Below are 267750 nucleotides of genomic sequence, written 5' to 3' on the forward strand. Positions count from 1 at the left end.
TTTTCGTCCCCTCCCCCACCCTATGATTCACTTCCGCTTCCATGGTACCATCCGCTGCCAGATCCACTCCCAGATATCTAAAACACTTTACTTCCTCCAGTTTTTCTCCATTGAAACTTACCTCCCAATTGACTTGACCCTCAACCCTAATGTACCTAATAACCTTGCTCTTATTCACATTTACTCTTAACTTTCTTCTTTCACACACTTTACCAAACTCAGTCACCAGTTTCTGCAGTTTCTCACATGAATCAGCCACCAGCGCTGTATCATCAGCGAACAACAACTGACTCACTTCCCAAGCTCTCTCATTCACAACAGACTTCATACTTGCCCCTCTTTCCAAAACTCTTGCATTCACCTCCCTAACAACCCCATCCATAAACAAATTAAACAACCGTGGAGACATCACACATCCCTGCCGCAAACCTACATTCACTGAGAACCAATCACTTTCCTCTCTTCCTACACGTACACATGCCTTACATCCTCGATAAAAACTTTTCACTGCTTCTAACAACTTGCCTCCCACACCATATATTCTTAATACCTTCCACAGAGCATCTCTATCAACTCTATCATATGCCTTTTCCAGATCCATAAATGCTACATACAAATCCATTTGCTTTTCTAAGTATTTCTCACATACATTCTTCAAAGCAAACACCTGATCCACACATCCTCTACCACTTCTGAAACCACACTGCTCTTCCCCAATCTGATGCTCTGTACATGCCTTCACCCTCTCAATCAATACCCTCCCATATAATTTACCAGGAATACTCAACAAACTTATACCTCTGTAATTTGAGCACTCACTCTTATCCCCTTTGCCTTTGTACAATGGCACTATGCACGCATTCCGCCAATCCTCAGTCACCTCACCATGAGTCATACATACATTAAATAACCTTACCAACGAGTCAATAATACAGTCACCCCCTTTTTTAATAAATTCCACTGCAATACCATCCAAACCTGCTGCCTTGCTGGCTTTCATCTTCCGCAAAGCTTTTACTACCTCTTCTCTGTTTACCAAATCATTTTCCCTAACCCTCTCACTTTGCACACCACCTCGACCAAAACACCCTATATCTGCCACTCTATCATCAAACACATTCAACAAACCTTCAAAATACTCACTCCATCTCCTTCTCACATCACCACTACTTGTTATCACCTCCCGATTTGCGCCCTTTAATGAAGTTTCCATTTGCTCCCTTGTCTTATGCACTTTATTTAACTCCTTCCAGATCATTTTTTTATTCTCCCTAAAATTTAATGATACTCTCTCACCCCAACTCTCATTTGCCCTCTTTTTCACCTCTTGCACCTTTCTCTTGACCTCCTGTCTCTTTCTTTTATACATCTCCCACTCAATTGCATTTTTTCCCTGCAAAAATCGTCCAAATGCCTCCACCCTCTCTCTTCTCTTTCACTAATAATCTTACTTCTTCAAACCACCACTCACTACCCTTTCTACTCAACCCACCTCCCAGGCTTCTCATGCCACAAGCATCTATTGCGCACTCCATCACTGATTCCCTAAATACATCCCATTCCTCCTCCACTCCCCTTACTTCCATTGTTCTCACCTTTTTCCATTCTGTACTCAGTCTCTCCTGGTACTTCCTCACACAAGTCTCCTTCCCAAGCTCACTTACTCTCACCACCCTCTTCACCCCAACATTCACTCTTCTTTTCTGAAAACCCATACAAATCTTCACCTTAGCCTCCACAAGAAAATATATATTTTTATTTTTTTGCTTTGTCGCTGTCTCCCGCGTTTGCGAGGGAGCGCAAGGAAACAGATGAAAGATATGGCCCAACCCACCCCCATACACATGTATATACATACGTCCACACACGCAAATATACATACCTACACAGCTTTCCATGGTTTACCCCAGACGCTTCACATGCCCTGATTCAATCCACTGACAGCACGTCAACCCCGGTATACCACATCGATCCAATTCACTCTATTCCTTGCCCTTCTTTCACCCTCCTGCATGTTCAGGCCCCGATCACTCAAAATCTTTTTCACTCCATCTTTCCACTTAAAATTTGGTCTCCCACTTCTCCTCGTTCCCTCCACCTCCGACACATATATCCTCTTGGTCAATCTTTCCTCACTCATTCTCTCCGTGTGCCCAAACCATTTCAAAACACCCTCTTCTGCTCTCTCAACCACAATCTTTTTATTTCCACACATCTCTCCTACCCTTACATTACTTACTCGATCAAACCACCTCACACCACACATTGTCCTCAAACATCTCATTTCCAGCACAGCCATCCTCCTGCGCACAACTCTATCCATAGCCCACGCCTCGCAACCATACAACATTGTTGGAACCACTATTCCTTCAAACATACCCATTTTTGCTTTCCGAGATAATGTTCCCGACTTCCACACATTCTTCAAGGCGCCCAGAATTTTCGCCCCCTCCCCCACCCTATGATCCACTTCCGCTTCCATGGTTCCATCCGCTGCCAGATCCACTCCCAGATATCTAAAACACTTTACTTCCTCCAGTTTTTCTCCATTGAAACTTACCTCCCAATTGACTTGACCCTCAACCCTACTGTACCTAATAACCTTGCTCTTATTCACATTTACTCTTAACTTTCTTCTTTCACACACTTTACCAAACTCAGTCACCAGCTTCTGCAGTTTCTCACATGAATCAGCCACCAGCGCTGTATCATCAGCGAACAACAACTGACTCACTTCCCAAGCTCTCTCATCCCCAACAGACTTCATACTTGCCCCTCTTTCCAAAACCCTTGCATTCACCTCCATAACAACCCCATCCATAAACAAATTAAAAAAACCATGGAGACATCACACACCCCTGCCGCAAACCTACATTCACTGAGAACCAATCACTTTCCTCTCTTCCTACACGTACACAGGCCTTACATCCTCGATAAAAACTTTTCACTGTTTCTAACAACTTGTCTCCCACACCATATATTCTTAATACCTTCCACAGAGCATCTCTATCAACTCTATCATATGCCTTCTCCAGATCCATAAATGCTACATACAAATCCATTTGCTTTTCTAAGTATTTCTCACATACATTCTTCAAAGCAAACACCTGATCCACACATCCTCTACCACTTCTGAAACCACACTGCTCTTCCCCAATCTGATGCTCTGTACATGCCTTCACCCTCTCAATCAATACCCTCCCATATAATTTACCAGGAATACTCAACAAACTTATACCTCTGTAATTTGAGCACTCACTCTTATCCCCTTTGCCTTTGTACAACGGCACCATGCACGCATTCCGCCAATCCTCAGGCACCTCACCATGAGTCATACTTTCATTAAATAACCTTACCAACCAGTCAATAATATAGTCACCCCCTTTTTTTTTTAATAAATTCCACTGCAATACCATCCAAACCTGCTGCCTTGCCAGCTTTCATCTTCCGCAAAGCTTTTACTACCTCTTCTCTGTTTACCAAATCATTTTCCCTAACCCTCTCACTTTGCACACCACCTTGACCAAAACACCCTATATCTGCCACTCTATCATCAAACACATTCAACAAACCTTCAAAATACTCACTCCATCTCCTTCTCACATCCCCACTACTTGTTATCACCTCCCCATTTGCGCCCTTCACTGAAGTTCCCATTTGCTCCCTTGTCTTACGCACTTTATTTACCTCCTTCCAGAACATCTTTTTATTCTCCCTAAAATTTAATGATACTCTCTCACCCCAACTCTCATTTGCCCTCTTTTTCACCTCCTGCACCTTTCTCTTGACCTCCTCCCTCTTTCTTTTATACATCTCCCACTCAATTGCATTTTTTCCCTGCAAAAATCCTCCAAATGCCTCTCTCTTCTCTTTCACTAATACTCTTACTTCTTCATCCCACCACTCACTACCCTTTCTAATCAACCCACCTCCCACTCTTCTCATGCCACAAGCATCTTTTGCACAATCCATCACTGATTCCCTAAATACATCCCATTCCTCCCCCACTCCCCTTACTTCCATTGTTCTCACCTTTTTCCATTCTGTACTCAGTCTCTCCTGGTACTTCCTCACACAAGTCTCCTTCCCAAGCTCACTTACTCTCACCACCCTCTTCACCCCAACATTCTCTCTTCTTTTCTGAAAACCCATACAAATCTTCACCTTAGCCTCCACAAGATAATGATCAGACATCCCTTCAGTTGCACCTCTCAGCACATTAACATCCAAAAGTCTCTCTTTCGCGCGCCTGTCAATTAACACGTAATCCAATAACGCTCTCTGGCCATCTCTCCTACTTACATATGTATACTTATGTATATCTCGCTTTTTAAACCAGGTATTCCCAATCACCAGTCCTTTTTCAGCACATAAATCTACAAGCTCTTCACCATATCCATTTAAAACACTGAACACCCCATGTATACCAATTATTCCCTCAACTGCCACATTACTCACCTTTGCATTCAAATCACCCATCACTATAACCCGGTCTCGTGCATCAAAACCACTAACACACTTATTCAGCTGCTCCCAAAACACTTGTCTCTCATGATCTTTCTTCTCATGCCCAGGTGCATATGCACCAATAATCACCCATCTCTCTCCATCAACTTTCAGTTTTACCCATATTAATCGAGAATTTACTTTCTTACATTCTATCACATACTCCCACAACTCCTGTTTCAGGAGTACTGCTACTCCTTCCCTTGCTCTTGTCCTCTCACTAAACCCTGACTTTACTCCCAAGACATTCCCAAACCACTCTTCCCCTTTACCCTTGAGCTTCGTTTCACTCAGAGCCAAAACATGCAGGTTCCTTTCCTCAAACATACTACCTATCTCTCCTTTTTTCACATCTTGGTTACATCCACACACATTTAGACACCCCAGTCTGAGCCTTCGAGGAGGATGAGCACTCCCCGCGTGACTCCTTCTTCTGTTTAACATTTTAGAAAGTTAAAAAAATACAAGGAGGGGAGGATTTCTGGCCCCCCACTCCCGTCCCCTCTAGTCACCTTCTACGACACGCGAGGAATGCGTTGGAAGTATTCTTTCACCGCTATCCCCAGGGATAATATACATATATAGCAAAAAAAAAAAAAAAAAAAAAAAATATATATATATATATATATATATATATATATATATATATATATATATATATATATATATATATATTTTTTATTATACTTTGTCGCTGTCTCCCGCGTTTGCGAGGTTGCGCAAGGAAACAGACGAAAGAAATGGCCCAACCCCCCCATACACATGTATATGCATACGTCCACACACGCAAATATACATACCTACACAGCTTTCCATGGTTTACCCCAGACGCTTCACATGCCTTGATTCAATCCACTGACAGCACGTCAACCCCGGTATACCACATCGCTCCAATTCACTCTATTCCTTGCCCTCCTTTCACCCTCCTGCATGTTCAGTCCCCGATCACACAAAATCTTTTTCACTCCATCTTTCCACCTCCAATTTGGTCTCCCTCTTCTCCTCGTTCCCTCCACCTCCAACACATATATCCTCTTGGTCAATCTTTCCTCACTCATTCTCTCCATGTGACCAAACCATTTCAAAACACCCTCTTCTGCTCTCTCAACCACGCTCTTTTAATTTCCACACATCTCTCTTACCCTTAAGTTACTTACTCGATCAAACCACCTCACACCACACATTGTCCTCAAACATCGCATTTCCAGCACACCCATCCTCCTGCGCACAACTCTATCCATAGTCCACACCTCGCAACCATACAACATTGTTGGAACCACTATTCCTTCAAACATACCCATTTTTGCTTTCCGAGATAATGTTCTCGACTTCCACACATTCTTCAAGGCTCCCAGAATTTTCGCCCCCTCCCCCACCCTATGATCCACTTCCGCTTCCATGGTTCCATCCGCTGCCAGATCCACTCCCAGATATCTAAAACACTTCACTTCCTCCAGTTTTTCTCCATTCAAACTCACCTCCCAATTGACTTGACCCTCAACCCTCCTGTACCTAATAACCTTGCTCTTATTCACATTTACTCTTAACTTTCTTCTTTCACACACTTTACCAAACTCAGTCACAAGCTTCTGCAGTTTCTCACATGAATCAGCCACCAGCGCTGTATCATCAGCGAACAACAACTGACTCACTTCCCAAGCTCTCTCATCCACAACAGACTTCATCCTTGCCCCTCTTTCCAAAACTCTTGCATTCACCTCCCTAACAACTCCATCCATAAACAAATTAAACAACCATGGAGACATCACACACCCCTGCCGCAAACCTACATTCACTGAGAACCAATCACTTTCCTCTCTTCCTACACGTACACATGCCTTACATCCTCGATAAAAACTTTTCACTGCTTCTAACAACTTGCCTCCCACACCATATATTCTTAATACCTTCCACAGAGCATCTCTATCAACTCTATCATATGCCTTCTCCAGATCCATAAATGCTACATACAAATCCATTTGCTTTTCTAAGTATTTCTCACATACATTCTTCAAAGCAAACACCTGATCCACACATCCTCTACCACTTCTGAAACCACACTGCTCTTCCCCAATCTGATGCTCTGTACATGCCTTCACCCTCTCAATCAATACCCTCCCATATAATTTACCAGGAATACTCAACAAACTTATACCTCTGTAATTTGAGCACTCACTCTTATCCCCTTTGCCTTTGTACAATGGCACTATGCACGCATTCCGCCAATCCTCAGGCACCTCACCATGAGTCATACATACATTAAATAACCTTACCAACCAGTCAACAATACAGTCACCCCCTTTTTTAATAAATTCCACTGCAATACCATCCAAACCTGCTGCCTTGCCAGCTTTCATCTTCCGCAAAGCTTTTACTACCTCTTCTCTGTTTACCAAATCATTTTCCCTAACCCTCGCACTTTGCACACCACCTCGACCAAAACACCCTATATCTGCCACTCTATCATCAAACACATTCAACAAACCTTCAAAATACTCACTCCATCTCCTTCTCACATCACCACTACTTGTTATCATCTCCCCATTTGCGCCCTTCACTGAAGTTCCCATTTGCTCCCTTGTCTTACGCACTTTATTTACCTCCTTCCAGAACATCTTTTTATTCTCCCTAAAATTTAATGATACTCTCTCACCCCAACTCTTATTTGCCCTTTTTTTCACCTCTTGCACCTTTCTCTTGACCTCCTGTCTCTTTCTTTTATACGTCTCCCACTCAATTTCATTTTTTTCCCTGCAAAAATCCTCCAAATGCCTCTCTCTTCTCTTTCACTAATAATCTTACTTCTTCATCCCACCACTCACTACCCTTTCTAATCAACCCACCTCCCACTCTTCTCATGCCACAAGCAGCTTTTGCGCAATCCATCACTGATTCCCTAAATACATCCCATTCCTCCCCCACTCCCCTTACTTCCATTGTTCTCACCTTTTTCCATTCTGTACTCAGTCTCTCCTGGTACTTCCTCACACAAGTCTCCTTCCCAAGCTCACTTCCTCTCACCACCCTCTTCACCCCAACATTCACTCTTCTTTTCTGGAAACCCATACAAATCTTCACCTTAGCCTCCACAAGATAATGATCAGACATCCCTCCAGTTGCACCTCTCAGCACATTAACATCCAAAAGTCTCTCTTTCGCGCGCCTGTCAATTAACACGTAATCCAATAACGCTCTCTGGCCATCTCATCTGTGTTAGTGGTTTTGATGCACGAGACCGGGTTATAGTGGTGGGTGATTTGAATGCAAAGGTGAGTAATGTGGCAGTTGAGGGAATAATTGGTATACATGGGGTGTTCAGTGTTGTAAATGGAAATGGTGGAGAGCTTGTAGATTTATGTGCTGAAAAAGGACTGATGATTGGGAATACCTGGTTTAAAAAGCGAGATATATATATATATTTATATATATATATATATATATATATATATATATATATATATATATATATATATATATATATATTTATTATTTATCTATTATACTTTGTCGCTGTCTCCCGTGTTTGCGAGGTAGCGCAAGGAAACAGACGAAAGAAATGGCCCAACCCCCCCCATACACATGTATATACATACGTCCACACACGCAAATATACATACCTACACAGCTTTCCATGGTTACATATATATATATATATATATATATATATATATATATATATATATATGAGAGCAAGGCTATTAGGTACAGTAGGGTTGAGGGTCAAGTCAATTGGGAGGTAAGTTTGAATGGAGAAAAACTGGAGGAAGTAAAGTGTTTTAGATATCTGGGAGTGGATCTGGCAGTGGATGGAACCATGGAAGCGGAAGTGGATCATAGGGTGGGGGAGGGGGCAAAAATCCTGGGAGCCTTGAAGAATGTGTGGAAGTCGAGAACATTATCTCTGAAAGCAAAAATGGGTATGTTTGAAGGAATAGTGGTTCCAACAATGTTGTATGGTTGCGAGGCGTGGGCTATGGATAGAGTTGTGCGCAGGAGGATGGATGTTCTGGAAATGAGATGTTTGAGGACAATGTGTGGTGTGAGGTGGTTTGATCGAGTAAGTAACATAAGGGTAAGAGAGATGTGTGGAAATAAAAAGAGTGTGGTTGAGAAAGCAGAAGAGGGTGTTTTGAAATGGTTTGGGCACATGGAGAGAATGAGTGAGGAAAGATTGACCAAGAGGATATATGTGTCGGAGGTGGAGGGAACAAGGAGAAGTGGGAGACCAAATTTTAGGTGGAAAGATGGAGTGAAAAAGATTTTGTGTGATCGGGGACTGAACATGCAGGAGGGTGAAAGGAGGGCAAGGAATAGAGTGAATTGGATCGATGTAGTATATCGGGGTTGACGTGCTGTCAGTGGAATGAATCAGGGCATGTGAAGTGTCTGGGGTAAACCATGGAAAGCTGTGTAGGTATGTATATTTGCGTGTGTGGACGTATGTATATACATGTGTATGGGGGTGCGTTGGGCCATTTCTTTCGTCTGTTTCCTTGCGCTACGTCACAAACTCGGGAGACAGCGGCAAAAAAAAAAAAAATATATATATATATTTTTTTTTTTTTTTTTTTTATACTTTGTCGCTGTCTCCCGCGTTTGCGAGGTAGCACAAGGAAACAGACGAGAGAATGGCCCAACCCACCCACATACATATGTATATACATACACATATACACACGCAAATATACATACCTATACATCTCAATGTACACATATATATACACACACAGACATATACATATATACACATGTACATAATTCATACTTTCTGCCTTTATTTATTCCCATCGCCACCTCTCCACACATGGAATAACAACCCCCTCCCCCCGCATGTGTGCAAGGTAGCGCTACGAAAAGACAACAAAGGCCCCATTCGTTCACACTCAGTCTCTAGCTGTCATGTAATAATGCACCGAAACCACAGCTCCCTTTCCACATCCAGGCCCCACACAACTTTCCATGGTTTACCCCAGATGCTTCACATGCCCTGGTTCAATCCATTGACAGCACGTCGACCCCAGTATACCACATCGTTCCAATTCACTCTATTCCTTGCATGCCTTTCACCCTCCTGCATGTTCAGGCCCCGATCACTCAAAATCTTTTTCACTCCATCTTTCAACCTAAAATTTGGTCTCCCACTTCCTCCAACTCCGACACATATATCCTCTTGGTCAATCTTTCCTCACTCATTCTCTCCATGTGCCCAAACCATTTCAAAACACCCTCTTCTGCTCCCTCAACCATGCTCTTTTTATTTCCACACATCTCTCTTACCCTTACATTACTTACTCGATCAAACCACCTCACATCACATATTGTCCTCAATCATCTCATTTCCAGCACATCCACTCTCCTCCGCACAACTCTATCCATAGCCCACGCCTCACAACCATGCAACATTGTTGGAACCACTATTCCTTCAAACATACCCATTTTTGCTTTCCGAGATAATGTTCTCGACTTCCAAACATTCTTCAATGCTCCCAGAATTTTCGCCCCCTCCCCCACCCTATGATTCACTTCCGCTTCCATGGTTCCATCCGCTGCCAGATCCACTCCCAGATATCTAAAACACTTTACTTCCTCCAGTTTTTCTCCATTCAAACTTACCTCCCAATTGACTTGACCCTCAACCCTACTGTACCTAATGACCTTGCTCTTATTCACATTTACTCTAAACTTTCTTCTTTCACACACTTTACCAAACTCAGTCACCAGCTTCTGCAGTTTCTCACTTGAATCAGCCACCAGCGCTGTATCATCAGCGAACAACAACTGACTCACTTCCCAGGCTCTCTCATCCACAACAGACTGCATACTTGCACCTCTTACCAAAACTCTTGCATTCACCTCCCTAACAACCCCATCCATAAACAAATTAAACAACCATGGAGACATCACACACCCCTGCCGCAAACCTACATTCACCGAGAACCAATCACTTCCCTCTCTTCCTACACGTACACATGCCTTACATCCTCGATAAAAACTTTTCACTGCTTCTAACAACTTTCCTCCCACACCATATATTCTTAAAACCCTCCACAGAGAATCTCTATCAACTCTATCATATGCCGTCTCCAGATCCATAAATGCTACATACAAATCCATTTTCTTTTCTAAGTATTTCTCACATACATTCTTCAAAGCAAACACCTGATCCACACATCCTCTACCACTTCTGAAACCACACTGCTCTGTACATGCCTTCACCCTCTCAATCAATATCCTCCCATATAATTTACCAGGAATACTCAACAAACTTATACCTCTGTAATTTGAGCACTCACTCTTTCCTCACTCATTCTCTCTATGTGACCAAACCATTTCAAAACACCCTCTTCTGCTCTCTCAACCACGCTCTTTTTATTACCACACATCTCTCTTACCTTATCATTACTTACTCGATCAAACCACCTCACTCCACACATTGTCCTCAAACATCTCATTTCCAGCACATCCACCCTCCTCCGCACAACTCTATCTATTGCTCACACCTCGCAACCATATAACATTGTTGGAACCACTTTTCCTTCAAACATACCCATTTTTGCCTTCCGAGATAATGTGCTTGACTTCCACACATTCTTCAACGCTCCCAGAACTTTTGCCCCCTCCCCCACCCTATGATTCACTTCTGCTTCCATGGTTCCACCCACTACCAAATCCACTCCCAGATATCTATAACGATTCACTTCCTCCAGTCTTTCTCCAATCAAACTTACCTCCCAATACATATATATATGTGATTGGAAAGAGGGGCAAGTATGCAGTCTGTTGTGGATGAGAGAGCTTGGGAAGTGAGTCAGTTGTTGTTCGCTGATGATACAGCGCTGGTGGCTGATTCATGTGAGAAACTGCAGAAGCTGGTGACTGAGTTTGGTAAGGTGTGTGAAAGAAGAAAGTTGAGAGTAAATGTGAATAAGAGCAAGGTTATTAGGTATAGTAGGGTTGAGGGTCAAGTCAATTGGGAGGTAAGCTTGAATGGAGAAAAACGGGAAAGTGAATTGTTATAGATATCTGGGAGTGGATTTGGCAGCGGATGGAACCATGGAAGCGGAAGTGGATCATAGGGTGGGGGAGGGGGCGAAAATCCTGGGAGCCTTGAAGAATGTGTGGAAGTCGAGAACATTATCTCGGAAAGCAAAAATGGGTATGTTTGAAGCAATAGTGGTTCCAAAAATTTTGTATGGTTGCGAGGCGTGGGCAATGGATAGAGTTGTGCACAGGAGGGTGGATGTGCTGGAATGGAGATGTTTGAGGACAATGTGTGGTGTGAGGTGGTTTGATCGAGTAAGTAACGTAAGGGTAAGAGAGATGTGTGGAAATAAAAATAGCGTGGTTGAGAGAGCAGAAGAGGGTGTTTTGAGATGGTTTGGGCACATGGAGAGAATGAGTGAGGAAAGACTGACCAAGAGGATATATGTGTCGGAGGTGGATGGAACGAGGAGAAGTGGGAGATCAAATTGGAGGCGGAAAGATGGAGTGAAAAAAGATTTTGTGTGATCGGGGCCTGAACATGCAGGAGGGTGAAAGGAGGGCAAGGAATAGAGTGAATTGGATCGATGTGGTATACCGGGGTTGACGTGCTGTTAGTGGATTGAATCAGGGCATGTGAAGCGTCTGGGGTAAACCATGGAAAGCTGCGTAGGTATGTATATTTGTGTGTGTGGACGTGTATGTATATACATGTGTATGGGGGTGGGGTGGGCCATTTCTTTCGTCTGTTTCCTTGCGCTACCTCGCAAACGCGGGAGACAGCATCATAGCCAAAAAATATATATATATATATATATATATATATATATATATATATATATCATGTTTGAGGACAATGTGTGGTGTGAGGTGGTTTGATCGAGTGAGTAACGTAAGGGTAAGAGAGATGTGTGGAAATAAAAAGAGCGTGGTTGAGAGAGCAGAAGAGGGTGTTTTGAAGTGGTTTGGGCACATGGAGAGAATGAGTGAGGAAAGACTGACCAAGAGGATATATGTGTCGGAGGTGGAGGGAACGAGGAGAAGAGGGAGACCAAATTGGAGGTGGAAAGATGGAGTGAAAAAGATTTTGTGTGATCGGGGCCTGAACATGCAGGAGGGTGAAAGGAGGGCAAGGAATAGAGTGAATTGGAGCGATGTGGTATACCGGGGTTGACGTGCTGTCAGTGGATTGAATCAAGGCATGTGAAGCGTCTGGGGTAAACCATGGAAAGCTGTGTAGGTATGTATATTTGCGTGTGTGGACGTATGTATATACATGTGTATGGGGGGGGTTGGGCCATTTCTTTCGTTTGTTTCCTTGCGCTACCTCGCAAACGCGGGAGACAGCGACAAAGTATAAAAAAAAAAAAAAAAAAAAAAAATATATATATATATATATATATATATATATATATATATATATATATATATATGTATGTATATATATTTCTTCTTTCATACTATTCATCATTTCCCACGTTAGCGAGGAAGCGTTAAGAACAGAGGACTGGACCTTTGAGGGAATATCTTCACCTGGCACCCTTCTCTGTTCCTTCTTTTGGAAATTAAAAAAAAAAAAAAAGAAACGAGAGGAGAGGATTTCCAGCCACCCGATCCCTCCCATTTTAGTCGCCTTCTAAGGCACGCAGGGAATACGTGGGAAGTAGACATAATGGTGTAATAATAACTCAGTTTTCTTTCTTAGAAGTATGTATCAATGTTTTCACTGCTAGTGATTACTTGCACCTGGAACGTGTGAATACAAAAACAACGAAAGAACACGGGAATAGTTCAATAAACTGCCTATAAAAGGAGTTATCTTTGCAAATAAAACTGGATATAATCTGTCATCTTTACTTGCTGTGAGATTTGTCATATATATAGTTATGGAGTGAATAAGAAAATTTGTTTGCAAAGACTGGAATGTCCAATAGGATATGTATCATTTCTTTGGGGGGGGCGGTTTCATTATCTTTTGAAGATTTACACTGATTATTTCCCCATTACATATGATTATGAAAATTTGTCTGATTACATGATTCATAGCATTAGGCATTCTATCAAGGAAAAATCAATAAAGGCTGTGATTCTATATGGTCTTAACTGTAGTGACTATGTCAGTACCAAGAGTTGTTTGTACCCTTCCCCCTGGCAAATCAATTGATTGATAACAGCACCCATATTGTAAAATGAAAAATAATAATTTACAGCTGCAAAGTGACACAGAGGAGGCAGAAGAGAAGTTACACAACTTTATTAGATTCTTTACCTAGTAATACAGATCTTAATCAGTTCATACATTGACTTACAAATAAAACAAGTGCCAGGTGGAGGTATGCCTTTAACTATCCACAAGACAGTAATTCATGAATGTTTTGTGCTATGCACGAGAACATTTGCAAATTGCGAATGTCCCTCCTGTTCCAATAAATTACCTTATTGTATAATTTAGCCACTACATGGAAAATGCAGGGCAAATCTGGGTATTTTTCTTGTTTACATTTGCAACCTTTCTCAATGACTGAAATCAATGGAATTTTTCTGGAATGCATTGTTACAATGCATAGAAATGATACAGGATGTGAGATTTTAGGTGAAGCACCTGTAACCCCATCAATCTAAAGTTTCTGTAATATTGTCAGGACTTTGAAGAGGTGGGGAAACAGTAGGGTGAAAACACTCAAAATCAACATGGAAAAATTTAAGTGATGCATTCATAAAACTTTCATTGAAATCTTGCAAATAATAAATGAACAACAGGGATGCCTATGACATCCTGATATCATTTCTCTATGTCTTTTGCTTTGAACAAGGATATTACAAAAGTGATCGTCCTGCAGCAGGCTGATCAATAACATTCTCCTGGTACTTGATCAGGTTCTAATGAGCTTTATTCAATTCGTGTGCAATATACAAAGCGGATGATCTCATGAAAACCAAGAAAACTTGCCTGTAGAGTGCAGAAATGCCTAACACTATGTTATTCATGAACTGCAGTGAATGCCACCATGCCCCATTTGAATACAATCCAAGTTTAACAAGTATGTTAGTTGAATTCATATGTCTACCTTAATTCAAGGATAAAGATAATCCATAGGAGATCTCTTCAGAACATAATCAGATTCCTGTTTCTCTAAAGATATCTAAACTCACTCTTTACTTCTGCCAGCCAAATGACTACATGGTGGAGGTAAGAGGAGTACTACACACTTTTTGTAAGAATACATAATAATATAAAGATTATCACAACTGCAGTCTTTTCATGTTAAAACAGCACTTTACTTGCTTATCGTATTTTCAAATATTGAAGTACTATTTCAACCCACACTTTCCCTATCCCTCATTACCCTACCAATAAGTTAGTTGATATCAATAGTTTTAAAGAGTAGTGATGTAAAGATTCCATATTCTTATATCATTCCTTACTGTTGCGACAGACTCCATAAGAGAAACCCACAATATCAAAAAAATAAAAGTGGCATCTGTTAAAAGACTTACCCAAAATAGTTCAATTTCTAAAGCTACAAGCGAAACAGATCTAACGAGTTTTACCCAGTCATTAAGACCTGTATGAAAAAATCACCAAAGAAAATAGACATCAATAACGTACTAACTGAAACCCGTGTAAATATGCCGGCAGAATAACCAGTTTCGTATAATATGAAGACTTTCCTCCCTAAAGTCACTCCGACGGTGCCATCACATAACACATTTGTTTTTCTAAAAGGCATACTTAATTACAATGCTCAATTCCATTTTTCTCCATTTACTTCCAGTGTACCATCCTAATATCGCAAAATAAATCATGCTACATTTGTTTCGGCCAATATAGGAAGATTGATAATGTATTTACACATCTCCATTTCCGTAAAATTCACGAAACTACAGGTCCTACATCTACTGATAGTACTCATGAAACTACAAGTTCTACATCTACTGATAGTTATAACATTAAATACTCAAAGCACAGCAAAAAAAAAAATAATTGTTTCTTTAGACAGGAAAATTAAGAGCTTACATCACTTGTCGTTCACGGACACGCTTTGGATGTAAACATGTATAACAGTGATTCATAGGGATAACACGTGTAAAATTCAATTTGATAATCTAACAATGTCAAATATAACCAAATATATATATATATATATATATATATATATATATATATATATATATATATATATATACATATATATATTACATTTTATATATAATCCCTGGGATAGGGGGAAGAGAATACTTCCCACGTATTCCCTACGTGTCGTTGAAGGCAACTAAAGGAGAGGGAGTTGGGGGCTGGGAATCCTCCCTTCCCGTTTCACTTTTTCCAAAAGAAGCAGCAGATAAGGGGGCCAAGTGAGGATATTCCATCTAAGGCTCAGTCATGTGTTCTTAATGCTTCCTCGCTAAATGTTGTTGTGTTTTACGGCCATCGACCTATGAGGAAGCTCATTAGGCCTGCAACCCTATTTAATGTATGACTGATGTCATCATTCCTTAATACCTATTAAAGACAAAAATATATGTAATTTGCATGTAATAATAATAATAAAGATAGATAATAATAAATATGAGTAATGGAAATAAACGATTTGTGGGTATTGGGCCGACGTGGCGGCAAATACCACCCAGTCGGCACAGTATCCACGGTTGCATTTTACCCAAGAATGCGAGAAGATAGGATAGGTTAGGGACAGGCTTCCACCATGACATGCACACAGAATAGTTAGTTAGTCGGAGGTCCGCCGACTCAAAACCATGGCGCAGCCGACCCAGAGGATGACCACCTTCCTCCCAGGCCGACCGCTTAATGAATGGACATGTCCACCCACCATGCGACCAGCCCAAGTAGGAGGAGCCGCACATCAAGCCGACTCCACCACAGTAGAGAATCCGCGAACCACCTTACATCATCTTGATTAAGTCTGTTTCTCTAAGGAAGACCATCAATTTGTCAATAGTACTCGGGTTATCCCCGAGTACTTTAAAGATGTTAAAGGAAATGTTTTTGTTGATGTGGTAATTTAAAATTTTTCTTCTATATTGTTCATATCTCCAGCATTTTAGCAGTAGATGTTCTATTGTTGATGTCTGTGTGCACTGTAGGCTTACGGGTGGAAAGCTTTTGGTAGTGTATTGCTTCAGGTGGGTGGTGTACGTACAACTCTACGTACACCACATTGACATTATATAGATACATTTTGCTTTGCTATGTTAAGGTAGGTAACATCATTCATTCATAGTCCCCAAGACTGTGCTAAATATGCAATACTTGCAAATTTTAAAGTGCTTTGGCAATGATTTATTGTTTATCAGCTTGAAGTTCATTCTGAGGTGGGCCAGCACGACCTCTTCTGTTCTTGTGGTACGAGGTGGGCCAGTCCGCCACTTCTTGCTTGTATTTCTTGTTGGTGGTCAGGTTGGTCCACTGATTCTGCCACAGAAGATGGATTGATCTCTTCCTCAAGGAAAGGCAGGACCCCAGCTCCCGAGGGATCGGAACAACCTCGAGTTCTGAGGTCGACTTCGCCAAGCTGTCTGCCTGCTCATTGTTGCCGTATATATTGCAATGACCCGCCAGCCAGGCACACACATCAAGATGATATCTTTTTCACATGAATCTAGTTTATTAATAATATTGCCCTGTAATTCACAGGACTCTGTATATTCAGAGCCTATTGCTTTAAGAGCGGAAAGAAAATCAGAAAAAATATGGCTTTACTATGATTTGAATTAATATATAGTCTATGGCTCGATCAATGGCAAACAATTCAACGCAAAATACAGATGTATGGTTCGGCAAGCGGTATCTGAGTGCACACGCCATCGACCACACACTTGCCCCCACACATTCATCCGTCTTGGAGCCATCAGTGTAGAAGTGAACAGACGATAAGTGATCACTGATGACCTGACGAAAACGCTGGTGTACCTCGCCCTCCGATGTGTGTACTTTTTTGGTTGGTAGCCAGCTCGTCTTGATGTTAATTTTGGAACCCTCGGGGGGGGGGGGGGTTAAGGAATTCTTAACCAGCGAGTCCACTTCATTCACTTTAGTACCGGAGTTCTCACTGAGGAAGTGTATTCTGACGACCAGGGGCCTGACGCCTCTGTTGACGAGCTGTGAATATTCCAGAATGAGTCGACAATCAGTTGTATTGTTCCTTCTGGCCATCAGAATACCGCTTTGCCATGACAGGATCTCACGTCTTAGTCGGAGAAGAGGTACATGGGCCTTAACTTCCAATCGTGGAACTCTGGTACAGGTTAGGGCTCCAAGACACATTCGCAAACACTTATTCTGTATCACATCCAGCCTCCTCAGGGTGTGCTCGCTCGCCGAAGCATACACCTGAGAGCCATAGTCTAATCTAGATCTAATTAGGGACATAAATCTTTAATAAAGATCTCTGTCGGCTCCCCAGAAGGAACCCGAAGGGCATTTAAGAACATTTAATCTTTTACTGCAACATGACTTTTGCAATTAAGTCTTATCAAAATTTAAGCCTAGGAATTTAACAGTATTTCGAAACGGAATCGGGTTGTCGTCTAACGTTAAATGCAAATTCGGGATATTAGTTTTTCGGGTGAAGAAAACCGCGATACTTCTCTTGGGTGAGAACTTAAATCCCCACTGTAGCGCCCAACGATGAACGGACTCGAGCGCAGCTTGAACCCGCTCAGCCTAAAATTGTGCACTAAGCGATGTGCCATAGCGCACAATCATCAGCATAAAACGAGTATTTAAGATCTCGCGGGACGGAAGTTGGAGACAGAATATCAATAATCATAGTATTAAATAACGTTGGGCTAAGAACGCTGCCTTGCGGCACCCCATTCTCTTGGATAAATGTGTCCGAAGTGACATTGAGTGTTGCAAGTTTCACATCAAAAGTTCTATTGTTTAAAAAAATTCTTATGAATATGGGTAAATAACCTCAAACCAAAAGCATAAAGTTTGCTTAAAATTCCGTTTCGCCATGTCATGTCGAAGGCTTTTTCTAAATCTAGAAATACAGCAACCAAAAAATGCACTTTACTAAATGACTCTTAGAATAGAATGTTCTAAGTGTATCAAATGGTCCAATGTGCCTCTGTTACGACGGAAAACACACTGTTGGTCATTTAATAAACCCTTCGATTCTAACAAAAAAATAGCCTTCTGGTAACCATTCTCTCCATGACCTTACAAATGCAGCTCGTGAGCGTAACAGGTCGAAACGAATTTATATTCGTAAGGTGTCCGAAGCCTTTTGGGATGGGGATGACGTGCGCAAAGTACCATGAGTTTGGAAACGTTCAAGACGTCCAAATCTCATTGTACAACGCTAACAATTTAGTCAGGTTAGCCTGACTAAGGTGCTGGATCATCCCGTAACTGATCCCGCTGGGTCCCGGGCTCGAACCTTTATAAGATTTTAGGGCAAGTAGCAATTCTTTCATTGTGAATATTTGGTTATGATCAAAAGTAACTTCTGTGGCAAAGTCTGGTAACTGCAGCTCGGCCTGGCGCTTGTGGTGTAGGAAGCGCGGGTCGTAATTGGCCGAGCTGCTTGATTCTGAGACTCTCCTGGCGAGTGTGTTGGCCATGCCCACCGGGTCGTCGATGATTTGATCTTGGTGGAGGATTTGCGGAGGAAGTGGTGGTTTGTATGTTTTGATTGATTGTGGACCAGACCTGACTTATTGGTGTGTCCTTGTTCACGGTAGAGACAAAGCCGCGCCAGGAGTCTCGTTTGGCTTGTTGGATAGCTCTTCTTGCCTGAGTCCTGGCACGTTTGTATGCAACAAAGTTATTATCTGAAAGCTCGCTGTCAAAAATCCTGTATCTCCTATTACGGTCACGCAATGCATTGCAGCAATCTGGTGTCCACCAAGGAACTCTATGCTTTGTGGAAATGGTAGAAACCTTAGGTAGAGAGTTGTCAGCAGCCCTCAGTATGGTGGAGGTAACCTTGAGGACTTTTGCATCAATGTCACCACAGGATATATCAAGGACGGCTTGCTTTGTAAATGACACCCAGTCTGCTTTCTTATAGTTAAATTTAGGCGGAGACGAGACGGGTTGGTAATAATGTCGCATGAATAAGAAAGACAGATCGGGAAATGGTCACTTCCCAAGGAGTCGTCATAGATACCCCAGGTGATGTCGTTAAGTATATCCGGCGATGACAAGGATAAATCAGTTACCGAGATATTGCCAGTTCGGTCATCTAAACGAGTTCCACTACCATGGTTTAGAGGAGCGAGGTTGGCGTTTATCATAAAATCAACCATTTGTTCTCCCCTGGTGTCTGCCTGGATGCTTCCCCACTGATATCCCCACTGATAATGATGAGCACATTGAAGTCTCCTAAAACTACTTTACGGTGAGGCAATTTATAAACAAGCAAGTTTAACTCATCATTATCAAGTGCATTGGAACCGGAACAATATATTGGACAGATGGCCAGGTATATGTTATTAAATTTCACTCTACATGCGACAGCGTCTAGAGTAGAATTTAAAGTCACTCTTGTGTGAGGTAAACTTTGGTGTACATAGATAGCTACCCCACGATTCTCGTCTCTTCTATACGCGTGAGATAGCTATCTAAAGCGGAACAGTCTTCGACTGTGCCGTTTAGAAGGGTCTCCTGTAAACATATCACGGCTGGCATATACAGTGCAAGCAACAGTTGTGGTTGTGCTTGCTTATGCCTAAGGCCTCTACAATTCCACTGGATGATGTTGAACGTGTTAGTTTAAGAGTTATTTAACCGACCAGTTTTCTTAGCCCGTTTATGTCGGGACTTGGGCGAGTCCCCAGGAGAACATGATCGGTCCCTGGAAGTGGATGTTCTGGCTTCCATCAATTCTATGTCCTCCAACGAAGTGGACCTGTGAATCACAGACCTCTTTGGTGGAGGTACTGGTACGATGACGTGCGACGTAGGTTTTTTCGAGTTCAGTCAAGTTTAAGGATACGTTAGTTTTGTTCTCTTTCTTATCTTTATGGTTGGATGAGGATGTGGTGTTGGCATAGGATTTTTTGTGGGCTTTGATTGGAGAAATTGGTATAGGGTTTGGTGGAGCTGGGTTCGTGGCACTGGCGGTCGGTGTGTCACAATGAGTCTACGTGGAGATTGTTCACATAACCGGCTTACATTTCAGAGCCGACACGTAGGATTCATTAGGCTTAGGAATCTCATGAGCCTCCTTAACCCTCCTCCTAGCCTCGCCATATGAGATGCTGTTTTGCGTCTTAACTGTGCACACTTCTTTCTCAAACTGGAACCGGGGACAAGCCCGGTCCGAGCTTGGGTAGTTGCCATTACCGTTGACACACAACATCCTGTTACTCGCACAATCCTCCGTTGTATGACCCTCCTCAGCACACTTCCCGCATCTTGCAGAAAGAGTGCAAGACTTTAAAGGGTGGCCAAATTTATGGCATTTAAAACAACGTAGGGGATTCGGGATATATGTACGAACTTGACAACGCATGTAACCAATCGAGATATTATCCAGCAAACGAGATTTTCCGAATGTTATATTCATCAGGGGAGTTCTACGTCGTTCGCCGATAGTAAGCTTGGAATATTAACCGTTAGGTTGTACGCCTGACCATACTGGCACTGTCCCTAAATATAGTCTTAAGACAGTTATATGTTCAAACAGCTCAGATAGATTTATTTACCATTCTGATAGGGAATAGAGAACATTTGTTGACGGGAGCCTTCTCAAGCCAAGTGGAAGTGACAACTTGGGTCCCTCAGGTCTCGGAGGCCATTACTACTTCTGATCTATTTAATCATTTATCCGAAAAAGGTATAATCTTACCCGAGTTTACTGATGATGCTAAAGTTATGAAAGAGTTGCAATGCAAAAGGGAACGGAAAATACTATAGAGACCTGGAAAAAGCTGTATTGTGATTGGACAAATGTTTCATGATTTTTAATCTTGGAAAACATCCATGAAATTAGGAAGAGGTTTGAACTGGCCAGGGTACTATATCGGAAACAAAAAACTGAAAGAATCATGCCGTAACCAAGTTATTAAAATCATGCCGAACTTACTGTCAGAACAGTATGTTAGAAGAATCGGAAGGAGGGCAAACTGTAGTCTGGTTAAAAACAAAACAAATATGCCTTCAAGGATATGAAAATTAAGAGGTTTAGGAATATATGCAAGATAATCAATCGCCCTTAGCAAGATGGAGCAGCTTCCGTCTCATCTGGTTAATGAAATTTAATGACCTACATAGAGAGAATCCCTCAATTTGTCCACATTAAATGGAAGAAGAATGGAGGAAATTAATACTAACTTTAGATTTCCATGAGGCCATGATGACGTCCGCTCAAAACTTATTCTATGCTAGAAGGCAGTCCAAAACAAGAAAGCATAACTGAAAGCTTGGCAGGAGCAGTATACTGAAGCACGCGGGGAAGTATTTCTTCAGTAACAGTTGTAGATTCGTAAAACACGATGTGCCCACAGGAAGTAAATGAGACTACCTTTGGAAAATTCTAATCACTGTATACCAAGAAAACAAGAATGCGAGGTGCATGAGTGTGTGTAACCTCACCTGTCCTCTTCATCCTCAAGGGAGACAGGGTAGTGAACCTAGCGGCCCACAGCCCACGGTTTGGCTGACCTCACTGGAGTCGCTCTCCACCAGCATGAGAAGAGAGGTCAGAGCTGGCCCAATTCAATTTCAATGTCAAAAGCTCCATCTTTTATGGACTCCGCCTACAATTCCATAGAGGGTCATCTTCTCCCAAGACCTAACCTCACTACCTAAGTTGGCCGCCTTATATATCTGGGAGCACCGAGGGCGAGCCTGCTGAGCAGTCGAATTGTCTCTGACAGCAAATGTACCACTCTGGTGCCTGAAGTCTTGGTTATGTGACTCAAGACTCAAGTATCCCTTAGGGCGCGTCCTCTGATAGAAGGCCACCTTATGACACCTGATTTTCCACTTTCTTGCTGTGTTTCCAGTGGTGCTTTATCTGGTATGGCCCCCTTCTGCAGGACTCATGGGACTTCACCCCCGCCCACCTCCAAAACTGGAACTATAGGATCTACGGTCACGGTCATGTTCATGGCGTTCCTGCAGCACAAGGACAAACATTACTCACCACTTATCTGGGACCGTGGCACGTGCCACATCTCCCTTCCACAAAATCTTCACAAAGAGTTTGGGCTGACACACCTCTCCCATGGACCCCAGCCTCAATTCCTGCACACACAGGACACTTGCTTTCCTTACCTCGCTTAAACCACTTCAGATTATTATAATCTTTCACCTCCAGTAGCACATTCCCTTGGGTTACAAGATCTGTACAATACACAATAAATCAATCTTTTGTCATTGTTGTGTTTCTGTACCTTTCTCTCGGTCCATAATCAAACATACGATGAGGGACTAAAAATTTTAGGTCACCCCATCAGCGCAATATTTGGTTGTGTGAATTCGATTTCAGTTCTATGTATTAAGTGTATCTCTTTAGATGAAGATGTACTAAACAATTCAAAATTTTGAAGCTGATTTGTTCATTAAGCTTTTACATGCACGAAAAACTATTTTCCATTTTAGTGGCGTTTTAATAAAATCATGGCGTTGTCAATCGAAAACGGCTTCATGTTTATGTACAGTTCTAAACGATGAAAAAGTTTATGATAGATTACTTATTCATTTTTGATGAGATAGACAAACCCAACAATAACGATGTAAACCAGTTCATACTCACTATGAACTGGTTTACATCGTTATTGTTGGGTTTGTCTATCTCATCAAAAATGAATAAGTAATCTATCATAAACTTTTTCATCGTTTAGAACTGTACATAAACATGAAGCCGTTTTCGATTGACAACGCCATGATTTTATTAAAACGCCACTAAAATGGAAAATAGTTTTTCGTGCATGTAAACTATGAACTGGTTTACATCGTTATTGTTGGGTTTGTCTATCTCATCAAAAATGAATAAGTAATCTATCATAAACTTTTTCATCGTCAAATTCTTCACTGCTACTCGCTGTATCATTACTTTTGTTTCAAGTATGTTGGTTAGGTAGATGCATGTACTTTGGACAATATGATCGAAAGAATCTACACAAGCAACAGCTTTTATCTCAAAACCTTACCTCAAAACTGTGGAATTTAGCTCAACAATGAAATGCTAACTCAGCCTCCATTACTGTTGTGGAAGTTAGTTTCCTTAAGCAACTATAGTATCTCTAAGCGCCTTGACTATGAATATAATAGACTTAGAATAAGGCAACCTGTAGCAGATTCTACTGATGGTTCAAATGCAATAAACTGATATGTAAAGGATCTTAATGGGCAGTCTTGTGATTCATCTATATTCTGAAACTGGAAACAGCCAATGAAAGATAGGTAGGTATGAGGTATCAAGTAAACATGATAATGATGACAGGACTTTATAGAATACATGCATCAGGGGAAACTTAGGAAGATATATTTCCAATACAAATTATGCTCACGAATATTCGCGGTATTTGTATGGAGGAAAGGAAGATTAACACGTTTCCGGTAAGAGAGGATATAGTGTAGATATGAGGAAAAAGGATAATGTACGGTCCCTTAAATCAAACCAGAAATACTTATTATTGAGGATGATTTGAGCTTAGATGTAAATTGAAAAAAAAATGAAAAAATATAAAAGTTGAGGGTGATTTTGTAGAAATCAACTTTCAAGCTGAGAGATATCAATTAAAAAACAGAGAGGGTTTGATGTCCTTTGGAGAAACGTACGGAGAGCATTAATGGAGGCTGCTACCCAAACAGGCCGTCGAAAAGAAAGAAAAAAAAAAAAAGCTAAATAAAATGAAGGTTCAAGAAAATTCCTGTGGAGAGGGAAGGGTCTGGATGAAGATGAATCTTCCGAAAAATAACTATGAATGGAAAGCAGAGCATGGAGCATAAAATCATTGATAATAAAAGCCCACCAAGATGTAGCATGGTTAACCGCAAACCTAAGGGAAATAACCTTATGTGGAGGATCAATAGAAGTAAAGTTTATCGTCTTAAATCCATCTTCATTTGTATCAATTCCTTATAGGTCAAGGAAAAAAGTACAAACTATTTGCAATCATGAATCTGTTCGCATTACAGTGGGTGACAGGTAAATACAATATTCTCAATTTTCTCTCCCCCCCCTCTCTCTCTCTCTTTTTTCCCCTCCCCCGAGGCTCCCAGCGAGTTAAGCCCACAACTTTTAAGCCAGCATAAACGTTTCTTGATATTAGTTTTAACCTATCAAGTCCACTTTCTACATTCATACTATCTCTACACAAAACTATTCAATTGCATCCTATCTCGAATCATTCCTATGACAACTCGGAACCAGTTGTTATATATTCAAGGATATGATAAAAGAAAAACTACCAGTTCCTAAAAGTATCCGAATGCGTGCATGGTACGCAAACTTGAATAAACCAAAAGAGAAAAGTAGCTCAATGTAAACTAAAAGAAAGACAACATTCTAAACTTAACAGTGGGACTTTAGATTATTCCTAAAAGAGCAATGTGCTTCATAATCCTGATCATAAACAATAAATGCTATAGTGATTATGTATAAAGATATCACTAAACAGCTCACCTGAAAATATTTCAAATCCTACTATAACTAATACAATAAATGGCAGTCAACATCACACCATCAAGTAGCACATAAACCAAACAAATTACAGTTCAACCTTTCGATAAATAAGATTCATTATATGCTGAGAGATAACGTTGAAATTCTCTAACTTATACAATGACAAAAATATGAGATACTGAAATTTTGACCTCTCCTGTCGATAACACCCAAACTTATAACTTACAACTGCCAAAGTCCATTTTTTATGAGGTTTCGTTACTATGAATCAAATTTCACACAATCAAATGTACTTTACGATCACTAGTAGTCATCAGAGAACCAATAATATATCTTAGGACTTTTTCCGTAGACGTGTACATGCTCTCCCTCCAGCAACACGTCATCCTGCTGTACTTTGAAGGGGTGTAATTCACTGTACCATAAGCCAGCAGCATTAACGGTAATCTTGCAGGCCATGCTGGGGCCTAGAGTGACGGGCCTCTCAAATTCTTTACTTTTCTTTGAACTCTGAACAAACTCGAGCATCTCGCCGGCAGCGTCCACTACTGTTGCCGTGAAGTCGAAACGTTGGCACTCACACCAAACTTTCTGGATATGAATAGTCTTGCTTGTTTTAAGATTTGATATCAGTGTTTGCTCTTCATTCATCTGCACTTTGCAACTTTTGCCGGGATTCAGCACAGTTGGCAGTTGGGTACATTTGATATCACTGGAGTCAAATCGTTCCCTTTTCTGCCGTATGGTAGAACACACACTTGGTAGTGACGGCGCATTCTCAGAGGGTTCAATATTCATGAGAATGTTTGTACATTCCTCCTGAGTTAAGACACCAGATGGCAATACATGTCGGACAAACTCGTCGCAAGACATGGTCAAAAAACGTACCAGAGGAAGGAGCTCCGCTACCTCTTGACGAAGATTCGCTGGCGTGTTTACCATACCATGCGTTGATAATTGAGCATTGCCCCTGCAGATACATAATGACCTACGTTAGAAGCAGTGCAGGAAGTGGGCAGGCTTATGAAATATATTCTGGAAATAAAGTGGCAAACTATTGCAAATGAGGAAATTTGAAGACAACAAACAGGTTTCACATTCAAGGTGATAGCTAACGTGATTTCTCACTGTGGTCATCTATGAAAAAAATGTATTTTGTTAACAAATGATAGGTAATGGTCCTGGTGGAGAGTATGTTGGAAAAATATAAAACAGTGTCTGCATGCAGATGTTGAAACTTTCAAGGGTAATTTAACTAGGGGGTGAAATACATATAAACTGTCTTCTGACAGCATAAAAGAAGTTAATGTTGCTGTTACAGGTTTACATTTCAATTCATCCTCTTTGACTATTTTTTTTTTCCAATTCAAGGTTCAGCTACTCCTTTTTTGAGACAATTCTTGCAAGTTGCCTAATGTATCGCAATTAGAAAGTTCCCCTTCCTTCAATATGCAATTAGATCCGCTTAAAATTATTGCAACTAAGTTAATCGTGAAGCGAAGAACTTCCTCAAAAGTACGTCTTAACTCCTCTTATTCTTTCATTGTTAGGTCTCCCTTGCCCCTGCCAATGATCTTGTTGCTGGATCTCCAGTGGACAGTTGCCCTTATTTGGCTTCAAGGCTGATTAAAAACTCCATCGCAGATGTTTTCAACTATCTCATCTCCTGTTGCATCTCTTACTAATCAAATACCTTTCTTATAGTCCCTCCGAACAGTTCAAAGAGCCCCTTTTTGAACACAAGCTAATTGTATTCTCTCTCATAACAAGCTTTTTTTCAGATCAGTCTCAGTTTCCTTCCATACAAACTGTGGCGATTCATAGGCTTCTCTCCCGCTCTCCTATACTCATTCTTTTCATCAACGATGTTGCTTCATCAAATAACCTAAATCTATTCTTACGTTGACAATTTACTTGTGTACTCCTCTTTCGGCATAACCTCTCCATCCTCTCTTGCTAAGTCTATATCTCTTGTTAAAACTCCTAAGAACTCAACGAGGATAGGATATCCCAAACAGGAGATATCCAAGGAACTGTAGAAAGAGAAGAAGAGAAAAGTTGGCCTTTAGAGGCGCTTACACAATTTGTCTAAATTGTGTAAGCGCCTCTAAAGGCCAACTTTTCTCTTTTTCTCTTTCTACAGTTCCTTAGATATCTCCTGTTTCCTTCTATAGCAGTGCCATTCCATAACTCACAACAGAAAATGTACCTGATATCTTAGTCATAAATGATCAATGGAAATGCCCAAGTTCTTCCGAGTACTTTCGTAGTTCCAGGTGGACAAGGCATGTGGCCCTGATGGTATTTCTCCGAGGCCAAAGGGGGGTAAGCCTGAGAGGTTGCTCCGATCCATGTTCCATTAATCGCCGCTGTCTAAAACCTAGTATTTCCTTACTCTTACAGGCCATCCTCCGTGAAGCCTATCCCTAAAAGGAAACTGCTCTACCGGTTCTAACCATCGCCCCATTGCTCTCGCTTCTACTGTCTCCAGTCTTTTAAACTCTCCTTAACTCATACTTTCTCAAATACTTAATATCATATTCTCTTCTTTGTAATTACTATTATCGATTTCTCGTTGTTAGGTCTACTTGTGATCTCTCCTATGTAATTCGCCTGTGGACCTCCTCTCTTAGGGAATTTTGGTGAAGGTTTGGTCGATGCCTTCATCTCCAAAGCATCTGACAAGGTTTAGCACAACTCTTTGCATGTAAACTACATTCTTTTGGTTTGTCTACTCTCTGTTGCCTACGCATAGAATTCCTTCCGGCTGTTCCACTTAAGTAATGGTCCATCGAGACCTCCCTACCAACGGTGGCGTTCCTTAGCGTTATAGCCTTTCACCTAATCTCTTTGTTCTCTCCACAAATCATCTTTCTTCAACTTCGAACCATACACATTATTTAGTTGATAATTCCACTTTATACACTTCTAACCTTTCTTTTCCTTCTCCTCCTAGTACTCATTCTTTTCCTCTCAGTTCGGACCTGTACACAACTCAGATTGGGGATGCAATAACCTGGTAAAATCTTATCGTGGTAAAACAGTATCTCCCTCTACGATTCATTGGTTCGCTTCAAAACATCACAATTCAACCCTGTAATAACATAAATATGAAGCATCACTAGGATACATTTTCTTTCCACGCACCAAGTACCATCATTACTAAATCTATATATACATCTTTTCTAGCTCCTCTCCTCTATTAGAGCACGAGAGGATTCCTTATCACCAAACAGAATGTGGTTCGGGCCTTACAGAGAATAACTACTCACCAAGTTACAGCGGCTCGAAAGATGACAACCTCGGATGGAAGAAAGAGTCGCTGTGTGAGCAGGTGTTTCAAGGCCTCAAGACTCATGCGGCAGACTTGCTGGGATGACAGCACTTCACAGTGGCACATCCGCAGCATCTGCAAGAGTTCAGTTATCACACTCGGACATACTCCGAACTAGCTGACAGATCCATAGGAAAACTATAATGCATATAGCGCCTGTGGCAAGTACATCAATTGTAAAACATCCTCTCCTCTACTGTCTTTCCCAAGACAATACTTCACTCCCACTTGTCTATTCACGCAGGTAAATCACAAAGGAACATGTGATTCAGGAATATGCTGGTAGCCACAAGAAACAAGGTCCGAGCGAGCACTTTCGTAATGATTCATAAATTCAGGGACACAGAGATAACGAACAAATGTAGGTACATACACACACACACACACACACACACACACATATATATATATATATATATATATATATATATATATATATATATATATATATATATATATATATATATATACACCTTATAATATGTATGATGCATGACCTCTTTAAGTGATAAGACGCATGACCTCGTCAAGAGAGTATCATACGAAGAAGTCATGTAAATGTGATCAGGCAAGGATGACCACATTTTTTTTTGACATTCCCGCCTGACCCTCACTTGACGAGGTCATGCGTAGTGCGTGTCTTGTATCTTACACGTATGTCTGTAGGACGTACATGTGTTCATCATTCCTGTATCCCTAAAAGTGTGAATCATCACAAGTGCACTTGGTTCTTCGTATTTCATTTTCCTCTTGACTAACACCATATTTCATATTCATGTTTATTTTGAATGAACTTCCAAGTTTTTGCCTGTTCCTGGGCAGTATACTCTAACTACTGAAGAAAGGAGATAGAAATAAAAATACGTAGAGAGAGAAGCAATAACAGTAGAAGGAATCCAGTATAATGAACGATGTGACTGATAAGGTGTCAGACTTATGTTAGAGGTGTGGGTTTATGACGATACATTGTGTTGATGTTTTGACGTTGAAGACATGCTACTGTGCTGGACTGTGTATTGGTCTAACGGATACACTTTTACAATTGCTGTTGCTACCTCCATCTCTTTTACGTCTATCACTACGGCCAACTTCTGCTACTATGATGAGAATTACCAATCCTGCTACTGTGATTAGTCATGTATATAATGGACTTTATCATCATTAGTATGATGTGGGGAGGGAGCTATGGAAGGCGGTAAATTCTAGGGTGTACACAGTACGTATGTCAACGCCATGCAGGCTTTACTGTTACACACCAAGAGGAAGATGGATTTAGTACCTGGAGACAGATGCGAAGGAGGTCGTGATTGTGGAGCAGGACGGCAGCGTTGTAGAACTCCAATAGGTTTCCTCTGTTCAGGTTCCGAAGCAAGAACTGTACGGGTAGGCAACACTGTGATCAACGCGACAGTATGTTAGTGTCTGTCTATTTGGCACCATCATCATCAACACTGGCACCACATAGTCCTAACATTACTAAATCAAACATATCATTACGTAGTTTAAATAGCACAACTATCGTTTGCATATTCAGCTGTGGCAGCACCAGTATGACCTGGTCAAGCACCATGTCATCCCCTGAACACTTGGCAGGAGCATAACCCTAATACATGGCATCATCTATCCAGGTCCAGGTGGCTGGAATCAAAGATAATGGCTGTCTTTCTTGGTTGCTGACTGGAGCCAAAGGGGTTTGGACAACTGCGGACTGGGGAGGGGTTTCTGGGTAGGGTTTCTTAGGACAGTGCGGTGAGAGAGGGAAACTTTAGAAAAGGGATGAAATGTACAATAGCAATAGGTTCCACAAGTGTTCTAGCATACGTGGGTGAGCAGGAAAGATGTGAGGAGAGCATTACTGGTTTACGTACTAACTGACAGGCATGCAAAAGAGAGACTCGTGGATGTGAATATGTTGACAGGGGCAGCTGGTGGGATGTCTGACCATCACCTGGTTGAGGCAAGGGTGAAGATTTGTAAGGATTTTCAGAAAAGAGGAAAGGAGTTAAGTGAAAAGATGGTGCAAGTGAGCCTGGAAAAGAGACGTATGTGAAGATATACCAGGAGAAACTGAATGTAGAGTGGTAAAAGGTACGTGAGGCAAGGGGAGCGGGTGAGGAGTAAAATACATATTGGGAAGTAATGCTGGCATGTGCAGAAGTGTACAGCATGTGGAAGATGGGTGAGAATGGGTAACATGTGGTGGGATGAAGTTTCTACTAAAGAGAAGAGAGAGATGTTTGAGTGGTACTTACATAGAGAAAGCGCTGGGAACACGAAGAAAGGCTGCATTGGCTCTCATCCATTTTTTAGCTCTCATATACAATGCACAGGAACCACAACCTCATCCACAACCAGACCCCACGGACCTTTCCGTGGCTTCCCAAGGCAGCTTTATACGCTCTGGTAAAGTCCACTAACGGCACATCGCCCCATGTATACCACATTGTTCCAGTCAACTCCATCCTGTGCCTACCTTTCACCCTCCTGCATGTTCAGGCCTTAGCAACGCAAATTCTTTTTCAATTCATCCTGTCAACCCCATTTTAGTCTCCCCACTCTCCTTCCCCCCCCCCCCCCCCCCTTCGGACACGTACATCATCTTCAGTCAATTTCTTCATACTCATTCTCGCCATATGCCCAAACCATTTCAGCACACCCTCTTCTGCTCTGTCAACCACACTCTTCTTATCAAAACATCCCTTTCTAACCCTTCTAATACTTAGGTATTGAGTAACATCAGAAATCTTTCATATAAATAGGTCCTTGTCCAATCATTTATTAATATAAATACATGTCATCCCTGAGGATAGGGGGGAAAGAATACTTCCCACGTATTCCCTGCGTGTCGTAGAAGGCGACTAAAAGGGAAGGGAGCGGGGGGCTGGAAATCCTCCCCTCTCATTTTTTTTTTTTAAATTTCCAAAAGATGGAACAGAGAAGGGGGCCAGGTGAGGATATTCCCTCAAAGGCCCAGTCCTCTGTTCTTAACGCTACCTCGCTAATGCGGGAAATAGCGAATAGTATGAATATATATATATATATATATATATATATATATATATATATATATATATATATATATATATATATATATATATATTCATACTATTCGCTATATATATATATATATATATATATATATATATATATATATATATATATAATGACCATACACGTACATATACATACATACACATTTCAACGTATACATATACGTACACAGTCATATACACATATTCATACTTGCCACCTTCATCCGTTCCCGTCGCCACCCCGCCACACCTGCAATAGCAGCGAGGTAGCGCCAGAAAAAGAAAAAAAAAAGGACACATCCGTTTACACTCAGTCTCTAGCTGTCATGTATAATGCACCGAAACCACAGATCCCTTTCTACATCCAGGTCCCACAGAACTTTCCATGGTTTACCCCAAATGCTTCACATGCCCTGGTTCAATCCATTGACAGTACGTAGACCTCGGTATACCACATCGTTCCAATTCACTCTATTCCTTGCACGCCTTTCTCCCTCCTGCATGTTCAGGCACCATTCGCTCAAAATCTTTTTCACTCCATCCTTCCACCTCCAATTTGGTCTCGTTTCTCCTTGTAACCTCCATCTCAGATACATACATCCTCTTTGTCAATCTTTCCTCAATCACTCTCTCCATAAGTCCAAACCATTTCAACACATCCTCTTTTGCTCTCTCAACCACACTCTTTTTATTACCACACGTCTCATTTACCCTTTCATAACTTACTAGATCAAACCACCTCACATCACATATAGTCCTCAAACACTTCATATCCAACATATCTACCCTCCTCTGCACAAACCTATTTATAGCCCATGGCTTGCAACCATGCATCATTGCTGGATCCACTATTCCTTCATCCTACCCATTTTTGCTCTCCGAAATAATGATCTCGCCTTCCAAACATTCTTCAACGCTCCCAGAACCTTTGCCCCCTCCCCCGCTCTTTGACTCACTTACGCATCCATGGTTCCATCCGCTGCTAAGTCCACTCCCAGATATCTAAGACATTTCACTTCCTCTAGTTTTTCTCCAATCAAACTTACCTCTCAATTAACCTGTCCTTCAGCCCTACTGAATCAAATAACATTGCTCTTATTTACATTTACTCTCAGCTTTCTTCTTTCACACACTTTACCAGATTCAGTCACCAACCTCTGCAGTTGCTCACCTGAATCAGCCACCAGCTATGTGTCATCAGCGAACAACAACAAATCCCGAGCTCTCTCATCCACAACAGACTGCATACTTGCCTCTCATCTCCAAAAAAAAAAAAAAAAAACTCTTGCATTCACCTCCCTAACAACCCCATCCATAAACGAATTAAACAACTATGGAGACATCACGCACCCCCGCCGCAAACCCACAAAACATGTGCAAAACTCTTTCCCCGCAAGACACAAATAGGGAACGATAAAGATGAGACTTACCTTAGAGCAGATGGCATAGGGGGCCTCTATCTTGTACTTGTTGGCCAGGTGGCTGACCTGGAGGGCAATCATCTCACAGGGTAGATCCGTGTGTCCACAGTACATGTACCTCAGTAACCACATAAAACCCTCGGGTGGGTCGTCTGGCAGGACCAGCTCCTGGAATTCGCAGACAGAACTGGAACTCAACAGCATCTCCTCGAACACCTCTGACGTCATGGCTAAAACCAGCCGATGAACCTGCATGAGTAATGACAATATCTACTTATCAATGTATGGAAATAGTCCTTATATATATATATATATATATATATATATATATATATATATATATATATATATATATATATATATATATATATAAGCCTCTGATTGAAGTTTGATAGCATATAAAAATGCCATTCATCTTGTCAATCCAATTATCACCAATCATATACCTATGAGTGAGCGGTTTGAAATAAATGCGGAAGTGCGTCGGGGTTATGCGATGTGACCATGTTTATGTAAGGATGGGCCAAGCGTCAGAGGAATGCGAGGTAGATTGACTGTGGTGTGTGGAAGCTGTTGCAGGTGATGTTTGCAGACGACGCTGTACCTTTAGCTAAATCAGATGATGTTTACAAGAGGATAAAACCGAATACAAGAAAAGTAACAAACTAGTTTTTGAAAGAATGGAAAATGAGGGTGGAAGATCAATTACCATGGTCAAGGACTGAAAGTTGTGGATGGGCTTAGATACTTGGGAACAGGGCCATGCTCAGAACATTTAAGGGGCCGTGGCACAGGTTAGAATAAAAAGGGCTCCCCCCCCCCCAACCACCTCCACTGAATATAATGTTTACATTTTAATTCTAAGGTCAATTGTAATTAGCATCATTATCATTATCACAATACATTCAAATTTGTAAAATTTGTTGACGACTCCCTGTGGACGTCTCCCTATCTAAGTCAACCTGACGTTAATGCACCTAACCCTCCAACTGCCAGCATTATGTCAACTGTGGTCTACATCTAAGCATTACATCAACTTCAGTTTTCTTTCTACTGTGTGCATAGCGAATATAAACCAGAACAGAAACTCCTTTAGCGCTCTACGTGTTAACACGAAATATTTTCAGGACTACTGTAGAGAAAATTAGAAAAGCGATATGGTATTAATAGAGTGTTTAGAAGAAAGGTTATTTTTTTGCTCAGGGAGTGATGGGTGCCCTGCTCCTACCTTCTTCAGTGGTTTGTGTGAGAGTAAAGTTCAGGGAGAACATTTGGCCGTACACTGAAAATCGGCGAAGAGGAAAGAATTTAAGCAGGGTGTGACCAAGTGTGGCATATGAAGTACTTGTCCCACTGCTGATGTACGTATTCATGTACGTACGTATGTGAAACCCAAGTTTATACAAGTCAGGAGAGAAAAGAAATTACAGAAGCGATACATAACTTGTGCAGTTATGGGACTCGAAGGTTGGACACCATGACGTTGTGAAAATGTTATGTGGCGTGATGAAGTCTTTACAAAAGGCAAAATGATGAAAAGTCCCTTCGGATAGTATGGTAGGGAGAACGTAGATATATAATAGTGCAGAAGGCAGACCGCGGAGGAAATACAGGTGTATGGTTAGTCATTAGCCTAGTCAAGCCTATCAAATAAAAATCACTGTCACAAATGTTTCGGTGTAACACAGTAATTACGGTTGGAGGATGTTCATGAGCTAGTTCACAGGTTGTACTTACCTAAGCCATTCTACTAACTTGGGGATGGAGCAATGATGATAAATAAAGTAGCTAACGATCATTCATATCTTTTCCATCTACTCGTATCTCATATGGTGTCCCTGCTGGAAACGTATGGAGGGCTGTGATCGATAAGATCAGAAAAATAAACTATGATCATGAAAATTTATACTGACAGAATTCAAGAACAAAGTAATGTTGAGGGGACAGGCACATCAGTGAAAATAATGTTCCCATGATAACACAGCTAACGTTCAAACGGAGAGAGAGAGAGAGAGAGAGAGAGAGAGAGAGAGAGAGAGAGAGAGAGAGAGAGAGAGCCCATTGTGTTAGTCCATATGATGTCCTCGGCCACGTAATACAAATGGTGCAGCTGCACTTAGGCCCTCCCACACGATAGCGGGTTTCGCGGGAGTGCGCTAACGCAGATAAGAACCGAACGGAACATGACTGGCTGTTGCTGATGGACACACTCCGATATTTAACGTGAAAGTGATTTCAACGACGTAAATGATGACTTTATATATATATATATATATATATATATATATATATATATATATATATATATATATATATATATATGTTCCTTCTTAAAGGCCCAGTCCTCTGTTCTTAACGCTACCTCGCTAATGCGGGAAATGGCGAATAGTTTGAAAGAAAAGAAAGATATATATATATATATATATATATATATATATATATATATATATATATATATATATATACACGCCCATATTCATATATACATATCAATATACATACACATACACAGACATATACATATATACACATGTACATACTCATACTTGCTTGCCTTCATCCATTCCTGGCGTTACACCGCCACAGGAAACAGCATATCTCCGGAATCCACCTTCTTGAGGTACACCGCGAGTGAAAAGTCACCTTTGGCAACACTGTATCAGCGTCAGTTCACAAAACGGTACAAACTAGTTAGACCTACTGCTTTAAAGGGATCCATCCTGTCCCTGCTACTCAGCGCAGTGCAGCCTTACAGCTACAGGAGCCCCTGGATTAAAGGTCCTGGGGTTATACAGCAGAATTCTTTTCAAAATGGGAATAGAGCAAACTGAAGGGAGCGACGTGATGTCAAAGAGCTGAAACAGAGCATGTGACACGGCTAAGGGAACCCACGGAAAGGTTTGTGGTGCCTGCTTGTGGACAGCAGGCACATGTTTTGATGCATTATATATGATAGCTAGATAGTGGATCCTAGCGGATTAGGCATTTTTTCGTCTTATCCGGGCGCTACCTTGCTAAAGTTGGAATTGGTGAACAAGTGTATGTGTATGCTGCCTTCATCCATTCTCGTCGCCTCCCCGCCTCAGATGAAATGGTACTCCATACCCCCGCGCGCGCGCGCGCGAGATAGCGTTAGGAAAAGAACAAAGGCGACATTCGTTCACACTCACTCTCTAGCTGTCATGTGTAATGCACCGAAACCACAGCTCCCCTTCCACATCTAGGCCCCACAACAGCAACAACGATTTGACTTCATTCCTTTCAATTGCCTACTCATGTATTTAAATTTCACTTCAGGAAACTTATATTTATGATAAAAGAAAGTCTTGTTTAAAGACGTTAAACTGTATTTTCTGATTAATCATACATTGCTAGTCCTTAAACCACACACAATTTATGTACAAAATCTACTAGTCTAAATTATGCGAAAAATAGCATATACTAGTCGATTGTATTTCGTAAATTAATGAATAATACGTACCTTTATGGAGAGTTTTTTAGAAAGGAACTTAATTGTGAGATCAGAAAAGTTGGAAGAACTGAGTAAACTGCTAAGACGTTCAGTTGGGGAAGACAGCCCATTCTGCCAGCCCCTTTTCATTTGCTTGTTCTTCTTTCCTTGTCCTTCCATTACGTCCGAGAAAAAAGTGGCCATCGAGCTTGCCATCTTCCTTCTGTCTCACCTAGTGATTAAAGTCCATGAGAAAAACTTTTGTTCAACACAACCATTACTAATCACTTCAAAAATGCGAATATCAATCGCCATGTCAAATATACATACACTGCATTCACGATAAAATTCAGATTGATACATTATACAACGCTTGCCGAAATTTGGGCTCGTGCATCTATTTTAAAGTACGTCTTAGAAAAAGTTTAGTGCTTAGCTCTAGATATCTAAATCCCACAGATGTTCGAATGTCTTATTAGGCATTTAATTGTATTCAAATGTCTTATTAGGCATTTAATTGTACTATGACGATCTCTGCGTGCCAAGGGGTCTTAAGGTTAAGATTAGTCTCATCTGTTATCGAACAAACGATTATCCAATGTACTGCCCACTTCCCTTAATCACCAATAGACTTATTCGTTTATTCTACCACTAAGATGGTGTACTTTACTTTTAATCGCCGCAGTCAGCAGTGGTGACCTATTGCTCAAGTCTTCAGTCTTCCTCTACGGCTATCCTATTACCTTAGTAGAATTTCATTAGTTCTTGACACGCAGCCAGGTCAGCTTGTAAAGTTCAACCGTGTCAGCTACTGTAGAGTTCTTGAAAGCAATGAATTGTCCTCAGCCAACACTATCTTTTGTTTAACTCACGAGTAAAGGGAAGTTGTATTTTAGTTGCATCATGATGTATGGGGTTGATTGAAAAGTCACTTCGGCGAGATTGAGAATCTTGTCGAGAAACTCCAAAGGAATCAAACCTTTCCCTGCTGCTGACTGTAGCGCAGCCTTGATGCCGCTTAAACAGTAGGAATAGGGGTCTTTATCAACAGATAACTCGGTCCTATATATTGTCTGTAGACACGTCGAGGGAGTTCCAAACGCATAATGACCAGCCCGCATACACAACTGCATATAATTCATCCACTTCGATGGCAGAATAAAACCTACTGGAAGCTAGGGTGATAAATTCTCGTGAAAATATGTTATTGTTCATCAGGTTGGGGTGGGGGGTGGGGGAGGAGGAAGGTCCGGATATATGAGATATATTTAGAGGGAAAATGGTAGGGGTGAGTGCAGAGTGGTCACACCTCTGCTTTGAGCAAGCAGACATGGGCCCAGTACTACTGCTAATGATGATGATAATCACAACACTATACTGTACAAAAATTAGGTGAAGATTTAGTTTACAATGAATGCACTCTATCATTTGGGGAAGACTGTACTAAGAAAAGCACTACATAACATTTGTAGATTCAACTACATCAAAATATTTTCGGGCAATTCAAGAGAAAGTACAAACCTAACATAATTACTTTCATCGTAGCCATAATGGATGATTTATGCAATATCACAGATGGTGGTTCCGTTAAGCTGTTGTATTTATATCGTTCGGTTATGCTACGCTATGTAAAAGGTTAAAAAATATCTTCCGTACGTTAAGCAAAAAATATCTTCCATAAGTTAAGCAAACAGGCCATATCCTATCATTTAGGAAAAACCTAACCCACCTAACTTACACTGATGGGGACCGGGTAATGCATATTGTTGGTGATAACTGAAAGCATATAGCAGGCCCATTTGTAAACTAAGCTCTGAAATAGATGTTCAAAGACTCCACCCACCACTCAATATATGAAATTTTACCTACCTCATACAGGCCCTTCACCTAGATCAATGTAGTGCTCAGTCATGGAATAAAAATTGCTGAAATGGATCAGTTAATACTGACACCACATATGCCTAGTATGATCTAACTTATCTTGTTTCCCAGTTGGATTAACTCAGGCGAGGTTAGGGTAGGCGATGCCCCTTGAGATATGATGATGAAGCATATCAATATATCATCACAGCATACAGGGTATGTGTGTGCGATGTCGTAATATAAACTACCCTACTGATAATTTCGATATCCAATAACTGTACACTACAGACTGGGGCGAAATCCTGTGTATTTTCTTTTTGGTTGATGGAGGTTAATGTTCACGGTGTGAATGGCTTTAGCAGTTGGTAGGCCTCACGCCCGATCAAACCACCAAACAGATGATGGACTGGCCTGTGCAACGGAGGTAGCACTTAGACCCTTTCTATTTATCGGATACGTCTTTTTGCAATTTCATCCAGTCATTCAATCATTAGAAAAGCAATATGAATCCATCAGTAATGCACTTAAATAGATACTATGAATATATCGCCAACTAACTGAATACCTACCTGGTAGAATCCGTCACCAAATATTTGAATTGTCTTGATGCATTCATTAATGCCTTATGTTTGATGTATCTGTATGTTATTTTGGAAAAGTCGAAGACCTTCCTCATTTGTTAATAAATATTTGTATTTTTTTCGATCGTGGCAATCTTCTATCGATACCATATATATGATTAACTCAAGAATTAGATTAAAACTATGCAGGCCAATCCTCGCCTGTGAATGTATCCCCCCCCCCAAAAAAAAAAAATGAACACACTAAGAAATATCCAGTGGTTATTACGTGACGTACATACATCATATGCAAAATACCTTTGTGCCAAGACCTGTCAAGAACAATTAGAAGGGATATATCAGTTAACGAATGATTTTTCATTAATACTGGTTGAAAGGAAAGTATATCCCTTCCGATGAAGAAAAGCATGGTGACAAATATTTGTCCAGAAAACATAAAAAGAAAAAAAAAGACGAGTGTCCGGACAACACTAGTGTTGTTGCAATGAGACAAATCAATAGGCACGACGATTGTCCGAATGCACCTGCTAATCTACTCCACCACACAGAATCACCTAACCTTCTTCATACTGAACCTACTGTCCTAATCGAAGACCTTAATGTTCGATACAAGAATCTAGACGACCTCTTCACTAACACTAATGGCAGAAGTTCATTCTAACTCCTGGATGCATATGATGATGTTCAAATCATCAGTAAGAATCAACCAACACATGTATACGAAAGAATATAGGCTTTAACTAGTCATATACAACTCACAGATCTGATATTGTTGATCTTATGTCTGACCACTCGCCAATAATGCTTACCATACATATAGCTAATGTCAAATTACCTGGTGTAAGACTGAAAAGTAAAAGATTAACAGTGAAACAAGAACATCAAAATAGGTTCATAGATTATATCTCCGAGTGGTACAAAGATTATGAACCCACAAATGTACAAGCTTTAATGTCAGTTTGAAACTTCCATAAACAACTTTAAGCTAAGCGAGCTAACTTCAGAATAGAAAAAATGCACCTCATGATGGGCCACATCATTACCATAATGACCCCAAGCTGAAACAGCGCATATTTACAGCAAGGCAAATAGGTAAAGGTTATACTTAAAACATCCTAAAATACTAAAACCATTTCAAGCATCTCTTGCAGCAACGAGGGAAAGAATGACTGAGCCCAGACAAAATGACAGAACAGTGTGTCAGTGAACTAAATCAAAACACACCCCTTTAAGCCCAACCTGGAAGGGTATTAAAAGAATCACTGGAAAGAAAAATAATCTCGAAATGGGCTCATACTTCTAGGTATAACATACTGCCACCTGAGAATTGGGATATTTTGTACAACAAATCCAAAGAACGAGAAGATCTTACCCAATTCATGCTAACTAAGCAACGTAATTAATGTAATAAGCTATTCACCGAGTTTGACTTTGATGCAGCTCTAAGACGTGTACCTGGTAATCCATTATCAAAGGTGTATAATGAGTTATGCCACGGGTCATCTACCCTCCTCATGGACCAACAGCTTAAGTGTACCTATACCTAAACACAATCAACCTAATGAATTCTGCTCCATCTCCGTGACGAGTTGTTCGTGCAAAACTTTTGAGGATGGTGCTCAACAGAATCAAAGAACATGTCACCAAATATTAATGGTTACCGATAGCAAAGGTGTCCACAACTGTATCACTACTTTCCTAACAGTTCATGGGGAGAGAGTGCATAAGTACACCACTTTTCTTTATATAAAAACTGCATTTGATATTGCCAGTAGGCAATACGAGTTAGCAGAAATGGATATAGGTGGCCGGCTCCTACACTGGATACTTGGTTCTCTCTGATGGAAAGTCAGCTGTGTTGTTTCAAGACTACAAGCGTTAAGTTTAAAGACATTCTACTTGGCACTCCTCAAGGTGGAGTACTTAGCCCCACTTTGTTCAGTGCACTAATCAATGCATTACTGAAATCGATTCCACAGTGTCCCAGAAATATCACTAGTAGTTATACTGATGATATTCTTGTACATACCAAAATATATCGTGAAATGCAAACTATTATTAACTGCATACACACAGCCTGTGAATGTGAAAGCCTTACTTCATCGTTTCTAGATAAAACGAGGATCTTCAATAAACGAATTGGCAATGGCAAAAGCGGACCATCCAAGTTGACAGTTGGTGAAAACCCGATTGACTGTATTTCCTCTTTTGAATATCTTGGTGTCTCAGTCCCTTGTGCTACAGATACTGTGCCAAAACTAAATCGACAATGGACAGACTCAGAGCTCTTAGAGCTGTTGCACGGTACAACCTTAATTATGGTGCAAATACCAGATTTGTTAAAATAATGTACTTAGCTTATATTAGGTCCCTATTAGATTACCACGCACTAATTCTGGTGCCACACAACAAACTTGAAAGAAATGCAAAATGAAGCCTTAAGAATCATACTTGGCTATCTGAAGTCCATTAAAGTTCTCAACATGCAGAAAGAACTTTGTATACCCAACACTGACGACAGAATAATTGAAATCAGTCTTATGATAGGAATGAAACTTCTGCATGGTGATCCAGATAGTGCTGTCTCCAAAGAATTATCAAACCATATATGCCATGGCACTAGTGAATCTAAATGAATCCACTTGACAGCCAACACACGACAATGTTTGGAGTTCATAATTTATATAAGATTAGGAAGCAGCAGCATTTCCTACTTCCCTGGCAGATAACTCCCTTTGACGTCACTACACCTACTTATCCATCCAAGAATCGAATTACTTATAATCTTTACATTCAACACAGCCAAAACCATTGTTCTTGAACATAAACAGAAACTCCAGACTGACAATAACATAGCCCAGTGCATCATCTATACTGACGGTTCTCGCGACTCTGCCACTGGAAGGGCAGGCACTCTGCCATTGTGACCCAGCTCAATTGTAATAGATTAGATAAGGATGTTAGAATAAACAATTGGGCATCTACTCTACAAACTGAATTGTTTGCCATACTTATCGCTCTTGAGCATGTAAAAATCAATACCACAGACAATGTAATTATCTCTGATGCTTTATCTTCAACACCCTGAGATCAGAATGTAACATGCTGTTCTCTGAAGCCAGACAAATACTCTGACATTATTGCTCAAGGGATTCAAATAGAATTATCATGGATTCCTTTTCATATAGGCCATCGTGAGCTGATGCTTTAGCTAAACTTGCATATTATAATAGTGATATTGAAAACAACATTGGGTTATCAATTAGAGGCCTCAAAACTGTAATAAGGAACTAACTAACCTCTTTGAAGCATAAAGACGAATTCAGATAAGCACAAGGAGAAACATTTTCCATCAGTGAAATGTGTAAAGAAAAACATGTAAATGGAGAAAGTAATAAGATCAGCAGATTATATGATGTAACTGCTCGTTAAGGCTAGGCTATAAGTACTATTGGCTCTTTGGCATAACTGGAGATGTTAGTCATGTGAATTGTAAAGTTCGTGGTCAAAGATTTGGACACAAACTAGAACACTGTCTTAGAATGTGAAAAATAGAGGCATTAAGGGACAGATCTAACAAACCCAGCAAGAAATGTCACACAATACATTATTAATATCAAGATACCGGAAATGTTAAGTTTGTAACCACGTCTTTCATCTAGTAAAACTATGTAAAGTATGTAATGAAATACCTATCATGAATTGTAACATGTAATATCAACTCGAGTCTAACTTTTGTTGCCCCTATAATCCATTTATTCTACCGCTCACAGGATGAGCATCGGGTGCGCAAGATTTTGCCGGGGTTACCGGCACAAATCAATCTCCATCCTCCTTGAGTTACATAATATGCAATAACTGATACTGACGATATGATTTATTGTTAATACTAATCTGCCTCTTCTAGTTCCTAAGAATAGGAAATGTACATGAATGTCAGCTGTTTCAGTGATGTAAACTGGTGACCAGTGAAACAAGTGTGTTTCACCAATTTCATAAATCACCAGCCTGTGTTTTTAATACCAAAATATTCTCCGCAAAGGCATTCTAATATGCGAACAAAACTTTTAATCATATTCATCAACCGCTTTGTTATTAAATATCATAGATTTACTTTCATTCAAAAATGGTCGCTAGACTCATGCAACAGATGTGTTCAATTTTATGAAGACTTTGGGTAATATTAGCGATCAACTGAACATACTACTCTTGTTTCGAGAGTTTCATCATTATCTTACCGAGCTCTTCATTGTCCTCTCCCTCCCTGACCGAAACCTGGACATGTGCCTATTAATGGTATCATTGATCGCCCATGAGCAGATACTCTTCTCCAGGCAAATCCAAAGGCAGCAATATGGTACCTGGAACCATTCCAGAGGTATGGCTGCGAGGTTGTCGTATATGCTGGTAAGCCTTTGAGCTGTGGCGTCAAAAGCAGCATCTCTTTGATCTATGTGGCTCTCTTCTGTTATAGGAGCCAGATATCTCATGGTCTGTCACGAGGGGTGCTAATCTTCATTCTTGGTGGAATTGTCAGCGATTTCCAATTATTCACAGTAAACCTTCCTTGATGGCAGGCCAGTGTATGAAGCTTTTTCGTTAGCCATTTTATTTTTGTTTTTGTTTTGTTTTGTTCATTGGAGATATCCAGAGCAGTGTTTGAGCGCTGTCACCTGTAATGCTTGATCAGGTCTCTCCCCTTCCTACCACAAGAGGGCCAAGCTGATCGCGTATTTGAGTCCCCCGCTGAACTTCTAAAAGGAAACGATGGACGTTATGCGTTTCTTAGAATTGATGCAAGATGACACATCGATGTATACCACAAAATGAGCTACGGGAGGCAGACAGCAACCGATCTAATGCTGACTGATTTAGTGCGTCCTTCACGAGGGTCCTTTAAACTAAAGGTTTCCATTAAACCCTTCAAACCTTCATCAATGGTAGTAACTACACCGAGGCGGGAACTCCATCATGTCATGCATGTACACTTGAGCATTTTCACTTTCTTAGAGATTTTCTTTTTATCGAAACATCCTCTAAGGACGTGGAAGTAGAAAGGAGTAGGTTGTGGTCAAAGGTTTCAAAGAAGCTAATGCCACTGGCGGAAGTTTGATACATACAATAAATGCAGACTTGGAATTTTTATTTAGAATTCTTCTCTGCAAGCCCGAGTGCACACCAGATATAACCTGCATTATCAGAGCCTTGTTCCCTCATGCCTCCCATTTCCAACCCGTCAACTAACAAAGTTATCATGATATTTTGGGCCAGGAATTGTCACAAGAAATGTCATACCATTACTAATATCACAAACTGCCGTAAAGGTGCTTTTGACATTATGTTAGTACAAGTGATTTCATAATGATTTGGCATTTTTCCTGTTTGAACACCTTAAATCGCAAATAATCACGTAGTAGTCTCATGGATTTGCCTTAACACTTCTATTTCTGACCATATTCCTTGATAAAAAAGCAAAATAGTTACTATGTTTGTGGCTGAAACCAGGCTTAGAATAACACCTATTGGTACATGATAATACGGGGATGACGAAGTGCCTGGTTTGCGTGTTTGTTCATAACCAGACAAGATTGAATGCAATGTCAAAATTACCAGAGTTTCTGCTAAAACAAAAAATTTTCTTCGTTTTCTATATTGGCACCAACAATTCCTCACACAGTCACTAGTTCAAGTACCGTACAAGGAATATCACCAAAGTCCTCACCTACTGGCATGTGAACCACCTAACCACGGTAAGTCTGCATCGTCATTTCCTTGTAATGGCAGGAATATAGTTTAAGAGGGTAATTTCAGCCGTGATAAGTGATGTTCAAGTTGGAATGTAGTCATGATGGGTTAAGTAACTCTACCATACCGACGTGAGAAGCCAAGGAGGTAGGGCGAGTTAGGTGGCCCAGTAGTCTACGGGTTTTCATTATAATACATTGATGGAACGATTCCCGCAACCCATGTACATCATCCATGATAAATGCATGACCACCCTGACAATCTAAAACTACATAGTTGCTGTACAGAGTACCTACCTGGATTTTGAATGCAATATTGACATAGAGAATAAAGGACAAATAGTTTGATAAGGATATTCATCCTAGATGGAATTGCAGTGTCACAACTTCATCTCCCGACCACTGAGTGACCTAAGGGCCACTTCAGGGTTTTGAATACAAATACAAAGGGAAGACTAACCCAGCTCACCCTAACCTATCCCAATTACCTAACCATTCATTTACCATTATGTTGCTCGGGCTGTAATATCTCCGGGCTAAGGGAAAACATTGTTCTCTCGGCCTCTTAGGAAACAATAAGGCTGCCTGCATTTCCGCATTAATTTACCTGTTTACTTATTACTCATGCATTGAAATCGAAAATATTGAGAAATTTTGTGTTTATCAGTTTACCCATGCGTAAAAACTCCATTGGATACTGAATGATGTTGATTGGCAGTGTTAGGATAATGTGCAGGATATTCAGTAACAGGAGTGGAAAATTATTTGAAGCTAATTGAATGATATCAGGTGCGGCATTAGTAATGATTGATATATATATTTAAAGGAAAATGGGGCTATGTAAGGTAATGTTTAGTGGTTTATGGATTTTGTTAAAAGTGGTACCAATGGATTCCCTGCTCACTTACACCCTTTTTTTCCTGTAACTCCTCATACCCTCTCATGGGGAAGACCATATAATCATGGTCAGGACTTTGAAGCCGAGGGAAATCGTGGGGTAAAACTCTCCTCTATCCTCTGTACATAACATTCTATATTGTAATTGATTTATACCACTTCTGTCACAGTACATTAAATAGAACACAAGAAGGATGCCTGTGTAGTCTTGTAGATATTTGCTTGGAATGTATGCAAAAGCCACTCTAAATTACTGCAGGTAAACATCCTTTTGGTGCTTTATCAAGGCTGTAACTTAATTTACAAACATTAAAGCTCTTTATAATCTCTACAAAGCACCAAGTGACCCTGTGTTAGAGCTTGTGGCCAGCACAATGTTACATGCATCAAGACGAACCATATTTACTTTATTTTTGTTACAAACTGTAACTATACAGATGAGGAAATATTGAAGCTGGACAAAGACTTTGATAAATAGCTAGTGAGGATGGCTGCCTATGTTTATACTTATGGGACACATTTTGTATGCTGAAAGACCTGATCATTCATAAACATTTTATAATGACTTAAAAGAAAAAAAAGATAATACGTAATTTTTTTGCCCAGAAATACTCGAATACCATTGGACTTTCCAGTACTTTAGCAATGTTATTTCATACATTTCTTAGGACTAAATAGCATGCCTGTCCCTCTGTTTTCCCTTTGAACTTTATGATGGCTGGTGCCATCCACTTGATACAAAAACAAAGGTGCAAGTCCTCTGAAGTGAGGAAAATTAATGATTAAGCCTATTTAAGCTTCTCAATGAAGAAACTAGCTTTGGGAAATGGCTATTTAAGGAACTTAATCGAGGAGTTCAGGGGTTACAGTAAGGAAGGGTAATACACTTTAAAAAATATAGCCTACATAAATCTACCTTGCCAAGCTGTGAAATTTGATGTTATGTTCAATATTTTAGTTGAAATATACTAATCACACATGAAAATGCATTACTAGTGTGGTGTTCATTGTCAGGAAAGACAATGATCAGCCATCTGTTTCCCATAAGCTGATGAAAATAATGTTTGTATATTTTTATTGTCATTTTGGCTGCTGCATGAGGTTTTTAAGTCTGATGTTATTTTACAAGTGCATTACCCACAAGAAGTTTTACATTAATCTTGTACTGTATTTTCTCCTGTTTACATAACCATTATTTCCTTATTTGATATTGTTCAGTAAAATATAATGCTCCCTATGCTATGTAAGGTACCAAAAATGTAAACAGCAATATCATAAAGCTAGTTTTGATGCAGAACCTGAAAAGACTTACCACATTAGCTAATGATATACCACACATTTCATGGTTAGCATTCCAGAATAGATATTACGTTGTTTTTTAAAGTTATGTTATGCTTCACATTACGTATTATTCTTCCCTAATTTTTCCCGCTCCTTAATCCTCCTTTGTATTTAGTGTCTACTGTTGGAAGATTAGTTGCAGAAGGTTGTAAGTGTGTTTTATGATGCATTTAAGTATAGGTGATTGAAGATAAGTTCAAGTAAAAGTAAAGAATGGTTTGAAAAGTAAATAGTGAAAGTATATGTTTTGCAAAGCCTTGTAGAGTGAGAGAAGAAAGGTTATTTAGCTGTGTTATAGATAGTGGGGGAGAAGGATGAAGAGGTGACAGAGTGTAAGTATTTGAGAACAGTCTTGGTTACATATGGTGATATGGAAGGATAGAGTAGTATGGGGATGAGCCATTGACTCCCTTAATAGAATAATGAAGGGTATAGAGATGTAATTATGGAAGTGAAGAAAGAAGTAAGGGGCAGGCAGCATAGTCCTCCTGACTCTTACATGTTCAGTCAAAACAAAGACGCGAGATGAGCCGCAGTGGTCAAGAATCCAGGCTGAGGAAATGAGCTTTTTTGAGAGGAGCATGTAGTATGACCAAATGAAATGAAGAAAGTAGTGTGGGGATGTGCATGAGATTTAGTATGACAGGAAATGCAAAGGGAATGAATTGTGGAGTGATAGAGTGGGTGAAATGTATTGGTTTGGGCATGTAGAAAGAATACAAGACTGGGAGTTTTAAAAGGAGGGTATATAATAGTACAAATTAAAGTTGGTGTGAGAGGAAGAGCGAGCACTTGTGATTTGAGGAAATAAAGTTAAAGAATACTGGAGGGAGAGAAATGTGGGGAGAATGCATGGAATGGTGTATGCAAAATGCATGGAATGGTGTATGCAAGGGTGGCATATAAGGAATAGGATAAGTGGAGACTTTTGCTGTAGCCACCCTATTGAGGGGAGTTGCTTGAGGGAATGGGCATCAGAGGTATAGATAGATATGTAGGCGAGATATAGTATACTAATGAAAACCCACTCAAGTCCCTGCTTTTCTACAGAGCAAGAAATTCATACATGTTCAACAAAGACCACAAAACTACTACTATTTGACTTCTTTCTGGTAATTCTCTTTTCAAAACTCAAGTTTAGGTCTGCATCTCTGATAGCTTTGGATATCGAGTGATTTTGTTCTGTACTTATAAAGTGCTTTGAGAACATAATAACTGTTTCAGAGCATGATTTTATGATGTATTCCCTATTGAATGATAATGCAGTCAGAGATAATATAGGGTTAACAACCCATAAACACTGAGAGGCCTACACAGCTGACTGTCCTGGGAGCATTTGTGTTCATAATAGTAGAACTAATCTTTGCAGTCTTTTTTTATATTTTTTTATTGCCTGTCAACATTATGACTTTTATGGTTACTATGTGCCACCTCCCTCATTTCCCATACACGTGCAAGTAGGTGCCAACTTAGTAATGCCTCAGATTGTAACAATGGCTGACACACAGCCTTCTCCATTACTCTTCTGGGGGATCTCTGCATATATTTAAGGGCTATACTGAGGTCATATAAAGTGTATATATTCTTTACTTTTATTTCTTTTATTATATAAATTCTTTTACTTTTTAATGAGAAACTATGTTGAAATAACCATCTGGGGAGGCTAACTTGAAAATTAACAACCTACCCCCATTTTTTTTTTCATTTCCTTGGATAAGGGTCTCTTCTCCTTTGCTATCAGTCCCATGTGTTGCATTATAAAGTAACTGCAACTGAAGGCAGAATTCAGAATGGTCTTCCATATGATACTTGTCATTAGAAAACACTTATTTTTGGGTGCACTGATAGAATTTGAATTTTGGGACATGGTATCAGGATTCTGCAAATCAAGAAAAAAAGTGAAATCATCAGTATAATAATACTGTGATGGTTTGACTGTTTTCTTCAACACTGTACCAATCAGAGGTTGATACTGAAGCTTTAGCTGTAGAACTACAGGCAGGAATAAGGGGTAGACTCCACCTTTTAGAAGATTACCTAACTGGAAGGGTGCAATGAACATAGTTAATAAATGCATCACAAAGTAGGTTGGGGTTATAAGTGACATGCTGCAAGGCTGTCTTGGACACACTGCTATTCTTCATTTATGTAAATTACCTGTTTGATGGGCTGCATATGTATCTGAGCATGTTTACAGGTAAATACCAAGGTCATGAAAGGATAAAGATTGACAGTGAATGCATAATCCCACAGGGGCACTAGTACAAACTTCAAAGTATGCCAGATAAATGATGATGAAATTCTGTCCACATGAGTGCAAGGTAATGAGTTATGGGACAGAGCAAAAGAAGGCCTCAGTATGATTGTTGATGATCAGGAAATGAAGTACTTGAATCTGTTTATGGAGAAACATAGGGGTTTACATTGAGCCTTATTTGGTACAAGAGTTACTCATTAGGAGAACTGTGTAAGAGGCAAATTGTCTTCTGGTGAATGTAAGAATAACATTCATGTAACCAAAACTGGTCATCTTACTTAAAGAAGTACAGAGATCTGATTGGTAAGGTAATAGGAGAGTAGCTAAGGTGGTATAATTGGTAAAAAAAAAAAAAACTATCTTCCCAGATGGGTTCATTGAATTTCAAAATGATCAGCACAACTTGTGTTGTCTCAGTAGGGTTGGTAAGCATTATTGTGAGGCATACTTCCTATTAAAAATGGTAGTCCCTTTTTGAAGTTATTTCCATCAAATTATGAAGCCAGTATAGTACTTATTATGGTAAATGACAGGAAATGTCTTTAGCAATTGTTATGTTTCATTATGAAAGCAGGGCTACCAATGTGAGGCCAGCTAAATGGGCTTTTCTCAGAATCTTGTCATTATAATGTAATCATTTAAAACTTAATTACAGGACTTTATGACCTCCCCCCAAACATGAAAAGTACTCCTTACACTGAGGTTTTCAAGCAAAGCTGTTAACTTCAAAAATAGCAAAAATTGCAGGTAATACTTCAGGATATTTTACAGCTGCTCCCCCCCAAAAAAAGAAAAATAGATGAATAAAACCAAAATATAACAATTAAGAAATCTTATCATGTTTCCCTGAGCTGAGAAATACTTGGTAAATACAAAGCAAATAATCATTAAATGTAATCATTTATAGACATAATTACTGACCTTAATTAACCCCAAAACAACATTTCCACCAGAGAATTTATTCAGTGTGCAAAATAATACTACTACTGAGGTCTTCAAGAAAATCTGATAATTGCAGGTAATAGGTCTGTGTAATTTTTAGCTCAAAAAATGTTCACTTCAGAATTGAAATATTGCTTAATGAAATGCCTCTATACTTGAAAGAATCATGGAGAATTTCTCAATGATTCCGAGAGCTAACAGATATTCACGATGTGAAGCAAAACATCATTAAAATGTGATCATTTAAAGACAGTTTCAGAACATAGTGTCCTGCAAAACAGTATTTTAAATCCAGATTCTTATTCAGCATGAAAAATAGTCCTCATGCTGAGGCTTTCAAGCAAATATATTGAACTCGGCAAAATAGGAAAATTACAAGCAGTAGTTCAGTTTTTGTTTTATTCTTGAATTATTACAATTAAACACTAATATATTTTAAATAATCTAAGAAAATATCTCATACTGTATCGTTGAGCTGTCAGATACTAAATGTTAAGCTAAAGATCATTGTATTGTAATTAAGACTTTATTAGAGAATTTAATGACCACCCCAGAACAATATTTCGGACCCTGTTTTGTGTTCATCATGAAAAATAGTCCTAATACCAAGGTTTTCAAGCAAATGACCTCAGTAAAGTAGCAAAAATTTCAGGTAATACTTCACGATAATTTTAAGCCCTGGAAACTTTTTGTTTAAAATTGAAATATATATATACTTATGTATAGTTTGAGTTTTTAATACCAAACTTATGTATAGTTTGAGTTTTTGATATCAACTTTTTAGGCAGGAAATTGGGGTTGACTTATACATGGATAATCAGGGGAACAAATTTAAAAAAATATTTTGGTGCTTCAGATTTTAGACATGAGTGTAGGTATATTTATGCTACTGAATAAGAATATGACCTTCATTTCCTTGTAGCTGCTCTAGTTTTTGAGATAAAGCACTTTTCAATAAATATACCTCATGAGCATAGATAGTTCTAAGCAGAGCTTAAAATGTGTGCTTTTACACAATGGCAACAAATATGGATAATTCCCAATTGGTCACTCAACTAACATGGCTGAACAGCAGGAAACAATCGCCCTGGTCTTACAGAAGATTTCATACCACAAACACCAGTGGCTAATTTATGTGGATCTTAAGATGGCGACTTTTCTCCTGGGTCAGCAGAGTGGATACACTAAGTATCCCTGTTTTATCTTTCTCTGGGTGAGAAAACAGTGGCCTTTAAGAGAAAACATGGTGGTTGGAGAAAAGAACGTAATCACGGAGCCCTTGGTTGACAGAGATAAGATCATTTTACCACCACTGCACATGAAACTAGGTTTAATGAAACAGTTTATAAAGGCTTTGAACAAAGAAGGGGGACTGCTTTGACTTCATGTGCAGAAAAGTTCCAGTGCTGAGCATGGAGAAGCTGAAGGCAGGTATTTTCAATGGGCCGCAAATCAGGGAACTAATGAAAGACCCACATTTCCAAGATTCAGTGACCAATGCTGAGGCAGATGCATGGTCTTTGTTCACTCTGGTTGTAAGGAATTTTCTTGGGAACCATAAAGCAGATAACTCTTCTGAACTAGTGGAGAACATGTTCTCTTCTTTCTGTCAACTTGGCTGTAAAACGAGCCTCAAAATGCATTACCTACACAGCCACTTGGATCATTTCCCAATCTTGGTGACCTAAGTGAGGAACAGGGCGAACGATTCCACCAAGATTTAAGAACCATAGAAGAAAGATACCGGGGACACTGGGATACCCATATGATGGTAGATTACTGCTAGGCCATTCTATGTAACTGTCCTAGGGCAGCTTACTGCAAGAAGTCTTTGAAACAATGAGATCGAGTAAATGAAAATTGTATCAATGATATATAACTGTCTATGTTTGTTTCACCATTATCTGATTCTGTGGATGTAATTTACTGATAAATAAACAAATTCTACTTGTATGAAGCCATTTTTTTTTTTTTTTATCAAAAAGGCAACAATTAATGATTTGTTGTCATCAATCCTTGTTCCCAATCGGTTGTATGGATAGCAATTAGGGGTATATCTCGATAACCAGAGCCGATTGAGAAAAACTGACGGCATATTTAGAATCAGCAACCATAATTTACCAAAAGAACAAGTCTAATATCTCAGGCACCAAATTCTGTGTAACCCTGTGATATATTATAATAGTTTTGTTAGGTTGAAATCCGTACATGATAGGAAGGGGAAGGAGCTAGATGATACTTTTTTTTTTAATAGTTTTCAGTTAAAAACTGTTACATCACAAGTATATTTTACTTCAACTGGGCCTGAATGAATATATTGTCTTTCATCATTTCTCATCCATGTATAACTGGATATTCATGTGCTGAAAAGAGGTGTTTGCATGGAATGAAAACCCCCTCTCAGCACAGACATCCACAAAATAACTTACATTCTCCTCTACTCCAGGTACTCCCCATTTACCAACTATCCCGCCAGTTTCATCACATCCAATTTTCGCATACGTACCACCCATCACAACCATGTTTCTCTTGTTCTCAAAACCATGTATAGTCATTCAAATTTCTCTCGAAATGCTTCATTTCATCCTTACCTTGCACAGTCTTCATATTCACAGGCACAGATACACATATGCATACTTCACAATAACAATCTTTCCTTTCACTCACACTATTCTCGATGTATTCCAACCATGATCTGTAGCACCCTCCCACACTCCCAGTGATAGCAGAATTGCACATCCTTCTTTCCCTCATACCTGATAATTTTGATTAATTTCCATCCATACTGCTCCTCCTTCCATGCTGTGCCATGGCTTGCATTCATCATTTCCATTTTCACTACATGCACCCTCCCCAAGGATATGCTTTAACTCAGTCCCCAAGCACATCCAAGCTATAACTTTTCAACTTCTCAAGCTCCATACTTTTAAAAACTTTCATCAGTCATCTCAGCCATCATCCTTAATCGCTTGTCTCTTGGCATAACAGGCTTCATAGCCTTTTGCTTCATCTTTGAAATGCCATTGGTAAAGGGCAACTCCATTTCAGTGTTACCCAGAGGCAGCGAGGCTCCCAAATTGTCGCAAAAAACTAAAAACTTAGCGCATCTCAAGTGTTTGTATTTAAAAGGAAAACTATTACTACTATTGCCCTGAAGGAGTTTGGCAATGCCTCCCTCTTTAGTCCTACCCCAAAGGGTGTAATAACGAGGTTACCATGAGGTGGGGTGAGACTTGGATACTCTAGAAAACTAGAGTATACTGAAATTCAAAACTTGGCAATTTGGAGCTTACCAGAGTAGCACCACCTCCTAACCTCATTGGTTAACAATACTGCCACTGCACAATCCACACCTCCACACACATCTGCCCTCCCCTAACGTATATAATGCTGACAAAACTCGTACAGTGTACACTGAAATAACCTAACAATCCCTAAACACTCAACCTCTCAACTTGGTTGAACTCCAACCATCCAGACATACACCTATCAGAAACTATACTCCTTAGACAAACACAAGTTAAATTGTCTTGCTTACACTCTGGACATCACCCATCAATACAACCATATAAACACCATTTCCACATATCCAAAGACTCTTTAGCATATCCCAAGACCCTTCATGTCTATGATGCAACTATCACAGTGAAGACACTGAATGCTTACAGTATAGTTATTTAATTATGATGATAATCTCACTTTGATCGGATTATGTTTAAAAATATGTAGGGGAATGCATCTGTCTATTTCTGTTTATCAGTCTCTTTTCCCACTTGATGAAATTTTCCGTTTTTGCATAGAAACTTTTATACAACATATATATTTGAAGTGATAATGGCTAAGCCAAATTATTTTTCTTTGTGTGTGTGTGTAGATGTGCATGTGTTTGGGGAGGGGGCTGGATTGTTAATGTTCAAGGTTACTGCGACTTGTAAAGCGGTTCCCTTATAGTAATTTTTTACCTTAGTGAGTGTAATATTTACCATTCATAATACTTTTGTTTTGAAGATGAAATACTAGCAGATATCTATATTACCATTGATGGAGCATGATTTCATGTTTAATCTGATTATGTATCAAGTTTACCCAGAGAAAGCAAAAAATGCCTTGAAGAGCTATGATTTTAACTAGCTCAATAGTAGGGGTGAAAAAATCATTAATTAACAAAAGGGCCTAGTCAGATGCTGACCAACTTTGCCAAGCTTGTATAGAGGTATATGTAAATTCCTCTTATTGTTTTAAGGATGATGTTATCAGTCTTGTGAACAGTAGTACCAAACAGCCGTAAAATGTAAAAATGCTGAATCTAATTGGATGATTGAAAAGTCGAGATTGAAAATGGAAAAAGACTGCTGGCTAGTGAATCTATAGTGTTTACAGAAGTATGGAAAAGCGTTTATGCACTTTACAGAGTGCCCGAGATATTGCACCTGACAAAATTCTTGCAGTTTTCCTTGTATTAAGGTAGAGGGAGTGAAAGTGATGGCAAGAATTATAGAGGAATAAGTTGTCTTGGCATAGTTGGTAAGTTATGAAGTATGATAGTGATTGTTATGAAAGGACAAGTGAACTAACCCCTTATTGGTGAAGAAAAAGTTAGATGTTGAAAGAAAAAGGGGTGTATAGAAGAGATCTCACACTTAGGTGACTGAGCTTTGATTAATGTATAGTATGAAGGAATATGATGCAGAGAGTGAATGTGGGTAAAAGTAAGATGCGAGTTTTGAAAGGGATGGGAGGTCAGAGTGTAATATCACTGGAAACTGATTATGTTAAGGTATTTTCAATGAAAAAAGTTGAGATTGGAGTCATGTAAGGGAATTAGAGATTGAAAGTGGCTCTAGAAGCTGTGCTGAATTAAAAAATATAAATCTAAGCAAGTGCAAGAAGCTTGAATGGTGATACTTATTCCAGCACTTATAAATGAAAATGAAACCCATGTGTATATAGGCCATGATAAGTAAGAAATTAGGAGCAGTAGAAATGGGTAACTTACTTAGTATACATGGAATTAGAAGGATAAATGGAATGAAGATGTGTGGTGTTAAGAAACCTTTAGATAAACAAATTGATAAATGAAATTTAGGATGTTATGGTCTTGAAGAATGTATAGTAGATGATAGGTTGGTCAGGAAGATATATAATAGTATAGTTTAACTGAGAGTACAAGGAGAGGTAGACCATAGAGGAGATGGAAAAATGCCTCTATTTATTTGTGCAAGTGATTTTTTGAGGAGTTGGGATTGAATGCAGTGGAAGCATTTTATGTATAGAGGTGATGTAAATGATGTTTGGCATTCTTGATGAATCAGCTTGGTGTGTAATGAGAAAAGCAAGAAGCTCTTACATAAGTGTAGAAGGTTATGTTTTAACACATTGTGCCAGGGGTGAGGATGTATTTGAGTGATCCAAGAGATTTTATGGACTTCATCCACTTTGGGGAGTTAGGAATATAGCTAGTGATGGTAGATATATTGATAGATAAATTTTTTATTGGAACTGTGATCAGTTTATTATTTTGGGTCCACTGAGTTAGTTTCATGTTCTTTAATTGATAGAATGACTAACGGCTTCCTGCCACTTCAGCTTAAGTGGCATCCATTTGTTGAATCATGAGTAGCAAATTCTGATTTATTTTTCTTCCTTTTTCAGGAGGCGGCAGGAGAGCCGTTTGTCAGGAGGGTTGTCATTTCTGGATTATTTTGGTAAAGGCACTGTGGGGCATTCATATTATTTTTCTTTAAAAGACGAGGAAGTGAATGTTGTCAGAAACTTGACTATGGATCGATGGTATTGGTGTGACTCAAGTCTGACATCAGGTGAAGCAGTTAGTACAACAGCGAATGGAATCCGATTGTATGATGGTGAGAAGAGAACTGGCTATGATGATGGACGTCTGACATTAACAGGTCAACGACTGCTGTGGCGGCATGAAAGTCAATCATCTTCACTAGGGTTACATCTTAGTCTGGTCGTGCTAGTGGAGGAGGAAGCAGGTGGTTTTACTTCAAGTCCAAAGCTAGTTCTTCACTTGGCTCAGCCATCCAGTCAACCAGCAGGTCCTGTTGCTTCTAGTTTTAGTTCTTACATAAAATTGTCATTTAGGCAAGGTGGATGTAGCTGCTTTCATCAAGCATTACAGAAGGCTATTGGGGATCGTGAGTGGGAAAAGGTGGCAGTGCCATCACTTCCATCCAGCCATGGAAAGCAATCTAAAGGAAAGACAATCCATACAGGGATCCTGGGTATTGAACGTGCCATTCAAGCAAAACAAGAGGAGACAAATCAGAACATAAGTCGTGCCTTTGAAGATCTCAAGAATCTTATGAGCCTTGCTAAGGACATGGTATCTCTCTCTAAAAGTATCTCAAACAAAATCAAAGAACATTCTGGAGAAGTATCATCAGATGATACTACACAGTTCAGGTCATACCTCCTTAGTCTTGGCATTGATGACCCAGTTACACGAGAAACTTATGGGTCAGCAACAGAATACCATCATCACCTTGCCAAAGAAATTTTCCAGGCTTTAGAAGACCCTGTGAAAGAAGCAGGTGGTGTAATGCTTCTTTCAGAGGTCTACTGTCGTATTAATCGTGCTAGAGGACTTCAGCTTTTATCTCCAGAGGATGTCATGCATGCTTGTCAGGTGATGAAGAAATTAGGTTTTCCACTAAATCTTCATACATTTGAATCTGGTGTTCAGGTGGTTCAGACAGCTGGACTTGATCAGGAGAAGGTAGTGCAAGCAACAGTTGAAGTATTGAAAGGTCGTGAGTTTGATGGAGTATCAGCTGGAGACCTGGCAAGGGAATGTGGTATGCCTCTTCTCTTAGCTCAGGAAAGACTTTTACAGGCAGAACGTTGTGCAGAAGCAGTGAGGGATGAATCCAGTGAAGGGTTACGATTTTTCCCGAATCTCTTTTTTACACGTTCTTAGACAAGTCATTTGTATATTATGATATGTTATAATACTTACGTAACTTAAGATGAAATTAGAGTAACCTCGCATGGAGAACTATACCTACATCTTGAAAGCCCATTGCCTGAAAAGAAATTTTAGTATTTTGAAAATTGTTCATTTGTACAGTACAGTATATCTTTCATGCAGTGTGGTCCCACATTTGATGAATGATAAATGCCTTATTGATATTGTGGGTTGATTTTATGGGAGGAAAATGATGCCTTAAGTCTTGTTTACTGAATACCTCTTGTTTATATAATACTTAAGATAAATTTGTTAATTAGTTAAAGTTTGAAGCTTTCAAGAGTGTATATCATTTTAAAAGTATTGGAAAAAAGTACACACCGATGGTGGAAGAATGTGTAGAATAAGAGTGTATAATATTTTTTTATGTATGGTTATCATGAAGAAATAGCATATGCATGGATTTTCTTTGAATGAAACAAAATTGTGTAATTCCTGTAGAAACAGCCATAACACTGTCAAGTATTGAGATAGAATTTACAACTCACTGTCTCAAAAGTGTGAAATAAAGTAAGCATTCAGTTTCAAAACTTGGAAACGGGTATTATTTTCAAAATTTAAGATATTTTCCTAAATCCCACTCACTTGTCTGTTAGCAGTTGATGAAAAAATCAACACTGTATGTTAAGAAGTAGCTGGGGAGGATGAATTTTTTGTAATTTGCATTCATGTTATTTGCAGTTTAGAGTCTGTTGTACAAGAAATTATTGAAAAGAACATTGATTCTCAGATTGTGCAAAGCATTAGAAACCTCAGTGTAATCATGTACAATATGGTAACCCTCCCCATTTGTGAATATGCAGGCACCATTGAATATTGCATGCTCTTTATTGTAAATTAATCCTGTTTGGTTATATAGAATATTACATAATATTACTGCATCATATTTTGGGAATTCAGTAATAAATTTTGGTACTGCCATATTAAGACAATTATTTTTCTTTAAACCTTTCTGTTAGTCTTTTCATGTAAAGCTTGTAGCATGATATTTATATAAATTAGGATGGCAGTTACCCATCTTGAATATGATCATCACCTCTGCAATATGTACTGATTATGTCTTAGGGGTTTTGTATGGCTTCAGTAGTATACTACTTATTTTCTTTCAATTTGTTGATAGGCAAACTCCCAAACCCCTCTCAGTACCAGGGACATTTCCTCTTTTGTAATGATCTCATCCCATATTGACTATGTAACAATTCTGAACAGCTAAACCCTTTCTACATGTTAGCTCCACATTTTTCCCTTATAAAAAGGCTATATCACTGGTACCATGCTTCAACTTCTCAGTTACAAGGTAAGGTGCTTCTGAACACTACCAGTAGGTTTGAAGATTGGCATTTAAGAATTGTTCTCGACATCTGAGTTGCTGTTAATTGTATGTGAAGATAATGGACCATATCTCAGCAAATGCAATAATCTTCCCAACTTTTTTACTCTATATTGCTAAAGGCTGTGTTCTATACAAGGTCATTACCGGCAAATTTTCCTTTGTTTTTCAAATTATAATTGTTGTTTAAACTTAATTCTGCTGCCTTATACATTTACGTTTAAGAGGTGCATGAAGACTCATAAAATAACATAGTAACAGAAAAGAAATAAACAGCTAAACAGTGCATGTAAACTGTATTATGTAAGAGGTGTCTGTAAGTAGAGTGAGAGGTACTCCTTGGGAAATATCTGGGGTAGATTCGGTGCACACCCTCACATATTGAAGAAAGCTGTATTTTGACTTTCTTTTCCTGGACCAAACCACTGATTGGCAGGGCCAATTTCTCAGCTCAAATGATTTGGACTTGCCTCAGCCAGTCAATGATGGTCACTGGGTGGTACATATACTAGAACATATCTCCCTCACACTAGATCACAGGTCTTGGTGCCAACCCACAGCAACCATGAAATGGCCGAGAGAAGATTTTTCAGTAAAACAGTATGGCTGGGGAGGGTTTAAAGAAGAAAGAAAAATCTGCTCTCACACACTCTCTTGGAGATAAAAGATTTTGTGAAACTCAAAACCTAAAGTTGATTCCTCTGTTATCAGTCTGAGGTAAATGAAAGTATACCCATTGAAGAAGGAAGCTTAGTGAAAAGGTTTTTCAGGAAGCTACTAACTAGAGCTACATTTTAATTACTTTCATTGATGATTTAGTAGAGAACTGAAAACCGACTTCAGGAGGAATTCCTAAGGCCACACAGGGAAAATTCACATCTAAACTAAAGTACTGTTTCAAAAAGGTGTAAGAACATCAGAGCCCATCTTTTGTGATTTTTGCAAAGGGAAGATTCCTGAGAAAGGCCAAGGTAGAGGCCACCTTCCTCATGCTATGTGCTCTAGTGTAAAGGCCAGGTTGAGCCAGTAATTCTCATTTTGATCCATGTTGATATATTTCTCACTGAGGGGGATTTCAAGGTTCTGGGATGCTAATCGACCCACCTTAATCAATCTCCCTTACAACGGTTATGGCCAGACAAAGCAGACAGTGCTTGGTCTATAAAGATTGGTGTTTGACGATGGGAATCAAGTGTGATGTTGGGATTTAAATAACTTTTTAAGTATTGGCACTTGATTAGGTGGATTGTCTCCACAAAACATGTGCCACATGTATTGAAAAGTTACATTGAATGAAATTGTATGAACTACTGAAGTACGATTTCACCATATATATATATATATATATATATATATATATATAAACAACCCCCTCCCCCCAAATGTGCGCGAGGTAGCGCTAGGAAAAGACAACAAAGGCCACATTCGTTCACACTCAGTCTCTAGCTGTCATGTAATAATGCACCGAAACCACAGCTCCCTTTCCACATCCAGGCCCCACAGAACTTTCCATGGTTTACCCCAGACACTTCACATGCCCTGGTTCAATCCATTTACAGCACATCGACCCCGGTATACCACATCGTTCCAACTCACTCTATTCCTTGCACGCCTTTCACCCTCCTGCATGTTCAGGCCCCGATCACTCAAAATCTTTTTCACTCCATCTTTCCACCTCCAATTTGGTCTCCCACTTCTCCTCGTTCCCTCCACCTCTGACACATATATCCTTTTGGTCAATCTTTCCTCACTCATTCTCTCCATGTGACCAAACCAATTGAAAACATCCTCTTCTGCTCTCTCAACCACACCCTTTTTATTACCACACATCTCTCTTACCCTATTATTACTTACTCAATCAAACCATCTCACACCACATATTGTCCTCAAACATCTCATTTCCAGCACATCCACCGTCCTCCGCACAACATTATCCATAGCCCACGCCTCGCAAACATATAACGTTGTTGGAACCACTATTCCTTCAAACATACCCATTTTTGCTCTCCGAAATAACGTTCTCGCCTTCCATACATTCTTCAGTGCTCCCAGAACCTTCGCCCCCTCCCCCACCCTGTGACTCACTTCCGCTTCCATGGTTCCATCCACTGCTAAATCCACTCCCAGATATCTAAACCACTTCACTTCCTTCAGTTTTTCTCCATTCAAACTTACCTCCTAATTGACTTGTCCCTCAATGCTACTGAACCTAATAACCTTGCTCTTATTCACATGTACTCTCGGCTTTCTTCTTTCACACACTTTACCAAACTCAGTCACCATATGTGTGGGGTGGCGACGGATGGATGAGGGCAGCAAGTATGAATATGTACATGTGTATATATGTAAATGTCTGTGTATGTATATTTATGTATACGTTGAAATGTATAGGTATGTATATGTGCGTATGTGGGCGTGTATGTATATATGTGTATTTGGGTGGGTTGGGCCATTCTTTAGTCTGTTTCCTTGCGCTACTTCGCTAACGCGGGAGACGGCGATAGGATGTAATACATAGTTTTATATATATATATATATATATATATATATATATATATATATATATATATATATATATATATATATATATATATCCACTAATCCCCAACGATGATTCAGGGATAAATGATATCTTGCTTCTGTAAGATGTTCATGGTTCACTAAACGCACTAAATCGTCCAGGTATGTTTGTGTACCAAGGGGCTACATCAAAATTAGCGGCTCTAGAGCAACAGCCATCCACAGGAGGGGATGAAAGCCTTTATGCCAGAAACCTAACTAGATGGGTTTAAACAACTTAACAGTCCGTTCCCGTCTCGTGTCCTTAAGGACTTTAAGGATATGGCTTGATCCTACGGGGGGGGGGGGGGGGTAGCTACTTTGTGATTTTTAGAGGTATTGAACACCGGACGCGCACAAAACTTACAGAACAAACAGATTGAATATGAACGTACCGGTACGTCCACAAAGAGGGTAGTGACCAAGCCTAGAAAAATCTAGTTCTAACCGTTACAGCTAACCCCACAGAGGCTAAACTTGACCAGTCCAGTAAAGGGAGTTAAGACGATCTCGACCATATGTGGCGAACAAACACAGGGACATACACCACAGAGGTTCCCGGAAGAAAGCTCATCTGTCTAAACCTGTTAACGGAAACGCTTTCGATCTGCTAGAAATAGTTTATTGGATACTCAGTTCCAGGGGGCAGGTCTGCTCTCCACTTTAACAATGTACTTTGGTCGAGATATGGGGCTGCCTATGGCCAAAAATGAACTCGTCCCACCGTGACTAGACCGGATGATTTTCGTTCATAAAAAAAAAAAAGTACGGTACCAAAGCTCCTCCTCCTAGCCCCAAAATTATGTGGGGTATTTACCCATCGAACGTCAACCAAAGTCAACGAGACGAGACCTAGAGCAAAGCAGCGTGACCGGTTAACGCCCACTCCTGGGTAGAACCAGGGTCGCTAACACGATGCAGGTCTAGTCCCAACTATCTAATATGGGGCCCATACACTTATAAGTCTGTCACGAAACTAGACTTCAAATGCAAGCCAACACTGCTCATGATTAAGCGACAGAAACAGGAGACTAGGAGGAACAACGAGTGCAAAACAAACCTAACCCAACCGACGAACCTTTACAACGCAAAATAACGAAGTAAAACAATCCTCCATAATACGAGCCACTCGACGCAATTAATTACGTACATAAAACTATGAGAGAGAGGGAGTCGGGAGGAGGATGGGTACATGTCAGATTCCATCCTGTCAACACTTTAACCTAATTTTTTTTTCAGTATTAGCTTTTTAAATACAATAGTACAAAAATTATATGATACAACCAGTTCTTACACTCATACACACTCAGAAAAAAAAACTCGCGGCTACAGTGCATGGTGACGGGTTGCGGCGCAGAGTTAGAACATCCGAGTAGATGTGTGTGTTGGTCGCGAACCCAAGTGTGAAGGAGGATGTTGTAGCTGGAGCAGTCTAGTTAGGCGACACATAATGGTTGCAATGATGGGCTGAGGAGAGTCCGAATCATTAGAGAGAAGCAGTGGTTTCAACGAAGTGGGAACAGCATTATGGCATTACTTGAAGGTCTAAAGTGAATCAGACTGATATTCAACAAAGAAGTATATATAATTTAGCTCACGGACTAAGTGCAGAGATAAAAAGAAATAAACACGGGCAAGGATTTTTCTTATACATATTATTATAATTACCCCAGGAACTGGAAGAAAGACTCCTGGTATCTAGGACCTCTTGCTAAAGGGTTCTGCAGCCCAGGGCTGTGTTATTTCCAATAGCAGGGACATGTAGACTCCGTACAGAGATGTAACCCAACAACCACACCAAGATAAAGCTAGTTACACTCCTCCCCAACCATCGTTTAACCATCCCAGTAAAGGGAGCAAGAACGATATCAAACACAATGGGCGTACACCACAGCCAGAGGTACCCCGGGAGAAAGCTGTTTAACGGATTCCTTTCGCCCTGTCTGGAACAACTCGGATAATTTATTCATACGAACAGGTCCGTCCCTTAGTAAATTATGGTACACACCTCCTTCCACTTCCAAAAATTAGTAGTTTGCGCACCAAATATTAATAGAGGTCAATGGGACAATCGAGAAAAAGAAGTCTAACCAGTTAACGCCTGTGCATAGTTATAATGAAACGCGAAGTTGGTTTAATCAGTCGATGCTGTGCCAGTTTTAAAGAAGTGGACTAAATTTGATAACAGGCCTTGCAACTACATTACATCATCCAGCTGCTACCAAAAAAATCACCTGAATCAAACACCTCCCCGTGCATTTATCCAAATATTCACATATTTAAGACCAATTTGTAACCTTGGCTCATTTTCATTAATTTTCAGTCAGTGATCATACGAATTCGTGTATTATCTATGCATCATTTTTGAAGTAGAGAGATGGGGAGTAGATCAGCATGGTTATGTGACAGGAACTACCACCTGCTAGATTTTGACCAAAACACCCTGACGGCCCGCTGGGGTTGTTACATCAGCTACTTCAACTAACCCCGTTGCAGATTGGGCCTAGATCTTTGGAGTGAATGGATGGAACTTTTTTTTTATCATCCTTAATTTCTTAGATATATCGTTTAGAATTTGTTTTAAATTTTCAAATATGAAATCTTTGGTTCATAATTAGTTTGGATATATGCCACGTCTGATGATTTATAAGACCTTATCCATATATTGCAGTGTATGGACCTTTTATGACTTATTTGGAAGCAGCTATAATCACTCTTCACAAGTATTAGGGGGGTCTCTGGCAGCTGCCATGAAAGAAAACCCAAAAAATGATTCAACCACCAACCCCGCTCTCCCCTACACAACTCAGGGTCGAATCACTAGTGTGGAAACCACACTTCCAACGTAACTCTTCCACTTGGGGCTCTCACGCACGACGGTGGTGTGGGGGAACAGCAGACCCAATACACCCAGTGGAATTTAAGAACTATCACCCCACAAAATAACGAAGGAAAGCAATGTTCCAAAACACTATTCCACCAAACAATAATTTTTGTATAAATAGGAAGTGGGGGGGGGGGGGTTGTGAGGGCGAGGGAACCTATTCAAACATTGTTCCATCATCAAAACACAACTGATCTTTTTCGTCTTCCTCTTGTAATGTACAACACAATACAAATAAGGTACAGCAAACAGTTAAATCAAAACAAGGACAACAATATTATAAAGATATTAATCCTGGTCCAGTAGAGGTGCCAAAGGTCTAGGAAAATAACTTAGCACATTTGAATGCAGTATTGTTACTTGGACTTTAATGATTATAGTCCAAACATATGATATAAACGAAGTACCCACATGTTGCACCATAACTTACTGCATATTTACCATTACCAGTCATCGTTGAGGAAAACTAATGAAAGCAATCGTTTTAGTAAATCGATATTCCAAGTGAATATATTACTGCCAGTACGAAAATGAGTTTCTTCTCGAACCATGTGATATGTTGACTCCCTAGTATGTTAGTTTTAATTTCTTTTAGGCACCAGATCAATTCGTGACACCGAGCATAAAAACATTAATATCATAAATTCTACTTACTCAAATAATGCTTCATTGTACTTGTCACCGAGGGTCTGGTTCTACGTCGTTTATTGGAAGAATCTACTCCTGTCCTGGAGTCCTCTGCAACTTGAATGTACACCGAGCAGGCTTCCGTTGCATCAGGAATGCTCGTGTTGTTTTAACCATAATTTCTTACACCCGCTTCATGAGAATTCTTCATCTCGGTCTATTTATATTCGCTGTCGTAATGAAACAGAAAAAATCCTCAAGGATGAATGGAGATTCCCGAGAGGCGCAGTGCACTACACTCTTGAGTTGTGCTGTGCTCCAGCCGACGTCAAACCTAATCAGTGTGACTGTGAGGGAAGTATGTATAAGGGAATGGAGCTTAATATGGCGTCACTTGGTGGCTGTCACTGATTGGCTTAGGAGAGTTCAATTAGCCCGAGCCAAGGAATGGTAGCTCGGACCCGGAAGGACGATTCGAAATGCTTTCATCACTTCTTTCTTAAGGTCTAAAATGAATCAGACTCGGAAATATCCAGCAAAGTATCATTTTCACGTACGGTATGACCTCAGGGCATAGAAAAAAAAATAGGTTTTCCCCCTCCTCAATGCTAGATGGAGCAATATCATTTTGAATAGTATATGGCATGGCATTGTGTTAAAATGAGAATATTTTTTTTTTTTTTTTACCCATTTGAGGGTGGGAATACAAAACTCACGTGTGGGGATCATCTGATTGTGATGCTAGTCGCTTAGCCAACTTATACTGCTTACCATATGCCTGCTGTCTTGAGTCATGGAGACAGTCGAGTAAACTGCTTATAAACCTACTTGTCTTTGTTCCTCTCTCTGCGTTAGTGATTCCTTACCGTCTGTTACTTTTGCTGAAGGGACTTTTTCATTAAGATGGGATACTGGTTTTTGAGTACTCTGGTAGTGCAGTTGTGCGTCCTTGGTGGAAATGAGCATCTTTCTCTTCCTTCACTAAAGCAGAGCACTCTGGTTTAGGTGAGGGTAGACCTCTTTGTCTGTTTTTCCTCCCCATTGTCAGAATTGGATTAGATCATAAAATTTAGGCTTATAAGCGAAGCACTGGAGCATCTAAGGCTATTCAGCACTCTTATTCCTGATGTTAGGGGATTGGGAGTTGTTTTTCTACTTGATGAAGCTGTCTGGTCCAACCACTAAATCCTGAGTTGAAGGTGACCCCTTACCTGCCATTACTGTGCTTAATGCTGGGAGGCTTCCCAAAGGGTTTATAGTATTGGATTTAACACTGTCCTTACCTTTGGTTGTGGAATACTTACCTTTGGTGGCAGAATACTTACCATTGGTGGCAGATTACTATCAAGGCATGAAAAAACCATTTTTCGTTTCTTAGTCTTGCCCCAAGCAAAGTGATCTTTTTGGCCTAAGTGATGAAGACCCTCATGTCTTGTTAGTTTCTGCCTTCCTCCATGGTGAAGTGTAGGAAGGTGTACTTGCTCTTGACAAGTTCACTCACAGAAAGTCTTGAATTAGTTATCAGCTTATACTGTATATGGTTTTAGGAAGGAAGGATGATACAAAGGGTATCTGGAGCACTGCATAAACTAGGGCAAAGGGAAAGTGTAGCATGAAGAAAATGAGTTACAGATAGATAGATCACCAGCTTCATGTTCTTCAGTTTCACATTTATGAATTCCCTCTTGGCAGGTATCTCAAAAATAATAGGAAGGATTGTAGTCTCACTTTCATCGAAAAATGAGCATCAGAGTGCTGTTATATAAAAAAGAAATATTGAGAATCATCTCTGTACAGTTCTCCGCTTATTTTTACATCAAAAATTGTTAGGGCTAAACTGTTGGAAAGTAGAAAACAGCAAAATGTTATCATACTGTGTACATATTACTTTCCAAAATCAACATATTACTTTCCAAAATCAGGAACAGAGTAAGGAGCAAAGTGAGGAATTTTCCCTCTTAAGGCTCTATCATCTGTTCTTAACACTACCTTTCTTACATGGGAAATGACAAGCATGAAAGAAAAAAAAGAATATATATATATATATATATGTATGTATATATATTATTTATCCCTGGGGATAGGAGAAAAAGAACACTTCCGACGTATTCCCTGTGTATCATAGAAGGCAGCTAAAAGGGGAGGGAGCAGGGGGCTGGAAATCCTCCCCTCCAGATTTTTTAATTTTCCAAAAGGAGGAACAGGGAAGGGGCCAAGTGAGGATATTCCCTCTAAGGCTCAGTCCTCTCTTCTTAATGCTACATCGCTAATGTGGGAAACGACGAATATGCATGTATGAAAATGATTTATTTATTATACTTGATCGCCATTTTCTGTGTTATTGAGGTAGCACCAGAAAACAGACAAAGAAAGACCCATCCACACATATATACATACACACAGCAGCGGGCTGGAAATCCTCCCCTCCTGTTTTTCATTTTCCAAAAGAAGGGGGCCAAGTGAGGATATTCCCTCTTAGGCTTAGTCCTCTGTTCTTAACGCTACCTCGCTAATGCGGGAAATGGCGGATAGTATGAAAAAATATATATATATATATATATATATATATATATATATATATATATATATATATATATATATATATATATCCCTGGGGATAGGGGATTAAGAATACTTCCCACGTATTCCCTGCGTGTCGTAGAAGGCGACTAAAAGGGGAGGGAGCGGGGGGCTGGAAATCCTCCCCTCTCGTTTTTTTTTCTTTAATTTTCCAAAAGAAGGAACAGAGGGGGCCAGGTGAGGATATTCCAAAAAAGGCCCAGTCCTCTGTTCTTAACGCTACCTCGCTAACGTGGGAAGTGGCAAATAGTTTAAAAGAAAAAGATATATATATATATATGTGTATATATATATATATATATATATATATATATATATATATATATATATATATATATATATATATATGTACGTGTAGGAAGAGAGGAGAGTGATTGGTTCTCAGTGAATGTAGGTTTGCGGCAGGGGTGTGTGATGTCTCCATGGTTGTTTAATTTGTTTATGGATGGGGTTGTTAGGGAGGTGAATGCAAGAGTTTTGGAAAGAGGGGCAAGTATGAAGTCTGTTGTGGATGAGAGAGCTTGGGAAGTGAGTCAGTTGTTGTTCGCTGATGATACAGCGCTGGTGGCTGATTCATGTGAGAAACTGCAGAAGCTGGTGACTGACTTTGGTAAAGTGTGTGAAAGAAGAAAGTTAAGAGTAAATGTGAATAAGAGCAAGGTTATTAGGTACAGTAGGGTTGAGGGTCAAGTCAATTGGGAGGTAAGTTTGAATGGAGAAAAACTGGAGGAAGTAAAGTGTTTTAGATATCTGGGAGTGGATCTGGCAGCGGATGGAACCATGGAAGCGGAAGTGGATCATAGGGTGGGAGAGGGGGCAAAAGTTCTGGGAGCATTGAAAAATGTGTGGGAGTCGAGGACGTTATCTCAGAAAGCAAAAATGGGTATGTTTGAAGGAATAGTGGTTCCAACAATGTTATATGGTTGCGAGGCGTGGGCTATAGATATACTTGTGCAGAAAAGGGTGGATGTGCTGGAAATGAGATGTTTGAGGACAATATGTGGTGTGAGGTGGTTTGATCGAGTAAGTAATGAAAGGGTAAGAGAGATGTGTGGTAATAAAAAGAGTGTGGTTGAGAGAGCAGAAAAGGGTGTTTTGAAATGGTTTGGTCACATGGAGAGAATGAGTGAGGAAAGATTGACAAAGAGGATATATGTGTCAGAGGTGGAGGGAACGAGAAGTGGGAGACCAAATTGGAGGTGGAAGGATGGAGTGAAAAAGATTTTGAGTGATCGGGGCCTGAACATGCAGGAGGGTGAAAGGCATGCAAGGAATAGAGTGAATTGGAACGATGTGGTATACCAGGGTCGATGTGCTGTTAGTGGATTGAACCAGGGCATGTTAAGCGTCTGGGGTAAACCATGGAAAGTTTTGTGGGGCCTGGATGTGGAAAGGGAGCTGTGGTTTCAGTGCATTATACATGACAGCTAGAGACTGAGTGTGAACGAATGTGGCCTTTGTTGTCTTTTCCTAGCGCTACCTTGCGCACATGTGGGGGAGGGGGTTTTCTTTTCATGTGTGGCGGGGTGATGACGGGAATGAATAAGGGCAGACAGTATGAATTATGTACATGTGTATATATGTATATGTTTGTGTGTGTATATATATGTATACGTTGAGATGTATAGGTATGTATATGTGCGTGTGTACATGTGTATGGGGGTGGGTTGGGAAATTCTTTCGTCTGTTTTCTTGTGCTACCTCGCTAACGCTGGAGACAGCGACAAAGCAAAATAAAAAAAATATATATATATATACTTCATTTACATTTATCTATATTCATATTTATATATATATATATATATATATATATATATATATATATATATATATATATATATATATATATATATATATATATACATGATCATATTCATACTTGCTCACCTTCACCCATTTTTGGCACCACCCTGCCTCACAGGATACAGTATCACCATCCACTGCATCAGGAAACAGAGGAAGAAAGGACACATCCACTTACACTCATTCTCTAGCTGTCATGTATAATGCACTGAAACATCAGCTCCCTATCCACATCCAGGACACACAGACTTTTCCATGGTTTACACTGGACATTTCTTTTGCCCTGTTTCAATCCATTGACAGCACTTCGATCCCAGTATACCACATTGTTTAGTTCACTCTCTTCCGTGCATGCACGTCACCCTCCTGCTCAAAATGATTTTCACTCCATCCTTCCACCTCCAAGTTGGTCTCCCACTTCTTGTTCCCTCCACTTCTGACACATATATCCCCCTTGTCAACCTTTCTTTACTCATTCTCTCCATATGTCCAAACCATTTCAACACACCCTTCTCTGCTCTCTCAGCCACACTCTTTTTATTACTATACATCTCTCTTACTCTTTCATTACGTACTTGATACAGCCACCTGACACCACATTGTTCACAAACATTTTATTTCTAATGCATTCACCCTCCTCCACGCAACCACATAATATTGTTGGAACCACTATTCCTTCAAACATACCCATTTTTGCTCTTCAAGATAATATTCTCTCTTCCCACTCATTCTTCATTGCTCCCAGAACCTTCACCCACTTCCCTACCATATGACACACTTCCATGGTTCCATTCGCTAACAAGTCCACTTCCAGATATCTAAAATACTTCACTTCCTCCAGTTATTCTCCATTCAAACTTACATCTCAACTAACTTGCCCCTCAACCCTACTGAACCTAATAACCTTGCTTTTATTTATATTTACTCTCAAATTTCTCCCTTCACACTTTCCAAACTCAGTCCCAACTTCTGCAGCTTCTCACTCGAATCAGCCACCAGAGCTGTATCATCGATAAACAACAAGTGACTCGCTTCCCTGGCCCTCTCATCTCCAACAGACTTGCCCTTCTCTCCAAAACTCTTGCTTTTACCTCTCTAACCACCTCATCCATAAACAAATTAAACACCCATGGTAACACCATGCACCCCTGTTGCAGACCACTCTTCACTTTCTTCCCTTTCTGCTTGTATACATGCCTTACATCCTTGATAAAAACTTTTCAATGCTTCTAGCAGCTTACCTTCCACAAAGCATCTCTATCAACCCTATCATATGCCTTTTCCTGATCCATAAATGCTGCATACAAATCCATCTGAATTTCTATGTATTTCTCACACATTCTTCAAAGCAAACACTTGATCCACACCTCCTGTACCACTTCTGAAACCACACTGCTCTTCCCCAATCTGATGCTCTGTACATGCCTTCACCCTCTCAATCAGTACCCTCCCATACAATTTCCCATGAATACTCAACAAACTTATGCCTCTTTAGTTTGAACACTCACCTTTATCTCCTTTGCCTTTGTACAGTGGCACTATAAATGCATTCTGCCAATCTTGTGGCTCTTCACCATGATCCATATATACATTGAATATCCTTACCAACCAATCAACAACACAGTCATCCCCTTTCTTCATAAATTCAACTACTACACCATCAAAACCTGCTGTCTTGCTGGATTTCATCTTTCACATCTCTTACCCAGACCATTATCCCTGACCTTCTCAATTTGTACACCAAACCGACCAAAACACCCTTCATCTGCCACTCTACCATCAAAACATTCAACTGACCTTCAAAATACTCACTTCATCTCCTTCTCACTTCATCACCACCTGCTATCACTTCCCCACTGCCCCCTTCACCGATGTTGACATTTGTTCTCTTGTCTTTCGCATGTTATTTACCTCCTTCCAAAACATCTTTTTATTCTCCCTAAAGTTTAATGATACTCTCACCCCAACTCTCAGGACTTTGGGGTCAGTTGTTTAGTGCCTGTCAGGTTATTTCAGTGTTTGTGTGTTTTGTAAGTCTGATATATGTTGGGGATGGGGAACATGTAAATAGAAGTTGCTGAAATGTAAGACAGGGGAAAGCTACATATTAGGGGTCTGGTGCTGTTGCAAAGATGTAGAAATGGCCTCATTTGCTCACATCCACACTCTAGCTGTTTTGTATAGTTCATCAAACCCACAGTTTCATATCTACAGCCAGGACCCACCGACCTTTTCATGATTTTCCTGATGGCTTCATATTTCCTGGTTCAATATGTTGACAGCATATCAGTCCCTATATAGAACATCAGTCCAATTCACTCTATCTCCCAATGCATTCAGATCCTCTTTTTCTCCATCTTTTTACCTCCAATTTGTTTTCCAAGTTTCACCCTTCTCCTTGTCCCTGTCATTTCTGAAACATATACCCCCTCTTTGGCAACCACTCCTCACTTATTCTCTCCATATGTTCAAAACACACCAGCACATGCTTTTTAGCTCTCTCAACCATACTCTTCTTATTACTATCCTATTATTTCTTGCTCAGCTAACCCTTCCAACACCATGTATTGTCCTCAAAACATAGAACTTCCAACACAGTTTACCTTTTCTGTACTTTCTCACCTAGTGCTCATGTCTCACATCCATACAACACTTTTGGGACTACTATTCCATCAAACTTGCCCATCTTTGTCCTTGCCGACAATGACCTCTCCTTTCACACTCTTCTCAATGTACCCTGGAACTTAGCCCCTTCATCCAGCCTGTCGCTTACTTCAGCTTCCATTGTTCCATCAGTAGCCATGTTCACTACCAGGTATCTTAAATATCCTACTTCTTCCAGGTTCTCTTTATTTGAAGTTACACTCCAACTAACATGTCTCTTTCTATTGGTAAACTTGATAACCTTACATTTATTCACATCTCTTTTAAGTTTCTCCTTCCACACACCCTCCCAAACTCAGACACCTGCTTTTGCAGTTCCTCGCTTGAATTTTCCAGAAATGCAATGCCATCACCAAACAATAACTGACACACACACTTAACAGACTACAGACATGCTGCTTTCTCAAAGGCTCTTCCATTCATCTCCCTCGCCACGCCACTTGTAAACAAATTTTAAAGCCATGGTGACATTACACATCCCTGATGCAGACCCATTCACCTGGAACCAGTCTACATCTCTTCCTATTTGCACACATGCCTTACTCTTATCATAAAAACTCTTCACACTTCAAATAGTTTTCCATCCATCCCATATATTCATAACACCATCTGTCTTCACAACTTTTGATATATACCTCCCACACCATATATTCATAACACCTTCCACAGAGCATCTCTATCACCCCATCATACGTTTTCTTCAGATTGATAAATGCCACATATAAGTGTTTCTGATTTTTTTAAGTATCTTTTGCACACATTTTTTAAAGCAAACATCTGATTCTCATATCCTTTACTTCTTCATAAGTCACATTCTTTGCCCCCAATCTGAAGCTCTTTGCATGTCACCATCCTCTCAGTCATCACTCATCCATACATCTTATCAGGTACACCCAAACATATACCTCAATAATTTGAACATTCACTTTTGTCCTTTTCTTTACACAGTGGCACTATACATGCATTCTCATTTGTCGGGCAACTCACCATGAGACATACACTTAATGAAAATCACACATATATACATAATGTGTGTCCTTTTTTTAAACCAGGTATTCCCAGTCACCAGTCCTTTTTCAGCACTCAGCTTCATAGACTGTTCACCATTTTCATTCACAACACTGGGTAACCCATGTTCCCTAACTATGCTCTCAACTGCCACATTACTTAATTTTGCATTCATATCACACATACACTAACACTTGATCCCTTGAATCAAAACTGCAGATGCACTTACTTAGCTCCTCCCAAAGCATATGACCCTCTTTCTTAGTCCATTCATTTCCTGGTGCATAAGCACACATCTCTTGAAATCAACTTTCAATTTTACTCATATCAGTCTAGGCCTTACTTTCTTACACTCTTTCACACATTCCCACAACTTCTTTATCTCCTGCCTGCACAGTAACTCCAGACTTTACACTTCAGACACTCTCAAACCATTCACCCCTCTTCCCCTTTATCTTTGTTTCACTTAGAGCTAGAACATCCATGTTCCTTTCCTTAAACATATCACCATTTTCTCCCTCTTCCTTCTTATTATAGTTACATCCACATAAGACACCCTAACTGAGTCTTTAAAGAGGATGAGCACTCAGTGCTTGGCTCATTTTCCTGTTCCATCTTTTAGAAATTGAAATTCAAGGAGGGGAGGGTTTTCAGTCCTCCACTCTTTCCCTCTTTAGTCACCTGTGATATGAAGACCCCTCTATCCTTTGTGGGCTCCTTTAGAGTGAGGAGTTCTTTGATGAGACTGTACTTCCAATAATATAGCCTCACCAAAGGTATATTTTCACTTAGGGTGTAACCTCATGCAGGCATAGTATACCCTTTATTGACTATTAAGCATTATCTTATTATTATTTTAAATGGGCAGCAAAGACTTTCATGCATTCCAACACTGCTTTGTTTATAAAAGTTCTGAGAAAACTTATCTGGATTTTTTCAGAGTTTTTGCTATAATGAGGTACATCCAACAAATAAACCATCTTTATGGTTTGGTTTAATGGATGTCAAAATGAACACTAGAACTCTAGTTATCTCGGTAGTGTTGTTAAACATGATGGCAAGACACATTTCTTGATTAATATTGTGGCTGTTCTCTATGGTAATTACTCTCAAAACAAAAAAATTATTGAGATGCATTATAACTTTTTCAAAAACAGTAAACTGTATTTTACATTGTATACTTTGTTTTAATGCTGTTGAGAAGTATACATAAAGAAAGCAGGGCAACCATTGTGAGGCAAGGCTCCATAGCATGTCAAAATCCTTCGTCCATCATGTTATATCATCTAACACAACTGTGTTTTTGTTGGATCTACATACATTTATGGGGAAAAGTTAGATGGAAAAATAACTAGTATAGCTTGGGGTTTCATGGTGGAATATTGAGATTGGATTTGTACTGTCTTTCTACTTTTAGTGAAGCTGTGATAATTAGAGAACAATAAAATATGAAATCAGTAAATTTATCCCAGTTTATGAATTATTTCAAAACAATGTAATGACTACTGAGTAACCATGATTGTAGTAATGTTAGATCAGCCATACACAATGATTCCTGATTCCTTTTATGGAAGCACTATTGTCCTTTTGGTTACACAGGTTCTAAGCTGTCATGGCATCTGCGTCTAGTACCAGCGCTAAGAACCTATTTGTGGACTCAAAAAATCGTGTGGCTGAACGTGTGCAAGTGAATGTTAACAACATGGGCTCCATCTGCAGACAGGTTAATCGGGGATCACAGTCGGCTGATATGCTCACTCATTCTGCCAGGAATATGGCTTTGCAGGTTAGATTTGGATATGATCGGATATATTTCCACACAGGCACCATCATTTTATGTATGGAAAAAAATTAAGTGTAAAGAGTACACTTGAGACTGTTAATGGTCTTCAAAGTTGATTGTGCATCTGTTTATGTTTTTTAGTTTCATATGTATATATGATTTGTTGGTTTGTATATAGTTACTGTGTTGAAATATGAACACTGACAGTCTTGAGCATAGCCTTGAGCTGTCCCTGGTAGTTACTGTGCTAAACCATTTGTTGAGCCCAAACACTTAGCTATCATTCCTAACTAGTCATGCAAGCTAGTGCTATTAATCCCAACTCTGGACTCCCAAAGGACATCTGCCCACAATGCCAAAACCCATCACTAGAAAACACTACTCATGACAAAACACACACACACATACGCACACAGTAATGACTCGACATGTATTGAACAACCTCCCTTTCTGCCCATTCCTAAACCACTCCTTGTGTGCTTTTTGGTTGCCACCCATTAGTGTAACATTACTCTTGATTTGTCACATCACAAGCAGGACTGTTGTGCCAAATTTTAAGGTGCAGGGGCTTTAAGATGTATTGGCCATATATTTCTTTATCTATTATTACATTGTATTTCTGTGTATTTGTTATTTGAGTTCCAAAAATGAGCAACAAGTGAAGTATTCACATTTTATCAAGACAAACAAAGGCATAACAGTAACAGCTTGTACTCACAGTTACCTTTTATATGTAAAGAAAAACTCAACCACTATTTTCAACAGAACAACTCTTTTAGGTGAAAAATATCAGTGGTGGTAGACATTTCTTATGAACGATGTAATGTTTGGAATCATTATTCTTTAGCATAAATAGAAATTCATTAAGTACGTTTACTTATTTGATTTAGGCCTAGTGAAAAGTAAATTATAGGAAAGTTTACTTCCTATGATAACAATAATACATTCCTGCCATATGGTGACATCACAGTTAGGTGGTGAAACACAATTCTTGATCTCAGTAAATCGGGATGTAATCACCTATTCTAATTGCCTTTTTATTCAATATGGGGAAAGAGTTATACATCCATAAGGCCCCATCATCTGAACTTTGTATGCCATCAAGGAGGCCCTTAAAACTTAATAACCTGTTAGTATTCACTGCCTGTTTGATTAGTTTATGCCAAATATCTACCACTCAGACACTAAACCAGGATCTCTTAACATTCTTTCTAAGTAACTTTATGCCAAGCTTTGTTATGGCTTCTGCTTACTCCTGTGGCACATCTCATAAAGAACTGTTTACTGTAAATGTTGAATGGCTGATTAAAAATCTTGAAGGCTCCTGTTAGATCACCCTTCTCTCTCCTTACTTCCATGATGGGCAGCTTTGTAGCCCTCAGCCTGTCATTGCAACTAAAGATGATGTCAGGTAGAGATGGTGTATCATCCCTCCTAGTTCTTGTATGCTTAGTGATGGTAAGTTTTCTAATAGAACTTTGAGGAATTCGTATCTTTATGAGAATCCAAAATTAAAGTTTTCTCTTTGTATTTGTAACTGAAACCCCCATTATTGAGACATAATCTTTTTTGGAGGGAGCGTCTTGCTGTTTCCTTTGCCATCCGTATTGTTCCTTCATTTTTCACAATTTTCATCATGTTTCACAATGTTCTTCATTATTATAAAACAATTACGTCATTATTTGCATTGAATATTTCAACACCTTACCTGCAATCATCAGAAACCCCATGGGATGCACATTAGAGAAGTTTAAGAGCACCTTAAACAAGTACCTACAAAGTGTTCGACACCTGCCAGGGTGTAGGGGCAATGTGGGCCTGCAGGCTGTGGCTTCCAATAGTTTGGTCAACCAATGAGTCAACCCAGCAGCCTTTGCCCAGCCTGGGCTGTGTGGGTAGAAGACCCGTAAAGACTTCACCATGTGCAATCGTGCTATTTTGATGCAAATCTCCTGTACAGATTTTTACCATATGACAGGGGATTTATCTATTAATATATAAATGTTAAAACAATCACAGTCATGTACAGTGAAAAGAGAGAGAAAAGTTATAACTTGTGAGCCATGCATCTCCATCCACTTTCCACTGGGTTCACTTTTGGATAGGTAGGGTTTAGACACCCAGAATCCAATAATGGATAGCATGGGGAAACAATGAATGATTTTTCTGGCTTTATGATAAAGCTGTTCTTATTGGCTAGGTGCAGCTAACAATGTGTCCAGATGGTAATACTTTGTTTAAGGAGAGTGAAAGTTGATTTTTATAGGATACTAAAGAAACTTCAGTTAATAGTGATTAGCTGAAACAAAGTTAAGAGATAAAACCATGTTTTTATTTGAGATGGCTGGCCATTTCTTACCTCTAAAAGGAGAATGTGTAAGCTCTTACTGCCATGAAAATTCCAAACACTTCTTGAGTTTAGTAATTAACGACCATTTTAATTTTAGGTTGAGACTCTTAACTTTCTCTTAGAATACAGATTCTGTAGCACCTTCACTGTACAATACCACACATGACCTTTTCTCAGTCTCATGGTCCCTGCAGGTACCACTTTCTGCAAATAAATGCACACATTAAATAATCTAATTCTCAGGAACCTACCTACCTTGAAACCTCCTGATCTAATCCAATTCAACCTCCTTGCCACCTTTCATCTTACACAATACTATCACCACCACTGCTCTTTTCATCAAACCATTTGCCATGACTTCCTAATTTTGCATACCTTTTCTACCCACACACCCTACATCTGCCTCCTTATCATCAAACACATTGAACAATCCTCCTAAATACTCCAACTTCACCTCACCTTGTTTCTGCCCATTACCACTTACCCATTTTTCTTGTTTTTCTCACTCTATGAAACTCCTTTCAAAACTCCCATTTCCTCTCTTTTTCAACCCCTGCACCTTCCTCTTGACCTCCAGTTGCTTTCTTTTGTATATTTTCCAATCATTTGCACTCCTTCCTTGCAAGTAATTCCCATACCCCTCTGTTTTCTCTTTCACTAGCAACTTTGTCATCCCACCTCTCACTACCCTTTCTCACCTGTGCACCTCCCACCATTCACATGTCACTTTCTTCTCTTGCACATGTAGACAGTGCTTCCTTTACCCCTTTGATGCTGGCTTATCTTATCCATGCTCACAGACTGCATAAATAAAAGTTGGTCGATTTTTTTTGTTAATGAAAGAGCATATTTCAAGGATCTCATAAAGTATAGTCTCACTTCTGTACTATACTTAGTGAAATATTCCTTGTAGTACTTCGTGATTGTGATCATTATTTACAAAATTCAGGCCACTGCAGTGGTTTTCATGAGCTGCAATAATAGTGTTGCTCACAGTTACACTGCACTTAGTATTTGACTTTGCTTATGGCAACTTGTATATTTAGTATGCATATATATATATTTTCTAATTTTGCTTACATCCCTACTGTATGTGGTATGAGTGAAGGCTGCAGCATCATGAAGTGTGGGATGGTGGTGGAGGATGTGGCATTGTTGCAAGCAAAGTTAGAGTGGTGGGAGTCTGCAGTTGATATATCTCTCTCAAATGAGCTCTCAAATAATCCTCGTAGGAAGCTGCCTGTATCAAAACATCCTCTTTACCATTATCAGGCTTTTCAGATTTAACCTGGGAATGCATGTTTTTAAAAACACTGCATGAGAAAGGTTAATACATGCTCCACAAGTACCAGAGGGTTGAATACCTCCCATTCCTTACCCACTCCCTTAGCATCATTTGCTTTAACATTTTGCCATTCTACATTCAAGCTCTTCTTTTATCTCTTCAATACAAGACTTTTCCAAGTTCATTCACTTTCACTACCCTCCTTTTATGCTCATATCATTTTCTCTTTTCCCTTAAACCCATATAATTTTCTCTTTTCCCTAAAACTTCTAAACACCTTTACCCTTGTCTCCACCAAGTAATGATCAGACATCCCACCATCTGCCCCTCTCAGCACTTTCACATTCAAGAGCCTTTCCTTTGCACACTTGTGTATTAGTATATAATCCAGTAATTCCCATTTTCCCTTACCCCTACTTACCTATGTATACTTATGTATGCCCCTCTTCATAAACCAGGCATGCACAATCACCATTTCTGTTTCAATGCAACTCCACTAGCTGTTTACCATTTTCATTAACAGTACAAGTTCCCCCCATTTACACTCTCTACTGACACACTTACTCTGCACCTCCCAAAACACTCACCTCTTTTCTTTGGTCTTATCAGTTCCAGGTGCATAAGCTAAAAGTCACCCACCTCTCCATGTCCACTTTCATTTTTATCCACATCAGTTTTGGGCTCACTTCTATAAATTTGAAAAATCTGAACATGCAATTTCCATGAATTTATTTTTTTTTTCATTTTTCATATTTCAAACTATTTTTGGTGTAGGCATTGATTTTTTTCTTCTAGTTAGACCATTAGACCATATGTAGGAGAGTGTATGTTAAAGTCAGTAGACATAATCTGGGAACTTATCTATAGGATGAAAGATGTTTAACCAAATAAGGAATGGTTTAAAACTTACTGGGTTGCACAGTGTCATTGAGTATAATACCAGTCTGAAGTTTAGTATAAACTACATGTTGAGTAGTTTACTGCATCTTGTGGGCTATATCTTCTAACTTATTCATCCACAGGAGCATGCTATAAGGAATTCAGAGGAAAATCTTCAGAAGCTGTCTTTGATTTTGACTCATCTTTGATACCAACAAGAATCAATTCAGCGATCTGTGAATGCCCTTGAAAATGTGAAGGAACAGGTGAGGTTGTACAGTACATTGTACATTTTATTTCTTTGCATATTGCACTGTATGAAATAGGTGAAGTTGTTCAGAATATTGTAAATTTTATGTTTTTGCACAATGTGAAAGACTGTTACAAATACTGGGACTGAATCTGTTGACATACAGATTTTGCGGATGATATAGAATTGCTTCTCCATGACAGTATATTTATGTCGATCTGTCCATCAATTGCCCTTACTCTGTTTCCAGATGAAGTACATTTTTTTATTATTGTTTTAAACTTAATCGCTGTTTCCCGCAGCAAGTAAATACAGCTTCTAAACTCGCTCACATTTTTTGCTCATGACGTGTGTTAAAATGAAACATGAACTTCCTTTCATATAAAAGTGCATTTTACTTGTCAACTTCACACTCTTCTAAGATGGTTTATAATGTGAGACCAATGTTCTTATTTTTACTACCACCGTACAATGAATGCTTCCATTGCATCTAATAGCTAGTCTCTGTAACATGATCTGATATCTCCTAAGCCCAATTCAGTTCTCTCACTATTTTCTGTTCATCACTTTAGCAATCTAACTCTGCTGTTTGTACCTTCACTTTCTCTCCTGTATATCTTCTTGATCAACTAGTCATCTCTAATGTGCTCTGCTTGACCACATCATCCCAGAAGACCTTCATCTATACACTTATCTAATGATTTCTTCACATTGCTTACCGTTTTCACAATTTCATCTTCATTTTATATATCCTCATAATTCCAACTAATATGTGCTCTTGCTCTTATTTTTTACTTATCTTGACCCATACATACTTTGTTTTCACATCCAAGCATCAGCATTGTGACAAATACTTCTTCATTTAAGCCTCTAGCAGACCCATACATACTTTGTTTTCACATCCATGCATCAGCATTGTGACAAATACTTCTTCATTTAAGCCTCTAGCACATCCTTTGATTGAATTTTACCCATTCATGAGGGCTTTGGTTTTTTATTTCTTGCATGAATCTTCTTGTAACTTAAGCTCTCCTTGTACCATCCCTACTATACTTTATTTCCAAACAGTTAAACTCATCCTTAGCTTTAAGATCTCTGTGCAATCGATCTTACACTCTAATCTTCTATCTCTTCCAAAAATGAATAACATCGTATAATTATGTGCATTCACTTGAATTATTCTCCTTATATATATATTAGCAAATGGAATCACCATTCTACCCAAGTCTTTCCCTGATTTAACTTACAAGAGAGCATCATTTACATGGAACAACTGTGGCAACTTCCATTCTCTTGATTATCACATTACAATCACCCTTAACTCACTTTTTTCTTGCACAATGTCCAATCCATAAAAAAGTTGAATAATTGTGGCACTATCACACCCTAATGTTTACTTCACGCCTCTTTCTCAAGCCATGATTTACTGCCACAAATTACATTATAAAAGCTTTTATCAGCAATCAGAAGTCTTCCATGGACACCAGTTCCCAGAGAGCTTTTCTAATCTTTTATATATCTTTTCCAAATTCTCAAAATGCTGCATGCATTTATTTTTCTCTGCAGCTTCCCAACTCCTTGCCTAAGTACAAATACCTTGTTTATACACCTTCTACCCTTCTTAAACCTACTTTTATTTTTCAACAACAATAGGTTCGCTAATTAACATGATCAGTCACAATCCTACTATACACCTCACCAGCTGTGCTAAGGAGACTTATTCATCTACAATCCTTACATTTACTTTTACAACATAGTGGGACAGTACTGCCTTTTTCTGGTCATGAGGCTCCCGCACCACTTTCCCATGCTTCCCCACACACTTTTTCCAGATTCACTTTATCCCATTTTCACTTCCACTCTTCACCAGATACTCAGACTGACTAAGTTTCCCAAATATATATTTCTTTCTCTTTGTTTGCACCTGTGTTTCCTCATCTTTTCCATTTCTGTTGAAAAACTGGAACTTTTCCTTCCTCTTAGAATGTTGCATCGGTACACCCCAACCCTGAGGAGGGTGACCGTTCAAACCCTTGGAACTGTTGCTCTTTTGCTGTGACATCTACCATTTCCAAAGTCTTTGAATCCCTACTCAACTCCAATATCCTTGGGCATCTTTAATCACACAGTCTTCTCTCTGATCAATAGAATGGCTTCGGTAAGGTGAGGTCCGCTGGTGGTATTCTATCTTAATAATGTCTGGTCATCATCATCTCCAAGATTTTAGGGAATACTATGTAGTTGCCCTTGACACATCCAAAACTTTTGACAAGGTATGTTATCACTAAGCTCCCTTACTTTGGCTTCCCTCCCTCATATTTAGCTTCCTCACATGCCAATCTATCTCCATGGTTGTTGAAGGATCAGCCTTCTCCTTTTCTGCATCAATAGCAGTGTCCCCCAAGATTCTGACCTATCCCCTATACTTTTTCTCTTTTTTTTTATCAACTATTTCCTCTCTGCCACAAATAACCAAATGCACTCATATGCTGATAACAGTGCATTCTTCCACATCCTTTATTTCTGCTCTTCTCCTTTCACTCAATCTGCATCTTGTCTTAACGTGATTTCCTTAATAAACTCAGACTTGGACAGGATATCTCAGTTAGGTAGACAAAATCTGGTTTTGTTTAATGCCTCCAAGAGCCTGTTTTTACCCATTTGTCTTTTGAAAATTCCTCCCAGCTTTCCTCTCTCCTTTGATGGTTCTGTAATTTCACATCTTAAATCTGTGAACATGTTTGGTATTAATGTAACATCCACTCTTTCGTGGAAACCCTACATTATGGAAATAGCTGAGTCTGTCTCTTAAGAAACTGAAAGCCTATTTAGTTGTCGAAATTTCTTCTGAGCAGTTGCTCTGTTTATACAAAGGATTGATCCATCCTTGTATGAAGTAATGCTCTCACAAATGGGGTGGTTCTAGCTCTTTATCTTTACTTGACAAAGTAGAGGCAAAAAGTGGTCCAACTTATGAACTCCCAGGCTTACTTCAAGACTTGACCCCATTTGCTTTATGCTGCAATGTTGGTTCATTTTCCCTCTTCTATAGATACTACTTTGGTTTTTGTTCCTTAGAACTGGCTGCATCGTATGATTACTATATGGTCATCGACAACACACTGGTGGGCTCTTTTGACAAGTGTCTCTTTCCCTACACCTCAAACTTTTGGAACTCTCTACCCTCTCATGTCTTTCCCAATAACTCTGACCTGGCACATTTTGAAAGACAGGTTTTTCACTTCCTCTAAAGTTCATAAATGCTTTCCGTTGTGTCTTCCTTTCTATCTCTCTATCTCTAATGCCTGTTCTTTTCTTGATCTTCCTTAAGGGGGTGGCCACTGCAATAGTCTCCATAACTAGTGAACTCCATTGCTGCTTCTTAGCCTTCAGTGCTTCAACCTTAACAGGCCTCTGGCAGAGGGCAAGTCTAGCACAGTGTTTGCAGAGGCTTTCACCTATTGTTCCTAATGACTACTTCTACCAACTGTTTCTACCAAATGCTTCTACCATTTTGCCAAAAGGCAGGGCTCACTATAAGAAAATTTAGAGTTATGAAAAATGAGCTGTGTGAGTTAAGTGTTGTCAAGTGTTATGTGTGACAAGGAGAGATTCTGTTTGTGGACAGATTGCCAGTGATCCACATGTGGGTGAGGCAGGAAGAAATTACAGCTTCCTGGGTCAGAAGGGTGCAGCTTGACAACCATTGAAGTGATGGTTCACCACACAGCCATCACTAACTCTCCCAGTACCCAGGCAGTTAGTGCTGGTAGTATACCTTCCTGGTTGTTGGCTGCGTACCAACTACTACCTGGAGCTTTGTACTTGACTGGAGCCTCCAACCCTTAAAAAAAGAAAAAGAATTCAAGCCAGACCTAGCATGTTTGTCTTGGAAATTCATACTTTTTTACAGTTTAGAATATGTGATATTCTTCTCTCTAGACCATGAGGGCACAGTAGAGATACCAACATTGCTAGTGGATGAGGCATTACCTTGCAGCGCTAGCTTCCTGGGATCATCCTTGTCACAGACATCCGAGACCCCTCACTCTCAGAGTCAGAAGCCTACAACTCCGCTTTACTCTGTTTGTAGCAGGTGTCTTCTCGATACTCATAATGTACTGGAAAGAGAGAAAAAACTCAAAATGCCTAAACAAAAGTTTAAAAGGATGCATAAGCCTGCCATCTAAAATGACATCACTTTGTCTCCTGTCTTTATGAACTAATGGTAAAAATGCAGAGAGAGAGAGAGAGAGAGAGAGATTCTGTTGATGTCCGATAACCTCTAGAGAGTACACCACTGGCTTTGGTAGACAGAATTATGTACTAGATTCTGGATGCCACTACAAGATTCACAGAAACTTGTTCATGAGATAAGGGTAGACATTTTCAAACTGGCACAGAGTTTTTGATGGTTGCACTCATGGGGAATGAAGTTCAGAGCAAAAGATTTGAACTGTTGCACTTAAAGGGTTAATGATATGTAATATATGCATACTTACAAAACGAATGATACTGTATGCAAAATAATATTCTAGATTAATGATGTCTCCTGTTTGTAGCACAATGAGTAGCTAGAGTAATACTATCATTACAATTGTTGTTATACATATATTGCACCTTCATGATGTGTAGGACAGGTTGTAATGTAAGGGTCATTGGTGGTCAAATAATTTTCTGGGTAAAGATTGAGCAGTGTTTTCAGTAACTTAATATTTTGTATTAAATGATAAAACTGAATATTTTTTTAACAGACCCAGTAGTAACGACCCTTCTAAATTTCCACAGCTGGGCCCTTTAAGGGTTAAATTCTATGACCATACAATTACTACCAAATGATTCTTGAAAAGAATGGTTTTTTTATTCTGAACACATCTCATTATTCATGGTAGTGATTGAAATTACAAATATATTTTCTCCAACAGGTGAGAGACATGCAGCGTTAAAGTGGGATATAAAGTCATCTTTCCATTTGTGATCATCTTTAAGAAACTAGAAGACTTCATTTTATCTTTATCTACAGTAATTGGTGATAAAGGGCAAATTTTCTTCTTCAAAAATTTCAAGGGAAAACAACAAACATGAAAATTACTATTGAATTTAGAGGTGGTGCTGAGCTGTTGGTCAATAATGTGCCTCAGCATTCAGTTGAACTAGAAGGTTCAAAGTGGACTATGGGTAAACTCCTGGAGTGGATTAAAAACAACCTCCTACAGGATAGGCCTGAATTATTTCTTCAGGGTGATTCTGTTCGGCCTGGAATCCTTGTTTTGATTAATGATGCAGACTGGGAACTGCATGGTCAGTTGGACTATTTGATAGAGGAGAATGATAATATTCTTTTCATTTCCACTCTTCATGGTGGATGAGATATTTGTAATACAGATTAAACTATATATTTACTTACTTGACTGGATTTTGTGAAACTGATTGTTTTCATAAGTAGTGGACATAACTTTTACTTAATTTTAAGTAGTAATCTGCAAGGGGAAGTTTAAAAGGAAGCATGTTTATTTTCTATCATTCTCTCTTTGATTATTTATTTCTTGGACGGAATTCACATTTCAGCACTAAAATTTTTCAAACTCTACTTTCTTAGATATTATTGCAATAAATGAGTCCTGGCTAGGATGATTATTGTATGAAATTCTGGTTGTGAGTTCTTAATAAAACCCTTTTGTATTAAAGTAGATCATTTTTATTCCAATTACAAGCTTTATTTAAAATTCTAATGTGGTGAAATTTCATTACATTTGTTTAATAAAGTGTAAATTATGAGGGCATTCATAAACCACTTGAACTAAATAAAGGTCTAAAAAAAAGTACATAATAAAGAGCTTGTTTTGGATAAGGGATCCATGATATCCAATAATGTGGGGGATAGTGAAGTATGAATCAAATAATTCATAATAAAGTCAGTAGTTCATGGCTGATGAAATAAGATGAAATTTCTTCTTGAAGAAGGGAAAAAATTAAAAGTGGTATATATATATATATATATATATATATATATATATATATATATATATATATATATATATATATATATTTTTTTTTTTTTTTTTTTATACTTTGTCGCTGTCTCCTGCGTTTGCGAGGTAGCGCAAGGAAACAGACGAAAGAAATGGCCCAACCCCCCCATACACACTTATATACATACATCCACACACGCAAATATAGATACCTACACAGCTTTCCATGGTTTACACCAGACGCTTCACATGCCTTGATTCAATCCACTGACAGCACGTCAACCCCGGTATACCACATCGCTCCAATTCACTCTATTCCCCGCCCTCATTTCACCCTCCTGCATGTTCAGGCCCCGATCACACAAAATCTTTTTCACTCCATCTTTCCACCTCCAATTTGGTCTCCCTCTTCTCCTTGCCCCCTCCACCTCCGACACATATATCCTCTTGGTCAATCTTTCCTCACTCATCCTCTCCATGTGCCCAAACCACTTCAAAACACCCTCTTCTGCTCTCTCAACCACGCTCTTTTTATTTCCACACATCTCTCTTACCCTTACGTTACTCACTCGATCAAACCACCTCACACCACACATTGTCCTCAAACATCTCATTTCCAGCACATCCATCCTCCTGCGCACAACTCTATCCATAGCCCACGCCTCGCAACCATACAACATTGTTGGAACCACTATTCCTTCAAACATACCCATTTTTGCTTTCCGAGATAATGTTCTCGACTTCCACACATTCTTCAAGGCCCCCAGAATTTTCGCCCCCTCCCCCACCCTATGATCCACTTCCGCTTCCATGGTTCCATCCGCTGCCAGATCCACTCCCAGATATCTAAAACACTTCACTTCCTCCAGTTTTTCTCCGTTCAAACTCACCTCCCAATTGACTTGACCCTCCACCCTACTGTACCTAATAACCTTGCTCTTATTCACATTTACTCTTAACTTTCTTCTTCCACACACTTTACCAAACTCAGTCACCAGCTTCTACAGTTTCTCACATGAATCAGCCACCAGCGCTGTATCATCAGCGAACAACAACTGACTCACTTCCCAAGCTCTCTCATCCCCAACAGACTTCATACTTGCCCCTCTTTCCAAAACTCTTGCATTTACCTCCCTAACAACCCCATCCATAAACAAATTAAACAACCATGGAGACATCACACACCCCTGCCGCAAACCTACATTCACTGAGAACCAATCACTTTCCTCTCTTCCTACACGTACACATGCCTTACATCCTCGATACAAACTTTTCACTGCTTCTAACAACTTGCCTCCCACACCATATATTCTTAAAACCTTCCACAGAGCATCTCTATCAACTCTATCATATGCATTGTCCAGATCCATAAATGCTACATACAAATCCATTTGTTTTTCTAAGTATTTCTCACATACATTCTTCAAAGCAAACACCTGATCCACACATCCTCTACCACTTCTGAAACCACACTGCTCTTCCCCAATCTGATGCTCTGTACATGCCTTCACCCTCTCAATCAATACCCTCCCATATAATTTACCAGGAATACTCAACAAACTTATACCTCTGTAATTTGAGCACTCACTCTTATCCCCTTTGCCTTTGTACAATGGCACTATGCAAGCATTCCGCCAATCCTCAGGCACCTCACCATGAATCATACATACATTAAATAACCTTACCAACCAGTCAACAATACAGTCACCCCCTTTTTTAATAAATTCCACTGCAATACCATCCAAACCTGCTGCCTTGCCGGCTTTCATCTTCCATAAAGCTTTTACTACCTCTTCTCTATTTACCAAATCATTTTCCCTAACCCTCTCACTTTGCACACCACCTCGACCAAAACACCCTATATCTGCCACTCTATCATCAAACACATTCAACAAACCTTCAAAATACTCACTCCATCTCCTTCTCACATCACCAATACTTGTTATCACCTCCCCATTAGCCCCCTGCACTGAAGTTCCCATTTGCTCCCTTGTCTGACGCACTTTATTTACCTCCTTCCATAACATATTTTCATTCTCCCTAAAATTTAATGATACATATATACATATTTATTTATTTATTTATTTTGCTTTGTCGCTGTCTCGCACGTTAGCGCAAGGAAACAGACGAAAGAATGGCCCAAACCCACCCACATACACATGTATATACATAAACGTCAACACAGGCAAATACACATACCTATACATCTCTTTTCTTTCTTTTAAACTATTCGCCATTTCCCGCGTTAGCGAGGTAGCATTAAGAACAGAGGACTGGGCCTTTGAGGGAATACCCTCACCTGGCCCAATTCTCTGTTCCTTCTTTTGGAAAATTAAAAAAAAAATGAGAGGGGAGGATTTCCAGCCCCCCGCTCCCTCCCCTTTTAGTCGCCTTCTACGACACGCAGGGAATACGTGGGAAGTATTCTTAATCCCCTATCCCCTATCAACGCATACATATATATATATACACACACAAACATATACATATATACACATGTACATAATTCATAGTCTGCCTTTATTCATTCCCTTCGCCACCCCGCCACACATGAAATAACAACCCCCTCCCCCCTCGTGTGCATGAGGTAGTGCTAGGAAAAGACAACAAAGGCCACATTCGTTCACACTCAGTCTCTAGCTGTCATGTAATTATGCACTGAAACCACAGCTCCCTTTCCACATCCAGGCCTCACAGAACTTTCCATGGTTTACCCCAGACGCTTCACATGCCCTGGTTCAATCCATTGACAGCACGTCAACCCCTGGTATACCACATCGTTCCAATTCACTCTATTCCTTGCACGCCTTTCACCCTCCTCCTTGTTCAGGCCCCGATCACTCAAAATCTTTTTCACTCCATCTTTCCACCTCCAGTTTGGTCTCCCACTTCTCCTCGTTCCCTCCCCCTCTGACACATATATCCTCTTGATCAATCTTTCCTCACTCATTCTCTCCATGTGACCAAACCATTTCAAAACACCCTCTTGTGCTCTCTCAACCACACTCTTTTATTACGACACATCTCTCTTACCCTATTATTACTTACTCGATCAAACCACCTCACACCACATGTTGTCCTCAAACATCTCATTTCCAGCACACCCACCCTCCTCCGCACAACTCTATCCATAGCCCATGCCTCCAACCACAAACATTGTTGGAACCACTATTCCTTCAAACATACCCATTTTTGCTTTCCGAGATAATGTTCTTGACTTCCACACATTCTTCAACGCTCTTAAAACTTTCGCCCCCTCCCCCACCCTATGGTTCACTTCCGCTTCCATGGTTCCATCCGCTGCCAAATCCACTCCCAGATATCTAAAACACTTCACTTCCTCCAGTTTTTCTCCATTCAAACTTACCTCCCAATTGACTTGACCCTCAACCCTACTGTACCTAATAACCTTGCTCTTATTCACATTTACTCTCAGATTTCTTCTTTCACACACTTTACCAAACTCAGTCACCAGCTTCTGCAGTTTCTCACCTGAATCAGCCACCAGTGCTGTATCATCAACAAACAACAACTAATTCACTTCCCAGGCACTCTCATCCACAACAGACTGCATACTTGCCCCTCTTTCCAAAACTCTTGCATTCACCTCCCTAACAACCCGACCCATAAACAAATTAAAAACCCATAAAGACATCACACACCCCTGTTGCAAACCTACATTCACTGAGAACCAATCACTTTCCTGTCTTCCTATACGTACACATGCTTTACATCCTCGATAAAAACTTTTCACTGCTTCTAACAACTTGCCCCCACACCATATATTCTTAATACCTTCCACAGAGCATCTCTATCAACTCTATCATATGCCTTCTCCAGATCCATTAATGCTACATACGAATCCATTTGCTTTTCTAAGTATTTCTCACATACATTCTTCAAAGCAAACACCTGATCCACACATCCTCTACCACTTCTGAAACCACACTGCTCTTCCCCAATCTGATGCTCTGTACATGCCTTCACCCTCTCAATACCACATTGTTCCAATTCACTCTATTCCTTGCATGCCTTTCACCTTCCTGTATGTTCAGGCCCCGATCGCTCAAAATCTTTTTCTTTCCGTCCTTCCACCTCCAATTTGGTCTCCCACTTCTAGTTCCCTCCACCTCTGACACATATATCCTCTTTGTCAATCTTTCCTCGCTCATTCTCTCCATGTGACCAAACCATTTCAATACACCCTCTTCTGCTCTCTCAACCATACTCATTTTATTACCACACATCTCTCTTACCCTTTCATTACTTATTCAATCAAACCATCTCACACCACATACTGTCCTTAAATATTTCATTTCTAACACATCCACTTTCCTCTACACAGTGACAGCATGTTGACCTCAGTATACCACATCGTTCCAATTCACTCAATTCCTTGCATACCTCTCACTCTCCTGTATGTTCAAGCCTTGATCGCTCAAAATCTTTTTCACTCCATCCTTCCACCAGTTTTGGTCTCCTGCTTCTCCTTGTTCCCTCCACCTCTGACACATATATCCTCTTTGTCAATCTTTCATTTTCTCCATATGTCCAAACTATTTCAACACACCCTCTTCTGCTCTCTCAACCACACTTTTTGTTTGCTTACATCTCTCTTACCCTTTCATTACTTACTTGATCGAACCACCTCACAGCACATATTGCTCTCAAACATTTCACTTCCAACACATCCACCCTCCTCTGTACAACCCTATCTATAGCCCATGCCTTGCATCCATATAACATCATTGGAACTACAATTCCTTCAAACATACCCATTTTTGCTCTGTGAGATAACGTTCTCTCCTTCCACACATTCTTCATTGCTCCCAGAATCCTCACCCTGGGGATAGGGGACAAAGAATACTTCCCACATATTCCCTGCATGTCCTAGAAAGCGACTAAAAGGAGAACGAGCAGAGAGCTGGAAATCCTATCCTCCTGTTTAAAATTTTCCTACAGAGGGAACAGACTTGGATGCTAAGTAAGGATATTCCCTCTAAGGCTCTGTCATCTGTTCTTGATGCTACCTTCCTAGCCTGGGAAATGGCAAATATGTATGAAAATAATATATGTATTTATATGGTTCTCCTTGCATGATATAATAATGGTTAATTGATCTGCTTTAGTTGATTTCATTTCTTAAGTCTAAAGTGTTTTTTTCATGTTTTTTTCTGAACAATGGTTTTAAAGTTACTTGCAGGTAAACCCAGGAGGTAATCAACTTCATCCTTCACAGCAGAAGGTTTTGCTAGATCATCAGCCTTATCATGCATTTTGACCCCAATACGTGATGGAACCAAGAGAAAGTGGACTCTAAGCTGAGCATGAGTATTTAGTCATCCCTGCGCTGTGATTCAGACACAAGCATATTACACAATGACCTGAGTTAAATGCAATGAGGGAAAAGAGTTACTTACAATCAGATTATCAGTTTTTAAGTTTTCAGCAAATTTAATGGTTACAAGGATAGCAAATAGTTCTGTTTGGAGTGTGGATGCCCAATTATCAACCAAGTCCCAGGTCAACATAAAAACCATGAGTATATGTTACAACAGTAGCAGTACCAGTGGTACCACCAGTGGTTTGCTGCAGGGACACCATGTGTATGTATGGTTTGTGAGAGACTATATTCAGTGCTGATAGGCAACATTAGTAACTCTTACTGTTAACCCAGGATGTGACCTAAGTATAGGCTTTGGGAGAAATGTGGTATCAATGACATCAAAGAGGTTAATACCTGATGGGGCAAGACAGTGCAATTGTTATCTCTATGGTAGAGGTCACGGACATCATACATTTAAGCCCATTAGCAGTTGTAGGGACCCATTTAGATGTCTTCCACTTGAGAAGAAGGTATGGAAGGTATCTTTACATGGACTGGAATGTATTTGCCTAAGCATCTGCATCCCAGTAAGAATAGTGATTTCAGTTATTCTTTACCTGATACTCATGTTTACAATCTTTGTTGTTTTAAGGCAACCAAGAATGATCCTCATAGCTTCATTCTGTATTTTCTCAAGCATCCTAAGGCTTCTCTCAGGCATTAGAGCAAGCAGAGGTACAGCATATTCAACCATAGATTGGATGTAAGCAATGCACATCATTTTTAACTATTCTGACATTGGCCTCAGATTGAAGATTGTGGCCACCTATATCTCTGAGTGCTCTGAGCCTCTCTCTACATTGGTTGTGTACTTAAAACAGCATCAAACTGTTACCTATTTGCACAATCTATCTGTGATGTCATTGTTCAAGTGAATCTCTCTGGTGATACCCCATCTTTTATGGGGACATCTGTTGAGGATTTTGGTTTTATAAGAAAAGATGATAAACCCTAACCTTTCACAGATCTGTGATACATGATTCAATACAGTGAGTTAATTATTATACCCAGGATATTGATCATAATATTGTCAGCATAGCTAAGTAAATGGTGTCTGATATATATGTACATTGACTGAAGGGTGTTAATTAGGAAACTGAACAAGATGGGGCCAAGTACACCACCATATGGAGTACCAACTTCAAACTCTTTGATTTCATTTTTGTGTCCTTGAAACAGAACTAATGACTCTATGTTGAACAGATAGCCAGAGATCCAGCATAGAAGCCAGCCCCTGTATACATTTTAAGTTCATACAGGATTAAATGTCAACTGACAGTATCAATAGCAGCTTTAAGGATAAGGAAGGAGGTGTAATTGTACTTTGTATGAGAGTTAAAAAGGTGGTAATGCAGTGATGTACATTCTTTTTGTGCATAAAACCACATAGATCAGGAGGCATGCTCTCTAGTTCTATATAGAAGACTACTGAGTATCATCTCCCTAAAGGTTTAAAATAAACATGTCAGGGATATAAGTAATGGCAACAGGTTCGTTAGTTTTGGGTATTGGAGTGATAAGGCTATTTATCTAGGAGGTGGGAACACTCCTGTCACAATGTTCATATTATGTATTGTAAGATGGGCACTGTCTTGTACATTGCATGGGAACTGTATTATTTCATAGGCGATACCAAGTCCAGTTCAAATTCAGTGAACTGGATATTGCAATCATGCCCATTTTTCATCATCAAGATTAGTCTATCTCTATGTTCATATTTTTGGTGGAGCTTAGCCTGCATTTCAGACAGCAGATATGCAAAACTAGACACAGTGCCCAGGTGTTAAGTGGGTTGTTGGATCTTTGTACAGAGTTTAGATGGGAGACGACTGGTTTTCCTACCCTTAATTTTGTTATTGTCCTCCCATGCTCTATTGATAGGAATATGCAGGTTCAGTTCCTTAATGAAAGTTTACTAGCCAGATTGTCTAAGTACAGTCATGTGCTGCTGGGTAAGTGATATGACAGACTAGAAAAGTTCTAGCTTTTCTGAAGTGTGTGATCACAAGCTGGTCAAATTCTCCTAGTGAAGGCCTCATATTTCTTAAGTTGGGGATCATTAAAGTAGGCATGATGAATGTTTGGGTCAGCCTGAGAGGAGGTCATGGGTCATCTTATCCATCTACGTGGTTCTGACTATTGCTGGATTGTTTCTATTGGGTTGTAATGAAACCCTTCCATAGTGCTAAGTAAAATTCATACTGGTCAGACATAGGAGAAATAAAGTTATGACACTGATCATCAGGGTTTTTGGGTGGCTTTCATTTGAACTTTCCCCTAGTTAAGATGGTATTAGAAATGTTAATATTGGTTAACCCAGGACAGTGACCACTTAGCATATCAGAAACAATGGTGGAAGAGTGTATAGCATGAGAGATGTTGAAACCTACAAAGAGATCAAGGATTCCACCAAGGACATGAGTTGGCTTTAGGGTCCCTTCAACCTGTATATTATCATGTGAATTCCACTGTGTTAACAGCGACTGTCCATTTGGATTAGTATGGTTAAAATTACCAACTAATCTGTGTCTAGCATTAAAATCCCCAACTATATGTGTTGGTTCTGAGAGGATACACTCTAAAAGGTCCACTATATTAAGCATTCCTTCGAGTGCAAAAAAATTTGTGATGTTTCTTGTGGAGTCAACAGCATAGACCCTAATAACATGGTGGTGCATTCCACAACCTTCTGACTTCATAATGCTAAAGGGAACATTTGCTTAATGTATGGTGCACATGAGGTAAATAATCCAAGATTATAGCAAAGGAAGGATGATAATTTACATGGTACTAACTCTGCAAGGACTCTACGTTCCTATAGGCACACTACCTCTAAGGACTTTGCTGTTTTGTTCAGGTACACTCTTGAATTTACATGGATCCCTAAAACACAAAAATAAATGGTTATTGTGGTAGTCCAGGTACACTCATCAGGTGATCAGAAGACAAATGAAAGTTTCTGTACCAGTACAAAACATAGTTTTTTTTTTTATCAAAGTTATCACTTTGATTAACAAAATCACCCATTCACACATTTGTAAAATTATATGGGCAATTATGCTTATATAGTGATACACACTCTTCATTGGAGAAGCAGGGTAGGGTGGGTGACACTCGTGGTAATAGCACTTGGAGAAGGAGGGAAGGAACACGGAACACTTTCTTCCTCAATCACTTACACTCTGCATATTGGCACCAGGGTCTCTTGGTGAGGGCTCATCTGAAGCTGAGGATGTTTCTTAAAACTAATCCCTATGTTGCTGGAATGCCTCTGTGATCACCTTTTCTAGCTTGTGAAAAGCTTCTTTTTGAACTGCAGCATCTGTTTGGAAGCCTCTTGCCACTTCACCTGTAGTTGTGAGAGCCTTGAAATTGTAGAGTTGATGACTTCATATACTTTTCAATGAATAATTCTTCACTAGAGATTGGTACAACTGGAGGGTCAGGACCCGAGGAAGCATGGGGTGTAGGTGTCGGAGAGCCAGGCAGAGCAGGAGAGGGTACAGGCGTGCGTGTGGTTGTGGTCTCTAGAGGTGTAGAGGTGGCAGATATACGGTTCTCCCACCTATGGTAGGGGGAGCAACCAGAGAGCTCCCCAACAATGCTAACGGGGGTGTGGGATGCAGGTGTCTGTCTCTTAGGACGATGTTGCACTCCACCACTGCTAGATGGTGACTTGGCCATGTTACAACCCTCGTGTGAATCATGTACTTCCACAGCATGATATTTCACACACTTCACGATGACTGCAATGTCTCCATCATGGGGTCCACAGCTCTTTGTATTATCAAGATCACCAGTGCATGTCCCACAGCTGGGGCTAGACTTGCAGATCTTGGCCATCTGCCCCTATTGCTAGCATATGATGCATCTACACTGGGGGTGTTGGTATGCAGAAATCCTGTATAACCTGCCAAATGCCAGCCTCAAGAAAATGTGTGGTGGAATTTCAAGAAGGCTGACCCACTTCGCCATGATCATTATGTGATTATACAGTCAATGAGGACTGATGACTTTGACATTCATGAATGAGAGAGGTCCAAAATCTTGTTAATGATATGATCACAATGTATATCTTGGGTGGCAACTTGGGCAGCACTTCTTGTACCTTGATGTCAGCACGTCTGGTGCCAAGAATTTAAATGAAATCCTGGGAGTTGGGGACAAAGACGTAGTCATCATGTTTTGATCTCATGGTCTTGTCTAGCCTTGCCATATTAGCTGTGTGCATCCACTAAAATCTCTGAGTGAGGGAAGTTATTTTGGGGAAGTCAAGCCTGGTCAGTCTTAGTAACTAGGGTGTCTTAATTTCAGGAGCAGTTTCAGGTTTGTGTGTCTGCTTCTGTACCTTGTTTTTTTTGGTGACACACTGTGGATAGGCTGGAAGTCACTTCCATCTCTGCTAATGGTTGCTGTATCTTCCTCAGGAGTTGGAACTAGTATCATCTCCATCGTTTTTGTTCACTGGCAGCTGACTGTCATGAACTACAGTGACTTCAGCCATGATGAGAATGCCCAACAAGCCCATTGACTTCCATTGTTATGGTCTAGAAAGTGTTACAGTTGTAGTTTCTGGGAACACATCTGGTTGTGGTTTTGATCAGCCAAGGGGGCATCACTGGTTATACACCCTTCACTTGCTTTTCACTTCCCTGTGACTGCTCATGAGTAACTGTCATTGGCACTGTCTGAAAAATCACCTTGGCTGTTACTGGCAACGGTATGGCACAAACACAAACTTTGTGGCCAGGCTGGTTGGTAAAATTGACACAAAGGGCATGAATGACAATTGAGTCATATGTCCTGTCTTGATGCCATATTGACCTACATTCTGACACATCCACCCTCAATGGCACTTCTTCATTTATGGCCCATGAGTTGCAACCATAAAACTCTATTGAACAACTACTATACCATCAAACATACCTGTCTATTACCTCTCTGCATGTTTCTCAATACACATAGGACCTTAGCCCCCTTGCCCATTCTATCTTTGGGTATGACTAGTTAAACAACACTAGTAGTTTTAGCTTAGCTCTGACACTAAAGAACTTCACCACAGATCTTTCCTCCCACACCTCACTCAGAAAAAAAAACGTTTATACACTGGATGTGCATGAAACAAGATAGATTCTTTGAAAAAACAAATAGACAGCTCACAACTGGTTTAAAAAAATACTCTTCAAAATGTGTCTTGTATATATTCTATCAATATATAAACCCAATACCCTACAGTTATAGCAGAAGCAGTTCCATGCTTTCTAAGATATAATATAAAATAAGGAATATCTTCGTACCTTAATAATACATACAAGTAATGAAAGTTAACCTTTAAAGTGAGCTAAATGAGACAACATCTCTTAGCTTGAGAAAAAAGTAAGATTTGGAATGTTTTACAATAATAAAATCTAGTTGTCCACTTATCTATTACTGAAGAGGTATCTCTTCAAATTTTTTCCTATTCTTCTCTTTCTTTATTTCTCATGGTGTCCTTTAGCTAATCAGTTCATCCCTATTTCAAAGAAACAATATTAACACAACCAAATATTTCCAACACCTGGGAATTAGAGCATAGTAATTTTTCATCATTTATTTTCCTGCAAATCATACTGAGTAAGTATATGAATACAAAGAGCATGTCACTGCAAAATAACACAAATAACACTTTCAGTTCTTCAGCACAATGACTTTACTAACAACCCAAGTACCATATGATGCAAATTTTCATCTCCTTATAGGGGTGGGATCAGGTGTAATCCTACTGCTGCAGAAAGGGAAGGTAAGGTAGGAGATGACATATATACGATAGTCCTGTGACATCACAATCCAAGAGGATTATTCACAGACATACATAATTCACATGTCATAAAAGTTTGGAGTGGCCAGGGTGAGGACAATAGTTGGTATTGCTTAGCAGATTAGATACTACCTACCTTACCTTCCCATGACTTCTATGGTACAAAAGGACCATGACAATATTTCATCAGTGTCCGGTGGTATTCCCTACTTGAAAGCAGAAGGAACTAAATCTTAAGAGTCTGCTTTCCAGTCATTTCAAGCATTTCTCAGCAATGCGAGGCCCTAAGTAATTCTTGCACATAAAACATGCAACTGATATGCTGCTATATTATAGGCTAATACAACTTTTTAATGGGTTGTGTGGCCTGCCAGTGTATGCCACAAGGGTGAGTGCATTATGGGCAGTCGATTATGCAAATACTACGAGGAATTTTCGATAATGTGATGTCTAGACCAATTCTAGAGTGAACTTTTGATTTCCTTCCCAGAGCCTTACAGTTATACCACAAATCTGGCTATTCTGTATTATACTGAGAAGTTTCTTTTATAGATTTCTAACATATAATTCCTATATTCAAAGCATAGTGGGCCATACCAGATTTTTTAACAATATGAAAAATGCACATTCAGTAAATTCAATTACCTTTGCTTTTGTGAATGCTCCCCAATAGTCATGTCCCTCTACCTCACTTCTAGTCCCCATGTCCCCCTGCCTCACTTCTTGTCCCATCTTACACTGATACCTACCAATACCAAATGAAAACTCGTCATCCTTCTTATATTCATGATTACCCAAATGGTTTTTACATCTGCCATATTATCCATTACTCATACCTTATCCCCAACATAATTCTTCACAGCTCTTAGATCTTCTCAATTCTCTTATTCTAATCACTCTCAACAGAGATAAATTTCCTCCACAAATGCTGATTACAATCACTTGAACTTTATCAGCTGTTGTTCTTTCCAACATCAATATCACAAAAACACACATTCTAGGTTACAGCATTACTTTCCTCAAAGCTTAGACATTTTGCCACTTTTTTATTCCAAAATCCCACAAAAAATAATTTTTTCATACTTGTTCACCTTTTTCTGCATCAGCTAGGTAGCACTAGGAACAGGCAAAGAAAGGCCACATTCACTCACATCCATTCTCTAGTTCTCATGTGTATTGTAATGAAAACCACAGCCCCCTATTCACAACCAGGCTCCACAGACCATTCCATGGTTTCTACTTTACATGCCTTGGTTCAGTTCATTGACAGCACACTGACCCCTCTATACCCCATCATTCCAATTCACTCTATCCTGTGCTGCCTTTCACCCTCTTATATGTTCAGGCCCCTATCACTCTGCCTCAAGTCTGGTCTCCCACTTCTTGTCTCCTCCACTTATGAAACATATATCCTTTTTGTTAAACTCGCCTCTCATTCTAACCATATATACAAACCATTTCAGCACACCCTTTTCAGCTCTCCCAACAACATTCTTTTTGCTGCAACAACCCCTTTAATACTAAACTGATAAAACCACCTCACATCACATGTTGTAGTCAGACTTTTCATTTCCAACACATCCACCTTCATCAGCACATTCTCATCTAAAGCCCACGTATCACATCCACATAACATCACTGAGACTACTATACCTTCATACATACCCATTTTTGCCTTCCTAGACAATGACCTTTCTTTCCATACATATTTCAAAGTTCCCAGAACCTTTGACCCCCTTACCCAACCTACAAATCATTTCCGCTTCATGGTTCCTTTCCTAGGTATCTAAAACGCTTCACATACAAATTTTCTCCAATCAAACTCACCCCCCAACTAACCTGTCCCTCTACCCTGCTAAACCTCATAACCTTGCTTTTATTCACATTTACTCTCAACTACCTCCTTTCACACACTCTTCCAAACTCAGTCACCAACTTCTGCAGTTTCTCACTAAATCTGCCACCAGTACTGTGACATCAGCAAACAATAACTAACTCACTTCTCGGGACCCTGGCCTGAGGCAAAGTGTTCCTTAATTCAAATGAAATGAGATAGCCTCTCTATGTCAACCAGTGATAGGTCTTTCTGGTCTTAAGCTAAGGGTATCTCTAACAACTTCTGTCACTGTGCCTTTCCTTCTCTTTTCTGTTCTGATGGTACTGTAGCAGTCTCTGCTATAAACAAAGCAGCTCTCTTTGGTTCCTGTTTCTCCTCTGACTCCACCTTGGATGACTCTTACATTCCTTCACACCCTGATGCTCCTCTTACTAATCCTATGCCCTTTCTCATTATCTCTTTTCAGACTGTTCGAAAGTGCTTCTCTCTCTGGATACAAGCAAGGTCTACGGTCCTGATGGCATTCATCCCCATGTACTGAACAAGAGTGCCTCTGAACTTGCACCTGTTCCATTTCTGTTTAAAAACCAAAACTTTTCTTCGCCTTTGAAGCATACATTGATACATCCCATCCTTGAGAAGGGTCATTGTTCAGATCTCTCTAACTATCATCTTATTGCTTTGACATCTACCATTTCCAAAGTCTTGGAATCCCTCCTCAACTTCCAAATCCTTAGACACCTCAAAAATCATAGTCTTCTCTCTGATCACCAGTATGGCTAATATAAAGTGAGATCTACTGGTGATATTCTCTCCTATCTTACTAATGTCTGATCATCATCCCTAAAAATTTTGGGAGTTATGTATAATAGCCCTAGGCATACCCAAAGCTTTTGAAATGGTATGACATTAAGGTCTCTTCTCTAAGCTCCCCTCTTTTGGTTTTCATCTCCGGCTGATCTATCTCTGTGGTTGCTAATGGATCAGCCTTCCCCTTATCTCCATCATCAGTGGTGTCCCTCAAGGTTCTGTCCTGTCTCCTGCCCTTTTTCTCCTTTTTTCAATGATTTTCTCTCCTCCACAAATAATCAAATGTACTCATATGCTAATGACTCAACACTGCATTCATCCACATCCTTCAATTCTGCTCCTTCTTTTCTAACATGATATGCATCTTGTCTTGACACAACTTCCTTAATAAACTCAGACTTGAACAGGATATCTCAAAAGGGGGGTGGATGAAATATAGTTAAGTTTAATGCTCCTAAGACCCAATTTTTACCCATATCTTTATCTAAAACTGCTTCAAACTCTCACCTCTCCTTTAACGGTTCTGTAATTCCACCTCTTGACTCAATAAGCTTCCTTGGTACTACTGCAGCATCCATCCTTTCTTGGAAAACCTACATTATGGGAATAGCTAAGTCTCCCTCTAAATAACTTGGTGTCCTGTTTAGATGTTGAACCTTCTTTTCTTCTGAACAGTTACTCCGTCTATACAAAGGGCAGATTCATCCTTGTGTGGAGTCCTGCTCTCACATCTGGAGTGGTTCTAGCTCTGCATCCTTACTGGACTGAGTTGAGTCAAAAGCACTCTAACTCATCAATTGTCCCAGGATAACTTCCAAACTTCACGCTCTTACCCTATGCTGTAATGTTGGTTCATTTTCCGTCTTCTATGAGCATTACTTTGGTTTTTGCTCCTAAGAGCTGGCTGCTTATTTACCCCCATAACTAAGTAGAGCACACAATACTCGGCAAGCTGCTGTGTCACATGATTACTGCATGGCCAGTGGCAACTCAAGGGTGGGCTGTTTTGATAACTGTTTCTTTCCCTACACATCAAAGCTTTTGGAACTCTTTACCTTCTCATATCTTTCCCTACAACTATGTCCTGGCACATTTCAGAAAACAGGTTGCTCACTTATTTCAAAATTCATAAACACTTTCCCTTCTTTTCTTTAAAAAGAAAATCAACTCTTTCATTTATCTCCCTGACTGTCCCATCCATACACAAATCAAACAGCCAAAGTAACACCACACAATCCTGTCACCGACCAACCTTCACCTGGAACCACTTACTTTCCTCTTTTCCTACACATACACATGCCTTACACCCTATATAAAAACATCTCACCGCTTTTATCTACTTTCCTCCTACACAAAATATTGTAAGACCTTTCATAAAGCATTTGTATCAACCCTGCCACATGCTTTCTCCTTATCCATAAATACCACATATCAAATCCTCTTGTTTCTCTTTCTCACACACATTCTTTAGAGCAAACACCTGATCTGCACATCCTCTACCACTTCTGACACTACAATGTTCCTCCCCAGTCTAATGTTCTTTTCATGCCTTCAACCCCTCAATCACCACTCTCCAATACATCTTACCAGGTACAATTAATAAACTTATATCTTTGTCCCTCTTGCCTTTATACAATGGCACTATACGTGCATTCTACCAATCCTGAGGTACCTCACCATGATTCATGCATACATTGAAAATCCTAACTAACCAATAAAAAACACAGTCATCCCCCTTCCTAAGAAATTTAACTACAATACCATCCACTCCAGCTAAATAAATGAGTAAAAGGAAACTGAAGAAGATGGACCTTACTCACTCTCTGCTTAATTAAATTATTAATATCGTAAGTAGTTTTCTACTATGGTCTTTCTGGCAGTATATGATATTTGTCAACATTTACATACTGCTTATATCTCCATTTGATTATTTTTCTTCTGCTGAGAGTTCAACACACTTTTACTAGTGAATACAACTCTGTGAGGAGTCTATCATAAGAACTTCTGTATATCTATCATACTTATATAATAATATATCTGAATTCCAACTTCTGGCATTTTTACAATCAAATACTCTATCATATCACAGTGATAATTAAGGCAATGAGTAACTTCAATAACATTTTAAAGCCCAATCTTAATCCACTTTAAACCATTATCACTGATGATAAAAGCTCTTAATAATTTACAAATCCCTTGTCTGAACAAACCTTCCCCATTTAAAACAATTTCTTGATGAATATCAGTCACAACTGCATTCACTTTTATAATATCCTCTTTCAAAGAAAAGCTCCAAATGCCTTAATTTTCCTTTGTTAGCACCCTCTTGGTAGAGTTTCTCATAATAAAAACATGGTTCATATACATGACCATTCATATCATATCTCTGATTATTCTGCCATACTCATTTACAAATCTTGGTCCAAGACACCATCCTAGCATAAATCTTATCTCATACACTCAAGAAATCATTGTGACACTATGTCATATCATTCATCCTATATAACTCTTTCTTTATATACAATAGGGGTCAATTCACTGTATCCATTTAATGACTGGTATATTAACGGCACTTTAAGGTTCCAGGCATAATGCATAAACACACTTGAGCAACATCCTTCTTGTTCCATTTGCAACTTGTGGTTTCTTGAAAATCTGAAGAATTTACACATTAAAACTTTTCTTTTGCATCTCTACATTTTTCAGTCCTATTTCAACTAAGAGCTTAATTTTCTTTACTCAAAACCACAGTTCAATACTGATACATTCACTTCCCCTGAAGACAGCCACATATTCCTTAAGATACAAATATATACATATAGAAAGAACACCTTTTTTTTCAGAAAATCACATACATAATTATAGTTTAAATACAAAAATTCTCTATTAGCTCTATTAGATAAAGTTTGATTCATATTTACTAATGGTGGGTGCACTGACGGCTTCCCCAGTAAGAGCAGCATGATGGGAATGGAGGGCTGGAAGGCTGGGATGAGCATGGCCCACTGCTTCTGCATAACGGTGTTCTCCCAAGGTCAGGATCACATCAAGAAGAAAGGCACTATTACGTCGGATAGTAGGAATCTGAATCAAAAAAAGAATATGTAAGTCAAGTCACTTTGAGCACTATATTCACTATCAAAAATTTTCAGAGATAAATTCCTTTAAATCTAACTTGGTAGGAGTTAGTAAGCAGCCAACGATCAGGGAAGTATATTACCAGTACTACCCGCCTGGGTATTGGAAGGGTTCGTGACAGCTGCATAGAGCCAGCACTTCAGTAGTCAAGCTGCACTCATGACCTAGGTAGCTGTATTTTCTTTCTGCCTCACCCACACATGGACTATTGGCATTCTCTCCACAAACATCGAATCTCTCTTTGTCATACATAACACCTGAGAATACTTAACTCACACAGCTCATTTTCCATAACTAGATTTTCCTGTGGTGAGTACCATGCGCTAACCCTGCCTTTTGGCAAAATGGTAGGAGCAATAGATAAAAGTAGTCGGCAGGAGCATTAGGTAGGAACATTAAGTAGAGGCTTCTGGAAAAACTGTACTTGAGTTGCACTGTGCCAGTGGCCTGCTAAGGGTTAGGCACTAAAGGCTAAGAAGTGGGACTAAAATTCACTAGTTATGGATAATCTATTGCCCTGGCCACCCAATGAAGGAGTTCCACTTGGGAACAGGTGTCAGAGATATAGATAAATAGATAAAACTAGTCATATGCAATTTGGTTTATACCTCTCTTATATATCTTGAACAAAATTAGCTAACTTGAGAACTTCTTAAATCAAAAGAGATTATGAATTAAAGTTAGGCTACTGTGGTCACTGATTGTAACACATTAATCTTTTAGTACTGAAAAAGAGGACAAATGATAGTTGGGGTAAGCAAGTATCAACAAACTTCAGGAAAAATAGGGAAATGTTTTGAAAGGAGTTTAATGGTGTGAGGAAAACATGAGAACAAATAGGAGCATCAGTGAAGGGGTCACATGGAGAAATGGTAAAAGTAGACATAAGGTGAAGTGATGGAATGAGTATTTTAAAGGACTGTTGAATGTGTATGATGATAGAGTGGCATAAGTGTCATTTGAACATGCAGGTACACAACGTGAGAAAGTCATGGCAAGTGGTTTGGTGAAAAGGGAAGAGGCAGTGAAAGCCTTGTACAAAATAAAGTGTGGCAAAGTGACTTTAGTGGCTGAGGTAGCAGTTGAATTTCTTAAGAAAGGGGATGACAATGTTACTGACTGGTTGGTTAGGATTTCCAATGCATGTATGGACCATGGTGAGGTGCCTGACTAGTGGACTGCCTACAGAGTGCCACTGTATGAAGGCAAGGGGTGCAAAGGTGAATGTCTGAATTACAGAGGTATAAATTTGTTGAGTGCACTGGGTAAGTTGTTCAGAAGAGTAGTGACTGTCAGGGTGGTGGCATGCACAGAGCATCAGACTGGGAAGAAACAGTGTGATTTCAGGAGTGGTAAGGAAGTGTATGTCAAGTGATTACTTTGAAGATTTTGTATGAATAACACTTACAAAAATAGAGGGATTTGTAAGTGGCATGTATGGATCAATAGAAAGCATATGACATGGCTGATAGACATGCTATGCAAAAGGTGTTACAAATATATGGTTTGAGAAGAAAACTATTAACAGCACCTAATACCTCAAACAACTTTCTGCATCTCCTTACCGCTATTAACCTTTTCACAGCATATCTATTGTTATTTTCAAAAATATTAAGTACAAATATGACCATTTTTCAGCATTTCCAAATTCAAATGAATAAATCTTTTCTAAAACAATATCTAGCAATGGAAATTTAAATCATAAATAAGTGAAATTGTTTGGAAAATGTTTTTCAGTATAAATGAGTAAAACTGGGCAAAATGACTAAATAAGAAACCACATGTACTCCAAAGACATCAATTTGCAATATTTTTTACAGTAATAAATATATTGCATCATATATGTTTATATTTCATGACAAATTTTCTTGAATTCTTATCTATATATGGCCAGGAAGTTTCCTTATCTAGCATTAAAATTTCCAAGAAGGATGCAGTAGCTTTCTCTCTTCTTTTACTGACCACTTCATTATGTTCAAAGCTGCTCACTCATTCTGGGCCTACCCTTGGCCTATCAGCAACTGTTACTGAGATGACATCATCAACTTACTTACTTTAACCCGTTAAAGTTCACAATTCATAAATTGCAAGTGCCATCCCAAGGATGATCTCAGTAGGTAGAAATTTTTTTTTTTTTGACAAAAAAAAAGGCAAGGCAAGGCAGGGTAACCCCCCAAAAAAAATTTGTAGGCATTGCCTCAGTTAGAAAAGTTCTAGCACTTTGAAAACCTATGCTTCTCTCTTATGTGGTCTGTCCTATGAACATGAGAGATTACACACATGGAGGAGGCATGTTCAGAGAAAATCTTTCAGAAGAAAAAATTACCCAAACAGAAAATAAATACCTTCAGTGGTGATTCAAAGGAACACTGGAATTTGAATCTCCTGATGGAGGAATTCCCAGATCCACATGGTGCAGATCCACAACATCTGAGGTACTGTTTAGCAAAGATGGAAGATGAGTGCCAAAGATACCTTTTCTTGATTTCCTCCAACAAAATAATTTGAGGAAGGCTTAGGTAGAAGCCGCTTTTTTCATGTGTGCCAGGTTGAGCCAAAAAAAAACAAGTTTCTGAATCCACAAGATCTTCCTTGCTGAAAGTGGTTTCAAGTTTCCAGGAAGCACAGACAAATGGTCTCCATGATAATCTCTGTGGAAGCCTAAAAGGTCTCTTAGAGATTTAACTGGACATATGGCACGATGCTCTCTAGATGAATTCTTCCAAAAGTGTATAACAATTGGGCTATTTCTAAATTCTTGAGTATGGGTTTACCTTACCTATCTATCTATATATCTTACACCTGTTCCCTCTGGAAACTTCCATCTAGGGGGTGGCCACAGCAACAGTGTCTCCACTTATCACTGTCCTAAAATGCTTCCCCTGCATACCCCATTCCATGCATTATTCTCCCATTTCTCTTCAACCTATTTCTCCATGTCAGAAAAGCTTGTCCTCTCATACCAATCCCTTCAACTGTACTATCATACATGAAAAAGTTGTCTGCTCACACCACCCTCTTTAACTGTACCATCAAACACTCTCTTTGTAAACTCCCTGTAATACATGTTTTTCCACATGCCCAAACTACCTCAAAGTATTATGTTTCACCCACTCTATCACTCCAAAATTCATTCCCTTTGCATTCCCTGCCATACCAAAGCTCTCATACACCCCCTCATTACTTTCTTCTTTCCATCTAGTCATACCAAATGCTCCTCTCAAATAACTCATTTCTATAGCTTGAATTTCTTGACTTCTGTGACTCCTATGTCCCAAGTTTTGACTACATAGTCCAGATCAAGGAGGACTATGCTGTCCCTTAACCCATAAGAAATTGTCACTGAAGAAAAGTAGATTCTTGTGTCTGGCCACAGTGAGTAATTTACAATCTCTCCTCCCACAGGTCTTTTAGATAAAAAGATACTGAGAAGCTGAACTGCCAGAAAAATTATTAGACTGTAAAAGGTCATAGTCTTGTGAAAGCTCTAACCTGGGCTATAGTAGAGAAGCATCAAGTTTTCTCTGGAAGATATGAGATGTTTATCCCACGAAGGGTGGTAGATTAAGAACCAAACCCAGCAATGAGGGTTCTTGAAGGAACTGTTACAATAGAAATGAGACTTTCTAGCTTTAATCTTGTGATAAACGCCTAACAAAAACTAAATATAAGGCTCTGATCAGTCATATCCGAGCCATCAGATTCTTAAAGGGAAGACTGAAAGGTACTGATTTCGATTAGAGTCAAATGTTAAGTGGAAGGTCATGTGTTACACATTCTTCAAACCTCAGCTTGTAGAAGTGTTGAGAAAATCCATATATGTAAACTCCAGATTTGAGGGTGAAGTCCTAAAAAAGCTTAGGTGGTACAGAATAGTGATTTACATCCTCTTTTAGGTGACAGCATACTCTAAATGATAAAAGAACCTTTGCAGATATCCTTATATGTCCATCTAAAGTGCCCTCTCACAATATCATCATCATTTGAAGGACCTAATACTGTTTCACATTACCATCTAATTCTAATAGTTCATCAGCATAACTAGTTTACATGAAAAAACTTAATCCACAAAGATGCTACCAAATTAAGAGATCAAGCTACAGATAAAGACTGGGATCTTTAAATTTACCCACCTTGGAAGAGAGAAGACTGAGGGGTGACCTGATCACAACCTTTAACTTTTTAAGAGAGACTGATGATGAGGACAGTTCTTTAAGAAATGTAGGGATGCAGCAACCAGAGAACATAACATGAAATCATGCGGCAACCAAAGAACATAATATGAAATTACATAAGAAACTTGTAAATAAAGATGTAAAGAAATGCTCTTACTGTATAAGACTGACTAAGGACATGGTCAATGCAGACACCATACATATATTTAAGAGGTTGCATGAAAATATAGTGTTCAAAAGATGGGGTCTCACAGTGTAAAACTCCCCATTTAGTATGAATAGATAATTACCATGTGCATGTCATCCAAATAAAATATTTTCCACAGATGATGTCTTGTGTTTTTGAACAACCAAAAGTAAGAATTTCTAAGTATGATGATTTATACTCATTCTTTCATACATGTACGCTATTTCCTGCATTATCAAAGTAAGTGCCAAGTACATACAAAGAATTGGCCTCATTGGCTCACATCCAGTCTCTAGTTGTCAAGTAAAATGCACAGATACCAGAGACCCCTAACTAGAAACTGGCCCCACAAAACTTTTCAGTTTCTCTTGTCCACTTCATACATTTATTCTCATAACATATCAAAAAAGGCCTCAGTTTTCTCTGAGTAAAAGTGTGCATAATACATGAATATTTATTCTTTCTTTTCTTTTAAACTATTCACCATTTCCCGCGTTAGCGAGGTAGCGTTAAGAACAGAGGACTGGGCTTTTTTTGAATATCCTCACCTGGCCCCACTCTGTTCCTTCTTTTGGAAAATTAAAAAAAAAAACGAGAGGGGAGGATTTCCAGCCCCCGCTCCCTCCCCTTTTAGTCGCCTTCTACGACACGCAGGGAATACGTGGGAAGCATTCTTAATCCCCTATCCCCAGGGATATGAAAAGTTATATATTTAACAAAAAAAAAAAAGGCTCTTGAAAGCATGCATTTTTCATTAAGGAAGTAAAAGTACTTCAGCTTCTTGATTTGAGAATGTATTTCTCATCAAGAAAGTTTATATTCATAACAAATATATATAGACTTTTCTTTGATGAATAATGCAGTACTACTTGAGATAAATATTACACGATTCTTAGCAAAATGGCACTGATTCAGCATATGATATACAATCAAAGCTTCTGGCACAACGGCAACTTTGACAAAGCGCCAGTGTAATACAGTATATCAGATGGGAACCACTGGTCTAGAGAATCCATAGGGATCAACTAAGGAGTTTGTCCTACTTGGAGGCTACCAGTGTCACTGAACTCCAAAAACCAGCTAGTCTGAAAATTGGGCAGAGGAATTGTGGGAAAAAGATAAATTTGTTTCCACTAATTCCAATCCAAAGGTTCCCCACTCCAAAGATTAACATTATGTTTTTCACACTTGTTCACCATTTCCTGCATTGTTTGGTCGCAATAACGATGTGAAGCATGCATGGGAAGAATGGAACTAGAGTGATGAAGTGTACATGGGATGAACTATGGCATATGAAGCAATCAGGTTATACTACAGAAAGGTCTTTGGGGCTTAGCTGTGGATAGGGAGAATGTTGCCCCCTGTAAAACATGCTCCAATTCACTCTATCCTGTGCACATCTCACATCCTCCTGCATTTTCAGGCCCCAATCACTTAAAACACCTTTTGCTCCATCTCTCAATCTCCAAATTGGTTGAACCATTCTCTTTGTCCCCTCCACTTTTAACACTTATACCCTCTTAGTCAGCTTTTCATCACTCATCCTCTCCATATGTCTCTCTCTCTCTCTCTCTTAAATTGGAGGCTCCATTTACAGACAAAAGTTTACAACAAGGCTAGGCCTTATGTAAAATATAAAGATGTTACTGAAAAGTAAAAAGAAAAGACAAGGGAGAGTATTTACTTATTTTGATGGAAATGAAAAACCTGTCTTTTAAAATGAGCCAGGTCACAGTTGCTAGGAAAGACATGAGAGGGTAGTGAGTGCCAAAGTTTCAAGATGTAGGGAAAGAAACAGTCATCAGAATAGCACACCTTGGAGATGTTAATGGCCTACTGAGTATTGCATAGTCTAGCTTGTAGTGGAAGCACACAAGCACCCACTTTTTGGGAGCAAAAACCAAAGTAATACCTAAAAAAGAGGGAAAGTAAACCAACATTGCAGTGTAGGACAAACAGTACAAGTTTTGGAGCTCGCCTGGAAGAGTTTCTAAGTCAGACTGCTTTCGACTCAACTATCTGTCTACCTACGTCTCTGATGCCTATTCAAACTGGAACTCCCTCAAAAGGGTGGCCACAGCAACAGAATCTCTATAACTAAAGAACTCCAGTGCTGATTCTTAGCCTTTACTGCCTCACTCTTAACAGGACACCGGCAGAGGGCAAGTCTAGTGCAATGTTTGCAGAGATTCCTACCTAATATTCCTAAAGACTTCTATCTAATGCTCCTACCCACTATTTGTTCCTAATATTCCTGCCTAAATGTTCCTACCAACTACTTCTATTTACTGCTCCTATCATTTTGTCAAAATGCAGGGCTAGCACATAAAGCTCACCACAGGAAAATCTAGAGTTACAAAGAAAGAGCTATGTGAGTTAAGTATTGAGGCAGAAAGAAAAGAAAGCTACCAGGGTCAGAGGAGTGCAACTTGACAACTACTAAAGTGCTGGCTCACTAAGCAGATGTCACTAACCCTCCTGATATCCAGGGAGTGAGTAGTTGGCTGCCTGCCAACTACTAACTACTTCAACTCAACTCTATCAAGTAAGTATGCAAAGCGAGAAACCACCCCAGATGAAACAGCAATATTCCATAGAAGGACAGAGCAATCCTTTGTATAAACAGTGCTACTGCTCCAAAAGAAAGAAACTTTGACATCTAAACAGAACTCCCAGATTCTTAGAGGCAGAGTTAGTTATTTCCATAATGTAGGATTTTCAAGATACTTATGTGAATATTATAGTAATAACAGTTACGTTCACTGCGTCAAAAAGTGGAATTACAGAACCATCATGAGGGAGGAAAATTGTGCAGAGTTTTTGAGAGACTGATGAGTAGAAACTGGGTCTTAAAGGCATTAAACTTAACCAGATTTCATCTACCCCACTGAGATATCCTGTTCAATTCTGAGTTTACTGAGGAAGTTGTGTCAAGACAAGATGCAGATTGAATGGGAGAAGGAACAGAATTGAAAGATGTGAAGAAATGCCAAGTTGAATCCTCAGTGTTTGTTTTTTTGTGGAAGAAAAGAAAACATTGAAAAAAAAGAGAAAACTTGTAGAAGACAGGTCAGAAGGGGGAGAGGCTGATCCATCAACAACCATGGAGATAGATTGGCCAGAGAGGAATCTAGATATGAGGGAACAAAGTGAGGGAGGGAAACCAAAAGAAGGGTACTTTGAGATGAGATCCTGATGCCACACCCTGTCAAAAGCCACGGATGTGTCAAGGGCAACTTCACATGATTCCCCAAAATCCTTCAGGGATTTTGACCAGACATTAGTAAGATTGGAAAGAATATCACAAGTGGATCTCACATTACATAAGCCATACTGGTGGTCAGAGAGAAGACTGTGTAATCCTACATCTGAGGATATGGGAGTTGAGGAAGGATTCAAAGACTCTGGAAATGGCAGATGTCAAAGCAACAGGACAATTGTCAGAGGGGACAGAATGGTGAGATGTACCAACACACTCTTCCAAGCAGAAGGAAAAGTTTTGGTTTTAAACAAAAGCATACAAGTAAGCACAGGTGCAAGTTCAGAGACAAATTCTCAGTATACAAGGATAAATGTCATCAGGACCATAAGCCTTGCTTGTGTCAACAGCGAGAAGTGCTTTATGAACAATTCAAAAAGAGATTACATAAAGAGACACAGGATTAGTAAGATGGGCATCATGGGGTGAAGGAATGTTAGGTTCATACAAGGTAGAGTTAATGGAGAAATGGTGCCATTTGAAAGGAAAAGTGAAGGAAAGGTAAAACTACAGAAGTTGTTAACAATGCCCTAAACCACAGACCAGAAAGACCAATCAGTGGATGATGAGGATAGGTTACTGCACTTCCTTTGAATAAAGGAATATTTTTTCTCATGAATAACTTACCTATTTTGATTACAGGCAGTGATAAACACTGAAAGGGAGTTGGAGGAAGGAGTTCTTCCAAGCACGACATACTTGATCTTTTGCCTGAATGGCCTTAGAACAGATATGGATGAACCATGGAAGAAGAGGTCATCTTGGAGAAAGAAAGGATTAATATTTCAATTCCCAAAATAATAATCCCTGCTATGAGTATGGTGGATACAGAAGTATCACCATTTAGAGACAGAAATTTAACCAAGAAATGTCACAAAAGAATTTTCAAAAGCTATTCCAGTCAGCTCTGTTGATGTGCCAATATTAGAAGGGGCTGCTGGAAGTGGAAGTGCAGTTAAAACATATATTTATGAAAATGTGGTCAGATGAAGCAACTGGGGGCAAATTTGTGTAGCCACAGCACAAAAGATTAGAGGAGAAAAACAGATCTAGAACATTAGGAGTGGTCACAGCAGTCAGGAATATGGGTGGGGTGGGAGATAATTTGCTCAAGATATTTGAGAATGGAGAACCTGAGGGCTTCAATCCCCCCCATCCCTTTGTATGGTTAGAATTCAACCATTCCCTGTGGTGAACGGTGAAATCCTCTAAATAAAGGATCTTGACTTGCAGGTGAGGGGATACCATAGTCTCATGGCAGGAGTTTATATAGTCAAAGAAAGATAAAATTTGTAGATTCAAGAGAGCAGGAATTTATCTAATTTACAAAGAAAATATGTGGTAGTTGAGAGACAGATCTTGAGCCACATAACATTAAAGTTTGGGGACTCAAGGTCTTTAAGGTGCGCAACAGGTCTGTTGATGTTGGAATAAGCACAGACACTTCCTTTGAACTAGAACTGTTAGTGGAGATTTTAGTTGGATATGAAAAGGGGGCTAGTAAGAACATCATTAGACAACCGGGTCTCAGAGAAAAGCAAGGTATTAGGAGAGGTAGGAGACAGATGGTGTTCACTAGAAGAGAGGTTACTAGAGAGACTATGAATGATGGTCTTGAGAATGAAAAAAGAGGCAGGTTCATCAGAGAAGGAAAGGTGGTGGCAGGGACCGGTACAACTACTGTCTGAACCCTCCTTCTCACTGGCAGTAGAGTCTAACAGGAAACTGGAGATTCTTAGCAACCTACGATGCTTGGGACTATAGGGGCCATAGGTTTGTTGGATTCTATCATGATCATATATAAAAATGATTGTGTACACAGATGGCAAGAAAACCAATGTAAAGAAAATAAGTGAGGTTTGAGTAGGTGTAGGGAGAAGATGGCAGGACTAGCCCAGTAGTCTCATTTTGATGAGACAGAAAGTAAGACTAGGTATCCTAACATACTAGTGTTACATAGTTCCAGGCACCACTTTAATGCTCCTCAAACAGGACGGTAGCACCACCCTGGGCAGCTGCTGTCAAGTCAATAGCCTACTATCTTATCATACTCTTCTTATTACCATACCTCTCCCTTACCTTATCATCTCTTTTTTGATCAAACTATCTCACACAACATATCGTTCTCAAGCATTTCATTTCCAACTCATCTAACCTTTTCCATACTCTTTACTTATGGCCCATGCCTCACAATCATGCAACATCACCAGAACTACCATAACATCAAACATACCTACCTTTGTCCTCAGAGACAGTGATCTCTCTTTCCACACACTCCTAAATGCACCAAAGACCTTAGCTTCCTCATCCATCCTATGGCTTACTTATGCTATCCATGGTTCAATCCACAGCCAAGTCCACTCCCAGGTATCTAAAACTCTTCACTTCCTCCAGGTTATCTCCATTCAAACTCTCAGCCAACTTGTCTCTCTCTCCTGCTAATCTTCATAGCCTTATTTTTATTCACACTAACTCAACGTACTCCCCTTACACACTTTCCTAAATTCACATATTAGCTTCTGCAGTTTTGTACTTTAGTCTGCCACCAGAGATGTGCCATCAGCAAACATCAACTGACTCATCTCCCAGGCTTCTCCATCCCTAACAGATTGCAAACCTACCCCTCTCCAAGATCCTCACTTTCTCTCCTTGACCACTCATCAATATACAAATTAAACAAAGGCCATCAACAAAGTAAACATCCAAAGGACACTTCCTTGAACAAGATTTTGAAAAAAAACTTGGTATCTTTAACAAAACAATTCATCCACCCCACCCAAAACTATACTCCATTTGCCTCATCATCCATCCTCTCAAAAACACAGTGAACCCTCATTCTGATGGACTAAGTGGAGAGAGGGTTGTCTATTTGGAGCCAAATTTTCTTACATCCTGATTTTTTCTCAAAGAATCAATAAATCAAATATCAATACATGTAATCCATTCATGCTACATACAAATCCATCTGTTTTTCTAAGTATTTCTCACATACATTCTTCAAAGCAAACACCTGGTCAACACATCCTCTACCACTTCTGAAACCAAATAGCTCTTCCCCAATCTGATGTTCTGTACATGCCTTTACCCTCTTAGTCAATACCTTCCCATATAATTTCCCAAGAATACTCAACAAACTTATGCCTCTGTAATTTGAACACTCCATGTGACCAAACCATTTCAAAACACCCTCTTCTGCTCTCTCAACCACACTCTTTTTATTTCCACACATCTCTCTTACCCTTACATTACTTACTCGATCAAACCACCTCACACCACATATTGTCTTCAAACATCTCATTTCCAGCACATCCACCCTCCTCCGCACATCTCTATCCATAGCCCACGCCTCGCAACCATACAACATTGTTGGAACCACTATTCCTTCAAACATACCCATTTTTGCTTTCCAAGATAATGTTCTTGACTTCCAAACATTTTTCAAGGCTCCCAGAATTTTCGTCCCCTCCCCCACCCTATGATTCACTTCCGCTTCCATGGTTCCATCTGCTGCCAGATCCACTTCCAGATATCTAAAACACTTTACTTCCTCCAGTTTTTCTCCATTCAAACTTACCTCCCAATATGAATAAGAGCAAGGTTATTAGGTACAGTTGGGTTGAGGGTCAAGTCAAAAATATATTACATTTTTATTTATTTATTCATTTTGCTTTGTCGCTGTCTCCCGCGTTAGTGAGGTAGCGCAAGGAAACAGACGAAAGAATGGCCCAACCCGCCCACATACACATGTATATACATACATGTCCACACATGCACAATATACATACCTATACATCTCAATGTACACATATATATACACACAGACATATACATATATACACATGTACATAATTCATACTGTCTGCCTTTATTTGTTTCCATCGCCACCTCGCCACACATGGAATAACAAGCCCCTCCCCCCTCATGTGTGCAAGGTAGCGCTAGGAAAAACACCAAAGGCCCCATTCGTTCACACTCAGTCTCTAGCTGTCATGTAATAATGCACCGAAACCACAGCTCCCTTTCCACATCCAGGCCCCACACACTTTGCATGGTTTACCCCAGATGCTTCACATGCCCTGGTTCAATCCATTGACAGCACATCGACCCCGGTATACCACATCGTTCTAATTCACTCCATTCCTTGTCCGCCTTTCACCCTCCTGCATGTTCAGGCCCCGATCACTCAAAATCTTTTTCACTCCATCTTTCCACCTCCAATTTGGTCTCCCACTTCTCCTCGTTCCCTCCACCTCTGACACATATATCCTCTTGGTCAATCTTTCCCCACTCATTCTCTCCATATGACCAAACCATTTCAAAACACCCTCTTCTGCTCTCTCAACCACACTCCTTTTATTTCCACACATCTCTCTTACCCTTACATTACTTACTCGATCAAACCACCTCACACCACATACTGTCCTCAAACATCTCATTTCCAGCACATCCACCCTCCTGCACACAACTCTATCCATAGCCCATATATGTATATATATATATATATAAAAATGCCACAGTGACATCACACAGCCCTGCCTCTGGCTATAAACCATGGTACTGAGAAGAATGCTCCTCTACACTAGCAACCACCTACAGCTCAGGAACTCCTGGACTTGAGTGAAGTGTTGCCAATGTTGATATGGATGGCAACCTTAGACCTGATCACATATGCACTGTTGAGCACACAGGTCCAAGTGCCTCGGCACCATTAACATCTGGGTTGTGTACCTTAGCTCTAGAAGCAAACCCTAATTTGACTTGGCATGATATGCAAACCTTGAGGTGATGTTTTTATGCAGTTGCTCTTCTAAAGAAGGCTATCAAATCATCTAACAGCTGTCCCCCATACCATATATCCTCAACACATCCAATAAAGCATTCCATTCGACTCTGCCATACGCTTTCTCCAGATTCATAAAAGCAGCATACAACATCTTATCTTTCACTTAATACAAAAATCTGATCTACACATCACCTGCCTTTCCTAAAACCCTGTTGTTCTTCACTTATTTCCATTCAGTCGCTTCCATCACTCTATCAATTAATACTCTTGCATTAACTTTTCCTAGTATATAAACAGACTTATTCCCCTATAATTGCTACATACATCCTTAGCACCTTTTCCTTTGAATAAAGGAACAATAAAGCTTTCACCTAATCCTCAGGCACAACCTTCTGTTTCCATGCTAAACTACAGATAAGATGCATCCACTTTATCACCTTTTCTCCCCCAGCTATCTTGGGGATATTTGAGCAGAGGGCATTATTCCTTGCAAACACCTTTGTTCAGCACAAGTATAGATGGATAAGGAATGATGGATGAGAAGAACAGAAGGCTTTGATTGACTATGTGGCAGTGGATGAGAGATTGAGATAGGTTGTGCTAGATGCTAGAGTTGTGAGAGAAAACTTTGGAGACTCTGACCATTTTGCATTTTTTGTCGGGATGGGGATCAGGAAGAAGTGGAGGTATGGTGTAAGGAAGAATGGGAGAGGTAAAATGTTGGCAAGCAAAAAGATGAATCAGAAAAAATGCAGGGAGAGTACGAAAGGAAGGTAACTGAAAGCTTAGATGGAAGTGCAGTGAATGTAGAAATGCAGTCATGTATGAATGAGATGTTGAAATGTTTAAAGAAATACTACTAAAGGCTGTAGAATCAGTAGTTGGATACAAGACAGTGAGATATAGAAATAAAAAGGGCAGTGCATGGTGGACAGAAGGAGAAGAAAAAGGCATATGATAGATTGCTCAATAGGAATGTACCAGTGGAAGTTCAGCAAAGGAGGGAAGAATACAAAATATGTAAGTGGAATTCTAAGAAGCTGACAGAAGAAAGCAAGGAAAGAGTAGATAAAGATCTTGGAAGGAAGATAAGTGAAAAGTTTAGAGATAATAAGAAACTATACTGGAAGGAGGTGAAAAAGAAAAAGAGGTGGATGTAAAAGTGAAAATGTTGATTAGAGAAGTAAGGTAGGGGAGTTGCTGAATCACAAGGAGGAAAGTGAGAGGAGGAAGGAAAGAGTATTTTGAAGAACTGATGAAGGTGGGAAAAGAGAAGACAACAGTTGTTACATGCATGGGTATGGAGGATGGAAGGAAGAGGATACAAGTACAAATGCTATAGCAAAAAGGGAGGTAAGAAGGGTAATAATGAGGATGAAGGTAAGAAAGGCACCTAGAGTGGATGGGATTGTGGGTCTCATCAAGAAGTAAGGCATTAGGATAGGCATTTGTGTTCACTTGAGCTCCCATGGTTTAATTCACTGCCATGTACAATCCTAGGTACCTAAAAGCACTCTACTTTCTCCAAGTTCTCTGCATTCAAACTCCCACTCGAAATAACCTGTCCCTCTCTACTGCTAAACCTAATAATTGTTTTATCTACATTTATTCTTGAGTTTCTTCTTTTACATTCTCCCAAACTCAGAAACTAGCTTCTGCAGTTTCTCACCACATTTCAGACTAACTTTAGAGTCTTTTTAGGTCCTCCCTGTAAGCTGATGCAATCCTCTTTGCTTCTCGGTTCACTCATAACTTCTGCATCATCTGCAAACATATTTAGGTAGAAATCAACACCTTCAAGCAAGTAACTGATGTAGATCAAGAAGAATAACAGTCCCAGATCTAAACCCTTTGGCACTCTGCAGGTCACCTTATCCCATTTGGAAAAAGCTGTTCTGATATGTGTCCTTTGCTCCCGCCCACTGATAATAATCTTTTTCCAACAAGTCAGCCTCTTATGAGGAAATCATCAAGCTGAATCACCAAGATCAACGAAATAGACAGTGGACAATATTTTGAGAGGGGTAGGATAGAGAAACCAGAGGACATAACATGACATCAAGTTTGTAAATAAGGATGTAAAGATATACATTTATAGTATAAAAGTGGTAAATGAATGCAACAGACTGGCTGAGGACATGGTTAATGCAGACAGAATGCATAAATTTGAGAGGTTATACGATAACAGAGAGTGTTCAAGATGTGGGGCCCCATGAGTGTAAAACTCCCTCACTGCAGTGAACAAATAGGTAATTACTCAAACCTCCCAATAGCATCACATCATGAGCAAACAGTAACTGACTCACATCTTTTCCCAGACAGAATGCAAACCTACCCGTCTCTCCAAAACTCTTGCATTCATTTCCCTCACCGTCCCATTCATAAACTGATTATAAATGCATGGTGACATTACACATCCCTGTTACAGACCCATCTTCACTTGGAACCACTCACCCTCCTCTCTTCCTACTTCCACAGACACATTGCTCTCTTGTAAAAACTCCTTACTGTTTCTTGTAGCTTTCCTCCCAGATCACATATTCCTCCACAATGCATCTCTATCAATGCTATCATGTGCTTTCTCCAAGTCCATAAATGCTTTATACTAATTCTACTTTTCAAAGTATTTCTCACATGCATTCTTCAAAGCAAACACCTGGTTTATTCACCCTTCTACCACTGCAGAAACCACAATGTTCCTCCCCAGTCTGATGCTCTGTGCATGCCACCACCCTCTCACTCACCACAATCCTACAAAACTTATGATGTACGCTCAACGTAAATATCTCTGCAATCTGAACAATCACTCTTGTCCCTCTTACCTCTACATAACAGAACTATACAGACACTGCAATCCTAAGGTATCTGACCATAAGCCATACATAAACTGAAAAACCTAACTAACCAACCAACAACAAAATCATCCCCTTCTTAAGAAATTCAATTGCAATCCATTCTACTCTAACCACTTTACTGCACTAAATCTAAGCAAGGCTTTCACTAACTATACCTCCACATCCAAAACATCCCTTATATGCTTTTCTATCAATGAACACATAAACCATTCCTTCAAAATATACACCCCTCAGCATGTTCATGACCAATCACTGACAGCATTTTTTAATCCACATCTTCACATCTTCCTCAGATTCTGCTATTCTCTTTGCTCCCTCCATTTGTCATGTATACACGATAAAAGAAGTACCTTCCAAAACAGGTCTGCTGAATTTTGAAATGTGCTGTCTCTGCAGGGTTGATAAACTTAATGTGAGATTATAGTAGCCCCACTTTATAGTTGTCCCATTGAAATATGAAATCAATAAAACATTTATGAAGGCAAATGACAAGAAATGTCACTAGCAATCGAAATATCACAATATCATGAAAGTAGAGCTACCACCATGAGGCCAGACCAATGGAAGTTTCTCAAAATCCTTTGTATATGGTGTTGTATTGTTTCACACAAGATGTGTTATGATACTTTTATTCTGTATGAAAACCTTCTTTGTTAGCCTTTCCTCACTCCTCCTCTCCATATGTTGAAAACATTTCACCATGAGTAGAAAATAATTAATCAAAACCTCTTCAGCTTTTCAGGAATACTCTTCACAATATTGCACCTCTCTTACCCTACCATTTCTTATTCTATTAACCCTCTTCACACCACATGTTTTCCTAAAATATTTCACTTCAAACACATCCACCATCTTCCATACCTTTGCATCTAGAGACCATAACTCACATAAGTACAGTACTATCAAAATGACAATGTCATATATGCCAACCTCATAGGCAATGACCTCTCTTTCCACACTGTCCTCAGTGCGCTGAAGACCTTAGTTCCCTCTCCCATCTTATGCCTTACTTCAGCCCCCATTATTGTATCAGCTGCCACTTCTACTCACAGGTACAGTCATGGACAAAAGTCCCATTACTACTCCTCCATTCAAATTTGGTTTAATCTATAATGAGCAACTACTACAATGGCACATGTGTATGAGTTTCCAAACAACAGTCTTCTTTGTCAAGAAGTTAAACATTAATGTTTGGTCACAACCTCATAATTGCTTTCAATGGTGTTTATGGTTGGAATTGGAATTTCTTAATCTTCAGATTAGCTAATATGCTTGTACATGTTGGTTTACCTTACTTCACTTTTCTGTGATTGGAATTATCTCTAGCTTTGGTAAAGGAAGAGAAATTCTATAATATGTAACAAAATGTAATAATTACTTCAGTAAAGTTATACAGATGTATATACTGATATCATATGGAATTACCATTCTTTTAGATGTGCTTTACAAGTCATCATAATTCTTGTGTTTAATCTTCACAGAAAAGGCAGCCAGACATGACACTCTTCATGTCATTGCTGAACATGCAAGAATGTTGATTTGTGATTGATGAGGAAAACATTGATGGAGATTGCCAGAAGTGACAGCTTTCCTAAGCCAGCAGTTTACAGGTGGAAACCATTTACAATGCAAGCCTGCAGTTGACAGCCTCATTTGAGTGCTTGTCAGGATGAAGATATCACAGGAACTATGCATAATCATCCTATAATGTCATCAGTGCAGATTACCATTGACATACACCTGCCCTGTCACCTTAGGACCACTTAACAACACCTCTACAAGAAAAAAAAAAACAGTCACTGCTATGTTTTGGCCATAAAGAAAAAACTCAATGCAGTGAACAAGTGAATTGCATGGGGCTCATGCTCAAATACTCAGCCTCTGACCATCAGTTTTTAAGGATAGTAATTTTTACAGATGAAAAATGCTTTTCATCTGTGGCAGATGGGAATAGATGGTGATGGAGGTAAAAAAAACACCAGATATCTCCGTCACACCTTCACAGGAGAGGTTGCACATGATTGGGTTTGCACTAAATCTTGGGGTTAGATTTGGGCTTGCATCCTAGATGAGTTGGTCAGAATTGACAGATGTGTAACTAGCGTAGGACATGTCAGGATTCTGGCAGATGATTTACTGTCTTCTGTTCATGCCATGGCTGTTCCAGCTCCCTAAACCATTCAACTTGTACAGGATCATAGTCTCACACACAATCTCAAGGTAACTGAGCAATTGAAGTCAAGATAATCGATAGGCTAAGCAACCCATTACAAAATCTGAGGGACATCATGTGTTGCAAATGTAAAGTGCTAGTGAAGAAATGCCATGCATTCACTTTAGTTGTGGCATGACATATAAAAAGAGAAACAAGTAATAAAATACATTTCAAATGTATGATGATATATGGATGGAAGTACCAAAAAAGTACAGAAACAAGAGTATGATTGATAACAGTTACTGGGAGATCATCCCTCCATGACTTAATCATCAACGAAAACTAATCACTACAATAAAGGTTGTTGAAGTAGTTGCCTTCCAGGAAACTGGTTATGATAATCATAACAAAGATAGCTTATATGCTGTTGCCAACTGCAAGCACTATCTAACCATGACCATGTACTTAACACAATGGTTGCATGTGCACAGAACATTCTAGAGTCAGCTAAGGAACTATGTACTCTCTTTGTGTTGTCTTTGCCTGCAGGTTTTCAAGAAACTGTTCTCACAGATGTCTTCATTACTGATTCTGTCATTGTAGTACTGTCATTGGCATGCACCCAAATTCTTAGAGATGCTAATGTTCAGTTAATAAAATATGGCATGCAACCAATTTTCTTTGAGATGCAAATGTTCAGTTCGTAAAATATGGCAAGCAAACGATTTTCTTTGACTATCATAAGAAATGTTGGCATGATCTCTCTACAGCTGTGTCATTCCTATACTTGCATGTACATTTTTTGGCACTTCCATCCCCAAATCATCTGTTAATGAAGATCTTTTCATTATATGTAGATAATAAGGAGAATGGTGCCCAGAATTGAGCCTTGTAGTACCCTGCTTATACAGCTAACCTGATGCTTCCTTGTTTAATAACACTCAAAGATTTCTTCTGTATAGTACTCCATGATCCATGTATATACTTATTTCCTGTGGCATATGATCCAATTTCACCAAACCTTTTAAATGGCACTTTACTGAAAGCTTTTAAAACCTGGGGGACTACTTATCTGTGAACCTTATCAAATGATAAGCATTCAAGCAGCCTCAAGCAGACCTACCTAAGTATAATAAAGAATAAGTTACAAAACATGAAATAATGATAAATTGTTGGAGAAAAGTTGAGTGTGAATGAGCATACTTTCACCAGAGGGAAATTACCTAATATTTCTACACACCTGATATAAAAATCAAATAAAAGTGTACCCATTTCATTGCAGATAGAGCTAAAACCCAAATAAAGGTTGAGATTCCATAATAATAAAGGAAATGCTAAAGTCTATCAGTCTATCTATTCAGGCAGATAGAAGGCTGATATGTCATAATTCTGAAGTAAATACCAAAGTGAAGATTATAATGAACAAGAACTAGATTAAATGTTAAATGATAACAGATAAATAAACTAATTATAAATTACTTCATTTTTAAAAAGAGGTTCATCTATGGAAGACTTGCAGTGACGCAGTTGGGCAGAGAAGAGAGCAGTGAGAGATTCATTGATGAGGTGCTCTGTCTCTGGCCAATAGAGACGCAGGACATCCTCCAGGTATCCTAAGAAGGCGCGGCTGAACTGGATACTATTATTGGTTAACCCTACACACAACTCATCTGAAAATATCAGTGTCTTCATTACTGTGTTCTCTATACTTTTGGTTTGAATATTCTATCTTTTTAAGCATATACAAGGCAACTAAATGAACTTAGTAAGTTAGGGATACAAATGTCAAAAAGATCAACTGGTTTGGAACCTGTCCATGTGGTACAAAACATTCTCACAATCAATATCTACAGACAGCAATCCATGCTGGTTGACAAACAATAAAAGAAGAGAAAGAATGGAAAATTCTATGTGAAAAGTAATAATAAATAAAGCATTTCTGCCACTATATTCATTAAAATAATTATTACACCACTAAACTTATATCATGACAAATTGTGCTAAAGCATATGACAAATATGAGTAAACTTCTGTAATTTCATGATTTTCTTAGACCCAATCAAATCTAATAAATATGCATGTTAGTCTGTAGTGTTCTTATAAAGTGTATGAAAACAGCTTAACTGTTCATGGAATATCATCATAAAAGGTTTATTCAATCAAATCTAATAAATATGCATGTTAGTCTGTAGTGTTCTTATAAAGTGTATGAAAACAGCTTAACTGTTCATGGAATATCATCATAAAAGGTTTATTCAACTTAATTATTGGAACCTAAGCTTTACCTCATACACAAAGCCCTACATCATCAATTCCTTTCCTGTACAAGAGTATGCCACTTCAGCTGAAAGCTGTGCGACTAGAGTTCAGCTGACACAAAACGTCAACCCTTTTAACAGAGGAGCCATCCAGGGTGGTACTACCATCCAGACTGAGGAGCATTAAAGTGGTGCCCAGAACCATCTTACACTCTCCATGTCCGGATTGCAGGTGTTACTTTGTCTTATCAAAATTGAACTACTGGGTTAGTCCTACCATCTTTACACAAGCACCATACACCTACTCAAACCTTTCTTATCAATATCATTTTTTCATATAAGTACTTTTGTCAATGTCTATCCACTCAAACACTTATAAGAATCACCATGACAGAGCCCTTTAAATCTAAGGCCCCTAGTCCCCAGCATCAAGGGGTGCTATGAATCTCTGGATTTCTGTCTGACTCTGCTGCCAATGAGGGGGAGGGCTCTAGCAGTAGTAGTACTGGCCCTTCCTATGACCCATCACCCACCCTATGGTTTACACAAGTTTCCACTGCTCCATCAGTTGCCGTATCTACTCCTAGGTGTTCAGCTACAACAATCCACTTCTTCCGAGGTCTCTCTATTCAAACTTACACTCAAACAGGTCTGTTTAACCACCCTGCTAAATCTCATCTTTTTTAGGTGCAATACGAATTCTTATACAAGGTGCAGGAAAACATCAAGAAAAAAATCCTGGACAAATTATCTTTAGGTAACTGAAAAAAGAGAATCTTGAACCATGCTAAATAGAAGTGACAATCATAAAATGACTAGAAGAGTGTTCCATGGAAAACACTGTTGCCTGGATTGCAGCATATATACTGGGAAGGAAACAGAAAGGGTGAAAATACTGGGTGAATAATATAAAAAAATCTTTGCTAAGGTATATGAACTAAGGTGAAATTTTCTTCAAGTTATGAACTATTTCAAGTTCCAAAATGGGTCTTATGAGATTTAATTCTATATAGGGAAGCCCTGTATAAATTTGTTTTATGACGGCCAAAATACCTGCTTCCTGTCTAGCCTTTTTAAGCTGTTTTGTAAAAAGAACAATTTGCTTCAAAGAAGTACTGTCTAGGAAAAGTGACAGGAGATGCTCTTTAGTCATACTCAACATTTCTTACACATGAAATGAAGGTGCAAGATGTAGATGGCCTGAGCATTAAAAGAAGTGGGCTATTTTGCAAAATATTTATGCGAGTGGAGAGGAAGCAAGTGCAGACACCATGACATAAAACAGATTCCCAGATGAACTGAAACCAATCAAGGTAGGTCACTAATTGCTTAAGTATGCATTTCATGCGAACAAAACTGAGCTTCATTGGAAGAAGATGCTATTATGGATATGTATATTAAATGAGAGGGAGACAGCTTCAGGCTTAAAATGGCAAAGGATCACCAAATCCTCTTCCATGGAAGTAATGCCAAGAGAGACTACAAGCTGAAATCTCCCTTAGTGTGTCAATCCAAGAGCTCCAATCTGTTATTCACAGGCTAAATCTTCCTTTGGTATGGTGATCCAGCTCTACAGCTTAGTTTTTCCAGGACTGGGTCACCTTCTCTAACTTCATTAATTGCCAGTGACAACATTCTTGTCACGTTGTTAGGGGAAAACAAAATCATGCTGTTAATGCAGCCCAAGGATCAGGGCACTCTCACCTGAATATAGGCTTATCAACTACAGCGCAACTTGAGACAGATTATCTTGCAGGCAAATGGCAAAGTCCACAATTTCAGAGTTTTGGAGGAAATACAGTTCAACATAAGGAAGAATGTGGACATCAGTACCCTGTGGGATGAAAAACTCCCACAAAAATGAAAATTATTTGGAATATCGGGCTTGAACGTTTAACAGCTTTTTGCAGATTTGAAAATATGCCTGATATCCAAAAACAGACTGTGAAAGCACTTTGCGAAGCTGGGTTTGGGGAAGTGGACCAGGAGGGAAAGAATACTGCCCTCGCATTCCCTACAAGTCATAAAAGGCGACTACGAAAGGCAGGAGCAGGTGGCTGGAAATCCTCCCTTCATGTATTACTTTCCAAAATAAAGAACCAAGCAAGGATCTAGGTGAAGATTTTTCCCTCCAAGGCTCTATCATCTATTCTTGATGCTACCTAGCCCATAAGGGAAATGGTGAACGTGCATGTACCGAATACTTCTTTTCATACTTGATTGCCATTTCTCGCATAAGTGAGGTAGCACCAGGAAAAGATGAAGAAAGACACAACCACTCACATACACATTAGATACATTGATGCACCTACATGTACATATATATACGTGCAGACATATACATATCTACACATGTACATATTCATACTTGCTCGCCTTTATCTATTCCTGACACTAACCCACCCCACAGGCAATGGCACAAATGCATGAAGGAAAGGAAAAAAAATAATATAGACATTCTTTTCTCCTCCCCACACCCAATCGCTGCCCCCTGCATCAGTAAGGTAGCATTTGGAAAGATGTAAATAACATGCGTAAGACAAGAGAACAAATGGGAACATTGGTGAAGGGGGCAAGAAGGGAAGTAATAACAGGTAGTGATGTGGTGAGGAGATGGAATGAGTACTTTGAAGGTTTGTTGAATGTGTTTGATGATAGAGTGGCAGATGGTACTTTGAAGGTTTGTTGAATGTGTTTGATGATAGAGTGGCAGATGTAGGGTGTTTTGGTCAAGGTGGTGTATGAAGTGAGAGGGTCAGGGAAAATGGTTTGGTTAAGAGAGAAGAGGAGAGGTAGTGAAAGTGTTGCGGAAGATGAAATCTGTCAAGGCGGTGGAATTGGATGCTAGTGCAGTAGAATTTATTAAGAAAGGGGTGACTTTGTTGTTGATTGGTAGGTATGTATGGATCAAGGTGAAGTGCTTGAGGATTGGGAGAATGCATATGTATATAGTGTCATTGTACAAAGGCACAGAGGATAAAGGTGAGTGTTCAAACTACATAGAAATAAGTTTGTTGAGTATCCCTGGGAAATTGTATGGGAAGGTATTGATTGAGAGGGTGAAGGTATGTACAGAATGTCAGGTTGGGCAGGAGCAATGTGATTCAGAAGCGGTAAAGGATGTGTGGATCAGGTGTTTGCTTTGAAGAATGTGTGTGAGAAATACTTAGAAAAACAGATGAATCTGTATGTTGCATTTATGTATCGGGAGAAGGCATATGATAAGGTTGATAGAGATGCTTTGAGGAAGGTATTAAAAGAAATAGTGTGGGAGGTAAGCCGCTAGAAGTGAAAAGTTTTTACCAAGGATGTAAGGCATGTGTATGAGTAGGAAGAGAGGAAAATGATTGGTTCCCAGTGAATGTAGGTCTGTGGTAGGGGTGTGTGATGTCCCCTAAGGTTGTTTAATTTGTATACAGATGGTAGTTAGGCTGGTAAGTACTAGAGTTTTAAAGAGAGGGGCGAGTATGCAGTCTGTTTGGGGATGATAGGGCCTGGGAAGTGAGTCAGTTGTTGTTCACTGATGATATAGCTCTGGTGGCTGATTCGAGTGAGAAACTGCAAAAGTTGGGGACTGAGTTTGGAAAAGTGTGTGAAAAGAGAATGTTGGGAGTAAATGTGAATAAGAGCAAGGTTATTAGGTTCAGTAGGGCTGAGGGACAAGTTAATTGGAATGTAAGTTTAAATGGAGAAAAATTGGAGGCTTTGAAGTGTTTTACATATCTTGGAGTGGACTTAGCAGCAAATGGAACCATGGAAGCAGAAGTGAGTCAGAGTGTTGGGGAGGGGGCAAAGGTTCAGGGAGCGATGAAGAATGTGTGGAAGGAGAGAATGTTATATCGTAGCAAAAATGGGTATGTTTGAAGGAATAGTAGTTCCAACAATATCATATGGTTTCGAAGCATGGGCTGCAGATAGGGTTGCATGGAGGAGGGTGGATGTGTTAGAAATGAAATAGTTGAGGACATTATGTGGTGTGAGATGGTTTTCTCAAGTAATTAATGAAAGGGTAAGAGAGATGTGTGGAAATAAAGAGTATGGTTGAGAGAGAAGAGAGTGTATCAAAATGGTTTGGACATATGGAGAGAGATATATGTGTCAGAGGTGGATGGAACAAGAAGTGGGAGACCAAACTGGAGATGGAAGGATGGAGTGAAAAAGATTTTGAGCGATCGGGGCCTGAGCATACAGGAGGGTGAGAAGCACTCAAGGAATAGAGTGAATTGGAATGATGTGATATAACAGGTCAATGTGCTGTCAATGGCCTGAACCAGGGGATGTGAAATGTCAGGGGTAAACCATGGAAAGGTGAGTGGGGCCTGGATGTGGATAGGGAGCTGTGGTTTTGGTGCATTACACAAGACAAGTAGAGACTGAGTGTGGATGAATTTGGCCTTTTTTGTCTGTTTTCCGGGTGCTACCTTCTTGAACCAGGAGGTAATGATGGGGTAGTGCCAGGAATAGATGAAGGCAAGCAAGTATGAACATGTATATATGTATATGTCTGTGTATATGTAGGCATATGTGCGTGTATGGGCATTTATGTATAATATACATATAATGTACAATGGCACTATGCAAGCATTCCGCCAATCCTCAGACACCTCACCATGAATCATTATTTTTTTTTTTATTATACTTTGTCGCTGTCTCCCGCGTTTGCGAGGTAGCGCAAGGAAACAGACGAAAGAAAAGGCCCAACCCCCCCCATACACATGTATATACATACGTCACACATGCAAATATACATACCTACACAGCTTTCCATGGTTTACCCCAGACGCTTCACATGCCCTGATTCAATCCACTGACAGCACGTCAACCCCGGTATACCACATCGCTCCAATTCACTCTATTCCTTGCCCTCCTTTCACCCTCCTGCATGTTCAGGCCCCGATCACACAAAATCTTTTTCACTCCATCTTTCCACCTCGCAACCTCGCAACCATACAACATTGTTGGAACCACTATTCCTTCAAACATACCCATTTTTGCTTTCCGAGATAATGTTCTCGACTTCCACACATTCTTCAAGGCCCCCAGAATTTTCGCCCCCTCCCCCACCCTATGATCCACTTCCACTTCCATGGTTCCATCCGCTGCCAGATCCACTCCCAGATATCTAAAACACTTCACTTCCTCCAGTTTTTCTCCATTCAAACTTACCTCCCAATTGACTTGACCCTCAACCCTACTGTACCTAATAACCTTGCTCTTATTCACATTTACTCTCAACTTTCTTCTTCCACACACTTTACCAAACTCAGTCACCAGCTTCTGCAGTTTCTCACATGAATCAGCCACCAGCGCTGTATCATCAGCGAACAACAACTGACTCACTTCCCAAGCTCTCTCATCCCCAACAGACTTCATACTTGCCCCTCTTTCCAAAACTCTTGCATTTACCTCCCTAACAACCCCATCCATAAACAAATTAAACAACCATGGAGACATCACACACCCCTGCCGCAAACCTACATTCACTGAGAACCAATCACTTTCCTCTCTTCCTACACGTACACATGCCTTACATCCTCGATAAAAACTTTTCACTGCTTCTAACAACTTTCCTCCCACACCATATATTCTTAATACCTTCCACAGAGCATCTCTATCAACTCTATCATATGCCTTCTCCAGATCCATAAATGCTACATACAAATCCATTTGCTTTTCTAAGTATTTCTCACATACATTCTTCAAAGCAAACACCTGATCCACACATCCTCTACCACTTCTGAAACCACACTGCTCTTCCCCAATCTGATGCTCTGTACATGCCTTCACCCTCTCAATCAATACCCTCCCATATAATTTACCAGGAATACTCAACAAACTTATACCTCTGTAATTTGAGCACTCACTCTTATCCCCTTTGCCTTTGTACAATGGCACTATGCACGCATTCCGCCAATCCTCAGGCACCTCACCATGAGTCATACATACATTAAATAACCTTACCAACCAGTCAACAATACAGTCACCCCCTTTTTTAATAAATTCCACTGCAATACCATCCAAACCTGCTGCCTTGCCGGCTTTCATCTTCCGCAAAGCTTTCGCTACCTCTTCTCTGTTTACCAAATCATTTTCCCTAACCCTCTCACTTTGCACACCACCTCGACCAAAACACCCTATACCTGCCACTCTATCATCAAACACATTCAACAAACCTTCAAAATACTCACTCCATCTCCTTCTCACATCACCACTACTTGTTATCATCTCCCCATTTGCGCCCTTCACTGAAGTTCCCATTTGCTCCCTTGTCTTACGCACTTTATTTACCTCCTTCCAGAACATCTTTTTATTCTCCCTAAAATCTAATGATACTCTCTCACCCCAACTCTCATTTACCCTTTTTTTCACCTCTTGCACCTTTCTCTTGACCTCCTGTCTCTTTCTTTTATACATCTCCCACTCAATTGCATTTTTTCCCTGCAAAAATCGTCCAAATGCCTCTCTCTTCTCTTTCACTAACACACTTACTTCTTCATCCCACCACTCACTACCCTTTCTAATCAACCCACCTCCCACTCTTCTCATGCCACAAGCATCTTTTGCGCAATCCATCACTGATTCCCTAAATACATCCCATTCCTCCCCCACTCCCCTTACTTCCATTGTTCTCATACATACATTAAATAACCTTACCAACCAGTCAACAATACAGTCACCCCCTTTTTTAATAAATTCCACTGCAATACCATCTAAACCTGCTGCCTTGCCGGTTTTCATTTTCCGCAAAGCTTTAACTACCTCTTCTCTGTTTACCAAATCATTTTCCCTAACCCTCTCACTCTGCACACCACCTCGACCAAAACACCCTATATGTGCCACTCTATCATCAAACACATTTAACAAACCTTCAAAATACTCACTCCATCTCCTTCTCACATCACCACTACTTGTTATCACCTCCCCATTAGCCCCCTTCACTGAAGTTCCCATTTGCTCCCTTGTCTTATGCACTTTATTTACCTCCTTCCAAAACATCTTTTTATTCTCCCTAAAATTTAATGATACTCTCTCACCCCAACTCTCATTTGCCCTCTTTTTCAACTCTTGCACCTTTCTCTTGATCTCCTGCCTCTTTCTTTTATACCTCTCCCACTCATCTGCATTTTTTCCCTGCAAAAATCGTCCAAATGCCTCTCTCTTCTCTTTCACTAATAATCTTACTTCTTCATTCTACCACTCACTACCCTTTCTAATCAACCCACCTCCCACACTTCTCATGCCACAAGCATCTTTTGCGCAAGCCATCACTGCTTCCCTAAATACATCCCATTGCTCCCTCACTCCCCTTACCTCCTTTGTTCTCACCTTTTTCCATTCTGTACTCAATCTCTCCTGGTACTTCCTCACAATAGTCTCCTTCCCAAGCTCACTTACTCTCACCACTCTCTTCACCCCAACATTATCTCTTCTTTTCTGAAAACCCCTACAAGTCTTCACCTTTGCCTCCACAAGATAATGATCATACATCCCTCCAGTTGCACCTCTCAGCACATTAACATCCAAAAGTCTCTCTTTCGTGCACCTATCAATTAACACGTAATCCAATAACGCTCTCTGGCCATCTCTCCTACTTACATACGTATACTTATGCATATCTCACTTTTTAAACCAGGTATTCCCAATCACCATCCTTTTACAGCACATAAATCTACAAGCTCTTCACCATTTCCATTTGCAACACTGAACACCCCATGTATACCAATCATTCCCTCAACTGCCACATTACTCACCTTTGCATTCAAATCACCCATCACTATAACCCGGTCTCGTGCATCAAAACCACTAACACACTCATTCAGCTGCTCCCAAAACACTTGCCTCTCATGATCTTTCTTCTCATGCCCAGGCGCATATGCACCAATAATCACCCATCTCTCTCCATCAACTTTCAGTTTTACCCATATCAATCGAGAATTTACTTTCTTACATTCTATCATATACTCCCACCACTCCTGTTTCAGGAGTAGTGCTACTCCTGCCCTTGCTCTCCTCAAAGGCAAAGGGGATAAGAGTGAGAGCTCAAATTACAGAAGTATAAGTTTGTTGAGTATTCCTGGGAAATTATATGGGTATTGATTGAGAGGGTGAAGGCATGTACAGAGCATCAGATTGGGGAAGAGCAGTGTGGTTTCAGAAGTGGTAGAGGATGTGTGGATCAGGTGTTTGCTTTGAAGAATGTATGTGAGAAATACTTAGAAAAGCAAATGGATTTGTATGTAGCATTTATGGATCTGGAGAAGGCATATGATAGAGTTGATAGAGATGCTCTATGGAAGGTATTAAGAATATATGGTGTGGGAGGCAAAGTTGTTAGAAGCAGTGAAAAGTTTTTATCGAGGATGTAAGGCATGTGTACGTGTAGGAAGAGAGGAAAGTGTTTGGTTCTCAGTGAATGTAGGTTTGCGGCAGGGGTGTGTGATCTCTCCATGGTAGTTTAATTTGTTTATGGATGGGGTTGTTAGGGAGGTGAATGCAAGAGTTTTGGAAAGAGATGCAAGTATGCAGTCTGTTGTGGATGAGAGAGCTTGGGAAGTGAGTCAGTTGTTGTTCGCTGATGATACAGCGCTGGTGGCTGATTCATGTGAGAAACTGCAGAAGCTGGTGACTGAGTTTGGTAAAGCGTGTGAAAGAAGAAAGTTAAGAGTAAATGTGAATAAGAGCAAGGTTATTAGGTACAGTAGGGTTGAGGGTCAAGTCAATTGGGAGGTAAGTTTGAATGGAGAAAAACTGGAGGAAGTAAAGTGTTTTAGATATCTGGGAGTGGATCTGCCAACGGATGGAACCATGGAAGCGGAAGTGAATCATAGGGTGGGGGAGGGGGCACAAATTCTGGGAGCCTTGAAGAATGTTTGGAAATTGAGAACATTATCTCGGAAAGCAAAAATGGGTATGTTTGAAGGAATAGTGGTTCCAACAATGTTGTATGGTTGCGAGGCGTGGGCTATGGATAGGGTTGTGCGCAGGAGGGTGGATGTGCCGGAAATGAGATGTTTGAGGACAATATGTGGTGTGAGGTGGTTTGATCGAGTAAGTAATGTAAGGGTAAGAGAGACGTGTGGAAATAAAAAGAGTGTGGTTGAGAGAGCAGAAAAGGATGTTTTGAAATGGTTTGGTCACATGGAGCAAATGAGTGAGGAAAGATTGACCAAGAGGATATGTGTGTCAGAGGTGGAGGGAATGAGAAGTGAGAGATCAAATTGGAGGTGGAAAGATGGAGTGAAAAAGATTTTGAGTGATCAGGGCCTGAACATGCAGGAGGGTGGAAGGCGTGCAAGGGATAGAGTGAATTGGAACGATGTGGTATACCGGGGTCGACGTGCTGTCAATGGATTGAACCAGGGCATGTGAAGCGTCTGGGGTAAACCATGGAAAGTTCTGTGGGGCCTGGATGTGGAAAGGGAGCTGTGGCTTCAGTGCATTATTACATGACAGCTAGAGACTGAGTGTGAACGAATGGGGCCTTTGTTGTCTTTTCCTAGTGCTACCTCGTGCACATGAGGGGGGAGGGGGTTGTTATTCCATGTGTGGCGGGGTGGCGACGGGAAAAAATAAAGGCAGACAATATGATTATGTATATGTGTATATATGTATATGTCTGTGTGTGTATATATATGTGTACATTGAGATGTATAGGTATGTTTATTTGCGGGTGTGGACGTGTATGTATATACATGTGTATGTGGGTGGGTTGGGCCATTCTTTCGTCTGTTTCCTTGCGCTACCTCGCTAACGCGGGAGACAGCAATAAGCAAAATAAATAAATATATAAATAAATATATGAGTGGATGGGCCATTCTTTGTCTGTTTCCTGGCACTACCTTGCTGATGCGGGAGATGGTGATCAAGTATAATAAATAATAAATAACATACATATATACACCTGTATATATTCATACTTGCTCACCTTCATCCATTCCTGACACCATCCCACCCTACTGGAAACAGCATAAATACATGAAGGAAAGGAAAAAAAAATAACATATACATTCTTTTCTCCTTCCCCACACCCAATGCTGCCCTCTGTATCAGTAAGGGAGTGCTTGGAAACAAATGAAGAAGGGCCATATCCACTCACCCTCATCCTCTAGCTGTCATGAGTAATGCACCAAAATCACAGCTCCATACTTAAATCCAGGCTCCATAGACCTTTCCATGGTTTACCCAGACACTTCACATGCCCTAGTTCCATTCACTGACAGCACATCAACTCCTGTATATTATAATGTTCACTTTACTCTATCCCATGCACACCTTTCACCCTCTTGCATGTTCAGACTCAGATTACTCAAAATCTTTTTCACTCCTTTCTTCCATCTCGAGCTTGGTCTTGCTATTCTCCATGTTCATCCTTTTTTCTGACACATATATCCTTATTGCCAACCTTTCCTCACATATCTAAAACAATTCAGCACATCCTCTTCAGCTATCTCAACCATGCTTTTTTAATTACCACACCTCTCTCTGACCCTTTCATTACTTACCCAATCAAACGATCTCACACCACTAATTCTCCTTAAACATCAAATTTCCATCACATCCACCCTTCTCAACACAGCTTTATCTATAGCCCATGCCTCTCATCCATATAGTATTGTTGGGAATGCTATAACATCAATAATACTCATTTTTGCCCTCCCAGATAACAGTCTCTCTTCCGACATATTCTTCGGTGCCCATAAAACCTTTGTCTCCTCATCGATCATATGACTCACTTCTGTTTCCATATTTCTATTTGCTGCCATGTCCACCCCCAGAAATCTAAAACAATTCACCTCTTTTAAGTTTTCTCCATTCAAACTCACACCCCAACTAACCTGTCCCTCAACCCTGCTAAACCTAATAACCCTGCTTATATTCACATTCATCCTCAACTTCCTTCTTTCACTCATTCTTCCAAACTCAGTCAACAACTTCTGCAGTTTCTCACATGAATCCACCAGCAGCGCTGTATCATCAGCAAACAACAACTTACTTCCCAGGCCCTCTCATCTCCCACAGACTGCACATTCGACCCTCTCCAAGACTCAAATTTACTTCCCACCACCCCATCCATAACCAAATCCAACAACCATGGAAACATGACACACCTTGCTGCAGACTAACCTTCACTTGAAATCATTCACTCTCCAATCTTCCTACCTGTATATAAGCCTTACACCATTGATAAAAACTTCTCACTGATTTTAGCAACTTTCCTCCTACACCTTATATGCTTAAGACCTTCCACAAGGCATCTCTATTAACTCTGTTTAATGCTTCATCCAGTTCCAAAAATGCCACATACAAATCCATCTGTCTCTAAATATTTCTAACACACATACTTTAAAACAAAGACTGACGTACCCTCTATCACTTTTGAAACCACACTGCTCCTCCCCAGTCTGATACTCGCTATATGCCTTCACCCTCTCAATCAGTACCCTTCCATACAACTTACCAGGTAACTCATCAAACTTATACCTCTGTAGTTTGAACACTCACCTTTATCCCCTTTATCTTTATACTGTGGCACTAAACAAGCATTCCACCAATCCTTAGGCACTTCATCATGTTCCATAAATACATGGAAAATCTTGACCAACCAGTTAAAAATAGTCACCCCTTTTGTCACTATATCTAACTGCAATACCATTCGCTCCATCCATCTTGTCATCATTCACCCAAACACCCTACATCTGCCACTCCATCATCAAACACATTTAGCATTCCTTCAAAATACTCACCCTATCTCCCCCTCACTCCATCACTGCCTATCCTTTTACCCCCTTCACTCATGTTCCTATCTATTCTCTTGTTTTTTTGCACATTATTAATCTCCCTCCATAACATCTTCATATTCCCTGTGTGTCACAGAAAGCGACTAAAAGGGGTGGGAGCGGGGGCTAGAAACCCTCCCCTTCAGTTTTACTTTTCCAAAAGAAGGAACACAGAATGGAGCCAAGTGAGGATTTTTCCCTAAAAGGCTCAGTCATACCTTATGCTTCCTCACTCATTGTGGGAAATGGTGAATACATATGAAAAAATAAAATACTTACCCATAACATATGCTTGGATATTAGCTATACCAATATCATTCATATCTTCTATGAACTTATTGAGCTGGTCCTTGTTCTCAAACTTCATTGTCTTCCACGTATCTTCTTGTCCTCTGAGTTTTACTGCCTCTATCATTTTGTCACGACCATCACGAATCCACTTCTCAACATCTTTCAGCAAAAGGGTATGAAGAGCAAACATAAGCTCTAAACCTATGTCTGCTGTCTGTATGAAAGTAGTAATGGATTTAGTGTCTCGTAATAAATTGCCAATGACATAATAAAAAATAACTGAAAATTTTACTTGAATATCACATTGAGCTTCTTCTCATTTTCTCCTTTCCTTTCTACTTATTTTAACAACTTCTAGTTTCATTCAAGGCTAAGCCTTGATGGGACCTTCTGTTCATGACTGGATCTTCTGACACATAAACAAAATATATAGAGTTAAGTAATGTAATCTCAAATTGTCAATCAATTTCTTTATTCTAATACCAAGTGCTTTAGTTCACTGGTGGATATGACTGTAAACAAGCTTCTTACTGTCCTAAAACTCTTATCCTTTTACTGTTCTACTTGCTGCCTTTTTCAAATTCAGTTCCTAAATTACTTCACCTTCCAAGGCTCAGGACAACTTGTCATTTTACACTCCTGTTTCATTTCCTAAATGCAAATGAGAAAGCTCCTGCTTTACTCCACTTTTAAATAAGTAAAATCAGCATGCATAGCTCCTAAGTGAATTTTTGCAGTAAATGTAGAGGCAAAGTTTTGATAATCAGAAAATAAACCTATCTGGTTATGCATGGGAAATAATCTAATTGATTACGTAAAGTAGAAGTGATGAATGTACAAAATACATACTGATGGTGGAATTCACAAAATTTCCAATTTTAGGGAAGCCATTCTATCTATCTATCTATCTATCTATATCTCTGATGCCTGTTTCCTTCTGGAATTCCTTTAAGGGGGTAGGCAAGGCAATAGTCTCCATAACCAGTGAACTCCAGTGCCACTTACTAACCCTCCTACCCTCACCCCAAAAGGCCACTGGCAGACGGCAAGACTATCGCAGAGTTTGCAGAGGCTCCTACCTAATGTTCGTACTGACTCCTACTACTTAAAGCTCCTGCCTAATGTTCCTACCTACTACTTGTACCTAATGCTCTACCTAATACTCCTACCTATATGTCCCTACCTACTACTTCTATCAATTGCTCCTACCATTTTTTCAAAAGGCAGGGCTAGCACGCAGCTTCTCACTTAGATAAAGTATAAATATGAAATAGTAATAATCTCTGAGTGTGCAACTTTTTTCCTATTTCATCTAATTGATTAGTAAATACATAAATATATCATAGTCATACCTGTTGACAGTGGTGGTCAGCTTGACTGATGCATTCAGCTACGGTGGTGAGTGATGACTGAGTGGTGAATACGTGCCGGGAGAACATGGAGGCAAAGTTGTTTATTTCACCATGAGCCCACACCACAAATGCTTGAAAAATAAAAAATCAATTTAGTTTATCAATTCACAATATAGAGTCTGAAAATTCATACAGAAAACTACTACTCTAGTTTTGAAGTTGATTAAAATTCAATATTAGGAAAAGGAGGAAACAAACTCCAATGGAACTGACATTGTGCATGAATGGTAAGTTACCATTCGTATACACAGAAAATAAATCTCGTTTTGTAGCAAACAGAAAATTTAAGGTGTGCTTGTATTAATACAAAAATCTGTGGGAGGAAAGTAAATGACTGCATGAACTTTTCGTATCATGTAAATGGGAATTAAGTTGAAGGCTAAAGACAGACAGTGTAGAGAGATACAAAATGAATTATGGAGATGTATGGTTGTGACTCATCTAAAACAATAGCAACACACACACTACTGAACAGAGCAGTTGCATCCCTTCTTAATAATTTTCACAAATCACTTGTCAACAATGAGATGGCACAAAAACAATGATCTACAGACACACTAGCTTGGTTAATTAACTGTTAAACCCATTCCCCTATGCAGGACTAGAAACCCAGATGAGGAAAAAAAATAAAAGCCAACTTTAGTTATACCTATCGATTAAACCTATGAACAAGTCAGCCATAGAGATGTCATTAAGTTAGGAAAATGGCTTTCAGCATTCTGTTTCTGCAGAAGTCAGGTGGTTTAACTAGACTCTGCCAAGTTTATCTTTAATATAACAGATTTCGTTTTGAATGGTTATAAGAACTTAAGGGGATATCTTCAAATTAATTCTTCAAATTAATGTAAGAGGTGATTTATAAGTCGGGTATCTTTTCTGTAAAATATGTCCAAAAAAAAAAGTGCCACATACTTCATTCCAGTTAAAAGCTACACAATCATTAAAAAAAAATTCCATTTCTTAAAAGTTGTGAAAGGGTTTTTCAGTATCATCAATTTCAAGAACCTCAATTTCTTGAGCTTCACCATTCACTCAAACTTATGAATTATCAATACCAGACTTTCAACTACAGCCTGGTCCTTGTACCAGTAATGAGGATGGTGAGGTCAAATTTTGGAGGCCTATAATGCCTATGTGGGATATGATGCTCTAGTTCAACAAATACATCATATCACATCCATCTTGAAGGTTCATGTTCTTTTTTTTCAGCATTGTGATAAGCTAAATCAAAAGTTGACCGAAGGTAGTTTCTCAGACCAAGGTCAGGTCAACAGAGATATTTGGTATCATCCTCCCAGATAGATATATGGTCACTTACAGGACAACAGACGTGACTTTGATTTCCTCAATCAAAACATAACAACCAGGTTCCTGAATGCAAGCATAAAGCTGTCCAAAATGGACATAAACAATGCTTGAGCTTATCATTTTACATGATCATCATTATAGCAAGGTAAACTCAGCAAGAATTCAGAAACATATCACAACCAAATCAACTCCACAGTCTACATGGAAGAAAAAGATATACAATTACATATGCTTAGCAAAACTGGGGGAACAAAAACTAACGAACCAAAAATTAGTCAATAGGAAGGAGGCGAAAGTTCTGGAGCGATGAGAACATTATCTCAGAGAACAAAAATGGGTATGTTTGAAGGAATAGTAGATCCAACAATGTTATATGGCTGCGAGGCACGGGCTATAAATAGGGTTGTATGGAGGAGGGTGGATGTGTTGAAAATTAAATGACTGAGGAAAATATGTGGTGTGAGGTGGTTTGATTGAGTAAGCAATGAAAGGGCAAGAGAAATGTTTGGTAATACAAAGTGTGGTTGAGAGAAATAAGAGAGTGTGTTGAAATAGTTTGGACAGATGGAGAGAATGAATGAGGAATGGCTGACAAAGAGGATACAAGTGTCAAAGGTGGAGGGAACAAGAAGAAGCAAAAGACCAAATTGGAAGTGAAAGGATAGAGTGAAAAAGATTTTGAGTGATTGCTGTCTGAACATGCAGAGGAGTGAAAGACATGCATGAAATACAGTGAATTGGAACGATGTGGTACACTGGGGTCAACGTGCTGTCATTGGACTGAATCAGGGCATGTGAAAAACACTTTGAGCGATCGGGGTTTGAACATACAGGAGGGTGAAAGGTGTGCAAGGAAGAGAGTGAATTGGAACGATGTGGTATACTGGGGTCGACGTGCTGTCAATGGATTGAACTGGGGCATGTGAAGTGTCTGGGGTAAACCATGGAAAGTTTTGTGGGGCCTGGATGTGGAAAGGGAGTTGTGGTTTCAGTGCATTACACGACAGCTAGAGACTGAATGTGAACGAATGTGGCCTTGTCTTTTTCTAGCACTACCTCGCATGTGTGTGTGGGGGGAGGGGGATGCCATTTCACATGTGGCGGTGAGGTGATGGGAATAGATGAAGGCAGCAAGTATGAATATGTACATAATATATATATATATATGTATATGTCTGTGTATGTATATGTATACGCTGAAATGTATAGGTATGTACATGTGCATGTGTAGGCATTTATGTATATGCATGTGTATATAGGTGGGTTGGGCCATTCTTTCGTTTGTTTCCTTGCTCTACTTCACTAATGCGGGACACAGCGACTAAGTATAATAAAATAGAACCTTCACCCCCTCCCCCATCCTGTGATTGACTTCCACTTCCATGGTATTCCTCTCCTAAATCCATTCTCAGATATCTAAAACACTTCACTTCCTCCAGTTTTTCTCCATTCAAATGTACCTCCTAATCTACTTGTCCTTCAACCCTACTGTACCTAATAACCTTGCTCTTATTCAAATTTACTCTCAGCTTTCTTCTTTCCCACACTATACCAAACTCAGTCACCAACTTCTGCAGTTTCTCAAATGAATCAGCCACCAGCACTGTAACATCAGCGAACAACAACTGACTAACTTCCCAAGCCCTCTCATCCACAACAGACTACATACTTGCCCCTCTCTCCAAAACTCTTGCATTCACCTCCCTAACAACCCCATCCATAAACAAATTAAACAACCATGGAGACATCACACACCCCTGCAACAAACCGACATTCACTGGGAACCAATCACTCTCCTCTCTTCCTACTCATACACATGCCTTACACCCTCGACAAAAACTTTTCACTGCTTCTAGCAACTTACCTCCCACACCATATACTCTTAATACCTTTCACAGAGCATCTCTATCAATTCTATCATATGCCTTCTCCAGATCAATAAATGCTACATACAAATGCATCTGTTTTTCTAAGTATTTCTCACATACATTCTTCAAAGCAAACACCTGATCCACACATCCTCTACTACTCCTGAAATCACACTGCTCTTCCCCAATCTGATGCTCTGTACATGCCTTTTATCCTCTCAATCAGTACCCTCCCATATAATTTACCAGGAATACTCAACAAACTTATACCTCTGTAATTTGAACACTCACCTTTATCCCCTTTGCCTTTGTACAATGGCACTATGCATGCATTCCGCCAATCCTCAGGCACTTCACCATGAACTATCCATACACTGAATATCCTCACCAACCAATCAACAACACAGTCACCCCCTTTTTTACTAAATTTCACAGCAATACCATCCAAACCCGCTGCCTTGGCAGCTTTCATCTTCCGCAAACTTTCACTACCTCTTCTCTGTTTACCAAATTATTCTCCCTGACCCTCTCATTTAGCACACCATCTCGACCAAAATGCCCTATATCTGCCACTCTATCATCTAACACATTCAACAAACCTTCAAAATACTCACTCCATCTTCCTCTCAATTCACCACTACTTGTTATTACCCTCCCATTTGCCCCCTTCACCGATGTTCCCATTTGTTCTCTTGTCTTACGCACTTTATTTACCTCCTTCCAAAACATCTTTTTATTCTCCCTAAAATTTAATGATACTCTCTCACCCCAACTCTCACTTGCCCTCTTTTTCACCTCTTGCACCTTTCTCTTGACCTCTTGCCTCTTTCACCTTCCCAGTCATTTTTGCACTATCTCCCTGCAAAAATCATCAAAATGCCTCTCTCTTTTCTTTAACTAACAATCTTACTTCTTCATCCCACCACTCACTACCCTTTCTAATCTGCCCAGCTCCCACCTTTCTCATGCCACAGGCATCTTTTGTGCAAGCCATTACTGCTCCCCAAAACACATCCCATTCCTTCCCCACTTCCCTTACGTCATTTGCTCTCACCTTTTTCCATTCTGCAATCAATCTCTCCTGGTACTTCCTCACACAAGTCTCCTTTCCAAGCTCACTTACTCTCACCATTCTCTTCAACCCAACAGTCTCTCTTCTTTTCTGAAAACCTCTAGAAATCTTCACCTTTGCCTCCACAAGGTAATGATCAGGCATTCCTCCAGTTGCCACTCTCAGCACATTAACATCCAAAAGTCTCTCTTTTATGTGCCTATCAATTAACATATAATCCAATAACGCTCTCTGGCAATCTCTCCTACTTACATACGTATACTTATGTACATCTCTTTTTAAACCGGGTATATGTACAAATTTTCCTTTTTTACTTTTACATATTTGCTATTTCCCACATTAGGCAGGTAGTGTAAAGAACAAAGGACTGAGGCTTAGAAGAAAAATCCTCTTTTTGCCCCCTTCTCTTGTTAAAGTAAAAATTGGAGGGTAGGATTTCCAGCCTTCGATCCCACCCCTTTTAGTCACCTTCTAAGACACACAGGGAAAATGCAGGAAAAATTCTTTCTTCCCTATTCCAGACATTTCACATGCCCTGGTTCAGCCCATTGACAGTACATTGACTCCTGTATACCACATCCTTCCAATTCACTCTATATCATGCAGGCTCTTCACCTTCCTGCATGTTCAGGTCCCAGTCGCTCAAGAACTTTTTCACTCCATCCACAGATCTCCAATTTGATCTCCCCCCTTTCTCCTTGTTCCCTCCACTTTGTCAACCTTTTCTCACTCATTCTCTCCATATGTCTAAACCATTTCAACACACTTTCTTCTACTCTCTCAACCACACTCTTTTTATCAGCACACTTTTCTCTAATCCATTCATTACTTAATCAAACCACCTTACACTACATGTTGTCCTCAAACATTTCATTTTTAACACGTTCACCTTCCTCCACACAACCCTATACATAGCCCATGCCTCGCAACCATATAATATTGTTGGAACTATTATCCCTTCAAACATACCCATTTTTGCTCCTAGAACCTTTGCCTCCTCCTCCACCATGTGACTCACTTCTGCGTCCATGGTCCCATTCGCTGCCAAGTCCACTCCCAGATATCTAAAACACTTCACTTCCTCCAAGTCTTCTTTATTCAAACTTACATCCCACCTTACTAGTCCCTCAACCCTGATGAACCTAATAACACTGCTTTTATTCACATTTACTTTTAACTTTCTCCTTTCACATATTCTTTCAAACTCAGTCACAAACTTCTACAGTTTCTCACTCGAATCAGCCACCAGTGCTGTATCATCGGTGAATAAAAACTGACTCACCTCCCAGGCACTCTCATCCCCAATGGACTGCATACTTGCCCCTCTCTCTAAAACCTTTGCATTTACCTCCCTCACCATCTTATCAATAAACAAATCAACCATGGTGACATTAAAAACCCCTGCTGCAGATTGACCTTCACTTAGAACCATTTACTCTCCTCTCTTCCTACTCATACACACACCTTATACCCTTAACAAAAACTTCTCACTGCCTCTAGCAGCTTACCTTCCACACCATATACTCTTAATACCTTCCACAAAGCATCTCTTTCAACCACATCATATGCTAACCCAAATTCATAAATGGCATATACAAATCCATCTGTTTTTCTAAATATTTCTCACACACATTCTTCAAAGCAAACACCTAATCCACACATCCTCTACCACTTCTGAAACCACACTGTTCCTCCCCAGTCTGATGCTCTGTACATGTCTTCATCCTCTCAATCAATACTCTCCTATATAATTTCCCAGGTATACTCAACAAACCTATGCCTCTGCAGTATGAACACTCATCTTCATCCCCTTTGCCTCTATACACTGGCACTATACAGGCATTCCTCTAATCCTGAGGCAGTTCACCATGATCCAAACATACACTGAATATCCTTACCAATCAATCAACAGCACAGTCATATTAGGTAGTAGATTGTTGACAACAGCTGCTCAGGGTGGAAATACCATCCTGACTAAGGAGTGTTAAAGTGGTACCCAGAACCATCTTACACTCTCCATGTCAGGATTGCTGGTCTTACTTTCTATCTCATCAAAATAGGACCACCAGGCTAGTCCTACCATCTTCTTCCTACAAGCACCATACACTTACTCAAACCTTGCTTATTATTACTACTTTTTTCACATAATTACTCTTGCCAATTCCAGTCCACTCAAACATTTATAAGTATCATCATGATAGAGTCCATCAAATCTATGGACCCCTAGTCCCCGGCATCATGGGGTGCTAAGAATCTCCAGGTTTCTGCCTGACTCTACTACCAAAGAGAGAGAGAGGGTTCTGGCAGTAGTAGAGTTGGTCCCTTCCATGACCTTTCCCTCTCTTGTTAGACCTTCCTCATTTTCTATTCACTATACCAACATTTGTGGTCTCTTTCTAATAACCTCTCCTCATTTGAAAACCATCTGTCTAATCACAATGCTTCTCCTCATAACTTACATCTCTTTTTCTTAATAAACACAACTGCAATACCATCCAATCCTGCCACCATGCCAAATTTCATTGTAAGCAAGGCTTTCACCAAACCACTCTCCCTGACTCTCTCACTTCACATATCACCCTGAATTAGATACCTTACATTTGCCACTCTATCATCAAAAACATTGAACAATCCTTCAAAATACTCACTCCATCACTACCTGCTATCACTTCTCCTTTTGTTCCCTTACCGATGTTCCCATTTGCTCTCTCATATTTTTTGCACATTATTTACCTCCTTCCAAGACATCTTTTTATCCTCCCTAAAGTTTACTGATATTCTTTCACCCCAACTCTCATCTGCCATCTTTTTCAACCCCTGCACCTTCCTCTTGACCTCCTGCTGCTTTCTCTTATACATCTCCCAATCATTTGCACTCCTTCCCTGTAAGTACCTCCCAAATGCCTCTCTTTTCTCTTTTATTAGCAACTTTACTTCATCCCACCACTCAATATCCTTTCTAATCTGCTCACCTTCCACCTTTCACATGCAACATGCATCTTTTGGACATGCCATCCCTGGTTCCTTAAATACTTACCATTCCTCACCCACTCCCCTCAATTCATTTGCTCTCACCATTAACCATTCTACACTCAATCTCTCCTGGTACTTCTTCACACAAGTGTCCTTTTCAAGTTCACTTACTCTCATCACTCTCTTCTCCGTAAAAATCTCCTCTTTTTTGAAAACCCCTATAAATCTTCATCCTTGCCTCCATAAGATAGCTGTCCCTCACAGCACATTTACATCCACAAGTCTCTCTTTTACATGCCTGTACTTGTACTCACATACATATACCTGTATATATCTCTCTTTTAGACCAGGTATTTTCAATCACCAGTCTTTTCTCAGCACACAACTCCACAAGCTTTTCACCATTTCCAATCATAACACTGAATACCCCATGCGCACCAATTATCCTCAACTGCCACATTACTTACCTTCACATTCAAATCACCCATCACTAATACCTGGTCTCGTGCACCAAAACTGCTGACACACTCACTGAACTGCTCCCAAAACACTTGCTTCTCATGAACTTTCTTCTCATGGCCAGGTGCATAAGCACCAATAATCATCCATCTCTCACCATTCACTTCCAGATTTACCCACATCAATCTAGAATTTACTTTTTTACATTCTATTATACACTCCTACAACTGTTTCAGGAGTAGTGCTACTTCTTCCATAGCTCTTATCCTATCACCAACCCCTGACATTACTCCCAAGACATTTCCAAACCATTCTTCCCATTTACACAAGCTTTGTTTCAGTCAGAGCGAGAACATCCAAGTATCTTTTCTCAAACATACTACCTATCTCTCCTCTTTTCAACTTGGTTACATCCATACACATTCAGACACCCCAGTCTGAACCTTCAAGTAGTAGTTGGCAGACAGCCAACGACCAGAGAGTTATATTAACAATACTACCTGCCTAGGTATTGGGAGGCTTAGTGTTGGCTGCGTGGTGAGCCAGCACTTCAGTGGTTGTCAAGTTGCACTCCTCTAACCCAGGTAGCAGTCTTTTCTTTCTACTTCACCTACACATGGTCTACTGGCATTCTGTCCACAAACATACAATCTCTCCTTGTCATACATAACACTTGAAAACACTAAACTCACACAGCTCATTCTTTGTAACTTTATATTTTCCTTTGGTGAGCACTGTGCACCTGCCCTGCCTTTAGGCAAAATAGTAAGAGCAGAAGGTAGAAGCAGTAGGTAGGAACATTTAGGCAGGAGCATTAGGTAGGAGCATTATGCAGAATTAGTCAATAAGAATGTTAGGCAGAAGGCTCTGCAAACACTGCACTAGAGTTGCCTCCTGCCATTGGCCTCTTAAGGGCAAGGCACTAAAGGCTAAGAAGCGGCACTGGAGTTCAATAGTTATGGAAACTCTATTGCCATAACCACCCCTTTGAGGGAGTTCCAGCTGAAAAAGGTGTCAGAGATATAGATAGACTGACAGAAAGATATACCAGAGCAACTGTAAATACACAACACCTTCTAGTACAATCCTACCACAACATGCTCAGCACTCATTTCTATGCAACAGCACCCCTTCCATCCAAATGACTCTATAACTCACCACCATCCTCTAAATAAAAATAAAAAGCTTATCCACACCTCACACTTCAGTAACCTCTCCTCACAGATCCCTCATCCTAACAAATATAAGGATGACAACACATATACACACTGAACTAACCCAAAAAGCACTAAATAACCTCCTTCCCACCTCAGTCTTAAATTCACCTCCCCAGACTAACACAAGTCACACTCTCCTATGTACATGCTGGACATCACCCATCACTACAACGTTATATACACTATCTCAATGCATCTCTAGACCCTTCAAGACCTTGATGCAACTACTACAAAGCAGACACTACTCAACTGCCCTGCACTCTCTACACATAGCAGCACACATAAAACATCACAACACTTTATGTCCTGTAGTGCCGCAGGAGCTCCAAACATATAAGGGACTCCTGAGGCAGAAAGTAAGTACACACTATCCTAGGATAGGTACCTAATGAGGACAAACAGCTGGGTAAACTATAAGGCATGGGAACAGTACACGTCAGTGTCAGTCACTGTTTTCCCCACAGATGAATGGCTTAGAGTTGATCTACACATCAATGTATGTCAAGCACATACAGCATATCTGTCTATCAGTCTATATCTCTGATGCCTGTCCCCTTTGGGAACTCCCTTAAGGGAGTGGCCATGGCAAAAGTCTCCATAACTGGTGAACTCTACTGCTGCTTCTTTGTCTTTAGTGCCTCATCCTTAACAGGCCACTGGCAGTGTTTTCAGAGGCTTCTACCTAATATTCCTACCAACTACTTTTACCTTCTACCTAATATTCCTGTCTAATGTTAAAACCTACTACTACTACCTAATGCTCCCAGTTAATGCTCATCCCTACTACTTCAATCTAATACTTCTACCTAATGCTTTTGGATAATGTTCCTGCCTACTATTTCCCTCTGCTGCTCCCCTCATCTTGTCAGAAGGCAGGGCTGACAGAAAGCACTCACCACAAGAAAATCTAGAGTTGTAAAGAATGAGTTGTGTGACTCAAATGTTGTCAAGTGTTATTTTTGACAAGGAAAGATTGTATGTCTGTAGACAGAATACCAGAAGTCGATATGTGTGTGAGGCAGAAAGAAAAGACAGCTACCTGGGTCAAAGGAATGCAACTTGACAACTACTGAAGTGCTGGCTCACTATGCAGCCATCAAAAACCCTTCCAATACTCAGGTGGGTGGTATCACTAATATACCTCAATGGTAGGCGGCTGCCTGCCAACTACCACCAACTACACATCAGTAAGGCAACTAAAACCACTAAAGATTGGTAGAAGTCATCTAGTGTGAGATATGTTCTGACACAGGTAGATTACATCCCGACATATGAACAACACTGGGACATGCCTATGGAGGACAATCATTTCACAAAGCCATAAAAACAGTACCTCCACTATTAAACACTGTATTCTTATGAAATGTTTTAAGACAAATCATTAAAGAAAAGTAATTAAATAGCATTCTAACATATTTCATGACAGAACAAAAATAGGCAACACACGAAAAGTATCATATTTCATGATAGGAAACAGATAACATAACACAAAAGAAAAATAACTGAATGGGCTGATCCATCAACCACAACTACAAAAAAAATTTGCCTATCAAATTAAAGCGAAGTTGAAACATACAAGAAAAATACTCAACTTTATATAACTTAAAAAGAAACAATTGTAAAGCTCGAGGAAAATATCATAAACTGCTGCACTAATAATACAATGAACTCATAAGCATCTGACTAATCTAACCAACCAGTTACGCTAACATGCCATGGAGCTCAAAAGAAATAAACTCACTGCTTGTGTCTTCATGCAACAGACAAGGAAATGTAATCAACACCTGAAAACTGGAAATCAAGGTCACAAGGAGAAAACACTGCAGAATGATGAAAGTAATATTCAGAGGTCTGCACTGCAACAATGTGGGATGGAGGCCAGAAGGCACCACCTGTATCATGTTACTAGCTGAGGGGAATTGCTATATGGTTTATGGCTCTATGTGAATGAGCAATAATTACTCTCACATAGATTACAATTAATGGAATGGATGAATTATCGTGGATGTACTCTATTTTGAGGTACTGGTGGTACTCCAGTCCCCACTTGTAAGCTAGTAATCTCCCCAAGTTTGTAGGATTCTTTACAGAAGTGAGAAATGCAGTCAATGAAATCATATTAAAATCTTCACAAAATTACAAACACCATCCATTCTTCCTTACACATAAGTGTCACTTAAAAGATCATCACATTATTAAAATCCTCACTCCTTTAACCCATCTTTCATGATAAACAATAATATTTTTGCTACAGCAAAAAATATTAAACAAAATCGTATTCAAACAGAGGCTTTACTTGAATAATTACCTGAAAAGCAGCTGCGGTTAGCTGGGAATGCCTTGGTAAACTCTCGTCCAGTTTCTAAAAGATTGTGAAAGAAAATTGAGCACAGCTGTCGAACATACAAAACAGTCTTCCCCTCCAATCTTAACCGTTTAAGACCAGCCTTCAAGATAGCTCCTCTGTGACCTAAGAACAATTCACAAGCCTGAAAAGACAAATTTCTACATGAGATAAAAAAAAGGGGAAGGGGAGGAAGGGTGAAAGAGAACCCGAGACACCCAACGAAAATTAATTTTCCCATCTGTCATGAAGAATATCAATGGAAGTAAGACTGACTTACAAGATTATATGCCTCTTGATTATATGAAAGATTCACAAAGAAAAAAGTCACTTTAATTCACTTGGACAAGTACATCTTCACTCAAGCTTCCTGCACACTCTACCCTAAAATTTTTCCATTCACTACAGCTTTGGAGGCACTTCTAATTCTTGCCTCTTGCAATAATCTACATTCAACTTCAACATTCCCACTTTCATTCCAACTAAACCTTATTCCTATACATTTAAAATTTTCTACAGATGAAGAATGGTCCATCCACTCACATACACACACACACACACATATATATAAAAGTTGTTAGAAGCAGTGAAAAGTATTTATTGAGGATGTAAGGCATGTGTACATGTAGGAAGAGAGGAAAGTGATTGGTTCTCAGTGAATGTAGGTTTGCGGCAGGGGTGTGTGATGCCTCCATGCTTGTTTAATTTGTTTATGGATGGGGTTGTTAGGGAGGTGAATGCAAAAGTTTTGGAAAGAGGGGCAAGTATGCAGTCTGTTGTGGATGAGGGAGCTTGGGAAGTGAGTCAGTTGTTGTTCGCTGATGATACAGCGCTGGTGGCTGATTCATGTGAGAAACTGCAGAAGCTGGTGACTGAGTTTGGTAAAGTGTGTGAAAGAAGAAAGCTGAGAGTAAATGTGAATAAGAGCATGGTTATCAGGTACAGTAGGGTTGAGGGACAAGTCAATTGGGAGGTAAGTCTGAATGGAGAAAAACTGGAGGAAGTGAAGTGTTTTAGATATCTGGGAGTGGATTTGGCAGCAGATGGAACCATGGAAGCGGAAGTGAACCATAGGGTGGGGGAGGGGGCGAAAGTTCTGGGAGCGTTGAAGAATGTGTGGAGGTCGAGAACGTTATCTCGGAAGGCAAAAATGGGTATGTTTGAAGGAATAGTGGTTCCAACAATGTTATATGGTTGCGAGGCGTGGGCTATGGATAAAGTTGTGCAGAGGAGGATGGATGTGCTGGAAATGAGGTGTTTGAGGACAATATGTGGTGTGAGGTGGTTTGATCGAATAAGTAATGATAGGATGTTCATGTTCCTGCATGTTCAAGCCCCGATCACTCAAAATCTTTTTCACTCCATCTTTCTACCTCCAATTTGGTCTTCCACTTCTCCTCATTCCCTCCACTTCTGATGCATATATCTTCTTTGTCAATCTTTCCTCACTCATTCTCTCCATGTGACCAAACCATTTCAAAACACCCTCTTTTGCTCTCTCAACCACACTCTTTTTATTACCACACATCTCTCTTACCCTTTCATTACTCACTCGATCAAACCACCTCACACCACATATTGTCCTCAAACATCTCATTTCCAGCATATCCATCCTCCTCCGCACAACTCTATCTATCTATCTATCTATCTATATATATATACATACATATATATATATATATATATATATATATATATATATATATATATATATGTATACACTGAGGTATATAGGTATGTATATTTGCGTGTGGGGACGTGTATGTATATACATGTGTATGTGGATGGGTTGGGCCATTCTTTCGTCTGTTCCCTTGCGCTACCTCGCTAACACGACAGACAGCAACAAAGCAAAATAAATAAATAAATAAATAAATAAATAAATAAATAAATAAATAAATAAATAAATAAATATATATATATATATATATATATATATATATATATATATATATATATATATATATATATATATATATATATATATATATATATATTGGCGGAATGCGTGCATAGTGCCATTGTACAAAGGCAAAGGGGATAAGAGTGAGTGCTCAAATTACAGAGGTATAAGTTTGTTGAGTATTCCTGGTAAATTATATGGGAGGATATTGATTGAGAGGGTGAAGGCATGTACAGAACATCAGATTGGGGAAGAGCAGTGTGGTTTCAGAAGTGGTAGAGGATGTGTGGATCAGGTGTTTGCTTTGAAGAATGTATGTGAGAAATACTTAGAAAAGCAAATGGATTTGTATGTAGCATTTATGGATCTGGAGAAGGCATATGATAGAGTTGATAGAGATGCTCTGTGGAAGGTATTAAGAATATATGGTGTGGGAGGCAAGTTGTTAGAAGCAGTGAAAAGTTTTTATCGAGGATGTAAGGCATGTGTACGTGTAGGAAGAGAGGAAAGTGATTGATTCTCAGTGAATGTAGGTTTGCGGCAGGGGTGTGTGATGTCTCCATGGTTGTTTAATTTGTTTATGGATGGGGTTGTTAGGGAGGTGAATGCAAGAGTTTTGGAAAGAGGGGCAAGTATGAAGTCTGTTGGGGATGTCGCTGTCTCCCGCGTTTGCGAGGTAGCGCAAGGAAACAGACGAAAGAAATGGCCCAACCCACCCCCATACACATGTATATACATACGTCCACACAAGCAAATATACATACCTACACAGCTTTCCATGGTTTACCCCAGACGCTTCACATGCCCTGATTCAATCCACTGACAGCACGTCAACCCCGGTATACCACATCGATCCAATTCACTCTATTCCTTGCCCTCCTTTCACCCTCCTGCATGTTCAGGCCCCGATCACACAAAATCTTTTTCACTCCATCTTTCCACCTCCAATTTGGTCTCCCTCTTCTCCTCGTTCCCTCCACCTCCGACACATATATCCTCTTGGTCAATCTTTCCTCACTCATTCTCTCCATGTGCCCAAACCATTTCAAAACACACTCTTCTGCTTTCTCAACCACGCTCTTTTTATTTCCACACATCTCTCTTACCCTTACATTACTTACTCGATCAAACCACCTCACACCACACATTGTCCTCAAACATCTCATTTCCAGCACATCCATCCTCCTGCGCACAACTCTATCCATAGCCTATGCCTCGCAACCATACAACATTGTTGGAACCACTATTCCTTCAAACATACCCATTTTTGCTTTCTGAGATAATGTTCTCGACTTCCACACATTCTTCAAGGCTCCCAGGATTTTCGCCCCCTCCCCCACCCTATGATCCACTTCCGCTTCCATGGTTCCATCCGCTGCCAGATCCACTCCCAGATATCTAACACACTTTACTTCCTCCAGTTTTTCTCCATTCAAACTTACCTCCCAATTGACTTGACCCTCAACCCTATTGTACCTAATAACCTTGCTCTTATTCACATTTACTCTTAACTTCTTTCTTTCACACACTTTACCAAACTCAGTCACCAGCTTCTGCAGTTTCTCACATGAATCAGCCACCAGCGCTGTATCATCAGCGAACAACAACTGACTCACTTCCCAAGCTCTCTCATCCCCAACAGACTGCATACTTGCCCCTCTTTCCAAAACTCTTGCATTCACCTCCCTAACAACCCCATCCATAAACAAATTAAACAACCATGGAGACATCACACACCCCTGCCGCAAACCTACATTCACTGAGAACCAATCACTTTCCCCTCTTCCTACACGTATACATGCCTTACATCCTCGATAAAAACTTTTCACTGCTTCTAACAACTTGCCTCCCACACCATATATTCTTAATACCTTCCACAGAGCATCTCTATCAACTCTATCATATGCCTTCTCCAGATCCATAAATGCTACATACAAATCCATTTGCTCTTCTAAGTATTTCTCACATACATTCTTCAAAGCAAACACCTGATCCACACATCCTCTACCACTTCTGAAACGACACTGCTCTTCCCCATATATATATATATAAACGCCCATACATGCACATATACATACATATACATATCAACATATACAAACATACATACATACATACATAGGGACATATTCATACTTGCTTGCCTTCATGCATTCCTGTCACTACCCCGTCACACAGGAAATAGCGTTGCTATCTTTCCACCTCCAATTTGGTCTCCTGCTTCTCTGGAGATTGTTTCCTACACCTCTGACACATATATCCTCTTTGTCAATCTTTTCTTACTCATTCTCTCTATATGACCAAACCATTTCAACACACCCTCTTATGCTCTCTCAACCACACTTTTTATTTCCACACACCTCTCTGACCCTTTCATTACTTAATCAAACCACCTTAAACTGTCTAATTCTGTACTTCTGGCTCCTTTCAAAGTTTTCCAAAACTTTAAACTTTTCTGATTTTCATTTGCAGCAAAACACTGTTAAGAGTGTTAATTAGCTTGGCTGCAGTGCAAACAGATTTTGGCATCTTAGCACTGCTAACAGTGCCAACCTGGTGGCAGATTGACAAACTAATGGCGGCAGATTCAAAACATGCCAGACCATGGGGGTTACCAAACAACAGGGTGCTGGATTATAAAGGTACTCCATTTTCTGAAGATAATGGGGTTAATCAAGGCAGCGGTGTTTTAAAAAATTAGATTTATAAAATTGTAAATAACTGGGACAAGTTAAGATTGAGTCAATCTAAATATAAGTGTTAAATGCATCTGCCAAAAACATCAGCATCTTGGTACTTAATGTTTTCTCTTAGCATTAGAGATATATTTTTTTAGCACTTTTTGCACACTTTCTGTGACACATGTCCCAACTCTCACTAAAATAGGATGTGATTGATTAATATGTGCTATATCTAAGATGGAGAAAATGTGTAGGAGTGATTTTGAGGGTGAAATCTTCATGCACAGTTGCAAAAGTGGTGACTTGACTTTGGAATGCAGCTTAAATTAGAGGTCCAAGCTTTTTCTGCATGAACTGTGTCCAAAACTCACTATGCAGCTTAAAGTGGAGGGTATCTTATACTGAGGCAAAGAAGTGTAATGATCTGAAAAATCCCCTTCCAACCCTCTTCTAGATTGCATATTAAGCACACTATCAATCATTTGCATTCTTATCAAAAACAACTCAATCAAAACTTGTCTACCCGGACTCTTTACCATGTGGGCTGATGAACATTAGTAAGTTCAAAGCATGCAACTGCAACATCTCTGCCTGGGGACACTAAAATGATTAGTTTCCTTATATTTCTAGCACTATTTCTTTACAGCTTAAAGGCAAAATTACGAGATTCAGTCTCAAGTTCTGTCCATAACAACGCACAGAAAAGACTAACCTAAATCCTTAAATGTTTCTTTTTATTTGGTATGGGGATAACTTACTTTAAATCTCCACATCATCCAATTTGTCCTAAGTTTTCCTATCTGTCATGCATTCAATCAAGAACTGTATTCCTCTGAAACCATAAGGAAAACTCCATAGTACTGCATCACCTTATGTGTCACATTAAATTACACATCATTTCTGATAACACTTGATGCTCATCTTGTAACTTTACTGCTTTTTCTTTCTCTTTCATAGCCACCACTCTCCTTTTCTAACCTTACTTCTGACTACAAAACATTCCTTCATCTATTGCAATGCACCCTCAGCTTCACTAAACGTTCATGATCTACTTTGTCTTGTCAATTTCTTTTGTAAAGAGCTACCCCATTTTTGTCATTGAAAAAGGTCTTCGACATCGACATCTCCATGCACTGAATGGGAGGGAAAAGTAAGTAATATATGCTATCTTAATACTGTACTGTACTCTTAACACTTTTAGAGGAAATGCAAAACAGACTTACATCAATCAAGCTACTATTCTAAACCTCCAACAGTTCATGTAACTTAATTATACTTCATACCTGACTTGACTTGTTGAGATGCACAAGTAAAGTTGTAGCTCGGCGAGCAGCTCGGGGTCCCCCTTGAAGACTCTTCTCTGGAGTAACCCGCAACTCAGCCTGCAGCACCTCAACCAAACTTCGCACTCGACCTTCAAGTGCACGTCTAAACAAAGATACATCCTTACAATATTCTGAATCACGATGTATCCTGGATCTAACCCTAAAAATTCTGGAACTCTTGGCACACACCATACAATATGCATAATATGAGTATCTAAATGCCAAAGAAACTAGAAAAATTGACATTCTTGAACATGGCTCATAATAGCATTTTACAACAAATATTACTTTACAAAATAATAAAAAATAAATGAATAAAATATGATAGACGAGGAGGCGAAAGCCTATGTAAGATAAAATGTAGCAGTGTGCCTGGGGTGGATTGTACTGCAGCAGAATTTCTTCAAAAAGGGGGTGACTGTTGATGAGTGATTAGTATGGATGGGTATGAATTACAAAAGGGGGTGACTATGAGGGCAATAATGAGGCTAAGGGTAGGAAAAGCACCTGGAGTGAATGGGATTAAGTTAGAAATGCTGGAGTATGGAGGAAAAAGTGTGACTGAGTATGTAATTTAGTATGGAAATAGAAGGTTGTGCCAAAGGATTGGGTGAAAGCTAATACTGTTCCTTTATTCAAAGAAAAAGGTTTTACAGATGTATGTAGCAATTACATGGGAAATAAATCTATTAAGTATACCAAGAAAGATGACTGATTGAGTAATGGAAGTGAGTGAATGCAAAATTAAGGTGTTTTAGAAAAGGTAGGGGATGTGTGATTCAGACTTTTGTGGTAAAGATGATCATGGAAAAGAATTGAGTGAAAGGTAAGATGTTGTATGCAGCCTTTTTTATGGATCTGGAGAAAGCATATGACAGAGACGAGCGGAATGCTTTAGGGATGTGTTAAGGATATGTGGGGTAGGGGAACAACTGTTGGATGGTGTAAAAGCCTCCTATAGAGGAGTAAGTACATGTGCAAGAGTGGATAAAGAATTGAGTAAAAGTTTCTGTATACATGTGGGTGTGAGGCAGGGCTGTGTGAAGTCACCTATGTTATATGATTGCGAGGTGTGGGCTATAGATAGAAGTGGGCAGAGGAGGGTGGATGTGCTGGAAATGAGATGTTTCAGGACAATATGTGGTGTGAGCTGGTTTGATCGAGTAAGTAATAATAGGGTAAGAGAGATGTGTGGTAATATAAAGAGTGTGGTTGAGAGAGCAGAAGAGGGTGTTTTGAAATGGTTTGGTCACATGGAGAGAATGAGTGAGGAAAGATTGACCAAGAGGATATATGTGTCAGAGGTGGAGGGAATGAGGAGAAGTGTGAGACCAAATTGGAGGTGGAAAGATGGAGTGAAAAAGATTTTGAGTGATCGAGGCCTGAACATGCAGGAGGGTGAAAGGCGTGCAAGGAACAGAGTGAATTGGAATGATGTGGTATACCGGGGTCGACGTGCTGTCAATGGATTGAACCAGGGCATGTGAAGCATCTGGGGTAAACCATGAAAAGTTTTGTGGGGCCTGGTGGAAAGGGAAGCTGTGGTTTCGGTACATTATTACATGACAGCTAGAGACTGAGTGTGAACAAATGTGGCCTTTGTTGTTTTTTCCTAGCGCTACCTCGCACACGAGGGGGTAGGAGGTTGTTATTTCATGTGTGGCGGGGTGGCGATGGGAATGAATAAAGGCAGGAAGTATGAATTATGTACATGTGTATATATGTATATGTCTGTGTGTGTGTATATATGTATACGGTGAGATGTATAGGTATGTATATTTGCGTTGTGGACGTGTATGTATATACATGTGTATGTGGGTGGGTGAGGATATCCCTGGGGATAGGGGAGAAAGAATACTTCCCACGCATCCCTCATGTGTCATAGAAGGCAACTAAAGGGGACGGGAGCAGGGGGGCTAGAAACCCTTCCCTCCTTGTATTTTAACTTTCTAAAAGGGGAAACAGAAGAAGGAGTCACGCGGGGAGTGCTCATCCTCCTCGAAGGCTAAGACTGGGGTGTCTAAATGTGTGTGGATGTAACCAAGATGAGAAAAAAGGAGATAGGTGGTATGTTTGAGGAAAGGAACCTGGATGTTTTGGCTCTGAATGAAACGAAGCTTACGGGTAAAGGGGAAGAGTGGTTTGGGAATGTCTTGGGAGTTAAGTCAGGGGTTAGTGAGAGGACAAGAGCAAGGGAAGGAGTAGCACTACTCCTGAAACAGGAGTTGTGGAAGTATGTGATAGAGTGTAAGAAAGTAAACTCTTGATTGATATGGGTAAAACTGAAAGTTGATGGAGAGAGATGGGTGATTATTGGTGCATATGCACCTGGGCATGAGAAGAAAGATCATGAGAGGCAAGTGTTTTGGGAGCAGCTGAATGAGTGTGTTAGTGGTTTTGATGCAAAAGACCGGGTTATAGTGATGGGTGATTTGAATGCAAAGGTGAGTAATGTGGCAGTTGAGGGAATAATTGGTATACAAGAGGTGTTCAGTGTTGTAAATGGAAATGGTGAAGAGCTTGTAGATTTACGTGCTGAAAAAGGACTGGTGATTGGGAATACCCAGTTTAAAAGGAGAGATATACATAAGTATATGTATGTAAGTAGGAGAGATGGCCAGAGAGCGTTATTGGATTACGTGTTAATTGATAGACGCGCGAAAGAGAGACTTTTGGATGTTAATGTGCTGAGAGGTGCAACTGGAGGGATGTCTGATCATTATCTTGTGGAGGGGAAGGTGAAGATGTGTAGAGGTTTTCAGAAAAGAAGAGAGAATGTTGGGGTGAAGAGAGTGGTGAGAGTAAGTGAGCTTGGGAAGGAGACTTGTGTGAGGAAGTACCAGGAGAGACTGAGTACAAAATGGAAAAAGGTGAGAACAAAGGAGGTAAGGGGAGTGGGGGAGGAATGGGATGTATTTAGGGAAGCAGTGATGGCTTGCGCAAATGATGCTTGTGGCATGAGAAGCGTGGGAGGTGGGTTGATTAGAAAGGGTAGTGAGTGGTGGGATGAAGAAGTAAGATTATTAGTGAAAAAGAAGAGAGAGGCATTTGGACAATTTTTGCAGGGAAATAATGCAAATGACTGGGAGATGTATAAAAGAAAGAGGCAGGAGGTCAAGAGAAAGGTGCAAGAGGTGAAAAAGGGGGCAAAAGAGAGTTGGGGTAAGAGAGTATCATTAAATTTTAGGGAGGATAAAAAGATGTTTTGGAAGGAGGGAAATAAAGAGCATAAGACAAGGGAACAAATGGGAACTTCAGGGAAGGGGGCTATTGGGGAGGTGATAACAAGTAGTAGTGATGCGAGAAGGAGATGGAGTGAGTATTTTGAAGGTTTGTTGAATGTGTTTGATGATAGAGTGGCAGATATAGGGTGTTTTGGTCGAGGTGGTGCGCAAAGTGAGGGGGTTAGGGAAGATGATTTGGTAAACAGAGAAGAGGTAGTAAAAGCTTTGCGGAAGATGAAAGCCAGCAAGGCAGCGGGTTTGGAAGGCGTTGCAGTGGAATCTATTAAAAAAGGGGGTGACTGTATTGTTGACTGGTTGGTACGGTTATTCAACGTATGTATGATTCATGGTGAGGTGCCTGAGGACTGGCGGAATGCTTGCATAGTGCCATTGTACAAAGACAAAGGGGACAAAGGTGAGTGCTCAAATTACAGAGGTATAAGTTTGTTGAGTATTCCTGGTAAATTATATGGGAGGGTATTGATTGAGAGGGTGAAGGAATGTACAGAGCATCAGATTGGGGAAGAGCAGTGTGGTTTCAGAAGTGGTAGAGGATGGGTGGATCATGTGTTTGCTTTGAAAAATGTATGTGAGAAATCCTTAGAAAAGCAAATGGAATTGTATGTAGCATTTATGGATCTGGAGAAGGCATATGATAGAGTTGATAGAGATGCTCTGTGGAAGGTACTAAGAATATATGGTGTGGGAGGCAAGTTGTTAGAAGCAGTGAAAAGTTTTTATCGAGGATGTAAGGCATGTGTATGTGTAGGAAGAGAGGAAAGTGATTGGTTCTCAGTGAATGTAGGTTTGCGGCAGGGGTGTGTGATGTCTCCATGGTTGTTTGATTTGTTTATGGATGGGGTTGTTAGGAAGGTGAATGCAAGAGTTTTGGAAAGAGGGGCAAGTATACAGTCTGTTGTGGATGAGAGAGCTTGGGAAGTGAGTCAGTTGTTGTTCACTGATGATACAGCGCTGGTGGCTGATTCATGTGAGAAACTGCAGAAGCTGGTGACTGAGTTTGGTAAAGTGTGTGAAAGAAGAAAGTTAAGAGTAAATGTGAATAAGAGCAAGGTTATTAGGTACAGTAGGGTTGAGGGTCAAGTCAACTGGGAGGTAAGTTTGAATGGAGAAAAACAGGAGGAAGTGAAGTGTTTTAGATATCTGGGAGTGGATTTGGCAGCGGATGGAACCATGGAAGCAGAAGTGAATCATAGGGTGGGGGAGGGAGCGAAAATTCTGGGAGCCTTGAAGATTGTGTGGAAGTCGAGAACATTATCTCGGAAAGCAAAATGGATATGTTTGAAGGAATAGTGGTTCCAACAATGTTGTATGGTTGTGAGGCATGGGCTATGGATAGAGTTGTGCGCAGGAGTGTGGATGTGCTGGAAATGAGATGCTTGAGGACAATATGTGGTGTGAGGTGGTTTGATCGAGTAAGTAATAATAGGGTAAGAGAGATGTGTGGTAATAAAAAGAGTGTGGTTGAGAGAGCAGAAGAGGGTGTTTTGAAATGGTTTGGTCACATGGAAAGAATGAGTGAGGAAAGATTGACCAAGAGGATATATGTGTCAGAAGTGGAGGGAACGAGGAGAAGTGGGAGACCAAATTGGAGGTGGAATGATAGAGTGACAAAGATTTTGAGTGATTGGGGCCTGAACATGCAGGAGGGTGAAAGGCGTGCAAGGAATAAAGTGAATTGGAACAATGTGGTATACCAGTTTGACGTGCTGTCAATGGATTGAACCAGGGCATGTGAAGTGTCTGGGGTAAACCATGGAAAGTTCTGTGGGGCTTGGATGTGGAAAGGGAGCTGTGGTTTCGGTGCATTATTACATGACAGCTAGAGACTGAGTGTGAACGAATGTGGCCTTTGTTGTCTTTTCCTAGCGCTACCTTGCACACATAAGGGGGGAGGGGGTTGTTAATTCATGTGTGGCGAGGTGGCGATGGGAATGAATAAAGGCAGACAGTATGAATTATGTACATGTGTGTACATGTATATGTCTGTGTGTGTATATATATGTATACGTTGAGATGTATAGGTATGTATATTTGTGTGTGGACGTGTATGTATAAACATGTGTATGTGGGTGGGTTGTGCCATTCTTTCGTCTGTTTCATTCATTTATTTATCATACTTTGTCGCTGTCTCCTGCGTTAGCGAGGTAGCACAAGGAAACAGATGAAAGAATGGCCCAACCCACCCCCATACACATGTATGTACATGCACGTCCACACACACACATATACATATCTATACATTTCAACGTATACATATATATACACACACAGACATATACATATATACACATGTACATAATTCATATGTGCTGCCTTTATTCATTTCCGTCGCCACCCCGCCATACAGGAAATGACAACCCCCTCCTCCCGCATGCACACAAGTTAGCGCTAGGAAGAGACAACAGAGGCCACATTCAATCACACTCAGTCTCTAGCTGTCATGTATAATGCACCAAAACCACAACTCCCTTTCCACATCAAGGCCCCACAAAACTTTCTATGGTTTATGCCAGACACTTCACATGCCTTGGCTCAATCCATTGACAGCACGTCGACCCTGGTATACCACATCATTCCAATTCACTTTATTCCTTGCATGCCTTTCACCCTCCTGCATGTTCAGGCCCCAATCACTCAAAATCTTTTTCACTCCAGCTTGATTGCTGTTTTCTGCATCAGCAAGGTAGCTCCAGGAAACAAATGAACAATAGCCCATCCATACATTCATACATATAGTGCATGATGATGCTTATGGTATTTCGTGTCCTTACCTCATCTCACTATATGCTGGTGTTTTGGGGGCCATATCAAAATATTCTCGGCCGTTATCTATAAGGCTTACTGCATCTTCAAAGTTTCTTTGAGCAACAGCTTGGTCCAATTCTTCAGGCAGTTCTAAGACCCATTCAGGAGGACCCATGGAAGGTGGCTGTGGTTCCAGGAAGGGATTCAGGCTGATATCATCTTCGGTAAATGCTGAGAGAATGAGGAAAACAACACTGTGAAGTATTGGATGGAAGAAGAAAAAGGATAAACAGACAGGATACAATAACTTTTTTTTTCTTTTTCTTTTTTTTTTTAATTTTCCAAAAGAAGGAACAGAGGGGGCCAGGTGAGGATATTCCAAAAAAGGCCCAGTCCTCTGTTCTTAACGCTACCTCGCTAATGCGGAAAATGGCAAATAGTTTAAAAGAAAAAAGAAAAGATATATATACATATATATATTAAAAAAGGGGGTGACTGTATTGTTGACTGGTTGGTAAGGTTATTTAATGTATGTATGACTCATGGTGAGGTGCCTGAGGATTGGCGGAATGCGTGCATAGTGCCATTGTAAAAAGGCAAAGGGGATAAGAGTGAGTGCTCAAATTACAGAGGTATAAGTTTGTTGAGTATTCCTGGTAAATTATATGGGAGGGTATTGATTGAGAGGGTGAAGGCATGTACAGAGCATCAGATTGGGGAAGAGCAGTGTGGTTTCAGAAGTGGTAGAGGATGTGTGGATCAGGTGTTTGCTTTGAAGAATGTATGTGAGAAATACTTAGAAAAGCAAATGGATTTGTATGTAGCATTTATGGATCTGGAGAAGGCATATGATAGAGTTGATAGAGATCCTCTGTGGAAGGTATTAAGAATATATGGTGTGGGAGGAAAGTTGTTAAAAGCAGTGAAAAGTTTTTATCGAGGATGTAAGGCATGTGTACGTGTAGGAAGAGAGGAAAGTGATTGGTTCTCAGTGAATGTAGGTTTGCGGCAGGGGTGTGTGATGTCTCCATGGTTGTTTAATTTGTTTATGGATGGGGTTGTTAGGGAGGTAAACGCAAGAGTTTTGGAAAGAGGGGCAAGTATGAAGTCTGTTGGGGATGAGAGAGCTTGGGAAGTGAGTCAGTTGTTGTTCGCTGATGATACAGCGCTGGTGGCTGATTCATGTGAGAAACTGCAGAAGCTGGTGACTGAGTTTGGAAAAGTGTGTGGAAGAAGAAAGTTAAGAGTAAATGTGAATAAGAGCAAGGTTATTAGGTACAGTAGGGTTGAGGGTCAAGTCAATTGGGAGGTGAGTTTGAATGGAGAAAAACTGGAGGAAGTGAAGTGTTTTAGATATCTGGGAGTGGATCTGGCAGCGGATGGAACCATGGAAGCGGAAGTGGATCATAGGGTGGGGGAGGGGGCGAAAATTCTGGGGGCCTTGAAGAATGTGTGGAAGTCGAGAACATTATCTGGGAAAGCAAAAATGGGTATGTTTGAAGGAATAGTGGTTCCAACAATGTTGTATGGTTGCGAGGCGTGGGCTATGGATAGAGTTGTGCGCAGGAGGATGGATGTGCTGGAAATGAGATGTTTGAGGACAATGTGTGGTGTGAGGTGGTTTGATCGAGTGAGTAACGTAAGGGTAAGAGAGATGTGTGGAAATAAAAAGAGCGTGGTTGAGAGAGCAGAAGAGGGTGTTTTGAAGTGGTTTGGGCACATGGAGAGGATGAGTGAGGAAAGATTGACCAAGAGGATATATGTGTCGGAGGTGGAGGGAGCAAGGAGAAGAGGGAGACCAAATTGGAGGTGGAAAGATGGAGTGAAAAAGATTTTGTGTGATCGGGGCCTGAACATGCAGGAGGGTGAAAGGAGGGCAAGGAATAGAGTGAACTGGAGCGATGTGGTATACCGGGGTTGACGTGCTGTCAGTGGATTGAATCAAGGCATGTGAAGCGTCTGGGGTAAACCATGGAAAGCTGTGTAGGTATGTATATTTGCGTGTGTGGACATATGTATATACATGTGTATGGGGGGGGTTGGGCCATTTCTTTCGTCTGTTTCCTTGCGCTACCTCGCAAACGCGGGAGACAGCGACAAAGTATAAAAAAAAAAAAATAATATATATATATATATATATATATATATATATATATATATATATTTTTTTTTCTTCAAACTATTCACCATTTCCCGCGTTAGCGAGGTAGCGTTAAGAACAGAGGACTGGGCCATTGAGGGAATATCCTCACCTGGCCCCCTTCTCTGTTCCTTCTTTTGGAAAATTAAAAAAAAAATTAAAAAAATTGAGAGGGGAGGATTTCCAGCCCCCCGCTCCCTCCCCTTTTAGTCGCCTTCTACGACACGCAGGGAATACGTGGGAAGTATTCTTTCTCCCCTATCCCAAGGGATATATATATATGGGAGGATATTGATTGAGAGGGTGAAGGCATGTACAGAGCATCAGATTGGGGAAGAGCAGTGTGGTTTCAGAAGTGGTAGAGGATGTGTGGATCAGGTGTTTGCTTTGAAGAATGTATGTGAGAAATACTTAGAAAAGCAAATGGATTTGTATGTAGCATTTATGGATCTGGAGAAGGCATATGACAGAGTTGATAGAGATCTCTGTGGAAGGTATTAAGAATATATGGTGTGGGAGGCAAGTTGTTAGAAGCAGTGAAAAGTTTTTATCGAGGATGTAAGGCATGTGTACGTGTAGGAAGAGAGGAAAGTGATTGGTTCTCAGTGAATGTAGGTTTGCGGCAGGGGTGTGTGATGTCTCCATGGTTGTTTAATTTGTTTATGGATGGGGTTGTTAGGGAGGTGAATGCAAGAGTTTTGGAAAGAGGGGCAAGTATGAAGTCTGTTGGGGATGAGAGAGCTTGGGAAGTGAGTCAATTGTTGTTCGCTGATGATACAGCGCTGGTGGCTGATTCATGTGAGAAACTGCAGAAGCTGGTGACTGAGTTTGGTAAAGTGTGTGAAAGAAGAAAGTTAAGAGTAAATGTGAATAAGAGCAAGGTTATTAGGTACAGTAGGGTTGAGGGTCAAGTCAATTGGGAGGTGAGTTTGAATGGAGAAAAACTGGAGGAAGTGAAGTGTTTTAGATATCTGGGAGTGGATCTGGCAGCGGATGGAACCATGGAAGCGGAAGTGGATCATAGGGTGGGGGAGGGAGCGAAAATTCTGGGAGCCTTGAAGAATGTGAGGAAGTCGAGAACATTATCTCGGAAAGCAAAAATGGGTATGTTTGAAGGAATAGTGGTTCCAACAATGTTGTATGGTTGCGAGGCGTGGACTATGGATAGAGTTGTGCGCAGGAGGATGGATGTGCTGGAAATGAGATGTTTGAGGACAATGTGTGGTGTGAGGTGGTTTGATCGAGTAAGTAACGTAGGGGTAAGAGAGATGTGTGGAAATAAAAAGAGCGTGGTTGAGAGAGCAGAAGAGGGTGTTTTGAAATGGTTTGGTCACATGGAGAGAATGAGTGAGGAAAGATTGACCAAGAGGATATACGTGTCGGAGGTGGAGGGAACGAGGAGAAGAGGGAGACCAAATTGGAGGTGGAAAGATGGAGTGAAAAAGATTTTGTGTGATCGGGGCCTGAACATGCAGGAGGGTGAAAGGAGGGCAAGGAATAGAGTGAATTGGAGCGATGTGGTATACCGGGATTGACGTGCTGTCAGTGGATTGAATCAAGGCATGTGAAGCGTTTGGGTAAACCATGGAAAGCTGTGTAGGTATGTATATTTGCGTGTGTGGACGTATGTATATACATGAGTATGGGGGTGGGTTGGGCCATTTCTTTCGTCTGTTTCCTTGCGCTACCTCGCAAACGCGGGAGACAGTGGCAAAAAAAAAAAAAAAAAAAAAAAAAAAAATTATATATATATATATATATATATATATATATATATATATATATATATATATATATTTTTTTTTTTTTTTATACTTTGTCGCTGTCTCCCGCGTTTGCGAGGTAGCGCAAGGAAACAGACGAAAGAAATGGCCCCACCCCCCCCCCCATACACATGTACATACACACGTCCACACACGCAAATATACATACCTACACAGCCTTCCATGGTTTACCCCAGACGCTTCACATGCCTTGCTTCAATCCACTGACAGCACATCAACCCCTGTATACCACATGACTCCAATTCACTCTATTTCTTGCCCTCCTTTCACCCTCCTGCATGTTCAGGCCCCGATCACACAAAATCCTTTTCACTCCATCTTTCCACCTCCAACTTGGTCTCCCTCTTCTCCTCGTTCCCTCCACCTCCGACACATATATCCTCTTGGTCAATCTCTCCTCACTCATTCTCTCCATGTGCCCAAACCATTTCAAAACACCCTCTTCTGCTCTCTCAACCACGCTCTTTTTATTTCCACACATCTCTCTTACCCTTACGTTACTTACTCGATCAAACCACCTCACACCACACATTGTCCTCAAACATCTCATTTCCAGCACATCCATCCTCCTGCGCACATCTCTATCCATAGCCCACGCCTCGCAACCATACAACATTGTTGGAACCACTATTCCCTCAAACATACCCATTTTTGCTTTCCGAGATAATGTTCTCGACTTCCACACATTTTTCAAGGCTCCCAAAATTTTCGCCCCCTCCCCCACCCTATGATCCACTTCCGCTTCCATGGTTCCATCCGCTGACAGATCCACTCCCAGATATCTAAAACACTTCACTTCCTCCAGTTTTTCTCCATTCAAACTCACCTCCCAATTGACTTGACCCTCACCCCTACTGTACCTAATAACCTTGCTCTTATTCACATTTACTCTCAACTTTCTTCTTCCACACACTTTACCAAACTCAGTCACCAGCTTCTGCAGTTTCTCACATGAATCAGCCACCAGCGCTGTATCATCAGCGAACAACAACTGACTCACTTCCCAAGCTCTCTCATCCCCAACAGACTTCATACTTGCCCCTCTTTCCAGGACTCTTGCATTCACCTCCCTTACAACCCCATCCATAAACAAATTAAACAACCATGGAGACATCACACACCCCTGCCGCAAACCTACATTCACTGAGAACCAATCACTTTCCTCTCTTCCTACACGTACACATGCCTTACATCCTCGATAAAAACTTTTCACTGCTTCTAACAACTTGCCTCCCACACCATATATTCTTAATACCTTCCACAGAGCATCTCTATCAACTCTATCATATGCCTTCTCCAGATCCATAAATGCTACATACAAATCCATTTGCTTTTCTAAGTATTTCTCACATACATTCTTCAAAGCAAACACCTGGTCCACACATCCTCTACCACTTCTGAAACCGCACTGCTCTTCCCCAATCTGATGCTCTGTACATGCCTTCACCCTCTCAATCAATACCCTCCCATATAATTTACCAGGAATACTCAACAAACTTATACCTCTGTAATTTGAGCACTCACTCTTATCCCCTTTGCCTTTGTACAATGGCACTACGCACGCATTCCGCCAATCCTCAGGCACCTCACCATGAGTCATACATACATTAAATAACCTTACCAACCAGTCAACAATACAGTCACCCCCTTTCTTAATAAATTCCACTGCAATACCATCCAAACCTGCTGCCTTGCCGGCTTTCATCTTCCGCAAAGCTTTTACTACCTCTTCTCTGTTTACCAAATCATTTTCCCTAACCCTCTCACTTTGCACACCACCTCGACCAAAACACCCTATATCTGCCACTCTGTCATCAGACACATTCAACAAACCTTCAAAATACTCATTCCATCTCCTTCTCACATCACCGCTACTTGTTATATATATATATATATATATATATATATATATATATATATATATATATATATATATATACATGTGTATGGGGGGGGGGTTGGGCCATTTCTTTCGTCTGTTTCCTTGCGCTACCTCGCAAACACGGGAGACAGCAACAAAGTATAAAAAAAAAAAAAAAAAAAAATATATATATATATATATATATATATATATATATATATATATATATATATATATATATATATACATATATATATATCAACATACACATACATGTACATATTCATACTTGTTTGCCTTCATCCATTCCTGTCGGTATCCCACCCAACAGGAAACAGCATCACTGCATTTACCTCCCTAACCACTTCATCCATAAACAAGTCAAAGAACCACGGGGACATCATACGCCCCTACCACTGACCATTACGAACCAATCACTCTCCTCTCTTCCTACTCGTACACATGCCTTACATCCTTGGTGAAAACTTTTCATGGTTCTAGCAACTTACCTCTCACACCATATACTCTTAGTACCTTCCACAAAGCATCTCTATCACATGCCTTCTCCAGATCCATAAATGCTACATACAAATCCATCTGTTTTACCAAGTCTTTTTCATGTACATTCTTCAAAGCAAACACCTGATCCACACATCCTCTACCATTTCTGAAACCATACTGCTCTTCCCCAATCTGATGATCTGTACATGCCTTCACCCTCTCAATCAATACCCTCCCGTATGGTTTCCCAGGAATACTCAACAAACTTATGACTGTATGTTGAACACTCACCTCTATCCCCTTTGCCTCTGGACAATGGCACTATGAATGCACATCTATCATATTTATTTTGCGTGTGTGTGTGTGCGTGTGTGTGACTGCATCAAACAACTTTACAAAAATAGTGAGAGAGCATATACATGATTAATTTAGGCAATTTGATATACTTAAAGGAAGAACAGTTCCCTATGCAAACTTCAGAATTCAATAATGTTTAAATCCAGTGTCTCAATGAGATGACCAATGGCCTGTGGTCTTAAAGATAATGCATTCTATCTCTGGGAACCTTTTTCTACAAAGTTTCAGTCTTTTACTGGAAGAGTACATAAAAATTTCAGTTGTTAGTTATCTTAATTCTGTAACACCTATGGGTTTTTACCCAGAGTGATTAATAACTATCATGATAGTGTTTATTCCATCTTGTTAATTCACATTTTGAGATCTCAAAGTTAATGTTTTAGAATCTGACAATATTCCACATTTATGAATTTCACAGCTAAATCAGAGCCTCATTTGTACAGCTGTATCCAAGCAAGTGAAAACAAATTATAAATCAGAACCTCACTTGTACAGCTGTATCCAAGCAAGTGAACACAAAGCAATCTCCAATAAGAATTTTCATACACACAGTGCCATTCTGGACCCTACAACTCTGTAATATTTTCTTTCCTTTTACACCTGATTGCCATTTGCCACATAAGCGAGGTAATACCAGGCACATGTGAAGAAAGGCTACATTTGCCAACATCCATTCACTAGCTGTAACGTATAAAGCACCAAAAGTACAGCTCCTTATCCACAACCAGGGTACACAGACCTTTCCATGGCTTATCCCAGATGCTTCACACCCCCTGGTTCAGTCCTTTGACAGCATGTCGCCCCTGTATACCACATCATTCCAATTCACTGTTTCCCATGCATGCCTTTCATCCCCCTGCATGTTCAGGTCCTGATTGTTCAAAATCTTTTTCTTTTTCACTCCATCCTTCCATCTTTAATTTGGTCTCCCCATTCTGCCTAAGCACATGCTCTCTCATATATTCATAGGACTATTTCCATATATAAAAAAATTGGATCTTCACAAAAACTTGTTTTTCATCATCATGTGACACATCAAGATGGATATGTGGCATGCAGATGATCATGTAATAATTATCAACAAATAAAAACTCTGGCTTATTACTTACGATTATTACTGTCCAATGAATCCTCTTTACTAAGGGACTGCTGTCGTTCCTTCTGATGCAAATGGGCACGTTCCACTTTTTGTTTGTCAGACATCACCTTATTAGCCTTTGTACGCTCTATTTCATCAAGCCAGTCTTGCTAAAAGGATGATTTACACGTCATAAACAGCACTTAGGATACAAAATTAAAAAATAAAGAAAATCATGAACAAATACAGACCAGATAATTTCAAACATACAGAGATGCACTATAAAGCCTGTATATTTACATAGGTGTGATGTGCTTAAGTTTACCTCAAGTCCAATGACCCCAATTCTCATGTTTCAAGGTCCTACAGAAAGCATATTGATATATCATAAAACTTTTAAAAGTAAGCAGTACAGATCTCAAAAACCACATTCCTAAAATTTATTTATCTATCTATAATTGCCATCAGACCCTTCCTTGAAAGGGTCTTTGAGTTATTCCAGAAACCCTCTCCTAAAAGCTCCTGCAGCTCTAAGGTTGAACTACTTCTAGTAGCAGGGAAATGATGGACTCCTGTGGAGTGAGAAGTTCTTTGACAAGATTGAACTCCCTATAATACTGACTTGCCAAAGGTGACTTTTCACTCATGATGTAAATTCATCCACGCTGAGTCTAGCAATACATGTTCCTAATATGAAATCTTATTCAATTAAAGTCTTTACAGTCTGAACTTTTTTATACTTTATATAATACTGTATTAAAATAATGAAGAATAAAATCAAGTTTCTTGTTCTTTTCTGCACCTACTTGCCTTCCTTGACATACATAGGAACCATTAGGAACACTATAACTACACTAAACCTCTGAGAAAAAAAAATCTTATCTGGCTCCTCTTTTTGTTTCTAATCTTGCCAAGATGTAAAACAGATGGGGAAAATTTCTGGGTTCCTGCTGCTATTCATTAGTTGCCTTACTGGCATGCACAAGATACAAAGGTGGTATTCTTTCTACCTATCTAAAGGAAAACCCATAACACTATTTCATATTTCACAAGCTGAAGTATCCATCCTTTGGATGCTGTCTTAAATAATGCAAAGTTCCTGAGTGTCAGATAATTCATCTACAACATATCACTACCAAATCTATTACATGAGATTTCTGTGTGCAACTAATTCTTGGCTCTTCTGGTTATTCTGCTATGACATACTTCTTTTTCTGGCAACAGTCTCTCAATCAAATATGCTCTTCTCTTCCATCATTTCTCATCCATGTATAACTGTGGATCACCTTGTGCTGAAAAAAGGCATTAGCAAGGAATTAACTTCTCTTAGCACAGACACCTACAAGATAACTTCCATTCTTATTTACTCCCAATCATCACACTAATTTCATCACATCTCACCTTTGCATTCACATCACCCATTACAACATTTCTCTCATTCTCAAAAACATTTATAGTCATTCAAATTTCTCCACAAATGCTCATTTCATCCTTACCTCATACATTCACATACCCATGCATACTTCACCATTCTAATCTTTCTTTTCACCCATACTATTCTTGATGCAATCATCCATGCTCTGGAGCACCCTCCCACACTCTCGATGACAGCAAAATTGCACATCCTTCTTTCCCTGTTCCCTGATAATTTCCATTCATTTCCATCCAAACCACTCCCCTCTTTCCATGCCCTCCCATAACTTGCACTCATCATTTCCATTTTTGCTGTTTCCCCATTCCCCAGCACATCCAAATTATAAGCACAGCGGGGAAATTCCTACTCCTCTAGTTCTCCAGGGCAAAACCACTTTTGGCCCAAGAGACTAGATCCTTTGTGCCCATTTTGGCATAACAATGTGATTGTAACATTTCTTGTGAGCTTTCAATCATCATGATAGTTATTATTTACCTCCATGTACATAAATAGGCCCTTCTGAAAATTCGTCCCAGTAGTAAAATTCCTTGAAAGATGCCCTAGTAAAAAAAAGACAATATCATTGTAGAAAAAAATCTGTGTTGATGTTAACAAGAGTAGTCATCAAAAGAGGAAAACAGTACAGTATGTCTATACCATCCAGAGGAGAGTCAAGGATTTGAGTGAGAGGAGAATGGGAGATGAAGGAATGACAGAGTGAGTATTCAAGTAAATGATACAGCAAAAAAGGAAACAATTGAATAACTGCATGAAAGAAAAAGGTTTCATACAAAATAATGAGATGCTATACTCTAACCTGAGAATGTAATGGCTATAGAGAGATAAGCAAATCTACTGTCAGAAGATAAATGGTGCAGTTAACTGAGGGTGAGGTTATAAGAGAACCAGTAAATGAGGATATTTTCGTGACACACATCAATAGCAATAGATTCTGAGAACAAACTATTTCCTAAATCTTAAAATTATCCACATATGTTTAGACAGTTAATGAACCTCACCTTGGCCTTAACTGTGGGTGCCATGAAGACTCTTGTATCTGGGAAGATTAGCACTTTAAAAGCATTTTTGGTATTACCACGATCTTTGATGTTTACAGGAAGAACTTGATCAAGAGGATACAAAACCTCAAATTTGTAACGGACAGGACCACGTCTGAGAAAAAGAAAATCTTTCTGAGCATGCTAGAAAGTTTAATCAATCAAAACAGTAAGCAGTAATGACACCATTTCAATTTCACCTTTAAATCTAAAATACTGAGGTTTCTACCTATCAAATAATTTCATAAACCTAAAGCATGGGATCTTACACGATGATTCCTGGGCTGGGAAACAAATCTTACAAGAGCAGATTAAACAACTTGTAGTAGTGGATACACAATCGTGGGCAACCATGTTACCTCGAATGAGACAAATTTTTCTTGTTGACATAAGGAACAATTTGCTATTAGAGTGGTTGAAAGCAAACCTATACATACATTTAAGAATAGATGATATATATTTCACTTCATGTCAACATCTTACATCAACTGTACCTCCTTATGTCATACGGATAACTTGCAGGTTATTCTCTGCATTTGCAGTTTATTCTCTTTGGATTATCTGTATTCCTTCTAACTTTTACCCTGATATCTTCCACTCTTTTTTTTCATACTATTCGCCATTTCTTGCATTAGCGTTAAGAACAGAGGGCTGGGCCTTTGAGGGAATATCCTCACCTGGCCCCCTTCTCTGTTCCTTCTTTGTGGGTAGACATTAGCTATTCAGCAGCATCTGTCAGTGCTGCAGCCAGTGTTACCAGTCACTGACAGATGCATCATCACTCATCATTTACCCAATCTCCCTCACCACCACCACCACCACCACCATCCCCATCATCACTATTACCTCTATTATCACCACCTAAAGTATAATCTTGGAGATGCAGAATGGATTAGCTTCATCCATCCACATTAGAATTGTACAATACCCTCTGACTCCTGCCTCCCACCTCCCTCCACATCTCACTGTCATGCAGTCTTTCTCACGCAATCTATATCAATCTTCACTATTCATCAAACAATTGTCTTTCGTGACAAAATACTGAATATTGTTTATTTGTTATTCATTAATTAGTAAAGTTTTTTACTGAAATAATCTGGTTTATCAATACCTGTAACCCTCATATACAATAAAGTAAATGTCCCATAGTTAAAAAAATAACTATCAAAAATGCATCTGCATGTATGCAATGGTATAATGAGTGCTGTTTTGCTTAGTGTCCCATTTTCCAGGAACGTATTTTGAGTACTAATCAGGGTTCTAGTTTGGTAGGTACTTGTAGATATGAAGGTCCTATGAATGGGTGACTAACTTCTATCTTAATGAATGGCAGGAAAGAGTAGACTATGGATATAGATACAAATACAAAAAAAGAAATAGGGATCAACAGATGAAAGGAAACAGTTTCAAAGGTTCACAAATTTTTGCGAATCATTCAACCTTGTGTGAGTAAACCACAGACCAACAAGATGGAATAATATGATAGATATCATCTGCACAAATGACATAACACTGCATATTTTTTTCACACTAGTTCACTTTATCCTGCATTAGCGAGGCAGTGCCAGAAAGAGCCTAAGAATAGGCATCACCTGCTCACACTCACTCTCTCGCTGTTATGAAATGCAAGAAAACCACAGCCCCCATCCACATCCGGGTCAAACACACTTCCATGGCTCCCTCAGCTCCTTCATATACCCTGGTTCAGTTTACAGACATCATGCTGCCTTCTGTATACCACATTGCTCCAGTTCACCCCATCCATTGTGTGCCTTTCACACTTCTGCATGTTCAGGACTTTACCACTCAAAATCTTTCTCATTCCATCCTTCCATCTCCAATTTGCCCCTTTCACCAATGTTCCCATTTGCTTTCTTGCTTTTCTTACACTAATAAGCTCCTTCGAAAACTTCTTATCTCCCTGAAGTTCACTAATACGTGCTCACCCTAACTCTGACTTGCCTTGTTTCCCAACCCCTATACCTTCCTCTTGAACTGCCACTTTCTCTTGGATATCTAATCATCTGCACTCCTTCCCTGTAAATATTTCCCATAAACCTCTCTCTTTCACCAGCAACTGTACTTCGTCATCCCCTCACTTCCTACCCTTTCTAACCTGCATGCTACACACACACACTTCTCTTGCACATGCCAGCATTGCTTCCTCGAATATCTCCCATTCCTCACCTACTTTCCTTGCTTTGTTACTGTCACCTTTTGCCATTCTATGTCTAGTTCCTCCTGTTATTTCTTCACACATCTCTTTTCGAAGCTCACATACTTTCACCACCCTGTTTGCGGATATAAAAGTGAACAATACAGGTATATGAGAACACAAAATCATAGAAATCATTCAACCATACAGCATTTTTTCAACCAGGATGTTGCAATACCCTTGGGTACAATTGGCACTGCCCACGGGTGCTATAATTGTTAACACTTTAGCCCTGCCCTGACCACCTTAGTGTCATATACCATGTATAATTAACTATCACAGCAGAAATTAAACTTTTTTACAACTGACAATTCATTCTTGTATACTGGCACATACAGAATGCAATATCAACTAATACCTACAGTGCTATACAGAAAACCTCAGGCTAAAAGTATCGGCTTTACAGTGGTTTCTTTGTTTACAGTTATACAGTGTCCAATAAGTAAATGATTTTCATCAGTTCATATGTTGACTTAAATAGTTATGGAGACTCTTTTGATATGTATATGTATGTATATGTACGTGTATGGGCGTATATGTATATATGCGTGTACATGAGTGGAAGGGTCTTTCTTCGTTTCTTTCCTGGCGCTAAATCACTGACGCAGGAAACAGTGATCGAGTATAATAAGTGAGGATATACCCTCTAAGGCTCACTCCTCTGTTCTTAACACTACCTCGCTAACGTGGGATAAGGCGAATATGTATGGAAAAAAATTTTTTTTTTTTTGCTCTGTCGCTGTCTCCCGCGTTTGCGAGGTAGCGCAAGGAAACAGACGAAAGAAATGGCCCAACCCACCCCCATACACATGTATATACATATGTCCACACACGCAAATATACATACCTACACAGCTTTCCATGGTTTACCCCAGACGCTTCACATGCCCTGATTCAATCCACTGACAGCACGTCAACCCTGGTATACCACATCGATCCAATTCACTCTATTCCTTGCCCTCCTTTCTCCCTCCTGCATGTTCAGGCCCCGATCACACAAAATCTTTTTCACTCCATCTTTCCACCTCAAATTTGGTCTCCCACTTCTCCTTGTTCACTCCACCTCCGACACATATATCCTCTTGGTCAATCTTTCCTCACTCATTCTCTCCATGTGCCCAAACCATTTCAAAACACCCTCTTCGGCTCTCTCAACCACGCTCTTTTTATTTCCACACATCTCTCTTACCCTTACGTTACTTACTCGATCAAACCACCTCACACCACACATTGTCCTCAAACATCTCATTTCCAGCACATCCATCCTCCTGCACACAACTCTATCCATAGCCCACGCCTCGCAACCATACAACAATGTTGGAACCACTATTCCTTCAAACATACCCATTTTTGCTTTCCGAGATAATGTTCTCGACTTCCACACATTCTTCAAGGCTCCCAGAATTTTCGCCCCCTCCCCCACCCTATGATCCACTTCCGCTTCCATGGTTCCATCCGCTGCCAGATCCACTCCCAGATATCTAAAACACTTTACTTCCTCCAGTTTTTCTCCATTCAAACTTACCTCCCAATTGACTTGACCCTCAACTCTACTGTACCTAATAACCTTGCTCTTATTCACATTTACTCTTAACTTTCTTCTTTCACACACTTTACCAAACTCAGTCACCAGCTTCTGCAGTTTCTCACATGAATCAGCCACCAGCGCTGTATCATCAGCGAACAACAACTGACTCACTTCCCAAGCTCTCTCATCCACAACAGACTTCATACTTGCCCCTCTTTCCAAAACTCTTGCATTTGCCTCCCTTACAACCCCATCCATAAACAAATTAAACAACCATGGAGACATCACACACCCCTGCCGCAAGCCTACATTCACTGAGAACCAATCACTTTCCTCTCTTCCTACACGTACACATGCCTTACATCCTCGATAAAAACTTTTCACTGCTTCTAACAACTTGCCTCCCACACCATATATTCTTAATACCTTCCATAGAGCATCTCTATCAACTCTATCATATGCCTTCTCCAGATGCATAAATGCTACATACAAATCCATTTGCTTTTCTAAGTATTTCTCACATACATTCTTCAAAGCAAACACCTGATCCACACATTCTCTACCACTTCTGAAAAATATATAATAATAATAATAATAATAATAATAATAATAATAATAATAATAATAATAACAATAATAATAAAAAGATGCCTGAGGATTGGCGGAATGCGTGCATAGTGCCATTGTACAAAGGCAAAGGGGATAAGAGTGAGTGCTCAAATTACAGAGGTATAAGTTTGTTGAGTATTCCTGGTAAATTATATGGGAGAGTATTGATTGAGAGGGTGAAGGCATGTACAGAGCATCAGATTGGGGAAGAGCAGTGTGGTTTCAGAAGTGGTAGAGGATGTGTGGATCAGGTGTTTGCTTTGAAGAATGTATGTGAGAAATACTTAGAAAAGCAAATGGATTTGTATGTAGCATTTATGGATCTGGAGAAGGCATATGATAGAGTTGATAGAGATGCTCTGTGGAAGGTATTAAGAATATATGGTGTGGGAGGAAAGTTGTTAGAAGCAGTGAAAAGTTTTTATCGAGGATGTAAGGCATGTGTACGTGTAGGAAGAGAGGAAAGTGATTGGTTCTCAGTGAATGTAGGCTTGCGGCAGGGGTGTGTGATGTCTCCATGGTTGTTTAATTTGTTTATGGATGGGGTTGTTAGGGAGGTAAATGCAAGAGTTTTGGAAAGAGGGGCAAGTATGAAGTCTGTTGGGGATGAGAGAGCTTGGGAAGTGAGTCAGTTGTTGTTCGCTGATGATACAGCGCTGGTGGCTGATTCATGTGAGAAACTGCAGAAGCTGGTGACTGAGTTTGGAAAAGTGTGTGGAAGAAGAAAGTTAAGAGTAAATGTGAATAAGAGCAAGGTTATTAGGTACAGTAGGGTTGAGGGTCAAGTCAATTGGGAGGTGAGTTTGAATGGAGAAAAACTGGAGGAAGTGAAGTGTTTTAGATATCTGGGAGTGGATCTGGCAGCGGATGGAACCATGGAAGCGGAAGTGGATCATAGGGTGGGGGAGGGGGCGAAAATCCTGGGGGCCTTGAAGAATGTGTGGAAGTCGAGAACATTATCTTGGAAAGCAAAAATGGGTATGTTTGAAGGAATAGTGGTTCCAACAATGTTGTATGGTTGCGAGGCGTGGGCTATGGATAGAGTTGTGCGCAGGAGGATGGATGTGCTGGAAATGAGATGTTTGAGGACAATGTGTGGTGTGAGGTGGTTTGATCGAGTGAGTAACGTAAGGGTAAGAGAGATGTGTGGAAATAAAAAGAGCGTGGTTGAGAGAGCAGAAGAGGGTGATTTGAAGTGGTTTGGGCACATGGAGAGGATGAGTGAGGAAAGATTGACCAAGAGGATATATGTGTCGGAGGTGGAGGGAACAAGGAGAAGTGGGAGACCAAATTGGAGGTGGAAAGATGGAGTGAAAAAGATTTTGTGTGATCGGGGCCTGAACATGCAGGAGGGTGAAAGGAGGGCAAGGAATAGAGTGAATTGGAGCGATGTGGTATACCGGGGTTGACGTGCTGTCAGTGGATTGAAGCAAGGCATGTGAAGCGTCTGGGGTAAACCATGGAAAGCTGTGTAGGTATGTATATTTGCGTGTGTGGACGTATGTATATACATGTGTATGGGGGGGGGGGGGCATTTCTTTCGTCTGTTTCCTTGCGCTACCTCGCAAACGCGGGAGACAGCGACAAAGTATAATAATAATAATAAAATAAAAAGATTAGATAAAAAGATAGATAGATGTGTTGCTTCCTGCGAGAGGTCATGAGGCATTTATTACTCATCATTACCAATAATGGAAGTAAAAACAGTAATTTTCCTAAAATTCATGATGGATGTTTTTCATATGATAAAATATGGTGATAATTGTAACTGAAATGAGATATCTCAAGCAAATATTCACTTTCCCCAAGCTGGGTACTTACAGATTTAATCTTATCCAATAATTCACCTCTTGAAGCCTTCAGTAAGTGTTCTTGAGGCAACTATACTAGTGGAAAACTGTATAGTTGCCACAAAATAAAATATATGATGTACAGGTACACTACCAATTTTCCAGCAACTGATGATTCGGCACCTCCTTTAGTCTGAACAAAATTATGTGAGGGAACCTGAAATTTCTGCAGCCACCAGACTAGTTTACTGGGCAGGCCACAGGTGGCGTTGTGTGTAGGACGCGCTTATCTACATTCTTCAAACTGCAGTTGTTGGTGGTGATACCGCAATTCTGTGAGATTCTTAGCTTATTTTGCTTAAATTCAACCCTAGCTACAGCTTCTAAGACATATGAGAGTCTCAGTCCATGGTGTCAAACGTAAACACCAGTCCATATCGATCCAAGATAAAGTAGAACTGTTGAAAAAAAATGGACCGTGGTGTTTCGGTGTGTAAGTTGTGTGACATCTACAGTATTGGTTCATCAACGGTTTATGATATGAAGACGCAAAGGGAGAAAATATTGAAATTCTAAACAGACAACCATTCCAAGAAGCAAATGACGATTAGAAAAACTATGAAAGATGGTAAGGGTACTGAGCACAACAAGTGATGATGGAATGGTTTCAACAGTGACTGAGTCATGGAGTGGACTTGTCAGGTAGCATGATAATGGACCAGGATAAGTTGTTCCATAAAGAACTTAAATTACAACATGAGCATGACTATAGTGAAGGATGGCTTCAAAGATTCAAGAAGCATCATGGAATTTCCATGAATAAAGTGTACGGAGAAAAGCGGTCTGCAAACCACAAACGAGCTGCTGAGAATGTGGACGAATTTGCGAAACTTGTAGCTGTCCTGAGCAAGTGTATAATGCAGAAGAAACTGCATTATTCTGGTGATGCACACCAAGGAAAACACTAACAACAGGTGAAGAAGACCCCACAGGATTCAAACAATTTATGGACAGACTTACCATCTAAGGGTGCTCAAACATTTAATATTTGTTTAATTTAAATATCTAGCAGTCCATGGTATAATTTAGACACATGGGAGATGTATAATTAGTGGGTTACAGGTGTGATGATGAATTATCATTACGTGACCATGGTTGGTCCGGCAACATGGTTAATCCAGTAACGTGTTGGAACCAAGAGTGCCAGAAAATCGGTGGTGCACCTGTATGTGAAAAAGATTGAAAACCACTGCCATACAATATGGATATGAATGAATATCAACAAAATGCAACAAAAAAAATGGAGCAACAAGAACTTTCACCATGACATATCAGACTGGAGAGTGATATCTGAAAAGATTTTAAACACAAATTTGAACAAATTCTTCAAAGGCAAAAATCTAACAACAAACATGACAGTACAGTGTCCACAAACATCCTTGACTGCCTACCCATACATTTTCAAAGGCGATGTCACTCTTACGTTTTAATGCTTTGTAATCTCCTTTGGCCTTGATTGCCATCTACAGACATCTAGGCATGAAATTGGCAAGGTTGTTGAAGTATTCTGAAGTAATCTAGGTCAAATGTTTCGGGTCAATAGGGTCTTGATCTCCTGAATGAGGCAAAGCAATGATAAGGTGTTACAAGTAGTAGCTGCCTGATGGTGCGTTCTGAGCATGCAATGTGTCTAGGAATCTCACATGTTCCCATGTTTTCTTGCTTCCAGACAAAAATTCAGGCTTGATGAAAGAGTAATTCAAAACAAGGAAAGAGGCCCAAAATCACTAATTACACATGTGAACAAAAGAAAGACAAGAAATTGGAGATTAAATCCTTTAAAGTGGGAGAAAGATACGAAAATTACCCCAAGGAAAAATAGATTTGAAGGCTTGTGAACAATGCAAATTGGTTTTCAACTTAAAATGCAATGATGAATTAAATAATTGACTCTAACATAAAAAGGCTGTTACAGATATTGAGATAACATGATATAATTAGAGCAACTGATCAGCTCAGAGAACATTCAGCTTCAGAATCATTTGGAATTATAGCTATGTTACTCAAGAAGACAAAACTGACCAAAGCAAAATCAATGATGTTACAAATAAGGCAAAGTCTCGATGAAAGCAATATTGATGACATTTACAAAATAGCATATATAACACCTACACAAAATGAAGGATTCAAGCTAACAACAAACAGTAAGAACCAGTTAGCTAAGCTTCACACACAATAAAACTCTGAATGATAAAAGTACACACAAAACAACTACATAGACAAAGGCCAATAGGGATTCATACCATGAAAAAGTATGCAAGCCTACTTATCAGTCCATTACAATAACTTGTATAAAAGTCTAATACAAAGAAAGAGAATGTATATTGTGTTTCTTGATTTCACAAAGGCATCTGACAAAGTAAACCACAGAATATTACAACAGAAAGTAGCTAGACATTATATCAGGGATTTTTTTTTTTTTTTTTTTTTGTCGCTGTCTCCCGCGTTTGCGAGGTAGCGCAAGGAAACAGACGAAAGAAATGGCCCAACCCACCCCCATACACATGTATATACATACGTCCACACACGCAAATATACATATCTACACAGCTTTCCATGGTTTACCCCAGACGCTTCACATGCCCTGATTCAATCCACTGACAGCACGTCAACCCCAGTATACCACATCGCTCCAACTCGCTCTATTCCTTGCCCTCCTTTCACCCTCCTGCATGTTCAGGCCCCGATCACACAAAATCTTTTTCACTCCATCTTTCCACCTCCAATTTGGTCTCCCTCTTCTCCTCGTTCCCTCCACCTCCGACACATATATCCTCTTGGTCAATCTTTCCTCACTCATTCTCTCCATGTGCCCAAACCATTTCAAAACACCCTCCTCTGCTCTCTCAACCACGCTCTTTTTATTTCCACACATCTCTCTTACCCTTACGTTACTTACTCGATCAAACCACCTCACACCACACATTGTCCTTAAACATCTCATTTCCAGCACATCCATCCTCCTGCGCACAACTCTATCCATAGTCCACGCCTCGCAACCATACAACATTGTTGGAACCACTATTCCTTCAAACATACCCATTTTTGCTCTCCGAGATAATGTTCTCGACTTCCACACATTCTTCAAGGCTCCCAGAATTTTCGCCCCCTCCCCCACCCTATGATCCACTTCCGCTTCCATGGTTCCATCCGCTGCCAGATCCACTCCCAGATATCTGGATGTTTTGGCTCTGAGTGAAACGAAGCTTACGGGTAAAGGGGAAGAGTGGTTTGGGAATGTCTGGGGAGTAAAGTCAGGGATTAGTGAGAGGACAAGAGCAAGGGAAGGAGTAGCAGTACTCCTGAAACAGGAGTTGTGGAAGTATGTGATAGAATGTAAGAAAGTAAATTCTCGATTAATATGGGTAAAACTGAAAGTTGATGGAGAAAGATGGGTGATTATTGGTGCATATGCACCTGGGCATGAGAAGAAAGATCATGAGAGGCAAGTGTTTTGGGAGCAGCTGAATGAGTGTGTTAGTGGTTTTGATGCACGAGACCAGGTTATAGTGTTGGGTGATTTGAATGCAAAGGTGAGTAATGTGGCAGTTGAGGGAATAATTGGTATACATGGGGTGTTCAGTGTTGTAAATGGAAATGGTGAAGAGCATGTAGATTTATGTGCTGAAAAAGGACTGATGATTGGGAATACCTGGTTTAAAAAGCGAGATATGCATAAGTATACTTATGTAAGTAGGAGAGATGGCCAGAGAGCGTTATTGGATTACGTGTTAATTGACAGGCGCGTGAAAGAGAGACTTTTGGATGTTAATGTGCTGAGAGGTGCAACTGGAGGGATGTCTGATCATTATCTTGTGGAGGCTAAGGTGAAGATTTGTATGGGTTTTCAGAAAAGAAGAGTGAATGTTGGGGTGAAGAGGGTGGTGAGAGTAAGTGAGCTTGGGAAGGAGACTTGTGTGAGGAAGTACCAGGAGAGACTGAGTACAGAATGGAAAAAGGTGAGAACAATGGAAGTAAGGGGAGTGGGGGAGGAATGGGATGTATTTAGGGAATCAGTGATGGATTGCGCAAAAGATGCTTGTGGTATGAGAAGAGTGGGAGGTGGGTTGATTAGAAAGGGTAGTGAGTGGTGGGATGAAGAAGTAAGAGTATTAGTGAAAGAGAAGAGAGAGGCTTTTGGACGATTTTTGCAGGGAAAAAATGCAATTGAGTGGGAGACGTATAAAAGAAAGAGACAGGAGGTCAAGAGAAAGGTGCAAGAGGTGAAAAAAAGGGCAAATGAGAATTGGGGTGAGAGAGTATCATTAAATTTTAGGGAGAATAAAAAGATGTTCTGGAAGGAGGTAAACAAAGTGCGTAAGACAAGGGAGCAAATGGGAACTTCAGTGAAGGGCGCAAATGGGGAGGTGATAACAAGTAGTGGTGATGTGAGAAGGAGATGGAGTGAGTATTTTGAAGGTTTGTTGAATGTGTTTGATGATAGAGTGGCAGATATAGGGTGTTTTGGTCGAGGTGGTGTGCAAAGTGCGAGGGTTAGGGAAAATGATTTGGTAAACAGAGAAGAGGTAGTAAAAGCTTTGCGGAAGATGAAAGCCGGCAAGGCAGCAGGTTTGGATGGTATTGCAGTGGAATTTATTAAAAAAGGGGGTGACTGTATTGTTGACTGGTTGGTAAGGTTATTTAATGTATGTATGACTCATGGTGAGGTGCCTGAGGATTGGCGGAATGCGTGCATAGTGCCATTGTACAAAGGCAAAGGGGATAAGAGTGAGTGCTCAAATTACAGAGGTATAAGTTTGTTGAGTATTCCTGGCAAATTATATGGGAGGGTATTGATTGAGAAGGTGAAGGCATGTACAGAGCATCAGATTGGGGAAGAGCAGTGTGGTTTCAGAAGTGGTAGAGGATGTGTGGATCAGGTGTTTGCTTTGAAGAATGTATGTGAGAAATACTTAGAAAAGCAAATGGATTTGTATGTAGCATTTATGGATCTGGAGAAGGCATATGATAGAGTTGATAGAGATCCTCTGTGGAAGGTATTAAGAATATATGGTGTGGGAGGCACGTTGTTAGAAGCAGTGAAAAGTTTTTATCGAGGATGTAAGGCATGTGTACGTGTAGGAAGAGAGGAAAGTGATTGGTTCTCAGTGAATGTAGGTTTGCGGCAGGGGTGTGTGATGTCTCCATGGTTGTTTAATTTGTTTATGGATGGGGTTGTTAGGGAGGTGAATGCAAGAGTTTTGGAAAGAGGGGCAAGTATGAAGTCTGTTGGGGATGAGAGAGCTTGGGAAGTGAGTCAGTTGTTGTTCGCTGATGATACAGCGCTGGTGGCTGATTCATGTGAGAAACTACAGAAGCTGGTGACTGAGTTTGGTAAAGTGTGTGAAAGAAGAAAGTTAAGAGTAAATGTGAATAAGAGCAAGGTTATTAGGTACAGTAGGGTTGAGGGTCAAGTCAATTGGGAGGTGAGTTTGAATGGAGAAAAAAAAATCAGGGATATGAAAGGAATATTAATTCAAAAGCTCTCAATTAAAACATATTCATAGTAGTTGCAAAGGAAATCATGTCTGATGATGTCCTAGCTACCACAAGTAACAGCGTTAACTTTCTTTGTCTTTATAAAAAAATCAAATATTTAAAGATAAAAGAAAGCATAGTACGCTTTACTGATGAAACCAGAATAAGCAAATTGGTTGTAGTAGAAGCGGGAGTGGACAGTATTGCAGGTGAATTTATCATGAAAGGGGGTGACTTTGTAGTTGACTGGATGGTAAGGATATTCAATGTATGTATGGATCATGGTGAAGTGCCTCAGAATAGGCAGATTGCATGTATAGTGCCACTGTATAAAGGCAAAGGGGAAAATGGTGAGTGTCCAAACTACAGAGATATAAGTTTACTGAGTATACCTGGTAAGTTGTATGGGAGGGTACTAACTGAGGGTAAAGGCATGCAAAGAGCATCAGACTGGGGAAGAGCAGTATGGTTTCAGAAGTGGCAGAGGATGTGTGGATTAGGTGTTTCCTTTGAAGAATGTGTGTGAGAAATACTTAGAAAAACAGATGGATTTGTATGTGACATTAATAGATCTGGAGAGGGAATATGATAGGGTCGATAGAGATGCTTTGTGGAAGATTTAAAAATAGATAGTGTGGGAAGTAAGCTGCTAGAAGCAGAGAAGTATTCATCAAGGGTGTAAGGCATGTGTACAAATAGGAAGAGAGGAGATTAAATGGTTCTCAGTAAAGGTCGGTCCACAGCAGGGGTGTGTGATGTCGAGGAAAAATCTTGAGAGGGACTGAATTCTTCTAAGGTGAGCCAATGACTAAAAAGACCAAGTTAGCTATTTGTGTATACTTCAGCTGGCTTAAAAACACTACAATTTAGTTCCTGCCACAGGGTTGTACATTACCAGTATTGCCTGACCAGGTATCGGGAGGGTTAGTGACATATGCAAAGTAAGCCAGCACTTTAGTAGTTGTCAAGTTGCACTCCTCTGAACCATGTAGCTGTCTTTTCTTTCTAACATGTGAACTACTGGCATTTTGTCTACAAACATTCAATCTCTCCTTGTCATTTGTAACATTTGACAACACTAGCTCACATAGCTTATTCATTGTAACTCTACAGTGAACACTATGTGCAAGCCCTGCCTTTTGGCAAATTGTAAGGGGCAGTCAATAGAAGTAGTAAGTAGGGACAATTAGGCAAGAGCATTAGGTAGAAGCAATAGGTAGAAGTAGTGGATAGGACTATTAGATAGAAGAAGTTATAGGGAACATTAGGCAAGAGCCTCTGCGAACACTGCACTAGAGTTGCCCTCTGCCAGTGACCTATTTAGGGTGAGGCACTAAAGGCTAAGAAGTGACACTGGAGTTCTTTAGTTATGGAGACTCTGTTGCCATGGCCACCCGTATGAGGAATTTCCAATAAGAACACGCTTCAGAAATATAGATAGATAGATAGGCTCAAAAATCCCAATCCAGGGAAAATGTGGCAATCTTAACATCCAAAAGCAATCCAGATATAGTAAAGAAAAACTAAAGATACCCTGGAGAGCAAGCTTCATTTGAAAAGCTTGGCTGCACGAGGGGGTTAGGTCTGTTTGGCTCTGTAGGGGATACTTGCCCACACTGCTTCAAGATAAAACAGGATATGGGACAACCAGATTATTGGGTCAAATAAACAACACACAAACTGTGAAATGGAGAGGGGTGATCTTCATCTACAAGAGCCTCCAAATGCTTTTAACCCCATGAGAAAAAGTCAGTATAAAACAGAAAATCTCTCTTACCATCAAAATCAAGCTAAGGGAGCATCTTGTCTCCCAAACAGCAAGTAAGGTCAAATGGGCAGAAACAAACAGCAGAGGCTTGACTAACTGACTTTCTTCACCAGTTGGCACAACAACAGGGTCTGAATCAATATGAACACTCTGAGATGAAACAATTTTAATCTCTATCTATAAACTCCCTCAGCATTGAGCCTCTACATGAAAAAACTTTGACAGAATAGACATACAACTGATCCAGGCTATGAAGAGAAGCAGAAGGGGATGGAGTGGGTAGATATGTCACCATCCACTACAGAAAATTGGAACAGTTGGAATTTGTAATAAACTGATAACAGCAGAACATATTAGTAAATTATTCACCGAACATATAAAAACTACACCCTAAAAGCATCAGAAAAGTGTATGCATCAACGATAGGGTGAGAAGGCTGGATCTAAATGTCTTTAATATCTGGGGATCCTGAGATGATGATGCAATAGCTGCTGGAGGTTACAATACTATGAGAAAAATGGAGGATTCAGACTGAGCTGTAGGCTGTAACTATTGAACAAGTGGTTAACATGGGGTAAAAAGCATTTACCTCACCAGATGGCTGAACAGATACAAGTTTCTAACCCTGTAAAAGTCCTTTATCATATGTGCAAAACATTACTGATGTTTATGATTTATAAAACTCAATTTAAGACTTACCTATCACTAAGCCAAGATGCAATCATTAAGGAATCATTCAGAAGATAACAATGAATTCTCTGCATGGCAGTGTAGTCATCTTGGTTGAGCTCTACTAAGTCACCATCAAAAACTAAGTAACGGTCCTCCACCTCCATCACATGCTACAAGACATAAAGTTATGCTTTTTGGATCAAGTTGTTAGTTGTTCAGTAAATATAACTTAGGTCTAATAACTGTATTCATGCAAAACAATCTGGAGGATGCTCATGACAATCATAGGGAATTAATTCTAATATGAAAGTTATAATATATTCACCATCAAAATAATATAATTCCTCTACTAAGCCACTGTATTGTTTTCATAGGGAACTTAAAGAAAACTTATAACAACTTATGATACACTCTAAAATAGAAAAATATCCTCCTATGGTTGTAAAAGATTTCTCTGTCAATATATACAGCCATCATTAATATATCACTTTCTAGATGCCCGTACTACAAGGAAAAGTTGAACATAAAATCACCTGAACACTAAATAAATGAAAAACATGCAAGCAGCTAGTGGAGGCTGTCATAAATTTCCTAAAACTTTAAATATTAACCAATATTCATTATTTTAAAAAAAAATCTGGTTTAACATTTTCAAAAGTGAAAGCTGATGGAAAACACCTAATGACATGACAATAAACAAACACAGGGATATGATGTAAGAAAACAGTAGAAGGTCAAGAGGAAGGTGAAGATGCTGACAAAGAGGGCAACTGAGAGATAGGGTGAGAGAGTATTGACAACAACTGAGAGATAGGGTGAGAAAATATTGACAAACTTCAGGGAGAATAGAAAATCTTCTGGAAGTGGGTAAACAGTGTAATGAGAACAAGAAAACGAATGAGAGCATCATTGAGGGAAGCCGATGGGGTAGTGGTAGCAAGCAAAGAAGAGGTATAGAGGGAATGAAGCAAGTCTTTTGAAGGACTATTGAAAATGTGAGATGATTGGGTGGTGCATGTGGGTAGTCTGGGATGAGAAAGCACCTAGAACAAGAGTGTCATGGTTAATGGTTTTGTGAAAAGGAAAGACAAGGTGAAACCCTTGCATAAAATGATGTTTGGCAAATTGGCTGGAACAGATCAAATTGCAGATAAATTTTGCAATAAGTGAGTGACGGCACTGTCAATTGGTTAGTCACGATTTTCAATGCGTATAATGGCACAATATGAGGTCTGTAAGGACTGGTGGAATACCTGTATACTGATATCATATACTGCACCAGAAAGGCAAGGAGGTAAAAGTAAATGTTCAAATTACAGAGGAATAAGTGTGATGAAAATCAAGGTGCTGTATTTTACATATTGTCAGAAATGATGTCCAGAAATGCATTACTTAACAGAATATTCATGTCACAGTATCAGTATGTGTAACCAATAGCTGTGTATGATTTCTTATTCCTTATAGGCTGTGTTAACCCATGTGCATGTTATATCATTGATAGCAAAATAAATGACTCAATAAAAGCCTCAATGTAGCAGGCTTATGCCTAACCATAATTCTATTCACTCATTCCATGGGCAAGTTCCTCAGACCAGAGAAGTTTTAGTACTGCAACTGAACAGTAGCTCCATTGGCAATTCATATAAAAAAACTTGGCAGCCATCATTTCTCATAACCCTAACAAGCTGGATATACTTATCAGCTATGAGGCACCTTTCGTCTTTTTGAATGTGGAATATATGAATCTGCAAATAAAATCCTCCAAGAACTGTTAGTGTTTGCAAGATATCTCCTTGCTTCCTGCAAACACGTGAAGGAGATACTAGATGAGAATTTGCAAGTCCTGAGAAGTCTGAAACTCAAAATATGTAAAGGCAGGTCAGTAGTGAGACATCTACACACAGGAATCTTTCATTAGTGGACTTTACTGGCTTATGTAAGACATCTGTTAGAAAACAAAACCCTTAACCTCCAAATTCGTTCAATCAGGCTCTTGCTTTAAAAAATGGCTCAAAAGCTGTCTGAGACCTACCATCCCAGTCAATGAGGTGGTCTTTAGGTTGTTGGGGCCCTAGGCAAGGGAGTGAAGGGAGTAAAGATCCTAGGTGCATTGGAGAATGTGTGGAAAGAGAGGTTGCTGTTTGTGAGGGCAAAGGTGGCGATATCTGATGATACAGTGGTCCTGATGGTACTGTATGGGTGTGAGTCACAAGCTCTAAATGCAAAGGAACAGAAGAGGTTAGATGTGGTAGATATGAAATGCATGATGATAATTTGTGGTGTTAGGAGGGCTTAACATGTAAGGAATGACAATGTAAGAGACAGATGTAGTAGTAAGCAGAGTATGATTGAGAGAGCTAAATAGAATGTGGTAAAGTGGTTCAGACATATGGAAACGAAAAGTGAAGAAAGACTGACTAAAATGATATTCATGACAAAAATAAAGAAAGCAATGAGCAGGGGAAGGATAAGATGGTAAAATGGAGTGAAAGAAGCTTTGAATCATCAAGGCCTGAACTAGCAGATTTACTCTCAATGGGCTGATCTAGGGCACATGAAGTGGCTGGGGGGGAAATAGAGAAAGGTCTGTAGAGTCCAGGTGCGATTGGAGGGCTTTGGTTTCAGTGCACTGTACATGACAAACAAAGAGTGGATGAAAACAAATGAGGCTGTCCTTCATCTGGTCTTAGGGCTATCTCACCAACTTAGAAAACTATGAAGAAGTATGAAAAAAAAAGCCTGAAGTACATCCATGTTATTCTTCTTACTAAATATGGCTGAAGGTTTTCTGAGGAGAAAGCTAATGGAAGATACATGATGATGGAAGACAATAAAAAAGGGTTTTGACAACTCAGCCAGCTGAGCAATAAAATCAATCTTATCTAATCTAATCACAACAAAAATACTCATGACATGATGATGGTAATATCCATCAGAGTCAAAAGCAACCAACTGAAAAAATAGTGAAGTATGAAGCCATTATGTGAAATACTTCAGGAACTGGGTATAAGAGAGCAAGGTAAACTTAGAGCAAGTGCTAGGAACTTATTCGTCTTAACTAGTTTTAGGAGGATAATGATACATCATAACTGATACACAAGATGAACGTCATTCATACGTATCACTATATGACTGGTCCATTAATGGCGCTCACCTGTCACAAACCAGGCAATCACAGAGTACTTTTTCTGTCCCGGTTCTGGCCCATGTGAAGCTGCCCACTCTAATACTATTGTTTCTTTAATGCTAATGTGGATGGCTTTCAATGCTTTCATAATTTTCTTCTTTACATCCCCCTATCTTGCCAGATGTTCCTCCTCATCCACAGGCACCACAAAAGAACTGGTGGTGTTGTGGTGTCTAAAATTACCTTTGCACACAAGTGGCCTCACCTGTAATTATTCTTCTCAAACCTGTGGCATGGAATCTTATATACAATCTGATCTTGCTGTGTGGCTTTTTCTAAGTCCTCATGGTTTCTCTCATCAACACTTATGGTGTGATGCTATACCCACATATGCTGTCAGTAAAAAATTTGTTGTGCGTTCCTTGCTGTGAGTTGGTAATCACTATGAATCTCTTTCTCCTCTGTTGTTACTACTCTCATTGTTGCTATATCTTCTATACATAATAGCCTGTGACTTTCCTTTGAATTTGATTAATGGGCTTTTGGGGTAACGAGTCCACAAAAAATTTAAACATCTGGAATTCTAGGTTACACACTCTAAGGCCCTCAGAAAAAAAATCCAGTAACTACCCTAGACTTAGTCCTGTCAATATAAGCTGACAGTGAATAGTCATACTCATTGGTGGGTTTTCTTTGTTGTGAGTAACCTAGTCATTTGTTTGTCCTCTGTATTAGGGTATATAGAAAAATATGACTGCTATCTTCTTCTATCATGAACACAATCCTGTGATGTAAACCAAGTTATGTTAATTTGCATGCCAAAAGTGAGAAAGTTATATGAAGGTGAATGTCAATATGAAGGGTATAGGGTTGAAAATAGCAAAAGAAACCCCAAGGAGTTCTACATTTATGTCAGAAGCAAGAGAGTCATTACCCAGTCAACTGGTCCATTAATCATGGAAATCTATGACTTAGTTCATAACAATGAAGCCATGGCAAAAATCTCAAATGACTTTTTTGCGTCTGTATTTATGATTGACATCACAACCCATGCCCAAACTCAGTTTCACTAACACAAGGGGACAGCATTCTTCAACACACTAAAAGAAAAGCTGCAGACACATTATCAACAATAAATGGAATAAAAATGAATAAAACAGCAGGCCCTGAAATGTTTTATCTAAGGACAATGAGAGAAGCAAAAAATGAGACAGTTAAGCCCTTGAATGCCCTTTTCAACAAGTCACTTGTAACAAGAAAGGTTCCAAGTATCTCTTTTAACATCTGTAGTTGGAAAACTTGTGGAAACCATCATTCAAGAGAGCATTAATTATAATTAAATGATTCCCAGCATGGTTTTTGATGAAATCACTCATACCTGACAAATCTGTTTCATTTATGATATAATAAACATGTATGATGAGAGTAAAGCAATTGATCTATCTGGATTTTCAAAAGCATATGATAAGTTCTACACCAAATGTTACTGGCAAAAATTAAGTCACAGGGCACTGATGGAGTTGTACTTCGGTGGGTAAGAAATTGGTTAACTGGCCATAAACAATGCGTTATGATTAATGGTCTAGCCTCTAAATGGTTAGACATAAGTACTGTAGTGTGCCACATGGATCACTCACGGGACTGGTTTTCTTTCTCATATATATCAATGGGCTGCACTGCAAGATAGCAAAAGTCACTGATGACATAAAACTGAGAAATGAACATATAATAGAACTTGAATGTCTACAGCTTTAAACTGACATAAACAAACTAATACAGTATAAATTCTGTTGAAATGAGAGGTAAATGAGGAAATGGACTTGGGCATAATACTCTCTGGTGACATAAAACCAAATAAAAAAAGAGCACAAAAGCAGTGAAGAAACCTGACAAAAATTTTGGATTTGTAAGCAGAGCTTTCAACTATAAGTCCAGGGAAAATCATCCTTACAATTCATCGACTCGTCCCACTCTTGAATACTGAGTTCAATTTTGGCCATCCCCGTGTGTGTGTGCGTATGAGAGAGAGAGAGAGAGAGAGAGAGAGAGAGAGAGAGAGAGAGAGAGAGAGAGAGAGAGAGAGCAAAGCTGAGCTACCAAGAAGATTCTTAGGCTGAGAAGCAAATCCTATGAAATCTAATTAAATGACCAGAATATATCTAGCTTAGCAAAGAGAAGGTCAACTCTATACAGTCATGCCTGGGCAGGAAAATGCTGTCCATGTCTATGCCATCTACCACTCTTCTCAATGGAATGCTGGTGAAAAGTGGCTTAAAATCAAAGCTAACCAACCATTTATCTATTAGGCTCATATCATTCAATCTTCTTAATCAACCTGTTGAGTTGGTTAAGTGGGCTCCACTAATGGATCCCAGGGCTATTTAGCCAGTCTGAAAAATCATTCATGTCTAAATGAGAAATTACATTAAAATACGTAAGTTTTGAGAAAATGAAAAACCAATTTCTCTACTGATGGCAGAATTCACGAGTATATGAGAAAATACTTGTTCACAGGGGTAATAACAGCATTTTACCCCAGAATGAGACAGTCACGAGAATTCACCCCTTCACCCACTACAAAAGGTACAGGATCAGTGGATGCTCATTTGAAAGACTATATATAATCAGAGAACAAGTTGTCCAGGCCTAAAACATCACAATGTAGCTGAAATAGTGAACAAGTCACTTATGTACAAAATGAATGCTGAGAACGCTGATAAAAAGCTGCAGGTGCTACTACCAAAACTCAGGCCAACTGTGGTCCTGGCTCAGGAGGAAGGTTAATGTGGGAATGAGACACTACAGAGTACTGTAACTAAATAACGGAATAGTCTGTGAATTCAGTCTCTTCAAACTATGCTCAATATGATGTTCTTTCACCCATCACAAACATGTGTCAGATGACAACTATTACATAAACCACCTGCCAATCGATACCTTTTTCCAAACAATACCTTTTCCAATATGATGCAGTTTGGACAAAGCATCAACAAAGATTTTAAGCTTGAGATTGGGTTATAGCATGCTGGAATTAATAAAACAAGACTTCACTTAAGGGCTGACAACACACCAGTATCCAAAATCATACAAATGGACAAGTAACCTAATCAACAAGAAAACTTTCAAAATGTGTTTTTTCACACTTTCGACGGCAAATTGAAAACAATACAATATATTCTATCTTACAACCAATTCTTGAAAGCTTAGTACAGACTTGCTGCTCAAAACATTTTACTATTATTACTTTTAGTGGGGGATAATATGGCTAGTTTCAGTATACAAGGAAGTAATATGGCTTGTATTACATCTAAAGACCATTATTTCCCCACTCATCTGGAACACACACTCTTTTACACCCAAGTTTGCTCCTTAAGAGGCAAGTATAGGTGGACTTTATTGTACAGTCTACTGTTTAGTAGGTGAGCACTATACTCCTAGCTACTGCATCATCAAATATAAAATCTTCAGGATGAGCAATGACACAGTTAACCCCTTGCCTTACTCATATATTACAGAAAGTTGGTTAAAAAAAAAAAGGCCATTTCTTACTTCATTTCTGATATGAATATCTTTGAACAAAGCAATGCAAAGTATTTTGTTATAAATGTTATCTATCAAGAAATTACATAATCAAAACAATGTAAATCCAAACCAGAGGTGTAATGGTATTAGAAAAAATTAATATACTATAATAAGTACATTTCCTATTTGTAATACTTTGAATATAATGAAAACAAAAATACAGCAGGAGCAACTGTGTACAGATATTGTGAGGCAGCCTGCACAAGAGGAAGATCCAAATTTACTTAACTTCAAACTCAAAAATCACACAAATTTGTTCATGCATCAGAGTTCAAGTTATCCTCATCAGACCATGTGTCAACTTCACTCATGACAGGATGATGCCTGTTCCATTCGACAACTCCCATCAAGGGAGTGGCCAAGGCAAAAGGGTCTCAATTTATTCCTGTCTTTACATGCCCCCTTTGCATACAACATTCCCTGCATTCCTCCATCATCTCTCTCCCTCCAACACTCTTCCACTCTATTTCACCATGTCACAGGTGGTCTTCCTCTCACACCAGCCCCTTTGATCAAATTGTCATACACTCTCCTTGTAAACTCCCTGTCTTGCATTCTTTCCTACATGCCCAAACCAAAGTATCAGGTTTCACCCACTCTGCTACTCCATAATTCATTCCCTATGCATTCTGTCATACCAGATCTTTTGTACATCCTCTTACTTCTTTCTTCATATCATCCAGTCATACAAACTTCTCTCAAACAGCTCATTTCAACAGCCTGGATCTAGACATCTGTGACTCATTCCACGTCCCTATTTCAGTTACCTATCACCAAACTAACCCAAAATAGCTCCCAAATACTTGAATTCTGTCAAAACTTCCAGCCTTTCTGCCCCATAATTGTTGCACCGTTCAGGACACCATCCCTCACACTATAGAGCTTTACAAAATCAAAACTTTCACTGTTTCCTTTTCAACACTATTACTCTGCTTTTACTTGTAATTACCTTTAATTCCTTATGCTTACATGCATCATAAACATTTATAACATTATTCAATTCCTCTTCACTCTCAGGAAACAATACAGTATCATCCACACACAGGCTTGTCACTAACCACCATACCGCACCATCACACTCCATCTCTGCACCCCCTCTCCCTAGTTTTGCTTTCATCTCTTTTATAACTCCATCCTTAAGTATAAGTTAAAGTGATATCGCACAACTGTATCTCACATCTACATGTATACCAAAATTTCTGCTCACTCTCCTTCCTCTCTTACACATGCATTTGCTCCACTAAAGAAGGCTTTAACACAATCTAACAGTTATCCAACTACCCTATACATTCTTGACACATCCCATACAGCATTCCACTCAACTCCAACATGTGCTTCTGACAAATACATAAAAGCTGCATACAGCTTCTTACTTTTTACTTATTTCTTTTCCACACTCATTCTCACCGCAAAAATCTGATCCACACATCTACCTCTCCTAAAACCCCCTTGCTCCTCACTTATTCTGCGTTCAGTCAATTTCATCACTCTGTCAATCAACACTCTTGCATACATTTTTCCTAGCATATCTAACAGACTTATTCCCCAATAATTGCTTCATACATTGTTAGCACCTTTTCCTCTGAAAAAAGAAACAATAATAACTTTCACCCAATCCTCAGGCAAAACCTTCTGTTTCCATACTAAATTATACATCAAATGCATCCACTCTATCACAATTTCTCCACCACAATTTGATAGTTCACCAATAATCCCAATTACACCATGTGCCTTTCCTACCTTCAACCTTATTATTTCCCTCTTTACCTCCCTTCTTGCTATAGGCCCCTGCATTTTTATCCTTTTCCTCCCATCCTCCATACCCATGCTTGTAACAACTGCTATCTCACATTCTCCCACAATTATCAGTTCTTCAAACACTCTTTCCATCTTCCTTTCACTTCCGCCTTTTAATTCAGAAACTCCCCTTCCTTACTTCTCTCATTTACATTTACATTTTTGTGTTCTTCCCGTACAATTTCTTATTTCCTCTAAACTTTTCATAAACTTTTCACTCATCTTTCTTCCAAAACCATTTCTCTTCCACATATATCTGTGGATCATGTGCTGAAAAAAGATATTTGCATGGAATAAACTCCTCTCAGCACAGACACCCACAAGATAACTTCTATTCTCTCTTACTCTTGGCATTCCCCATTCACCAACTATCTCACCAATTTCATCACATCCCAACTTTGCATTCACATCACCCATTACAATCACCTTTCTCTCTCTCTCTCAAACCCATTCATATGGTCATTCATTTTCTCTAGAAACACTGTATATCATTCATACCTTGCACAGTCTTCATATTTACAGATGCTGATACACCTACCCATGCATACTTCACAATTCCAATCTTTCCTTTCACCCACACTATTCTTGATCCATTTCATCCATGCTCTGTAACACCATCCCATATTCTCAGTGACCGCACAACTGCAGGTCCCTCTTCCCTAATGCATTAAGCCACACTAGATGTGGGTAGAAATTAAATTTTCGGTCAGTCATAAGGGGTAATCTCCATAAGTGGACTGAAAGTTATCTTAGTGGAAAGGAACAAAGGAAGCATGTCAGGGTGCCTTTTCTATCTAGGTTGGAGTAACCAGTGGTGCATCACATGGTTCTGTCTTAAGGACACTGATATTCTCGATCTATGTAGATGACTTACCATAATGAATGAATTCACTTTTGAATATGCTTGCAGATGTCACTAAAATCATAAAAGAAGAAATGGACTGATGAGGACTGCATTAATTTAAAGTGGGATACAAACAAGTTCTAAAGTTGGTCATGAAAGACTACACTTGGTACAATCAAATGCAAAGCAATGAAGGTCTAGATAAAGTTTTATTCTTACAGGAAATAAACTGCTTTAACTAATGTGTGTATGGAACCACCACATTAACATAAGTGTTAAGGAGCAAATTATGTAACAATAAATAACAAAACAGCATCTACATTTATATATATAATGAAATGTTCAGCTAGCTATTCACAGCAAATTACAGTGTGCATCTCACGATTGGGCATCTCACAAAAAAATCAAATGGAGAAGGTCCAACTGAGGGCAACAAAGATGGTATCTGAAAATAGGGAAATGAATGGCATGGAACTTTTAAGGCTTTGAAATAATCTTGTACTGCTTAGAGTAAACACATGTTTGAAATCATCAAAGAAAAACAATGACAGGCTATTTCATGAAACTAAGAAAGAGCATTTTTGATGAAACCTACAGTCTCAGAGTGGTGGATGCATGGAATAAGATATGTGATATGACTGTGAATGCAGATGGCATACAAAAATTCAAATTTGTATGACGGTACAAAATAGGAAAAGAGATGGATATCTGCAAATGTTCCAATTTCATTACATTTAGGAGACTACAGTATATGAAGCTCAAGGGTGAAGTGTTACATACAGCTTGATGAAATCAGTACCAAGGTATCTTTTCATGATTTGGGTTAAAAGGGATAAATTACTCTTGAAAAATGAGATTACTTTTCTCATCATGTTCATCAAAGCTATTAAGTGACCTTGGTCATAAAAGGTTTAAAGAGGGTTTCACCAATGCCAATAGGTGCAAAAGCTTAAATGACTGAACAGTCATGCAGAACTACACAGGATGTGGGAATGGTAAAGGAGGGCAGTTTTTATGGTGACTCAGCTGTTCAGTTTTACAAGGAAATATCAAGAAGGCCAGTAGGAAAAGACTGAAATTGCCTCCCCAACCCCTCTCTAGCAGAGACAATTACTGCAGAAAAAGTTTACAGAGAGATATCAAGAAGGCCAGTAGGAAAAGACTGAAATTGCCTCCCTAACCCTTCTCTAGCACAGACAATTATTGCAGAAAAAGTTTTAGTTAATAATTCACTGGTCAACAAAGATTTTGTCCTATGTTTCTTCTGTATTTTTGCACACTGAATCCAAATATATTTTCAGAATTTCTCTATCACCCATAGTTTTTTTGGTTCCAGCATACTTGAATATGATTACATACAGTATATATGTACCAATGCTCTATGGAACATTTGAAACAAAAAGTTTAACAAACACAGCTACTTTCATTGTTTGAGAAGTGCAATATCTTCTTTTTGAAAGCATAAGCCCATATAAATGAGTTACAAGTATGGGGACTTTAAGTGGAATGTATGTGATGACATAAAGGCTACAGCACTTTTACTTGGAAAGCAACTTGATATACAAAGTTCTGTTGTTTCCTCTATGAGTGGGACAGCTAGGACAAGAAAAATCATTCTGTAAAGAAAGTGTGGCCAAAACGAACATCACTGACTTTATTGAAGAAAAATGTCATAAGTCCTTCTCTTGTTGATCCTGAGAAAATTCATCTGCCTCCTTTGCACATTAAGCTCAGGTTGATGAAGAACTTCACTAAAGGTATGGATAAAACTGGCCATGGATTCACATATTTGAGGAATAAATTCCCTAGAATCAGTGATGCAAAAATCAAGGACAGTATTTTTGTAGGACCACAGATCAGGGAACTGCTTCGATATCAAAAGTTTGATGAAATGCTAAATGAAGTTGAAAAAACTGCATGGTTGTCATTTAAGAGAGTTTGCAAGTTTTCAAGGATTTTTTGGCAAATCACATATCAGAAAACTACTGTGATGTTGTAAAAGATCTATTAACTTCATATAAAGCTCTAGGGCACAACACGAGTCTAAAAATTCACTTTTTGAACTCGCACTTAGACTTTTTCCTGAAAAAATCTTGGGGCAGTCAGTGATGAGCATGGTCAAAGATTTCACAGATTTCATCAAGACATTTTGGACATGGAAAAGTGGTACCAAGGAAAGTGGGGCCCTTCTATGTAGGCAGATTACTGCTGGACACTAAAGGGGGATGTTCATGAGGCCAAATATAGTTAAAAATCATACACTTTTATATTTTAGAGGTGAGTTTTTTAAGTGTAATACCAGCTTTATTTATGAATAAGTAATATACACATTGTAAAATTCAACTACTTCTGTCACTTAAAAACCATGCCTGACAGAAAAATTCTAAAAACAGATTCAAATTCAGTGTAAAAAGTACTATAACGTCCACCTATTTTACTTTGTGGGACAAAAAAAAAATTTAATTTTGTTGACTAGTGTACTATGCATTTCTTTATATCTAATATAATTACAATCAATAGATGCCCATTTCAGGAACAACATATATTACTGAAAGTTCACATAATCTAATAGAAAAAATTCTAAATACAAGAAAAATCTGAGAAAAATTACTTACTGAGCATCCTTCAATTTTCTCTAATAACCCAGTTAGCTTTTTTCTATTCTCACGCTCTCGTTTTTCTCGTACTTCATGTGGATCCACCTCTATCATCTCCTGAGCAGCACTGCCAGGTCCTCTCTCTCCTAATTATATACATGATACTAATGTATATTATGGCTAACAATTCTTTATCATTAAGACAAGAAAGAGAAGTAAAACATGCAACCAATATAATAACTAAACATTTTTGTACAATGAATGGCTTCTAACAAGGATGATATCAAGAGAAACGAAGAGTTCATCAGTAAGGGACAAAAAAGCTTAACAAAATGGCACACAATTGGCTGCACATGACTGAGATTCATTGCCTATTCATGACGATAAAATGATTTACCCCTGTGCTTGGCAAGTACTGTACAGTCTTATCATCGACATTCCCCTCTTTTAAAGCAGCTAAGAGTGTAATAAGAAACTAATCTAACCACTAAACAGAACCGAATGAAGAAGTGTGTGGTGGCAGGGAGATTACATTATGATACTCTTCGACTTTTCAATTCTTGCTACAAGAGTGAAAATTCATTATGTGCTTCTACCCAGCTTGTGGGTGGTGGCACAAAAGGTCTAGGGGCTGGCCCTCAATGACTTAATTACATTACAGGTAATATAATGAGAAAATTGTTAACAAGGATTGGACAGCACTGAACATATTCAGCAATTTACAAGGTAACTGAAGTTTAAAACAGCTGAACAGCAATGACAGGATTACAAATAGATATATAACAAATCAACTATCTACAATACCCAAAGTTATGAAACTTTGCTAGTATACAAGGTAGAACACAGATATGGATAAAATTCTTATACATACCTCATGATGATTAGCAAAAAATCATCACTGAAATCACAAATTTTAAAACAGACAAGTTTTTAATGTTAAAGGGTGTGGGAAGAGTTTTGTTGGAAAAGTTCACATTTGGTCTGTTCATTATCAACAGGATGGGCAAACTCCTACAAATACTTATTGCCTAGCCTAAGTTAGGTGACAAGAACATCAAGGTGTTCAATGCCTTCTGGGGGGTTATGTAGGGCTGTGGTCATTATTAGTGCTGCTGGGCTATAGATATTCAAGGATGTTTGATCTTACTTGCATGCCCTTCACCCTCCTGAATTTTTAGGTTCCATTGCTTACAATATTTGAACTTCATCCTTCCACCTTCAAATTGGTCTCCCTGTTCTCCTTGTTTCCTCCCTTTCTGACACACAAGACCATTTCAGCACAACCTCTTCAGCTCTCTCAACCATACACTTTTCATTACAACACATATCTTACCCTTTCATTGCTTACTTGATCGAACCACCTAACACCACATATTGTCCTCAAACATTTCATTCCAACATGTCCACCTTCCTCGGCAAGGCCTTAACTATAGCCAAGGCCTTGCATCCACTCCCAGAAATCTAAATCACTTCACTTCCTCCAAGCTTTCTCCATTCAGACTCACACCCCAACTAACCTGTCCCTCAATCCAGCTAAACCTAATAACCTTGCTTTATTCAAATTCACTCTCAAATTCTTTCTTTCACACTCTTGCAAACTCATTCACCAACTTTTGCAGCTTCTCACTTGAATCTGCCACCAATGTTGAATCATCAAAAAACAACAACTGACTCACTTCCTAGACCCTCTCATCCCTCACAGACTGCATACTCACCTCTCTCTACAAGACTCTCACATTTACTCCCTAACCACCCTATCCATGAACATATAAAAAAACCATGATGACATCACACACCCCTGCCATAGACCAACCATCACTTGGAAACATTCACTCTTTTCCTTCTTGTACACATGCCCTACACCCTTGAGAAAACTTTTACTGCTTCTAGCAGCTTTCCTCCTACAATGTATATTCTTAGGACCTTCCACAAGAAAACTCTATCAACAATATCATTTGCTGTCTCCAGAGCCAAAAGTGCACATGCCAATCCATCTGTTTCTTATGCATTTCTCACACATTCTTTAAAACAAACACCTGAACCACAGATCCTCTACCACTCCTTAAACCACACTGTTCCTAACCAATCAGATATTCTATACATACCTTCACCCTCTTAATCACTACCCTCCCACACAATTTACCTGGCATACTCAACAAACTTATGCCTCTGTAGTTTGAACACTTACCTTTATCCCCTTTGCCTTTGTACAATGGCATTATGCATGCATTCCGCTAATCCTCAGGCACTTTACCATGATCAATACATACACTGAATATCATTATGAACCAATCAACAACACAGTCAGCCCCTTTTTTGATACATTCTACTGCAATACCATCCAAACCTGCCACCTTGTTGGCTTTCATCTTCTGCAAAGCTTTCACTACCTCTTCTCTCTTAAGCAAACCATTCTCCCTGACCCTCTCATTTCACACACCATCCCGACCAAAACACCCTATATCTGCCACTCTATTATCAAACACATTCAACAAACCTTCAAAATACTCACTCCATCTCCATCTCACTTCATCACTACCTGTTATTACTTCCCCACATGCCCCCTTCACCGATGTTCCCATTTGTTTTCTTGTCTTATGCACGCTATTTACCTCCTTCCAAAGCATCTTTTTATTCTCCCTAAAGTTTAATGAGACTCTCACACCCTGATTCTCATTTGCCCTCTTTTTCAATCCTTGCACCTTTCTCTTGACCTCCTGCTGCTTTCTTTTATACATCTCCCAGTCATCTGCACTCCTTCCTTGCAAGTATCATCTAAACGCCTCTCTTTTCTCTTTCACTAACAACTTTACTTCTTCATCCAACCACTCACTACCCTTTCTAATCTGTCCACCTCCCACCTTTCTCTTCCCACATGCATCTTTTGCACAGGCCACTTCATCCCCAACAGACCACATACTTGTCCCTCTCTCCAAAACTCTTGCATTAACCTCCCTAACAACTCCATGTTAAACAAATTAAACAACCATGGGGGGATCACACACCCCTGCTGCAGATCAGCCTTCACTGGAAACCAATCACTCTCCTCTATTCCTATTCGTACACATGCCTTACATCCTTGATAAAAACTTCTCACTACTTCTAGCAGTTTACCTCCCACATTGTATATTCTTAAGACCTTCCACAAAGCATCTTTAGCCATCCTGTCATATGTCTTCTCCAGATCTTTCTCTAAGTATTTCTCACAAACGTTCTTCAAAGCAAACACCTGATCCACACATACTCTACCACTTCCGAAACCACACTGCTCTTCCCCTATATGATGCTCTGTAGATGCCTTCACCCTTTCAATTAATACCGTTCCATATAATTTTCCAGGAATACTAAAGAAACTTATGCCTCTGTAGTTTGAACATTCACCTTTATCCCCTTTGCCTTTGTACAATGGCAATATACATGAATTCTGCCAATCCTCAGGCACTTCACCATGATCCATACAAACAGTGAATATCCCTGCCAACCAATCAAAAACACAGTCAACCCCTTTCTTAATAAATTTGAATGCAAAACTAGGGAAAAGGGGTGCAGAGATGAAGTGTGGCAGTGAGATATGGTAGCTAGTGGCAAGCCTATTTGCAAATGATACTGTGTTGTTTGCCAAGAGTGAAGAGAAGTTGCAGAAGGTTGTAAGTGTGTTTCATGAAGTGTGTAAGCAGAAAAGATTGAAGGTAAATGCAGGTAAAAGTAAAGTAATTGTGTTCAAAAGGAAATAGTGAAAGTATAGATTTTGTAAAACCATATAGAGTGAAAGAAGAAAGTGTATTGAATTGTGCTGTGGATATGTGGGGAAAAATGATTGGATGAAGTGAGGGAATTTAAGTATCTGGGAGCTGTCTTAGGTAAGAGCGGTGATATGGAAGGAGAGCTGAGGGAGAGAGCAGTACAGGGTAGAAGAGTCATTGGGTCCCTAAATAGAATAATGAAGGGTGGAGATGTAAGTATGGAAGTGAAGAGAGGATTAAGGGGCAGCATGTTCTCCCAACCCTGAACTATGCAGCAAAAACATGGATGTGGAATGAGGCACAGAGGACAAGAATCCAGGCTGTGGAAATGAGCCATTTGAGAAAAGCAAGTGGTGTGACTAGATGGAAAGAAAAAAGAAATGAAAGGGTGCATGAGAGATGTGGTATGGCAAGAAATGCAAAAGGAATGAATTGTGGAGTAGTAGAATGGGTGAGATATAATACTCTGAGGTGGTTTGGGCATGTGGGAAGAATGCAAGACTGGGAGTTTACAAGGAGAGTGTATGATAGTACATTTAAAGGGGTTGGTGTGAGTGGAGGACAACCTGTGACATGGGCAAATAGGGTGGAGAAATACTGGAAGGAGAGAGGCAGGGGAAGAATGCATGGAATGGTGTATGCGAGGGAGGCATGTAAGGACAGGGTTAAGTGGAGACTCTTATGCCGTTAACACTCCTTGATGGGAGTTCCTGGAGGGAATAGGTGTCAGAGATATAGATAGATACACAGATAGAGAGTGACAGGAGCTGAGGAAGCTGAATAAGAGAGCAAGTGAGTACTGGGATGAAAATCATTAACAATTTGTGGAAAGAATAAGAAAATGTTTTGGAAGGCAGTGAATGGTGTGCAGAGAACAAGAGAACAAATGGGAAGCAGGTGGGAAAGTGGAAACAGGCAAACAATAGGTGAGTTATTCAGATGATACGGTGGCCAATGTGGGACAATATGGTGTTCTTTTATTTTTCTCCTCCTGGCAATGTGAGATTCTCTAATTTCTTGGTTCTTCACCAAACAGATTCTCAAATTAAAACACTACATAACTGATTTTCCCTAAAGGAATAATACTGGTGATATTTCCTGTTACCAATCTGTTGCATGGAATACAAGAGCCAGCACTGCAGATGTATCAGCCCCCTGACACCAGTGTTTTTAAGGATCTGCTTATATAGAAAGTTTTCTTAGACACAATTCAAGAACTTAGGCCTCCGTGCTTCATTTCCTCTGATATATCCAGGTACTCCTAACATGTTTTCTTAATCTAAATCCCCCATTATAAGAACCTTCCCATCACAAAGCAGCATCTTGGACCAAACTAACAGCACACTCATTTGAGTAACTTATTGTCCTGATACCTCTGTTTATAACTGAGATTTATGTCTCTTCAATTAAGCAATATCCAAACATACTGTCATTTGTTATATATGGAGCATGGTTATACTATCTTGTTCATAAGACCAACATTAATGGTGGATGCATGTCTAGATGACAGTATTAAGAACTTCATCAAGAGCAGTTTCTACAGCTCTCTTTATCTCAATACTAAATTTAGATTTTTTCTTTAAACTGTTGATACTTCTTTCCTTAAGCAATGGATCTAAAACCTGGATAATGGATTGTCACCTGGCAAGACAATCTGTGCTTGCACTTAATATGCTTGGGCTCTCTATATGACAAAATTTGTCACAAATGAAAAATGAATGCTGATCTAAAATTAACAACAGATCCTTTTCTAAGAATATGCTTAGCATGAAAATTAAGTATTAAAAGAGTCACTTCTTTAAAAGGCTAAGACCGACACCTGGCATGTTTTATGCATCTTGCAAAAGCACTGACAGTAGCATTACAGATCTGTGACAAACTGAAATTAATCCTGAGTGTCTGGTTATTTCTGAGTGGAACAGACTTAACCAGACAACACCAAGGATACTACGACTGAAGGTGAAGAATTAGCACCTATATGACATCTGCACATCAGCAACACTAGCATATTCAAGTACTTCCAGGACATTATCTTCTTGTCCCTGTGGGGGGCTACCACACCTTCCCTTAACACCACCATGACCTCCCACCTTGGCCACTAAGCCTACCTCCCTAGCCACCACTCCCTTCCTCCTTGGCCACCTACTCAAGGGCCACACACATAGTGAGAGTATATGTGGTCTTACAATTATCTTTAATACCTAAAGAAAGTGTTGAAGATTGTTTGGATGAAGGATGTAGCTTGATGATGACAACTTTAATAACCCTAGCAGCTGATAGGCCAAAAGCCTAACAACCAACCAACCACACCCTAAATGATGGGTAGCACTGTTCAATGGTGTGACCATTTACTCTGCCATTTTCTTTCTCCATATCTCTCATATTACTAGCACAGCTTTCTCACTGAACATGAAATATTTTTCCCAAAACGATTTCACCCCAACAGCTAGCAATTTCTATTCTGCCAAGGAAATGGATGAATTATTGGCAATTGTCTGTGTGGGAGTGAAGTCATTTTGCATCTGGCAATTTCCTTACTATATCTAAAACCGGGAATGAACAGACAGGCAGGAGTGCCTTTCTACAGTACGGATGCAGTAAAACTCACTTTTATGGTTGTAAAATGAGATGCATAAATAAACTCAAACTACCCATAAATAACTTACCTGTAATTGAGAGCTCTAGTAGTGATGTAAGGAGTGATTTCTGCTCTGTGATAAGATGAGAAAGCTGGTACATTTCACTCTCAAGGTCTGGGTGAAGAAAAAATGAAAATATCATACTGGTAATACAGCAGTTATGGTTTTAAATTTATCAAACAAAAAAGTTTCTTATTGACAAATCTTTTTTTTTAACTCAACTAAGATTGATGGTTTACTGTCCCTGCCCCCATACAGAGTAGATGGTTATCAGCAGTGAAGTACAATTTTACACAATATAAACACTGCTGTTACAGTATGCCCTCCTTCATTTTCATTTTTGGACCCCTTCAAGCGAATCCCCATATCTATCTGGATTAATATTAAGGTTAGAGGTATTCATTTTTCTTATAAGATTTATATTCATGTTAGCAAATAAAGGGCAAGAAGTTCTCCTGCAAGGTCATAAAATCAATCAGAATTCTTAATTTCAAAAGATTATTGGTGCATGCCTAAAACAAAGATATATATTTTTTTTTTTAATTATACTTTGTCACTGTCTCCTGCATTTGCGAGGTAGCGTAAGGAAACAGACGAAAGAAATGGCCCAACCCCCCCCCATACACATGTATATACATACGTCCACACACGCAAATATACATACCTACACAGCTTTCCATGGTTTACCCCAGACGCTTCACATGCCTTGATTCAATCCACTGACAGCACGTCAACCCCGGTATACCACATCGCTCCAATTCACTCTATTCCTTGCCCTCCTTTCACCCTCCTGCATGTTCAGGCCCCGATCACACAAAATCTTTTTCACTCCATCTTTCCACCTCCAATTTGGTCTCCCTCTTCTCCTCGTTCCCTCCACCTCCGACACATATATCCTCTTGGTCAATCTTTCCTCACTCATTCTCTCCATGTGCCCAAACCACTTCAAAACACCCTCTTCTGCTCTCTCAACCACGCTCTTTTTATTTCCACACATCTCTCTTACCCTTACGTTACTCACTCGATCAAACCACCTCACACCACACATTGTCCTCAAACATCTCATTTCCAGCACATCCATCCTCCTGCGCACAACTCTATCCATAGCCCACGCCTCGCAACCATACAACATTGTTGGAACCACTATTCCTTCAAACATACCCATTTTTGCTTTCCGAGATAATGTTCTCGACTTCCACACATTCTTCAAGGCCCCCAGAATTTTCGCCCCCTCCCCCACCCTATGATCCACTTCCGCTTCCATGGTTCCATCCGCTGCCAGATCCACTCCCAGATATCTAAAACACTTCACTTCCTCCAGTTTTTCTCCATTCAAACTCACCTCCCAATTGACTTGACCCTCAACCCTACTGTACCTGATAACCTTGCTCTTATTCACATTTACTCTTAACTTTCTTCTTCCACACACTTTACCAAACTCAGTCACCAGCTTCTGCAGTTTCTCACATGAATCAGCCATCAGCGCTGTATCATCAGCGAACAACAACTGACTCACTTCCCAAGCTCTCTCATCCCCAACAGACTTCATACTTGCCCCTCTTTCCAAAACTCTTGCATTTACCTCCCTAACAACCCCATCTATAAACAAATTAAACAACCATGGAGACATCACACACCCCTGCCGCAAACCTACATTCACTGAGAACCAATCACTTTCCTCTCTTCCTACACGTACACATGCCTTACATCCTCGATAAAAACTTTTCACTGCTTCTAACAACTTTCCTCCCACACCATATATTCTTAATACCTTCCACAGAGCATCTCTATCAACTCTATCATATGCCTTCTCCAGATCCATAAATGCTACATACAAATCCATTTGCTTTTCTAAGTATTTCTCACATACGTTCTTCAAAGCAAACACCTGATCCACACATCCCCTACCACTTCTGAAACCACACTGCTCTTCCCCAATCTGATGCTCTGTACATGCCTTCACCCTCTCAATCAAAACAAAGATAAACACAGGTATATAAACTGATGAATATGATAAAGTTTTTATTTGTGGAATACAATTTCAAGTATCTTAAACCTTTAACCAGATGGTATACAGCAAACTTGCAATCAAATGTCAGAGCTTGTCTGTATTGTAAATGGCACATCTGAAGTCGATGCATTAAGATGCCAGTAGTATACTATATGTATTTAGAATGCGGTGCATAACAATTTAGTACAAATACTTGAAGAGTAAAATAACAAGAGAAAACATTAAAGATATAAATCTAGCAACTAAACAGTGAGTATATATAGCTTAGTTAACCTCTTTCGATTCAGAATCTAAGTAGCATGAAGGTGATACACATTCCCATGTTTAGCATAATGTCTTTTGTAACAAAGCTATACAGCAAGTCTACAATCAAATACAATAAGCTGAAAGAGCTCTTAATAAAAATCAGTAAACTTATGAACATCCAAATCATGTGGAAATATTTTCAAAGTAAGCATTTGGATAAACAAAAATTTACACCTTTATTCAAAGATGCAAAACTTTCATAAAAATTAGAGATGATAAGTCTTGTTTACTCACATGATATTTCTTTAGCAGTCTCAATAAACTGCATATAGTTCATATACACATTCTTCTTAAGTTGTGCATTGGTTTCTTCAGCAAGATGTTGAATCCTCTGTCTCTGCTGACGCAACTCCAAGTACCCAACACTACTATGGGTGAGATCTTGTACATCTGCATATCAAATAAACCATCCTTTAGTGCAACAATACATTCATCATGGGTGAGATCTTGTACATCTGCATATAAAATAAACCATCACCTAGTGCAACAATACATTCATCATTAAGTAATGAATAATGAGGGAAATACTATCAAGCCAAAAAATATCAATTGTGAGCTGAAGGCTACAAAACAGAGATAATAACTGACATGTATACATGCACTTGGAACCAAGAAAAATGTTATATGTAAATAGATATCAAAATCATATATTCAAGAAAATATAAATTTGCAAATTAATCAAATTACATAAATAATATAATTTCCTATCCCGTAGAAGAGGTTTATGCTTCTATCAGTATGCAGCACTGAAAATGCTAACCTATCTTTATGCCCATTTCAGCTGAATAAAAAATGCATTACTTGAATTGCAAATATAAAACCATGCCTCTAACAATTCCTGGGATGGTCAGTACTTATATTCAAAGATACATAGCAAAGGTGGTGGGATGAAGAAGTAAGATTATTAGTGAAAGAGAAGAGAGAGGCATTTGGACGATTCTTGCAGGGAAAAAATGCAACTGAGTGGGAGATATATAAAAGAAAGAGACAGGAGGTCAAGAGAAAGGTGCAAGAGGTGAAAAAGAGGGCAAATGAGAGTTGGGGTGAGAGAGTATCATTAAATTTTAGGGAGAATAAAAAGATGTTCTGGAAGGAGGTAAATAAAGTGTGTAAGACAAGGGAGCAAATGGGAACTTCAGTGAAGGGCGCAAATGGGGAGGTGATAACAAGTAGTGGTGATGTGAGAAGGAGATGGAGTGAGTATTTTGAAGGTTTGTTGAATGTGTTTGATGATAGAGTGGCAGATATAGGGTGTTTTGGTCGAGGTGATGTGCAAAGTGAGAGGGTTAGTGAAAATGATTTGGTAAACAGAGAAGAGGTAGTAAAAGTTTTGCGGAAGATGAAAGCCGGCAAGGCAGCAGGTTTGGATGGTATTGCAGTGGAATTTATTAAAAAAGGGGGTGACTGTATTGTTGACTGGTTGGTAAGGATATTTAATGTATGTATGACTCATGGTGAGGTGCCTGAGGATTGGCGGAATGCGTGCATAGTGCCATTGTACAAAGGCAAAGGGGATAAGAGTGAGTGCTCAAATTACAGAGGTATAAGTTTGTTGAGTATTCCTGGGAAATTATATGGGAGGGTATTGACTGAGAGGGTGAAGGCATGTACAGAGCATCAGATTGGGGAAGAGCAGTGTGGTTTCAGAAGTGGTAGAGGATGTGTAGATCAGGTGTTTGCTTTGAAGAATGTATGTGAGAAATACTTAGAAAAGCAAATGGATTTGTATGTAGCATTTATGGATCTGGAGAAGGCATATGATAGAGTTGATAGAGATGCTCTGTGGAAGGTATTAAGAATATATGGTGTGGGAGGCAAGTTGTTAGAAGCAGTGAAAAGTTTTTATCGAGGATGTAAGGCATGTGTACGTGTAGGAAGAGAGGAAAGTGATTGGTTCTCAGTGAATGCAGGTTTGCGGCAGGGGTGTGTGATGTCTCCATGTTTGTTTAATTTGTTTATGGATGGGGTTGTTAGGGAGGTGAATGCAAGAGTTTTGGAAAGAGGGGCAAGTATGAAGTCTGTTGTGGATGAGAGAGCTTGGGAAGTGAGTCAGTTGTTGTTCGCTGATGATACAGCGCTGGTGGCTGATTCATGTGAGAAACTGTAGAAGCTGGTGACTGAGTTTGGTAAAGTGTGTGAAAGAAGAAAGTTAAGAGTAAATGTGAATAAGAGCAAGGTTATTAGGTACAGTAGGGTTGAGGGTCAAGTCAACTGGGAGGTAAGTTTGAATGGAGAAAAACTGGAGGAAGTAAAGTGTTTTAGATATCTGAGAGTGGATCTGGCAGCGGATGGAACCATGGAAGCGGAAGTGAATCATAGGGTGGGGGAGGGGGCGAAAATCCTGGGAGCCTTGAAGAATGTGTGGAAGTCGAGAACATTATCTCAGAAAGCAAAAATGGGTATGTTTGAAGGAATAGTGGTTCCAACAATGTTGTATGGTTGCGAGGCGTGGGCTATGGATAGAGTTGTGCGCAGGAGGGTGGATGTGCTGGAAATGAGATGTTTGAGGACAATGTGTGGTGTAAGGTGGTTTGATCGAGTAAGTAATGTAAGGGTAAGAGAGATGTGTGGAAATAAAAAGAGCGTGGTTGAGAGAGCAGAAGAGGGCGTTTTGAAATGGTTTGGGCACATGGAGAGAATGAGTGAGGAAAGATTGACCAAGAGGATATATGAGTCGGAGGTGGAGGGAACGAGGAGAAGTGGGAGACCAAATTGGAGGTGGAAAGATGGAGTGAAAAAGATTTTGTGTGATCGGGGCCTGAACATGCAGGAGGGTGAAAGGAGGGCAAGGAATAGAGTGAATTGGATCGATGTGGTATACCGGGGTTGGCGTGCTGTCAGTGGATTGAATCAAGGCATGTGAAGCGTCTGGGGTAAACCATGGAAAGTTGTGTGGGGCCTGGATATGGAAAGGGAGCTGTGGTTTCGGGCATTATTGCGTGACAGCTGGAGACTGAGTGTGAACGAATGGGGCCTTTGTTGTCTTTTCCTAGTGCTACCTCGCACACATGAGGGGGGAGGGGGATGGCATTCCACGTGTGGCGAGGTGGCGATGGGAATGAATAAAGGCAGACAGTGCGAATTGTGTGCATGGGTATATATGTATGTGTCTGTGTGTGTATATATATGTGTACATTGAGATGTATAGGTATGTATATTTGCGTGTGTGGACGTGTATGTATATACATTGTGTATGGGGGTGGGTTGGGCCATTTCTTTCGTCTGTTTCCTTGCGCTACCTCGCAAATGCGGGAGACAGCGACAAAGCAAAATAAAAATAAAATAAACATAGCAAAGGACATAACACTGTCCAATTCACTGCAAACTACAGATCTAATTCAAATACAACACATGATAGTACCAAACTTTAGGTCAGGACACTGAAAAAATGTGCCACAATACTGGCACTGAAAATTGGATTAGGCTCTTAGATACGGACAAAGTTGAAAAGTTGTGGAGTGTAATCATGATTGAAATATTCCCCCCTGAATGACACCATCCTTCTAGGTGGGAGGAAGTGACAGGTGATGACAGAAATCAATTTATTCAATTAAGTGTAAAAGAAATGCAAACTAGTATCTAAATCAAGTGGCAACCAACAGGACTATGAAATCAGTATTGTATAAGTTCACAAAGAGATTCTATAAAGAAAATCATGCCCAATAAAAAGACTTAAAAAAATGTCAAGAAAACCCAAAGAATGTTCAAATTAGTAACAACAATAAAATCAAAGATGCTAATGAATGGCCTCCATGTAATGAAAAGGGTACTGTAACAAGTGCAATAAAAACTTGGTACCCATTCTAAACAAATATCTTGACAGTGTTTCCTATCTAAAACTCCTCAAGCACAAAATGTAGGTACTTAAAATGAAAACTTAAACAGAGAATATTAAATATGAAGCACTTAAATATCTAGATAAACTAAACCTCAATAAATCAACTGGTCCTAATGATATCTCTCCCAGATTACTTGAAGAAGTAAGCTGGCAAACTGCATTTCTGATCAAAATTTTCAAACAAAAACAAAGGGGGAGGAAACATACAAATGTAACACCAATTTCTTAAATGGGAGACAAACAACACATTTCAAAGTAGTCACATAATGTGTTTTAATGTAAAGCCCATGAATGAACCAATAATGTGATTTTCTTAACTCATGTACAGATATTCCTCAGCAAAGAAAGTTTCAGGGTTCCAGGGTGCAAAAGTAAATGTTTTCCTCAATGATATCTGAGAGGCCCTATTGGCAATGTCTTTCACATGACAATTGGGTTTCTTCTAAATTCAATATTTCTATTCCTAGCTAATAACATAGAGTTTGGATTTTTCTTACACCATATGAGGCTGTCACCAAACAGAAGACAATCCTTGCTAGTGGACACTATGTATTTCACAGACTCCATCTACAGGCCAAGTATATTAGGAAAATGAGTTTTCATAAGAAGATGCTGAGGAATAAAACTGAGAGAAAAACTACCAGGCTACAAAATGTCTAAAACTTTATAAAGCATCCTACTTGGGCTATAAAGGAGAACTGACCAGTCTCCTCAGAAAGAAACAATGAAGGAATTTATCCCAAACACAAATATCAACGCCAAAGATATGGGTCCTTGAAGGGCACACTTATACGAGGCAATATGGTTATTGGCATGATTCTTGTCATAAAAAATCTTAAGAACTCTAGGTATGCAGTTTCAGTCATGTCTGAGACATCACATTCTTCAGGTTGGAACTGAAAGGCTTTCTAGGCCAACTGGTGCTATTCAAAGTATAATAGATGGATATACATTTCCCTCTATGAGGTATTCTCCAAACCTTTGCCAAAAATATTATGAAAATCCATATGCATAAACTCCAGAAACCTAGCCTGTGAGGTTGGGGTTCTTACAAAGAAAGAAAAAAAGTGGCATTCTAGGAAAACCCAAAATCAAGGACTATGAAATAGCTGAAGAGTCTCTGGTACCAAGCTTGATTTTCCAACTTTGGGTCTGCCAATCTCACTAAACTCCCAAGGACATCTAGTTTGACAGCTTCAAGACAATTACCAGGGCAGAAAAGATGAAACTGGTTCCAAAAATTACAAGCCAAGGACAGAGCATGTTTTGCAACAGTCCCATGCCTAAAGCTGAAAATACATGCATCAGTTTATCATATCATTATCATATCATTATGTTTTGTGTGTTGATAGCTACAGAATCCATGGGCTTCTTGGCAGAATTATTAGAGAAGGGCCCATACTACTTTTGAAGAGCCAGTCATTACCAAAACTCAACAGTATATTATCATTATACGAACTAGGAAAAAGACTTTCTGGCTACAATCATGGTTTATCTACATTTTCCCCCACTCAAAAAAAAAAAATAAATAAATAAATAAATAAAAAAATACAAAAAAATAAAAAAATTACCTTGCTTCAAGACGATACTTATAGCATGCTTAGATCTTCAGATATGTATACTAGGGTCTATCTCATGAGTAAGCAGCTCAAGACAAGTCTTGCTACATAAGGGGTAGATGAAGTTTTATGGCCAAACTGGGATCAAAAATTCTAACCTGTGTTCATCAGCATCAAGTGGGCCTAAACTACATTTTGCTTACTTTCCCATCTAATGTTCTCAACAAGCCATTAGGAACATGAAACAACTCTGATTTTGGCAATAAGAAACACCAAAAGCAGGTACAGAAACCAAAACCAAAAAGTATCATGAAACGAAGCTCTCTCATCATAAAAGAATTTTGGGCCTGCAAGATATTACCAAAATTTTTTGGCCCTTGGGGTGGCCAATGTCCTGCAAATGCACTAACATGCACCACTGGTCAAGGAATGGGACTTGCCAGATATCATATGGCAATGCCTCAACCTGCTCACTGAGCCTCAAGGGGTCATTTTTGCTCTCAAGTTGCTTTTTGCACCTTGGTTATGAGAAATAATTTCTATGAATCTGACATTTCTCTTTCACCCAGACTCTCCAGCATAACTGAGAGGCTCCAGTGCCACTTCTTGGCCTTGACAGGCCACTGGCAGAGGGCAACTCAGGCACAGAGTTCCCCAGAGGCAGCAACATTCCCAAATTGTGCAAAAACTAAAATCCCACACATCTCAAGTGTTTATCAGTATTCAAAAAACTACTGATGCCCTAATGGAGTTCGGTAATGCCTCCTCATTCTGTTGCACCACTATGGGTGTAGTTACGAGGTCACCACAAGAAGGTAGTGTCTAACCTATGTAAATATCACAAGTTCAGAAAGTTATAATCTGACGTCATTTGTTTGTATCCAACGAAACCTGACATATAGAGCTTTGAAACTAACACAGCTTAATTCAATAATGAGCTAAAGCAATATATACCTTTTCGATGAATATTTCTATTTTCTATATCTTTTAGAGTTTCAATATGCTTCAATGCTCTACCTGAAATGTATATTGGTCTGTTTGATTGTTATTTTCAGCAGTGGTGTCATATATGCAAAATTTTCAAATTGACAAAACTGATATGTGTTAATACCATTATACAAAGTAATATCTAATCTTTTTCATTATCAACTGGTTATATAACTTGTGTCTTCGGCATGTGAAAATATGAATATATTTTTCTTTCCTTGGAATTAAATTTTATTTTTGATAGGACAAAATGCTTGTGACGGGTGTGCTGGACAAGTGTGGAAGTATATCATGCTACACAACAGCGTATGAAACAGCGTATACTAACTAAACCAAGGCAAAGCTAACCTAACTCAACTAGATGCAGCATAGCATAATATGGCAACCATATCTTACTAATATACAGTAATTGCTATCAAGTGTGTTTGTCACAAAAGCCAGCTCAGATTAACTTACAACACAAATTTTCACAATCTAAGTGTAGTAAAAGACACTAAACCAAAAAGTACTATGATCATTAGTAAGATATGGTTGCCATATTATGCTATGCTGCATCTAGTTGAGTTAGGTTAGCTTTGCCTTGGTTTAGTTAGTATATGCTGTTTCATATATATTCCTATAAGCTAGGTTTCATATATTTTCCATGTCTTTACCCACAATTTCCCTCATCTTCCAAGCCTTCCCCACTTTTTGAGTACTAAAAATTGCTACACTAAGAGCAGTAATACACTATCATCCGTAGTCTACATCAACTGAACAGGAAATCAATTCAGTTGTACCCCTAAAATGGTACTTTAGTAGCCATCTGTATTAGTATCAAACTTGGCATGAAGTGAGGTTAAAAGGCTGACGTAGGTAGTGACAGTAAAGAGGTAACCCTATCAAGCCTTTTGATACTATTAAGAAATTAGGAAAGTAAAGAAGTCTTTATAAGCCATGCTGAGATATGGATTTCAAAAAACCTTGAGGTTTAATCTTCCCAATTAATCAGTATCGTTACATGGGCAAGGGGGCGGATGCACTATAAGCGGTGTTAATACATAAATATGTTAACAAGTAATATATCATTTACCATTGATTGATAATATCCTTGTTCGATGACTTAGGGAATATCAACACAAAAATTTTGCTTTACTCACATCTTTCAGCATTAAAGTCCTCAGCTGTCAGTTTTTTAACTAGCAAGTCTGCCATGTTTGTTTACTATGACGTCATCATCGTTCGTGGTGATCCACTCTATACAAACGGCTTCCTATGGACTCATCAGATATCTAAAACAGAACAGAAAATAGCAATAAATTTTCTATATCTTGTATTCAGAAAGAAATATAAATTTCATTACTATCAACTGTTTGTAATGCACTTTAACGATTTAAGTACATTGTTTGGGGCGGCCATCCTAACATCGTTGCATAATTTATCACATTGCTAACTAGCTTGTTCCTACCATTCAATGTATGATAGGTGGTCATAAAATGCGAAAAAGAGGTGTTTCCCTACGGCACAAACATTGATGAACAGCAAGTATAGTAAGGTCTCTCCCATCGGTGCACGAAAAACCACCTCAAGTCATATCCCACGCAGTCCTCTCTCTTCATAACAACTTGACCTAAGTACTTTGCGACACTATTCCTGCCACGTCTTTCTAAGGCCTAACTAGTTTGCATTAACAATTCACATTCTAATGGCGTAAATGACCTTGGCATTTTGCTCAACCTTAAAGTTACCACAAAGGCTTCATCGGCCGCAACTATTATTCATACTTCAGCGAGGTGTGCTGTCATCCCTTCTCTCACGCCAAGAATTTTCATATTTCGACCGAAGTCACACATCTGCAGTATTCAGCTGCCTTAGAAATCACGAAGAGCCATTTATTCAAGTCTCTCGGTCATAGGCATCGCTGTCTTCAACAGCAACACGTTGACTCTTGCCTGTCTCTCCCCTCCAACGGGATCTCGCCATCTAGAAGCCCTGCAACAACGGTATCAGGTGAATTTTTCCTTCCCTGGCAAGAGCTTCGTTAAACCTCGTCAGTCAGTGCCATCCTCAAGAAGCAACAAGTACTCGAATGCTCAGCAACGCCTTTTCCCTGCTGCAGCACAACCATGGTACCACACAACTCCATCTGTCTTTTACAACACACTCCATCCCATGGCAACTCCTCCCTTCTGCAGCAGCACCGTGAGACCAGACAACTACTCACCTCTCCTGCTACAGCAATACAGTCAGTAACCTGCCTCACCTATTTCCCTGTTGCTGCACAATCTGTGGAATTGCGCCCCTAACTCGTACTCTCCAGTAATGTTGTGTAGTTGTGCTACCTGTGCTTCTGTAGCCTGTCATCCATACAATTATGAGATCGGACATCTACATCCCAAAACAAATTACATTAATGAATATATGGTTATACAAAATTCACTGATGACAAAAAAGTGATTAAGTGTTAATAGCCGATATAAACTATATATCATGGAGCAGAATTATGCACAACGTTGAGAAAATGAAAACTGAATATATTAAGCTAACGGACTGGACTTTATTTCTTACCCCAACAAGCACTTAAAAGGTATAGTCTTACTTTTTTCTACTTCCTGTCCTCACATAGTTTCCCCTTCCTTCCTTATTCGCATCATAAACCTTTACAGAGGAGTCTAACAAGCTCGTATCTCAGCTCAGCAGGCTTGGGCCCGAAGAGTATCCAGAATCCCTCCTTGCTCTGTTGCTAACGAGCTGGACTCAGAGGACAGCAGCACCTGCCTAAGACACCCGACCCATATTGCCAACTATAACCAACATTACCAACTATAACCAGTGAAACCCACTTAAATGAAATAACCTGTGCTTTTTCGGATACCAACACGCCTTTTAGATTTTAAATCTCTTAACTCTCATGTTAGCCAGGTGCCACTATTATCCTGTTATGCCACCTGCTTCTCTAAACATGCAAGCTTTATAATTTAACTAAACGCCCGCAACAAAGCTGTGACATCCTCAAGTTGCGTTCCTTTGGTCAGGGTGGAGTTTTGTACCTTACATTTTCCAATCTCACACATTTACAGTAAATCATCAATCACCATACTCTCGTATTCTGGGTCTATTTTTCACGCGAGACCCTTCGCACTATACGAATTATAAACCCGCCGAAATAATAATGAAACTTAAAACTAAGAGAGGTCTGTTAAAACACAATTTATTCGAAAAAAAAATGCTTTTTCTGTTGATAGAGCTGTTGTAGAAAGTTATCAGACCGGTAAACAATTTTGAATGATAATTCTTATTTGATAGCTTACAGCAATAATCAAGGGATTTTTTGTTCGTTGAAACAAATTGATGTATTTGCCAGGAGGGAAAATTTGATGATAATTATAAATTCATATCAATGTCTCAGGAAGGTGGCGAAACGAACATGGTTTACATTGGTCATTAATGTAAACCAATGAACCTTTAGTATACATACATTTATTCTTCCTTTCAAGGGACTGAAAGTGTAAGAGTAATAGTAAAAATACACAAATCATCATTGACGAAATCTACTGTATGTTGTATAGCTCAAGGTAGGTGTCCCCCCCCCCCACCCACACAAAACTACAGACACTATTACCTCACCCTTCGATACTCCCATGTACCATATTTAATCTTTTCCTAGTTCGCTAAACTGACCTCGCTCATATATGTCTCTTTATCAACTGCTTCCTTTCAAAACATCAGTAATAGCACATTTATAGCACTTCGGCTAAGAGGAATATTCGTTTACCTTCCTTGGAAAGATTACTGCCTCTCCTCGGCCGATGCGTGTGACTCTTCTATGTTTATGAGAGACCATTGTTCCGGAAATGGAGGCTTAAGTTTTCTCCATCTCCAATGATTTCTTCTTCCAATCCATGTTCCATACATCCCTTATTTGGAGGCACATACGGGAAAGGGACCTGGGTCATCGGACCTACATGAATTCTCCTTCATCTTTCACGAGGTAAAATGATAATTCACATGAAGGTAGCGACTGTGACAGCCTCTCTTCTTTCACCATTTAAGTCTTTATGGTTAAGGCGAAGATTATCTGATTGTTGAACTACTTTTCCGCTCCCACAACACCACAGCTCTCTCTCTCTCTCTCATAATGGCAAAGCCCCTAATTTTGGGCCTCTTTTCTCTCTAAGACTCGGATGATTAAAATTTCTTCACCCCAAGACGCATCTCTTTTTAATCCTATACCCCTTCCTATAATGTCTACACCAATAATATTTACATCAGTCTTCCCACTTTCTCAACATTCCCACGTACACCAACTTGGGACATTGAAACTAGTTTGAATGCCACAAAGTACATGACTATCCATCCAAACAAACTCACTAAAAAAATCAACTGGTCTGTTAAAAATATTTTCTATGAATTCATTTATTTGTTTGATTATTTTACATTAACCTTTACCTAAAAACTATGTATCGCTAGTTTGGTGATAGGTAACTGAAATAGGGACATGGAATGAGTCACAGAGGTCTAGATCCAGGCTGTTGAAATGAGCTGTTTGAGAGAAGTTTGTATGACTGGATGATGTGAAGAAAGAAGTAAGAGGATGTACAAAAGATCTGGTATGACAGAATGCATAGGGAATGAATTATGGAGTAGCAGAGTGGGTGAAACCTGATACTTTGGTTTGAGCATGTGGAAAGAATGCAAGACAGGGAGTTTACAAGGAGAGTGTATGACAATTTGATTAAAGTGGTTGGTGTGAGAGGAAGACTACCTGGGTCATGGTGAAATAGAGTGGAAGGTGTTTCCACTACTGGAATGATTATATATCTATCTATCTATCTATCTATCTATCTATCTATCTATCTATATATATATATATATATAATATATATATATATATATATATATATATATATATATATATATATATATATATATATATATATATATATATATATTCCTGGTAAATTATATGGGAGGGTATTGATTGAGAGGGTGAAGGCATGTACAGAGCATCAGATTGGGGAAGAGCAGTGTGGTTTCAGAAGTGGTAGAGGATGTGTGGATCAGGTGTTTGCTTTGAAGAATGTATGTGAGAAATACTTAGAAAAGCAAATGGATTTGTATGTAGCATTTATGGATCTGGAGAAGGCATATGATAGAGTTGATAGAGATGCTCTGTGGAAGGTATTAAGAATATATGGTGTGGGAGGAAAGTTGTTAGAAGCAGTGAAAAGTTTTTATCGAGGATGTAAGGCATGTGTACGTGTAGGAAGAGAGGAAAGTGATTGGTTCTCAGTGAATGTAGGTTTGCGGCAGGGGTGTGTGATGTCTCCATGGTTGTTTAATTTGTTTATGGATGGGGTTGTTAGGGAGGTAAATGCAAGAGTTTTGGAAAGAGGGGCAAGTATGAAGTCTGTTGGGGATGAAAGAGCTTGGGAAGTGAGTCAGTTGTTGTTCGCTGATGATACAGCGCTGGTGGCTGATTCATGTGAGAAACTGCAGAAGCTGGTGAATGAGTTTGGTAAAGTGTGTGGAAGAAGAAAGTTAAGAGTAAATGTGAATAAGAGCAAGGTTATTCGGTACAGTAGGGTTGGGGGTCAAGTCAATTGGGAGGTGAGTTTGAACGGAGAAAAACTGGAGGAAGTGAAGTGTTTTAGATATCTGGGAGTGGATCTGGCAGCGGATGGGACCATGGAAGCGGAGGTGGATCATAGGGTGGGGGAGGGGGCGAAAATTCTGGGGGCCTTGAAGAATGTGTGGAAGTCGAGAACATTATCTCGGAAAGCAAAAATGGGTATGTTTGAAGGCATAGTGGTTCCAACAATGTTGTATGGTTGCGAGGCGTGGGCTATGGATAGAGTTGTGCGCAGGAGGATGGATGTGCTGGAAATGAGATGTTTGAGGACAATGTGTGGTGTGAAGTGGTTTGATCGAGTGAGTAACGTAAGGGTAAGTGAGATGTGTGGAAATAAAAAGAGCGTGGTTGAGAGAGCAGAAGAGGGTGTTTTGAAGTGGTTTGGGCACATGGAGAGAATGAGTGAGGAAAGATTGACCAAGAGGATATATGTGTCGGAGGTGGAGGGAACGAGGAGAAGAGGGAGACCAAATTGGAGGTGGAAAGATGGAGTGAAAAAGATTTTGTGTGATCGGGGCCTGAACATGCAGGAGGGTGAAAGAAGGGCAAGAAATAGAGTGAATTGGAGCGATGTGGTATACCGGGGTTGACGTGCTGTCAGTGGATTGAATCAGGGCATGTGAAGCGTCTGGGGTAAACCATGGAAAGCTGTGTAGGTATGTATATTTGCGTGTGTGGACGTATGTATATACATGTGTATGGGGTGGGTTGGGCCATTTCTTTCGTCTGTTTCCTTGCGCTACCTCGCAAACGCGGGAGACAGCGACAAAGTATAATAAAAAAAAATAAATATATATATATATATATATATATCTATCTATCTATCTATATATATATATATATATATATATATATATATATACATGAGAGACTTTGGTGAATCTCATGTTGTTGCCCCTGATACTTCAAAATCTTTATAATGGATATGGCATCTGAATCTCATTTCCAAGTTCCCCTCTTTTGTCTTTCCTCCCTCAATATGTTCTTTCATATCTAAAGTCCTCTCTAACTGGTCTATCATCTGCACCTTTCCCTATCAACAACAGCATCCCTCAAGGTTCTGCCTTTTCTCCTAAACTCTTGCTTCTTTCTATCAACAATTTTCTTTCTTTGCAGATAACAAGACTCACTAGTGAATCCGACTTAAAACTACGTTCAATTAACTTCTACTTTCGCTCCATCTTCTCTCGCTTGAGCTGCGTCTCGGCTCATCAACAACTTCCTCTGTACAGTCTGACCTGGACGGGATTTCTTAATGGGTCAGACATAACCTGGTCGTTTAATGTCTCCAGAATGCAATTTCTACCCAATTTTCTTAAATACCTTAAACTTTTATCATTGCTTTTGATGAATCTGCAATTCCACCTCTCGGAACAGTAAGCAGATTTGATATCGCTATCGTTCAACATGTCTCTTGGAAACCCCATATCACATAAACGCTTAGTCTTGTCTTACAGAAGTTGGCGTCTTATACAGATATCGCATATTCTGTTACTATAATCTGTGTTATGAATATAGGAGGGACTGATCCAACTGTGTGTAAAGTACTGCTCTTACATGAAAATGTTGTTTTTGTACGTAATTACGAGCAAAGACAAACTCTAAAGCAACCCGACTTGTCAACTCTATCTGACTTCGAGACTAACCCCACTTGCCCTGTACTGCAGTGTTCATTCAACAACCCTTTTTTTAAGACGTCGTTTTGAGTTTTCCTTCCTCCAAGAGCTGGCTGATTGTGTCCGTGCCGTTAGTTAGACCTAATAATTCCTGGGAATCTATTGCGTCACATAATTGTTGTGAGGCTGTTGGCAACACAAAGGTGGGTCGATGATATCTATTTCTCTCCTGCACTAGGCTTTACAACTCTCTACCACCTTGACTTTCCTAACAAATAACTTTGCAACTCTTTACCACCTTGACTTTTCTAACAACTAAGACTTATCCCTTTTTGAGAATTAGATCTTCCACTTCCTCAAAAATCTTTTCAAATTATTTTTCATCTCTTGATTTTCTCCCAACCTTTTTCATACAGGCTAAGCCTCGACGTGGACTTTACTTGTGACAGCAGCCTTGAACATAAAGTGGAAAATTATGATAATAACAACCCTGCATGAGGATCAAATACAACACATTGTAAGAAAAAAAAATGATCATAAAGGCCGTTACAGAGTTTGTGTCGTCGTATTTAGTGTGGTGTTTGGGTTGAGATAACAAGCCTTTATTCTTCTTTTATTTTCTAAGCGTGAGACATGGTGTGTGGTGTGTGTTGCCTCTGTGTATGCCTGCAACCGCAACAATGAGACTGCGAACTAATCACATGTCATACTGGCTTTTCCTGAGTATGTTGCACTCCACTACAAGCTTACACCTCAAAAGTATCCTATTTCTCAAACAATTTCTCTTTATATTGATAACAAGAGGTTCGGCTCTTGCTTTCATGGGTAACAACTTTTACTGGGCCATATAAAGGGAGGGAAGGTTTCGTCTCGTTCGCCATTTGACTGAAAACATCAGACGGTCATGTCTCTCAATGATTTTCTTTATCGTCCCCACGTATACTGGTGAGGGTGAGGCCGCACCACCGGTACGTAGGGCGGGGCGAACCACCAACCTCCTGCCCTTCGCCGAGTGTCGTGCAACAAGTGGGCGGCGTTGGTCATGGGAGAAGGGGCGAAGTGGCCGACGTGGAAGAGTCTTCGGACGGCGCTGGCTGGGAGAGACGGATGGAGTGCAGACGAGGCGACGGGAGGAGACAGCGAGCCATGCTCGTGGCGGTAGTGGCCATGGACGGGGTAACGCGGGAAGGTGGTCACGATGGGCACAAATGGTGGTTGGACGCGGTCCTTGAACAGCCACGGCGACACAGCAAACCCTGAAAACATTGAGAAGCAACTTGATATAATCTATTTCGACACTGATATTACCATAGTGTAGGAGGCACATATATCATTACAGTTTGAGATACTTAGTCCCAGTATCCCTACAGTTTCCCAGCACAGATACTAGTAAAGAACTGCTACTGACGTCACTGCAAGATCCACCTACACTTTTGCCGCGAACGCATTTCCAATGGTCACCGACATGGTACGGACAACTATGCCCAAATCAAAGCCATCGTGGGCGAAAGAAAGATCCTGGAAAGTTACCCAGGGCTTGGCAAGCGTCTGTAGGCCTGACTCTCAAAGCAAGAAAGTTTACATCAAAAAAGATTATATCAAGAAGGAAAGAAAGAAGTCAGAGAATTTCAAAGCATCCTCGAGTGGTCGGTCTCCACACAGAAAGCAACACCCAAACGTAATAAGACACATACAAACACTTCACGAGAACCCACAGGAGAGAGAGAGAGAGAGAGAGAGAGAGAGAGAGAGAGAGAGAGAGAGAGAGAGAGAGAGAGAGAGCAATCTGGCCCTGGATCCTGGGGTTACATAACTAAAGCAGCAGTGCTGGCTCACAGCCGCTAACCCTTCCGAGACTCGGGCAGTAGTACCTCCATGTTTAGTGGTTGTCTGACATTCATTACAATTAGCAACAGTGGGTGCCACCTACTACCTACTTATATATATATATATATATATATATATATATATATATATATATATCATAACGGGACAGAGGAGAAAGAATACTTCTCCCCTCCAGTTTTTACTTTTCCAAAAGAAAGAACAGAGAAGGGGGCCATGTGAGGATCTTCCTTCTTAGGCTCGGCCCTCTGTTCTTAACGGTCCTCAGTGGCAACAGTTCTTACTTTCCCCAACAGAGAACATGTCAGTTTTCCTCTTGTTCCTCCGTTCATCTTCAGAGTTTCATTATCGTCTGAAGACTTCAACCTGCAAGTGAGAATGCTACCCACAAGACCCAGTCAGCGGCCACACCTTGGTTTAGCCTGCAGTCACATAATCCAAGTTCTCACTGTAGGTGCGGTTATTGCAACAATAACCAGACTGAAACACTGCGTCCTGATGTTGCAAAACAGTTACACAACTTTCATTACAAATATATATGTCTGACTGGTTTGCCTCTGGCATTTCTCCAGTATCCGAAAAGGAATTTTACTCTCTATCATTTCACTAACCGCAAGGGACATATTTATAAACTTACTTGATACCGAGTACGTCAAGAGCAGTGTAGTTGATAACAATTATCATAACCATCACGGGTATAACGTATTCTGTCATAACGCCTTAATCCTTTGGTGGAGGTATGTCAGACCCGCCTAATGACATCTGCTTACCTATGTCTCTGCCCAAGAAGATCTTCCTCCATATGTCCCTCTTCTTGGCTGCTAGTGCCAGCACCTGCAGAAGACAGATCGTTGATTTATGAACAGATGTTATATTTTTCTAACCCTACAGTAATATCACAGTTTCAACTTGCTCTTGGTTATGTCACGGTAGGATGGGTATTGGAGTTCCCATAAGGGCATTGATAAATGTGTGTACAACAACTGTCAAACTTGCCCATGCATATGGTACAGTGGAGTCAGTTCTACACAAAACAAGCATTATACATTTAGTTAATTTCGTCTACAATCTGTTTCCTAAAAGCAATATATCATTTCTTCTTCAGTCACAGAACTAAAGGAACTCAGGAAATAGAGGTAGGACTCAGATGAAACCTTTTCGGAAGTGTTCAGGTAGACGAAGCTCTCAACTTAGGTGCTTACTAATAAAACACTCACAGCTGCAAGGTCTCACAGGGCTTTATGAAGCTACTGAGACAAACTTGTTTCACTTAGGTCTCACTCAATCACAAAGTGACGGTGGTTGAGAGATAAACTGTTGAGACGAAATCTTTCATTTTGATATATGATACTATACTGGAAATATCTCTAACACATGATATGCTCGGAAAAAAATAAAACTAATGTATATAATCTTATACCAAAGACCGTTCACTTCGAGAGCTGAATCTTTTGGTTCTTCAAAAAGTTATGAAAATATAATGATAAATATTTACCATCATAAGCAGATGAACAAATGGAAACCTATATAAACCTGAATGCACTTAAACATGACTGATCTCCTGTTAAAATATCTAATCTATTTACCAATTTCTTATGTAGTGAGACCTGATGCTCTTTTTTTTTTTTTTTAATCATCTGTAAGCTTTGCTCTGTGCACCGCCTCGTGTCCCATCGCCACTAGCGCGACGCGAGACCTATTATCAGTTACCTACCGTTTACAAGTTGATTATGTTACGAACAGTTTCTAGAAGAAGTTGATCATCACCTGGAAGTATCCATCAAGAGTGAAGGAATGTGAGGGCGCAGCAACCCAGCCCAGCGCGGCCACTGTCGCCATGCACCACCACCAAGCTCGAACTCGCATCATCACGTTACTACTGGACCCTGTTGATATCAGCTGCTCATATGAGACACCTTGTACTGTTATTGCTACTCTACTATAGTTACTAAACAGTGCAAATACACTATGCAAAACATACATCTTTGACACCTAACTGTAACTTAATTCAGCAAAAGCCTAGTTTGATACCGTACCTCAGTTCAATTGCAAAAGCTGCTCAGTAAGCGTGACGATCACACGTAGTCTTCCCACAGGTTTGGTTACATTAATGTAAATGTGTTGGTCCAACCACCTGGAGTATTTCTGAAGGCACGTATCGTTTGGGAGCAGTCTGTAATTTGAAACGGAGTTCGGTTAACTTTTATAACCCCAATACAGCGTGAACCAAGATTGTACCTATCTCGGTCCTGAAGTTTCTAACACGGCAAGTCTATCACACATAAAACCATTAGACATATTAGACACTTAGTCAAGATTAATATTTTGTATTTAGAATGATGTATCATCACAGTCATCTTCAGTAGGGTTGCCATGGTATGTCGGCTGAATGGTAGTGGGTGACCAACAGAATGCAGATATTCATATATACTGCAATGTCTTCAGACTAACTTGGGCAGTACTACGTTAGAAATGCCCTGTACTAGATATCAACTCCTCTCTTTCTGACCAAAATCCATCTCAAATCCATGTAATCATTACAAGATCTGCTTTTCAAGGCTGGGGATAGTGTATAATTGCAGTAAATATCTGTGTACCGCTTCATCGTCTACCTGCGTGATTCACCGCAAGAGCCACATAGCAACACTTCACTTTCGGTGTCACGTTTCCCGTCTCATCCAATTCTGGTCCTGCAACCCGATCCACCTCCACCGATGCTGGTGTTCTCGGCACACCGGGGTCCACAAGATTCTTGGAGACAAGTGATCGATCTAAAACTATCAAAAACTTCATTTTCTCTTAATTATTGTCGTCTAGTTGCCAATAGCAAAATACCCATTCAGTATCACAGCCAAACTCACTTACATTCACCCTAAATCATCATCAGCCCTCAGGTATAGCTATATAATTATCACCTTAGATTTCGTACCTCACAGCCATCCATGTCGCATCACCTTATCAACCACTTTTCTCTCTCACTTATCATACTGCTCCTGAATCGCCTCTCCCAAGTCTCGTTTTACTCCATAATGTCCTTCCAGCAAGAAATGACAGGAAAGTACGGCTACTTTCAAAACGGCAATGGACTTCGAGAGAGAGAGAGAGAGAGAGAGAGAGAGAGAGAGAGAGAGAGAGAGAGAGAGAGAGAGAGAGAGAGAGAGAGAGAGAGAGAGAGGTTTGGAATTTCATCTCGTAATGGCATAAAGCTATGAGCCGTACCTTGTATGGCAGAAGCCAACTCTGCTGCCAGAGGTCAGGTGTGGAAGGCCGAGCCGTGCTAGCAGCGGCGCCCGGGGCATCCCACCGCCGCCTCCACCTGCTGTTTCTGCTGCTACTCCCCGCGTGCCACTTCCACTGGCTCCTGACAGCACTACTCCAGCATCACGATGTCTGCACAGGGAGAACAACACGAAAAATCTGTCAGCTTGATAACTTTATTAAGCACCCAATAAACTTGAGTGTATACATTTTCTTGTTCTTCCTGAACTTTGGTCTCAACCCATCTGTCACGCGCCCTCTTTTTCAGGCCCCTGCATCTTCTTGACCGCCTGTCTCTTTCTTCTGTACATCTCACAGTCACTCGTAATTTTTCGCTTAAGGTAATGGCCATACTCCTCACGTTTCTTTTTCACAAGCAGTCTAACTTTCTCGTTTCACCCTTTCTTAAACGGTCAATCCCATATCATTCATGACACGCACTTCATCCACACCTGTAAGCAATGCTTTCCTAAATGCTTTCCTTCCTAGCCCACTTCCCTAGTTTAGGTTACCCTCACCTGATGACATTCTTTCCCTAGTCTCTCGTGGTATCTACGAACGAAACCCTTTTCCGAGCTCTCTCGTTTTCACCACCCTCCTCCTACCCATGTCATTCCTTCTTCCTAAAGCCACCACAAAATCTCCACATTCGCCTCCATCTAGAAATAATCAGATATTCCACCACCTGCCATTCTCAGCACATTCTCATCCAACAGCGCGTCCTTTGCACGCTTGACACTAACCCCACGCACACGTGTACTTGTGTATGTACTTTTATTTCACTTTTAACTAGGCATTCGCAATCAACAATGATGTTTCAGCACAAGTCGATAAGTTCATATCACTTTCATCTCCAGTCGATACCCCGGCTCCCGTCAACTATACCACTGACCAAACGCCCTGATGCGCGGTCCTCACTTGTGATCGTCCACTGATCACCCTCCTCAAGGTTATGGGTTGTGTCAGTGCTGATGGAGATCCGGTCCCCTAACCAAGTACATAATGATACTAATTTCCACAATTAACTATAATGAGAACGATGAGATGAAACCACATACATAAGGGCTACGTTTCACGTCTGAGCGGTATCACCAATGAGCCACCTTATCTCCGGTCACATTCTACAAGAGCCACAGGCTGGCCACGGAGATAGTGTGGGCCACATCCAGTAATCTGGTCGTGCTACAGATGCAGCCCGTGTGGGTCATAGTAGAACACCACAACCCGCCTCGCCCCTGCACATCACAGCTGGGTCATACAAGAACGTCACTAGTGCTACACTACCCCGTCTACCACGGTGGCTGTGGCTGTGACTGAGGTGAGGCGCCATGGCCGAGTGCTGAGACGCCCAGGCCTTGTGTCTGAAGGTGGCTTAGCTACGTGTGTGTGTGTGTGTGTGTGTGTGTGTGTGTGTGTGCATCATGTATAATCCGGCAGCATGACAGTGTGTGACGAGGTGGACTGAGCGCGTGTGAAGCACCTGAGACATGAACCATGAGTAGGTCTCCCGGCAGTGATCATATGGGTTAAGGCGTCATGGCCGTGTAATGAGGAGGCCTTAGCGAGAGGGGTGAGGTAGTGTAGTCGCGTGGTGAGACGGTACCACTGTGCGTGGTGGAGGGCGTGGCCACGAGTGCTGAGGAGTCATGGCAATTTCGTCCCGTCACGTGGCCTGCCTGGCCTTTTGTGTTGAGGTGGCGTGGCCGTGGTATGGAGGTGGTATGGCTGTAAATTGAGGGTGGAATGGGCATGTGATGAGGCGGTGTGGTCGTGTGCGACAGGGAGGGCGTGGCTGAGTGGTGAGGTAGCGTGGTCTTGTATGGTCAGGCGGTGTGGCTGAGTATGGTAGGAAGATATGCCCGTGTGTAGTAATGTGGCGTGGTGGTGGTCTGTATGGGGTGAGGCGACGTGGACGTACATATGTACGGCGAGCCCGCGCGGCTTGTCCTCACAACCACCGAGGCCAGACAAAAGTCGTGTGGCGTTTATTGTTCCATGATGATGAGGAGGGAAGATGAAACCACAAAATGACACCCCTTGTGGCTCGTGTTCTGTACACCAACATGATGTGTGTGTGTGTGTGTGTGTGTGTGTGTGTGGAGTGGGGGCAAGGTATAACTATACGACTGTGAAGTGCAGCAGTTTGTCTCGGACAACACTAACATAACTTAGTAGGGTTTGAAATCCCAGCAGCTTCTCAACGGGTTAAGCATTGCCATTGTCAGTACTGTTGGCTGATGGGAAGACTGTACAGTTAAGATCTGAGTGACTGGTACAGCAAGAGGCGGTGGGTGGTGGTCCCAGGCGATTGGCTGCGTAATGAGGCTCGGGTTACTGTGTTCTCGCGAAGGTTAGAAAAGCTCTGATTCAACACCAAGGTCCACCTTCGGGTAACTTGGCGGATCTAAGCATCATACAGCTTAATTCAAACTTATGAGTTTTACAAACTGGCTCTATATAAATACCTGCTATGGAACATTATGCATTACCTTCAAAGTCTCGCAGTTACATCCGATACTAAGTTGAGCTCATTTCAGAAATGAGAGCTATACATGTGTGCAATATGTTAGCTTTTACCAGGTTGGCAGGTGGTTCTCTGCAACATCTACGGCTAAAAATGATCAGTCGGACACTGCAACTTTTTAGAATTTACAGTAAATGATATGAGTGTGAATCAGAAACCGAATGTAGCAAAAACGTCATATTTTGTTGAGCAGATGTTGATAGGAACACACCGTGGGCGACTCCTGGCTAACTGGCGGTGGGTGGGTTACGGTGCGAGCGAAGCTTAAGTCAGGCATGGGTAGTGGCTGTGCTGACGTCATGCATCGTGTTGATGATTGTTAGAAGACAGTGCCAGGCAGCAGGAACTGGCGGGGGAAGACATAGGCCAAGATATAATGACGCGAAATTGAAAGATGAAGTCAACTTCCTTTTACTTGTTCGATGCGCTCGGTCTACCTGACATGGGCTATCATTATACCCGCAGCCGAATCCCACGATTTTTTTCTTTTATGATAACCGACATGGCATAAGCCCTATTGATGGCCATCTCTGATGAGGAAAATAAATGAGATTAGTCATAGCTCCTAAAGTGTTTGTAGACAAGGTAGAAAGGCTGCAGACGCAGGGAAAGACGAGAGAAGGAAGAATTCCAAAGAATATCACTGTTCGAGCAAAGAAGGTCTCAAAGTGGTCAAACCTAATGTTGCTGGTCTACACACACAAACTACGAGAAGCAGCAGCCAGAGGAATGCAACAAGCCCAAGTCATACCGGAGGGACACATGCAGACAGCTCAAAAACAGCAGAGGCAGGGACAATACTTGCATGATAAAGTAAGGTTATGAGCATCACGGCGGCCGGAAAAGGACGGTCTGAAGAGAGGCGATAGCTCTAGAAATACTAAGGCTGAAGGTTTTAATTCCACTTTGGCTAAGTGAAAGGCGGATTAAAACCCAACCCAGATATGCAACCAGGGCTCCATACTGGGGTGAATAAAACACATGTAACTGTGGTACAGCATAAGCTGGGGAATAGTTATGACACCTGTACAACATTCATAGCGTTTACGAAACAGAATCTGTTTTGTTCCTAGGAACGTGTTTCTAAGAGAGGGTGGAGGCTATGGTTACGTCCATTTGTAAGTTACTGCAGGGATGAACTGTAGTGCTTTGAAATTTAACTGCAAGAAACAAGTGACGTTTCTGCAGAAGCACAGGGAAAAATTGGGTCATTGCACTACGAATCTTAGCTAAGACTTCCTTCTCCGTTTCAAGATATTGTTCGATTGAAAGAGATTATTCAACTCAAAGAACCAGTAATATCGTGAGGAAGAGGAAAATGAGTCGAAGTGTGTCGAGTGGAATCGTCATAAGACTGAAGAAAGAGGTTGAAGATGGGGAGGGAAAAAATGAAGAAAAGAGAGTAGGCGACAGGACAGAACCCCGAGGGAGACCATTGTTGACAAGGTAAGAGGGAGAGGGTGTTCCATCAACAGCGAACGCAATAGGTCAACTAGGGTGAGAGGAATGCATGAGGGAAAGAAAAGACACAGAAAAGTGAAAAGAAGGAAGTTTATGAGGAAAAACTACGTCACATCCCTTTCAGATGTTGTGCTGATACAGAGGGGTTACGGTCACCAAAATCATTGACAAACGAGGAAGACAGATGAGTAAAAAGGTGAGAGGATCACCAATAGATCTTGTACTGGGAATGTCATACTGGTGATCTAAAAGAATTTCAAAACCTTTGGAGACAACAAAAGTGAGAGCGATGGGGCGATAGTTGGAGAAACTAGAATTCCTTTCATGAAGTTGGGCTACACCATGGCATGCTTGCAAGAAGGGAAAGATTTGGTTTAAAGACAAATAAATCAGTTGAGAAAGATCGGAGGCACACTCCTTTAGGGGATAAGGATGCACGCCATCCAGACCATACACCTTGCCGACCACTCGTATAGCTCGTAGAGTAATTGAAAGACCCAGCGAAGGACAACACGTCGGGTCAATGGTTAGAAAACTCGAACGGAATCATCCAAAGCAGAGTTACAAGAGAATAAGATGCTAAATAGAGCAGCTTTACCCGTGGGAGAGTAAACATGGAGAAGGAAAACAACCGCGTAGAAAATTTCTGCTCGTAACGTTGATGGTGAAACAGCGTGGAAAAAAAAGAAAAAGAAAAGGGTAGGAGGCCAGGAGGGAGGATGACTGGCCCCTTCCTACACCTCGCGCTCTACAGAAAAAATACACAAAAAATTGTCACACTCTATGGCTTCACGTATTCCTACACACCTGTTCTTGGGCGAGTTGTTAGGTCTAAGTCTACCCTCAGATGGCTCACAGGTCCTCGGCTCCGGCAAAATTGAGTGATAAAAGGCTTCCCCGTGCACTGGACCGGAGAATTATCATCACGAATTTGCTATGTTCATTGGTTTAAAGCTGTGGATATGATAAGAAGTCGTTGCCGTACTTGCCTGAGTGATGGTTAAGTAATATCTTACTGTTTTTCTTACTAGAAAGAGACTCGGTTTATTACAAACATTCTGACAGTATTTTGCTTTTTTGTCGTCACTTTAAAGAAGGTTTGCAGATTTTTTTCTTCAAACACCCCAGCGATCTGCGTCATTCAAAAATATAGCAGTTGAAATATGAAAAACTCACCAGATAATGACAAAGAAATATGAATATCCTACGCTTTGGCGTCACTGAACAATTATATCTGAAAGATGCTGAGTTGTGAGGAGTGAGGCGTCATCTCGCCATTCAGATTACCAACACTAATTTACGCATCCTTGGCTCAGTAACGCTGCCTGCCTCTTCACCAGTAAACACAACTACGATACGGAAACGTGCTAGTGGGATACCGACGATCATTACTGACATACAAAGTTTGTAAAGATATGATATATCTTTAAACATTTAGTTTACAAAGACAGAAACTTTTGACAACAGGATAATGACGAAGAAACACTTACCTCGTGGTGGAGTCACTACTCGGAGTTGCTTTAGTGGCACTGACCGTGAAGCACCAGGATCAGGCAGCGTCAATACCCAGAGGCCAATTCAATACCCAGCTTCAGGAGGTACTCTTGCAAGGAACAACATGCTTCGTGGAGAGTCTGAAAAAGTATCACCTTTGAAGCATCACTGAGATGGTACTCACGGTTGAATAAATCCCTATTCCAAGCACTGTTATATATGAAACATGTGTGGTATGCACTAGATATCTGCGTGTACTGCTTCTGTGGACTCCAGGCTTTGGTCTCTCATGGTGTGAGCCCGAAGCTCCCTGAGACTCGCCGGGCGGGTGAGGAGGGACGCTGAGCCGCGTCTGGCTGCAGACTGCCGCTGGCGGGACAGCGTAGGCCTGTGTGGCAGGGGATCTCGGCCCAGGTGAAGGTTACAGCGGTCATAGGCTACATCAGGAAGCCTCTCTCACACTCCCACACATCATCCCCACCGCCCCGGGGTAAGGAGGCCGCCCATACGCCTACCCACCTTCACTGCCCAACCAGGAATGTAGGTTAATCTGATAATCTCATCCATATTTACCAAGGAGATGTGAACATGACGGTTTTTGTAGGATATGGAAGAAGGGAAAAGCCCAGTGGATCCGCTGACCATGGAAGATGGATGTTTACTGATCACATGATTATTCCTGGAAGTACTCAGTCGTGTAGGGTCATTCTGGAGAAACCAGATTAGATAAGGGAGTAATGAAATGTAATACACAACTTAAGAAGTATTTTTCTCGACTCAGTTAATACAGCTTGTACAGATTAATGAACATACAGATCCAATTAAAAAAAAGTACATTTGATATGATATAGATCTAAAATTTACTATCAATGTGTTAATCATTTCATCATTTCAGTTTCGTTCAGAAGTTTTTTTGCCAATGAATTTTCTTAAGAAAAATAGAAATCAGTATGAAAATTTTTGTTTCAGCACTTTGAAAATAGTTATGTCTTTTAGATACGGATATAACTCCGGTCCAAGTGACGGCTAGGCATCTGACAGACGGAACGATGTACACTGTGTGGACAGACCAGCAAGACTGGCTGTTGCCAGGAGTCTTGCAAGACTCGTGGTAACGCTACCCTATAGGAGTCACCTCTACCACAATCCGCAGACGATAGTGATACGAAAATGCTACATTTTCAGAAACTCATTTTCTCTGACAGGACTAAACCCTTCCACCCAATCAAAATCTATTGATTATGTATCAGCCTTAACTCTGTTCCCATCTACTTAAGCTCAGTTAAGCCCATGCAGCCTTTCAGGTTCGTATACATAAATCGGCACTTTATATCAAGTAAGCCAAAGTGAACATGGACTTCCACACATTTGAAAATACTGAAAAATTTCTCACTTTGCACATCAAGTTGATGCTAGTGAGATTAACGTTTCCATTCACATCTTCACACAAAGAATCGATCCATTGTTCACGATCAGTTACCCATCCCCTACACAGTCATATCGGATATTGTTTACATGAGGAAGACAGACACCAGGATGCCTGATTGGCTCACGACTAGGTTGTCTGGTAAAAAAGGAAAAGGGAGTTTAACATGACAAGAAAATCTAGTTACGCTCAGCAGTTTTTTTTTTTTTAAGCTATCACCGACTCCCGCTGCTGCACATTAGCACTTCTGGGCCTAGGAACGATCCCTGTGGCACACCACTCGTTATGTCTAGCTAATCTGTGGCTTCGACGTCTAAAACTACACGCTGCTTTCTTCTGGTAAGCCAGTCTCTGATCCATGTACAGAATTCTTAACCGATTCCGTGTGCTTGAAGTTTATGTAAAAGTCTCTTGCGAGGTATCTTATCGAAAGCCTTAGGCGTGTCACTCTTCGTAGGAGGCATTCCTCTGTAATGGTTACAAGAAACTATCCCTTGATCATTATGTGGCGGAATAATCAATGTCATCGTCCAGCTATCAAGCAAAAGATCAGTTTAGCAGACTGTCATACACATTATCGAATCTGTGGGAAGGAGGTTAATTGTGTGAGCAATAAAAGAGAACAAATAGGAACATCGGTGAAGGGGCAAATGGATTACAATTTTGCGCGTGATCAAGAATATTCCTATAAGTCCATGGGGAAAATGAAACACGATAAGTTCCCAAGTGCACTTTCGTGTAATAATCACATCATCAGGAGAGACACAAGCGAGAAGTATAACAGTCAGTTGATATACATCGAAGTGACGTAGCTAGGACGCCATTTGGTAAACATGCGATTGTCCAAGACGGACACGAAAGTGCACTTGGGAACTTATCGCGTTTCATTTTCTCCGTGGACTCATAGGTATATATATATATATATATATATATATATATATATATATATATATATATATATACATATATATATTATTTATATTTATCTATTTTGCTCTGTCGCTGTCTCCCGCGTTAGCGAGGTAGCGCAAGGAAACAGACGAAAGAATGGCCCAACCCACCCACATACACATGTATATACATACACGTCCACACACGCACATATACATACCTATACATTTCAACGTATATACATATATATGTATATATATATATATATATATATATATATATATATATATATATATATATATATATATATATATATATATACACACACACACACACACAGACATATACATGTCTGAGGAAAGATTGACAAAGAGGATATATATATATATATATATATATATATATATATATATATATATATATATATATATATATATATATATATATTATCCCTGGGGATAGGGGAGAAAGAATACTTCCCACGTATTCCCTGCGTGTCGTAGAAGGCGACTAAAAGGGGAGGGAGCGGGGGGCTGGAAATCCTCCCCTCTCGTTTTTTTTTTTTTTCCAAAAGAAGGAACAGAGAATTGGGCCAGGTGAGGGTATTCCCTCAAGGCCCAGTCCTCTGTTCTTAACGCTACCTCGCTAATGCGGGAAATGGCGAATAGTTTGAAAGAAAAAAAAATATATTATATATATATATATATATATATATATATATATATATATATATATATATATATATATATATATATATATATATTATCCCTGGGGACAGGGGAGAAAGAATACTTCCCATGTATTCCCTGCGTGTCGTAGAAGGCGACTAAAAGGGGAGGGAGCGGGGGGCTGGAAATCCTCCCCTCTCTTTTCTTTTTTTAATTTTCCAAAAGAAGGAACGGAGAAGGGGGCCAGGTGAGGATATTCCCTCAAAGGCCCAGTCCTTTGTTCTTAACGCTACCTCGCTAACACGGGAAATGGCGAAGTTTGAAAGAAAACAAAACAAAAAAATGTATATATATATATATATATATATATATATATATATATATATATATATATATATATATTTTTTTTATACTTTGTCGCTGTCTCCCGCGTTTGCGAGGTAGCGCAAGGAAACAGACGAAAGAAATGGCCCAACCCCCCCCATACACATGTATATACATACGTCCACACACGCAAATATACATACCTACACAGCTTTCCATGGTTTACCCCAGACGCTTCACATGTCTTGATTCAATCCACTGACAGCACGTCAACCCCGGTATACCACATTGCTCCAATTCACTCTATTCCTTGCCCTCCTTTCACCCTCCTGCAAGTTCAGGCCCCGATCACACAAAATCTTTTTCACTCCATCTTTCCACCTCCAATTTGGTCTCCCTCTTCTCCTCGTTCCCTCCACCTCCGACACATATATCCTCTTGGTCAACCTTTCCTCACTCATTCTCTCCATATGCCCAAACCATTTCAAAACACCCTCTTCTGCTCTCTCAACCACGCTCTTTTTATTTCCACACATCTCTCTCACCCTTACGTTACTTACTCGATCAAACCACCTCACACCACACATTGTCCTCAGACAGAGGTATAAGTTTGTTGAGTATTCCTGGTAAATTGTATGGGAGGGTATTGATTGAGAGGGTGAAGGCATGTACAGAGCATCAGATTGGGGAAGAGCAGTGTGGTTTCAGAAGTGGTAGAGGATGTGTGGATCAGGTGTTTGCTTTGAAGAATGTATGTGAGAAATACTTAGAAAAGCAAATGGATTTGTATGTAGCATTTATGGATCTGGAGAAGGCATATGATAGAGTTGATAGAGATGCTCTGTGGAAGGTATTAAGAATATATGGTGTGGGAGGCAAGTTGTTAGAAGCAGTGAAAAGTTTTTATCGAGGATGTAAGGCATGTGTACGTGTAGGAAGAGAGGAAAGTGATTGGTTCTCAGTGAATGTAGGTTTGCGGCAGGGGTGTGTGATGTCTCCATGGTTGTTTAATTTGTTTATGGATGGGGTTGTTAGGGAGGTAAAGGCAAGAGTTTTGGAAAGAGGGGCAAGTATGAAGTCTGTTGGGGATGAGAGAGCTTGGGAAGTGAGTCAGTTGTTGTTCGCTGATGATACAGCGCTGGTGGCTGATTCATGTGAGAAACTGTAGAAGCTGGTGACTGAGTTTGGTAAAGTGTGTGAAAGAAGAAAGTTAAGAGTAAATGTGAATAAGAGCAAGGTTATTAGGTTACGAGCAGGATGAGACGGGAAGGGTTACGACTAAGACGTAAGGAGCGAGACTTCTCCAAGGAGGGAGAGGCTTAAACACATTTCTCCTTTCTCTTTTATGTCCATCTGAGGCACATGTGGCCGCCGCACGGCTCTATTGCTGCTGGATGAAAGGATGGTTACCTCTTGGTCGGTTTTATGTTTATATTAATGGATGGTTCAATATGTTGGCCGAGCTATCCAACACGCAAGAAAAAGTTAAGAAAACATGTTAAGATGTTTGTTGAACTTTTTCTTTAATCTTAAAGGCCTCAGTCTCGGATAAAAGTCCTTAGTGAGGCTAACTTTGGAATGAACCATAAAACTAAGGAGGAAAACGAGGAGGAAAAATGAAAACGAACGACAACCTCAAGAGTTTTCAAGATGGTAAAAGATGTGACTATTTAACCTTGACAGGTTCCTAGGGAAGTGTCCGAGTTAGCAGAAATGCCAAACCTTGGTAATGCAGAGCAAGAAACAAACATCACAACGACCCACCATTCGAGCTGCCAACAGCCACATTGTTGTTGTCTGACGTTCTGGCTTGCCTGGTACTGCCTGGTCTATCTGATATTGGAGGGAGGGAAGCAGCCAGCTCTCGGAAGTGGAAAGCGAAGTAATTTCTGTGGACGAGGGGAAAGAGTACCAGTAAGAGTGGTGTTGGAAAGTGGGTCAGGTCTTGAGTACATGTTTTGAGCGTTCCTAAGTCTGGTTGCTTTGAACTTGATTTTGCTAAGCAAATTAACAGGCCGATACTCCATGTAAGGAGGATCTTTGTTTTGCAATCGAAATAACTGACGAAAGAAAAAGAAGCCACAGGGAATAATGATGACTCCAAGTGTTGCGGACTGCGGACTATCTGTGCAAAATAATGTTTACGAGAGAGATTAAATGGTGCGGTGATACCAAATAATTGTGTTCCTAGCCGAAACGGAAGATTTACCAGAGGAGACTAGAAAGTAGTGAAGAGCTTAACAGAGAGGGAGAGACAGGAAGATACTGGGATTTGGAGACAGCAGACTTCACTGGGTCAAGTCTGCCTCAGTGGATAATCCTATCCAAAGATCGAACAAGTGAACATAACATGGACTTGAAAGAAGCGATAGAATGCAGAGTTGAGTCGTCAGCGCCTGAGTGCACTGGGGTACTTGTCGCTGACCAAAATGAAAAAGAACGTCGGTGACAAGAAAGAACCCTAGCGAATATCACGGCCAATGTGGAAAAAAGAAACTGATTAATGGTTACAAAATGGAAGTCTGAGAAACCTTAATGTGAAAGAACAGAGGGAGAGATAGAGAGCCAGAGATAGATAGATAGATAGGTAGGTAGGTAGAGAGAGAGAGAGAGAGAGAGAGAGAGAGAGAGAGAGAGAGAGAGAGAGAGAGAGAGAGAGAGAGAGAGAGAGATCATAGGATTCTTCTAAGACTCTCAGAGTTGACCAGATATTAGCAACATAGGAGAGGACATTACCAGTGGATCTCGTAATGCGACTAGACATTGTTATTGTTGCCCTGCGGTACATTAACACCAGCAGTAAAACGTTAATTAGAAGTAGACCAAATTATCCAAAAATTAGGAGTGTTTATGCCGCCAAATGTAAGGCATGTAAAGATGTATACATTCGCCAGACCGGTAAAACTGTAACTGAGAAATGCTCTTGGCACCGTCATTCAATACGCAGAGATGACCACAAAAAACGCAAGCGATAAAGTCATAAAAACGACCACCCTCTAGACCTAAACAACCCAGTCACATTGTACCCTTCCTCTGATTATGCTACCCCGTAACATCAATGAATCTGTCTGTGAATGGCTAATACTAAGAACTTTAATTTGTCCCCAGGCAACTTTAAAGGGCATGCTGTTATCAACCAAATCATTATGAAAGAATGATCAGGATATGATAACATAAGAAAAATAGTCGAACACACATCTTGTTACCCAGACCAACCCTTTCCACACAACCCCCTTAACCACATGACATCCCCCACTTTCCCTTTAACGGTCAGGCCTGCGTGTCGTCTTAGAATGGCAGATAAGACGGGATTTTTGTGTTGATGTTGGGAAATATAAAACTTAATGAATTGTTGGCACCTGATGAGGCGGACTGTCTCCGTGAAACATGTTGTACCGCATGTATAGAAAAATTACATGTTACATATAACTATATGAACTACTGAACTGAGATTTCACCTTCATATCCGGACAATAACGGTCTCGCTTGGCCCTTCTTAATATATTTAGTGAACTATCTTGTGTAATATTGTTCTGTGTTTTTCCTCGACTACGTTTTCTATTTTCCGGTTTCCGTATGTATTTAGTTTGTAAATTCGTTTAGTCCTTCCCTAACTTTTATGTGCTATGTGCTGCGTTTTTATATTTTGTTTGCGTTTTACTTTTCATACCCAAGTTTTGTGACGCAGTATTTTGCTCTTTTTGCAAATTCCTGATGATGCCTCTGTGAAGGCGAAAGCTTGAATGTATTAAAGGATGGACTACAGACAACTGGTGCTTGAGCACCTACCTAATGATAGAATAATAATGAGAAAACTGGAGAACATAAGAAAGAACATTAATGGCTCTTAATATGACGTCGTATTCAATTCTCTGTGCTTTAGAGAAAACCGGCTTCAGCGTATACTAATATATTTATACAGTGATTGGGAATACCTGGTTTAAAAAGAGAGATATACATAAGTATACGTATGTAAGTAGGAAAGATGGCCACAGAGTGTTATTGGATTACATGTTAATTGATAGGCGCGTGAAAGAGAGACTTTTGGATGTTAATGTACTGAGAAGTGCAACTGGAGGGATGTCTGATCATCTTGTGGAGGCGAAGGTGAAGATTTGTAGAGGTTTTCAGGAAAGAAGAGAGAATGTTGAGGTGAAGAGTGTGGTGAGAATAAGTGAACTTGGGAAGGAGACTTGTGTGAGAAGGTACCAGGAGAGACAGTGCAGAATGGAAAAAGGTGAGAGCAAAAGACGTAAGGGGAGTGGGGGAGGAATGGGATGTATCTAGGGAGGCAGTGATGGCTTGCGCAAAAGATGCTCGTGGCATGAGAAACGTGGGAGGTGGGCATACTAGAAAGGGTAGTGAGTGGTGGGATGAAAATCAGCTCAGGCACAACCACTCACCATCACCAGTAACCAGAGAACCAATCCATACTCTAAATAAAACCAGCACTAACGTAATCACTTGGAAACTCATTGGAAACTGGCACTCCTTCCTCAACACAGAGAACCACAAGACCCACAGCAACCTTATCTGGCGCATGATAAACAAAAACTACTATGATAATCATCGCCCCTAGCGCCCCAGTCCAGCACCAACCCATGGAGCACTCCTGAAGCGTTCCACTGAAATCCCTCCGCTCAAAATACACACGTACGTACCCATAAGACACTACTCAAAAATCAGTCACAAACTAATCCCTCTCCTAAACAGGAAAGTCATGAAGAAACCTTCAAAAACTACATCCAGAAATTATTGCCCACCAGTTTTCATTCCAAATGATACAAGCAATGCAAGAAGAACGAAGAATTCTCCTGCTACAGGTCCTAAAAGCATTTTTGAACTTCCTCATAAAACATTATTGTCCATTTGCAGCCCAAGCACTTACAGATATCCTCAATTAATCCTGACTACACAACAAAATCCCTAACACTTGGAAACTTTACCAATCCTAAAACCGTCCAAACCATCCCTTCAACTCCGCCTTCTCCTACTGACCTATATCATTTCTATGGTCATCATCTACAGTCAGTGAAAGACTAATGCACAACAAAATCGAACAAAACATCCCACTCTAACCCACAAAACATGGTTTCAGACCCAAACACTCTACCAGCACACTACACACTGACCTCACACAATATATCCTAGCTAGATTCAACAAACCACAACACCCTCCCGCACAGTACTAGTGGCAACGGATATCAACAAAGTATTTACACTGTCCCCCGAAACATCCTTACACCAAAAGTAATTGTCACTACCTTTCATACCAATGACAACAAATGGGTTGAAGATTTCATAGCCAATCATGCCAGAGTCTATTACAATGCCTTCACCTCTCAAACACTTAAACTCTATGATGGAGTTCCCCAAAGGCAACAGTGTCTCAAGCTCCATTCAGTATCTTCCTACAGGACCTCCTGTTACCTCAGATGAGCTTCAGCATGGTCATTTCATATGCAGACATCACAATCACATGACATCATTGTAGTAACAACAAAACAAGCATCACCACATTTCACAACTGAAGCAATGGCTCAACAAACGCCAAACGTATGAATCTTCACAAACGTCTTCAATCAGACAGACGAATTCACCAGTGATCTTGGATGGCCAGTCACTCCCACAGAACAAAACACTCACCACTAATCATCACGTACGACACATACATGAAACTCAGTCCTTACATCAGTACCATCAATATAACATTGACAAACTAAATGCTTCAGAACACTAACTTGCACAGATCTGGACGAGAAAATGAATCATTCAACATCCCCCACAAACAAGTCATGCACTCCACTTTCAGCTATACATCCCCTGCTCGGTCTTCCACCCTCTCTAAAGCAAATATAACAGATCTACAAATAACACAAAATACTGCACTGAGAACAATTACGAGCAACTTTAGCAACCAGAAACATGCAGCATTTTTACAATGAAGCAAAGGTCCTCACGCTACAGTGCCACCACCTCAATATGCTTGGCACCCAGTTCTATGCAACAACAATGTATCCCTCCCATCTTACCCACTCTCTCGCTAAACACCAACCCCCGAGTATAAAATAAACAGTTCATTCCTGCCTTACACATCACCAGCAAGTAACCTCTACTCACAGATCGCCCGACGCCCCAACGTTACCAAATGAATCGCTGGTGAAACACACACACACACACACCTATCCCGACAAGCACTAAACAACCAATTTCCTGCCTCGGTCTTAAACTCCAACCCGTCAGACATACACCCATCAGAGATCACACTCTCCAGACCAACACGAAGCACACTCCCGCTTACGCTCTGGACATCGACCATCACTACAAACACCATTTCAACATATCCCAAGACCTTTCATGCCCGCGATGCAACCGTCAGAAAGAATAGTCCAAGCGCTTACTCAATTGCCCTTCACTCTCCGCACGGAGACGCACGCGTAACATCACAACACTTTATGACCCTATGGTCCCAACCTGTGGACGTGGCCAGCTTCCTGAGTACTGCAAGAGCCGCATATAAAGACAGGAGGGACTCCTGGTGCAGAAAGTAAGCTAGTAAGTATATATGTACATAAACATACTTGGTGATATTATCTACGTTCCCCATGACATTACGAGAGTGATACGCTAAGTAGAGATTTTTGCTGTAGATATGTCCCTCGTTCCCACCTAACGCACTATGTAGGATATTAACCGCGGTCGGTAGCGGTCATTGTCTCACAACACCAAAGGCAGTCAGAGATATTACCACTCGTCCCATCACCTCCACCACTGCTATTCAGTGTGAGCGCCAAGTGTGAATGACATCCGGCACTTTTACAAACGTCGACAGAAGCGCTTGCTAAGTCACTAAAGCGTATCAGCTTTAAACATATTTTGGGCGTTATGTCTATGTCACGGCCCCTCCTGGACGTCGCAACTACTTGATTACATGTGTCCATCATCTAATTACAACCTTTAATAAAGTCACTACATGACAGTGATGAGGGGGAGGTAATTACCAGCCTCCAGTGCCGTTAGTCTAGGTACAGTGGTCGCTGGGACACACTGGGCGGGGCCAGGATAATTACCGATCACCAGGTTTTCCTATGCCGTCGTAAAAATCTGATCTTAGTAACTGTTTACAAGAAGTGGGCACTAATTATCCAAAGGTATGATTGACATTGATAATATACCCACCAAGTCTTGTCGTATTCCTACCCAACCTAAGGAAGTAGAATTGTGTTCATTCTTGTTCCGCATTTTATATACTTTACTTTTTTTTTTTTTAAAGGATATTCACTATAATACTAAGTTATGTTTTCAACGTGATGCCTGTACCCTGTTATTTTTCTTCATAAGAACACAGTCGGACATCAGTCATAGCATAATAGACGACTCGATAACACTCGAAGAATAATGACCAGTCATATGTTACCTTTTATCCGTGACACGTCTTCTACCCAAAATGTAAAGTAAATTCACAATGAAAATACTTTTCCCATAAACAAATAGAAGAGCTCTTCTGAATACATGGCATTATCTTTTTTTCCATGACTGTGGTGAGCTACAGGCTCACCACTGTGGCTTGGCGTGAGCGACCCAGCAGCCAAGCTGGCTAGCTGGTGTCAGTACCAGTGGTTGTTCAGGGACCGTCAAGCACGCTGTGCAGGAGTCGGAGCGCTTTTCCGAACCTAAAATCGACACAGGAACGGACCTGTGGTGCTTGAGGCAATCCTGGGAGTCCAATGAAGTTGTTGAGATAAAATACTTGATTAGGTCGAAGCGCTTTTCTGAACCTAAAATCGACACAGGAACGGATCTGTGGTGCTTCAGGTCGTTCTGGGACTCGAACGAAGTTGTTGAGATGGAGGGCGTTCTGGGAGGCGAACGAAGTTTTTGAGATAAATCACTCGAATGAGTCGGAGCGCTTTACTGAACCAAAAGTCAACACAGGTACGGACCTGTGGTGCATGAGGGTGTTGCAGGAGTCGAAAGATGTTATTTAGATAAAATACTCAAATGAGTTGGAGTCCTTTTCTGAACCTAATATAGACACAGGTATGGACCTGTCGTGGTGGAGGGCGTTCTTAGTGTCGAACGAAGTTGATGAGATAAAATACTCGATTACGTCGGAGCTCTTTTCTGAACCTAAAATCAACACAGGAACGGACTTGAGGTGCTGGAGGGCGTCTTGGGAGTTGAAAAAAGTTGTTGCGATAAAATACATGATTAGCTTGGACAGCTTTTCAGACCCTAAAATCAACACAGGTACGAACCTGTGGTGTTGGAGGGCGTTCTGGGTGTCGAACGAAGTTGATGAGATAAAATACTCCAATGAGTCACAGCGCTTTTCTGAACCTAAAGTCGACACAGGTACGGATCTGTGGTGCTGTAGAGCATCATAGGAGTCGAAAGATGTTATTTAGATATAATACTCAAATGAGTTGGAGTCCTTTTCTGAACCTAAAATTGACACAGGTACGGACCTGTGGTGCTGGAGCGTGTCTTGGGAGTCAAACGAAGTTGTTGAGATAAAATACTCGATTAGCTCGGAGGGCTTTTTGAAACAAAATCAACGCAGGTACGGACCTGTGGTGCAAGAGGGTGTTGTCGGAGTCGAAAGAAGTTGTCGGGATAAAATACTCAAATGAGTTGGAGTCTTTTTCTGAACCTAAAATTGACACAGGTACGGACCTGTGGTGCTGGAGGGCATTCTGGGTGTCAAACGAAGTTGATGAGATAAAATACTCAAATAGGTGGGACCTCTTTTCTGAACCTAAAATCAACACAGGTAAGGACCTGAGGTGCTGGAGGGCGTCTTGGGAGTTGAAAAAAGTTGTTGAGATAAAATACATGATTAGCGTGGACAGCTTTTCTGAACCTAAAATTGACACAGGTACAGACCTGTGGTGCTGGAGGGCGTTCTGGGAGTCGAACGAAGTTTTTGAGATAAAACACTTGAATGAGTCGAAGCGCTTTTCTCAACCAAAAATCAACACAGGTACAGGTCTGTGGTGCTGTAGAGCATCATAGCACTCAAAAAATTTTATTTAGATAAAATATTCGATTACGTCGGAGTGCTTTTCTGACCCTAAAATTGACACAGGTACAGACCTGTGTTGATTCAAGGCATTCTGGGAGTCGAACGATGTTGTTGAGATAAAGTGCTCGACTGAGTCGGAGCACTTTTCTGAACCTAAAATCGACACAGGTACGGACCTGTGGTGCTGGAGCGTGTCTTGGGAGTCAAACGAAGTGTTGAGATAAAATACTCGATTAGCTCGGAGGGCTTTTTGAAACATAAAATCAACGTAGGTACGGACCTGTGGTGCATAAGTGTTGTAGGAGTCGAAAGAAGTTGTCGGGATAAAATAGTCAAATGAGTTGGAGTCCTTTTCTGAACCTAAAATCGTCACAGGTACGAACCTGTGGTGCTGGAGGGGGTTCTGGGTGTGGAACGAAGTTCATGAGATAAAATACTCAAATGAGTCGGAGCACTTTTCTGAACCTAAAATCGACACAGGTACGGACCTATGGTGCTGGAGCGCGTTCTGGGAGTCGAACAAAGTTTATGAGATAAAACACTCGAATGAGTCGGAGCGCTTTTCTGAACCAAAAATCAACACAGGTACGGACCTGTGGTGCATGAGGGTGTTGCAGGAGTCGAAAGAAGTTGTCGGGATAAAATAGTCAAATGAGTTGGAGTCCTTTTCTGAACCTAAAATCGACCTGTGGTGTTGGAGAGAGTTCTGGGTGTCAAACGAAGTTGATGAGATGAAATACTTGAATGAGTCGGAGCACTTTTCTGAACCTAAAATCGACACAGGTACGGACCTGTCATGCTGGAGGGCATTCCTGGTGTCAAACGAAGTTGAGATAAAATATACGATTAGGTCGGAGCTCTTTTCTGAAACTAAAATCAACACAGGTACGGACCTGAGGTGCTGGAGGGCATCCTGGGAGTTGATAAAAGTTGTTGAGATAAAATACTTGATTAGCTTGGACAGCTTTTCAGAACCTAAAATCGACACAGGTACGGACCTGTGGTGCTGGAGGGAGTTCTGGGTGTCAAACAAAGTTGATGAGATAATATACTCGAATGAGTCGGATCGCTTTTCTGAACCTAAAATCGACACAGGTACGGACCTGTGGTGCTAAAGGGCGTTCTGGGAGTCGAACGAAGTTTTTGAGAAACGACACTCGAATGAGTCGGAGCGCTTTTCTCAACCAAAAATCAACACAGGTACGGATCTATGGTGCTGTAGAGCGTCATAGCACTCAAAAAATGTTTAGATAAAATATTCAATTACTTCGGAGAGCTTTTCTGACCCTAAAATCAACACAGGTACGGACCTGTGTTGATTCAAGGTGTTCTGGGAGTCGAACGAAGTTGTTGAGATAAAATGCTCGATTGAGTCGGAGCACTTTTCTGAACCTAAAATCAAAACAGGTATGGACCAGTGGTGTTGGAGCCCGTCTTGAGAGTCTAACGAAATTGTTGAGATTAAATTCCTATAACACCCGGTGTCTGTGTCTGACCTAGAACAATGTGTGTCTGTTTCCTATAACATCCTGTGTCTGTGTCTGACCCAGAACAATGTGTGTCTGTTTCCTATAACCCTCTGTGTCTGACCTAGAACAATGTGTCTGTTTCCTATAACACCCTGTGTCTGTGTCTGACCTAGAACAATGTGTTTCTGTTTCCTATAACACCCTGTGTCTGTGTCTGACCTAGAACAATGTGTGTCTGTTTCTTATAGTAGCCTGTGTCTGTGTCTGACCTAGAACAATGTGTGTCTGTTTCCTATAACCCCCTGTGTCTGTGTCTGACCTAGAACAATGTGTGTCTGTTTCCTATAACACCCTGTGTCTGTGTCTGACCGAGAACAATGTGTGTCTGTTTCCTATAACCCTCTGTGTCTGTGTCTGACCGAGAACAATGTGTGTCTGTTCCCTATAACACCCTGTGTCTGTGTCTGACCGAGAACAATGTGTGTCTGTTCCCTATAACACCCTGTGTCTGTGTCTGACCGAGAACAATGTGTGTCTGTTCCCTATAACACCGTGTGTCTGTGTCTGACCGAGAACAATGTGTGTCTGTTCCCTATAACACCGTGTGTCTGTGTCTGACCGAGAACAATGTGTGTCTGTTTCCTATAACACCGTGTGTCTGTGTCTGACCGAGAACAATGTGTGTCTGTTCCCTATAACACCGTGTGTCTGTGTCTGACCGAGAACAATGTGTGTCTGTTTCCTATAACACCCTGTGTCTGTGTCTGACCTAGAACAATGTGTGTCTGTTTCCTATAACACCCTGTGTCTGTGTCTGACCTAGAACAATGTGTGTCTGTTTCCTATAACACCCTGTCTTTTTCCTTGTAAGATAGACTGCCAGAAAAAATCCATAAGCCACCAATTTCACCTCTGAGCATCGTCTCGTGTAAATTATTTGGCGCATTTAGTATTTTCCTAAGTCCCTATTTTCCATTAGTCGCAATTTAATTATATCCGTTTTAGATAAGTTTCATATAGTTCTTAGGAACAATAATGCAATGCTTTTCAATACTTTTTTACGATCAAAATCTAATACAGCTTGCATGAGGTATATCAAGGATAGGTAAGGTTAGTCAACTTCTTGATCTTCTCAAACATAATCCAATTCAGTCCACTCAGACAGTGTCTCTTATTTCTTAATGTGATCCTCAAATCATTTATTTCTTCAGCTATTCTCCCATACTCTGGCTCTTCCTCGTAAACTATATGATTATTCTTTCTTTCTTTGAGGCCAAGCTCACAGTCTATTTCTCAAAATAGTTAAAAGTAATTCCCAACATTCTCCTTTTTTTTTGTGCCAGCATCAGACCGTAATCTGCAAAGTACATTAAATTTTTCATCTTCAACTATTTCCTTTCAGCAAACTGTATAGTTTTGTTCACTTGTTTAGTGCTGCTGATCATGCCTGACCCTGTCTGATGCCACATCCTTCCTTCTCTAACGGCAAAATTTGAGAACGTTAGACATACGAAACTGTTTACTATTTCAGAGTTTATTCTGTGCAGAATCAAGGTTTGCATTACCAGTCCTCTCATTACCGAGTTTTAAGCCATACTGAAGTCTGTAGAACAAATATTCAAAGGTTTTCTTGCTCTGTAGCTCATTTTTTTTAAATAAATTTCCATCGATTTGTAAAATCAAATTACATATCCACTATCTTATCATTTCCCAATGAGTGACATATATAGCTTGTAGGATGAATTACTGAGCGCCATAGCCCGTGCTTCCTCCTCCTCTTGCCCTTTTTCATTGACTTCTTGATATTTTCCATTTTTCATATATCTATTTTGTTTCTTCTATCACGTTGAAACATCCAGTCATCACTACCAAACATTTATGGTTTCTCAGATGTCGGGTTTTGCAGAATCTTTCTTTTTCCTAGCATTTCTACGGCTGCTCTGACTTGACCTCAAGTTCCCCCATGTCTCTCATCTTCCTATCCTCTAGTCCTGTATTGATATTTCAGACGTTCTGTCATATTTCTCTTTTGTCCTCTTGGATTTCCTCTACCAGTTTATTTATTGTTTGATCTACTTATTTCATTATCGTCTGAGATGAATGCACTGGGAAATCTTTCACCCCAAATATGTCATCCCTTATATACATAAATTTTCTTGCTATTTTTCATCTTTACTAAATCAATCTTACTTTTCCACTTGTAATCATTATTATTTTATTCTATCGCTCTCATATTCTATTCACCACACTTCATTTTCTTAACCTTCAAGTGTGTTTTCCTTATTACATCATATATTTATCCTCCGTCATTTCTTCTATTTCTAGCATTTATTCTTCAGAGTCCCTGCATGGATCAACTAAATCACATCATTTCTCATGTTCATTTCTAGCACTTTCGTGTCCATATCCCAGTCAAGTCTCCTCTCTCATTTTCGGTGACTGTGTCATTATGTATTTGTCCTGTAGGAGGAGGGAGCTTTACACTCGTCAGTCCCCATCTCTTGAACATTCTCAAAATTCCCACAAACCGTTGAATTTAAGGATGATGTCTCTCTCACTTAAACACGTCTTCAAACACCGTTTCAACCATGTACAATTCCTCTACTGTATGAATGAGCGTGCGTATAAAGCTTCAATATAGGTACGGAGCTCTTGAAAATACGTTTATGCATGAAATTTTAGAGGACGTGGTTACCATCACCATTTTCTTCTTATTAAAACGTATTCATACTTGTTATATACATTTTTCATACATTAACGAAAAGGATATAGAGAGGATCCCTAATGACGTCATATTCGTTTCTCTGCGCCTGGCTTGGGATCTAGTAATGGTTTGTTTGTAAACCAATCATGGCAGACCAGACTGCCCGCCAGCTTCAATACGAGTACAAAGCGGTAAATATCTGACAGCTTACTCTTTTAGCTCTCCAAACCCTGTTTTACTTGTCCAGTAATCTTCGAAGTATTATACTAGTAGATTTTTAGGAAGAGTCCGTCTCACTGAATTAAGGTCGGCATGTGAGTTTCATCGTCTCATCAGAGTTTTCTGTTATTACCGTATTAATAGAAAGCATAAGAAATGAGGACACACTATTGCCCCATGCGTGTCAGATCCTGAATCTGTCCACTTTACAACTTACCGCCTTAACCCATAAACACGTCCAACACACACCAACCTTCGTTTAAAGCTACCTAAAGACTAAGCTTCCATTAAGGGTTCCATAAACCTACTACCCTATTCCATAACCAGTATTTACCAACATCCGACCTGAATCTGTTTTTCTGATATATATCCATTATTTCAAGTCTTATTAGGTGACGCCATTCTAAGAACTTTCTTTATGATACCTTTATTAATGCCATTCACAATTAAAAACTTCAATCATATACCCTCTAGCCCTCCTTAAGTGAGTGTACATTCAGTCTTTTTAATCTTTCCTCATAAGTGAGATTTCTAATTCCGGGAATAATTTTTCTCGTTTGCCTTTGTACTCTCTCAACACTATATCAACAGCATAGTATGGAGCCCAAAACTATCACATAATCCAAATGTGTTCTCACCAACACAAGATAGTTGCAATAATATTCTTGGAGTTTTAGTGCTAACAGTCCTATTAATGAACGCTAACATCCTATTAGCCTTATTACTCATTGCATTATTTCTGACTGTGCCTTCGACCATCATTGAAAAGGTGTTAGTAAAATAATTTTCAATTTATCTAAAGTCTAGTATCGATATAAGGTTGCTCAGATTTATATCTTGAACATACTAACTGGCTCAGTGTGGAAAGAAATTTAGACTATTTTATGGTCTCTGATACATCATCTGTGGTATTAGCCGACTCAATTTTACACATACTAGAAGAGGTTTAGGTCAGTGGAGTATGATTTGGAGCATTGATTTTTATTTATCGGTAAATAGGTGAGTGGGGAGGGCTATGAAGATATGGGACAGTATGGGGTAGATTATTATTGAGTGAAAAGGGAAAATTCCAGACCCTTAAATCACATAAATCACTTTACAGTAGCAACAACAATTGCAGAAGAGTAGAACACAAGTCATAATCCAAGAATACACACATCTATTTTACAAAATATTACCACAGTTTGATGTGGAATTAAGAGACTTTTTATCCCTATAGTTCCTCTAACACACTCAAGGTGAAGACCCAACAAAATGGGCAGGGCTTTGAAGTAGAGGGAAATATGGGGTGAAAACACTATATTGATAGTAAAGTCAAACGGAATATAAGTAATGCATACAGCATCTTAAGAGTAATTTTCTCACGCAAATAACTGGTCCTGCTGATGGATGACAACAAACATCCACGTGACACTTTGTTCAGTTTCTATAGATCTTTTTTCAGTGGGTATTAGTTGGTAGGTAGCCAACAACCAGGGAGGTATATTACCAGTGCTACCTGCCTAGGTATCGGGAGGGTTAGTGATGTCTGCATAGTGAGCCAGCACTTAAGTGGGTGTCAAGTTGCACTCCTCTGACCTAGGTAGCTGTCTTTTCTTGCTACTTCACACACATGTGCACTACAGGCATTCTGTCCACAAACATACAAACCCTCCTTGTCATATATAACATAAGAAGTGAAGACAATGCAAGAGGCCTATTGACCATGCTTGGCAGGTCCTGAGTCTCTCCATCCTACAAGCAACTGCCTGAACCCATAAACACATCCAACCTATGTTTAATGCTACCAAAAGACCTAGCTTCAACTACTGTAATTGGCATCTTGTTCCATAAATTTACTACCTTATTCCTGAACCCATAATTACCCATATCCAACCTGAATCTATTTTTCTAATTTAAACTCATTGTCTCTTGTCGTATCCAATGGCGCCATTCTCAGAACTTTATCCATGTTACCTTTATTAATGCCCTTCACCCATTTAAAAACTTCAAGTCACATCTCTAGCCCTCCTTCTCTTAAGTGAGTGTAAATTCAGTCTTTTTAACCTTTCTCCATAAGTGAGATTTCAAATTCCAGGGATCATTTTGTCATTCGCCTTTGTACTCATTCTAAACAATCTATATCAACTGGATAGTATGGAGCCCAAACTGTACCACATAATCCAAATGTGGTCTCACCAACACAAGATAAAGTTGCAATAATACTCTAGGATATTAATGCTAACAGTCCTATTAATGAACCCTAACATCCGATAGGTTTTATTACACACTTTAATACATTTTTGCCGCACCTCACTAGTATCCCTAAATCTCTTGCCTTCTGTTTTGCCAATAATATTCTCCAGTTTGTAATCAGTGTTCCTTCTTTACCCACACGAAGTGTTTTGCATTTATGTACGTTGAATTTCATTTTCCATGTACCTACCCATTCTGATAATCTATTCAAGTCCCTCTGTAATTTCACTGAATTTTCATCTGATTCAATTATGGCCCCTATTTTTGTATCATCAGCAAATTTACTGAAGTCACTGGTTATTCCCGTCCAAATCATTAATATATATATAACAAACAAGAGCAGTCCCAAAACTGACCCCTGAGGAACACCACTGGTTACATTGCCCCATTCCAGTGTAACTCCGTTGATTAATACCCTCTGTTTTCTGTCAAAGCCATGCCCTAATCCAACTAAATACATAACCCCAATACCGTGTGCTGCTATTTTTCTAAGCAGACGCTCATGAGGTATTCTGTCAAAAGCCTTACTTTACCCTAAATATACAATATCATAACTCTTACCCTGATCAACAGTTTCAAATACTTTATTAAAGAAGGAAAGGGTTTCCAAAACATGACTTCCCTTTTGTAAACCCATGTTGAGAATCCCTAATGAGATCATGATTTTCCAAGTGTTCCCGTATTTTGTCCGCTATAATTAATTTGAGAAATTTCCCCACAACAGATGTCAAGCTGATAGGAAATAATTAGAAGTAATTGATGTATCCCCTTTCCTAAAGATGGGAATGACATTTTTGTCCTCCATTGCTTAAGAACTACACCTGATTCCTGGGACTGTTTAAACACATTTAAAAGCAGAACACTTGCTTCCTCCTTACACTCTATCAAGACCCTCACATAAATACCATCTGGCCCAGGACTTTTGACTCCACAGAACTTGCACAGCTCATTCTCCTTAACTCAAGATTTTCCTGCTGTGAGCACTAGGTGCTAGCCCTGCCTTTTGGCAAAATGGTAGGAGCAGTAGATAGAAGTAGTAAGTAGGAACATTAGGTAGGAGCCTGGTGCTAGAGCTACCATCTGCCAGTGGCCTGTTCAGGGTAAGGCACAAAAGGCTAAGAAGAGGCATGTGAGTTTAGTTATGGAGACTCTATTGCCATAACCACCCCCTTAATGAAGTCCAGTTGGGAACAGGCTTCAGAGATATAAATAGATAGATGGGTGAATTTACTTTCAACCTAAAGAAAGCATTAGTACCAGCTGGAGGTATGTTGACAGGCAGCATATTGTTACGTATACCATTTTTTTTTTTTTTCAAACTATTCGCCATTTCCCGCATTAGCGAGGTAGCGTTAAGAACAGAGGACTGGGCCTTTGGGGGAATATCCTCACCTGGCCCCCTTCTCTGTTCCTTCTTTTGGAAAAATCAAAAAAAATAGAGAGGGGAGGATTTCCAGCCCCCCTGCTCCCTCCCCTTTTAGTCGCCTTCTACGACACGCAGGGAATACGTGGGAAGTATTCTTTCCCCCCTTGTATACCGTCATATGTGTGCACCACTGTGAACACTTGGTTATTTTATAAATTAGTTATATGGCAAATTAGGAAGGAATCAAACATGTCTTGGTCTTCAAATAAGTGCCAATAAATATCAGTGTAACCACCCTCATACGTACACCATCTTTAAATGCTGTTAGTCTTGTGATCAGTCATGTGCTTTTCATAATGATTTCATGAAAAAATAGAATCATCTGTAATTGGTAGTAGTCCACATTGTTGTGCCCCCCTCCCCTTTTTTTTTAATTGTTGTTCCATCTGTCAGGGAACAAAATACCATGAACTTATAGTAGTCAGAAACTATATGAAATTTTTTTTTTTTTTTTTTTTTTTTTTTTTTTTTTTTTTTTTTTGTCGCTGTCTCCTGCGTTTGCGAGGTAGCGCAAGGAAACAGACGAAAGAAATGGCCCAACCCACTCCCATACACATGTATATACATACGTCCACACACGCAAATATACATACCTACACAGCTTTCCATGGTTTACCCCAGACGCTTCACATGCCCTGATTCAATCCACTGACAGCACGTCAACCCCGGTATACCACATCGATCCAATTCACTCTATTCCTATGAAAGTTTTTTTTTTTTTTTTTTTTTTGTCGCTGTCTCCCGCGTTTGCGAGGTAGCGCAAGGAAACAGACGAAAGAAATGGCCCAACCCACCCCCATACACATGTATATACATACGTCCACACACGCAAATATACATACCTACACAGCTTTCCATGGTTTACCCCAGACGCTTCACATGCCTTGATTCAATCCACTGACAGCACGTCAACCCCGGTATACCATATCGCTCCAATTCACTCTATTCCTTGCCCTCCTTTCACCCTCCTGCATATTCAGGTACCTTAATATATTTGTAAAGATGTCAACTCTACAAGTATTTATAGAACACCTACCTGTATTTCATTGTTTATTCCTTTTTTTTTCCTCGGGAAGCGTATGATGCCGGGTGCCATCCACTGGATATGAAACCAGGTGCATTTCCCCAGAAACATGGGAAATTAGGTAACGTTATACCACACCTTTCATCTTAAGCATTCTGAAATGGAAATAATTTTTTTTGTAAATATCTTAATCCCATATTTGTCCCCTCTATGACTCTCCCTGCTGTTGGCATATTTACTTTTGAAAGACAAAAAAAAATTGTGCTAATGAAAAGCCCACATTCTTAATGCCATATTTTTACAAATCTTTGAAAAGTACAGAAATCTGATAAATGTGGAATCAAAACATTATTGTCTAGTTTAGGATTACCACAAAAAGCTCATGAAATAGGATGAAACAATTATTAGTGGACAGAGTACAATTGATTTTGACAGGAAGTCCAATATATTATTTCTCTCCATGTCATAAGGTTAGGTACTCAAAGTGAGCAAGACTTTGAAGATGAGGGAAAGTGTATTGTAAAAACATGGAAAATATATACAAATTTAGTGCATATTAACAACACTGAAGACAGTTTTTATCAAGCAATTCAGATTTTCTTATAACCATCTAATAATGAAAAGGAATATATAATCTACTGTGCCAGATAATGGTTGACAAATTTCACATGGGTTTAAGGTTTACCTGGTACAAATGGCTTTACAGCCATAAATATCATTATATATATATATATATATATATATATATATATATATATATATATATATATGTATATATATATATTATTCTACTTTGCCGCTGTCTCCCGCATTAGCGAGGTAGCGCGAGGAAACAGACGAAAGAATGGCCCAACCCACCCACATACACATGTATATACATACATGTCCACACTCGAACATATACATACGTATACATATATACACATGTACATAATTCATACTTGCTGCCTTTATTCATTCCTGTCGCCTCCCCGCCACACATGAAGTAACAACCCCCTTCCCCCACATGCGCGCGAGGTAGCGCTTGGAAAAGACAACAAAGGCCACATTCGTTCACACTTGGTCTCTAGCTGTCATGAATAATGCACCGAAACCACAGCTCCCTTTCCACATCCAGGCCCCACAAAACTTTCCATGGTTTACCCCAGATGCTTCACATGTCCTGGTTCAATCCATTGACAGCACATCGACCCCGGTATACCACATCGTTCCAATTCACTCTATTCCTTGCTTGCCTTTCACCCTCCTGCATGTTCAGGCCCCGATCGCTCAAAATCGTTTTCACTCCATCTTTCCACCTCCAATTTGGTCTCCCACTTCTCCTCGTTCCCTCCACCTCTTACACATATATCCTCTTTGTCAGTCTTTCCTCACTCATTCTCTCCATGTGACCAAACCATTTTAAAACACCCTCTTCTGCTCTCTCAACCTCACTCTTTTTTATTACCACACATCTCTTTTACCCTTTCATTACTTACTCGATCAAACCTACCTCACACCACATATTGTCCTCAAACACCTCATTTCCAACACATCCACCATCCTCTGCACGACTCTATCTATAGCCCACGCCGCACAACCATATAACATTTTTGGAACAACTGTTCCTTCAAACATACCCATTTTTGCTTTCTGAGATAATGTTCTCGCTTTCCACACTTTTTCAACGCTCCCAGAACTTTCACCCCCTCCCCCACCCTGTGATTCACCCGCTTCATCCACTGCCAAATCCACTCCCAGATATCTAAAACACTTCACTTCCTCCAGTTTTTCTCCATTCAAACTTACCTCCCAGCTGACTTGTCCCTCAACCCTGCTGTACCTAATAACCTTGCTCTTATTCACATTTACTCTTAGCATTCTTCTGTCACACACTTTACCAAACTCGGTCACCTATCCCTGGGGATAGGGGAGAAAGAATACTTCCCACACATTCCCCGCTTGTCATGTAAGGCGACAGGAGCAGGGGGGGCTAGAAACCCTCTGCTCCTTGTATTTTAACTTTCTAAAAGGGGAAACAGAAGAAGGAGTCACGCGGGGAGTGCTCATCGTCCTCGAAGGCTCAGATTGGGGTGTCTAAATGTGTGTGGATGTAATCAAGATGAGAAAAAAGGAGAGATAGGTAGTGTGTTTGAGGAAAGGAACCTGGATATTTTGGCTCTGAGTGAAACGAAGCTCAAGGGTAAAGGGGAAGAGTGGTTTGGGAATGTTTTGGGAGTAAAGTCAGGGGTTGGTGAGAGGACATTACTCCTGAAACAGGAGTTGTGGGAGTATGTGATAGAGTGTAAGAAAGTAAACTCTATATTGATATGGCTAAAACTGAAAGTGGATGGAGAGAGATGGGTGATTATTGGTGCCCATGCACCTGGGCATGAGAAGAAAGATCATGAGAGGCAAGTGTTTTGGGAGCAGCTGAGTGAGTGTGTTAGCAGTTTTGATGCATGAGACTTGGTTATAGTGAGGGGTGATTTGAATGCAAAGGTGAGTAATGTGGCAGTTGAGGGAATAATTGGTGTACATGGGGTGTTCAGTGTTGTAAATTGAAATGGTGAAGAGCTTGTAGATTTGTGTGCTGAAAAGGGACTGGTGATTGGGAATACCTGGTTTAAAAAGAGAGATATACATAAGTAAACGTATGTAAGTAGGAGAGATGGCCAGAGAGTGTTATTGGATTACGTATTAATTGATAGGTGCGTGAAAGAGAGACTTTTGGATGTTAATGTGCTGAGAGGTGCAACAAGAGGGATGTCTGATCATTATCTTGTGGAGACGAAGGTGAAGATGTTTTGGAAGGAGGTAAATAAAGTGCATAAGACAAGAGAAGAAATGGGAACATTGGTAAAGGGGGCAAATGGGGAGGTAATAACAAGTGTTGGTGATGTAAGGAGATGGAGTGAGTATTTTGAAGGTTTGTTGAATGTGTTAGATGATAGAGTGGCAGATATAGGGTGTTTTGGTTGAGATGGTGTGCTAAGTGAGAGGGTCAGGGAGAATGGTTTGGTAAACAGAGAGGCAGTGAAAGCTTTGTGGAAGATGAAAGCCAGCAAGGCAGCGGGTTTGGATAGCATTGCAGTGGAATTTATTAAAAAAAGGTGACTGTGTTGTTGACTGGTTGGTGAGGCTATTCAGAGTATGCATGGCTCATGGTGAAGTACCTGAGGATTAGTGGAATGCATGCATAGTGCCATTGTACAAAGGCAAAGGGGATAAAGGTGTGTTCAAATTATAGAGGTATAAGTTTGTTGAGTATTCCTGGGAAATTATATGGGAGGGTATTGATTGCGAGGGTGAAAGCATGTACAGAGCATCAGATTGGGGAAGAGCAGTATGGTTTCAGAAGTGGTAGAGGATGTGTGGATCAGGTGTTTGCTTTAAAGAATGTATGAGAAATACTTAGTAAAACAAATGGACTTGTATGTAGCATTTATGGATCTGGAGAAGGCATATGATAGAGTTGATAGGGATGCTCTGTGGAAGGTATTAAGAGTATATGGTGTCGGAGGCAAGTTGCTAGAGGCAGTGAAAAGTTTAAATCGAGGATGTAAGACGTGTACGAGTAGGGAGAGAGGAAAGTGGTAGGTTCCCAGTGAATGTCGGTTTGTGGCAGGGGTGTGTCATGTCTCATTGGTTGTTTAATTTGTGTATGGATGGGGTTGTTGGGGAGATGACTGCAAGAGTTTTGGAGAGAGGGGCAAGTTTGCAGTCTGTTGTGGATGAGAGGGCTTTGCAAGTGAGTCAGCTGTTGTTCGCTGATGATACAGCACTGATAACTGATTCAGGTATACCACATCATTCAATTCACTCTATTCCTTGCATGCCTTTCACCCTCCAGCATGTTCAGGCCCCAGTCGCTCAAAATCTCTTTCACTCCACCCTTCCACCTCCAATTTGGTCTCCCACTTCTCCTCGTTCCCTCCACCTCTGACACATATATCCTTTCTGTCAATCTTTCCTCACTCATTCTCTCCATGTGACCTAACCATTTCAATTCACCCTCTTCTGCTCTCTCAACCACACTCTTTTTATTACCATACATCTCACTTGCCCTTTCACTACTTACTCGATCAAACCACCTCACGCCATGTATTGTCCTCAAACATCTCATTTCCAACACATCCACCCTCCTCCGCTCAACCCTATCTATTGCCCATGTCTCGCAACCATATAACATTGTTGGAACCACTGTTCCTTCAGACATACTCATTTTTACTCTTCAAGATAATGTTCTCTCCTTCCACTCATTCTCTATCGCTCCGGGAACCTTCACCCCTTCCCTCACCATTTGACTCACTTCCGCTTCCATGGTTCCATCCACTGGTAAGTCCACTCCCAGATATCTAAAACACTTCCTCCAATTTTTCTCCATTTAAATTTACATCCCACTTAACTTGTCCCTCAACCCTACTGAACCTCATAACCTTGCTCTTATTCACATTTACTCTACTTTCTCCTTTCACACACTTTTCAAAACTCAGTCATATATACATACATATGTATGTGTGTGTGTGTGTGTGTAAATATATATGCGTAACTGTATTTCCCACGTTAATGAAATATCTTCCTGCTAGCTACATCCACCCTACAGGAGCACAGTTTAAGAAGCATAGAGTGAGTGCAAAGCATTAGAGTAGTAGGTGTTCAGGCTGAACAGTTGGATAAATTAACTAGCATAAGAGGAATAATCAATTTATAAGTGTATCTCAAACTGCTTGGTATCCCTGTCCCTTCATATCAGAGGCTCATAAGGTCATATTTACACATGAATTTCAAGTGTACATAAACATGATATCCTCTCTGTTTGATGCAAAACATTGTACATTCCATTTCCTGTACGTCTGTCACGCTATGGAGATAATACAGATATTTTGGTGGAAAAGGCGATGAAAGTGGCATTAAAATTTGGCAGACTACTACTGTATTTTCATTTGTCAAATGTATATTTCAGTATAGATATTCCTTTCAGACTGAACAATATAATTTTGTAAATATTTTTTACTTAAATGAAAATGGATCATTAGTGGAAAACAGAATTGATTATTTTCAGCTGAAGGTGTGCTGAATCAAATAAGTTAATTGATTAATTTCTCTGAATAATTCTTATCCTGGACCTGAACAGTAAGAACTGTTTTAAAGGAAAGTGATTTCTACAGTATATGTAGCTAAGGCTTTTATGATTGATGGATAATTTGGTATTATTCTTATTCCATGGGAATATTTTACTGAAAATGATTTCAAAATTTTCATAAAACAAAGCAGTATGCATTTACAGTACACAATAGAAATAGATGAATGATTTCTTTTTGTGCTTATTTTAGGAACAGGGAAATATACTAAAAATGTTTTCAAGAATTTAACAGTTTATCAGGTGGCACTGTGAATTGTGTGTATAATCCATAAATTAGCTTTGTAGGCAATATATAGTGAGGAAAACCTCTGATTAATTCTTCCTCGTTTTCAACAGAATTCCAACCTTGTCTTGCAAGCAGATGTACGGCTCATCGAACGTCGCAGCAAAGATGAGGCAACAGGAGAGGTTATGTCCCTTGCTGGGAAGCTGGAAGGTACACGCATGGGTGATCGCTACCAACGCACCAAACCACAACAACCCAAGGAGGAACAGAGAAAGTCAAAGAAACAGAAGCGGGAAGATGCTCCATCTATTGCAGTAAAGAACATGAGCATTCTGGAGCTCGATGATATGGCAGACATATTTTACCGTCCCAAGAGCACTGATACAAAGCAGACTTATGAGGTTATTTTGTCATTTATCCAAGAAGCATTAGGAGATCAGCCTCGGGATGTACTATGTGGTGCTGCTGATGAAGTTCTTGCTGTGCTGAAAAATGAAAAACTTAAAGATCGGGAGCGAAAGAAAGAAACAGAAGAACTTTTGGGTTCACTTGCTGAAGAAAGGTTTGCTGTCCTTGTCAACCTGGGAAAAAAGATTACAGATTTTGGTCATGAGACAAAAGCAGTAGCCAGTGAGGCAGTTCTAGATGAAACTCATGGTGTTAACGTGCAGTTTGAAGATTCTGAGGAGGAAGAGGAGGATGAAGTAGCTGGTGAGGTTGGTGATGAGGAGGAGGAAGAAGGTGAAAATGAAGATGGTGTGGTAGGTTCAAATGCCATTCATGCTGAAAATCTTACTGGTGGAGATCAGGTTGGAACGAAGAAAGAAAGGGTGCTTAGTCCACACGACATTGGAGCTCATTGGCTTCAAAGAGAACTTAACAGATTTTATAACGATCCCATCCAGGCACAGTCTAAAGCAAGTGATGTACTTGAGATTCTGAAATCTGCTAAGGATGACAGAGAATGTGAAAACAAACTTGTGCTTAATCTTGGGTATGATAAGTTTGAATTCATTAAAGTACTTAACAAGAACCGTCAGATGGTCTTGTATTGTACACTCTTGGCATCAGCCCAGTCAGACTCTGAAAGAGAAGATATTCGACGGGTAATGTTAGCTGAACCAAATTTGAAGCGTATACTGGCCCTTTTAGAGAATGAAGAAGAAGCTATGGATGTCAATAAAGATGGGGAGGAAATAGGTGGGTCACGTCCAAGAAGGATCAACACAGAAGCTATGGAGGTTGATGATAAATCAGGTCAGGTGCCAGGACACAGGGAATTCATAGATTTAGAGAGCCTTGTATTTACGACTGGTTCTCACTACAATTCAAACAAGAAGTGTCATCTTCCTGAGGGTTCAACAAGGCAGATGAAGAAAGGGTATGATGAAATCCATGTACCTGCCCTTAAGCCAAAACCTTTTGCCCCAGATGAGAGTCTGGTTCCAATTGCCAACCTGCCTGCTTATGCCCATCCGGCATTTGATGGCTTCAAAAATCTTAACCGCATTCAAAGTAAATTGAACAAAGCTGCCATGGACAGTGATGAAAATTTGCTTCTCTGTGCTCCAACAGGTGCTGGTAAGACAAATGTAGCATTATTAACCATTCTTAGAGAAATTGGCAAAAACACAAACTCAGACGGCACCATTAACGGTGAGGCCTTTAAGATAATTTATGTTGCTCCAATGCGCTCTCTTGTAACAGAAATGACACAAAATTTCTCTAAAAGACTGGAGCCTTATCGACTCAAAGTTGGTGAGCTGACTGGAGACCATCAGTTAACCCGAGAACAGATTATGGAGACACAGGTAATTGTATGTACTCCTGAGAAATGGGATGTCATTACCAGACGGGGTGGAGAGAGATCATACACACAACTTGTAAGACTCATTATATTTGATGAGATCCATCTTCTCCATGATGAACGTGGACCAGTTCTAGAAGCCCTTGTAGCTCGAACTCTGCGTAATGCTGAAACTACTGGGGATGCTGTTAGGTTGGTAGGATTATCTGCTACATTGCCAAACTATGAAGATGTTGCTGCATTTCTAAGAGTCAACCTCAAAACGGGACTCTTCTTCTTTGATAACAGTTTCAGGCCTGTACCTTTAGCCCAGCAGTATATTGGGATTACAGAAAAGAAAGCTATTAAAAGATATCAGGTTATGAATGACATTTTGTATGAGAAAGTAATGGAGCATGCAGGTAAAAATCAAATCTTGATATTTGTTCATTCTCGCAAAGAGACTGCTAAGACAGCAAAAGCCATCCTTGATATGTGTTTAGAAAAAGATACCCTTGGTAACTTTCTGCGAGAAGGGTCTGCCTCAACAGAAGTGTTACGAACTGAGGCAGATCAGGTAAAAAACAATGACCTCAAGGGACTTCTTCCTTATGGTTTTGCTATCCATCATGCAGGAATGAATAGATTGATAGAAATTTAGTTGAGGATTTGTTTGCTGATCGTCATATTCAAGTTTTAGTGTCAACAGCCACACTTGCCTGGGGTGTTAATCTTCCTGCCCACACTGTTGTAATTAAAGGAACTCAAGTATATGATGCAAGCAAAGGTCGCTGGGTAGAACTTGGAGCTCTAGATGTCCTTCAGATGTTGGGACGTGCTGGCAGACCACAGTATGATACAAAGGGAGAAGGTATTCTGATAACAAACCACTCTGAACTTCAGTACTACCTTTCCCTTATGAATCAGCAGTTGCCTATTGAGTCACAACTAATTTCAAAGCTACCTGATCTTCTGAATGCTGAGATTGTCCTTGGATCTGTCCAAAGTGTGCGTGAAGCTGTGAACTGGTTAGGTTATACATACCTGTATGTGCGCATGATAAGAGCTGGTCAGCTGTATGCTGTTCAGTCTGATACTGCAGATAAATACTTAACACAGCATAGAGCAAATCTCATACATTCTGCTGCCTTAAAGCTAGAGAAGAGTAACCTGATCAAATATGATAAAAAGTCTGGAAATTTCCAGGTTACAGAATTAGGTCGTATTGCCAGTTATTTCTACGTAACCTGTGAAACTATGAACATCTACAATCAACAGCTAAAACCAACTCTAAGTGAGATTGAACTTTTTCGAGTGTTCTCACAGAGTTCAGAGTTTAAGAATATCATGGTAAGGGAAGAAGAAAAATTAGAATTAAAGAAGCTCATGGAACGTGTTCCTATTCCAATTAAAGAAAGTGTGGAAGAACCTAGTGCAAAGGTAAATATTCTTTTGCAGGCATTCATCTCACAGCTGAAGTTAGATGGCTTTGCTCTCATGTCAGATATGGTGTATGTTACCCAAAGTGCTGGGCGACTGATGAGAGCAATGTCTGAAATTGTTCTTCACCGAGGTTGGGCACAGCTGGCTGACAAAACACTGAACTTGTGCAAAATGGTTGACAAAAGAATGTGGCAGTCTATGTCTCCCCTAAGACAATTTCGGAAAATCCCCGAAGAAGCTGTTCGTAAGCTTGAGAAGAAAAGTGTTCCATGGGAACGTCTTTATGACTTGGGTCCCAATGAAATTGGTGAGCTGATTCGTATGCCCAAGGGTGGAAAGATGATACACAAGTATATCCACCAACTCCCCAAACTTGACCTGGAAACTCACATTCAACCTATTACACGCCAAATGCTTAAAGTAGAACTTACCATCACTCCAGATTTTAAGTGGGATGAGAAAGTTCATGGTCGTTCTGAAGCCTTTTGGATCATGGTTGAAGATGTTGATGCTGAAAACATTCTTCATCATGAATACTTTTTACTGAAGCAGAAATTTGCAGAGGATGAGCATGTAATCAAGTTTTTCGTTCCAGTATTTGAACCTTTGCATCCACATTATTTCATCCGCATCACATCAGATAAGTGGCTTGCAGCAGAGACTCAGTTACCAGTTTCATTCCGTCATCTGATACTCCCAGAAAAATATCCACCCCCTACTGAGCTTCTTGATTTGCAGCCTTTGCCTATTACAGCTTTGAGAAATCCACAATATGAATCACTATACAAGACACTTAACAAGTACCAGCAATTTAATCCTATCCAGACTCAGGTTTTTAATGCCACTTATAATTCAGATGACAGTGTATTCATTGCTGCACCAACTGGTTCAGGTAAAACACTCTGTGCAGAATTTGCTATTTTGCGTACTTTCAGTCAGGATGAATCAGCAAGGTGTGTGTATGTTGCATCTAAAGATGAAATTGTAGAAAGTATGTATGAACACTGGCTAGGGAAATTTAGCAAGCTGGAAAAGAGAGTAGTGCTTTTAACTGGTGAGACTGGAGCAGACTTAAAACTCTTGAATAAAGCAAATATTGTCATTAGTACAGCAGAGAAATGGGATGTCTTATCACGTCGTTGGAAGCAGAGGAAAAATGTGCAGAATATTAATTTGTTCATAGTAGATGAGCTGCAGCTAATGGGTGGATCGGATGGACCTACACTAGAGGTAGTATGTTCTCGCATCCGTTACATTGCATCCAAGATCAGCAGGCACATTCGTATTGTTGCTCTGAGCTCTTCATTGGCAAATGCTCGTGATGTTGCTCAGTGGCTTGGTTGCTCCTCTAACTATACATTCAATTTCCATCCAAATGTTCGACCCTTGCCATTAGAGCTACACATTCAGGGTTTCAATAATCCCCATAATGCTTCAAGGATTTATGCTATGGCAAAACCTGCATACCTTGCAGTTCTAAAGCATAGTCCACATAAGCCAGCTATGGTGTTTGTACCATCTCGTAAACAAAGTATGATTACAGCCAGTGATCTCCTCACTTTTGCTGCTGCTGATAAAGAACCACAAAGGTTCCTACTGGTTAATCCCGAGGAAATGGCAGAGTTCCTTCCTCAAATCAGTGATGAGATGTTGAGAGAACTGGTAAGCCAAGGTGTTGGTTACCTGCACGAAGGTTTAAGTGTTCGTGACCGACGTCTGGTTGAAAGATTATTTGAGGCAGAAGCAATTCAGGTGATAGTTGTGAGTCGTGCATTGTGTTGGGCTGTGACAGCACCAGCACATTTGGTGGTAATCACTGATACTCAAAGCTACAATGGTCGTCTTCACAACTATGAAGACTACCCAATTACAGACACTTTACAAATGGTAGGTCGTGCAAATCGACCAAATGAAGATGATGAAGCAAAGTGTGTTCTTATGTGCCATTCTTCCAAGAAGGACTATTTCAAAAAGTTTCTCTATGAACCATTACCCATTGAGAGCCATCTTGACCATGCTCTACATGACCACTTCAATGCTGAAATAGTTACTCGTACTATTGAAAACAAACAGGAAGCTGTTGACTACATAACATGGACTTTCCTTTACCGTCGTATGACTCAAAATCCCAACTACTATGGCCTTCAGGGAGTTTCACATCGTCATTTATCTGATCACTTGTCTGATTTGGTGGAAAACACGTTACATGATCTTGAGGAGTCTCGCTGCATTACTATTGAAGATGACATGGACACAGCTCCTCTTAATTTAGGTATCATTGCTTCATATTATTACATCAACTATACTACTATAGAGTTGTTTAATAAGTCACTTAATAGCAAGACAAAGATTCGTGGATTACTCGAGATCATTTCTAGTGCTGCTGAGTATGAAAATGTTCCTATTCGTCATGGTGAAGAAGAAACACTGAAGCGTCTTGTACAAAAGGTACCAAACAAACCTGAGGGAAAAGTAACAGATCCACACACAAAGACTAATCTTCTTTTACAAGCCCATCTTTCACGACTTACTCTTAGTGCCGAATTGCAACAAGATACTGAACTTGTCCTTGGTCGTGCTTTGCGACTCATTCAGGCTTGTGTAGATGTATTATCCTCTAATGGATGGCTTGCTCCTGCCTTATCTGCTATGACCCTGGCACAAATGGTAACTCAAGCCATGTGGTCAAAGGATTCTTATTTGAAGCAGCTGCCTCATTTTACAAGTGAGATGATAGAGCGTTGTGAAGCCAAGGATGTTACATCTGTGTTTGACATTTTAGAACTTGAGGACGATGATCGCAACCGTCTCCTTCAACTTTCTGATGCTGAGATGACAGATGTAGCGCGATTCTGTAACCGCTATCCAAGTATTAATTTAGATTATGAAGTAGTAGATGCAGAGGCCATCACCAGTGGCTCAATGGTGAATGTAGAAGTGGTACTTGAGCGTGAAGATGAGCCTGGTCCTGTCATTGCTCCTCTTTTCCCACACAAGCGAGAAGAAGGATGGTGGGTCATTATTGGGGATCCAAAACCAAATTCCCTCATTTCTATCAAACGTCTTACCCTTCAGCAGAAAGCAAAGGTTAAGTTAGACTTTGTGGCACCCAGTGAAGGTTCTTATGAATACAGGCTTTATTTCATGAGTGATGCTTACATGGGTTGTGACCAGGAATATAAGGTGCCTCTTAGAGTAAGAGAAGCAGAATCTGAGTCAGAGTCAGAGAGTGATTAAAGATGTAACTGGGATTTTACTTAATCAGTTAAGGTCCATTTTATATTTTTGTAAATAATAAAGTACAAGAGGATCATGGCTATGCTATGTTTCTTGACATAAGATGGTATAAATGTGGTAGGTAGATTTTGTGAATTTTGATATGCTAAATACAAATATTTCAAGTTTTTGTCTAGTAAACTGTGAATATACATTAAACAAACATTAAAAAAGAAATGCTCAGCACAAGTTTCAGATGTCACCCTTTAACACTTTTTAATGGCAGTATGTATTACTGTATGTGATTTAATTGAATTGTTTTTGAAAAGTCAAGAGATGGGTATGGTTTAAATTCCAATTCTTTAATTTTCAAACGATTTAATAACCATTTAGCAAATGTAGTTGCTGTAAGAAACTGTGCATAATTCTTTAAGGGAATTTTGTGTAATGCTGGCTGAGGACTGTTAAGTACTAGGTCATATTGTCACATGATTCATTACATTTGCAAATTATGTTGTTTACTTTGAAAGTTTTTAAAACAAAACAATGAAATGTAATCATGTTATAATAAATGTCCAAAGTAAAATTTGGTAGTTTGTTTTGTATGATCTTCCATTTCTGAGAAGAAAAATGTGGTTACAAATCATAGCTAAAGGTTTCCAGGGGACAGAGGAGAAAAGACTGCTCACATATTCCCTGCCTGTTATAGAAAGTGACCAAAGGGGGCGAGAGTGGAGGACTGGGAACACTCCACTCACTGTAACTTTGAATTCTTTAAGTTCTAACAGATGGAGCCAAGTTAGGAGTGATCATTCTCCCTGAAAGCTCAGGCTGGGATATCTGAAATATGTATGGATATAATCAAGTAATCAAGATGAGATGAACGGAGAGACTGGTATCTTGTGGATGTCTCTCCCAATATGAATCTAGCCCATGTAAACACCTTTTTTCAGCAATGTTCATGGATGAGAAATGATGGAAAAGAAAAACAAAAGGGTCTGATTACATAAATGACTGAAAGGGTGAGAAAGATTTATTGGATGCTACAGAAGTGTGAGGAATCATTAGAGATTCTGACCATTTTGCAGCTCTTGAGGAGGAGAGGATTAGAGAGTAATGGAGGTATGGTGAGAGGAAGAATGGAGAAGCAAAAGTGTTGGCAAAGGAAAAGATGAATCATAAAGACTGCAAAAAGGGTGATAGAAAGTTTAGATGAAAGCGAAGTAAATGTAGGGATGCAGTCATGTGTGAATGAAGTATCTAAAATGTTTAGTAACTTAAAGGATGTAAAATTAGTAGCTGGATACAAGGTTGTGAAATATAAGAACAAAAGTGGAAATGCATTGTTGATGGATGAGATTAGAAATGCAGTGGAAGAGAAAAGGCATATGGTATACTTCTCGAAAGGAATGTACCAGTGGAAGTTAAGCAAAGGAGGGAAGAATATAATATGTGTAAGCAGAACGTTAAGAGGATGACAGAGGAAAGCGAAAGAGTAGATTTTGGAAGAAAGTCGCATGAAAAGTTTCAGGAGAATAAGAAATTGTACTAGAAGAGGGTGAATACTGAAAGTAGTGGATATTAGATTGGAAATGGAAACATGAGAAATGAAGGGGAGTTGCTGAAACCAAAAGAGGAAGTGAAAGGAAGATGGAAAGAGTATTCTGAAGAACTGATGTGGGTGGGTGAGACTGCAGTTGTTACATACATGAGTATGGAGGATCAGGGGCCCGGAGCAAGAAGGGAAGTAAAAAAAAAAAAAAAAGTGTGATTATGAAGCTGAAGGTAATAAAGGCACATAGAGTGGATGGGATTATGGCTGAAATGTTGAAGTATGGAGGAGAAAGTGTAATAGAATGGATGCATCTGATATGTTATTTAGCATAGAAGCACAAGGTTGTGCCTCAAGATCAGGGTAAAACTATTAATGTTCCTTTATTCAAAGGAAAAGTGCTAAAGGTGTGTAGCAATTATATGGGAATAAGTATCTTAAGTATACCAGGATAACTATATGCAAGGGTGTTGGTTGACAGAGCGATGAAAATTATTGAAGGCAGAATAAATGGGGGTGCAAGGGGGCTTTGGAAAGGTAGATATGTACATCATACTTTTGCATTGAGAATGACAGTGGAAAAGTATCTACCAAAACATAAAAAGCTGTATGCAGCTTTTATGGATCTGGAGAAAGCATATGATAAGAGATGAGTGGAATGCTTTGTGGGATGTGTTAAGGATATATGGAGTAAGAGGACAACTGCTGAATGGTGTCAAAACCTTCTACAGAGATGCAAATGCAAAAGTGAGTGGACAGTTGAACAGAAGTGTTGGTATACATGTGGGTGTGAGGCAGAGCTGTGTGATGTCACCTTGGCTTTAACATCTATATGGGTGGGATAGGGTAGAAAGAATTCTACCTCTGTAGTTCCTACGTGTCATAAATGGCAACTAAAGGGGGCGAGAGTGGCAGACTGGAAACCACCTTTCCCTCTTGTCTTCCAGTTTCTAAAAGATGAAACAGAAGGTGGAGCCAAACAGGGAGTGCTCCGCCTTCTTGAAGGCTCAGGCTAGGGTGTCTAAATGTATATTCATGTAATAAAGATGAGAAGGGAGGAGAGAGTGTGTCTGAGGAAAGAAACCTGGATGTTCTGGCTCGTAGTGAAAGAAAGCTCAAAGGTAAAGGAGGAAAAATGGTTTGGAAATGTCTCTGGAGTAAAGTTAGGGGTTGGTAAGGGAAGAGTTAAGAAAGGAGTAGCATGGTCCTGAAGCAAGAGTTGTGAGAGTGTGCAAGAATGGAAGGAAGTAACTTCTAAACTGATGTGGGTAAAAATGAGAGTGGGTGGTGAGAGATGGGTGATATTTAATGCTTATGCACCTGGCCATGAGATGAAAGATGTTTTAGGAGCAGCTAAGTAAGAGTGTCAGTTTGGATGGGAGATTTGAATGTGAAGGTGAATAATGTGGCAGTTGAGGGTATAATTAGGGGCATAGTGTATTCAGTATTATGAATGGAAATAGTGAACTGCTTGTAGAGCTGTGTGATGAAAAAGGACTGATGATTGGGAATACCTAGTTTTAAAAAAGGACATACCCAAGTAAACATATAAGAGTATGAGAGATAGTGGGCATTATAGGATTACATATTAATTGATAGGCATATAAAAGAGACTTTTGGATGTAAATGTGCTGAGAGAGGGGCAGTTGGTGGGGTGTCCAATCACTATCTTGTGGAGGTGAGGATGAAGATCTGCAGAGGTTTTCAGGAAAGGGAAAACACTGCCAGTGAGAACAGAGTGGTGATAGTAAGTGAGCTTGGAAGAGAGACTTGTGTGAAGAACTACCTGGAGAGATTAAGTACAGAATGGCAAAAGTTGAGAGCAAATGAAGCAGAAGATGTGAGTGAGGAATGGGAGGTATTGAGGGAAGCTGTGCTGGCATGTGAGAGAGACACATTTGGCATATGAAAGGTGGGAAGCTGGGGGAAGATTAAAAAGGGCATGAGTGGTAGGATGAAGTAAAGTTGCTAGTGAGGAAAGAGAGGCATTTTGGTGGTACTTACAGTGAAGGAATGAAAATGATTGATGGATGAATAAAAGAATGCAGGAGGAGGTCAAGAGGAAGGTGCAGGGATTGAAAAAGAAGGCAAATGAGAGTTATGGTGAGTATCAGTAAACTTTAGGGAGAATAAAATATTTTAGAAGATGTGAATAATGCTCAAAAAACAAAAGAACAAATATGAACATTCTTGAAGGGGCAGAGGTGAAAGGGGAAGTGGTAACAGGTAGTGAAGAAGTGAGGACGAGATGGAGTGAGTATATTGAATGACTGGTGAATGCGTCTGATGATATGGTGGCAGATGTAGGTTGTTTAGACCAAGGTAGTATGTGAACTGACTCTAAAGTCTTGGAAAGTATGGCAGATGTAGGTTATTTAGACCGGGGCAGTATGTGAACTGAGAAAGTCTTGGAGAGTATGGCAAATGTAGGTTGTTTAGACCCAGGTGGTATGTGAAGTGAGAAAGCAGGTGGTATGTGAAGTGAGAAAGTCTTGGAGAGTAGTTTGCTGGAGAGAAAGGTGATGAAAGCCTTGTGTGAGATAAAATGAAGCAAGGTGGCCGGAGTAGATGGCATTGCAGTTAAATTTCTTAAGAAAGGTAGTGACCATGTCAAATGGTTGGTAAGGATTTTCATTGTAAGTATGGAGCATGGAGAGCTGCCTCAGGACTGATGGAATACATGTATAGTACAATTTACAGAGATACAAGTTTGAGTATACCTGACACGGGAGAGTAGAGTCTGTGTAGTTGAAATCATGCACAAAGCATCAGACTGGGGAGCAGTAGTGTGGTTTTAGAAGTGGTGGAGGATATGCAGATCAGGTGTTTGCTTTACAGAATGTGTAAGAAATATGTAGAGAAACAGCTGGATATGTAAGTGACATTTGTGGATCTAAATAAACCATTTAACTGGGATGACAGAGTGGGAAGTTTTTATCAAGGGTGTAAGGCATGAAAATGAGTAAGAAGACAGGAGAAAATGCTAACTAGTGAAAGTTGATCTAGAGCAGGGGTGTGTAATATCACCATGGTTGTTTTATTTGTGTGGTAGGTAAATGAAAGAGTCATGGAGAGAGGGGGAAGTATGAAGTCTGTGGATAATTAAAAGGCCTGAGAAGTGAGTCAGTTGTTGTTGTTTGCTGATAAAGCACTGGTGGTGGATTTGAATGAGAAACTGTAGGAGTTAGTGACTGAGTCTGGAAGTGTGTGTGAAAGGAGGAATTAAAGAAAATGTGAACAAATAAAGTTAGCTTTAGCATTAGCAGGGTTGTGGGATAGGTTACTTGGTATATGAAATTGATGAGAAAAATTGAAGTGAAGTGTCTTAGGTACCTCAGGGTGGATCTGTGGAAGTGAGTCATAGGATGGGTGTTGGGGAGAAGGTTCTGGGAACACTAAAGAATGTGTGGAAAGAGAGATTGTTATCTAGGAGAGCATAAAAAGGGTATGTTTGAAGGTGTATTTGTCCTAACAATATTATATGGATGCAAGGCATGGAATTTAGATAAAACTGTACAGAGAAGGGGGAATGTGTTGGAAATGAAATATTTCTGGACAATTTGTGGTGTGATCTGGTTTGACTAAGTTAGTAATAATAAGGCAAGAGAGGTGCAGTAAAAAAAAGAAAAGAAAAGAGTGTGGTTGAGAGAGCTGAAGAGGGTGTCCTAAGAGAGGAATGGTTGACAAAAGAGGATACATGTGTCAGAAGTGGAGGGAACAAGATAAGGGAGATGAAAGGATGGAGAGAAAAAGATTTTGAGTTATCAGGGCTTGAATATGCAGGAGGGTGAAAAATAAGAGTGAATTGGAATGATGTGGTATACTAAGGTCGATGTGCTGTCAATGGAATGCATAGCATCTGGGGTAAACCATGAAAAGGCCTGTGGGTCTGTGATTGGTTCTCAGTGAATGTTGGTTTGCAGCAGGGGTGCATGATGTCTCCATGGTACTTAAAATTGTTTATGGATGGGGTTGTTAGGGAGGTGAATGCAAGTTTTGGAGAGAGGGGCAAGTTTGCAGTCTGTTGTGGATGAGAGTGCTTGGGAAGTGAGTCAGTTGTTGTTCGCTGATGATACAGCGCTGGTGGATGATTTGAGCGAGAAACTGCAGAAGCTGGTGACTGAGTTTGGTAAAGTGTGTGAAAGAAAAAAGCTGAGAGTAAATGTGAATAAGAGCAAGGTTATTAGGTACAGTAGGGTTAAGGGACAAGTCAATTGGGAGGTAAGTTTGAATGGAGAAAAACTGGAGGAAGTGAAGTGTTTTAGATATCTGGGAGTGGATCTGGCAGTGGATGGAACCATGGAAGCGGAAGTGAGTCACAGGGTGGGGGAGGAGGCAAAAGTTCTGGGAGCGTTGAAAAATATGTGGAAGGTGAGAACATTATCTCGGAAAGCAAAAATGGGTATGTTTGAAGGAATAGTGGTTCCAACAATGTTATATGGTTGCGAGGCGTGGGCTATAGATAGAGTTGTGCGGAGGAAGGTGGATGTGTTGGAAATGAGATGTTTGAGGACAATATATGGTGTGAGGTGGTTTGATCGAGTAAGTAATGAAAGGGTAAGAGAGATGTGCGGTAATAAAAAAGTGTGGTTGAGAGAGCAGAAGAGGGTGTTTTGAAATGATTTGGTCACATGTACAGAATGATTGAGGAAAGACTGACAAAGAGGATATATGTGTCAAAGGTGGAGGGAACAAGGAGAAGTGGGAGACCAAATTGGAGGTGGAAAGATGGAGTGAAAGAAAATTTGAGAGATTGGGGCCTGAACATGCAAGAGGGTGAAAGGCATGCAAGGAATAGAGTGAATTGGAACGATGTGGTATACTGGGGTCGGCGTACTGTTAATGGATTGAACCAGGGCATGTGAAGCGTCTGGGGTAAACCATGGAAAGTTTTCTGGGGCTGGATGTGGAAAGGGAGCTGTGGTTTTGGTGCATTATACATGACAGCTAGAGACTGAGTGTGGCCTTTGTTGTCTTCTTCTAGTGCTACCTTGTGCGCATGCAGGGGGAGGGGGTTGTCATTTCATGTGTGGCGGGGTGGCAACAGGAATGAATAAAGGTGGCAAGTATGAATTACGTATATGTATGTGTATGTATTTATATGTATACATTGAAATGTATAGGTATGTATATGTGCGTGTGTAGACGTGTATGGGGGTGGGTTGGGCCATTCTTTTGTCTGTTTCCTTGCGTTATCTTGCTAACGCAGGAGACAGTGACAAAGTATAATATGTATATGTTTGTATACATTGAAATGTATAGGTATGTATATGTGCATGAGTGAGCATGTATGTATATACATGTGTATGTGATTGCGTTGGGCCATTCTTCCATCTATTTCCTTGCACTACCTCGCTAATGCGGGAGGCAGCAACAAAGTATATAATATAATAATAATAATAATAATAATAATAGAGTGAATAGATTGAATTGTAGTGATGTGGTGTACCGGGGTCGACGTGATGTCAATGGATTGAGCCAGGGCGTGTGGAGCGTCTGGGGTAAACCATGGAAGGTTCTGTGGGGCCTGGATGTGGAAAGGGAGCTGTGGTTTCAGTGCATTATTACATGACAGCTAGAGACTGAGTGTGAACGAAAGGGGCCTTTGTTGTCTTTTCCCAGCGCTACCTCGCACACATGATGGAGGAGGGGGTTGTTAT

General features: G+C 40.0%; 7 protein-coding genes across 14 annotated transcripts in view; 3 read left to right on the plus strand and 4 right to left on the minus strand.

The window, feature by feature from the left end:
• Polr3K (RNA polymerase III subunit K) overlaps positions 1 to 15560 on the minus strand; it is a 29874-nt gene extending 14314 nt beyond the window's left edge. The window contains exon 1 of the mRNA XM_071663394.1: positions 15506 to 15560. The gene's annotated coding sequence lies outside the window, so the exon portion shown is untranslated. The remainder of the gene's footprint in view (positions 1 to 15505) is intronic.
• Positions 15561 to 25056: 9496 nt separating this feature from the next.
• Positions 25057 to 64697, minus strand: LOC139749505 (BTB/POZ domain-containing protein 6-like). 4 transcript variants are annotated; one of them, XM_071663465.1, is made up of 6 exons: positions 64373 to 64697; positions 36363 to 36564; positions 32891 to 33049; positions 29708 to 29803; positions 28367 to 28503; positions 25057 to 26064 (listed from the first exon to the last, which is right to left on the minus strand). In XM_071663465.1, the coding sequence occupies exons 2-6, from the start codon at positions 36546 to 36548 to the stop codon at positions 25398 to 25400; spliced, it is 1245 nt and encodes a 414-aa protein (XP_071519566.1). In that variant the 5' UTR covers positions 36549 to 36564; positions 64373 to 64697; the 3' UTR covers positions 25057 to 25397. The 4 variants fall into 4 exon arrangements, with proteins under 4 accessions (XP_071519566.1, XP_071519548.1, XP_071519557.1 ...); XM_071663447.1 differs by having other exon boundaries at positions 32891 to 33151; XM_071663456.1 differs by having other exon boundaries at positions 32891 to 33130; positions 64373 to 64696.
• On the plus strand, positions 44313 to 83999 carry BORCS7 (BLOC-1 related complex subunit 7). The gene is given in 4 exon segments (XM_071663500.1): positions 44313 to 44526; positions 74000 to 74186; positions 78841 to 78963; positions 83873 to 83999. Coding segments are annotated over 3 exon segments (318 nt in total). The 5' UTR covers positions 44313 to 44526; positions 74000 to 74012; the 3' UTR covers positions 83894 to 83999.
• Positions 44647 to 57877, plus strand: Vps36 (vacuolar protein sorting 36). Its single transcript, XM_071663487.1, has 2 exons — positions 44647 to 44668; positions 55610 to 57877. Exon 2 carries the CDS (start codon positions 55737 to 55739, stop codon positions 56895 to 56897), a length of 1161 nt encoding a protein of 386 aa, XP_071519588.1. The 5' UTR covers positions 44647 to 44668; positions 55610 to 55736; the 3' UTR covers positions 56898 to 57877.
• On the minus strand, positions 78970 to 214373 carry Exo84 (exocyst 84). 3 transcript variants are annotated; one of them, XR_011712981.1, is made up of 16 exons: positions 210662 to 214373; positions 203373 to 203528; positions 200849 to 200935; positions 194458 to 194585; positions 182520 to 182662; positions 168334 to 168487; positions 165932 to 166070; positions 158206 to 158410; positions 152148 to 152292; positions 146245 to 146425; positions 134980 to 135110; positions 133616 to 133841; positions 120781 to 120971; positions 101671 to 101833; positions 82941 to 83068; positions 78970 to 82791 (listed from the first exon to the last, which is right to left on the minus strand). XR_011712981.1 is itself a non-coding variant. In XM_071663423.1 (15 exons), exons 1-15 carry the CDS (start codon positions 210714 to 210716, stop codon positions 83013 to 83015), a joined length of 2160 nt encoding a protein of 719 aa, XP_071519524.1. In that variant the 5' UTR covers positions 210717 to 214373; the 3' UTR covers positions 82881 to 83012. The 3 variants fall into 3 exon arrangements, 2 of the variants coding, with proteins under 2 accessions (XP_071519524.1, XP_071519534.1); XM_071663423.1 differs by lacking the exon at positions 78970 to 82791 and having other exon boundaries at positions 82881 to 83068; XM_071663433.1 differs by lacking the exons at positions 78970 to 82791; positions 82941 to 83068 and having other exon boundaries at positions 95489 to 101833.
• Positions 214374 to 217349: 2976 nt separating this feature from the next.
• Positions 217350 to 227742, minus strand: LOC139749568 (uncharacterized). Of its 3 annotated transcripts, none has more exons than XM_071663618.1 (7): positions 227573 to 227742; positions 227328 to 227471; positions 221814 to 221984; positions 220631 to 220767; positions 220362 to 220480; positions 219365 to 219428; positions 217350 to 218005 (listed from the first exon to the last, which is right to left on the minus strand). In XM_071663618.1, exons 5-7 carry the CDS (start codon positions 220461 to 220463, stop codon positions 217674 to 217676), a joined length of 498 nt encoding a protein of 165 aa, XP_071519719.1. In that variant the 5' UTR covers positions 220464 to 220480; positions 220631 to 220767; positions 221814 to 221984; positions 227328 to 227471; positions 227573 to 227742; the 3' UTR covers positions 217350 to 217673. The 3 variants fall into 3 exon arrangements, with proteins under 3 accessions (XP_071519719.1, XP_071519729.1, XP_071519707.1); XM_071663628.1 differs by having other exon boundaries at positions 227590 to 227727; XM_071663606.1 differs by lacking the exon at positions 220631 to 220767 and having other exon boundaries at positions 227328 to 227740.
• Positions 227743 to 243933: 16191 nt separating this feature from the next.
• Positions 243934 to 261124, plus strand: LOC139749534 (U5 small nuclear ribonucleoprotein 200 kDa helicase-like). Its single transcript, XM_071663514.1, is given in 3 exon segments — positions 243934 to 244029; positions 254204 to 256523; positions 256526 to 261124. Coding segments are annotated over 3 exon segments (6399 nt in total). The 5' UTR covers positions 243934 to 243984; the 3' UTR covers positions 260560 to 261124.
• The last annotated feature ends 6626 nt before the right edge of the window (positions 261125 to 267750 follow it).

This window comes from Panulirus ornatus, chromosome 1, assembly GCF_036320965.1.
Source record: "Panulirus ornatus isolate Po-2019 chromosome 1, ASM3632096v1, whole genome shotgun sequence".
NCBI classification, from domain to species: domain Eukaryota; kingdom Metazoa; phylum Arthropoda; class Malacostraca; order Decapoda; family Palinuridae; genus Panulirus; species Panulirus ornatus.

Bases quoted from the DNA above. Each gene is read 5' to 3' on its own strand.
- LOC139749505 (XM_071663447.1), bottom strand. From the start codon at position 36,548: ATGGCAAGCTCGATGGCCACTTTTTTCTCGGACGTAATGGAAGGACAA. The intron at 29,804-32,890 runs GTAAGTCTCATC...CTACCCGTACAG, and splicing joins CCTATGCCATCTGCTCTAAG to TTCTTGCTTCGGAACCTGAA. The intron at 28,504-29,707 runs GTACTAAATCCA...GAACTCTTGCAG, and splicing joins TCCTTCGCATCTGTCTCCAG to ATGCTGCGGATGTGCCACTG.
- Vps36 (XM_071663487.1), top strand. From the start codon at position 55,737: ATGGATCGATGGTATTGGTGTGACTCAAGTCTGACATCAGGTGAAGCA.
- LOC139749568 (XM_071663618.1), bottom strand. From the start codon at position 220,463: ATGATGCGAGTTCGAGCTTGGTGGTGGTGCATGGCGACAGTGGCCGCG. The intron at 219,429-220,361 runs GTGATGATCAAC...TGTCTTCTGCAG, and splicing joins CTCTTGATGGATACTTCCAG to GTGCTGGCACTAGCAGCCAA. The intron at 218,006-219,364 runs GTAAGCAGATGT...CAATGTTTTCAG, and splicing joins CTTCTTGGGCAGAGACATAG to GGTTTGCTGTGTCGCCGTGG.
- Exo84 (XM_071663423.1), bottom strand. From the start codon at position 210,716: ATGGCAGACTTGCTAGTTAAAAAACTGACAGCTGAGGACTTTAATGCT. The intron at 166,071-168,333 runs GTGAGGTTCATT...TCATCCTTTTAG, and splicing joins CACCCACAGTTAAGGCCAAG to CAAGACTGGCTTGATGAAAT. The intron at 133,842-134,979 runs GTATGACTATGA...ACTTTCATACAG, and splicing joins CTGACCACCACTGTCAACAG to ACAGCAGACATAGGTTTAGA.